This window comes from Calypte anna, chromosome 3 (genome assembly GCF_003957555.1).
Source record: "Calypte anna isolate BGI_N300 chromosome 3, bCalAnn1_v1.p, whole genome shotgun sequence".
Taxonomy (NCBI): Eukaryota; Metazoa; Chordata; class Aves; order Apodiformes; family Trochilidae; genus Calypte; species Calypte anna.
The window spans coordinates 27291692-27580049 of record NC_044246.1 but is presented as its reverse complement, the minus strand read 5'-3'; the positions used below and the strand labels follow the sequence as shown (position 1 = coordinate 27580049).

Here is a 288358-nt window from a genome sequence, read left to right as displayed (position 1 = left end):
TGCAGTCAGTCTGCCTCTCTAGATAGGGTCTCTTTCATATAGCATATGCACAGTTAAAACCTAAGTGGAAGAGGAAGAGAGAATTTCCACTGAGCTCACAACAACATTTTTAATGCAATTTTTCATTAGCAGCATTTATAAAACAGTTGGCACTCCACCAGAGCATTTCTCAGCCACTTCTGGTACATTTTCAGAGCATGAATTCACAGCCCAGTCTTCTGCCAATCTGGGGCCACAGCCTGCAGCCAGATAGGCCCTGACTCACTCAGAACCTAGACCCAGTTGGCTTCCAGTCTGACTGCCTTCAGTCAGACTTCAGTCGAACCTGCACTGTATATTCACCTGAGAACTCTCACCTCAGCAAAGAGCTGTGAGATTTAGGCTACTTATATACTTGAAGTTTTAGTGTTCTTCTGAACTGAACCCACCCCTCTCCCTTCCAAGTAACTGCTTAAAGTATAATACCAATGCAGAAGCATTAATATTAAAAGTTTCTTTTTCCTGCTGCAAGGATCACAGACCCTTGGGGAAGAAGGAGAGCTTGTCAGGAAGGGCTGTAAACAGGAGCTGAAAGTAGAAAATATTGTCACTGGCTCAAGTACAGAAGATGTATCTGCATCACTTACAGTCATAGGGAGGTCAAATGTTGTCAAACTCTAAACATACAAATAAAGCATACTCATTCATCACTTGGACTTCTCACACTTCAGAGTTATTTTTAAGGAAATGTTGTTGACTTTGTTGAGAGGCAGTGACCTAGCTCAAAGTACATCATACTGTCTCTGTAACAAAGTACCAGATGTCTTTGGCGCACAAAGTTTTTTACACTCAAGACAAATGTAACCAACTAGAATAGCTCTTCTCTCAGTTTCACTGAAGATGAAAGGGGTGACATTAAAAACCCACAGCTACTTTCAGAGCAACATTTTGAGCACTTTAGCCTTCAAGTGTTGGAAATGCATCTCTGTGGAAAAATAATCTTTAAATAAAAGTTATTCTAATGCTAACTAGAAAAATGTGAAAACAATTACAGATTTTGCATATTACCAGCTGTTACTAGTTGTTTTGAACGTCGTATGCCGGAAAAACTGCGCTGAGGTATTTCCCCTATTTCTTCTTAACTTGCTGAAGTCAAAAGTTTCTCATAAAAGGCAAAACCCAAACTCTTTTTCAATGACCTTGTGGGCACACACATTTCCTGAGCAATTTGTGACCACTGAGGCTGTGTGCAAGTGGCCAGAAATCTCCAGGAAATACCATAACAAGTAATGTTTTATATTTAGCCTCAGAGCTTTAAAGGAAAAAAAAAAATTACCATTGCTTCCAGTAGCATGGGGGCAGAGAGATATTTGTTTGCTTTTTTCTTCTATCTATCACCTAAGCTTTTTGCACAGAATTCCCAAATTGCAAAGACCACTCAACAGCACATAAAGATGGACAAGTAATGAAACCTACTATGATTCTAAGTCCCAAAGCAAGGATATGAGGTTCACATTGCTCTACTGAGAGCTAGCAGACAGCTAGGCCCAAGGCATCCTTCTCTCCCCAGTTCTACTAAACTCTGTTTTGTAACACCCCTTCTTGTTCTCTTCTGATGGGTCTCCAGACAAACATACAATGCCAGCATGCTGGACTCTTCTTAATTAAGGCTGTTATTTAAACCCTGTAAACATCCATTTCTGTGGAGAGCTGGAAGCTGGAGTCATTATACTGCACACTATGCTTCAGAGGTAAACAAGGGGCTAGTAAGGGGAAGGGACTGGATATGTGAACCAAACTGAATAATGACTTGGAAGATAATAGAGGTGTCCAGAATTATATTGAAGTAATTTCTGCAGCTGAGATAGCTGAATTTCTAATGACAGCAGAAGAACTGTGCTTTAAAATCTGTATAAATTTAGAGTGGACATTATCTTGAACACATTTTATGCCACAGGTAATCTAACAGGAACTAAACTTGATTTAGTAGCTGAAGGCTGTATCCTCCTACCATGGAGGCTGGCCCTCTAACATAGCAGTGCTGCAGTTTTGTTTGAACTGCATTTCACATAGTTCTGAAGTTGACAAACATGAGACTTATGGTTTACTTCTCCCCTTCTGATAGGGAGCAAGAAGGATCTCATTCCTCCTCTAGAGACAGGAGCCAGAAAAGGAGTTGGAAGAAGAAAAGGAAAGCAAAGGAGCACTACTGCTGGCAGGAGATACTCCACTCCCCCAAAACACTGCTACTCTTCTGTGCTTGCATAGTGGAAGACATAGCCCAGCGAGGTGTTGCTTCTCTCAGCTGAAGGCAGCAGAGACAGAGGAAGATCAGTGCCCACTATCCAGCTATGGGAACATTCAGAAAGCAATGCAAAATATCTGTGACTGCACAGAGGTAGAATGAGTGATAAAGAGCCAGTGGTGGAAAGTATGAAGAGGGGCAAAGAAACTAATACGATGAAACTATCGAGGCAGAAGATTAAAGGTAAAATCTGCTGAGAAAGGAGGGTGAAATGAAAAAATGCTGAGGAGTTAATGAGGGTGTATGGCCTGGGTGAAAACAGGTGCTGTGGAGGAGGGAATGAGTTCACCCGAGGGGCACCTTCAATGATTATGGGAAGGAATTAGTTTCCATGATAGCTCTCACACAAATGCTGCAGAGCAAGACAGCTCAACTCCAAATGTCAGCTAAAAGATGATGTCAGTCTCTATTTTCCCTTAGAAATGGACTTCAACGCATTGAACTTTTGGTCAGTTTGGTTAGATTAAAAGATCTTGAGTGCCATAAAGTAAGTTGCATATCCCTTTCATATATCAAAGAAAGTTCCTGTCTGAGCCCTTACTTTGGACATCATTCTGTACAAAGGAGGTTTGTAAATTCTACAGCATAATTCACCACTCCTCTTCACCATTTTCGCATAGTTGTTTTCTCAGTCTTATGTTTCTAAGGTAACTGGCCTGTCATAAAGTCCAATTCACTGACTTACTGTTTTTTGGTTTTTTTTAGTAGTCACAACATTGCATCTTTAAAAATTAATCTTTCCATGCTGTGGATGTTTTGTAACTAGAACCCTCTAAAAAGTTCTGTTTGTAACAGATGGAAGCACCGATGGAAGCAGTGCTTTGTCATACCCACTGCCAAAAGTTTCTACTTTTCCACCTTCATTTGAGTTTTCCTCTCACACCTTCATCTCCTCATATTGATATGAGGTGCTAAAAAAATTGATATCCTAGGTGCACCATTCCTTTCTCCTTCCTTTAGTATTCTGCCCAACAACTCTATCAGTAATTTTAATTTTTTTTAATGTTTTTGAATGTTCTTGGAATTTGCAGTGAAAAGCACTAATAACAAAAATTACTCATGAGTTTCAAGCATGGGCAATAGAGTGACATATCAGTGCCCTCCAAGTGACAGTTTACTCTCATGATGGAGTTTAAAGAGGACTATGATGAATCATTCTTCAAAAGTAAAGAGGCACACACAAAAAGAGTGGTGTTATTTTTAAATACAGAAGTGCATGATCAAGGAAAACTTCAAAACCGTATGTGATACAAGTGCCTTAGGCAGCTCTGATTGCTTAAGTAATACTTTCAGTATTTCATCTCAAGTAAAGTACTTTTTTTCTAGGGAAACAGGTCATGGTCAGAGATGACAAAGATAAAAATGGATTCTGGGTCTGCCATTCCCATAGGAGAGCTGTAAGAGAGGTATCCATTTTCTGTTTTAAATTGAGCGTGGTTAATTCAAACTTTGCCCTGTGTGTTCTCTCACTTTTGCCATCCTGGTCACTTAATTTCTACAGTTTCTTTTATATTATCCAGCACTCTGTCTCACCTGATATACTGTACCAGAACAGACCTACGCAAACACCAATCCCACTTTCCCTACTAGATCCTTTCAAGATGATATTTAAGAAGGCACCATAAAGATAACTAAAATAAATATTTTCAAATTACTATTACTTACAAAATAAATAAAACAAATGTGTGTGACCGGAAAACAGTGCCTGCTTTCAGTTTGTTTCCATCAAGTTTAATGGGGGCAGGAATTGCTGTATTCCACCCGGGCAGAGCACAGCCATGACTGGTAACCTCAGTGTTAATGTGAGACTGTAACTACAGATGGTGGCTTAGGTATTCTCAATTCCAGAGTTTCCTTTGCTTGTGAATGTAAAATATAATTCTGACACATTAAGAAATTAGAACTGTGCTCAAGTTACCTGTGCATAAATAGGATTCTGGTTTCTACTAGAAATTACAGCAATTTTTCTCTCACCTGAATGCATCTGTAGAGCACAGGTGAGACTACATGCACAACACATTCCTGATGGCTGGACTCTGGAAAAAACCTGGTGCTTTGACACATACAGTCGTAACAGGGAAGTGTGATGGGAATCCTGCAATTAAAAAACCAACCAAAAACCAAACCAAAACAACACAAAACCAACCAACCAAACAAAAAAAAACCCAAACAAAAGAATACCTTTACATAAAGGAACAATGGTTTTTAATTACTCATCAAGCTAAAACGTGCATGGCGCCTTTTACCGGAGTGGTTTTACGGACCAGGGGCGGGTCTGGCCCTTTTCAGGCACAGCCGCAGCTCTGTTAAGCCGGAGGGGCTCCCAGCGCCGAGACCCGCACCACCCGACCCTGCGTGCGGGAATCCCCTCACACTGCCCGACGGCGGCCGCCCCGAGCAGGCGGCAGGGCGGGGTCGGGGAGCCGGGCGGCCGCTGCCCGCAGGAAGCGGGAAAGGGGTGCAGCCTCTGCACGGCCAGAAGCGGGGGCAGAAAGCAATTCGGATTCCTCAAGGCGTTTTACTTCTCGCCGGACCTCGTCGCCCCAGGCAGAGCGGCCACGACGGCCGTGCGTAGCAAGGGCCGCCGGGCGCTGCCGGGGGTTTGGCGGACAGCCTCACCTCACCCACCACGGCCCTGACGAGCCGCTGCCGGCCCGGTTCGGTCCGGGCCAACGGGTGGCCCGTAGCGCCCCGTCAGGCGGGGCAAGGCGGCAGGGCTGTAGCGGTCGGTCTGTTGTGTCCGTCGCTCCTCCCCCGCGGGGAGGGGGGATAGAGGCGCCCCGGCGGCGGCGTGTACCTGTCGAGGCGGAGGAGGAGCCGGATCCGGGGAGAGAAGGACAAAGTTAACTGGAAAGTTTAGAGGGGACCGTGGGTGGGAAGAGAGAAGCTGAGAGGGGAAGGGCGATCCCGCCCCGCTGACCGCAGCCGGGGACTCCCCGAGGAAGAGGCAGGAGCCGTGCTGCGGAGCCGCAGGGCAGAGGAGAAGCGGCAACCTCAAACTCTCCCCTCCCGCCACTACTGGACGGGCCCTCACAGGCACTTGGAGGCCTGCTGAGGTAACCGGCTCCCGGGAAGGGTACGCAGCCCCGTCCTCCTTGCCCGCTGCCCTGTGCGTCTTCGTCTCTGGGGAAGAAGCGGTCTGCCAGGACCGGCGATCCCGCCGGGACGAAGGGCTACTGGTGATCCCCCCCCCCCCGGGGGCTCCTTCGCCACCGGCGCCAGGGCTCTCGGCTCCCCTTCGCCGACACCTCCCCGCTCTTCCCTCCTTGCGACCGGCGGCTCCCATGGCTCTGAGCAAAGGGCTGCGGCTGCTCTGGAAGCAGGAGCCGGGGCCCAGCGCCCTGCTGGAGGCGCGCACTCGGCGGGACTGCCTGTTGCTGGAGGCCGGCACCGTGGCGGCGCTCAGTAAGTGCCCGCGGCGGGCTGGGCCGGGCCGGGTTGGGCCGGGCGGCTTCCCGCCCGCTGCATGTGGGGGAGGCTGTGGCGTGGGGACGTGGCGTGTCTGTGGGGACGCTCCTGGTGCCCGCGGGACTCGTGTGGTGCCGGCGAAAGGTGCCGGGGCGCGATGGCCGAGAGGTTTGGAGCGCTTTTACCTGCGGTGTGGCGAGAGGGAATGGAAGAGAGCTGACCTGGGCCCAGCGCGATACTGACCATAGGGAGCTCCCTTCCCTTTAAACCACCATGGCCCTCCAGACCTGCTAACTTGCTGCTGGTTTGGGGCGACTTCAGGCGCTCTGCCATGCAAGAAGGGCTGGGCAGCATCTCCTCTCTGTGTGACCCCAGCCTGACCCATGTCTGACTGGCTCTTTCCCTGCTCAAGATGCATTTACCTTCCTCACCAGCAGCCGGGGTGGAAGAAGCTGGAGAGGACACCTACCTGAGTCTGTACAGGGCACCTTTACTTGTGCAAGCCTTGTACTCTACATATTTGGATGACCCTTGGTGACTTCAGAAAAGGGTCCAGCTAAAGGCAAGGGGCCCGCTGCCTCTTCAGAATTTCTATTCAACTAGATAGAGTGTTAACCACCAGTGTAGGTGTCCAGTTCACAGCAGAGACTACTTAGGATTTGTGTCCCATAAAGAAAACTTGGATTCTTGCTGTGGTGCACTACCTGCCCTTGTGGTTTGTACTGTGTGTGGTATCTGAGTGTCAGGCTCTTACTGGAGGAGCTCGAGTCTCACCTGAGGCTGTAGAAGTTGCAAACGTGCTCAGGATTGTCTTGTCTTGTGTTTTGATGCTTTCCTCCTATGAAGTTAATCCAATGCCAATGTTGAGGCAGACACACAAAAATGAGGTAACCTATAATTCAAGATGCAGAGTAACACTGTGCTGTGCTCTTGAATTGTGCTGTGTGTAATACCTGTTCCTGCGATTGTGCCACAGTGTTACCAGAGTCTGAATTCAAGCAGATCAAAGGAAAAGAGAAAGACTTCTCTGTCATTTCTGCTGTTAAGAACTGTATGTGTGTTGTGGCTTCTACAGCCACGTCAGCTCAGGATCTGGGTCCACTGAGCTGAATCTTCCATGATGTATGGTTGCAAGACATCCACATTAAAATGCCTAATTTTCAGCTATTGGAGATTTTATGAACGAAGTAAGCCAAGCAGGTCTACAGGTGGCAGCTGGTTTCACAAGAATTTATAGGTTCTTATAGCGGAAAAAATTCACCTGTTGTGATACAGATCTCTTATTGCCACACTGTGGGATTATTTTTTAATGTAGGATTCTTTTTTAAATTTTGATGGAATTTTGTGTGTTATTTTGGGGGTTCAGTTTCTCGCTAAATTAATTGGTACTCGTGCCCATTAATGTGTTACATTTTTCTAGGATTTTTGTGTTTGTTTTCAATCAACTGACAAAGTACTGAGCAGCGTTTTACTCACTTTCTCTGATTCAATAACCTTTTGCGTTAAAACTCTTCCTTTGTATCAATGGGTTTTGATCCCACTGAACTATCAGTATGTCGTTATGCTGATACAAATCTAAAGAAGCTCCACTGCCTAAAGCCAATGTCAATTAATGGGATTGACAGACCAGCATTTGTGTAGTGATTCCAAGCCAATTTGTAGGACAAATAGTTGGAAAGATTAATTGAGATCTCCCTAATAAAGGGAATCATCAATTTACAATAGATTTTTCTGCCTTGGTGTTACAATCTCCCATTTGAATTGCTCTAGCTAAAAATTATTGGAGAATTTATTTAGCCTCTTGTAAAATGTGCCTTAAGAAAAATTTTGATGTAGTGATCTCCATGGTGGCTTCTGTAAAAGCCTGTTTGCTGTGCCTTTTGCAAGTCCAATGTCACCTCTTGAGATAACTGTAATTATGCAGGCATTGGCATCCAGCCCACTCCATGTTAATATCTTTTGTCATTTTACTTCATTTAGTTTTTCTTTTCCTTCCTGGGTTGGCTCCCACATTGTAGGAAAACCTAGTTTATCCAGTTGAGCCTGTTTAGTCAGTTTCTTCTGTTTATGCAGTGAAGGACCAGAAAAGGAGGGAAGACAAGCATTAGGTATTGTGGTAGTAAATTTACAAGAATTGTGAGGAGGAAGCTCCACAGCCATGATGGTAACAGAAGCAACTTTAATTTTGTTTTGTTTGACTTGCCTTTAGGTTGTTACTAACAAGAGAACACTTCAGTGCAAGGCTAACACTTTGTAATATGTGGCTTAAGATGTACTGCCACTCAGATTTTGTTAATTTTGCCTTTTACTTTTCCATTTCTTAAATAATTTTTTTTTTTTTAAATTTGCATGCCTGTGGTGAGGAGGAGTTATGCAACTGTGTCTTGTGCAAACTTCTACATTAGATAAAAACAGACACACTTATCTGGAGCACTGAAGTGGTACAACAGTTCATGCCGTTTTGCCACAGCAGCCTCATGTCAATAGAACCGTCGAGAGGAATAGTCAGGGATGGACAATGGAGGCCCGAGATAAAATTTTGGTCATTGTTTATTATTCTTTTCCATAATTACCAGGTGTCTATACCCTTGAACAGGCAGGACATTGCATTTTTTTTAAAGTTTAATTGATTCTGTCGTACTTCTGTACTATAAGAAACTTGAATGTTGAATTTAGTATAGTGTGAGAAGGGAGTGAGAATCAATTTAGAAAAAGTGATGATACACAAAAGCAATCTAAAAAACCACACACTTGATTAAATACATTGTCTATACAGGCCATAAACCTCTGGTAAACGCATAATTAAAATAAACCCTTTCAAGTATGTAAGCCAAAAATATGATAATGTCTTGTGAATGGGGGACTTTTTCCTCTCTCAGTATGTTATAAAAATTCTGATAACAATTTTAGTCGTAAATTGGTTATATTTCAGAATTTCCTTATTATATGTAGGGATTTAATACTTTTTAACTTGAAAAATATTTGCACATTTGATACCAGTAGTGGGGATCTGCAGTTTATAAAATGAGCACACTTGGGCTGTAATAGAAACCTGACCTAAGAAACTTTTGAAAAAAAAAATCAAGGAATCCATAATCACAGCAGGGAACCTACCTACATAACCTCAAGCCCATTAATCTCACAGCAATGTAATATAAACAGAAAGCTCTCTGTTTTACCATAAATTAAATAGTATTTTTGAAGATGAGAGTTTTTCTTCTTCTTCTCATGATGTCACTATAGGGTGGAGGGTAAAAGTCCCTGTTTTCAATTTAACAGCATGTTTTGCCAGAGGCTTTTCAGCCTTGAAGCTTCAGTCATCTCCAGAAGGATGGGTGACAGCCTGAAACAATTCTTCCAGGCATTCTCTGAAGGAGAACATCAATAATTAGGTTATCTGGAAGAAATTTAGAGTAATGAAGGATCAAGAGAAATTGTCATTGATTTAGAAGCTCTTGTTTATACAAAAGGGAGCATAGATAAAAATGCTTTTCCCACTTTCAGTGCATTGCAGTTTTAAAGCTTTACAGGTGAAGGAGAATGGTGTAGGTCAGTCCTGAATTGCTGTCAGGGCAGTCACTGAACTAAACTAAGGCTATGATGCTGAAAATATAGTTATTTAACTTTATTATAACAGGTAGTCTCAGTAAAACGATGTCAACAGGAGTGCTCTGCTGTTGAGCAGAGTGTGTAAAAATATGTTTTTGCAAGGGCAGAGCCGAAGGTTACACAGAATTCTTTTTTTTTTTTTTTGCGTAAGCACTGATTCTGCAATTGCTTTTATGAAGGCTGTTACAACATCTGTTACGGGGGATCTTAAATGACCATGCTGTTTTCAAAAAATTGAAATTCAAAGCTGATACAGTGTGGGTTTTTGCAAATATGGCTGAAGGTTTTCCTCCAGACTTATACCTACAGGTTTGGGAAGGAGGCATTCACTAGGAACAAACTTATGTAGGGTTAAGGGGTGTGTGCACTCTGCAGAGCAGATCTGTGCCTCCTCTGCAGCTTCAGCTGCAGTTACGTGTGTGGTTCCCTGATGCATTAGGGTGAAATCAGGACATAACCTTGCAGAGGGAGGGATGCAAAACCAGGAAGTGGCAATTATTTACCTACCTATCTTTTGTATACAGAATGCAATTTCTGTGCTGTATGAACAGTCACTCTTCACAATTCAGTTTTGTATTTAGGTGGATAGGTATACCACTGAGTACAGTACGGAAATCAAACACCAATACTTGTGTAAGTGTATCACAGATGTATTTCTAAGCACGGCAGACTATCCAAAACATTGAGCCTAGCAGTATGACTCATTTTTACTCTTACACCAGGATATTTATACAGCTAATCTCCCTACTCTATTTTTTTAAAACTTCTTGTTTGCATTTAAAAAATCTTAAATAATCTGGTTATGATTTTTATTGACAGTTTCTCTAGTTTAGTGTTATTAAAAAAATTCCATTTGTGGATCCCTACAAAACATGTAGTGACAGTAATCTGTGTAGCAGAAGCCTTGCTTGGTTTTTTTGTTACATTGGCAATAGACACTTGCAAACTATGGTTTCTTGGGCTGAAATTCACAGCTATGGATTATAGGAAGATGTGTTTTACAATTATTTTACTGTTATTCAAAGGGAAACTGAATACACAGAAGAGGGAAGGTAGAGTGTAGAGTGTAGCTTACAAATCTAGTTATCAATGCTAGGGAAATGTTAGTTGTTGTGAGGTGTTCTTAGTTGTTTGTCTGTAGTGACTACAAGTTTATGTCTAATATATGTAATAAAGCATAGAATAGTTTGGGCTGGAAGGAACCCTAAATATCATCTAGTTCCAACCCCCCTGCGTGGGACACCTCCTACTAGACCAGGTTGCTCCAAGCCCCATCCAACCTGGCCTTGAATACTTTTAGGGATGGGGCATCCACAGCTCCTCTTGGCATCCTCTTTCAGTGTCTCATCACCCTCACAGTGACAGGACAGGAACCACAAAGATAATGATGAAATCCAGTACAATGACTTAGGGATTTCTTTTTTATCTTTATGTTCTTGATTGCCTGCAGACCACAGCACGGGCCAATAGAAACCTGGTAGTTTCATTTATTGTGTTTTCAGTCAGAAATACCACTTTCTAGAAAATGTGTAAATATATTGCTTAAATGTTTGAATATCCACTCTGAACTGTAACCATGACCACAGACCTCTTCCCAACTGTGTATTGCTTGACCTATATGGTTTCTCAGAGTACAGTATGACTTGCATAATGCCTGTGTAGCTCAGGTTGAATGTGAACAGGGAGATGTTATTGATGAAAGATAACAAAAATAAATGAAAATGCAAGAGTGCTTTAGGCCTTTCTGAGGATGACAGGAAACAGGAGGCATGTTAATTGTCTGAACTCTTATACCAGAGATCATTTGTATTACTAGGTAAGATGCTGACAGTGATGTATATTTATTACATGTTTTTGAATTTGTGTATGGAATTTGTTTGCTTGTAGGTTTGTTCTTTCTGTGGAAAATTCACACTTCTTTCCCCAAAATGCTAAAAGACACAAATAAAGGAGACAAGCTACTGAGATCTCATCACATCAAACCTGTCTAAAAGGACTTGGAAATGCTTCAGAGTATATGTGTACAGTGGTACCCCCAGCTAAGCAGGTGTGATTATTTCCAGAATCAGGTTTTACAAGGGGGAGAGACAGAGTCTGTAGCCTAGTCCGAGACTGTTTTCTTCAAGAGGTCTTGAATATTGGATTTGGAACTAGGAGTACCTTTCTGCCCACGTGGTGGGCACTGACTTTTTTGGGCACTGTATGTTTCAGAGACTGGTTAGTTCTTGCTAAGTTTGGGAGATCCACCCAAAGGCAGGGTTAACTAAAGGAAGCTACATATGTCTGGCCAGTTCCTGTTAGACACTAAATTGAATTTGCAGCTTTTACAAGCAGGAAGTCACTCTTGGATAGGCCACGTGGTATATGTAGCTACAGGTCTTTTTGTAGTGTTTTTCTTTAGTTCTGAAATATTTTATGCATGGAAAAAGATCACTTTTAGTGGAGTTGATCCGAGCTTAGTTTCATTGAATTATTGTGTACCTCTTGTTTCGCAAGGGTTAAAATTTTGATCTAGCATGTGAACCTTATATATAATTTACACCAGGAGCTTTTACGTAATTGATATTAAAAGTGCTTGAGAAATGCAGACAGTGTGCAAGTGTGTAAAGCTAAAGACAACACAATTGTGGTAATTATGCCAGAGAGGTAGATACTCAATTATATGGTTTGTGAAAGGAAAGATTACTAAAAATATTAGTGGAAAGCTTTACTGGAGTTTGGTAATCACTGTGTACTCTTGAGTACATATAGCTAGTACAAATGCACTGTGTATTTGCAAACTCAACTTGCTCTCTAGGTAGAAACTATTTTTGTGAGTTTCATCAACTTCTGTAGCAGTAGTGTGCATTAGCTATGTGTGTGTCTATCAAGCTCTCTGGCTTAGAAAAAACAGAGGTTTACATGTTAAACTTAAAATTCTCATCCTAGATTTTCAAGCAGACCACTCTTACTGCCTCTGCACTTCACAGTTTTTGTGAAAGCTGTTGCAGAATAAAACCCTTTCCTTTGGAACGTTTAACAGTTTATTAGGGAAATAATTTTCATTTTACCAGTTAGAGAAATGCTGCATCTTTGGGCATCCAGCTATCAAATGTTATTGCTAGAAGTATTTTCAGTGTTGCTGAAACTTGCCAGATGTGGTTTATGCTTTCCCTACTCATCAACAATCCTTTAGAGTTTTGCAGTAACTTTCCCCATAACTCTCTTCATTGAGCAAAGGCAGTAGCCTATCAGCTGGATTTGTTTTCTGTCTAGGCACTTACTTTCTGATTATGGTTCTTGTGTCCAAGCTCTGTTTGTGAGTAGTCCAGACATTTCAGACCAGCTTTTAATGACAGTTATTTGAGATTTCAATAAGAATTTTTTAAGATTTGTAAAGATATGAACTTGGCTCAAGCCCAGTTCAATAATGTCAAAAAGTGTGAAGTCACACTTCAGTCATCCTTTTTATGTATTGCTTTTTATAGTGTATTTGGGGACTCCTCCTCATTATCCCTCACTCATTAAAAACATAAAATAACCCGCTGAGCTTTCTTACAGTCTAGCTGGGACTTGCCAGTGCTGGAGGAATCTCTCCTGTATTACCTCCTGCACAGTGGTAGGACATGGAATGAGACAGCACTGTGGTGGCTGGAGGCTGTGAGGGATGAAGGAGTCATCCTTCTGGTCATGAGGACCCTTACAGAGGGGATGCAGCATGTGGGAGCTGCTGCCTCATGCCCCTGGCCCATGCAAAATGGCAGTGGTCACAGTGCATCTCAGGAGTTTGTGCAACACTAAGGAGTATAATGGGATGAGAGTCTTCAAATTCCATCTGCATCTATAGCATTGATTGATGGATTTTCCCCACACAAATTTGGTCTCCATGCACTAAAATGTTCAGGCCTCTGTGTTTACATCAACCCCAGGTGTAGCTGTGTCTGACACCTTCCTTCCATCTCAGACTATCCACAGGTGAAGTTTTAGAGCATACTATATCTTTAGAGAATGCATGGAAGTGTCAAGAACAGATCACCTTGTTACTTTTTTGATTTCCCAGACCAAATTACTTCACAGAACAAAATGGATACCCTAGATTAAATAACAGAATCTGCCAAGTGGTAGAAGTTATGGGCAAGTTGTTAGCCAGCCAAAAAAAGTGTCAGTGCAGCCCAGAATCTGGAGCTTTGTGTTCAAAGGCTGCTTCTCCCTTCCAGGTAGCTCTGCTCATGCTGATGCCCTGACTGATGGGCCCTGACTCTGCAGATAAATGTTCTGTCAAATGGCCTGACCAGAACAAGGATTTATTTTTGTTGCACTAGTTGCAAAACGCAGCTATTTGTGTGTTTGGAAGTGTCCCATACCAGGAGCTGATGTGTCTGTGATGCTTCTGACTTGACCTGGGAGACCTTGGTTGCTTCAATACCTGCCAGTGTCAGCTCCTATTTGCTGTTAGTGTCATGAGTTTTGTGTTGCTTATTTCTACACTGGAAAGAATTCCATTCTTTTGGATCATGCTCATACCAGACACTTAAACAGCCAACTTTCCAGCCCATTGAAGAGTATCGCTGTGCTTTCAAGATGTCTTTTAAACGCTTTCAGGCGTTTTTTTTGTTGTTTGTTTTTTTTTTTTCCTTTTTTTTTTAATATGTAAGGAAGGGAAATTTTTTAATATGTAAGGGAATCTTTTTTAAAAAATAAAACATTCTTGCAATCTATCTAAACCATTTCTGCTGACGTTTTTTTGAAGTGCTAGAGAACTGACCTTCATGAGTCTCTTAAGAGACTTGGTGTTGTCACCAAGTATTTAAATTGTTATTGTCCAGTGATTTACCTTACTCGTTAAAAATCTCTTTGTCCTTTTTCTGTTGCTTATGTTTTGTTTAATTGGTGTGTGGCATCAAAATTTTACTAGTTTCTCCTGATTCTGTTTTTCTAGGAAAGGAAAACAGATAAGTTGTGAGCCTGATAGCAAAAATAAAATAAATTAGCAAGTCTTCCTGATTTGTTATGGATGCAAAAATTGAGACAAATATATCTTGATTTCTGTTGGAGGTTGTCTCTGGTAAGGAATTTTGGGAGTGGAATTGCCCTTTCTTTTCCATTCAAATGTCAGTCGTATGTGGGTTGTTTTCCATGCTTCTCACTGAGCTACTTGACTTCGAGGTTTATAAAGAGAAGTCTGTTTCTTTCTTTTCTTTTCTGTCATCCATTGCAGGCAGTTCAGTTTCCTTTATGTGCCCAGACATTTATAGATATTTTTTAACTGCTGAAGTTTATTAGAAGCATAAGATTGTAAAGTAGTAGCTAACCTCTAAAAGCACCACACTGCTGTCTGTGGTCCAAAAAGTAAATGGACATTTGAGGGTCACAGCTTCTTTTCCTTGTTCATGAGACTAAGCTTATTCCTCATTGGGAAATATGTACAAAATGCAGACTTGGCAATTCAGCAAGTATTTCAGTTTTACTTTAACGTAATCAGTGGTAAATTTGAGTCATGTTCTGGCTTACTATCTAAATATTCCGTTCGTGCCCACTTTAAGTCAGTGGTTGCAGAAATACATGAATCTAACTGAAATCAGCATCTCACCCATTGTTCATTTATTTTTAATAAGCTAGTTCTTACTTCAGTAAAATATGTTTATTTCATCCTGAAGTCAGTATCTGCTGTTGTGCCTGCACTGTTATGTTGTCTTGCAAAAAAAGATTGCAATTCTGTCTGAAATCTGAAAGCAGAAACTGTCTCCTTTTGTACATTAAGAAAATATATATTGTATTTTAGCTTATGGCCAGAAAAAATGGTATTTTTGTTCTCATTTTAGAATGGTGTAATGTTTGCATGTGCCTGTATTTCACTTACTCTGAAACTGATGTCGCATTTATAAGAGAGAGTAGAACATTACAAATGATCATGTTATTTGGAAAGGTGGTGAGTGCCCTTCTTTTCTTCTAAGGTGGTGTGTGCAGATGCTATGCATTTTGGTCCAAATCCTTTTTTTTATCACTGTGTTCTTACCACATTTTAGCCCTACCTTTGCATTGTTGTTTTGTTGACTGAGTGAAATCAAGTGGGAAGCACTGGTGTAGATGATAGTGGAAAATATTATAAAGACTGGAAAACTAAGGTTTGCTGCCTTTTGTTTTGTTTCTCAGCTCCAGAAGAAAAGGATGCAATTAAAGGACAATATGAAAAACTCATGGATGCTTATGGCTGCTTAGGAGAACTTCAGATTAAATGTGGTAAGTGGCCAACTGTATGATTGAGACTGTAAAATGTCCACGCAATGCTAAAAGACAGGACTGGGTAGCTAAAATTGTCAAATTCTGTAATTTGTGAAAGCTAATTGCACCTTGTTGTGTCCATTTTGGAAAGGATTTGTTTCTTCTTCTATGCTGTGCCAAAAGCATATCACTAAATGATAGTCCAAGAATTTTGGATTTTTTCTTGCTTCTGTCTAACATTCTTAGCTGAAGATAATTGCCATTTTTTCCCTTGCTACATTTGTCCAAGGCAAGCTGTAATTTCTTGCTTTTTTTTTTTTTTTCCAAAGGATCATGCTAAACAGTGATTAATGGTCCTCTGAGACTGCACTACTCCAAATTCCCATACCTTGCTATAATGTCCAGTTGACATTAAGTAGTTCTCATGGATAAGCATTTGCAGAAGTCTTTAACTTCAGCTGGTGTAGTAAAGAGTATTTATTGCCACTGCTGTAAACTTCAGTACACTTTGGGAATCTTGATTTAGGAAAGGAGTTGCTATTACACTGTCTACAGGAATGTTAATGGAAATAGCATTAGGAAGAGAACAGTAGTTGCTGATTTGAAGGTAATATATTGTACCTTCTGCAGTGGACTTGAAATTCACTGGTAAAAATATGCATTAAAACAAAAAGCAGTACATGCCTTTTCCCCATGGTCTTCTTACGGTGAGCCTTAATTTTGAGCTGAGGGAATGACAGGACTTTTCCATATAACCTAGTGCATGATGAAGGAATCTGCTGTTGGTATTTAGACTAATGAACAGAAGTGTACCTTTTTACAGCCCACTTACCATTTTATGGCTTGAGTAATAGGACTTGAGAGTGATCTCAAGAAGTGACTGCAGTCTGAAAGATTTGTGTGTCATAATTTAAAGCTGTAGGCCCATCTAGTATTTAAAAAAGAATGTGGGCTTTTTGTTTGTTTTGTTCCTTGTGGAGTTAATTTGGCATTTCTGTGGAGATTCATATCAATTCGTTAATGTAATTAAAATCTGAGAGCTTGTGATTATTTCTTGGCACTTGAACCTGGAGTCTAATGAATCCTGTTGGAATAGTAAAGGAATGTAGCTGTTGAATGCAAACTCTTCAAGCTACAGATGAGGGTAGTTTCTCATATGTGATGGGAACTAAACATATGTGGTTCTAGTCTTCATGTTAAAAGGTGAATGATTTTAAATGGGCTGTGAAATCATTTTAATCTTTTCTCCTTTTATTTCTGTGTTTCCCGTGTCCTTACTTCTTTTTGAGTAACAGCTGCTTAACTTCAGTGCTGTTGAAGTGTGAGCTTCTTTCTCTCTGACCTTTTTTGCTGCACCTGTCTTGTTTTAGCATTAAATTACAAGTCCTGGTACAAGACTTCCTTTGGAAAAGATTGTTAAAAATTTATTGGTAATTGTATAAAAAAAGAAAACTGTTGGAGGCAAACTTATAATTGTGATTGTGTGAAAAGTCAGGAGGGTCATGCTGTGATGGTAAGCAAAGGTAAGCAAGCATTTTCTGCTGCTCATCATGTCCTGAAAGCAAAGATAATTGCATGCCTGCTATCTTACCATTCAAGAGGTGTTGCAGTTTTTTTTTTTCAGTCTCAGGTCTTCTGTCTTGCATTTAAGTTCGAACCCTTTAGCTGTTGCTTAAATGAAAGATTAAGACTAGAAAGAAATGCACTGTAACTTTTTTCCCCTTTTTTTTATACAATGTATTTAGCAGCTGCAAAAAAGGCCATAATTGGCCAGTTCTTCACTGAATTTAGGAGTATCAGTTTTTTCTTACAACTGGAAACTTGCAGACCATAAGTACTAAATTAACTGAAAATATTTGTGAAAGTACATTCCACTGTGATATTAAGAGAATATATTTGTAGAGCAGAAGGGGGAGTCTTTTTTTCAAGATGTGAAAGATGTCTCTGAGCACTTTAATTAATCTGTAAATACCATTCCTTAGGAATCCAAATAAATCACATTGTATGCCTGCCAAAGTAGATCTTGCTTTTCAGAAGAAAGTAGATGAAATATGTGAAACTGACTCACATAGTTAATGTTTCCCACCAGGAATAACATTTGCTTCTATGTACTTATGTCTGTTAACATGACTCACTAAGTTCTACTGCTTTCTTTTGTGAGATGGATGGCAGCAGAATGAATTGTACAGTGTTTCTGAGTTGTATCTCAGCCAAGATTTTGCTGCCAAAGAAGATCTAGCAGTGGCAAATGCATCTTAAGCAAAGTGTTAAAAGAGCTGCTCTGCAGTATTTGGTTAGACACTGAAGTATCAGTAAGGAGTGCTTATATAATGTAGAATTTTGACACCATCACCACATAGGTTGTTAGTTTAATACAGCTGCTGTATTTGAGAGGCATTCTGAATAAATTGGACTGTATGTACTCTCACTCTTGCACATATACAGAATACAGTTGAAAGGAAGAAATTTCAAAGGCAAAAAGGACAATTACACACCTGTTTTCTTTCCTTTCTGTCATTTCCTAGTAATGTAATTGCATTTTGAATAGGAAGAATGAGTATCTCTGAGCCTAAAACTGTAGTTCAGAAAACTCTTGGTTCTTTTCAGAATTCTGCTATAGATTTCCTCAGGTATTTTTATCTACAAGGTTAGAATCTGCTCCTCTGCTGTGTTCTCTTGCTAATTTTGGAAGCAGATGAGGAGCAAAGATACCTTGCAAATTGTTTTTTAGTGAAATATGAAGTGAAGGCATGCGTTGAGTGGAGGTGGAACAGGATGAGAGAACACGAACAGTGGCATGACTGCTGAAATGGAGAATGAGCAAAAACTGGAATGAATTTAATTTTTAGAAGGAAAAGGCATTCTTGAGTGAAATATTTAGTTAAGAAGGACAAAATAGGAATTGAATATTGGCTTCTTTTCACCACAGCTCATAATAGGCAACCCTGAAGTCATCCCATACACTGCAGAGGAAACAATTGGCTTGAGTCACGTAGACAGGTTAAATACAGAAACTGCAGCTTGTTATTGTAGGGTGTGACGTACCAGAACTGTGCTTCCTTTTCAACTTGGATTAAGGCAGTTGGATTCAGAAGAGCTTTTGGAAAAATGGATGGAAGCTTTTTTGTCTTGTTTCTATGCCAAATATTCTCCATCCCTTGCCTCCCTTGTGCAACCTGATAAAAGGGCATTCAGTACATATTGCTGTGAGCAAAACCTTTCTTACATTTCTTTGAGAGTTCTCTAACAACAGTTACGGTGATTTGTAGCTGTAATGGGGCTAAATAATGATCTTGGTCACAATGCATGAACATTTATACCCATCTGCTTGAGATCAAAATTTGTTCCGTAAGGTTTGAAAGATATTTTTTTCTTTATTACTAAATAAAGTCCTGCTTTTTCTGGGGGGAGGGGTCTTGCTTTTTCATAGATGTGTTGCTATAGAAATCATGACCAGAAAGGAACACTTTACTTCTTTCTCTAAAATTATTTCAGATTACTTTAAAACATTCCAGATTGCATCCCAAGGAAATTAGGGATATTTCTACTGCTGTGATCTTCAGTTGCCGTTCTTATGTTCCTAAATTATTTTCATCTATGTATAAAGTTTAGGAAGCCTAATATGAGCAGGATTGTAGAAGTTAAAGAAAAAGAAAAAAAATATAATTGTTTTCCAAGGTGGGGGGGCCTGCTGAATAGTCCTCAGCTGATGGGGTTGTTGGTACAAAGTGAAGTGTAAGAGTCAGACCTGGAGCCTTGGTCACATCAGAGGAAGATGTTTTCCATTTTTGGAGGAGCTGCTTTTTATTGCCCTTAATGCTGTCCCCTTCTGTCATGCACCTTCTAGCTGTCAGCTGTAGATAATGTGATTTCTGCCACTACTGTGCATGAAATCAAGGGAAAGTGACTATAAATTCCTCACCCTGTGTAGTTCCATTAATTATGTAAGAACTGTTGGGCTCCTGTTTGAAGAAATAAAACTGGAGTTTGGCTTGTCCCCTGTTCCAGATCTGCAGGGAGACCCTGAGACCTCGTCTGGCTGCAGCTGTAGGACTGGCAGAGCCAATGACTTTAGGGAATTTATTTGTGTTAATTCCCCCTTTGCTCTCGAAGATGCACTGCCAGCATTTTAAAACAGCTTCCTGGCTTATTTGGAGCTTAAATTAGAGGAGTGACTGCTCATTTTATGGCTGTAGTGATTTTTTTTCCATGTTGCAGCTGATCTTCTTGACGGAGGAAACATGAAGACTTTGAATACAGTTTAGCTCCTTTCCAAGTCTGTGACTCCATAATATGCTTCCTGATGATGCTGCCAGGTGGATTTGACTGGAGTACCTGATTTTTTTTGTTGTTGTTGTGGCTGGTGTTAGTCTGGTACTTCAAGTGCTACTTGCATAAGAACAATTTCACTAAAAACTTAAAAGGAGCACTACTTTTAATGTAATTACAGAATAGGAAATGGCAGTGAGCTGCAGCTTTGAAAATTTAAGGCTGCATGGATTAATGGAATAGTCTTGATTCTTTAAAGGGGAAATACCCTCTAGCATTAAGGGATGTCTGGGTGTTTCTATTTGATGTATTTCATTAAAGTTGTGGTATTTTCACAGTTTACCCAACAAAACCAATTTATTTTTAAAAATTATCTCTTTCTTGTGCCATGACTTCACAAGTCTGCCTGCCATAGGAAATTCCATGTTGTGTTGACAACAGAATTATTGTTTTGGTTGGCTGGCTATGTGGTATCATTTTCTGGGAGGTGGGGAATGTGTAGTAAACCAGGAATGCAACTTCTTGAATTCTTTTGTGAGATTTATTGGCCAATAAAGTTATTTACAAAATAAAAGAATGTTTCAGTAAATAAATGTCGGCAAAAATGTTACTTTCCTTGCAGTGAGTACCTAATTAGCAAACAAGTATCTGCCAATTTTAGAAATTGAAAACTTCGATTTTAGTCTTGATTTTTGTAAAAATTACTTGCTTCAGTAGCAGCATCCATCGTGCTTGAAGCAATTTAAGCAATTTATACCCTTAAATGTAAGTGCATTTAGGTAGGGTTGTGGTTAATACATCTGTTTTCATGTTAAGTATCTGTTTTCAGCAGGAAATATTATGGCTTGTTAACATTTAAATACCACAAAAAAAAATCCACATTGAGTTTTTAAAATTTAAATTTAGAAGTAAATGGACTGATTTGATTTTTTTTTAAATTGTAATATAACTCTGTTAGTAGTCAGATTTTCAGTGATTTTCAAATAGGCAGAAACATTTTTCCTGTGGCTGGTAATGTTAGGCTTCTGTCTTATAAGGTACTATATGGTTATGTAACAATTTTATTTTATTCATTAGAATAATATTTTCAATCTGACAAAATGTCAAAATGAAAACAGCCTTGGTTGAGGAGAAATTGTGTGAGAAGAAAGGTTTGGGACTGGAAGAAGAGATTCCCAGACATAAACTTCTGTTGCTGGCAAAGAAGGGAAGATGGGGAAAGGTTTTTTTATGTTGTGTATAGCTTAGTGGTGGGTAATTTCTTTGGCCTTAATGGACACTTGATCAGGGGAGTAGTGCTTCAGTAGCATTAATTTTGCTGTGTAAGGTTCTAAAATGGTGAAAAGCTGATGGGAGTCTTTCTTCTGCTTGGGACCCTGTGGCTACATCTGTGCTGTGAAGAAAAATGGGGCAGGACACGGGCCTGGGCTCTATCAATTGGGTGTTGTGATGAGGTTGCTCCCTGTGCCAGGAGTGGCATGCACATTGGGAAAGGCTCTTCCTTCCACAGACAATGTGGTGAAAGCCCAGAGGTGATTCCCAGGAACAGTGCCCAGATACCACATGGGATGAAGCTGATATCAGGGGATGGGGCTTGGGACTTTTTTTCCAAGGTGCAGAGTCAGAGAAATTTGTTTTAAGGTGTGGCTGTGATTTTGTAGAGGTTTGGTATTCTGACTGTTTAGTAGCTGTGCTCCGTGATCTAAGCAAATCAGAGAGTTACAACTGATCTGAAGACAACCTGAGCTCCCAGAGCGATGAAATTCTTTTCCTCTCTTCAAAGGCATCATGAAAAGTGCATGAAGGCTGCTCCATAATTTTGGAGTACTGTAAAGAAATTTATTCTGTGTATATAGACTTGCAGAATGGTCTGGGTCAGAAACAGCCTCTAAAGACCATCTGGTTCCAATCCCCCTGCATGTGCAAGTATACCTCCCACTAGACCAGGCTGCTCAGAGCTCCATTCAGCCTGGCCTTGGACATTTCCAGGAAGGTGGCATACACAACTTCCCTGGGCAACTTGTGCCAGTGTCTGACCGCCGACACAATGAAGATTTTCTCCTAATGTCTAACCCAAATCTACCCTCTTTCAGCTTAAAAACATTGCCCCTTTTCCTATCACCACAGGCCCTCGTAGAAAAATTTCTGTCCATCTTTCTTATAAGCCCTCTTTATATACTGAAAGGTTGCAGTAAGGTCTCTCCAGAGCCATCTCTTCTCCAGGATGAACGGCCCCAACTCTCTCACGTGGAGTTGCTGCACAGTGGCAGTGTTACAGCTTCAGAAAGTTATCCTGATGCTTCAGGGACAATGCAGTAGCTTCTTAGCTGTGGTTATGTTTTTTGAGCTCATTAGCTTGTCATTTGGAGGAATTAAGATGCTGGACCTCCTCTTGCATAGATGTGTCTCCATTTTGGGGGTATGTGGTTGAGAGGAGAAGATAGTAAAAAAACTCTGGAATCTCTGCTAATGGATAGCAAGTTTCTAGCAAAACTGTAGTTTCAATTTATAGTTTGCTTTATTCCTCTTCATTACCTTTGTAAACTAAAGAATTGCTTTATTTAGATCCAGTTATTTTCTGCTGGTTACAAGTTCCTTGAAGGACAGAATCACAGATAACAAGCCTAATCAATTTTTTACTTCTTTTTTTTCTGTTTTAATGTTGAATTTCTCATTAGATCTCTTCTGAACCTTCAAGGAAAATTAAAGCCACTGAAGGCAATGAAAGTGTTTGTATTCATTGTCTCAGCATCCCAGCCAGCCAGCTCTCCCAAGCCTGTCACTTTTGGTTTTCTGTCCCTGAAGCTGATGATAGTAGCATATATTTATGGCGTTTCTAAACATTGCTTCCAAATTCCCATGAATGAGCTTTATTTTGAGCTATTCAGATTTGTATAGTTTCACCAAAGTCACCTATCTTGAGAGAGTTTACCTTTCTTGAGAGACAGCTCACTTCTACCCTTTCTGGAGGCTGCAAGGCAGTGTTTGTTCAGGTATGAACTACCAAAGTGATAACTCATGTATCTCCTACTCTTAATCCTTTATATTTATGCAAGCTTATATGCAAAGGAGGAAGATACTGTCAGGTTTTATGTGTTTTTAAAGCTCCACTGTGGTGTCATCTATGTACTACTACCAGAGGCATACTTCTCAAGAACACTCAAGAAGAACACAACATACCCTTGTTACAGAATGAAATCTGATGAAGAGAGCTTTTTAGTAAATACCACCTACACTGGCCTTTGTGCAGAACTCGAGTCAGCAGAACAGAATAAATAAGATCTAATCTCCCACCTTGTTCAGCCATTCCAGTCCCACGTGCCTACGCAAATATTCTGGCCCCACTGGAAACCACCCGTAGCTCAAGTTTCTGTTGCCAGCCTGTGATCTAGAAGTGGTGTTTCAGAAAAAAAAGCACCAGTTTTGTTGTGCAAGTGTTAGTCTGCATTTTCAGATGGTGGGCTGCTGTGGAGAGTCACAGAGGGATCCTACAAAGTGTTCCTTTTTGCTGTCTGAAGCCTTACTGTCTCAGACGGTCACTGTGCCCTTAGCTAAGTAGCTCGCTCTTGGCAGGTCAGCTGTTGCTTCTGCTACAATGGAGCAAGAAATCTTGGCCTGTTTCCACCTTTTCTTACTACCTAGGGTGAATGGGATGACATTGTCTCCATTAGAGGCTAACTTAAGTGAATCCAACAGTTTCTTCCAAGAAAAACCAGTGTTTTCAGAACAGTTATTCTACTGTTTCTTGATTACTTTATAATTTCAGAGAGAAGGAGCAGAGGCTGAAATCCTGCTGCGTAAAAGAGGTCTGATTGCAGTGGTGTTCTCAAGCTTCAAAATTTATCTTTTAGGTTTGGGGCCCTGAAGTTGAGCTGCTTCATGATTTCACACTTCTCTTCACAGCCGTGAGAGGTGGCATTCTTTCACTGATAACTGAGGTTGTCCTCTAATCATGTTCATGTACTCTTTTGTGACACGGAAAGCAAAATCTGAAGAACTGCTAATAGAGAAACTTTCTAAGTGGCTGAATACAGACAGCTTCAGCTGAAGACAGCAGGAAATCTGAACGCTTCGTATCTTTAAAGTTCAGAAATCAGTTGAAAAATCCACAGTGAGGAGTACACTTTATCTCATAAATGACTCTTCTTTTATGTTTCCCTTCAATCAAATCCAATGAAAACTCTTATGTTCCCTATCCTAACAGCAAACTCATTGCACTTTATAAATTAAGTTAGGAAAAACACACTCTAATGCACCAAAGGACAAGAATTTTTAAGTATTGTGGAATATTATGCAACTGCACTCACCTGCAATTGAAATTATTTCAGAAATATGAACAAATGTAGCCTGTGTGCAGCTCATTTTTTTTTTTCTTTTGAAGCAAAGATACTGGCCTCTGCTGGAGCTCTCTCAGAATTGCACATGACAAGACTGGTGAAAAATAGCATAGCCCATGTCCACCTGTAATTCTTTTGTAACTGTCTGTCACCCTCTAGGTAACACTCGACTGCACTTTCTGGTCCTGGTGACAGGCTGTACATCGGTGGGAAAAATCCTGGACGCTGAAGTTTACAAAATTACTGCAACAGATTTCTGTCCTCTCCAGGAAGAAACCAAGGAAGAGGAGCGTGTTACTGCCTTGAAGAAAATACTGAACACTGGGATGTTCTATTTCTCCTGGCCTAATTCAGGCTCAAACTTTGACCTGACTGTGCGAGCTCAGAAGCAGGGTGATAACCACTATGAGTCTGGTAACTCGTTCTTCTGGTCAGTACTGCATGTTATACCTAAGTCTTCTCTTATGCCCACCTATATCTTAGTAGTTAAACATTCTCAGAGGGAAATGAACACATACATTTCAAATGCAACTCCTTTCATTTCATTGTCATGTTGTTTCACATGGGAATGTGGCTTTTGTGAATTCATACTAAACCTGGGTCAAACAAAGTAGCTGCTGTTTAATGAAAAGTAATCTGACACTAAAATGCAATTTTGAAGAAAGAAACACAAGATGTGTTGATCACACTACAGAAACATGTCTCTACGTATCATGAATGGTTTCCTCTGCAGTTCTTTATAATAGTCTGCTTTAAAAGTTATCTAATAGGAATCTGCACTTGAAATGTTCATAAATCCCATAATTATATAGTCCCATAATATAACCCCAGAAATATCTGTTAAAGCCTGTTTATGTTGAAAATATTGATACTGATATGTTTACAGACCAGTGTAAATATATGTTGCTCAGAAGGAAACTCCTATGATGCACTGCTCCGTACTTACTTTCTTGTGCTTATAAAGCAAAGAAAAACCATTTCTTGTTGTGGTAAGTATTGGTTGAGCATAAAGAAAAACACATAATGCTGGGCTTTGCCTTCCTTAGGTGAGTTTGCGGTTGATGTAATTCAGTTTTTTTGCTTTATAAGATCTGGCAGAATGCTTGAATTTCTATACTCTCATTTTTAAAATTTTAAACAAAAGGATAGTGACACAGGAAGCTTAGCTGTACTGGAAATAAGCAAGGGTTATATGATGTAGCTGGAAAAAAACCTGTCGAAGTTAAATGGGATGTACTGCTAGAATATGTGAAAAGTGTTGTGGTCCAAACTAGGTGAATATTAAGTAAGCAAAAAAGTTCATAATGGATGATAAATAAACGTGAAAGGACAGGTCATTCAGGATAAATAATCTTTCTGGATATTATGTGATTTTGACTGGTAAGATCTAGTGTTTTAAGTTTAACTTGGAAGAGACATATATAGAGCTTCCTTTCAACTGTGCTATTTCTGCATCTCTCTCAAAAATCTCACCAAACCTGTTAAATCAGACACATGGAAAAATTAACTCCTTTCCTGTGGTGCAACTCCTAAGGTGGCAGTATTCCTTAATAAAGAAACTCTTTTTATTTGTACTGTCATTTGAAACTTTTCTTCTTGGAAGATAAGTATTCAAACTTTTCCTCACTGCTTCTGGCTAATCTAGGAGTAGCCCTTGAAGAGGTTCTGTTCTCTTATATATTGTGGAAGAGGGATGACTGTTAACAACATCACTTACAGAGCAAAAAAATGTTCCAGAGAAAATTCATCTTGAGGCAATTATGTGATATGGGAACTTTTAGCCCAAACAATAGTTCCTTGAGAAAAACAAATAATGGGATAAATTGTTACATGATGAAAAGTGTCAGATGACCTTAGCTATAAACAACAGAAACTCTCTGCTAAATGAGCTGCAGCAGCAAGAAATTCTACTAGCATTTGTCTGAGTGAGGACTTCCTCTGTGAGTAGAGCCAGGAGAAGGAGGTGGAAGAGATGCCAAGAATTGTTTTAGAGCTGCTTTTTCAGTTACATATTTAGCTTAAAAACCAGAAAAATGGCTTGCACCTTTTTCAGAGAAATGCAGTACTCTTGAAGAACAATTCTTTAGGGGTTTTGGTAGATGTAATAATTACTGTACAGATCTGCTGCTGAGCAATAAATGATCATAAAAGGGATTTTCTCGGCTTTCATCTGCGACTAAAGGCACATTTTGAAAAATGAAGTTAGCAAAACCATCATAATAGAAGAGGCTGGCATCACTTTTAACCAGTGGTAGGCTTCTTGGATTGTTGATCTTAAAATAAATAGAAGATTAAAACAGACAGTCCTCTTAATTTTAGTAGTACTTTTTGTAATATCTCCATTGAGTTATGGGTCCAGTTTCTGCTGGGAAAAATTTTCCTGAAAATCCTGTAAGATTTTAAAAGGTCCTTTTATACTGCAGTATATGCTAAAGTCCAGGCTGTACTGTTCAAAAAAGTAGTTTGCTTGACAGCGCTGTAATTTCTGGAAAAGATTCCTAAATACATATATATTTTTGGAGCTGAAAGAGGTGACATTTGCACCTGAATTTGTAAGACCAGAGGTACAAGATACAAGCACCTTGGGTGATAGCTGTGCTGTTAAAATATGCCACGTTCTGTTCACTGTAGTAGTTCACAAGGATTTCTTCCTGATATTTCCTGGTTCTGGATAAAGCAAAGGTGCAACAGAAAAGGAGTCCCAAAACATTAATTGCTTAAATCCTTGATTGCTGTGGGGTGGCACCCATGCCTGCCTGTCTTATTTTTTTAATAACAAGTCTGTGTGTTGTTGAACCTTTCAGGAACCAGCTATTGCATGTGCCCTTCAAACACTACCAGGTGAACTGTTCTGACTGGTTGCTGAAAGTGATCTGTGGCATAGTGGACATTCGCACTGTTTATGCTTCCCACCAGAAGGGCAAAGCCTGCCTCATCTCCCGCATCAGCTGTGAGAGGGCTGGTGTTGGCTTCCACATCCGAGGGGTCAATGATGATGGACATGTGTCTAACTTCGTTGAGACAGAGCAGGTAAGCAGATGTATCCAGGAGCTTTGAATAGTTCACTCCAGTTCAGTCAAGTTCAACTCGGGCAACACTACCAGTGAGAATCAAAGGAGTTCAGCAAGTGTTTTTTCCAGGAATATTTAAAATCTTACTGCATGAAATATCTATTTGTTCTTTTTCCCAGTAAGCATTTCTTTGTGATCTGTTCTTTTCTGTGTTTCCCATTTTTCCATACACAAAATTTTCACTAGTCCTTTTGATTTATTTTTTTTCCTGAATAGGAAAGTCTGGCCATTTGATATTGTAGTGGAATATATACATGATTTTTTAAACTATTCAGAGAGCGCTGTGTGTTAATTTATGTGAAATCAAGATGTGCAACCATAAGTTTCTTAACTGCATGAAACTTCCACACGGTTATCAGTAATCAGGCCCAAACAAAAAAAAGTTTTCAAATCTGTTCCAGAATAAATGTAACATTTCTATACATTCTGCATATATTTTTCAAGTGCATTTTTTCTGAGATTTATCATGCTTCCCATGCTATAGAATACTGGAGAAGAACTAGTCCAAATATAATGTAGTGGATTCTGCACTTTATTTCTCTTTCATTCAAGTGTCTCTGTTAGTCCGTACCATCAGGTTTGCTGGGCTAGCCATGGAAAGTCCCTTGCAATGGCATAACTGTGTTTCATTGATGTAGAAGAATATAGCTAGGTATACTGGGGTGATATTTGTTTATTCATTTACTTGGTAGTGTGGCTGTGCTATGGTGAAAAAGAACTCAAATATATTATTTTAGTTAAGCAGAAGCTGCCCAGCAAAGGAGCTGTTTTCGCTGTCAGTGAGATCATCATTAGCTAGTAAAGAGAACAGGAAAAACCCACCATATTCTCAGAGTCAGGGAAATTCCAGTGCAACTCATTTTGGGAGAGACTTTGCTTTGTATCCCCCTTGGTTTTGTGGAGGATTCTCTCCAGTGAGAGGTATTAGGATACAGATATTATACATACATGGTAAAAACTTTATTTCCAGCTGATGCTGAGACAAAATATATGGGTGAAAAACATTCAGTAGCCTCCTTTGATTGGTGCAACCAAACAAAGTAACAGACTAAGTTGGTTTTATGACACATAGTTTAGCTTACTACCATGAAAGTGAACAAAAAGCAGTGGACCCTGAAGAATCTGAAACCTTTTGTGCTAGCTGAAATAAGTGGTTTCTTATTCAGGTATAATAATGACCTTTTAGTTTTTGAATAGAAGTAGTAGTTACTAGCAGTCAGGGGGATCATACAGAAATTGATGTCTCTGTAAGAAGAATAGATAAATGGCTGGTAGTAGTTATCAACAAAGGACAAGGATCTGCTCTACACAATTTGACTCTCTTCTGTGTCTTCTGGGTAGATCTACAAAATGGCATGTGTAGCATAGATTTTTTTTTTTTTTTGTATGTGTCTATGTGCATATGTATGTGTGCATACAATGACAGTAAATTGCTTATGTGATGCTCATTAGAGGGAGGCTGCTGAGACATCTCCATATGAGATAATGAGTGTAGCATAGAGATACTTGAGCTAGATGTGTCATTATTTGTTCTAGAAGTTATAGCTGTTACTATAGAACTGCATCTGACTGCTGTGGATGGCACCCCCCCCTCAAAAGTGCTCATACTTTATCACCTCAAGGTGTAGTGTGAATGTAGTGGCTCACACTCAGTGCTGTCCTTTTTTTTACCCCACTGCAAGAGATAGGAATGCCTTCAGGCACCTGTTTGTCCGAAATTCAGCAATGTCTGGGTACTTCCAAAATTTCCTCTAGGCTGTGACCTTGATGGTGAAGCTTTAAACTCTTCACCAAGGACACATGTAGAGCTGCCTTAGACTTGGCAGTGCTGTGTTGCTCACTAGAACATCAGGAGGAGTTGTAGACTGATATTCCTGTCTGCAGGTGAGGATTCATCCTCAAGATGTCCTTAAAGCATGCATACCATCTTTCTGCCCAGTGGACAGAATTCTCATTGGGAATGTGGATGGATTTATGCTCATATCCTTTTCCTGGTTTGCATTTACAGTAGGCTTGCCTGGCAGTTTTCTACTTAGTATTTAGGCTTCCACAAATTCTGCTTGTTGGATGTTAAACTCTTCCCCTGCAGTGCTTGGGTCTAATGTCGGCCTCTGAATTATCTGCTAATAATTCCCTTTTGTGCTTCTGCACTAAAGCAACCACAAATCGAGTCCTGCAGCATCTACACCTTTCTAAAAAGTCTGTCAGTGCATTGGAAGGTTCAGATAGGTCTGCTCAATGAAAAGGGGAATTTCCCTCTGGAACTTGGAAACAGAAGAAGGGACATATCCCATAATTTAGTACCATGTATTGTATAGAGTTCTTCTCATGAGCGTTCGTGCAATGTAAGTTACTCAAGACTTGAGGAATGTTCTCTTGCTGAAATGCAAAGAAAATGTTAGAAAGGGTTGTCAGCTTTCTTTCAGATGAATGAATGTGCACTTAGCAGTTGTCTAATTATGAGAAATACTTCTGCTGTGCTGCTTACTACTTGGGTCAGAAGTAACTAGATTTATTTATATTCCTGGAGGACATTATGTGGCAAATTATTAGCATGAAAAATGAGATGGCCTTGCATCCCAGCAGAAAACCTGAGGGTTGGCTCCTGGTGTGTGGCAAAACAATACTTGTTTTCTGGTGCTTCCCTTGCTTGGGTCTGGGTCGGGCTCTTCACAAGAACTGCTGTGCTTTGTTCCAATTCAGCCAGGCGCTGCTATGAAGTGGGACAACTGAAGGCTTTTGAATGTTTTGCAATTGGGTAAGCAAAAGCTCAAGAGTGAAATGGTTATAGGGTAAAAGGCTTGAGTAGGTTGAAAATTACAGCAAGGGTTTGCAGTTTTAACTGATTGTGTGGTTTTGTTTGGTTTTTGTTTTTAAAGAAAAGACGGTTGCTGTTGCTAATGGTGATAAACATTAGTTTTACCAAGCTGAGTGTTTTGAGGAAGCAGAGTTGGGCTAACCACTGGGATGCCTGAGATCCAGTTCAAGCTGGCATCCCTTTACCATTAGGAGGGAAGAGTCCTAGAATAAACTCTCTCCTGCTCTCATAGCAGAGCACTGACTAATCGCCTGTGAGGTAATATCTTGGCTGAATAAGATTTTGCTTCCATTTGCTGAAGCCTGCCTAGTGTAACAGCATGCTGGCTGTGTGCTTTCATGGATAGCACCCTAGGATTCTGAAAAGCCAGGACTTTTTCCCTCTTTGTAGGAATGACTTCTAACGGTTTTCTGTTTTTAGAAGAGGGAGAAACAATTAATCTTATCTCCAGGCAGCTCTTTTATGCATAGATGGTATGCTTTTGCCTCCCACTGAGTTAGCCTTGTGGCATTTTAGCTCTGCATTGAGTCATTTTTTGTGGGCTCACTTAACTGCTGTGACTCACAGTGTTTGAGAAGAAGGGGAGAAAAGTCAAATATTCACTTCAGTTTTGCTTTTCAAAAAGTTACTAGTAGATCTTTCAGATATTTGATCATATGCCTTGCATCTTTACAAAGAAAGAAGAAAGAAAAAATGGTAGGAAACACTTCAGGAAAAATAGAATTTGAAAAGAGGGCTTTTTTTGAATTCTTCTAATACTATACTATACTATAATAATTCTATACTTCCAGATTTACTGCCAGCATTTTGTAATGGGATGGTAGTCCTTTCTACTTCCAGTGTTGCAGTTGATCGTCAAGGAGTTTTTTAAATCAGTCTGTTTCCCACTGATAGTTAAATGTTTCCCTTCACCCTTTCTTCCTCCCCTAGTAGTCTCTTAGTTGAGACTGTATTGCATTCTTTTAATTCTTTTCTGCTGATAGTTTAGAGAAACAAACATGCTGTCTTCATTTAGTTTGTGTGCCTGTCACTGTTTATGTTTCTGCTCCTCGTCCAAAGAGGAGGCTAAACTTACAGGTAAAAACTCTAGTTTACCAAAGATAAATGAATGTTTTCAGTTGTTTTCCCCTTCATGGAACTGTTCAATAAAGAAAATTGAAACCTTGACAAGGCATTAAAATGAAATGCCATGAATTTGGATTAACCTTCCCTTTCTTCCAGTTAAGAAAAAAATGTCAGGCATGGATTAAGACAAATGATCCCTATTTCACAATAACTCCTAGACCATGTTGGATGGCTCTCCAGGAGAGGAATGGATGCAATAATGTAGTTATTTTCTGGATCAAGTTTCAGTATGTCCCCAGGCAGGGCAAAGAGGCAAGTATGTCCTTGGATTCCATGGTCTGAGCTAAAGGGACTTATGGAGAGGTATGTTCAGGCCATCTGTTTGTTATCAATGCTCTTTGTGGGTTGTGTGGCAGAGTTGGGAATCCCAGAACAAGCCACGTGAGTATTATTTCATCATAGACTGTGTTTCTGTTTGAATCTGTAAAATGTTTTGCCCTTTGAAGTTGTGACTGGAAAATTATTTCCTTCTAAGGAAGCTGAGTGATGGAGACTAATGAATCAATTGTACTAGGTGATGAATGGATGCAGCATACTGGGATTAGAACACCAGGACATGGATGTTTGCTGCTTGCTCAGAAGCAATACTTCATCAGTTTGCTTCTTGATCAGGAGAGTACTAGCAGTACCTGTGCATGAAGCTTGTGTTACCAGGAAAGATCCTTGGATCACAGAGGCAAGGTGTGGCCCTGTGCAACAGAGGAGAAAAGTTGGGAAACAGCCTCTTAGACTTTCAGTGCTGTCACCCTTGATCCTGTAGTCGGAGAAAGAGACCACAAAAAGAGTCTAAAAGAGGAGCTGAAAGGAAAACATTCTGAATTCTAACACCAGAGGTCAGAGAACAGACAATTATCAATGTCCTCCACATAGCTTAACAATCCAGTTGCTACTATGTTGTCTGATGGGAAACTGCAGGAAATATGTTTGAAAATCCATCCAGTTTACTGGATCAGATTGTTCTATGGGCCAGACCCTTTGAGATTAATGAAGTAGTCCTCAAGTGCTTTGAGGATTTTATAGGAATGAACATTCTCCCTGGGACAAGTAGGCAACACCTGGCAGTCATTTTGGATCTAAGGCAAAAAATAGGACTCCACCATAGTTCTGTGAAGCCTAAAGACAGAAATATAGCACTGTGTATCAGTCCTAATGGCAAAGTGTTGTCCAAAATGTTGGTGATTGTTCTTGAACTTGTAGAGAAAAGACAGTGTGATCTTCTTGGATGTAATTCTTATCCATGACTTAAGGAAAAAAGAGGACAGGAAAATTATGGAAATAATGAACAGTTTATTTTTCTTAAAGATTTTTTTCTTAGAGAACTGCTCATCTTTTGTGTAGCACCTTAGACTAAGAGAAATGGATCTGCTAGAGGACAGAGTTAATGAAGTCAAAACTAGAATGACGAACAAGTTGGACAGATGTGCACTTGTAGAAAACACAACACTGTGAACAAAAAACGATCAGAGCTTGGAAGAATATGAGAAAAGAGGTTTCTAGACTTACACATGCATAAATGGTGGAATTACATAAGCAGTGAAATTGGAATACTTTATTTAAGAGCTCAGTTTTAACCTGGATGTATTATCAGTGCTTATTTAAGATTTTAACAAATGAGTTTTCATATAGTGTATATGGGTGTTGAGATTATGTCCATTTGTGAACTTCAGAGTCTTCTTAGTCTCAGTCTTTTGACCTGCTCGCTTACCAAATCTGCTGGTAGGAAGGCAGTTGCCACTATTATTGTAAGATCAAGGGGCACACATAGTAGAAGGCAATGTCAATATCGGGGGTCAAGTTCCCTGGAGTGATATGAATGAGGAATAGTGGGTGTTGTGGAAGTTCAGGGAAGATTTGCACAGCTGTAATGCTTAATGAAATGGTTACAATTTGTTTAGAAAAGAGTGACAGCTACAAAAAGCCATATGTCAATGCACATAAAGATGTCAGTTTCTTTAAAATGCCCCATCAGCATAGGGGGGTTCTGTGTTAGATCTTACCATGACAGAGGAGTGCCCATCCCATAGCATCAGGATGCGGGCATCCTATTTAATCACAGGAATGATCCCCAAGGAGTTTGAATTTTTTGCTGTTCTTCTTCAGTTCTCCAAATGGACAGTATAATAGACCAGAAGAGTGAGAAAAGGAAATGGGTGAAAAACAGTGAACAGAAAATGTGAGTGACAGTAGTAACAAATTTCTCTTAAACCTTAGGATATTGACTAACTAATAAGTGGAAATATGAGCCTTGACTTATGCAGATAGACAGAAACATTGGTCAGTATTTTTCTTCTGTATGTGGCATAAAGAAGGCAGGTTATATATTCATAGTCTGTAACAGATTAAATACTTTCAAGGTAAAGGATAGCTCAGGAAAATGTTAAACTGCAACTATTGTTATCATTATTACCTTTTAATCAGTGAGTCTAGAGAATTTGCAGCTGGGACTTGAAAAAGAGCTGGGCAAAGAGATACCTGAGCTCTTGATTTTTCAGTTAGTTATAGAAACAGAATGTTCCAGAAGATTCTGAAGAAAACCAATTCTCTGTAGCAAGCTGTCTGAGTGACCAAATTGTATTTCTTATAAAGCTTTGTCTGTATTTGTCATCGTTAGATATTTATTTTCAACTCACGCATCGCTAAGGTGATGATTGGAGTGAGCCAGGCATGACTCTTTTTTGCATAGATTCAGAACCTGATCTTCATTTAGTATGAATCAGGAGAATGCTGGGGCTGTCAGTGGAGCTACACAGATTTGCTGGACCCTCACATTAGCTCCTCTGGGTTCACGACTGGAAGTGGAAAGATGATTCAGTGTTTAAAAGTCACTGACTCATCCTGGTGCGACCCGTCTCCAGGAGGATGTGATAAAGAGGAAGTAGGTGGGCCCGTTCACTCCCCCTGTAATCCATCTGCAGGACCAACTCTTTTGAATACAGAAGTGCAAAGAAAAGGTTCACCGGTGTGTTGCCATGGTGATTCTCTCCTGCACTAAGGTACCTGCTGTGTTTAGAAAACTTCATTGGGAGAGCATGTTTTAAAATCATGTTTTTCCAACTATGAGGCAGGCCTCACAAGAAAGCTTCTCTGAGCAACACCCCCTTGTGCAGAGGTTTGTGCTAGGGTGTGGTGCAACAGAGAAGGGTTCTTACTTCATTAGTGTGAGGCTAAAACATGGAAACATAAGGTTTTGCACTGTACCTGGGGCTGGCTATCATTCTAACACTGACACTGTGTCCTTGATAAAGCTACTTAAATATTTCATCTTACTATAGTCGGGCTAGTTCTAAGCGCTCTGCAAAGATTGTAAAGAGCAGGTAAAACTGGTGACACAATATTTAAATACCCACGTCCCTGGTGTAGCTATACTTCTTTTCACACTTGTAACACTAAAAATTGTGCAGTGGTACTGATTATAAAGATAAGAGGTCAATTTAAATGGAGGCATTTCACTGAACCACCTCACCAGCATGTCCTGTGGCAAGTCCAGAAGCACAAACCATGTTAAAGCTGTAGAGTAACCCATTTTCATGTTCTTTTCTATTCTGGGAACTAATAGCCAGCTGGCAGCAGTTGTGCTAAATGATATGATTGAATTAGAGAAGTAGCTACCTGAATGACCTGGATACCATGCCTCTTCAGGGCCGCAGAAGGCTCATTGTCATGCATGAGATAACAGAGATGTGTATCATGTGTATCATGTATCCCCTGTGGAAAACAGCCAGGATTCCACTGCTAAGTATAGGCCAGGGGAGTGAGCCAGGCTTTGCACAGTTGCTCTGTGGTCATACTGAATCTGAAGATAGTAGCACCCTTTGTGCTAAGTTAACATATAATCTAATGCTTTGCTTGGGGGTTGGTGGAAGGGAAAAGCAAAGGGGGAAATCAGTCTTTTTACTTTACATAGGTTTGACTCAAAATCAGCTTGTTAGTTGGGATTATAAGAATACATACTGAGAGAAAGTTTGAGGTCTGGCTAGGGAAGATAATGGGAAAATTTGAGCCTCTCACTGTAAGTCTTCTGGTAGACAGTAGATCACATGCTGTTCACTGTATCTCAGAATGGGAGTGGTGAAGTTGCTGGTTTCACTGAGATTTATTTGGACGCTCTGACAAGGCACAACATGCTGTGAAATGAGAAATAGTAAATAAAGCAGGAGAGAAGCTTATCCCACACCTGACATTACCCATCATCGGTCACAAGGAGCCATGACATTTTGCACAGTTTCTGAGAGAGACAGACGGAGAGTATATGGCTGGTCTTCCTAAATGTTTCCACCAGGAGATCAAATGAATCTTCTTTGTGGATGAAAGCTTCCTTCCTTCTTCCCAGCAGTGTTATTTTAAGTTTTCTGTTATTTCTGGTGAGTAGTGAATTGAATCTACTGTGATGGCATGAAAGCAAATACTTTGTGCTTTGTTCCACTGCCTGTGAGAATATGGAAAGTGGCAGAGCAGTAAGTGGATACAGTGAGATACGTGGTTTACTTTTTTTACCCTTTGAGTTCAGTGACTTAAACTGTTGCCTGATGAAGGGGTCACAGACTGATACATCTAACTGCAGAACTCTCTCCCTTTATTTTATTTTTGCAGACGATTTACTTGGATGATGACGTCTCTTCCTTTGTGCAGCTCAGAGGTTCTGTTCCACTGTTTTGGGAGCAAACGGGGCTTCAGGTAAACAAGTAATCAAAGAGTCTATCTTACCAATCTCTCTTGCTGCTTGCAATTTAGAAGTTTCATAAAATTTAATTGGTTTTTAAAATAAGCTGTAAAGCTCAATTCATGAAAATGCCAAGCCCTTTCATTTTAGGCTTACCTTGCAGGGAATTTTGTGTGTTTAGATAAAGAGAACTAAACCAGGAAAATGGATATACTTAAACTTAACATTTTCATGTGTCTGTGTATCTCTATAAGGAACTATTAGTAAGGGGCTAATGTCCTAATGTCCTTATCTGAAGCTTACAGCTATATCTTTATAACATTTCTATTTTAATTTGGAATAACCTTTACTTCTGAAATGCCCAGTTGTCTTGGTGATACCGACCTCCACAATAAAACTGGAGTATCTAGGGATACCAGGAGCTCTGTAAGAGCACATTACCTTGAAGCAAAGTATAATGTTTGGGTAGTGTGCTTGGTGGATTTCAGTCAAAAAGATGATGATGATCTAATAAGATCTTCTGCAAGGCAGAGGTGTAAGATTTCATTAGGAGATTATTGCATCAGGCCCGATGGGCTACATATGGTCTGTGACTTACGATTTATATACGGTTGCAGCCTCAAAAGGAATCCTCCTAGCACTCTTTGAATTCTCTTAGCAGAGGGATAAGCAACTGGAATGAGCATGCACTTAGTAGAGAAGTTAGTAGAAAAAATAAAGTTAGTAGAGAAAATAAATAATGAAATCTATTTTTTAAGATATTTCAAGGGTTATTTGATACTTTTTAGTGGTTAAATCTAATACCTAGGTACCATGCATAATGACTATCTTCTGAGCAATCCTTTAGGAAGATCTAAAGGATTTATGTTCCTTCTGCTAGCACCATCCAATGCAATATGTACTTCTTTAATAAAGCAAGTCTGCTTACATGGTTGTGTGCACATTCTGCCCATGGTGTAGCTGTATCCAGCACTGTAGTTCTGTATGTTATGAAGCCATAGAGCTTTTACCAAAGTGTTTTTGATAGTAGGTATCAACTGTAGTTAAACAGAATTTTCAACTTTTTAGTAGGGACACAGTCTTCTTTTGTGACTAATCTGAATGAGGTTGCTTAGCTTTTATTTTCACTGGTGAATACCCATAACTCTTATTCCTTGCATGTGAGTCTGCTGGTGCTGGTGTTAGAAACAGCTGCATAAACCAGCTTCATGAAAAACAAAGGAAGATGATGAAGTACAGGAAACAACACACAGTCCTACAAATAATGAGCAGTGTAGTTTTTGGATACTCTGCCTACTGTAGTAACAGAAGATAGCATTCAAGAGGAGCTTGAAGCTACTGTTGTTAACATCCATATTAAAAGTCCTGTTAGGTTGATGGAACAGGATTTCATCCTTCATATTTTTAAAGGAATATTCTGATGCTTTTTAGTTTCTATAAAAAATGAAAGATGACAGGACTTTGGACACACAACCCATGGCACTGGCAAAACTGCAGCCTTTCCTGCCAAGGGAAGGGCAGGAAGAATGTTGGGCACACAGCATACTTACGTGAGGCAGTGTGGGATATTTGCCAGAGGAAGCTGGCAAAGGGATGTGATTTGTGTGGCCATGGAAAGATGTGTAGGTATCCCTTTCCTTAATGATAATTGTGTTTTCAGTTGTAATTGTAAATGTTGTTGTCTAATAAAACCCATGGCTTTTGTATTAAGGATATTATGTGTGTGGGTGTGGAGTCTGTGAGAAGTGTCTGGTGCTGTTAAGAGATCCTTTTCTCTGAGGGAAGAAGGGAGGCATTTAGTGATTTAATACTCTAGCGATTTAAGAAGCTATTTCTCTCTTTCTTCTCTTTCCAATATTTTAATTTAGGTGGGTTCTCATCATTTAAGGCTTAACAGAGGTCTTGAAGCTAATGCTCCTGCCTTTGACAGGTAAGCTTCATTCTACTTCAGCAGTAACACAACAGCTTGGTATTTACCAAGATTCTACAACTTTATGCCTTCCTAGTCTCTCAGATGATGTAGTCAACCCCCCCAAGTGTTGCAGATTATGAAGAAGGTTTACTTTATTCACTTATTTTTGTGCATTTCCCGTTCTGTTTTCAATGATACTAGAATTAATTTGGTCTCCTGGTTTGTTTCTGTAAAAGCTAAGAAATACTGAGTGGTATGCAAAAAGAAGGTCTGTGTAGCCCTTTGTGAGCCAACAAATGTGAATATACATTTAAGATACACTGAACATGTGTTCTTCACCACTGTAACTCAGGTAACTAAAAAGTAAATACTGCTTTGCAATCTGGGTGTGTTTTTCTCAGTGTTTTACTGCTATACAGAAATAACAGTGTGTTATTCTATGGTCAGTGTTGTATGGTACCGTGATGCTGATGCTATTCTGCTTTACCCAAAGACTGGCTTATAATACTTTTAAAAACATTAATACTCTGCTTGTGTGCTGTAAACTGTAAAAAAACCCAAAAAACCATACATTAGCTTGAGTCCTTTGAATATCTGACTGTTAATTGCTAACCTTTAAGGGCAAACTTCCATGGACATCAGTGGGAACATGGCCTGAAATGGACATGAAGGATTTGGGCTGTGGGAAATTGTCAAAATGCCAGGTCATGTGATTAGTTTCTGTTTTGGTTTGGTTTTGTCAAATCAGAGTTTATGTTAATTTTGTGTAAGGCATCTTAATTCTTTGATTTCATTTACTGCAGCTTTTAGCAAACATGGCATCAGTGGTTCTTAATAGTTTTGCAGTACTCAAGACCCCAAACAGGCATTAGAATCTAAAAAGACTGTGCACACTAGCGGTCCCTGCTCTGAAGGAATTTATTTGGTTTATTTGTTTTTTTTAAATTTCTATTTGGTTGTATTTTCTAAGCATTTTAAGGCTGAATTCAAATGACTTTGAGACTCATGGTCTTGAGGTCACCTGATGCCATGCTACCTTGCCCCGTCAGTGTCCCTGAAGTTCCATCTTAGAGGTTTGCATTCCACAGCAAATATAATTTATATCGGAGGAAAACAGTAACTTGTTCAGCATCCTCCTGTACTGCCTAAGAAATCAGAGAACTTATAACTTCATAATGCCATTTAGCTCAGAGAATCTTTCCTCTCTCACCCTGATGCAGCTTGTGAATAACTTTCCTGTGAGAAACATGAACATGAGGAACTTGCACTATTCCTTCTTCCTCCTCTACACAGGTTGGATGAAGTTGGGGATGTCTCTGTTTACAGGTCTGCAAAAGACAGTCCTTTAAAAATGGGCAAGGATTTAGGGACTGTTTATATGGAAGAAACACAGTGAAATTTAACAACCTGCTGCAGCTTTTCTAAGAGTGTTAGAGTGGATGTAGCTTGTTATATTTTCCAAGCTGATAGGTTGATATCTTGAGAAGGCACAGTGAGAAGTGAATGGTGATCTTGTTAGTGGATCTTTTTCATCCTGTCTCCTTGAGAAATTCTCGGGTGGCTCTGCTTACAGTACTCAAGCAGGTGATCTGAGCTTCAGCAGTTTCTTTCCTTCTTTGGAAGGCAGAAACACTGGTGGAGAAGTAGGTTCTTGATGCTGATGGGGAGAGTTGGGAGAAGTAGGTTCTTGATGCTGATGGGGAGATTTGAGAGAGAGAATTTAATTTAAATTTAAATTTTAAATGACAGAGAACTAGTTGCAGAATCAGAACCATAAATAGCACCAGAAAATCTATTCAGTCATATTTCTTGAAGATCTTGCTTGTAACTTTTCCTTTCTTTTCTCCCCTTCTGTGCTGCTACACAGCTTCTGTGTAGCTTATTTCTGGTTATAGTATTTAAAGGTGCATGCCAAAAGATGTTTGCTTGCTTTTTTCTAGCACTTTGCCATTGCATGTCACTTTGCAGCATGTAATAGCTTTCCATTTGTGAGTGTGTTTATTTTATTTTATTATCTATCTCCATCCATCTTCCTCTTAAGACTACTATAGTGTTGTTAGTATGTGATGGAAGATGGCTTTAAAATCTAATTGTTTCTTGATGAGGCAGCACAGCTTCTGCAGCACATGCATACCAACTTGAAAGAAATGTACTGAGGGGATTATAAGTGCCACTGCTAAATCTGGTTAAAAACTCATGACCTGAGAGTCCCTAAATGTCAGGCTTTGAGAGATTGGTGATATATGCAAAAAACCCCCAACAACCCACTTCATACTTGTCCTATTTTGTGTTTTTCTTGAGGAGTTTGGGCTAGGCCATTTGGCTAAAAGGACCTTTAGTCTGATTCAACATGGCAGTTTTTATGATTACTTACATTCCTGCTTAATTTAAGGAAGTTGAGAGTGAATGTCTTGCTGCAGCAGTATCTTAGAGATGTTTAAACCCTGCCACCTATAATGTGTGCTTGTTCCTCTGTGGCCTTGGCACTGGAGTCCAAAGCCCCATTGCTGCTGACTCTTTGTAAGCTCAGCCCTGCAAGAGGCTGGGCAATTCCTGCTGAAGTGCAGTATGTTTTCCTATCATGTTGTCTTTCCTGTGTAGTTCCCAGACTGACAGGAGGAGGTGGGACCATACAAAAGGCAGTATCAAAGCTAACACTGATATGAAAGATCTGGGGCCTGTTTCTTAAGATGCTTCTTTTTAAAGTTCAGTACAAAATACTGTGTCCATTTATTGCATACTTTCACCATCTATACTGTAATAATTGATTGCAAAGAAACGGAGGAAGATACCTGATGTGGCTGAGACTTTGTGATGGATAGAGCAAACAGTGATCTCTCCTTCTTCATTCTGAAAAAGGTAGTAGGCAGAATAACATAGTTTTGTTTAACACCTATTACCATTGCTTTTGCTGTAGGCATATGATGCTTCTGAAGGAACAGTATGGAAAGCAAGTGATCGTTAACCTGTTGGGAAACAAAGGAGGGGAGGAGGTGCTCAACAAAGCTTTTAAGGTAAAAGCAATGATTTTTTAAAATTATTATTTTTTTAATTGCTGATTTTCCCTGAGCCTCCATGTTCTTCTGTTTCCTTTCCGGCCCAGTATGCCTAAAGAAATGATGTTATTTCTTTACTAGATGTTATGTACTGCGAGGATGACTTAATTTCCAGCTCTGCCTTCCTGCTTGCTTCTTCACACATTTTACACACGTTCTCTTTAAAGTGTATTTAAGAAAAAAAACAAACCAACCCTCGAATTATTTTAAGAGTGGTTCACATTTGCAAAAATTAATCATGGTTATCTTTGTCATAGTATGTAGTCACCTATGCTGTCAGCTGCCTCATGGGATTGCCAGAACAGCTTGGGGAGTAGTGCCTGGCCCTGGCTCACTGAGCATAAGCAAGCAGTCTTGCTCTGATTGTAATGGGAAATAGCTATCTTACACTGATTGTGATGGGAACTGGCTACCTGAGCATCAGATGACAGTCTGGTGTCTGAAGACTTTGAAGTTTTTCTGGCCCCTAAATGTCCCTAGGCACAACTAATAACTGAAAACATCTGGGTTGTGCTTTCAGGACATCAGGCAGTGTAGAATTAAAGCTTCACTGAGTTCTAGTGTGTTATTCTCATGGACAGATTTTTAAAACTTGAAGCTGCAGATTGGCACTGGGTGGGATTGGCTGGAGGCTGATGAGAGTCTGCCTCCTAAGTGCCTGTTGCTTAGAAATCTGGAGCATACCTTCCTAAGAATCATACAAAGAATGGTTTCAGAACACATAACCTGTAGTAATTGTTAGGTATCGATCATTGGTGAAGAATCATAGAATCATAGAATCATAGAATTAGCCGGGTTGGAAGGGACCTCAGAGATCATCAAGTCCAACCCTTGACCCACCGGAGCAGTTGCTAGACCATGGCACTGAGTGCCACATCCAGTCTCTTTTTAAATGTCTCCAGGGACGGAGAATCTACCACCTCACCGGGCAGTCCATTCCATAGCCTGATCACCCGCTCCGTGAAGAAATTCTTTCTAATATCTAACCTAAACCTCCCCTGGCACAACTTAAGACTGTGTCCTCTTGTCTTGTTGATGGTCGTCTGTGAAAAGAGTCCAGTTCCCACCTCGCTACAGCCTCCTTTCAGGTAGTTGTAGACAGCAATGAGGTCTCCCCTGAGCCTCCTCTTCTTCAGGCTGAACAGCCCCAGCTCTCTCAGCCTCTCCTCATAGGGCCTGTGCTCGAGTCCCTTCACCAGCCTGGTTGCCCTCCTTTGGACCTGTTCCAGGACCTCTACATCCTTCTTAAACTGAGGGGCCCAGAACTGGACACAGTACTCGAGGTGTGGCCTAACCAGTGCTGAGTACAGGGGAAGAATCACCTCCCTGGACCTGCTGGTGACGCTGTTTTTGACACAGGCCAGGATGCCATTGGCCTTCTTGGCCACCTGGGCACACTGAGTTCAAATGTTTGCCGTGTGAAACTAAGCAAAATTAAAATTGTAGTTATAGTTCCTGATTTGATTCTCTCTCTGTTGGAATAATGTATTGAAGACAAAGAATGTCCTGAGATTTTTGGTAGTTTTTCTGTGTGACAATTTCCTCCTCCTTGAAAAGAGCTGGGGATGACTAACAGCCTCCCCGGTGGAAAGTGACAAAGCGAAACTCTTCCACTGTACAGAAAGTTGCCAAAGTGACTGTGACTAAAGCTTGCAAGGCAGTCAGGAAAGCACAGAAGTGAAGTCTGGTCCCATATTCTGTTTTCTGCTTCTCACTGAATTTCTGCACGGCATAGATGAGCCTCTATAACATCTTGTTTCCCCTATCTTCAGAATAATTTTTGCAGTTTACTTTGGAAAAACATTGAAATTTAGGGGTGAGAGATGACCACTTGCAAAATGCTCAGATAACTTGAGAGGATACAGATGTGACTTTTCTTGTTAATGTAATATGGATATTTTGTCAAATGCTTGCATTCTTGAAGACAGTGTTTTGGCCAGTATCATACAAAAAGAGATTAAGTCAGAAACAGGGCATCTCTAGGATGAAGACCTTGTATTCATTAATTTGTTTTGAATAAAGATCCATTTTAATTTTTAAACTTTATTGATGTTTAAAAATAAATTCTGAAAGCACTCAAAGCTGAAAGAATTGAGATAGACATCACTGGAAACTGAAGTTTTGTATCCATTTAAAGCAACCACTTTTTTGGTTTTTACCTTTGTGTTTTAGTAATGGATGTTTGGAAAGAATATATTTAATTTTTACTCTGATTTTTAAAAATTGAATTAAAAATAAAGTAATTAATAGGGGAATGGTTAGGAATGAAAACTTTTTTCCTTTCCTGTAACTAGTTTATTTCTTTGTTTCTCCATCTTTGGTTTGTTTCTATTCCTTCCTTTTCTTCCAACTCTGTAGTAATCTTAGTAATTCATATCAGAGTTGTTTCAAAATATTCTTGTAATTGCTGCTGTTGGTTTCCCCTAGTCAGAATGTCATTGCTACTACTACTCACTTATGCAACAGAAACAAATGCAAAATTGTAAATGACCGACTTGCCTTCAGCTGTTACCTGAGTCAGCTGTTACCAGGCCACAAATCAATACGGTTCCTGGTAATGCTGTTCCTCTCATAAGCATCCCCTATAACAGACATAATTATGTTTACAGTAAAAGCAATGCTGTAGTGTAGAGCCACAAATATTCTCTGACAATTATTTACACAGGGTCAGTGGGTACATGTCATCCTCAAGTACATTACTTGTGCCAGCAGCTGTGAAGGGAAATTGAGGTGTCAGCGGCAGAGGAGCGGATGCCAAGTGTTTTGGCTTTTGTAACAGTGTAGTGAAATGTATTTTGCACCTCTCTCTCCAAACACCATGCAACACCTTTAAATTTGTTTCTGCGGGGAAGGCTTGATGCTTTATTTAGTACAGTTATACTGGTGCAACTGCTGCATGTACACTTTTAATGTGGTATCAGAATTGTTTTGTTCAGTTTGTGTCACAACTAAAGTGGGAAAAAGCGTCTGACTCTTGGGGTGAGGATGTGCATGAGGGAAGGGGACAAAGGCTTGCATGGTTAGACTTACATAACAGTTGTCTCCAGCCGTGTCATGGAGAGCAGGATGTATTATTCATAGAATCATAGAATCGACTGGGTTGGAAGAGATCATCGAGTCCAACCCTTGATCCACTACCGCTGCAGTTACCAGACCATGGCACTGAGTGCCACATCCAGTCTCTTTTTAAATATCTCCAGGGATGGACAATCCACTACTTCCCTGGGCAGCCCATTCCAATGCCTGATCACCCTCTCGGTAAAAAAATTCTTTCTAATATCCAACCTAAACTTCCCCTGGCACAACTTAAGACCATGCCCTCTTGTCTTGCTGAGAGTTGCCTGGGAAAAGAGACCAACCCCCACCTGGCTACACCCTCCTTTCAGGGAGTTGTAGAGAGTGATGAGGTCTCCTCGGAGCCTCCTCTTTTCCAGGCTGAACAGCCCCAGCTCTCTCAGCCTCTCCTCATAGGGTCTGTGCTCGAGTCCTTTCACCAGCCTTGTTGCCCTCCTTTGGACCTGCTCCAGGGCCTCAATATCCTTCCTAAACTGAGGGGCCCAGAACTGGACAGAGTACTCAAGCTGTGGCCTCACCAGTGCTGAGTACAGGGGGCATATGGCAATAGATATTGTCATATCTGTTGCTGATTCATTCACCTAAATGAAAGTTGTGGTGATTACAGAAATGCATGTGAGGTTATGCAAATTGAGGTGAAATTAGAAGGCTGTTTGGGCTTCTTCTTTCACTTTTGTGGTTTACCTCAAACATTTATTAGTGTTTTTACTGGGATGTTGTTTCTTTCTTACATCCTCCCCAAGAAAGCTCTACGGAAATTTAGGGCCATGACTTGGCACTTCAGGGAATGGTTTAAAAATACACCCACGCACTATTACACTCTTCTAGTGTAAGCAGATGCTCTTCCCATCAGGGTCCTGGTCCTGTGCTGTCCAGACCATCACTGTTGTTGTACACCATCACACACAGAGGATGCAGCCCACTGCTGCAGGTTTGTCAGTAGCCAAGGTACAGACAGCAGCAGTTCTGAGGTTTATTTTGCAGGGACAGTTTGAGTTCCCCTGCAGAAAAATTGAGGTCTATCAACCCAATTTACTTGTGGAAAGAAAATAAATAGTATATTTAAGTTTCTTTTTTTATGCATGGCCATTCCAAATGAACAGTCAAAGTTTGTAATGAGAAAAGCATACTGGTATCAATCCTTACCCTGTGGCATGAGCAGGATTTGTCTTCCTTCATTCTCTTTCTAAACAGAAATTGCTGTGGGCCTCTTCTCATGCAGCAGACACTCCCATGATAAATTTTGACTATCACCAGTTTGCAAAAGGTGGGAAAACTGAGAAACTGGAAAATTTGCTAAGGCCTCAGCTGAAGTTGCACTGGGAAGACTTTGGAATCTTCACAAAGGGAGAGAATGTAAGTTCACGGTGAGTGTCCCTGCCCCTCTGTCCCAGCATAGTCCGGCACCACCTGTCCTGGCCTTCCCAGATTTTGTGCTGTGTTTGGACCATGGGCATTAATGACTATGTTGCAATAAAATTTTGAGGCCAAGTGTAGTCTTGGTGCTAAATAGATTATTTAGCTTATCTGCATCTTCATTGTTTGGAATCTGGGAATTACCAATGCACAGATTTGCTAATACAGTGTTGCAGACATAGTAAAGGAATTAGATATGTTAATGGAATACATAGCACACAATGTGCTTGTGCTGCCAAAACGTGAGTGGGTATATACAAGCTGAACATTTTATGATCTTGTTCAATAAATTAGTGGTTAGATGTTATTTTAAAATATACCTTTTTTTTTTTTCCCTCCCTCCTCTTGCGTTTGGTTACCAAAGTCTGCAGACAGGTACTTTTCGAATGAATTGTTTGGACTGCCTGGATCGTACTAATAGTGTACAGTCCTTCATTGCACTGGAGGTGAGTTTGTCCACCTTTTGTGGATGCCTGTAATGCATACATTCTCTGTTCCATGGGAAAGTCAGGAAAGAGTGCATAAGCCTCAGTGATAGAAGTCTGTCTTGCCAGCTCTGTGATACAGAATGGTGCTGCCTGGGATACTAAAGCTGAGGATAAAAAGCAAAAACGCATTTATGAACGATGTTGGGTTTTTTATTTTCTCTTTCTCCTTCTGTGCCTAATCCAGATCCTGCTTGCTCAGTTAGAGAGCCTTGGGTTGAACTCCAAATCTATAATTGAGCGCTTTGTGGAATCTTACAAGGTGATGTGGACTCTCAACGGTCGTAATCTGAGCAGAGTATTTACTGGCAGTCGTGCCCTTGAGGGGAAGAACAAGGTAAAATAAAATGGCAGAACTGTTTATTCATGAGTAAAGAAAGATGTCTGGTTTCCTTTTCAGTGTCATTTGCACTGACGATTCCTGTCTGGTATAGGTTGGGAAGCTCAAGGATGGTGCCCGCTCTGTGTCTCGCACTATCCAGTCAAATTTCTTTGATGCAGTAAAACAGGAGGCCGTCGAGTTGCTGCTTGTGGGTGACTTCTTCAGTGAGGAATATGCAGACAAAGGCAAGATGCTTATGGATCACACTGCACTGCTGGGTAAGGCCATTTTAAATCTTTTGCTTTTCTTTTTTGTCCTTTTTTAGCTTCCAGATAAAAGCAATTGCACCCTTTTAAAAATAAATAAATAAATACTCTATTTTGCACAAATCTGTTGTTTAAAACGCTGCTTTCAAATGACCATAGCACAACCCTATGCATTTTAATTCCACTGTGCTTATTTATCTTATTTTGTTTGGGACTTCTGAGTAGGTTTGTCTGCTGTTTGATGATGATCTCCTCTGACAGTTTAGAGGACTTTGACCAGAGGGAAAGATTTTAGGGGGGCTATATTCCCAGTCTGATCCTGTCTGAGTTTTTCTTGAGAAAGTCTCTTGCGCTCAGAATTTTCAACTTCTTAGTTCTGGCCTGCAGTTAGCAAATGCTTTTAGCTGTCTGGATCTTGAAAGGTATATTTATGTTGGTTTATTCCCTGCTTCACTCTGGGCCCCTGGTAGTCCACAACACATACACGTTTACAACATATACATGCACCCGTCTAGAGTAAACCTACCTAGCTCACTCTGAGAAGATACTTGTGTGCAAAATACAGGGTAGTTGTACCCATAAGCAGTATCAGGTGCTCAGTTTTCTCTAGAGAAGTACTGGATTTTAATAGGATAGATGTGAACCATTCATAACCACCTTAATCCTGGGGCTGTTCCCTGATGTGGACCACAAGGAAAATATAGACAGTTTCTCTGTCTGCCTACCAGTGCCACTTGTTAGCTAAAGATTAAGGTTACCATAGTTCCTCACACACAAAAAAAGCACACTGCTAATTTTCTGCACTCATAAAAAAATAAGTGAATACAGCAGCTTATTGGCCTGAGTTCTGACCAGGCTGTAGAGCCATGACAGTGCTATTTTTGGACTCATGTGCTGCTCTCCCCACACTCTAAACTTCTTAGGGCTTCAACAAAAGTCACAAGTTCTGACATGTTTGATCACTGTAGGGTAAACTGAGAAGATTAAGGGAGAAAAAAGAACTTCTTTGCTTATTATTTGAAGATGTGGAGCAAAATGTGTGCTGGAAGTGAGCTATCAGCCCTTCATAAGCTTTCCAAGGGTGCCTGGTTTTTGGAAGAGAAATTGCTGATGCCAACCCCAGTTACCTTGTAGTTGTTGTAATTGCCATTGAAGCTATTCCTTAATTTCAGTGTTGTTGCTGCTAGGGTAACAGCATTATTTTGCAGTGTCTGTGTTGCTGCTGTTTTCTGTCCTTTTACAGAGCATTCTTCTTTTACACACTCTCCCTTCTTCTATCAGTAACTCCAAGTATTTTGAAGGCCATGTCAGAGCGTCAGTTCGAGTTCACCAGCTTTAAGCGTGTTCGTGTTGCCATGGGCACCTGGAATGTCAATGGGGGAAAGCAGTTTCGAAGCAACATCCTTGGTACCAGTGAGCTGACAGACTGGCTGCTGGATTCTCCCAAGCTCTCTGGAGTTTCTGAATTTCCAGGTAGGACTTCACAGTCAATGTATAAGCAGAATTAGGTGGCATCTCTAGAGACAGGTAATTGGGACACAAGATTTGACCAGCTGTTCCTTTCAAAGGCAGTGCATTTTGAAGGGCATTTGCTGTCAATTCCATGGGCTCCTGACAGAGCTACTCCTGAGTCTATGCCAGGTATTATTTGAACCTTCAGCTGGTCAGAATTCAGAGGTCTCTTTCATGCCACTGTGGGGTGTATCTGCCTAATCTGCATAACCATATTTCATTTTCTACTTCATATCTCTGTTCTCTGTCCTTTATTGTGAGTGGGAGCTACATACTTAGGTGACCTCAGAATGTCTCCTTGGCCTTTATCTTTAACTAAACATATCTGTAAAATCTGGATCCTGAGATTGTCTGGATATTTTACTATCAAAGCCTTCAGACAAAAAGATTTATTTTGTTTAAGGCAATTTAATTTTTTAGCAGTATAGGAAGCTCTTGCACTTGTGGCTTGCTAAAATAGGCTGCTGACTTTCTTATTTACAGAACAAGGTCAGGTACTGTAATTGTTTTACAGATTTTATTAAGGAAGTTGAAAAGTGAATGTTCTGTCATTTAAAAATGGAGTGGTCACAAAACTATGACAAACTGTTTTTTCATTGTTACAGTGGAACATACAGCTTCCTGCAGCAGTCACAGGGATAGTCCTGTGCCTAGTGCGAATGTCAGGAATTCATTCTTTGAATCCTTAGCTACTTACATGAGTTGTCTTGTTTGAACCCTTAGTGCTTGAGTACATAGATATGTATTTAGGTGCAGACAACTCTAGTCTGAGCAGCTTAGGGGAGTGAATGGTCCAGTCTCTTTCAGAAACAGATTAGATGTGTTAGCACATGACTATGCTTATGATATTAAAATTAGTTGAAAGCCTGTTATGTGTTAGCCTTGCCACTCCTTTCCTTGAGTGAACCAGAAGAGCAGGACTAAATGGTACAAGGAGCCATAAGGTGATGGGTCTAAGCAGCTTTGGAAAGGGAGCTGGGTTATATGATGGGCAGAGTTAGGATACAACCATGCAAATGTCTGTGTTTGTGGTAATGTCAGTGCATTGCCTGTGTAAATGGGTAAGTGTTCAGAAACAAATGTTCAAAATTGTTAATGGAATATACACATGACAGTGCCTGTCATGCTAAGCCAGTAAAGGAAGCTAGCTCTTCATGGGCTAGTTTCACCCTTGTGTCTAAAGAGAGTTGCTCTGTGTTTTATTTACTGTTCTTATTTTCTGGGGCAGGTCTTATTTAGGTTCCTATGGTTGTCTACTATCTAGCTCTTGCTGTTAAATCAAGTTCCTGTTACCATGGGTGTACTACAGATTTTTTTAAAAAATCCCTCTAGGGAATGAATGGACCTCATGGGTCAACAGATATGCTTCACACTATTATATGAGACAATTTGATCTTTGGTGTTTTACCAGCCTGAGCCAGGGAAGGAAGAGTCACTGTGCTCTAGACTGACCTAACTTAACCTTAAGTGCAGGTGATCTAAGAAGGACTCTGAAGAAAGAAGATGCAAGAAAAAACTTTGAAGACTTCCTTAAAGTAATAGATAAATTTACTGAAGGCACTGAGGGGGAAGGTACATACTGGAGTATGGACAGTAAGTTCAGTTACATAGGAATTGGTGCCAAAAAGGAAAAGGAAGAGTGTGTTGAGTAAAATGACAAGGGGTTAAAGATGGTACATGGTGAGATGTTGTGGCTTCACTGGTGAGTGGGGTGAGGAAGAGAGAATGTTGAATATTTTATCATCTTAACGTTGCTACAGTATAATTATTCAGTTTTGCTTCCTACAAGAGAGATGGGAGACCAACTGGTGGGAGAAAAACAGGAAAAAAAATTCAGAGGAGCTGCAGGGGTTGTTTTGTGATATTAGATTAAAGAAGCTATGAATATGTATAGCTTGGCAGGGGTTACACAGGATAGAACTACAAGAATGATCTCTGACAGAAACTAGAAAACCAGTCATTAGAAGAAACAACAAAATAATGACTGATGAATGACTTTTCCATCTTGCCAACAGGTGATGAAAACTGCCCTCCTGACATATTTGCAGTGGGATTTGAAGAGATGGTTGAATTAAGCGCAGGGAATATTGTGAATGCCAGGTAGGTTAAAAAAATGCCAACAACCCAGAATAACAAAAAAACCAAACCTCAAAACACACACACACACACAAAGAAAACAAACAAAAAAGGCCACTCCCTTCTCCAAAAAGGAACAAGAAAAACAAAAGCCTCCAGAGTTGTGCTTTGTATGGTCAGCTATATAGAATACTTCATTCTAAGTCTGTTTCTTGTAAGCATAGCTGGAAATATGTTTGTCATTTAAAAATGGCCCTGAAAGTGCCAATGGTGTTGAAAGTGCTGTTTTTTTTGTCAACTTCTGTATAGTAGAATGCGTACTGTTTTGTAAGTCTCAACTCTGTGTTGGCATTAAAAGTTGTCCTTAAACCTCTGTCTGGTGTTCTAAAACTGTGCCTAGTGTGTGCTATGTGATATAAACATAATAAGTATACATGTGGGAATTATAAAATTAATTGTCTCCGTGGCTAGTTGTATTTTTGAATACTATGGCTAGAGAATGAATTAAAGGCAAGCCTGAGCTCAGCATACACAATAGGCTATAGTGTTTACCAGTCCTTTTGAATCTAAAGGAGCAGTAAGGATGGAATGCTAAAGATAATGTTTCCTATGCTGATTCATCAGGCTGACCAGTTCTTTGTTTTGGGAATGACAAGTTACAGCAGTGCTTAGCATGGATGCTGGACTTGCAATAAATATCTGCATGTATCAGTTGACTTTAGAGATAAGAAAAGACTATTTCTGCAGAAGTGAAGGTACAGATACCCACCCACAAACCTTCAGCTAAGAACAGCCAACATCTGTGGGTAGCCAGTGATCTCCCAATCAGGGAAGATCCAGAGAAGATCTTCTCTGATGTGGACACAAGAAATCTAGCAAGTCATGAGACTGACACGAATTTTTGGTTTTATCATTATAATTACTACAATTAGTTTCCAGTGAATGGGGTAACAAACATAATGTGAACGTGGATCTTTCTGAGCACAGTAGACAAAATCCCTCTCATGTCCCAAAGCAGGATAACTGTATTTTTGACCAATTAACTGGTCTCTGACCCTGCTAACTCTGGGCTGGCTTACAAGGAGGTATCTGTCTGTGCTGTGCCTCTTCAGCACTTACAGTTCTGGAGTCATCATGTGTACAGCCTAATGGATGTCTGTAAATCAGACATGGATAATCTGATGATTTAATTGACTGTATGTGGTTTGGTTTGATTCCATTAAATGATTTTATGTTTGTTACAGTACAACGAATAGAAAAATGTGGGGAGAGCAGCTTCAGAAAGCTATTTCCAGGACTCATCGTTACATTCAGCTGACATCTGCACAGCTTGTTGGTGTTTGTCTTTTCATCTTTGTACGACCCTATCATGTCCCCTTTATCAGGTAAAAAACAAAACAAACAAAAACCCAACCTGTGTCTTCAGTAACATCTGCTATTTGGAATATGGCCAGGGAGGGTGGGAGTGGGTTTTTTGCTTGGTAGGAATTATGCAAACCTGAATTACAATCTTTGCTCTGTGTGGGAGAGAGACATGTTTCTAGGCAGCAGTAATCCTGAGTCCATCCTCCTCGGTAGAGCAAAAGCCAGGCAGCTTCAAGATCTCAGTCCAGCTGAGAAGCCAGGCATGGTCCCAGGTGGGCAATCAGGGTGTAGCACCTTCTTTGTGTGCTGTCTTTCTGGGAAAACCTGAATTAGTATATCAGTGTTTGGAGCACCAAGTGAAGGCAAGTGACTGCATCTGCCCAGAGGATGCGTTTGACTTTCTAACCCTTTTCTTTGACTTTCCATATGGAAAGGGGCTGGTTCCAGGCCTAAAAAGAATGGTGGAAAGGTAGGTGGCAGAAGGAGCTAATTTTGCCCCCTGACATTTTATAGAAATGAGAGCTATAAGGGCCCATTAACTGTTTGTCTTCTGTAGATGTCACAAGAACTAGAACTGTGTGCCTAGTCAGGAGGGTGCAGAGCTGTGTGTCCTCAGCTGACTAGCCTCAGTGTCCCTGGAGACTGACCAGCTTCTCTTGCTTGAAACTCATCTTTTCACAGAAAACATCTGTGGTTCTTTATGCCTCCCTGGGAGTGTCTTTAGTCTAGAGTTTTTCTGCAGACAGGAAAAGAGAATAAAATGAAGTGGGAGGAAATGGAAAAGATGGGGAAGAAAGAGGATAATGGAGAAGAGGGGGAAAAAAGAGCCTATAACTCTTGCATCATTGAGATCATGAATACCTGACAATAGTTCAGCTAGGACCTTGTGGTTTTCCACCTGCTTCTTGCTTAGAGCCAGTAATATGCTAGTCCAGATCTACTTGACTTCTCTCTGGAAAGTAAAATTTTCTCACTGGGAAAGATACCCATGCTGCTGGGGATGGCTACAACAGTGATCTTACATCATTTAATTGTCTGATCAGAGAGGAATGCTTTATTCTCAGAGCAGCCTGGCTAGATGGGGGAAGTTCTCCTGCAAGCAGGTGGTCTGCTTTGCCAAGCAAGTCATCTCTCTGTAGTAAAGTGTATGCTAATTGTGGCGTTGAAATACTATGTAATTAACAACATGGAGGACCTAAGCAATTTGTCATCAGTACAGAACTCATTTCAGGAGTTAGGTATAAATAACTGTATCTAATTTTAATGCATCTGATTTAACAAATTATGGGTTATGATCTGTTGCTCTCATAATTGATTGAAAAATCCAGCACCAACTGCAAAGTTGGATTGTAACACGTTATTGATAATTAAATTAACTTTCTGAAAAGCAGGTTTCCATATGTTCAAAAGTGAAAGGTAACTTAACAGTCTATTCAGTTGTTGTCATTAGTTTAAAGATCATGGTGAAGGTAAACTTGAAAGGTATTTGCTGTAGAGATTCTCAGTATTTCAGAAATCGTTTCTTGCTGGTCTGTTTGGAAGGGACAAGAGGAGGAGAAAAATATTTCCAAATAAGCTTATTTATTTCTATATTCTTGTCTAAAATATGTGCCTGAAAGCAGCCAGCTTTCAGGAGGGGAGAAGGCATGGCATTGTAAACTGTCTTTTTCTTTATTTTGCAATCAAAGTTAACGGAATGTTTTGTCCCTGCAGCCTTTACTCTCTTCTCTCTCTCTCTCTCTCTCTTTTTTTTTTTTTTTTCAATACAGGGACGTAGCAATAGACACTGTGAAGACAGGAATGGGAGGAAAAGCTGGAAATAAAGGGGCAGTGAGCATTCGTTTTCAATTCTATAGTACCAGCTTCTGCTTTATATGCAGTCACTTAACTGCTGGGCAGACTCAGGTGAAAGAGAGGAATGAAGATTATAAAGAAATTACACAGAAACTCAGCTTCCCAATGGTGAGTTTGAGTGTATGTGTGTTTAAAGTATTGAAGATAAAGGCCATATCTCTACATTATGAAAGCTGATCCTAGGCTGTGTTTGATGACACATCATCAAAGAAGTCATCTCAGTGCCATGGAGAATTGGCATAGAAGAAAATGGTAATGAAAGCATAAAAATAATAATAAAAAAAAGGAATTACATTTCACAGGATAACAGACACACTGGTATCCACTGGTATCCACCACACCACAGGTGTGTGGTACAAAAAAAATGCTCTTGCTTTGCACAAATTGTATACCTTTCAAAAAGCTGCAGTGCTTGAGAAGTCTTCATCTCTGAGCAGTTTTCTAGCTGATCTTTCAGAATGGTGCAACTTGACTGACAAATCTGTAAGGCCTCGGGGAAAGATCTAGGTGACTGGTGTTAGAACTGGAGGGCATGATATTGATAGCTCTTGCTGGCACTAGTTAGGCAGCATTCCTGAAAGACCATCCATGACACTCAGTACTTTAGCTGCTCCTCCTTGGGTACAACACATCAGTTCTTGGTCATTGATGTGGTGCCTTCTCTTCCCTTGATTTTGTCCTTGTCACGGTTTAACACTGGCGCGGCAATTAAACCAAATAACAGACGCTCTCTATTAATCTCTCTCCTCCCTGATAAAGAAAGGAGAGAGAATAAGGGAGAGAGACTTATGGGTTGGAAACTAAACTACACAACTTTAATGAAACAATAATGATAAATAGGAAAAATCACTAAATATATACAAATATACAGGAAAATGGATACCACATTCCTCCCCCCTTTTCCCCCAATAACTCTCACGTCACCACTGAGGCTGCAGGGCAGTCCTGGGAAAGTCCAGGCTGGACTCCTGGAGTCAGCAGCAGTTGGGAACTGGAGGCAGGAACACACAGATATGGGCTGGCATGGATCAGGACCACAGGCAGAGGAAGGGATGGAATCCTTCCAGGATGCCAGGTGAAGGAAGGGAAGCAGGAAAGCAGGAAGGGCAGGCAGCCGGAAGGTGGAAGCAGGAAATCTGGCTTGGCCCTTGTGATCCCTCAGATTTATACTGAGTATGATGTATATGGGATGGAATACTCTGTTTGGTCAGTTCTGGCATCTATCTTGTCCGTTCCTCCCCAAAGGAGGCTGCAGGTGGGACCTCTTTCTTCCTTCTGGAGGGTAAAAGTTTTCCTCAGAGCTGAGCAGTGTCCTTGGCTCTGCACACCAGTCTCTAGCAGTAACTATAAACATCAAGTGTTATCAGTCCTAGAAGCACACACTGTCTGAGAAACTTGCTGTTAATTTCAGCAAGTGCAACTACTTACAAGAGACTTAGCTAAAAGCAAAAGTACTAGATAGAAAATCACCTTTATCCTGGCCCAAACCAGGACAGTCCTCATGAATGTGTCACTGTCACGGAACTAAGGCACTGCTGGTCTTTGTTAATAACTTTACCACTAGGCTGTGCCGAATCTATCTCCCTAGTGTTTTATTTCACACTTGTAGATAACCCATGGGATTTGGTACATTTTTGCATCCCTGAATGTTGATTAATTTCCACAATGCTTTTGTTTTCAGACTTCTCTGGAGAGATCTTAAGCCAGGGAGAGAATAAGCCAGTTTGTGTATTCTGTCTGGTCAGCAAAAAATGTAATTTAGTTTGCAAAGCATACCATTTTAACTCCCTGTTTTTTGCAAGGTTTAGAGGCTTAGCACATGTAGCATATCAATCAGATATTTCATGTAATAACTAATACTGATAGTCTGGACATCCTGCATAGAATATCTGTTCCAAATGGCCATAAAGTTGTGCTTACGGTAGCTTTTCCTTCTTTTTAACTACTTTATGCCCTTTAATTATACAATCTATCTTGTGTGTATAACACATATAAAGAGTGCCCTCTAGTGCTGTGACAGCCACAACTCTGAAACATCCTCCACAAATCTCCGGGGTTTAGATGCTTATAGCTTAACTGAAAGAAAAAAAGAAAAAGAAAGTTTTAAGCAATAGGATGTTAAACTTAGAACTGGAGTGAATTTTCATTGATGTTTAATTTCAATACATTTACAAAACTATGACGTGCACATAAGATCAAGTTTGGAGCTTGTTCTAACTCAGGACCTTTGTTGCAGAATGTGCCATGGTAAAAGAAGCACATTTTGTATTATATTTAGATGATACAAATATACGAGTGTTAAATGTGTGAGGGAAGCAAACATGTATTTTTAATATTCAGGATAGACAAACTGTGAATATTAAGCTGGGATCCCAGCTCAGACATACCTTCAAGAAACAAGGGACAGACTCTGACACTCTTGTTTACAAGATTCGGCTCAGCTGAATTTTACAGACAGTAGAAGGCAGTGAAGGGACCATTCTATTTTGGCAAAGGATGGATTTTAGCAAGTAGAATGTGACAAGTAGGTCTGGTATTTAGTAATTCAGAGAGACCAAGTTGTACATTTCAGTGCATTAAAGAGGTATTTTCATGAATGTGATTGAACATTAACAACTTTATCTACCTCTAATTTAGGGGCAGAGTGTGTTCTCACATGACTATGTCTTCTGGTGTGGTGATTTTAACTATCGCATCGATCTAACATATGAGGAAGTCTTTTATTTTCTCAAACGTCAGGATTGGAAGACACTTTTGGAATTTGATCAACTACAACAGCAAAAATCCAGTGGAAAAGTAAGGAAGTGTATATTATTTTCTTGAATGTTGACTTGGTCTAATTCCTTGAGAGAGTGAAAAAATGGCATTTTCAGACCTTTGTTTATAGTACATGAATATAGCAATTTGTTTAAAAATCAGAATGTTATTTGTTTTCAAGAAAGGTGATGCATCGCAATGGCACCTACCTCCTTGGTAATTAAATCAAAGAGGTGGTATTTCTTTTCATAGATTTTTAAAGACTTCCATGAAGGGACTATTAATTTTGGACCAACATATAAATACGACGTTGGCTCAGAGGCTTATGATACAAGTGATAAATGCAGAACTCCAGCTTGGACTGACAGAGTGCTCTGGTGGAGAAAGAAACTGCCTTTTGAAAAAACAGGTGCGTAGGGCCTTTCCTCCTCCTGTATCTGAAAGTTGGTTTAGGTTTCATCCAGAATGCACATGAGGGGATTTAATCTAGTGAATGGTGAGGAAGGGAGTTAGTGAGTTCTGAGCTGAGACCTCTCTCATAAGCTTAGTCAAAAAGCAGTGGCTTTGCTCAAGCAGATGTTCTTTCGGCTTCATGGGAGTAACTTGTAGAGATAAGAGGCCTTTCTTCTTGAGCATGTGAAGATAGGCTTCATGTTACTGATTGAAAAGGTGCCAGAAGCTTGCTGAGGAGCTGAAAACAGTCCAGCTGTAGCAATATAGAAATGACTCTGTTGCTTTTCAGCAGAATCATTAGCCTACATAAATTTCCTGTGTTATAACAGCTAGATTGTTATAACTGTTGCCCTCCATCAATGTATAAACACTTTTCTGTAATATCTTCTGGCTTTGTAATTCCTAGGAGTATTTCTGCTGGTTTCTGGAATTGGGGGAGTCTCCATTAATTAAGGCTTATAAAGTACTTGGAGATCATGAGTGGCAGGCATAACAGAAGGGCTGTTTTCACTTGTTATTCAAAGGTTACAATAACAAAAGTATTTCTTTGCATATCCAGGCACAGTTTTCATAACTGTTGTCTCAGTCTGCAGGTACATCTATCTCCCAGTGTTCATAAAACCTGAACAAATTCATATTTAAAATGTAATGACTGGAGAATTAACTTGGTTTGTGCTTGCAGGAATGATTTTTCACATGCCTAGGAGTTAGAATTTGGAATCCAAGTCATACCATGAGTGCACTAAGTGTAAAAACTGCAAACCAAAGCTAGGGCAATCAAAGAGTGCATTTTAATGTGATACAGAGTTATTCACACTTACTTAAGAAATTAAAAATAAAGCAAAATGAGGATCTTAAACTATTGGTAGAGATGTAATCTGGGAAGAAGAACCGTAGGAGGCATAAGGAAGCTAAAAGAGCCCTCTTGTACTGGCTCTTTTTATTTTAGGAGAATGAAAACCCTTCAGCATTTTCAGTGCATATTCTTTATTTTGCATGACAAGGCTTGCCCTTGGGAAGACTGGAGTACACACAGAATGTAGGACCTATCTAGCTGCTTTGCAAGGGTCAAGGTCTTTTCTTTAGACCCTGTTAGGCCTCCCACAGCTAGCTTACGTGGGTATTTAGCTGACCCCTTGTCTGTTCACCCACCTTCCCAGCCCTGCAAAGCTTTTATAATTAGTTAGCTTTCAGAGTTCCTCTTCTATATTGCTGATGGCTCTTCTGCCTCTCGGCTCTAATTCTTTTGCCTTGCTTCTTTTGCTCTTACAGGATAAGTGTAAGAGGACAAAGGGTAGCCCAAGCACAAGTGGTTAGGCAGAAATAGCATATTCTGTATTAACTGATTTTAAACTCCACAGAAAAGAGAGAGACTTATCCATTAGCCCAAACAGTGACCTAAAAACATTCCTGCTACTGGCAGCAACATAATACTACACTCCAGCATAATGTTTGGAGCACTTTCTGTCACCTTAATGCATTGCAAAGAAAGCATTTGGAAGCTGGATTTGTGTGGGTTTGCTCTCTCCTGTATCTTGTGTATTATTTCTCCAGTCCCTCTGTATTGTACATATTTGAAGTGTGTTTTGCAAGAACAGTGGCTATTTCTATGCTCAATAATGAGACAGGAGGTAAAAAAACCTAATAAGACTCTGTCAACCCAGATTATACAAGTAATTGGTTGGATGACATTCAGGCTAACCATTTTGCAGGTGTCTTATTCCAGTGATCAGCTGTCTCTGCACTTTCTGTTCTTTCTGTACCTTTTTTTCCTTGTTTCTAGCTTTTAAATCTTTGAGGATACAAGCTCTTATTTAAAGGGTATATACAAGAGCAAAATAACCTCACATCGCACTACTAGGCACTGGGAGGTCATACTAATTAAATAGTTTTTAATTGGTGGTAATTGGTAATCGTGTTATGTGCTTCATAGCTGGAGAGATCAATCTTCTAGACAGCGATCTGAATGCTGGAAATAAAGTCAGGCACACCTGGACCCCTGGAGCCTTGATGTACTATGGGAGAGCAGAGCTGCAAGCATCTGACCACAGGTAAAGTCCTAAGCAAAGAATCAGAGAAAGGGCTGCTAGGTTAGGCTGTGACATACTGAATTATACCTTCAGAGTGAGGGACTGAGTCTAATTGTAATAGGTATTACACCTTTATTCTGTGTTCAGCATCTGTTTGGTGCGTTTTTGTTTTCCCCCTCTCAGTCATTTTTATACCAGGGTGGCAAGTATCTATGGTTCTGTATTGATTTCTGCAGCACTTTGATCTCAGCAAGGGTTGGATAAGTTGCAAGAGCAGGCATAGAAAACTGAAGGCTTTCTATTGCTTGTTTTTGCTAAACTCCATTACCAAAACAAGCTGCTCTGATAGACTCCCACTCAGCTTGCTGTGAGAGAGGAGGAGGTTGGGACTGTGTGGCCTGAAGGAAGTGTACACCATGTACAGGTGTGACCTCTTCAGAGTAATAAAGTGTTTGGCTCCTGAGCTTTACTTAGAGAAGGAGAGAAAACAAAGACCAGTACCTCTTGTTGGTCTATATCACTAGCTTCTTTTTAGGGATAGGAATGACCTTTCTTTGTTGAGCTTCTGTTTCACTTTTCTGAAACAAATTCCATAATAAGCACACCTTGAAAGGTCCCTTGAATTTAAAATAATCTGTCTCACCCCTTGCATGCCCTGCGGAAATGCTGCAACCGTGTTCCTCATAGCAGATCTCAGTGACCCACAGTAGCTGGTCCTGTGCTTCTCATTGTGTGCTCTTGCACACAAGGGCTGTTCTGTATTCCTCCAGCAATGGAAGAACATGCCTCTTGCAATCAATTTCTCTGTCTCAAGGCTTTGACATTGCTGTTTTTCACAAAGCACAGTAGAACCACTGCACTCGTTATATATGACCCTGAGGATGCAATCTGTGAAACATGACTGTTGTACACTCACTTTCTATTTCAGCAAACTTGACTGCAAAAGCTGTTTTTTAATTATAGTCAGCAGGTTTATTTTCCCTGGGTTTGTGCTGGAAACAGGGTTAGCTTTATCTTTGTCAGATATGGAACTCCATTATGAATGGCAGTGCTTATAGAAACTGTTAACACTTCCTATGTATATATTTTCCCCCTTAACTATTCCTTTCAAATTCTGCTGCTGTTGCTTTTATATGTTCTGGCAATACACATTTCAGAGCCCACTCTATTGCAAGGAGGAGGCACCAATTTTGACATAGTTAGACACTTGGCCACCCCAGACACTGCTCTGCGTGTATGGGCAGGTGTAAGTCTGAGAATGTGGGTTGCACCCACTCAAGATTTACTCTTTCAGACAGTTTTCTCAGTTTTATTAAGATATAACACAGAGAGACCTAATATGAATGAAATGGCTGAAGAAGTAAGTTTGCAGTGTTGGTTGCTTATAATGTGATGGACTGACATACGTTTGCTAGATACCACAGTATGTACTTAAGAGTACCTTGTCCTTAGGTTTCAGAAGAAAACATCTTTATGTGACCCTGTTCAACATAATATTATACATTGCCTTCCCAGTCTGTAGATGTTTTAGGAGACAGCTGTTTGATAATGAGTTGAATGTCCTGATATTTTAATACTTCAGGCTTCCCAGAAGAGCTAAACACTGGGCTGGTAAATATAATTAACAGTGCTCCAGGCATGCTTTTCCACTGCAGGAAAAATGAAACAATTCACCAGAGTCTGACCTTGTGGGTTATATTTCTTGCCGTAGTACTTGTCTGCACTGAGGCCTCAAATAATTTGTTCTGCTTCTCATTCTGTGTAGAATATAACAATCACTTTCTTCTAAGTTATAGCAGGCTTAGTTAAATATTTGCAAAGAGATTTGACACTGTGGAGGTAAAAATTATCATAGGCATATAGCATTCAAACAATACACTGTTCTTAACACAGCTAATTTCTTACCTGTCCTACTGCTTGACAATGATTTTAAATTTATATAAGCATTTCTTATTGGGTGATGTTGAACTTAAATTTTTAGAAAGCATTTCTTCTTTGTTTTATATAGGCCAGTGTTAGCTATTGTAGAAGTGGAAGTTCAGGAAGTTGATCAAGCTGCCCGTGAGAGTGTTTTCCAGGAAGTGTCATCTTTCCAGGGACCACTGGATGCCACAGTAGTGGTAAATTTGCTATCACCAACCCCTGAAGAGAAAAACTATTTTCCTGAGGACTTGCGTACAGAGCTTATGCAAATCTTTGAGAATTATGGCACTATTGTTCTGGTCAGGTAAGTTTGGGATGTGAAATGGCATCTCATCTCTTCAAAAGCACAGACTAGAAATTTGCTTTTGACAGAATTAATTTTGCACTAGAAAGCAGCATGCTGAATTGTACTGCATGTTGAATTCCTTATTAGAAATTGAATACGAGTGGTTTGAATATCTTTTACCTCTCATCAGCCTGTTAAAGAATCTAACAGCTCTTGTGGATGAGAAGTTTATTCAGTACGGCACCATAAAGCAGAAGCTTTGATATAAACCATCACCTTTAGAGTCAGGACTCATTTCTGTGAATTACGTCTGCTGGCAGGTCCTTGGGTCCTGCTTCACTTCCTCTGAGGGGGTCTGCTCTCTTCCAGCACTCTTTCACACTCACTAGGATTTGCTGGCTGGCTTTCTTTTAGGGGGTCACTTTGTTTGTCTTTTAATAGTATGGGTTCTTGGAGTTGTAGAATCTACTGTGTTTTAGAGGGAGGGCATGATACTTTCTGGCAGAGCAGTTTAGTTTCATTCTGGTTGATCTAGAGAGTGCTCCAGTGAAGCCCAAAAAGGCCAAGAAAACTGTTTAGAGACAGAGTTTTGAGCCTTTAAACAGCAAAGGTATTTATTTTCGGATCTGGGGAACTCCCAGCTCACGCTGGACAAAGAGTTCCCCCTGTTAAGGGAAAAGTTTAGGATATTTATACAGTAAAAGGGGAGGTTACAACATTGTTACCTTCTCAATTCTTGCTGACTTCATTATATTGTTATAATATATTGTTGTAATAGAGAATATTCATGCCTATCTGCAGATTCGGTACATTATGATCTTTGATCAATTGCATAGTGGTTAAAGAATGGAATAATCAAAATCACAACCTTCAATTCTAAAAAAAAAAAAATTTGCAAACAAAAGTTACAAACACATAAATTTGTACTATTTGCTATCTCAGGACAATAATCAATAAAAATATGAAGGCATAATGTTCTAATACATGCATAGCCATTTCCTACATAATAAGCCTGTGGTCAGTTGTCATTATGGGGAAACATTTCAGAAGTATACTGATTGATTGCCACTTACTCCTGGAGTGATCAAAACTTGCCCAAACATTATGGCCCATGGGTCGAATTACAACATTCTGATGCACAGTTCCGAAGGTAGTGCATTAACTATTCGTGCACCCGACCATGGACATCCCTGGGCAATGTTTTGTGATAAGGTCATACTTATCCAGAGTCCCAGCATCAACACGAAAGGTCGCCAGTTCATAATGTCAAGCTCCTTCTGGAATGTTCTTGGCAATGTTCAGGGGCCCTCTTAACTCGGGAGTAGTGGATCCAAGTGGGTTGCTCCTTAATTCGAACTGCAGTGAAAGTGGTGAGCAACACTTGAAAGGGTTCTCTGTTTAGTTCAGGGCATTCTCATTGCCAGTGTCCCATTTGGTGGCAATAGAAACATTGATTTGGGTCTACCTTATTTCACTGGAACCTTCTTCTCCCTCTCATGGGATAACCACGCCCTCTACTTCTAGCATTTGCCTCTGGAAGCTTTGGAGTTGAATGTACTGCTTCTATAATTCTGGCAAGTCTCTTACTCTCTCTCTTTTCTTTTTCTTGATCCCTATTGTTGTACCCTTTCCAGGCCTCATTCATTAAGATTTCCAGATCTCTATTTGCAGGATGTTCAAGTTTTTGTAATTTCCTTCTGATGTCTGCACAACACTGCCCCATTACCAATCCCAGCAGTTGCTGTTTACCTATTTCTGACCCAGGATCTAAGGGGCTATATTGTCTCATTGCCGCTCTAAGCCTGTCTAAAAAGTCTGTTGGTGTTTCATTCTGTCCTTGTCTTACTTCAAATAGGGCTCCCCAGTTTATTGCTTTCGGTATTGCTCTTCGCAAGCCCTGTGCAACTAACCCTCTGTATTGCAGCAATAAATCATGTTGGCGCGGGTTGTTTGGATCCCAGTTTGGATTACTAGTTGGAAATACTACATCCACAGGCTCCCATAGCAGTGCAGCCTGTTCCCTTCCAGTTTTTAAAACAAGTTCTTTTCCCGTCTCTGATAATTCAGATAGCATTAGATCAATATCCTCCCAATCAGCATCTAAATGCTTTGCAATTAATACAAACCTTCTAGCGACCCCTTCTATGTCTCTCCTCAAATTTTTCACTTCCTCTCTCCAATTATTAAGGTTACTTGTAGTAAATGGTGCTTTTATCCGTGCTTGTTCTCCTAATTTGGGCATTACTTGTTGAAGAGTGGCTCTTGTATAGTTCTCTGGGACTTCTTTTTCCCTGTTCTCTGGGATTTCTTTTCCTCCCTCTACTTCACCCTCTCTGGTCTGAGCTTTTGTCTTTCTTTCTGCCCTTTCTGCTCCAGCTTTTTCTGCCTCCAGTCTAGTTTTCTCTGCTTCTAGTCTTGCCCTCTCTGCTTCGGCTTTAGCTTCTACCTTAGCTTTCTCTGCTTCTAGTCTTGCCCTCTCTGCTTCTAGTTTTGCCCTCTCTGCCTCAGCTTTAGCTTCTACCTTAGCTTTCTCTGCTTCTAGTCTCGCTTTCTCTATTTCCAGTTTTGCTCTTTCTTCTCCTATCTTTGCCATTTCTGCCTCCCTTTCCTTTTCCTTTTGCTCGGTTGCCCTTGTGTAATATGAATGGCTAGTCCCTTCTCCGGGATCATCTCCCCGGTTTTCGGTGTCTGATCTGTTTTCTCTCTTCTTCACCTTTTTCCCTGTCTCCTGCGGAGCTTTCTCTTCGTTTCTGTCTCCCCCTACTGCCTTTTGCGGAACACTTTCCAATTCTTCTCTTTCCTCGCTTCCCAATTCTGCGGAGCTACTGCTGTTTTCCTGTTGTGACATTGGCAGCGGTACTCCACATCCTGGCACAAGAGGCTGATATTCTTGGAGGCTAATGGTACTTTCCACTTCACTATTTATTTCTTTCAACTTAAGGCATCATTTCCATATACTACAAGCATCACAACAGCGTTCCTTAACTTCACTGTTTTTCTGATCCCATTCTAGGGCTAAAAGAAAAGGGATCTTGGGGTGTTACATTTGTTCCACAATCCTTTTGCCATTCTGGCTTATCCCTTAAGGTGAAAAACATGTCTGCATATATTACTTCATCCCACTTTTCTCTTTTACGGAGAAACAGCATAAGTTGTAGGATGGTATTATAATTTAAGCTCCCGTGTGGTGGCCATTTTTCTCCATCACCTAGTTTATACAGAGGCCACCAATCTTGGCAATATTTCACAAGTGTCTTTTTCCTTACATTTCCCCCCAGAATTCCACCTAGTTCTTTCCAATGCTTCAAAATGCATCCCAAGGGGATTTTGATATTAATTTCTTTACTTTTTTCAGCCCCCATTATGTCCACTTGAGATATTACAGCTAAAAGGGCATTCTCTCTCTCTCTCTCTCTCTCTCTCTCTCGGTTACCAAATTCTTTCCAGATATCAACACTTTACTTAGCTTGCTCGTTCCAACAATCCACACCAATCGCTTCGTCCGTCTCTGGCAGGCCCCATCTCGGGTGATACAGAAACGCAGACCAGGACCCCACACTCGCCGAGCAATTATATTGCGTCTCAGTCACTCACTTTCATTCACACACACACATACTTTGCACAGGTAAAATTTACACAGAATTCACATGTTGCTCTACCGCCTGGGGTCACAAGATGTCGCTATGGACGGCGAATCCCTGCCGGCGTCGCAGCAGCCCCCGAGACCCCCTCCCCCGAAGATAAAGCTATAAAACTTTTCTTCGATAGGGACGCGTAATCACCCAAAACACTTAATTCTCTTAAAAAGAGGTGCAACAAAATAGCACTCTAACCTCCCGGGGGACTCTAACCTCCCGGGGGACTCAAACCTCCTGGGGGATCTAGCCCCCCCCCTTTCCTAGAGGCCTCCACTGCTGTGAATGAACTTCAGATCTCCTGGGGATCTGAACCCCGGAGAAGGACAAACTCAGAGCTAGACTGGACTCCAATCCGTCAGCCTGGGGGTGTCCCCCGCTTCCCTGTGAATTCTGAGGAACCCAAACCTCCCGGGGGACTCTAACCTCCTGGGGGACTTTAACCCACTGGGGGACTCTAACCCCCCCTTCCTAGAGGCCTCGAAACCCAAACAAATATATATATAAATACCTTTTCAGTATGAAGAAGGTCTGGTGTCCATCGGCGCATAGAGCCAAGGGAGTAGGGGAGGCTTATCCGACAGAATTCATTGGGGGGGCCACAAAAGCGTCCCCAGGCCCACCTGGATCACGGCACGACGGAGTCCAGTCCCATCTGGGTCGCCAAAATGAAGCCCAAAAAGGCCAAGAAAACTGTTTAGAGAAAGAGTTTTGAGCCTTTAAACAGCAAAGGTATTTATTTTCGGATCCGGGGAACTCCCAGCTCACACTGGACAAAGAGTTCCAAGGGTTAAGGGAAAGGTTTAGGGTATTTATACAGTAAAAGGGGAGGTTACAACATTGTTACATTCTCAATTCTTGCTGACTTCATTATATTGTTATAAGGCGATATCAGACCCTAGCCATAACTTTCTTCTTATCTGTTGGTGGTGACATCTTTATGTTCTTCTTGTGCAGATGTTCACATTCTTAGGTGCCCAGCCGGTGCCTAAATGGCCTTGGCAGTGTCTTGTTTTAAGAACAAGACTTGTTTTAAGAACAAGACTTACACTCCGAGATAGAAGTTAATCCCGTTAGGACCTTGTATTGGTTACATTGTTCTAGTGGAAAACAACACGTCTGAGTTGCTTTGTTCACTTCTTTCTCAGTTTAACCCTGAATTTTACTGGTTATGAATACAAATTCATTAACATATATTACAAGTTTTAAAGTAAATTCACACAAACAGCTTGGCCTGATCTCCTCTCCTTACAGGAGTTAGTCCTGTCAGGATCTTTCTCTTTTTCACCAGCATTGTTTTGAAACTTTTGTTTTGGAAAATGCAGACAAAACTGGTCAAGACCTGACAATTGGCCTGGGAAACAAGACCACGAAGTTACTTATGTTGCATTTGTTCCGTTTATTAGTGGAGAAAACTGATGACCTTTTGTTGTGTGGTTTTATGAACTTCCAAATGTACATTGAGGGTTCAAAAGCAGGAACAGCAGCACCACCTTGATTGTGAAAAAAGGAGCAAGACAAGAACATGATTTGGTCATGTTCTTTTGTTTTCTTTTTGGTCATGTTCATGTTTTCAGTCTCATCAAAAAAGAGACTGTCTCCTTCCTCTTGACACCCACCCCTCAGATATTTATGGACATTATTAAGGTGCCCTCTCAGCCTTCTTTTCTCATGGCTAAACAGACCCAGTGCTTTCAGTCTGTCTTCATAAGAGAGATGTTTGAGTCCCTTAATCATCCTCATAGCTCTCCATTGGACTTTCTCCAGTAGATTCCTGCCTGTCTTGAATTCACAGAATCATAGAATGGTTGGAAGGGACCTTAAAGATCATGTAGTGCCAATCCCCCTGCATGGACAGGGGCACCTCCTACTAGATCAGGTTGCCTAACCCTAACCCATCCAGCCTGGCCTTGAACACTTCCAGGGAGGGGGTAGCCACAACTTTCCTGAGCAAACTGTTCCAGCATCCCACCACCCTCACAGGAATTTTTTCCTAAAGTCTAGTTTATATCTCCCTTCTTCAAGTTTTAAACCATTGCCCTAAACTGGATATTAACTGGAGACAACTTTCTTAATGCACTCCAGGATACCAATGTCTCTCTTGGCAGGTACATAAATCCTATGTCCTCTGAGGTGTGAGGGGTATGCAGAGCCATGAAAGTTAGTACTGAGGGAGCATGGCTTTCAAGACTTGGTATCCTATAAACAGCTGCTGAGACCTTTGTACTGCTGCTTCAGAGGTGACCCAGTAAAAGGCAGGGTGCTGAAGTCACATGAGGGATGATGGGGGAGAGGAAGAGCCTAACTGGGATTCATGTATTGTCACTTCCTCTTCCCCCCAGAATAAAAGTTGTGAGGCAAATACAACTGAAACCAAATATATAGCTGTACAAAACCATCATGCTTGCCTGTAAGGGTTTTTTTATTCAATGGTGAAATAAAATGCACTCTTTTCTTTCCTCTGTCTTCTGTACTAGGATCAGTGGAGGTCAAATGCTGGTGACATTTGCTGACAGCAAGTCAGCTCTTCGAGTTATGGATATAGACGGCATAAAAGTAAGACTCTCTCAAACCTGTAATAAAGTTTCATAACATTTCTCAAAAGTGGTTTCTTAAAATGAGGTAATTATGTTTCTAGTGGCATTATTTTCTAGAAACTTAGTGCTTGGAAAGTCCTCAGCTCTCACAGCTGCTGAGGCTTTAATGAAGTATTTCAGTTTTAGAAGGGCAGGAGGTGAGCTCCTGAGCAGTGCTTAGGATTTGACCTTTGATACCACTAAAAAATACAGATGCAGTCATTGTTCTGGCACTTGAAGCAGTTCTCCTGAGACTGTGTATGACTTTGCACTGTTGCCAAAGCATCCTTAGGATTGTGGCTTGGCGATATTTTGTTTCTCTTAAATGTATTAAATAAACTCCTTCTGCCAAGCTGGAAAAATGCAATTCATTGGCCTTCATGGCAAACTTGCCATTCGCAGTAGGTGTTTCACCTTCCCATCTCCTCTGCTCTTCCCTCACACACACATCCTCTTCAACTCATCAGCCCCCTCATTTATGCTGACAAAATTGTTTGTGGGGCTGCAGTGTAAATTTTACACTAAAGAAATGGATTTAACTCTCATTCTCCTTTCATATTTGGATTTTTGTCTTAATTTGGCTCATGTACTTGATGTAGTTTATAGCACATACTGAAACACAATTGTGCACAAAGCGTGAAGGTGCTGGGAACTTGGGTCATGGACTTTCCAAACTGATTTTCCTGCCAAAGTTACTGGCTTGGATACAACTCACCCCAAACATCATGGAGCAACACACATGAGCAGCTGTGGTCTTAATCTGTTTAATATTATGCTTTCCATATATATCAACTGTCATACTTGGGATTTTCTGAGCAGAAAGCAAACTTGTGTGTGTGTTAAAGCTACTGACTCAAAAAATGGAAGCCTCCCACACTATTGCTGCTGTCAGAGTGTAGTTTTGATGATACATGTTTCACCCATTTCTCAAGTATTTCCCAAATCCCGTGCGTTTGAGCTGTGAAGCTGATTTTCTTTCAAGAATATTGTTACAGTCTGAAAACTTGGTTATGGGGGTAGGAAGAGTGCTTCATTTTCATTAAGCTTTTGAAGTGAAGCTTTAGCTGTATCAGTTTCTAAAGCAGATGCACAACAGACTGGCAGAACTTGCTTATTCTGTTCAGGTGTTCTCATTTTGTGAAGTTGCTTGGCAAAGGGGAAATTATTCTTTCTTGCATTAGGTCAGAGGCAGAACAGTGAAAATCCGGCCAAAGACCAAGGACTGGCTGAAGGGTCTCCAGGAGGAAATTGCTCTGAAAAGGGACAGCATTGCCCCCACATCCCCGACAGCAAACTCCTGTCTTCTAGAAGAAAATTTTGACTTCTCAAGTTCAGACTATGACTCAGAAGGTGAGCGCCAGGTTTCCAAAACTAAGTTGTAAGAAATTGTTTTGCTGACTTCGGTTGTAGAGAAAAGGTAGTGTGGGTGTCAGTGGTATCCCAATTTGTAACAAAACAACACTTCTTAAAAAGAGGCTTGTAACTAAAGCCATGACCCAGCACTGTGCCTGGGCAGAGAACTGTTGCATAGATCATCATATCAATTATGTGTTATATGGTAGCAAATCCAGTGTATAGTGCAACTATCTGTATAGAAACAAACTATGACAAAACACATGGGTTACACAAGAAGCTTACCTGACCCATACATTAAATTAATTGATTGGTAGTAGAGAGAATGTGTTTGCTCACTTTGTCTTTGTTATCTAATATTTCGATTCAGGTGATATAGTGGAGGATGAAGATGATTATTTAGATGATGCTTTGTGTCAGGACTTAGAAGATACGCTTGAGGGCTGTGGACATCTTGCCTCCATAGGTCATTCAAACAGATCTGAACAAAACCCACGACTGTATAAAGGTAAATTATTTACACTCCTTAAAGACCTGAAGGTTGGTTGTTCTCCTTTTTCTGTATTTCCCTGTTCATTTACATTTTCATTGTAAGTCCTCCAAAGAGAAGGATCCTCTTTTTGGTATATGTTCATATGGTGCCTAAACCCCCTTGAGTCAGTGACTGTAACTGAGGCCCTCATCCAAACCAGCAACAGATAATAAAGCCTCCTTCTCTATAGCTCAGGGTAAGGCAGGAGTACTTACTTCCTTTTACACTCAGCAGAAACTAAGTCTTTTTATCCATTAGATGTTGCTTGGCACCAGACGGTACAACAACAAAAAAAGTCTATTATTTTATAATTGGTGAGGGCCAGACCCAAAATTCAACTGAAGGAATCCTGTTGGTTCAGTGATGGGATTGGCCCCCTTCTTTGAGCAATAGCTGTGGCAGCACAGTCAGGTGTAAGCTGGACAGTCAGGAGCTTGTTATGGTCAAATAACTTCAAAGAAGCATTAAAGTTTCTCCTATTTTTCCCCTTCACTTTCTCCTATTTATTCTCCTTTTTGCTCCTTTTTTGTTTATTTCTGAAGAAATTGAGGTTCCAAACTATAGGTGTATGCTTTCTTTCAGTTGCTTTATATATGTCCCTTTTTTCCTGGTCACCCACCTTGTTTGCACATTATTGTGAAATGATTTGGTAAAGAGAAGAAAAAGGTGTGAAGAAAATATGCATAAAAAGAAGAGCTGGGCAAACCAGTGGTGGTCTTATACTGGGATCAAGACATGCTGTGGGGACCAAGCATTGACAGGCTGTGTCATCTATTAAATACTTCATCATGGCAGCAAGTGATTCAGTAGCTGTCTTCCTGCACTCTCTCAGAAGTGCTTTGTCTTCTGACAAAAAAATGAAAACTTTAATATCATCAAAGGTTGAGTCAGAAGTAGATTTCAAAAAGATTAAATGAAATTTCTAAGTTTACACAGACAGATTTTCCAAACAATCAAAGTGATATGCAGCTTTCTTGCCCACCTTGAGTCATGTGCTGGGTACATTGGGGCCAGACCCAGAAACCTAGCTTGGAGCCAAAGAGTAATCTGTCATTATTAAATACTGTGAAGCCAATCACTTTGTATTACAGGATGCCTTGCCCTCCAAACACCTCTGGCCTACTGTGTGATGATTCATTAAGCTGCAGAGAATTGCAGTGATTCTTTTCACCCACACTAACTCTTACCCACAAAAAATATCACAAAGCAAGTGGAGATTATAAGGTATAGTTTGAAGGAGGTCAAGGTGAGGTCACGGTGTCGCACAATTCAAAATATGATATATACAATCCATCTTGAAAGTCTCTGCAATTTCAGATGCCTCCCTAAGCTTCCAATTCTGCCTGGTAACTCCTAGTTGAAGGTATGAGGATGGTATGGCTCATGTTAGATAGAGACAGAAACCAGTGATGGGCAGAGCAGTGAGTATATGTGTTTCTGAGGTCAGAGAAAGGCATAGCCTCATGAAACTGATGTCCCTGGGAGCCATTGCCTCTTTCATGGGAAGGGACAGAGTGAGGGTAGCTGGGGTTTATTTTGCATTCAGTGTTACTGAGGTTGTGAAGTCCCCTTCTCTGGAGATATTCAGAATTGCCTGTATGTAGTCCTGTGTAATGTGCTCTAGGTGATCCTGCTTTAGTGGGAGAGCTGAACTAGATGATCTCTAGAGGTCCCTTCCAACTCTGACAATTCTATGATTCTGTGTGTTTCTGTTACTGCCAAAATTTCAAGCCATGCTTTTAGGCACCTGCATGACTCTTCAGATCCTACAGACAAGCCCATACCTGCTTCTTAGAAGTATTGAAAATGCAAAGAGAAAGGGGAGGGTGGATCAGGCAGATCACAGGCTGTGTCTTTGTGGCTGTCATCGACTGCTAAGTGGGAGAAGGACTCTGTGAGGTAGGTTGGTGTTCTCTGCAAAGCACAGCTCTCTGAGGAACAGGAGCTTCTGTAAAAATGCCTGAAATATAAGAGACTGCTGCTACATAATTCCTTCCCCATCCTCTCCAAATCACAAAACTAAACCCAGTAAATTTTGGAGTCCTCAAGAGTAGATTCCTGGCTAGGCAGCCATGGCAGGGGGTGAGAACTGAAGAGCCCTAAAACGTCAGCAGACTTAGAGACTAAAGCAATCACTTCTTCTCTTCAGCTGCCAGGGAGACTTAGGATGAAATACTGTGTGATGAAATACTGTGTAATGATGTAGTCATGTAAGGTGCAGCCAAGGGTTAGCAGGGTGAGGCAGGTGCATCTTTTAGGGGATGTTGCTGGAAAGCAGAGGTGTGATGAGTGAGCCATTCAGAGAGGCTTTTCTCTAGCATAAACTCTTCTCCAGAGCAAAGGAAGTTGTCTAATCCTCGGAGGGAATTCCTGTGTTCAGGAAGGAAGAGCAAGGGACTGACTGTGACCAGCCTCCTTGCAGCTGTCATGACACAGTTTGCCTCCAAGCTCAGAACCTAACAAGGTGATGAGGAACCCTGAGATCAGATGCAGGCAGTCTTTGTGTTGGCACAGACAGTTATATAAACTGCTGGAAAAGGATAATATAAATATAATATAAATGCTGGAAAAGGAGAGAAAAAAACTGTTTGAGAAAAGGGTAGATGTTTCCTGAAGTGGGAGCAGTGAGAGCAAAACAATATGATTCTCACAGCCTTGAGAAGAGAAGGCTTAGGAGAAACCTTATTAAGATGTTCCAATACTTCAAGGGGAGGCTACAAAGAAGATGGAGATGCCCTTGTCACATGGACAAGACAAGAGACAATGGGCACAAGTTGCTCTTGGGGAGATGCCCACTGGACACAAGAGGAAAATTTTTCTCTGTGAGGACAGTCAGACATTGGAATGGTCTCCCAGGGGAAGTGGTGGATTCCTCCACTTTGGAAAATCTCAGCTCAACGGAGTGCTGAGACATCTCATCTAAACAATAATATTAGAAGGGTTGGAGGAGATGATCCTTGAGGTCCCTTCCAACCCAACACTCCATGATTCTATGATAGGAGCCATGTCACATTGCTGAGATAACTGGTTGTGGCTCGCTACTCATAATTGGCTCTCTCCTGACTGCTCAGATTTCCTGCATCTCACCCAGCAGATCTCCAACACTGATCCCTTTCCAACCTTTCCCCAGATGATACGGACTTGGCCGATTTGAAGCGGGAGCTGGAGGCGCGAGAGGGATCCCGTCGCCGGACTCCAAGCAGATCTCTGTCCATTCCTACCAGGCCTCGGCCACTTCAGCCACCACAGAGGCCTCCCCCTCCTGGTGAGTTGAACTTTCTTTAACGTCGTGTTGGCTCCAGCTGAACCATTTTGCTTGCCATTTCTTAGTGACAGAGAAGTAATACCTTCTTCTGAAATGCCAGGCTGTCCTTCCCTCCCAATCTGTTTCAGCCTGACTATGGCTGCAGTTAGTGACATAAGTTTGTCTTTAGCATGACATGTAATCCACAAGAAAACACCTTTAGTGAGGATGTGATGGCCCATATATTCCATGCTAACTCATCACTCAGGTTAGTGAGTTGACCAGATACTTTGTGGCAGTAAAAATAAATATCAGTATTTATGCCGCTCACTTCCAAAGTCACTGGGGGGGTTTCTTACAGTTTTGAGGGTTTTTATGACTTAATTTTAATCTTCCTTATTAAAAGCCTTGACAAAAATACTTGTTCTGGACATTTTTTTCCTTTTCCTGCTTGCAAGAAATTCTTGCTTGCTTTTCTGTTTATGAAAGAAATGCAAAGTGTTTTACAGTTATCAGTGAGGCACAAAGAGGAAGTGATGCTCTTTAACTATGCTCTATCCTCCTGAGATGCCATCAGTCCTATGCTGCTCTTGTTTTTATGGCTACTTCTGAAGTATTATCAGCATAATCATCTTTGCCTTCTGTTTGATACAAAGCTCTATGTGACATTTTTCTTGCAGCCCAAAAGGCTCTCTCGTGTGTATTTTCCATCCTTAAATTAAAGGTTCTGTTAGATTCACTGCTGGAAGATGAATTTTTTTTTTTTATTATTCCTATTAATTTCTGAGTTTGTTGCCAAAAAAATTACTACACTGGCATCTGTATTTTTCTGTCTGGAAAGCAATGTTTACGGTCAGATGAGGTTATGAAATTAACTAAATGAAAGCAAGACCAACTAGGAAACTGCTTCCTGATACATTTTAAGATTTCAGCATTTTATTCTGTGTTCAGATTTTTTTTTCACCTTAGATTAGATGAGTTCAGCACATCAGTCTTCCTAGACTGAAGTAATTGTTTTGCTCTTGACACTCAGGCAGAGGGACTCAAAAGGTCCCTGGTGTCCTACTGGAAGGTCCTGTCTAATATGTCTGCCCTTGGAGGACCAAGGAGCGTGGAAAGTGTCTCTTCTATTTATCACAAACAATCTCAAAACACATTGGTTATGCTCCATTGCAAATAAAATGTTGTAAAAAAGCCATTTTCTTTCTTTTCAGCTGGAACATCAGGCAAAAAGTCCCCCTCAGAGGGTTCTCTCTCTCCAGGAAGCCATTCCACCTGCTCCATCTTGGCAACAGCAAAGCTGCTCCCTGGAGCCCCTCAGCAGCCAGTGAGTTCTGCCACTCAGCATGGCCACTTCAGGTTGCCCTGATCTCCCCCATCTGTGCAGACTCTGAGCATCATGTACACGATACACTTGTCATACAAGGGAGGAAGTCTTATCACATGTCTGAGCTGGACATGTGAAGATGAACTTGTTGTAATGTAATGCTACACTGTAGGACCTGCCAGACACCAGAAAAATGTTATAAAATTGAAAGGAATTAGAAAGACCAAAGAAGGAATCGTAGAATCTTAGAATGGGCTGGGTCGGAAGGGACCTCAGAGATCATCAAGTCCAACCCTTGATCCACTACCGCCGCAGTTACCAGACCATGGCACTGAGTGCCACATCCAGTCTCTTTTTAAATATCTCCAGGGATAGAAATTCACTACTTCCCTGGGCAGCCCATTCCAATGTCTGATCACCCTCTCCGTAAAGAAATTCTTTCTAATATCCAACCTAAACCTCCCCTGGCACAACTTAAGACCATGCCCTCTTGTCTTGCTGAGAGTTGCCTGGGAAAAGAGACCAACCCCCACCTGGCTACACCCTCCTTTCAGGGAGTTGTAGAGAGTGATGAGATCTCCTCTGAGCCTCCTCTTCTCCAGGCTGAACAGCCCCAGCTCCCTCAGCCTCTCCTCGTAGGGTCTATGCTCGAGTCCCTTCACCAGCCTGGTTGCCCTCCTTTGGACCTGCTCCAGGACCTCGATATCCTTCCTAAACTGAGGGGCCCAGAACTGGACACAGTACTCAAGCTGTGGCCTCACCAGTGCTGAGTACAGGGACAGAATCACTTCCCTGGACCTGCTGGCCATACTGTTCCTGGTACAGGCCAGGATGCCATTGGCCTTCTTGGCCACCTGGGCACACTGCTGGCTCATGTTCAGCTTCCTGTCAATCCAGACTCTAAGGTCCCTCTCTGTCTGGCTGCTCTCAGCCACTCTGTGCCCAGCCTGTAGCACTGTATGGGAGAGAGAACAGTGCAAGGCATGGGCACTGCTGGTTTACTCCATGTGCTACTTTCTCCCAGATGCTGACTTGAGTTTCCAGCACCACATTAATATGCTTTAATTCTTTCTCCACCCTTTTGATGGGCTGTACTAGTGCCCAGTATACAGGTATGGTCTTGACTATTGGCAGCAAGGCTGTTAGCCCTCTGAGTGGACCAAGACTGGAATGTAGAAACACTTCCCAACTCTTTTGCTGGATGAGAACCCTAATGTATTGAGCCAGGCTAAGGGACTAGCTGTGGCACTAAAGCATTGGCTTACTCTGTCAGCTGGTAAGAAGGATGTAAGGTCTGCCAAAAGACTCCCCACCATTTCTGTAGGATGTATTAGATTGCTGATTAGTCACTGGCAAAATCAGAACTTTACAGGTGTTTGAACTTAGCTGTAAGATCACAGGTGCACGTGAAAAGTCAGTTGTTAAAATGACTCATTCTTGGTTTTTTAAAGCCCAAAGTCCGGACTGGAATAAGTAAACCTTACAATGTCAAGCAAATCAAAACCACCACAGCTGAGGAAGCAGAAGAAGCTATTAGATGTCTTATGGAAGCTAAAGGAGGTGAGCACAGCTTCATAACCAACTTCTAAAAATCTATAAATAAACTGTAGGTGTATTAATTCTTCCCATCATAGCCCAGATGCACATATTTCTGTTCAGAAGCCCACCTGAGCACTGACTTACACATGCTGGCAAGATTGTACTTGGTGTTCTCTGTCAGTTTTGATAATATTAACTTCTGTTTTTTCAAGATAACTCAAGTTGTATATTCTGTTGTAGAACCTGTCACTAGAAACACTTTGGGTTATTTATGTCCAGATTTAGCCTAAAAAATTAAACGAGAAAGATGGGATCTTACTAAACTGATGGTGCCTGTGTTAGCTCAGAGTTGCATAAAGGATGTTTGCTGCTCTATTTAGCAAATGCTCACTATTCCAAGCAGAACTAGAGAGCAAATACAGCTGTAGGAGAAATAACATGGATTCAGTTCATATATAGACAGCAAGTATAGTTGTAACCCAGACAGATGCTTGCACCACTATAACTTGAATAACTAAGCTAAAACTCTTGTGTTTAGGCTCTTAGTCTCATCCCTGGAGGACCAAGCTGCTTGAAAGGGCAAGTTAGATCAGGAAACTATGTTGGGTATTGAAATTCAGGCAGTGTGAACTTACCCTCCAGGGCTGCGAGTAGTTTTTCTGCTGTATCAATAAGAATGAATGCAGTATGACTTTGAGATAGCTACCTGAGGTTGCAAGGCTCAGTTTAGGACAAAAGCATCCCTTTTTCATTTGCAAATACAGCAAAGGAGTCTGAAATAATCCAATTTAATTAGAAGTGTTATAAAGAAACCTTGATGTTTGCTCCTCAGAAAGTGCTGTACATTTATTCTTGAAATCAGATTTACTCTCCATTAATTCTGAAAATTCACAATAAGCATTTCATTCAGGGTGAGTAAAGAAAATAGTCTGGTCAACATCACTTTCAGCCGCTAGTGCTGTGCCAACAGTTGGCATTTCAGTTCTTCCCCAAGTACTCCTAAGGACATGCTCAGTATCATTACCTTGATTATTCAGAGAAGCAAACAGGGCAAAAGGAGACTCAGCAGTTTCTCTCCAGTACTCCTGAACCCCCAGCCAGTGTTATCTTCACTTGGACAGATGGTGGCACAGCTCTGCTGTTTTGGCATGAAATTATTTCAGACAGGAGTTTTTCCCAAACTGCCTCTTACAAATGTGACAGGAGTGCAAAGAATCATAGAATCATTTTGATTGGAAAAGACCTTTAAGATCAACAAGTCCAGCCATTAACTTAGCACTGCCAAGGTCTGTGCTTATTTCCACAATCTATCTTCCTGGCCTGAGCACATTCCCTTTAGGCACATTTTGGAAAACATGACTGTGAAAGAAGTTACCCTGAAGCTACATTCTGATCAAGCCAAGATCTTAATGGATTTTGCTTTTCAGGACTACAGGAAGATGCACTAAAGTCTGCTCAAACTAGAAACCAAACATCTACCAAACCTGAGCCTCTCCCCAGCAGCAGCACAAAGTCAGCATTACCTCAAGGACTGCAGGCAGGACCAGGGCTTGTGCCCCACCGCCCACCACCCAAAGTTCCAGCTACAAAGAAGCCAAAACCTCTGCGGAGAACTGGAGTCAAGGTGGGAAATGTAAGAGAGTCAAATAGCCAAATGCATCCAGCCTGCTCTACACAAAGTGAATGATAGCAAGAGGGGTGTGTGTGTGGGGGGGTGTTAAACAGTTTCTGTGAAGTCATGGCATTTAAAGTTCTTCTTCAGCAGGCACTGAAATGATTCTGTGTATTGTAGCCACCAAGGCACAGAAATACACTGGGCAACTGGAAAGGAAGAGGAGCTTTGTCCTCCTTACTGAGCTGTATTCAGATTTTCTCTTTGTTAGTCAATTCTCTTAGATTTTTTGACTTCTAGTTTGTCTAAACTTTCTCAGGATTTAAGGTTTTCCCCTTCTTTATGTTTAGTTTTGACCACATCATAAATGGTCTGCTCTGTACTGATGTGAGGCTGCTTCTTGATCAGTGTGCTCTTCTGCATCCTGTTCAGAGACACTGAGCTTTCCTCACACACCTTATACTGGGGTTCAGCCTTTCCCTTCTGTATTCTGCTCAAGAGTTCAGGTTCTTAAAAATACAAACCTGGAGGTGTTGAGGGTTTATGCTGCCTCTCTGCCAGGTCTCTTCATTGGAGATAATAGTTTTTTTACCTCTAGAGCTGCTCAAATGATTATTTAATGGTGAAAGAAATTCAAGTACAAGATAAAGACAATTACAACCTTTTCTGTTCTTCCATTGATAGAATCTCTGCTAGGAAGCTCTATGTTTCTAGGACTCCTGCCTTAACTTCCTTTGTAAAGGCATCCACCCCTTTTCGATCATAAAATTTTCAGCCACATCTACTTAGTAAACTCACAAAAGAAATGAACCCCAGACAGTGCACAGTGCATGTGCTTCCCTTAAACATTTAGTAATAAGGAATGGTCTGTTTATGTTGTGGGCACTTCCAGGGCTCTCCTGAAAGCTGCTGAGATGGGCTGCTATTTTGGTGTGAGTTATATGAAATCTCCTGCAGGAATTTATGTGTTCCAGTTGGACTCTGTCCACTCCTTCCTCCATCCCAGTGAATTCAGATGGGAGGTGTGTACTTGAAAACCTCTGCCCAGTCCACCTCTAGCATTTAAAAAAGCACTGCAATCAAATGTAGGCAACTTAACAACAACATATGGACAGAAGTGGCAGGGGGTATGTCCATTGTGAAATATAGACTGGATATTTGACTGCATTAAAAATCCTCTATATTATCATTTAATACTATGGGAGAGTAATAAAAAATTAAAATGCTTTCAGTCTGAGCCGAGATCCAGTTATATAAATAACTTTAAATGGCAAACATATGACAGATTGTGTTTTGATAGTTCACTTCTCTTCGGTGCCTAGCATCAGTGAGACATGATGAGGCTAGGCTACTAATGCATTTTCTGGCTTAAATTAAGCTAACTGTGCTTCAACCTTATCTACCTCAGAATATGCCCATGGGTGTGGGCTAATGGCCCTGATAATTTCTCTCTCTGCTCATTCTGGCTTAAATAATACTAATTCAGCAGAGAGATGCAACAAGTAATTTACTCTTCAGGACTGTGTTAATCTGGTATGGATTAAAATCCTAACATGAAAGAGACATGGTTAGAAGGAGATTAATTTCTCATACAGGGAGTGAATAGGCTGTAGGTTCTTTGTCCTAAAATGGCACTCTGTAGATGAACACTGATCCTAGGCACAATGTGTGAGAACAGAACCACACAGGTACAGTCTAAACCTGCACTCTCAAGTCTCCTCTTTTACTGTTTGGTTTTTCTTTTTTTCTTCCAATCCTGTCAGTTTTTCTCAGTAATGTCACCAGTAAGACTTGCACTAGAAGTGACCCAGTTTAAGGTGCCATTTTTGTTCTCAAATTTCTTATTCCTTTTCTCTTTCAGGCCTTTCCTACAGAAGAGCAATTTTATCAGCAGTCAGTACCATCTCCTCTTGGCTTGTCAGAGCCCTCTCTAGAACCTGGAGCTATTCTAAATGCAACCAAAACTATTCCAGTCCCTAAACCCAGAACCCAGGGGAACCCAGGGAAGCCTCAGGAGAGCAGGGGGAGCAGTGAAAGGCAGCTCCCATCAGGAAGCATGGCTGAGGCTGTCACTCTGCCCCACCCCAACGCTTCCTTTGCCCCAAAGGTACCACCCCGAAGAAAGAAGTCAGCTCCTGCAGCTCTTCATCTGCAAGTGCTCCAGAGCAGTGATAACCCACTTTTTAGCGGGTTAATGCTCAACTCCAACAACAATCCTGGGTTCTGTCCCCAGTCTCAGGACACTCGTGCCCCTGTGCAGTCTGCTCTCTCAGCTCCTACACCCTCTGCCAGCCCAGCAAACAGCACAACAAGGCAGCTGGCACCGAGTACTGCGGCACTGCTGGCTGAGCCACAGGGCCCTCCTCCACCAGAGGGACAGCATCCACAGCTCTCAGGCACCAGCTCCCTTCCAGAGGACACCGATCTTTTGGACCTGGACACAGATCCTTCCTGCCCTCTTTTCACACAGGTGCCATCAGCTACTGCTCCAGCAAACACTTCAGAAAATTTGAAAATCCCCAATTTGAGAGATTTCACTCACTGGGTGACGTTTAGTGATGAGGAAGAGAGCAGTGCACTGTCAGATGGGGTCAATGAACTGCCTGTCTTGGAACAAAACAAAGATACCTTGATGAAGGCAAATAGTGACTTAAAATTGTAAAATTCTGTCTCCTTAGTATTCCTATAGAAATTGTAATTATGATGCAAGATAAATCTTTTGCACAGAGATTTTTATTTAAGGAAACAGATCATTTGTCCATGACACATTTCATTTTGATGTTTTAAAATAAACATATTGCCCCTGGAGGGACATGTAAAGACTATATAAAAACCTAACATTATTATCTATGCTTGTTTGAAAAGTTTCTTATTTTAAGTTATTTCTTTTTATTAAGCCACCTTAAGATGTTTTATCTCATTTCAGGTACAAATCATATGTAAGAAGATATAATGGTGTATGGAAAAAAACTGTTTAAGAAAAACATTTTCCTGTGAAATTTATATATTAATCAATTTCTGCCACTTGAAATAAAGCACCCTTATCTTAAATACTTGGACTGCTACAGTTATTTTGGAACAAACATTCCAAAAGGGGAATATACCAGTGTAACTACAGCAGAAACATTAGTAATGTTCTGCTACTAAGTTCCTGCTCTGGAAGAAGCAAGGCTTAGACATTACCTTCTTGTAGATCTTAACAAGCTGCAGTGTTGGCAAGCTCTTACCTTGTTGAACTCATTCCTGTGTTGAAAGTAAAATGGAAGGTGTGTACTGCAAGGCAAACCCATGAGAGGTGGTGCCCTGTTCAGACTTCAGACCAGGCAAATGACCCAGTAATCCTCTTTTAAGGGCTGTGCTGTTACTGGCATGTATTGCTCTGACCTACAGTGAGGTCAAAGGCATCTCCAGCTGGTTTTCTACCACCTTCCCACTTCCCAAAACTCACCTTTTTTTTTTTTTTTTTTCCCCCACACCAACCCCAAATATACTTTACAATGAACTTGCATGTGAACAATGAGGGTCCCTTCTGGAACAGACCCCATAGCCTGGCTTGTGCATTATCTATGCACATGAGTGCAATACAGTGAATTGCTGAGACCTCCTGATGGCATAAGCCATTAGCATAGTGATGTGTTATGTTGTTCAGCTTCTTTGTAACAAAAATGCCCTGTTGGTCTTTTTTTTTATTTCCACAGTGCAGATGAGGAAAGAGCTGGTCTTGGAACCTAACTGCACCTCAGTGCAACACAGGCTGTTGTGCCACAACTAAGCCACAAGCAGATGCCTGGGGACAGCAGAACCCTCCTGCAGAGAACAGTTGCTTACAACCTAATAATGAGTTTGCCCACTCACAGCAAAGCTCAACTTGGAGCCCAGGCTGGTAGAGGGTGGAGGTGTGCAGAGCTTCTGCTCTCACTGTTGATTTCTGCTGATCATCAGCCATGCAGCCTGGTTATTTTGTACCGGGGAGGAGCTGCTTCCCATTTGCCTCAGCAGCTGTGGTAAAGCTGTGGTAAAGCTGTGCAGCAGAGGGCCTGGCAGAAGTGAGAAACAATCTGATCCAAGGAAAATGAGATGGGAAGGCTAAGAAATGGAACTAGATGTGGGCAACTGCATCTAAGACTAAGGAAAAATTTAAGAAGCACACACACCACTGTAAATAAAGCTGTTGCTCAGGTGCACTCTGCATCCAAACAGGGGCTGTACCTAGGAGCCAGCTACAATGCAGACAATTACCTGTTCTGTGCAGGTTCTTGCAAATGAAAAAGATGATTGTGGTTGATGGTTCAGAATGTGACAACCAAGAAAGGGGAAGCACTGCCCTGTTATCCACTGCAGAAACATCAGGCAAGTGATGTTTGTGTGCCTGCTTTGCTTCTCCCTTCTATTTACCTGGTGCTGCACCACAGCCTTGAGGGCAGCTGGTGTGGGGGGTATCTGTGGGTCACTTCCCATTGTGGGCTGTCTCATGAAGTATTACTACTTGGCTCAAAGCAGACTTCATCATAATAATAAAGTCATCTCTCATTTATTAGCAAGCCATCAGCCCAAGATTTTGGTGAGGATGGTGCTAAACATGTCTGTTATCTACTGCAGCTGTGCAGGCTTTTGCCTTGACAGTGCAGTAAGACCATACAATACAGATGCCATTTGCTGAAAGCAGGCAGTTAAAAATTATAACCAGACTGCAAGCTGTCATGAGAAGCATCAAGATCTCATTATTAAAGGAAAGAAAGCATTTTTAAGCAGTTGGTGGAGCTGAAAAAGAAAAACAAAAAAATAACCCTCATTTTATGATGTTTTTTGCAGAAAAGGTGTATTAAAAAAAAAGTAGTTAATGTGGGGGCTTCTTGCCCCCTCCCTCTTCAAAAATTATTTAGCATGTCTCAGCTTCCTAGAAACAGGGACTTCAGCCACTTTCTTCCTTGTGATGCCTACCCATTTCACTGCCAGTTCCAAATTTTGAACACACGACATCCTGTATGAGAGGATGCTGCCTTTGTCTGAGCACCTGCCACCCTCTCCTCTGCTCCCTCATTTGCCAGACACTTTGAAAAAGAAGTCCCCAAAAACCTTCAGAAGCCAAACCAGTAAAACCCAGTGCTAAGTTTCCTACCTGAGTGTCAACTGAACATGGTAGCAGTCTGGTGAATAATACCAAAGCAAGAGAGTTGGTACCCTACACAATGACACAGAACCTGAGCCTCTTCCTCTTAAAAAAAAAAACAAAAAACAAAAAAACAGAGAATATTTATGGACATATTTCAGTATAAACATACAAAGCAGTAAAAAAAGAATGAGTACATTATATGACCATATCCAACATTTTCTGCAAAGATAATTAACAGCTCTAGGACACCTAATTTACATGTTAATGAAAGTGTTAGCAGGAAAGCCAATTAAAGTGGATTTATATAACTCAAAATCTGCTTTATTACTCTCCTTGAGTAAGAGAAGTGTGCAGCCTTTAGCATTATATGTTATGTCTGTGGCAAGCTGCCCACTAAAGTATGAATCCCTGCAGCTAGCTGGCTTATACCAGCAGTGACAGCACATACTGCTTAATGGCATCAAGTCAAGGGAAGGGAACAGGCAGTCCAGCTGAGAAGGTTACAGCAAAGAAAAAGGACTCTCCGTTCTCAATGTATTTTCTGCCCTGGTGCCCAACACTCCAGATAAGTGTTTTTTCAGAGGCAGGTGCTCGTGACCTGGGTTCTAGTTTTAATGGTGAAAAAGAGGAAAAATCCTGACAGGATTAGCTCCTGTAAGGAGAATGGATCAGACCAAGCTGTTTGTGTGAATTTACTGTATGTAGAATTAAAACTTGTAATATATGTTAATGAATTTGTATTCATAGCCAGTAGAATTCAGAGTTAAACTGAGAAAGAAGTGAACAAAGCAGCTGAGACATGTCAAGACCCTAACGGGATTAACTTCTGTCTTGGAGATAATTAGGAGTATAAGTCTTGGCACTGCCAAGGCTAGCTAGGCACTGGGGGAGTGCAAACACCTGCACGGAAGACAGGATGAGGCTGCCATAACCAGCAGATAAGGGGAAGATAATTGCCAGGGTCCAATTATCCTCTATAACAAGAGGATGAAGTCATCGAAAGCAAGCAAGGTAAAAAGTTCAACCGTGAGGAAGACTTTGTTACTTCATCTGAAGACCCCCAAAGACCCCGAGACATATCCCCAAAAAGACGACTCTGCCCAGACTCCGCCTGTTATGGATATTATGATTACATGTTACTATCTTATGAATATGTATGTAAGGATGATGTAACCTCCCCTTTTAATGTATAAATATCATAACCCTTTCCCTCAACCCTTGGAACTCTTTGTCCAGCGTGAACCGGGCGTCCCCCGGATCCGAAAATAAATACCTGTTCTGTTTAAAGGCTCAGATCTTTGTCTCTGAACAGTTTTGCTTGGCCTTTTTGGGCTTCAATGGTCAGGAGAAACAAAGCAGACTTGCTCTGCTTTGGGGAAACTACTACAGAAAATGCAGACTCCAGCAGGAGGTGGTGGCTCTCCTTGATTCAGGATTAAACTGTCCCCCCACCATAATGTGAAAAGAGAACAAGCAACCCGAGCCATTGTTACTCAGCACCCACAACTAGGGAGCCCACAGCACAGCTCTGTCCTCAGCTCTGCAGCACATTCTCAGTGGGGCATTATCGATGGAAACAAATGTTCTCAGTGATAATTCTCAGGCCTGAAGGCCCCATCATGTGTGGTAGGGACTGGCTACCCCATGACATTTTTCATGTTGTGAACCTGACACTTGGAAATTTCAAAAATATTGACACCAGCTGAAAAGCCAGGTCATGATTTATGAATGCAGGTGATTTACCAGATGCAGGTACATAATCATAGAATCATAGAATTGGCTGGGTTGGAAGGGACCTCAGAGATCATTGAATCCAACCCTTGAACCACCGTTGCGGTTGCTAGACCATGGCACTGAGTGCCACATCCAGTCTCTTTTTAAATATCTCCAGGGACGGAAAATCCACTACTTCCCTGGGCAGCCCATTCCAATGCCTGATCACTCTCTCTGTAAAGAAATTCTTTCTAATAACCAACCTAAACCTCCCCTGGCACAACTTAAGACCATGCCCTCTTGTCTTGTTGAAAGTCATCTGGGAAAAGAGACCAACCCCCCCCTGGCTACAGCCTCCTTTCAGGGAGTTGTAGAGAGTGATGAGGTGTCCCCTGAGCCTCCTCTTCTCCAGGCTGAACAGTCCCAGCTCCCTCAGCCTCTCCTCATAGGGTCTGTGCTCGAGTCCCTTCACCAGCCTGGTTGCCCTCCTTTGGACCTGCTCCAGGACCTCGATATCCTTCCTAAACTGAGGGGCCTAGAACTGGACACAGGACTCGAGGTGTGGCCTCACCAGTGCTGAGTACAGGGGCAGAATCATCTGGATGCTTATTTAATGAAAGACAGTTCTACTAGAGGCTTAATACCCTGTGAGATTGTCCAAGAACCTGTTGTTACTTCTTTAAGTTGCTACTGGCATCATGGTTGTTCAGATGCATTCATATTTTGGGTGGGTAAGTGGTTCTTCTTGGTATAGCAACTGCCTGATTTAGCTTTCAGATAGGTTATCACTGGAGCAGAGAGAACCAAAATCAAACTACTGTTTAGAATTTACACCCTGACAAAACAACATTTTTTGCTTTTTCCTTTTTGTCCAGAATTGACATTTTCACCAGATGGAAAATTTCTCCTTTCTAGCTAGCTCCTCTGCCTGCTATCATGCAGCACAAATCAGAGTAAAAGACAGTTTTGCACTACTGTAACCACAGCAAGTAACACCCTGATGACTGCTGATGCCAGAAACACCAATGCAATTCTAAAAGAGTGCTGGCCAAGTGCATGAGGACTGATAAATTCCTGCCTTACTCTCTTCCTATTTTAGCCTTGGATGCCACAATGCGGACAAAATACCATCTTCTCAGACAATTCACACATACCTGGTAGCCACACCTGCAGCTGGGTTTGCTTCTAGATGGGATTAAGAGTATACTGTTAGACCTAAGAATTTAAGTAAAGCACTATTTTTAATTAATGTGACCCCAGGGAAACAGGAAAGCATTTGCTTCTAAGGAGGTGCACACATAAATGCAACACAACAGACCCTCTGGCCCTGAAACCAATGTCTGTACATGGGTTTAGGAGGCACTTTTGCAAAATGTAAAAGCACAACTGAAAATTCATTCAGTTTGGCAATCCATGAATGACTAGCTGTGCTCCCAGTATTCTGCCTCTTACAGAAGATGAAAGGTAAACATTTACATTCTTCCACCACAAGACAATCACCAAAAATGCAGGTCTTTAACAACATGAAGAACATGATCCAGAGCATTCATTTGGCAGATCATTAACCTTTAATAAATTTAGTGGCATGTCTAGTACATTTTTAAAAACATGTCATTAGTATATTCCAAAAAACCCCAAACCCAACACCCCCCAAACATTAGTTTTAAAAGTTACACATATATACATAAGTTAAAAAAGCAAGAAAGTTGCCTCAAGAGTTCCAGTTATAGTAACAAAACATAGATGCATTTACTCAGATTAGTGTGTAATGTCATTGCTCTGACTCCCTGTAAGACAAAGAAGTCTTTTAAAATCAACACAAGGTTTGTCATGCTAACCATGTATTCAGTTATTAGAAGTCTTGTTTATTCACAGTGAATTTTCCATGTACCTCTACTTTGTGAATACAAAGTGTTCTAATATATTTACACTATGAAGTTTAAAACACAGTGTAAAAAGGATAAACCTCTTCAGAAGTTACTGCAGTTCTGTTACACTTTCTATCTGAAATACTGCCATGCAGTGTTCTTACCTGCATCTTGGTCAGGGGGGAAAAAATGCTCTTTTTGCCAGTGCATATGTTTTCTATACTGCTATACAACTCCAGCAGGTCAAGGCTTAGCTTCCAGAAGTACATTTTCAGATGTAGTGTCCTCCTGGGCTGGAGTGTGTTAAAGTGGGAATAGCTGGGGTGGCCTCAGGACCCAGCAGGACTGCAATGGCCACTGCTGCCTGCACCAGCACCCTTTTTTGGCAGCTTTCATAGCCGTAATTTTAAGGCCATTAATATCAGATCCATTTCATGCAAGTGATGCTGAGAGTCTTAAGCCTGTCAATCAATACAGGGCTTATTTAACAAACAGTCAGCTAGGGCACTATAGCCTAATCACAGCCAATGTTTGTTTTCAGAGTGGGTTGGGGATGGACAGAAAGGAAGGAAAAAGAGCACAATTAGACTAGGCTGTTTTTAACTACATTGCAAGCTATTTAAGACTTTTTAAAAGTGTCTGAGCACTGATCTCTTCTAGAGATGCTTATTTCTCACCAGTACTGTTAAGGTATCGTTGACATAAATACAAACTCAAGTAAGAAAACACTGCTGTTTATATCTACAATAATAAATACACTTGGGCTTCAAAAAGCCAAAAATATCTGGGCTCTTTTGCATTTCCAGTGGGACCTTATCATCACCTGAACTTTTCCCTACTTTACTTTTTCTCTACCTGAGCTCCAAACTCCTAGCATCAGCATTTTTGCCAGTGCCTGTCTTACTCCACCTGAGCATTTTTAATGCTCCTCTTTAAAACAGCTGAAGAGAGGGTTTCTGAATAACATGAGCCAGGGAGTTGAATGTACCATCTTCTTGGTATGTCCCAAGAGTAAAGCAAAAGTGCTAAAGCCTCTGCTTTATATTTTCCATGTGAACAAGCAAAGAACTGCTCTGAGTTTGACCAAGCACACACTGTCCTAAAGAAAGCAATCTCTCTGGTTGCTAACAGTAGGAAAGAGATGCTACAAACAGGTGAACAGTTCCTTTGTTTTGTTTTCATTTATGCAAAGAGATTAAAAAAACTACAGTTATCTGTGCAAGTCAACCTACAAACCTATCCCCTTCTCACCCAGAAAAGAGATGCCCTATTTGCTGACAAATCTGGGTGGTCTCTTAAAAGGAAAAGCAAATTACAGAAACTCTTCTAATGGAGCCACCAAACTAAAATCCTTCCTTCAGTCACTTGGACAAACTTCTTCAGGCTCCAGGTAGATTATTTAAAATAGACAATAAACTAAGGCTTTGAAGCAGCCACATGCTTCCTTTCCCCTTCAACACAACAAATGCCTTCCTCAAGTTAATTGTTTCTGATCCTGTCTCTAAGACTTTAGTCCCAAGTGTATTTACCTTAATGAGACCACTTATCTCCAGAGCAAGTGGGATTTTTTGCACTCTCCATAGTCTAACTCTGTTGCTCCAGAGGAATATTTACAGACTAAGTGAAATTTTTTTTCCCACTGATTCCTCATCACCTCCCAGCCAAATTGCTGGAGAATTTACACACATGTTGACAGATCATGTCACTGGAAGCCAACACACAATTTCTTTTTGCCAAGATTATAGGCCTTCAGATTGTTCTTGTCTTGAATGTATTTTAAAAACAAGTTGGAGAGGTGTCTGAATTATTATACTGAAAATTCCTTTAGCACAAATACTATTGACAGAGAATCTTTGTAGTTCTGCAGATCCCCTAACACGTTTTAAGAACTTACTGTGTTACACCAAATGGAGGAAATAAACAGCCAAAGATGGCAAAAACTCAGTCTCCAAGTTCTTGGGCTAAAACATCCTGAATGAACTTCAATGTACGCTGGTACAGGAAAGCATCCTTCTTCTTTGGCTTACAAATATTTAGATGATTAACATCCACTGGTATAATGTCTCCAATTCCTAAATCTGGGGAACAGGAAAAAAAAAAAAAAAAAAAAAAAAAGAAAAAAACTACCATAGTTCATAAGAAAAGCAAAAGCAAAAAAAAACTCACAAAAGCAAAACTTCTTCAGTTTCATTGTTTTGTCTGTTATTTTGCAATGTGCTAAAACAATCAACACAGAGTTACTGTCAGAGTTTCTGCTTACAGACAATTTTGAAGAATCAAAACTTCATTTACCAGCACCTGACTGACAGCAAACTCCTGACTGAAGTTTAAGCATTGACATGAACATGGATAGGGTTTAATCCAGGGTATCCATTTTCTGATCACCACTACAGCATTTATTCGTTCCTGACAACTATCACCACTGGAGAACGTTCCATCAGGAATGCTGTGACAGCCTCATTCCAGTTTATTATCTATTCATTCAGCCTCCTAAGGAATCCTCCATTTATTATTTTTTTTTTTTGGAACTCCATATCTTTCACCAAGTAAAATTTGGAGCAGGATGGAGGCTTCCTCTCATGTGCCCAAGCATACATATTAGAAACAGTGAGCATACTGCTTGCCAGCCTGTGCTTTGAATAAAACCAGTGGCGTGGCACTGAATAGTCATGTAACCTTTAAAGGCTTTTGAGAGGTCATTTGCTGCTGCATTGTGTCATCTCTAGAAGAGGAGAAACACACCACAAAAGTAGAAGTGCACAGTGCTTATTTGTGCATTGTTACCCAGCCCTCTCTCTCATCCTCATCTTATTTTGTTAAATTAAAAAAAATAAATCCTCCAGTTTTTTTCAGTCCCCACCAATGAAATTGCACCAGAACCATTTTCACAACTACATACTGAAAAATACTGCTAAATATTATCTCAGGGGTGAAACAGGGGTGTAGAGTCCACCTTTTCCAGAGCAGCAAACCTTGGATTTAACCCAGTGGATTTACCTGGTAGAAAGCCTGACTTAAAACCCAACAAAGCAATGGTTTCTGTTCTAGCCTTAAGGGTACCTTGGGCCATGGAAAAGAGGGTTTTCCTCAGGGAAAACTTGGAAGTATCAGATTTAAAACAATTCTTGAAACTGAACAAGAGAAAGAACTGTCTGGCTTTCCCTTCTCCTACAAAAGGCAAAAAGATGGGAGGGAACTCTTCAGAAGGAAAACTCTATTGCTTGAGTACCTGAGATATAGAAGATAAAGGATTCTTAAGACTGAAAAACACCTTTGTGACTTTCTCCTTCCATTAGAAGTTTGCCAGTTTTCCTTCTTATTTTTAAAGGAGGAAATAGCTGGACTTTGCAGGAGCTTCTGAAACACTACACAACCTACCTATACAAGGATAAACAACTGTTACTCATAATTACAAAGGAAAGGACTACAACAAGGTACCATTAGACTAGGGCCTACCCTACTTTTTTCATTAAGTAAGTGTTATTTGCATTTAGAAAAATCAAAACAAACAATTGCTATTCTAAGATATAAATGTAGCTGATTCTGATCCCAGCAGGGAGACTAGTTTAAACCCCACCAAAAGTATAAACAAAAAACCCCACAGCATAACATGTATTTTTCTAGATCTTTCTGCCACAAGATTTATAATCCTTCCTCATTATCAATGCTTACATGAATTAAAATGGCTATTTGACTTACTTGCTGACTCCACAGGTACAACGTGCAGTTTTATCATGCTGCCTATGTGTGTTGGTAAGGTTTCTGCAAAACTCAGCACTGAAAATTTCTTGCCCTTGGCAAAAGACAGGAAGTCATCATTAAGCTCTTTAAGGGCAGGAGAATCTGAGAAAGAGCAACATAATTTTTGCAGTGTTATCTTGAACACAAGATTATAGCATTTGTCTGGCAAGACTGCATTCCTAAAGAAATGTTTCAGAAAAATTAATATTGCAGTAAAAGAAGTAGCATTTTTTTTGGTAAATTCCTTTTCCAGCTATGATTTGCAACAATTATTTCTGCATGCCACAGAATTTGTTAGAAGGTAAGGGTTTGAAGGCCAGTTCATCATGTTGAGTTACTAGATTGCTAAATGGCCCAAACAACTCCTCTATAAATTTGTTCTGACACCCTTTTTTCCCTTGACTCTGCAATCAATGAAGCAGCTACTCAGAATTACTTACACTAATGCAACACACAACCCAAAACATAAAAAGGAGCGCTATTGTTTTTATCCAGCTTTTTCTGACACCACAATAAAAAAAAGCATCACAAACAGATTAGCACAGATCCCCGTTGTCAAATGGTAGGAAAGTGAGCATACCCTTGCTGAGTTCTTTAACTTCCACAGATGGAAAGAGAAGATATCTGGCATTTATAGAATATTCAGCCAGCTGGGAACCGTGGTGAGGAACACTATAAAATATGATTCCTTTGGTGTTGTTTACAATTTTATCCATTTCTGGATTCTTGGAAGCATCCACCAGCATCTTTTTGACTAGAAGACCTGGCAACAGACACTGAGTTATTACAGGGATTTAAACTACTGTGAAATTAATGACCATACTGTATCATCCATGAAACCACTAACTACATTCTTGCCTCAGTTGATTAGTTCTTAAGTTTGTCAGATATGTAAGAGAAAGTTGAATGAAAAACACCCCACACCTGAGGAAGCATAAAATACACTGTCAATAAAAGATGCAAATCAATTTTTGGCTTACTTTAAGTGTTGCTAATGACATTTATATATGCTTTAGCATGGAGAAAATTTTGCCTCTCTATTCCCACTTACGTGAATTTCAGTTCATCGATTTTGTGATTTTAAGTCAACACAGTAAAAACAAGGAGCAATAAAAATCCTTTCAAAATGCATATGCTGTTGGATATAATGTATTCTGAAAGTAGAAATCTATTTTCCAATTATAGATCTTTGAAAATTTTTTAGGTAAACTATTATGAGTAATTGCATTTCAGACTGAATTTGGTTAACAGCTTATTCTGGAATCTAACAGTGAATGAATACTTAATATCAAATAGGCAACGTGCTTACCACCCATGCTATGTGATACCCACACCAGTGGTCTGTCTCCAATTCCAGCAGCTCTGAGCTTCTCAAGAAGCTCATTGCTCCTGTAAGCAATAGACTTCCTGTGAAAAAAAATCAAACACAAGGATGAAGCATGACAGGTTAAAAGGCAATGTTAAAACAGAATGAATTTTCAGCACTGCATGTTTATGAAAGTCAAGTAAGTACATAAACCAGAAATTACTTAATTATTGTTGCTACACTGAAAAATGCCCAAAATTTCATTAAGGTTAGCTTTGCAAGAACAACAAGAACTGAGCTAAATTCAGTTTCTTGATCTTTCTAGCAAGTTTTATTTTGATTTCATTCACCACTAATTTCCTTTAGCTTTAGTTCAACAAATTTTGTATGGAGCTTTATCATCAATGCATAATGAACTTTATGCCCTGAAACAAGCATACACCCAACATCTGACAAAAGCATACTCAAAATGTGGAACAATGTACAGGAATTTAATAACTAAGTGAATGATCAACCCATACAGAAAAAGCAGACATAATGATTGTTATACTTTCCAGACAACAATCTCCAAATGCCTTGCACTGGGGTAGTATATAGGCACAATAAACTCCACTTTGTATCTGAAGATCTTGAGCTCTGGAAAGGATAAGCTACACATCAGAGGCTGATAATGAATCTGTGGCACAACCAAAACAACCAAGGTAATTTCCCAATTCAAATTTGAAAGTGCCATATTAATATTGCAGTGTAACACAAAAGGCCATTGGATAATGGAAACATCAGAATATTGGGGCTACCTCTGTGCAAAGCAATTCACTTAATCTCTACTGGTTCTCAGCATTCTCACTAGAAATTGCTTTTATAACCCATATGAAAAAGGAGGCTCAAATGAGTCTCTTCAGCTGAACAATAGGCTTAGGATAGCTCAAAGACATAAAAATTCATTTTTGAAACACTGAATGAACCTATACACCTGAAGCAATCAAAATTGTGATTCTACTGCTACATTGTTGTTCCTGCTGTCTAATAATATTGATATCTTTCATCTTGTATTATCAAATTATAAAATAATCAAATCCAATACTTGGGTGACTAGCAGGTAATGCAGCTTTCCATTTTGTAACGAAAAAGACACGACCTTTACAAATACATACTTGTTTCTTTTTCAAATTTTCTTCCAGAGCACAGATCTTGTGAGAAGCACTTGAGGGAACTGGGGTTGTTTAGGCAGTAGAAAAAAGGCTGAGGGGAGACCTTATCGTTCCCTACTGCTACCTGGAAGGAGACTGTATTGAGGTGGGGGTCGGTCTCTTCTCCCATGTCACAAGCAATAAGCATGAGAGAAAATGGCTTCAAGTTGTGACAGGGGAAGTTTAGATTGGTTATTAGGAAAAAATTCTTCACTGAAAAGGTTGTCACTGGAACAGGCTGCCCAGGAAAGTGGTGGAGTTGCCCTCCCTGGAGGTATTTAGAAGATGTGTAGATGTGGTGGTTATGGACATGGTTTAGTGGAAGACTTGGCAATCTCAGGTTTATGGTTGGACTTGATTACCTGAAGGGTCTTTTCCAACCTAAACAATTCTATGATTCTGAATGGTTCATATGCTGAAAAGTATATGTCTCATTGTATCATGAGTATAAATGTATAGTACAGTCATTTTTTTGCTGTGCTTATGAAACATTTTTGGGTTATTTTAAATTTAAATATTCCCCTTGGGATATAAAATTGATGGTACGATAATTGAAGTAAAACATCAACTAACAGCATAACTTTGTGTCTCCTCTAAAAATGAAGCAGACCTTCTGTAGCAGAACAGTCTGTAAAAATTTACAAAGTTGCCACAAGTAATTATCCATGAGGCTAAAAAGCTCAAGCATACCATGACTGTAGCTACTGTTTTTCCAAACTTGATTTTCAAATATAACAGAAAAAGTTAAATTTACTGTTTCACACTAGGTGATCCCAAGGATCAGCTTTACAGGTCTCCCTCCTGCCTCTCCTCCAAACTGCAGACCCTACATTTGTTACCTGTGAGCCTCAACAGGACATTTTGCTTTCCAGTCACTCAAATGGGTGTCATATTCCACAGATATGATTCTAAGGGCAGGACAGTCTGAGGCCAGCCATGTCTAAATTACAGAAAAGAAAAATCAAAGGCACCTTATAATTGAAGTATTTAACAAACTCTTGCAAGCAATTTATCAGCAATGGAGCAAAGACATGACTATACAAAGTACATCTTACACCTAGACTATTATTCTTCTATTACACGTTGGTGATCTCTAGCCTGCTCCCCAGACAGAAAGTAGACAGAGGATGGGAATGGAAATAGAACTCGTGCGTTCCTAGCTCCCTCTCCTGGGTGAAACAAGAATTACTAGGATTACCAACAGGACTGAGCAGTTCAATTTTTTACAGATATATGGGTATTTATACCAATACGAGCTACTTGAAATAGTAATTACTTATTTAGAGACAATACTGAAACAGCAATCAGCCAAAATTGAGCTACTCAGACACCTATGTAAGAAAGGATGCTTAATTTAAAATGTAATTTTGTGTCTTTTTCTCAGCAGTAACATTGCATACATTTTAATTTTTTTTTAAAATGCTACTTGTACAACAGATTACAAGTCCTTTTACTTAAAAAAGACAACTGCCAGACAGTGTAAGCCTAGCTTCTCAGGACAGCTCTCATTAATGAGAAAACAGCAGCCACCTGTGAAAATGCTGTTGTCTTTTTACCTTTGGCCAGCACTGGCTATAGTCCTCTTCCTCTTCAGAAGCCTTTTTATCCAAACTCCTATCAATGTCTTGCTGTCGCCAGGTTTTAAATGCTGCTCCCAAAAGACCATGAACAAAAAGGACATCTGCTCTGACAGGCTGACTGATACAGAAGAAGAAATTTTTAAGGTATGCATAACACATAGTCTTTTAGCAAATCAAAGTTACACAGAACTTTTAACCCAAGGGATGCCAAAATGCTATTTTTAACACTCCATGTCTGAGACTTCTTATCTTATGGACAGTATTTCATGGCATTTCATTGTATTTCAAAGAGGATACTGAGATCAAGACAAAAACCAGGTATATACCCAGAAGAGAGATTTAAAAAGTACAGAAAGTATCCACCTCACAAGTTGTATTTTTCTATAATGAAAAACACCAATCTCCAGGTACTGTTAATGCAGCTGGGTAGTTCCAGCTTTATCATCAAATTACATCTTCACTGCAACCTGACTAACACCAATGACCCAGGGAACAGTTGCTACATACCACATTGGAGACTGCTTCAGTCCCAGATACACAATCACTACTACAAGAAGCTGAAGCTGTAAATTTACTGCATCTTAGGCTAACGTGTTGCTGCCAAAAGAAGAATTACAAGGCATTGCATTCCAAGAGAGCCAGTGCAAAGGTTAAATGACTGCAATGCATAAAAACCCATAATTCAACTCATGAATTGGGATTGTGTTGGGATTTTTCCATACAGTAGAGAAATACTTTCAGTATTTCAGTATTTCAGTTCTAGACTGCTCCAACCACTTCTGTTGCTCTCCTGTTTGAGAACCTAAATTCAGTCCTCTCAACCCCCCCAAAAAAACAGGAGGAGCAGCTGACATCAGTACAGCAGGACTCTGACACCAGCTCTTCCCCAGTTCTGTAACTGGACAGTATAAAAAGTAACACAAAGACAGCATGTACACTACCTCTTTCTGCTTTACCTGCTACGGTATTGTGGATGCAAGATGTAAACACCATCTGGATACTTCTCTTCCACTGTGTCCCTGTCAAGATTAGCCAAAGCCCTGGATGCATGAGAAGACTGAATGATGTGTGGGGATTTCATTACTTCAGCAAGGACAGAAACCCAACCTACATTGAAGAAATAAAGTGGCAGGTTAACTAGTTAGAAACATCATCCAAACAAAAGAATTCAGAAACACCCTTCAAACTGTTCTTGTGAAAATAGATATTAAAATTTAAGAATGGTAACATCAAAACAAATTATTGCAATCCACTCTCTTTACTATATGAAAGCCAATGCGAGGTAGGTGGAACCTCCAAGCTTTAGAAATCCAGAAAGGAGGCAATGTATTTTACTACTGTTCAGCTTATTAACTGAAGGAGAACTTCTCGGAAGAAAACGTATCAGCAGCTCAGTAAAGTTGTCAGAGAAAGAACAGATCTCAAGTCTCTTTTTGCAGGTGAGATGCAAGAAAGATAAAGAAATGTTGCAGAGAGAAAATGAAGCTTAAAGCATAAGACGGACATAGAAAACAGCACACAGCAGTAATGATGTAAAAACTGATGCATGCTGTGAGACTACAACCATTTCTAATTTCAAAATCCAGTGTGTAGAGAACTATTTAAGGAATTAAAATGTCCCTGCTATTCTAAAAAACAGTACACTCTGTATCTCTAAGAAACATAAGAGAATTAATGAAGGAAATCTTTGATACCTTCAATAAAATTTCAAGCCTCAGCTACTTCAAGAAAAACCAGGCACTTATAATACCTTAGTTAAAGTGTAAAATGTAGGGTTTTTTGACATGGATAGGGATATTCATAGAGTACCAAGAAATGCACATACATACATTTCTTTCAAATCCTGATAAATCTTGTTGCTGCTAGCAAGATCAGCCTATAAATCTCTGTTAAAGTCAAGCTTGTAAATAAAGCCTGGAAAGACTTTGCAGAGAGATTTTGAAATGGAAGCTGATTTGAAAAAGAAGCAGCAATTTATTTCATGATTACTGTTTCAAAATCATGTACAACATGTTGCTACTAATATAGCCAGTAAGTCACTCATTCAAGATAGTTCACTGTGGATTGAGGAGAATGACTTGACAAGTGAGTTCTGTTTAAATTCAAGCACTTCTGAGAACTGTTCTGGTTTTCGTTAAGAGTTGGGGTATTTAAATTACATTTCTAAGCAGAATACATGTTAACTACCGTGCAAATCTTCCTTAAGAACACTATCTAAAATCAGTTTTCAGTTTTCCAAATACCATGAAAGACTGCCAAGCTTGTCTGATTAAAACTAGCAAGGTGTCTGGTTTAATATTTCTCTTAAAACAAGCCAAGATAAAGAGTCAAAAATAGTGTTAAGAATCCTGCCTATACTACTACACCATGCATCACTGTTTTTCTTCCTTATGCCAGCAGTTTTTGCAAAGAAAAAGAACCTCAGAATGTAAGAGTGGTACTAGAATTCAGACCAAAGGCCTTTGTAGTCCATCTGTCTTTCTCCAAAAGTGAGCAGTAACAGAAGTTGCAGAACAATGAAATAATAGAGCAATAAAGGGGCAACCAGCTTGGCTTATGTGTGCAGAGCTTCATGGATTTTTCTTTCCATTTATTTGTCTAATCATATTTTGAAGCTTTACACTTTCAACAATCACACTATTTCATGGCAAGTTTTAGTTAGGTTATGCACTGCATGGAAAAAAATAGATTTGCTTGTTCTGCTTTTTGATAATTTAATGATAAAGAACCTTTGGTCTTGCATTATAGAAATAGCAGATGGCCACTCCCTCTCTGCCTTCTCTATGCCAGTAAGGACCTTCCAGAACTCCACTATACTCTCCTTTGGTTGCTTTTTCCATATTAAATGTCTTAATCTAATTATTTGTTCTTTACACCACTCCAAATTTGTTATCACCCTCACAGTTGTTCCCTGTGCCTTTGCTACTTCTTTTTGCAACAGGAAGATTAAAAACGCACACTGCATTTGAGTCAGATACTAGCTTGGACATATACAATAGAATATGAATATTTTTTTTTATTTATTTCTTAATAAACCCTTTGGAATTACATATTTGGCACAGAACTTTCATTGTGACATTTAGAGAATGTTATAAAAGGGGCATAAGAGCAACATTTAGCAGAAATTACGAGCCTAACATGAAATAAGGCAGGGCAGGAGGCACATTGCACTTTGTTCCAAAAGGTAAAGACTGTAAGATAGTCTGCTCATTACAAAACTAAAACACAGTCAATAAAAATAATCTACAAGGTAGATGATCAGTAAGGGTAGGAAACTCAAGATTTTTGCCAGCAATGTGAAGGGAGCACCAAGCAGTTCCAAATTCTCACCATCCATCACACTCGTAATACCTCTGTAGTGCTGACATACACTGGCAAGAGAGCATATAGGAGTTTTTAATCAACAACATCTAAACTGTTTCTATTTTTTAATTAAAAAAAAATAAACCACCTCCTCCAAATATAAAACCCACACCACTACCATGACCCTTTGCATTTTTCAAAAGCACCGAATCCTCTGAAAAATTTAGAATAGAAATCTGACATTCAGACTGCTTGCACTTGTGCTTTCCTTTTACCTGCACGTACTATGGATGAATGAAGACGTTCATCCAAAGCCATATTTCCAATAATTCGAATTATGTTCCTTTGTATTTTTGCAGAATCTTTACGCAGCTGGTATATCCTCTGTAGAAGCTGAAGGCCTCCTTTAGCTTCAATTTTATCACAGTTAGAAGAAACCTAGGATTATACAGTAAGTATAGTGACAAAGAGTTGATGTTCTGCAAAAAGTTCTTTAAGATGCTATTAATACACCACTTAAGGAATTTTAAGGAGCTGATATGATGCAGAGCCCTATTACAACAGAAATTCTTATTAATGCAGCATCTATTATGCCATGGTTGAAGAGGAAGTAAATATTTTAATGCTAATTGCATGATTTCTGTGGACTGCCAACCCAAAAGATGCTGAGTACCATCACTTCAATCTCCTTCAACTCTGACGGAGATGAAATTGCTCTCCACTTGGTATGATCAAATTTCAAACCAAGTTTGAAAGTTAAAGCACTATCTCAACTAGAGCTACTGTCTTTCTGTTCACCACATAAAATGCAATACTTACAACCCCTTCTCTTTGAAATGCAAAGGTATTTCTTTATTCCAAATAGTACTGCTGTCATTTCTGAACTTAAGGGCAACAAGAGATTCTGGTCCAAGTAGATGACAATATATTAATGAGTTGTAGCATCAACTACTAACACTGGCCAAATGCTTATGATTTCAAAATGTTGTCTACAGTGCTTAAACGTGTGCTAGTAATGAAACCACTGATGTCCTCAAGTCTGTGGCATTCAACAAAGACAGACACACACTGGAATCAGCACACCCACAACTTGTTTAACATGAAAATATGGAGTATTACAAACCCTAGATTAAGTCAGAATTTCTGTGGAAGACATGAAAATGTGAAAGGAATACTGGCAAACTCAATTTTTTCCATTTATGCTACCAAATACCAATTTGGCATTCTTAACACTTTTTCAGTGTTCTGGGCTTCCATGCAATTAAGTGCACACAGAATAGTGCAGCAGTAGGAAAAAAGAATTGCTGTTACACAGTCCTCCACGGTCCTCATCTGTGTCTGCAAAGAAGACACTGGTCCTGAGAAGAGGCACCGTGCAGCTGCTGTGCAATATTCCACTCAAGGGCAGTGACCCTTGAAGGAGGGGCCTTTGTGAATAGTCAGAGTTTGCATTCCATTCTGGCTTCTGATTACAGTGAACTCACAAGGCTCCTTTGCTTTCTGGAAACCTGTCACTGGGCTTAGATTAAGAACCATAAGAAAAGACCACGTGCAAGCTTTCTGAACTGATGTACACCAACTCGCACAAATCCACACATCTTTTGCACTAAGAATTTCACATCATCAGTATCTTGCTTACTGAGAAGCTGCAGAGTGGGAACACAAAGTGTTCCTCTCAATATCTATCTCAATGACTTGGAGCATCAGTGGGAGGTAGCCCTACACAGCAAAACCTTGTTGAAGCTATGTGGCCTTCAGGCATTCCCTCCTGCTTTTCTGTGTCAGAGCTACTTGAAATATGCATACAGATAGAATACAGGGGAATTTATACTGGCTAACTAGAAACAATAACAACATTCACACACATTTCCTGGGAGGAAAAAAACAAAAAAGAATTATGTTGCCTGCCAACTCTTACCAGTCTCTGTTGTCTGAACAACCTTACAGAAGGAGTGCAGGGTAGGAGACATGGAAATGGCAACTTCTTCCCAACATATGAGACCATTAGAAAGGAATGTTTATAAATGTAACTTTTCAGTTACAGTTTAAAGGAAAAGTTACCTTAGAATGCTGTACTAAAGCTTGCAAGTAAAAGAGTTCCACGGTCTCTGATGGGATTTTACTCAATGTCTCACAATATGGCAGGCCATTTCCTCCAAAACACCACAAGCCTCCCTGAAATGAGAATCATTAAAAATTATACCACATTCCAAATAGCTACACAAAATAAGCATTTCTAAATTAAAACATTAAGTGTGCAATGTTCTATAGAAATTGCTGTATAGTGCACAACTTGCATTCACTTTTCAAAATGTACAAAGTACACCACTGTATAGCATAAAAATATCTACTATTTTTAATGGAAAATATTAATTAGGTTTTCAGTCAGTAGTCTCCACAGTCTATTAACTTCAAAATACAGAATAAAGAGAGAAAATTTAGGTTTTTAATTTTGTTAATGGATGTCTTCTTTTAAGATCATTTGCTTAAGCATAAAAAAGCAAGAACCAGACTGCATCTAGATTTCCAGTTGCAAAAATGGAGGAAAAAATGTCTTCAATATGTAGAATAATCTTGAAGACCTCTCAACCATGCAGCAGCAAGAGCAGCATAACCTCAATAAAGAACAATTTTCTAGAATAATGGGATAATCAAAAGGCCTCCATATATGGTGTCTTACCAAAGCTCCCTTTGTAGCAAGAGCTCTAGCTGTGAAAACAATAAAGGAGTCATAGAGTAAAAATGTTACACATAACTGTGTTACAGAAAATAGTTACTGCACCCTGAAAACTCTAAGAAAAGCCCTTCAAGGCATCGTTATTAAAATACGATGGTATTTTTTTAAATTGTATCTTACATTTCCATGTGATATAATAGGGGTTACTATTTAAGGTATGCTAACCACTTATCATTGCTAGTAAGACTTAAGAGAGGTTTGTTCATCCCTGTAGTGAAATAACACTCAAACAATGGTAGGATGAAATGTGAAAAAAATCATCTTATAAGCACAGCAAGGGTAAGGATACATTCTGGACAAAATGTTACAGCAAGCATTGCAAGTAAAGACATAACCTTTCACTAGAACTAGTAGAAACTGAGGAAGATAAACAATCTTTCAAGCAGACAGACTGTATTTAGAAGAGATTTTATAATGCTTTACGGTCACAAAATCTCTGTATTTCTCTTCCTCTTACAATGCTCAAAAATATGGGAATACGTTTGTATCTCTGAGCTCTGCACAAAGAGAGAACCCAAATCATCCTATTCTGCAGGTGGAACTCACCCTTTGTGCAGCAAGAGACTGACTACTCTCACGTAAAGCAAGAGATGTGAAGTACTGGACACATGGATCAAGACCAGCCTGAGGTAAAGATACTAACAACAAGCGAAGTTCATCTTCGAGGGGATAATCCTGTGAAAAGTAAGCACAAATAGCTTTTAGTCCTGTTCAAGACATGAAGCAAAACACAGAAAGATCAGAAATGATGAAATAAGCCACCTTAACAAGGCCATAAAATGAAAAATAATGGACTTGAGTGCTCCTGCAACTTTGGTTTAATAGTTGCACCTGTAACAACTATGGAAACTGATATTCTAAAACCACTTAGTGATGAAAAGTAAGCTTGAAACTCCACATTCTGGTGACCTTACTTACAGGCCCAGAAGGGCAAATGAAAAAACAGTTTCTCTTAGCACAGGAATCTTTAAGAGTTCATCCTTACCTAACAGTAATTTTGGTGCTACTCCATTAAAACAAATGTATAAATCAGTAGTAAAAAAAAAACAAAAAAACCCATTTCTTTAAGCTTTCCTCCAAAAAATTTTAATACAGTCGTTCATCCATGGTAGGTGACAGGAAAACAAATTAAACAAAGTAATTTTATTTGCCCACAGTCATGGAACTTGTAGTTACTCTAATCAGAGTCAGAGACCTATCTGATGTGTAGAGCAACATCTGCTGCCACAATGATTTGCTTCAACTTCCTAAGCAGCATATTGGGAACTCCAACCTTCAATCACCTCCCAACCATACTACTGTAAAAAGAAAGTAAATACAGAGCTATATACTAGTATAACCTAGTACTCCAGGACTGACAGGTACAGATCCACTATCACATAATGCTACAAAGATAAGAAAGCAAAAACTGAGAATATCACTGTCAATTAAAGCTGGTTTTCAGAGTTTGATACAAGTATTCTCTGATGGGGACCTTTACCAGCATTCATTTTATTAGCATTACAGAAGACCTCTTATATTGTGCTATGTGCCAATTCTATTTAATAAAGAAGCTTATATAGTAACACGATTCTGAGAACCAACTTATATGTACTTAATAACTGACATTAAACCAAAACAAGGTCAGATCTATCCAAGGCAGATTTGCTGGTACCCAAAAGCTGGCAATGAAGAGGGGGGGCTACAGTAGACCTGGTCATACAGAAAACAACAGTGGTAGATCTTAATGTAAGTAAAGTGGATGGGGAAAAGCTTCATCTCCATCTCAGAAACTTTGGAAGCATTTGGAAATTTACAGATTAAATAAAGCTATTACAGACATTCTGTGTTTGCTTATCTGATCAATCTCAGTTAATGTATGGAAGCACAACATACATCAGCTAAGATCATATATAGTTAGTTTTCTGTTGGAATACTATTCAATTAAATCTAATAAGTACTGTGATAAATGATGTTAAATAAAAGTTAACAGTAGTAACGGTTCATCCCCAAACACCTTCCTTAACTTCTAAATTCATATGTAAGTGGATTAAGATGTCAAAAGGAGAAGACAGCAGAATTTTTGGTGAAAGACAGTGAGTATGTCTATACTAGTATTCAATGAGTTGGAGGAATTTTTTAAAGCAGCAAATCTGCCCTGTATCTGCACTTGAGAACCACATGGTACACTCAGAATGTTTCCCTTATGTACACAGTGAAAGTTAAAGGTGTTTGCCAGAACACTATCTAGAGCACCACGCTAGCAGTGAGGATGAAAAAGCCTCCAGGACTGCTCAGTCTGCATAGGATTCTGTCAGTATCAAGACAATCTAGGGTAACATAGGACTGCTTTGCACCACCTATTAGGTATGTGACAGGCAATGCATGCATCAGACTGATAATTGGCTCAAACTTCACTACTAGGAAATGTTTGATGTGGACATGTAGTCCAAGAACCACAATTAATCAACCACCTATTTCTTACTTCTTTCCATCATGCTGCTCACTATATTGATCTTAATCTTGCTATGTATTAGTTACTTTAGAACTCCATTATAGTATGGTTACCAACAATGAAAGCAGTAAATAAATAAATAAATAAATAAAAGCAATCTAATACCTGTTTTGCATTTACTTACATCGTTTATTTTCGGCAAAGGTGGTGGAGGCAGGAAAAAGCGAAGGTCAATGTCTTTCGATCGAGCCAAACCAATAGCAGTCCTTTGATCACAGGTTTGGGCAACTGTACCATACTGATAATCTGCAGTACAAGAACTTCAGTGTTAGGGTTAAAACTAATGTTAAATACTTGGTTTGGTTTTAAATGCAGTTTTTCTACAAGCAAAAGCAAGCATTCGGTATTGCCACTGTGAAAGGACTACAAAGACTATAAAACACAAGCTTAATGCCCCCTTAACTTTTTCAAAGTTAAAATTTGAAAGGCATATTTTTACCTGCATACTGTATTAAGTAAAGAAAAGCCTTAGGTCCTAATCTTGCATAGACAGAGACAACTAATTTTAAACTATGCAAAAGCTATGTTTCAATGAAGTTGTTAAAGTCACAAGATCAGATGACCTTAATAAATACAGTCTGAAGTATCCCTTCCTTACTGAAGATACCAGAGGCTGACTTTCAGTTACCCTACTGAAGGGAAAGCAGATCTTAACAGTAACTACTGTTCCTTCCCAAGACCTACCTACTTATAAACTGAGAGTTACACACTGAGAGGCAAATGAAAAAAAGTGATTCAATAGTTACTCTATAAATTAGTTTCTATCCTTGTTACTGTTGTACAATTCTACAATAAAAGTGACAAGTAATCTGAAATATACTTTTCATAAACAGCCACAGATTGACCACCTTTTTGGTTTTTTGGTGCACATCACTGATAGCTGCAAATTGAAGTTACTGAAGCAATGCTTTGAACATTTACCATAACAGGTATGCTGAACAATTCAGTCCTGTCTGTGAAAAGTTACCACCTGTTCTCAGTCCTCCTTGGACACAGTTTTGGAATATAAGGTTACAAAAGGCCATTTTCTCTCATGAGTTAAGTAACAAGGATAATGTTTGTGAAACATCAGAATACTACAGCAATGAACACTACAAAGAAAAGAAGATAACAAAAAGCAACTAGATTCCCAAGTACTGCCCATCTTGTGCACTGAGATCATCTGCTAAGAGTATTCTACTACAAACAGAAGATGGTTATACTAAATTAGTACACATAGCTTGGTTTGGTGCAGCCCAGCTTTCAAATGTTTTCAAACACAGCTTTTTGATGTAAACTGCTTGAGGTAATCAGAATTTCAGAGGCAACCTATAGATCATATGGTGTGGAATTGCACAGTCAAGTGACTGGATTATCAGAATCATGAGAGTCAAGACTAGAGTGTCATCTAGTTCATATGGACTAGTGATTGAGGGGGGAGGACACACATATATACCTCCCTACTTTTTACTTCAGATTTCAAGGACATTCACTGCTTAGAGAGACAGGGAAGACTTATTACTACCAAATAATAACTAGAATGGAAAATGGCTTACACATTCAAGTCATCTCCCTCCAGTATGTCATTACTACATGTTAACTTCTAAACAATTTTTATCAACTGTACTATGGCCTAAACTCATTCCCATACAAAGTCTAATAAAAATCACTGCCAGAACTAGTGACCTTGCTAGCAGTTCCAACAGAAAAGCTAAGGAACTAATGAACTGCTCTCCCACACCATGGCAGTGATTTAGATTCTCTGGTGGAGAAACAGAGGGAGGCCCACACTGTAGATACACATATCAGGGTACTAGGAAAAAAAAAAAAAGATTCACGTGTAAATAACCCCCCAACATTTCAAACCAAATTTCAGAATGTATTCACACTCCTTGCAACTACTAGCCTTTTTTTCATGTTGGTAACAGACTTGCAACATCTAACTGAGACTTCATCGTGTTTCTGGGATGAATTAGGCTACATCAGCATACATTACCATGCCAGTGACTGTTGTTTGCCAGGTCTTGAACAGCCTGCAGTCGGACCTCTTTGTCTTCTGACTGGCTTCTCTTTAAGAGGAGCCATAAGGCACATTCATGATCTTCTCCATCAAATGTACTGAATTGTTCTTTTACCAGGAAACAAATAAAAGCTGTTATTATTAATAAGCATTTTAACAATCATGTTTCTATTCTCTGAGTTTAAAAAAAAAGTTTCTTTTAATATATGAATATCACTCATTAACAGTAATTTTAATGTTTCAATAAACAGTAATTGTAATATTTTAATATGGAATTAATATAGAAACAATGACTGAATGGCAGGAGTAAAATGCTCTTCCTTTAACAGGATAGTTCTGATTTATTTTAGAGGCACTAAGTTTATTTTTCAAATATATGTTACACATATACAACCTGGCTGGCACTTAACAACAAGAATTGTCAGCTTCCAGCTGGAGCTGGAAATGATCAGCAACTCTTGAGGCTCAGACCTTGAACAATTAAACTCATAGCACCACAGTGGAGGTACATATTTTTATAAACATTTAATAGTTAAATGAGAACAGGCAGTATGCCAGAGGAGCACAGTTTCCTATATGAACTGAAATTCTTTTTCAAATTACTCTAAAAAGCAGTGACAGAAAGTTACAAAAAGACTGTGCTGTTCTCCATTAATATTTGCAATTCTGATGAAAGAATAACATACTTCTCTAAAATTAAATTCTGAAAGTATTTTGTCCTCCAAACACCTTCTATACACAAGACTGGTATAAAATATATTAATCTGGTACCTTAACAGGAAAAAAATCCCAACTCAAACCAAAACTCAAATCTCTTCTTAACCATCACTTTCATCTATTTGAAGAAGAATGGTTTCAATATATAAAAAAGATACAAATAATCTATATTAATACAGAAAAATACAGTAATAGTGTTGGAAAGTTTTTAGAAGAAAATGGACATGTGAGCAATCCTGACTATTTAGCATTAGCCAGAGTGAGCTAAGGGCCCTAAGGCCCAGCTGCAAGGTTACTAAAAGATCAGCTACGGGCTGATAAGGGAGTTGGCAGCAGAAAAGAATAACAGGATGGGAAAGCATTGCATAAACACATAACCAGTTGTATTTAACCAGTTAGATAGTGCTCTGTGGCATATGAAGAATGTGTTGTACCAATCAGCAATATGCTTATGTTATCAGCCTGACTGTATAAAAGGGCTACTGCTGCTCTCAATAAATGGCAATACTTTGATTACATTAATCTGCGTGTTGTCCACTGTGCTCTTCCCAACATAACAGTACCATAATTTCAAACACAAAAGAACGTGTTAAGCTTGTAAGAAATATTTCACTTTCCAAAAGGCTTATGTTTTACTATTAAAAAATCATCATCATAGATAAAGCCATTCTCTCATTACCTACCATTGAAAGGTCTCCGGAAAATTTTAGCTTCTGTTTCTAGAATTTTCCTCACAGCTTTGTGGATTTCTTTTCTGGCTTGGTACTTGATGCCTATGAGAGCATTTTTAAATTACTGGAAGTCTGAATGACAGTTCTATTATATTATTTTCAAATGCATATGTGTGTGTGTGTATGTGTTTATATAAATGAAGACAATTGTAAGGTTTTGCACCTGGGAAAGTATAATATAGGAGTGTAGAGCAGGCTGAGATCTGCCTGGCTACACAGCAGCTCTGTAGAAAGGGACCCAGGGGTCCTGTCAGACAATAAGTTCAATATGGGCAAACAGCTGCTGTGCCAAAGAAAGCCAACAAGATGCTGGGTTGCATCAACAAGGGCATCACCAGCAGAGGTAAAGAAGTCATCATCCTGCTCTACTCAGTGCTTGTCAAACCACATGTAGAATACTGTGTTCAGTTCTGGTCCCCACTATAGAAGAAAGATGTGGACAGGCTGAAGAGGGTTTGGAGGAAGGCCATGAAGATGACCAAAGGACTGGGCAGCCTGTTATACAAGGACAGGCTGAGAGAAATGCATTTATTCACCCTGGAGAAAAGAAGTCTAAGGGCAAACTCATTACCATGTTCCTGTACCTTAAGGGTGTCTACAAAGCAGATCCCTTTCTACAAGGAATCTCATTGAAAAGACATGGGGTAATACATACAACTTACTCCAGAGGAGATTCCCACTGGACACAAGAGGAAATTTTTTTCACAATCAGCCATTGGAGTAATCTCCCCAGGGAAGTGGTGGATTCCCCAACACTGGGCAGTTTTAAGATTCAGCTGGACAGCGTGCTGGGCCACCTTGTCCAGACTATGCTTTTGCCAAGAAAGGTTGGACCAAATGATCCTTGTGGTTCTTTCCAACCTGGTATTCTATTTTATATATATATGCATACATACAGACACTGACATGCACACATACATATATAAGTACATATATATATATATAATTATCTCATATATAGAGAACTGCATGTATAGAAGTATCTTAACAAATCAGACACCAGCTTAAGATAAATTTAGTGACACTGTGAGTAACATTATTTTTGTAACAGACTTCAGAAAATATATCTTTCCTTATATAAGGATGACTTCCAGAAACATTCTATTCTTTTAAAATTCCATTTTTAGAATTCATACAATTACATATATCTTACCTTGATATTCATTTGGATGTAGCGAAGTTGTACGTACATATACATAGGATTTTAGTTTTTCTTGATCTACAGCTTGAGTATCGATTTGCAGTAGCTTCTTTAAGGACAGGACTTCATATGTAATGAATACAAAACCTCTTCAAATAAAAGAAAACAGCATATGAATATTAACTTAAAAAAAAAATTATGCCAAAATAAGCAATCATTTTGGTATTATTTTGGTATTAGATTTTACCAAGTATATATCTGCAGATTATTTTATTTTAGCAAAGTAGGGAGGAGACTCTAAAATACTACAGATAAGCAGTAAACACCAGAAAATATGCTTCAAAATTATATTCTATCATGTCTAAATGTTCTGATATTGTCACGTTTTTTGAAAGATACATGAATTAAAATTTTACCTCCCCACCTAAGTTATATAAATGCTTGTCAGTTACAACTTACCCCAGTATAAGCGATCCCGTTACCTTTGCAATTTTTCCTTAAAGAAAGCAAAAAACTCTTGTCAAACAAAGCTGTGTGCATTACCTCTGTACAAACAGCTAGCATTTGATTACCAAACAGTAAGAATTTCAGCCATTCAGAGTAAGCTTTTCAAAATTTTTCTATTGCTCTCTGTCTTTTGGAAAATGATTACCTTAATTTACACAGAAAACATGACTTGATTAGCATTTCCTGCTCTCCTAAGCAAGATGGTAAAACGTATTCTGGCAGTCCTGTTTACTTAGAATATTGTTACCTCTCAATTACATTAATCGTTTATCTGTAGAAATCAACAGTACACTTTCTCTGCCTGTACCACTAGCATTAATTTGGAGCTCCAGATTATTTTAACGAGTTAACTTTTCCTTATATTGCATGGATATTTCTTCAATGTGTATTAATACATGCAGGGAGTATGTATGCTCTTTGAAAACTCCTGCAGAAACTTCCTAAGAAAAAATATTTTTACAATAATTCTATTGAATCTAACTGGTAAAGAACACAGCTGAATAAACACGTCACTTGCAACCATTTCCCTTTTGAATTAAAGATTCTCTGTCAGATTTGAGCTATTTCTTCAGGACAAAGTCAAGCTGATTATTTGGATGTAAGGATCTCAATACAGAGAAACTCTATTATTACCAGTAGCAAGAACCCAAATGGCACGTATCTCACCTATCAGGAATAATTTCTTTTCCTCAGCATGAACTGGGAGATTTAGCCCACAACCACCACCACCAGGTTCTGTCTTTGTGAGATCATAAGAATTTTTGCATGCAGACAAGAGGCAGCTACATGATAAAGAAATAACTGGCAGAGAAGGATGAAAAGTAAAAAAAAAAAAAAAAAAGCAATACTTCCTGTAGGCCTGAAACCAATTATCCTATTTTTTAAAGCTGGAAATAAACTTGAGAATTGTAAGAATTGTCATTCTATACAGAAGGCAGGAAAAGAAAGCAGAAACTAAGCAGTGAACTATTACCAGGGACTAAGACTGTTGAACTAAGATCAGTAAATAAGGAGGAAGAAACAACAGAAACAAACTATATGGAGGTAATTGTTTCATGGCTCTAGAGGTCAGAAAAAAAAATCAAGATACAAAATGGAGTTTAAGATAGCTTAATGAGATTGCAATTGAGGGGGACACCCTCATCTCATATTCTAATCACAGATAACCTGATAGTGTTATTTTACATTATCACTACACAAAGCAATGTCAGAAGCAGACATTCACTTTAGCAAATTAAAGCTTTTGATCATGGAGTATCCAAGGATTTAGATCATTGTATCAATAATTATTCTGGGCATTGTACCAACATTAGATTTTTCCTTTCTATAAACACCTCAGAACAGTAAAAATACAACTGTACTTACTGATATAATTCCATGGTGGGTGTGTTTTTGTGACTGGACCAGAAGTTCCTATTTGTCTATAGCAAAATATACAGTAAGCAGCCACTGACATCCTGTAAAAAAAAAAAAAAAAGTAACAATTGATTTGAAAATTACAGCAGAAAACTTGTGAGAGTTTTCTTTCATGTCTTTTTACAGAAAAGGTCATAATAAAGGTCATGATTTACAGCAAAGGTCTTAAAAACCATATTTACTTCATTTCACCCCATAGAAAATGCTACAGTTAAAGAAGTATTGAGTTTAAAAGGCTGCACTTCAATTACAAGCAAAGTTTAAATCAGATTTTCATACATCATGTGCTACTGCTGACTTCAGTGAGAATGTAACTCCAATTAACTTCTCTGCTTCTAAGTCTCTTTTACTACTTCTTAGTAGCACTCCCTTAAATACCAGATACAGTCTTATCTCCACCAAGACGTTACTTGACATGACATGTCAAGTTTAATACAACTCAGTAACCAACTGCTTTTTAAGTTCATAATTGATTGTGTGCAGGTAACACTCTTAGTTTGACTGTAAAGGAGATCCACTTTAGCCCACTGACCAAGGCTGCATCTTAACCACTGCACAATGAAGTTCAAATAAAATATAGTCACATGAATACAGGACTGAAAAACCAAGGCAATTTAGGCCAGGCAAAAGCACAGGTTCCTGTTTCTACCACTCAAATATATTTACCATTTTATGTATCAACAAACAGTACTGCCTTCATGTTTGGCTTATATAAGAAAAACTTGTCTAAACTTAGAAAAATACACAAATTTGTCGTGGCAACACACAACAAAATTCTGTACATCTGCTGAAGACTTAATCTCAAGTTTTAACAGAAGATGTAGCATCATAAGTGCAGGCATTATGCCTAAATCCACAAAGAATATTAAGCTTCCATAGCAGTCATGAAACACATAAAAATCTGTTGCCTCACACAGTGCAGAGGTAACACAAAATTCCTATTATATGACAGGCAACATTTTATTCTCTGCATTGATACACTTACGCTGACTGAAAAAACAAGTTGATCTGTTTGAGCAGATTTAAAATCTCACAACTATCCATCATCAATTTAACAACTTACTATGCTGGATACACATCAAATTAAGTCTGTATCACCACAATTACCTCAAAGTGATAAAATACCATGCATATAAATCCTGATCTTGAAATATGGGAGGCTCTGATATTCTCCTTGAATTTAAGGAAAGCTCTACAGACCAAAAAATTAATAGCTTTTAATGTCAGTGTCTGGTTTCTCTAAACAAGGGTATTCTTTTTTGTTTCCTTTCATCAATAAGTTATTCCTCTTTTCCTGTTCTTTGGAGTGTGTTTGGGAGATCTGGGGAAAATGTCAGCATTACTCCAGCCTTTGTCACAATAACAGGTAACTTTTGGGCTTCTGTCATTTCAGTATCACGCTTATCCATTTATTTCAACAGAGTACACAGCACTATGAAACACTTTTAACACAGTAATAATTAGTCCTCTGGAGACACTTCCCACACTTCCATACTCTCTGACTGATCTATGACAGTTCTTTTTCCATCTTTATTCACAGCACCACAGTACTCTTCTGCCTAACCACAGTCTGGAACTGCAAAAAACACATAGTTCAGTGACAGCAGGAGCCACAGTTTCGTGTATTCAAAATATGAACCTGCAAATACCAGAGGCCAAAGCAAGTACCATTTGTTTGTTGCCAGAAACTTCTGTTCAAGTCTGAGAGAACTTATCATACAGGCTCACAGAATGGTTTGAGTTGGAAGGGACCTTAAAGATCATCTGCTAGATCAGGCTGATCAAAGCCCCATCCAACCTGGTCTTGAACACCTCCAGCGATGGGGCAACCACAGCTTCTCTGGGCAACCTGTTCCAATCTCACCATCCTCACAGTAAAGAATTTCTTCCAAGTACCTAATATAAATCTACCCTCTTTCAGCTCAAAACCATTACCCCTCGTCCTGTCGGTAAGTATAAAAATACAATGCAAAATGACTCATTTTGCGCCGTTTCTCAGCTGGCTCAGGAAGCTCTGCAGCCCGCAACACAACCCCATAGCACCATCCCGCCCCGGAGACACCGTGTGGTGCCGGCGCTGCTGCCACTACCCCAAAGAGGGGCAGAAGGAGCACTTGCTGCCTCACAACAGCGCAACCCAGGTGCACTTAAAAACAAGCAAAAAAAAACCAACCCAACAACAAAACCAAACCCAAATCAAACCATTTTAGGCAATGCAGTATCAAAAGGGGCAAGGCGGGAATAACCCCGTGCTTTCCTAAGGGGGAAAATCCAGCTGTTACCTCTGACGCGCTCACACGGAGCGGGTGAAGCCCGAGGCACCACAGCTACTTCTGGAAGGTTTGGACAAGCGCGGGTTTCCCCGTGTCCGTCCCCGGGCGGGCGAAGCCGCGCCGTTCGGCAGGCCGGGGCGCCGCAGAGGGGCAGGTGCTCTCCTTGCTCCGGGCTCCCGGAGCCCAGAGCCCGAGGTGGTTAAAATAATAAATATTAATCGTGGAAAACACCCCGCGAACCCACTCAGGTAAACAAGAACCCCGCATCGACAGGCGGTGACAGCTGAGATGAAAGCCTCCCTCACGTCCCGCCCGCTGCCCGACCCCACCGGGCTGGGCCCTTCCCACCATCACCGCCTCCCCCCGTACCCCCCTCAAGGGGCAAAGGCCGCCGTTACCTTCCGCCACCGCTCCCCGCAGCCGAGCACCGGCGCCTACGCGCGGCGGTAACGTCGTGACGCTACAGGCCGCCCGGCCAATCCCAAGGCGAGAGCGGGAGCGGAGGAGGGAGCGGGAGGCGTGCGCCTGCGCCAGGGGCGGTGGCCGTGGGGAGCGGAGCGGCCTCCTTGAGGGTGACGGAGGGGACGGGAGGCTGGGAGCGGGGTTCTTGGGGCTGGTGGGACCCGCCGCTCGGGAGGTGAGCAGCGGGGCTGGCTGGGCTGCTGGTGAGGTGAAGGCAGAGGCTTGTAGTTTTCACAGCTCGCTGCCACACTGGAGCAGGCCCGGCCCGGCCTCGCCTCTGTGCAAGGTTGTGGGCAGCGCTGCGCTTCGTGAGACGCGAGTCGCCTTGAAGGATCGCGGCGTTCAACGGAGGTGTTTTTCTTTTTTCTTTCAGATTTCCTCTGTGTGTAGCCCAAAGCAGGGGTTGTCCTGGTGATCTGACAGCGTTTATAAGAGAACTGCGAAGATGGTGAATGTGCTGAAAGGTGTTCTGATCGAATGGTGAGTAACGGTGCTCGTTGTTTCTCCTTATGTCGCAGTTTTTATATTTCTTCAGAGCTAGAGGTGTTCTAAGTAACTTAAGGGTCTGGACAGTAAAAAAGGAATTGTTTTGACAAGGGGTGGGGCAGAACAAGCAGACAGGAAAAGTGCAGCCTTTAAGAGAAGAGGTAAGAAGCAATTGTAGGTAATCCTTACTACAAAATCCCTTTTTCTTTTCTAGATACTGTTTTTCCACTTATGCTTACACATAAATGGGCTTTATGCTTAACTATAAGTAACAATAATTCCCTTTTGGTCTCTATATTGCTTACATATAACGGTTTTTTGTTGTTGTATTTTGTGAGTGACATGTTTCTTTAGTGGTTTGACAGGGAGATGAGATAATCTTCCATCCTTTCTTTTCTGTGTTTTGTTTTGATCTTTTTTTTTTCATCAACTCCAGTCCATATTCCATCCAAGGCTAACATATGGCTTGGTTTGTAGATCATACTTGAAAGGAACATGCTTATAGTTTTTAAAGTAAGCTTTGGATGTAAACATGTTTTCATGCAATTTGAAGTCTCTAGACTAAGAGACAACTGGTTGCCTCCAAAGTAAAAAGAAAAATCAGTCAAGATTTGTGTGGTCGTTGCATAGTATTATATGACATACAAGATTTCTGCTGTACACTTAGACTGTAAATACAGTAACAGCTCATAACTGCTCAAAAGCAGAAAAACCTTGAACCTCTTGTGATGTGCCTGCGTGGTGCATATAACTTTGAGTTTGCTGCAGGTAACTTCTGAGCTGACTGGACATTAACTAGCTGAAGTGTAAATGTCCAAGACAAGTTCTCTGATCCACTGAAATCTTGAAGAAGTCCAACAATGTTATTTTGCTACTAATATCTATAAAATAGGAAAAACATACTCTTTGGTAAAACCTAGATTTTTAAGCCATATTTCCTAGCTGGGTAGTATAGTACAACTGTTTCAGTTACTTGTAGTTTTCATACTTCTGCAATGTTTTTTTCTGTGCACCTAAATTTCAAAGGTGATATAATGAAAAAGACTGTTCAGTTATGTTATGATAAATGTATGTTTCAAATGTGACCACTAATCCTCTCTATTATGAGTGCTATCTGTGTTCTCTTGGGTTTTAATTACCATTAAACAAAAATGTGCTTTAAGAAATCATGTTTTATGGTTCCATTTCAGAAAATAGAAATGTAAATTCAAACTTGTCTCATTAAGTGTTAGTTGACTGGGTTTTTTAGGTTGGTTTTTTTTTTTAAGTTACTTTAAAAGCAGCACAGAGGCACTTCTCTGCTAATCAAGCAGATGGTTCTTCCACTAAGTTATGACTCTATTTTTATCTCTAAAGTGTGGGAGAACAGTGGACAACGCAGATTAATGTAATCAAAGTATTGCCATTTATTGAGAGCAGCAGTAGCCCTTTTATACACAGCTAGGCTGATAACATAATATAAGCATATTGCTGATTGGTACAACACATTCTTCATATGCCACAGGGCTGCACTATCTGACTGGTTAAATACAGATGTTTATGTGCTGTCTATGCGATGCTTTCCCATACTGTTATTATTCTTCTTTTCTGCTGCCAACTCCCTTATCTTTTGCCCATAGCTGATCTTTTAGTAACCTTGCAGCTGGGCCTCAAGGCCCTTAGCTCACTCTGGCTAATGCTAAATAGTCAGGATTGCTCACATGTCCATTTTCTTCCAAAAACTCTCCAACACTAAATTAGCCCAAGCAATTACTATTGTGAAAGAAGCAACTTTTTCAAAAGCTTCATAGAAGTTCTTTAAATTGTGAGCAGTTCTTGAAATTAATGTTCATTTCCCAAAGAACTTTGGGAATGTCTTCAAAGAGTGGTGTCTTTTTTGTTTGTTTCTCGCAGTATCTTATTATCTGATCTTAGTATCTGATGTGTGTTTGTCTCTACAGTGACCCAGCAATGAAGCAGTTTCTGCTCTACTTGGATGAGTCAAATGCATTGGGAAAGAAGTTCATCATACAAGACCTGGATGAAACTCATGTCTTTGTATTAGCCGAGCTGGTTAACTTCCTTCAGGAGAGAGTGGGCGAGCTAATGGACCAGAACTCCTTTCCTATTACTCAGAAGTAAAAAGATCAGAGAAATGAGATTATTGCAGGTTTTGGAATAGCAAATTTCAATAGCTTAGGTTGTTTCTGTTACTATGTCCTACATTGTAGTGGCTACTCTAGAAAATGGATCATTTTCATAGACAAAATACTCTTTAATTGGATTTTGTTTCTCATTTTGAAATAATATTATCTTTAATAAAGTCCTTAAAATGATAGACTTGAGGAGTTGCCTAGAGAATTTTTTATGCATGTTCCCCAGTTTTCCTTTAGAATTTTTAACTTGCAAGGTTCTCTAACTCAAAAATGAGAGTACTGGTTCTGTTTTAGAATGCTGTGTGGATGGCTCTGACAAGTTACTTTGCTGTGGACCTAACAAATCTCGTCACAGAGTGAATGATGGGATGTCACAGATGTTCTTTAAAGTGCAATTGGTTCTTGATGCAACATCTCCCTGAGTTGTTGCATGGCCAGGTACTTAACTTCATGGGTTTTGCACACCAAAGTGAAACTCAGTGAGAGTTGTCTATTTGGTTTGGTGTTTTATTTTTGTTTGTTTGTTTTTGGGGTGGGGTTTTTTTTATGTTTTTTTGTTTTTCCTAAATGTTTTACAACTGCCCTATACTACTTACCTACTTTTACCAAGGCTGTGCTTCCTGCGTTCTGGGTTTGGGGAGGGGTGATGGGAATGTAGGAGTTTGGAGAGGAGGGGGAGTCGTGAAGGGGTGGGCACAACAAAATCTGTTACCTCAGGTCATCACATTTTAAGTGTAAACTGACTGCTTGTATATCAACAACAGCAAATTAAAGGGGTAACATAAATGGGAGACCTGTCCTTTAGGTAGTAACTGCTTGTATTTTTCCACTGAAGCTAATTACATGGTTTCTCAACCTATGAGAAGACAGCTGGTTTTGGATATTGGGGTGGGGTGATTTTTTGTTATTGTTTGTTGGGTTTTTTTGCTACACCTTAGCTCTTCCTACCCTATTGCACTTTGCTTCGAAGAACCTTGTGGTTTCCTAAGTCTTCATACACTGAGTCTAAAAATTCTGGTTTGTGTTTGTAACTCCTTGTCACAGACCCTGGCTTATGTAATAAGTCAGCCAGTGCATGATGATAAAACCTGTGAAGGTTTCTGTCTGTAAATATGGCAGATACAGACGACAGAAACAAAATAATAGTGTGTTACCTTATCTCTTATCCTACTTACTACTCAAAATAGTCAAATGTATTAAATTTAGAAATTATAATAATTGATAATTAAAGAAGATGATCAGATACTGTTGTTGTTCCAACCATAAATGATGCTGACTGGTGACAGAACAAGATGTAATGGGCACAAACTTGAAGATGGTGAGCTCTGTCTAAACATGAGGAGCTTCTTTACTTTGGGGATAGGAGTGCACTGGAACACTCAGTGAGTGCACTCAGTGCTCAGTGAGGTGGTAGAGTCTCTGAAGACATTCAAAACCCACCTGGATGCCATCCTGTGCAACCTACCCTGGTTGGGGGTTTGAACTAGATGATCAAGAACTAGCTACTTCACTTCACTGGAGTAGGAAGGTCAACCTTTTATGAGTGGTTAATGGTTCCTTACCTCTCTCTTCAGATGGCTTAAATGCTGATCTAACTAATTCTGAGGAAGATTATTTGAGCTCCTTTACTGGAGCCTGTCTACTCTCTCATTAAACAAATTCTTCCTAATACCTAGTCTAAACCTCCTCTGGTACAACTTGAGGGCATTAAATTCTTCCTCAGCTAAGTTATTGTCTTAGTATTGTCTATGGTATTGTGACTTAGCAACTAATGAGAAAATTAAAAGATAAGAGTCTCTGATAGAAATATGATGTGGATTTTTTTTTTTTTTTTTTTTTTGTGTGTAATATATAAGAGAAATAATATTTTATTCATTCTTATTTCATATGAAATGTTTTTCAGGACTGGAGACTTAACAATTTGAGGGCAGACCAGTAAGGGGAGCTCTTACCAATATTTTAAATCTTTTTAAAAGAATTATTTCGGCATGGTTCAGAGCCTTGTAGTGCTTTGGAACGTTAATTTTCTTTCTGCGTGTACTTTCAGCTGGAGATGAATATTATTGTACAAGGAATCCTTCTAGAAAGACATTTGCAGCAAGAGATTTTGTAATGTAGTATCTTTAGATCAGAAATTTTGTTAGATGTTTAGTTATCCAACGTGTTTTTTCTATGCTTAGTGCACATTTCCATTAAACTAAAATGTGTCTGAAATGTTGTTTTCCCTTCAGGTATTACTGGTAGGTCTCTAACTCCACAAAACAGGCCTGCTTAGGAGTTGCTCTGTATAAAATTACATAATTTTTAGTAGATGTAAATCACAGGAAGACATTGTGGGTAAGAGAAGTTACTTTTATGAATGTTTTTTCTCTTTATTTCCTCATCATACAAAATGCATCTGATTGTAGGGTACCTGTTCCTCTGTGAACATGCACTGTAGCACATGGAAGACATCCAAGAACTATTTAATCTCAGTGTATTTCAGTGTGCACTTCAGATTTCTCCGTCTGTATCTCTTGGATGTTGCTACTAGTACACAGATATGACACAGAATTTTTTTCCCTGATTACCTTCCAAAATTAATAGTTTTATTCATTTACACCTGTGTAAAGGTGAAAATCAATATGGTCTCTAAACAAGCAAACAGACAAAACCGAAGCCCCACAGTACCTACCAGTTATGTTTTAATGTGAGGGGAAAAAAACTACTACCTGGGACATTAGTGGTTGTATTTTTCATATTGACAGCAGAAGTAATTTTCTCTCCCATGACTGTGTAGCAGTAATAAGCAGATTAACTGCAGAGTAAAAATAGACTATGAAATTGCTGTCCAGTAAACAAATTAAGAAATTGAAAACTATAGAGTATTACTGTTAGCTTTTAGCATTTTGTGCTTGAGCAATTTTAGGTGTTACTAACAACAGCAAGTATAAGCTTCCTGAAAGAGATCTCATTTTCAGGTTAATATTTTTCTTTTACCAGAAGAAAAGCAGATTTGTAGTACCCATGCTGGAATGTGCTTGGGCACGCTAAAGAAATTCCACCCAACGCCAAAGCTCTAGCAGATAATTGATTAGCCTTAAAACTAACTCCTCAGGAAAGTAACAGCAAGCAATTTTTCAGGATGACTCTAGGTTGAAGGCTGTCAACGCTATGCTGGTGTTCATTTTTCTATTCAGAAAAGATGGACCCAGCTGTAAATTATGAGGTGTGCAAAAGGATGGTTGTAAAGACATCACTTGCAGATAGGAAAGTAATGTACATTTCTACAGTGCTGGCATAGCTGATATAATGAGAGTCAGTAGTGAGAGGTAAACATACCAGCAGTGTGCCCAAGTGGCCAAGAAGGCCAATGGCATCCTGGCCTGTATCAGGAACAGTGTGGCCAGCAGGTCCAAGGAAGTGATTCTGCCCCTGTACTCAGCCCTGGTGAGGCCACACCTCAAGTACTGTGTCCAGTTCTGGGCCCCTCAGTTTAGGAAGGATATTGAGGTCCTGGAGTGGGTCCAAAGGAGGGTAACAAGGCTGGTGAAGGGACTCGAGCACAGACCCTATGAAGAGAGGCTGAGGGAGCTGGGGCTATTCAGCCTGGAGAAGAGGAGGCTCTGAGGAGACCTCATCACTCTGTATAACTACCTGAAAGGAGGGTGTAGCCAGGTGGGGGTTGGTCTCTTTTCCCAGACGACTTTCAACAAGACGAGGGCATGGTCTTAAGTTGTGCCAGGGGAGGTTCAGGTTGGTTATTAGAAAGAATTTCTTTACGGAGAGGGTGATCAGGCATTGGAATGGGCTGCCCAGGGAAGTAGTGGATTCTCCCGTCCCTGGAGATATTTAAAAAGAGACTGGATGTGGCACTCAGTGCCATGGTCTAGCAACCGCAACGGTGGTTCAAGGGTTGGACTCGATGATCTCTGAGGTCCCTTCCAACCCAGCCAATTCTATGATTCTATGATACTGGCCAAACATCTCTAATCTGTCAGTGTTTTGTGTGTTGTGTTCATGATGTTTTGAAGCTTAGCAGAGTGAGATAGGAGCATGAGAGAAAGAAGGTAGAAAAGAGGGGAAAGAATATTTTAAGCTTGTACCTAGCATTTCCTCTTATTTCTGAAACTGAACAAGATCACAAGGAGCATAAGGACAAACTGAGAGAAACTGCACTCTAATTAGTTTTATTCTTGGTTTCTGTGTGACAGCAGGAGCCAGAAGGAGCAGTAGGGAGTGGGAAGGAAGGATTCTGAGGGGGTGTGTTTCAGAAGGTGGTTCCTAAAATTATTTGCTCTAAGTATGAAAAAGTAGACCTAGCTGAAATTGCCTTCTGAGTATGCAGAGTTATTCCGGCTCATTTCTGGTTTGAAATGTACTACAAAATAAAAGGAGCTGTGAAGGTGCTGGAAAGAACTTTCATTGTTTGAAATGCTAACTAAAGGAAACAACCTGCTATACCACTTAATCTGAAACAATGAAGGAGGCTTCCATGTAGTGTATTTTTTTCATTATTGTCATAGCTACACAAAGATCATAACCAAAATAAGAAACAAAGAGAGAAGACAGATGTAAATGGCCTACATTGAAGACTAATGATCAGCCATTGGCAACACTTGATCCTTATTCAAGCTTAGGGTTGTAGCGGGAGGAGAGCGAGGTTGGCGTCGCCGGGCTGGATAGATGAGCGATGTAGCCTAACGTAGAGTTGCTGCGAGATTAGCCTGCTGCTGAGGATGCAACCAGCCACGCTCGAAGCTAGCTCTGGAGTGAGCTGCCTGGTGGATGTGAGACTCACTATTTATTCGTCCACGGCCTCGCGCATGCTCCGTGGGGCCCTGCCTCAACTGGGCACAGGTGTAGTGGCTCACACCCACTCCTTGGTGATTAGCAGACTCCTTATGTTGTTCCCCTACATAGGGTTAATTGCTTGTGCCAATATTTTGGTTATTACTAGTCAGGAGCCTTGTCTTGGGACATCTGGAGCAGAATTGTAAGCTCCTGACTAGGCCATTTACATCAGTCTTCTGGATTTTTCAGTCTCAAAAACTGATACACTCAAACGTAACAGGTACTTTTCTCCTTTGTCCTAGCACCCAGTACACAGAGAAGACTGCTTGAAAGAGTTCTCTGCCTTCAAGATGATTAAGGGAATGGAAAATTTCCCTTATGAGGAAAGGCTGAGGGAGCTGGGTCTCTACAGCTTGGAAAAGATAACCAGGAGTGACCTCATTAATGTTTATAAATATATAAAGTGAGATAGCCAGAAAGATAGTTCCAGGCTCTTCTCAGTTATGCCCAATGATAGGACAATAGGTAACAGATATAAGCCTGAGCATAGGAGGTTTCACATAAACACAAGGAGAAATTTTTTCACTCTGAGGGTGACAGAGCACTGGCACAGGCTGCCCACGGAGGTTGTGGAGTCTCCATCTCTGGAGACATTCAAAGCCCCTCTGGATGTGTTCCTGTGTGACCTCCTGTAGGTGACCCTGCTTCATCAGGGAGCAGGACCATGCACAATTAGAAGGCTGATGTACAGGTTTAATTTTCATCTTTTAAAAGGATGAAATTAAAAATACATATCAGAATAACTTGTATGTGCACCAGCAACTATTGAATACAGTTTTATGATATGTGAACTACCACAGCAAATGCATGTATCATGCCATAACTATGTTATTTTTTAAGACTTAACATTTGATTTTGCAACAATCTGTTGCATTTTCTACTATGGAGGGTGATAATACAGAGGATGCTTGTTTGGGGCTCTGGTGAGAAACTGTTGTTAGAATTCTAGTGCTTAAAACCTTAAATATTTTTGGCTCAACTTTAAGTCTTCCACATTTTTCAATAACTTTATTTTTGTATTTGGATGTTGTCTCAATTGCATTTTGCAAAGAAAACGATTGCTTAAGCTTTGTTGTGCTGTCCTTTTACTTGAACTGCTCTTTGGACCACACTTTGAATAATAAAGAGCTTTGAAGAATCTTTGTATATATCATAGTATCATGGAATGCCAGGTTGGAAGGGACCTCAAGAATCATCTGGTCCAATCTTTATGGTATGGGTCTCTGTAGATTTAAGCTAAAAAAAAAGATTTAAAATTATAATTCATCCATTAAAGCAGCTGTCTGGAAAGCCTAGGGACCTTGGAAGTACTTGCACCAGCTGCTATTTATCTTAATATTCTAATATGGCCTTTGCTAAGTAAGTTTTGTGAATTGCTTTTTGATACTGCAGACATATTTGAAGATCTTGCTTTGAATTAGGGTTTCATATTGCTAGACTTACAAAATGCACAAGAAGGGGGCCTAGCCTGATGCAGCAAATCAAATAGGTAAAAATGGACTGTGTTTAGTAGAATAACATAGATAGAATTATGTCTGTCCCTCCTGGCCCTTCTCTGTACCCATTTCAAGCTTAATTCCTCTTAATTTCTTGATTTTAGGAAGAAGTTCTTCAGTATGAGGATGGTGAGACTCTGGAATAGATTACCCATAGAAGATGTGGATGCCCCCTCCCTAGAGATGTTCAAGGCCAGACTGGGTGAGGCTTTGAGCAACTTGGTCTAATTGAGAGGTGTCCCTGCCCATGGCAGGGAGATTGGAGTAGGTGATCTCCAAGATTCCTTCAAACATAAGCCATTCTGTGATCCTACAAATCTCATTCTTCAGTGTGATTGCAGTTGAATGCAGAATTCTAGGTGAGCCTTCATAATACCGGTGCAACAATGTTTCTCTTGGGGAAAAAACCCTAATTTGATATTCCCTTGGGAGTACTGTCCTCTTTCATGATTTCACCATCTAGGTGCCTATAGATACTCTGTTGCTGATTGGCAGATACAGATTTTTTCTTCTCTTTCAGTTGATGCCTTTAGTTTAAAATGAACACTGGTAAATCCTTCAGTTAATGTTTTTTTAACTTTGTACTGTCATATTTCATCCCATTTTTTAATTAGTCTGCTTCTGTAGGTCACCCATTCTTTGTGAATGACATATATTCTGGTTCTAGTCTGTATTGTTGATTCTCAAGTTTGTGCCATCAGCAAGCTTTATTAACACACACTTTTGTTCTAAAGTCAACTAACAAAAACATTTAAAAGGTCAGTATCATGATTAATTGTTTGGGGACTACATTTGTAGTATCTCTTCAGTCAGGCTTTTCTTTGGGCTACCATCGACTGCCATCTCCATTAGTTCCCATTCCTTGCCATCTGTACTAATCCTCATCTCTTCAGATTGATAATTATCTTGTGTGCCACCATTTGAAACAGTAAGTAAAGTTAAAAAGAAAATACACATTAATATATTTAATATATATGAATATATTTTCCTTGTTTAGTACATCAGTTATCTGACACAGAAAAATGCCAGTTTCATTTCTATTCAACTTTATTTTTGTTGTCCAATTTTCCCATTTACCAGATTGTCTTTGTTCTTATCTACAAATTGTTTTCCAAAGCCTTATAAGTCATTCACACCAGATAGATAACTAAGAGCTTGCCCTTATTATTCCCTTTCTTGAATACAGATACATCTTCTCTTATATACCCTAGGGTTTGCAGATTTGATATGTAGAATGTTGCTGCTTTTAACATGCAGTTCTTTCAGTATCCTGGGGTGATTCATTGTTTTCTCTGTTCAGGTTACATTAAGCTCCTTAAAGAAGAGAGGGAGAAAAAAATCTATATGGAAGGTTGGAGCTGCTTCCACAACAAACGAAGAGGCAAAAGGAAACTGGAGTGAAACAGCCAGTCAACTGGAGGTTCTGGTAATTGTCAGACAGCCTAGCTACTGTCCTCTAGTGCTGAAGAAATCCTTACTCTTTGGGGGAATCTGCCCAAGCAGACTGATTTATGTATTTTTCTCTGATGTGCACCTCTGCAGTGGAAGAAAATTGGTACATCAAAAGGAAAATGCCTTTTGGAAGCAGATGAGGGCAAGCAAAAAATGAGTTAATTTGGGTGTGGAAAAAGTAAAAGTGAATAGATTTGAATGTGGAAAAAGTGAGCCAAATTGCATGTGAAGTTCTCCAGTGCATTAAAAATAGGATAGTCACTCATGCTGGAAATACAGATAGAGGTGAAAGGGGAAGATAGAATAATAGAGGCATCTACAAGAACAGTTTTCCTGATATGACACAAGACATTTTAGGTATCTCTTCTAACTTAGGTCCTGTGAGGTAGTGTTCTGCAAGGGGAACTGTTCATGTCCTTTTTTTACATCTGAAGACATTTTGCAATTTTTTTGTTTCTTTTAATTTAGAGTATTCTGGCTTTTCTCAGCTTCCTTTATTTGCTGAAGGACTTAGAAACTGGAATGAAATAATGAAACACCTTATACTGAGTTCTAGGCTTCTTGAAGCAGAAGAAGTTAGTTGAGTAGGGACCCCTTTAAATCTTCAGATAATAATTTTTATTTTTAATTATATTTAATTTTAACAGCTTGTAATGGAAATAAATTGAACTAAAAGGCTGGATTTCAATACCTTTCTACTGATGAATAGTACCACTGATGGACACTAGCTTAAAGAGACATCTACATTTTCTCTGACACAGCAGAATTCCCTATGGCTAGGAGGGGCAGAGGTATTTGCTGCCAGCCAGAGACATTTCAGGCTGATTGACTGAAATTGGAGAATTTTGTCTGCCTGAAACCTGTAAATATTAAGGGACTTCCTATGATATTTGACCTATGTTTCTAAGAAATGCATATCAAAATCTTGCCCTGGGCTCAGACATCCTTCCACATCCATGCTTCTAAACATTGGGAAGTTCAGCTCAGTAGTTGCGGAGCAGCAATACTGATGCAGTCTTCTGAAAATTCACCAGCAACCAACAAAAAGTCTCGATGTAGTTGGCTGGAAGCACCTCTTTTGAGAATCATCAAAGCAATGGGAGGTGTGAGTAGGATTTCCCTTTACATTTCTGTTCTGGACTGAAATGGAATTATTTTTTTTTCTGTTGGCAATTTAAATAGAATTTAAATAATGCCTCTTTCAGAAAGTCAGGGAAAACTTTCAATGCAAAAACCTCAGTCCTGCAAATGCTTAGGCATGTTAGTTTGTTGAACTTAAAGATATTGATACTTCTTATAACAGTGAGGCATGAGTGTGGATTTAACTGCATGCCAACACTGAACTAAGTTTTGCTTATCTAGTAATGATTACACCTGAAAGAAGTAAGAACATTTGGGTTTTTTTTATGTGTAGTAGTGTGAACACTTTACCCATAGAGGAAAAAAAATGAGGTGTTCTGGTTGGGGAGATTAAGGAAGGTGAAGAAATTTTTTCTTTGTGTTTTCTTTTTGAAATAAAAAATTCCTACATTAAAAAATTATGTATATTATGTAGTTACTCATAGGCAAGTGGGATTTATCATCTTCTCGAATGATCATACCTAGTAATAGCTAGTCATAGCTAGTTATTTTAAGGGTATCTGCCTTTAAAAAAATCCAGGTGATATTATAAGAAAACATTCCTTAGAGAGAGGCCAGCATTTGGTTCTTTGGAAGAAAGGGTTGTGAATAGGGCATTAATGGTCTGTAGAATAGAAACCTGAGTAGCTGTTTACTCTCACATCTGGCTAGAATGCAAATTATTGGCCTGGCTGTGATTAAAATGAACAGAGCTGAGTTCCTTCTGAAAAAGTATCTTACTGCCTTTGACCTTAAATTCACAATAGTCCAATAATAAAATGAATTTACAAATTTTCTTGTACAGATTCTTGGCTGATTTTTTTGTTGTTCTATCAAGCTGGATAAGTAGCTAAGGTTTCTTCTAGATCAGTAGTACCAAGAAGTGAATAGAAATACAACTCAAAAAAACAGTGTGTTTTTTTTAGCTTCATATTAAAATTAGCGAAGTTACATGATATGATTTTTTTGATAACACAATTGTACTGATTGAGTTTTGCATGTTTTGCATGTATCTCTAAAAAAAATGTTGAGTGTGAATTAAGTGGGATTTAAAATGTTTTGTTATCCTAGAGATGTACATTCAGTCACAGAAAAAGTATAAATAGATGCAATAGAGTAGTGATATTTTCCTAAGCATGATCTGCCTTTGCGTTTATGGAGCAGCAGTGTCCTGTAGGCAAGTCAAAGGAGCATGTGCTATTGCTATAAATAATAAAGGCTTTGACCTCTCTTTTCACTTTGGAAGCTGAGGCCTTTTCTTAATTGCAAAGATACTCCAGGGTTACAGTCACTCTGGCTATGGACTTTGAGGTTGCTGTTGCTGCCCTTCTGCACATGGGTGAATGCTGTAGTCCCTTCCTGATGTGGAATCAGGATTCACACACAGGGGGAAAAGAGGAGGAATTGCTGCCCTGTTGCAAAGTGTTACACAGCCTGAAGTATCTGCTCCCAGTTCCGGGGACTCTTGTGTATCTACGTGAATTTGTTTAGGAGCATGTATATGTTAACGTTGTTATAATAAGCTGTAGCAGTGATAAGAGAGTCCATCTTTCTGTGTATTTCAGTCCTCAAGACTTTCAGGATTCAGGATGGACAAGACTCCTGCAAGGTGTCACTCAGTCATGGTCATAGCTTGTGAAGGCTGATGAACAGAAAGGCTACCAGACAGTTCTCTCTTGTGATTATCAACCCAGCTATGGAAAACTAATACAACTGAGAGAAGGGACTAGTAGGTGACACTGTTACACTGGCACCAGGGGCAGAGAGGACAGGATTGCAAACTGGGACAAAGCTGTAGTTGTGGTTTGGAAACATCTCAGTGATGTTTTTTGCTCTTCTACTTAAACTTGATTCTTATGATTGCCTGTAACTTAGGAATTGAGCTAAGGCAGAGATACTTAGGTTAAACACAGGAATCCAGTGGTTTTAACTGGTTTGGCTCCTCAAAGTTTTCTACTAAAGAAATAATCCAAATATAACAGATCTAAATCTGCCAGGAAGCGTAGTGGTGTCTGTTGTCTTTTGCAGATATCAAGGAGCTAATTCAAGGTCTCTGATTTTCACAGTTTACCAGTTGATAACAACTGTTGTAATGCATCCAGAAATCGACTCCCAACTCCCTGATAACTTCTTATTGCACTTCAGCTACGAGACTGTTATTCCACCTTTAGAGATGCCCAGGAGCCTGTGTAGTGGAACTGCCAATCTTTGGTAAAAAAGCAATGTTTCCAAATAATAATTATATTAACAGAAAAAAACTATACCTAGCTCTAACATACCATTTCAGGCTTCACATACTTAGATGCTCCTACGGTACAAAGTTTGACCTCTTTGTGCTACAGGTTGTAAGATAAAATCCTCCTTTGGAGACCAGTGTGAAAACTATAAACATTTTTTACTTTCTGAAATGATCAGTAAGTTTTGATTACTAAAGCCAGCAGAGCTTTGGATCTTCTCACTTCTTGCTCCCCATGCATTACTCTTTACATGTCTTTTCGTAGAGCTGATCGTTAAAGTTTGTTCCTGGTTTGTTCCTTAAAGAACTGAGTGCTTCATACTTTTTATGTTTAGGCATTTCATTGCTCCTTTCTGAGGAAAGGGAATGTGCACTGAATGTAGTACCTAAATACAGCTGCAGAGTTTGTTTGCAATACAAATCCCTTGCTGTTGAGGCTCCCCCATCTTTTGTAGCCTTGGTCTCTGGATCGCATCCTGAATTGCCAACTTTAAGGATAAAGGCATTCCCTTTCATCAAACATCCCCTTAACCCGCTATTGGCAGCATTATTTTTTGGGAGCACAGGTTATGTTTAGCACGGGTCACTACTCCACACCCTAAGTTAAAATGCAGGGATACAGTGGTGCTCGTGATTTTATCTGGGAAGAGTGTGAGGTACGTGAAGGGACTTGAAGCCCCCACTACCGGTACCAACCTCTCCCCCTTACCTCTGTTAGCCCTGGACGTGGGAGGGGTTAGCTCCGAGCGCTTTGTTATCAAATAACCCCCAGTATCATTGACAGACTAAGCTTTCCCTAAAGCCGACAGGCGAAGGTAAGGAAGGGGCTGAGAGGGGCGGGGAGGTGGAGGCGGCAGCCTCGCTCCCCCCACGGCTGTTCCTCCCTGTCACACGAGCTGTTATCACGACGCCTTAGTGTCACGCCGTCATGGCGCTGGCCGGGCCCCACAAATGGGCCGTGGCGGTGCGGGAGCCGCCGGGGGCTGCCCGCGGCTTTGCGGGGAAGGGGGGGGGGGGAAGCTTAGGGGCAACCCCCTTCACATCCTCCCCTCCCAATCCCCACCGCCAAGCAGCCCCGCCAAGCGGCCCCGGAGCCGCGGGATCGGCGGCGGGGGCGGAGCCGGGCCGGGGCAGTGTGGTGGTCACGTGGCGAGGGGGTCACGTGGCGGCGGAGTCGGGCCCAGCCGCAGCCGCCGCCGCCGCCGCCGCTCCGGTAGCGGTGAGAGACGGAACCGGGAGGGCGGGCAGGGAGGCAGGGAGGGAGGGACGGACAAACGGAGGGAGGGAAGGAACGAGGGAGGGGGAGGTACTCGGCGCCGGGGCGGGGAGCGAGCCTCGGGGGTGCGAGTGGCAGCTGCCCGCAGCTGCCCGCTCCTCCGCCGCGCCCCGCCGAGGTGAGTTGAGGCGGGGGATTGAGGGGTGGGGGGCGGAGGGCGATGCGTGGGGCAGGGCCGCAGGGCGGGGGCGCCGCCGGGGGCGGGCTGGGCCAGGCCAGGTTCTGACCGGGGTTGTTTTGTTCCGGTTGGGCACCTGCTTGCCCACGGGCAGGCCAGCAGACCCGTCCGGTTTTGGTCGAGAGGGGGCGACGGGGGGGGGTCCCGGGGTGGGCGCCGCCCGGGCGCGCGCATCCGTTGTTCGCCGCGCGCTGCCCTTTCCGTGGCGGTTGCCCCGCGCGCCCGGCGGACACCGGCCGGTGTCGGTCCTGCCTCCCCCTCCGCCAGCCGGGGGGGCTTCCCGGGAAGCCCGGATCCCCCCCCCTGACTCACACCTGCGGCTCCGGGAGCCGGGAAAGCCAGGCGGTGGGGTGGCGGTGGTCCCCGCCCTCTCCCGGAGGCCGCCGAACCGCTCCGCACCGGCTGGCCGAGGGGCCGGGGTCCGGCAGCGGAGCGGGGAGCCGTCTAGCTGCCGCCGGCATCGTCTCTGCGCACAGGCTGCGATTTATTTTTTTTCCCGGTTTTTTCCTTCTTTATTCTTCACTGTTGTCCCCCCGCGCCCCCGCCGTGTTCGGGAGGGGGGCAGCTCCTTAGGAAATTTGCCCTACGATAGGGGAAAATGGGCCGAGGGAATGCAACTCCGCGTTCTTTTGTGTTGTGTCTTCACGTCGTGCCTTTCAGTAAATGTCTGCTTGCGAACGTGTTCGAGCACCTCGGCTTCCTAAAGATTTCCTGAAAAGTGCAGGAATCGTTTGTCTATTCAGTACTTAAATTGGACTTAAGCAGTAAAACATACAGGTCAGACAGCAGTATGGGGTCCGATTAAACGTCCCTTTAGTTTTTAGATTGCAGTTTCTGGAAGTGGCAAGTAGCAGATGCTTAGGAAACACCATAACAACTTGGGTGAGTGTATTGGGAGGCTTTGGGAAATGAGCCAGACCTCCAGCTATTTGAGGTTAAGGGACTTCCTGAGTTAAAATATGGTGTTTGAGTATTCAAGAGCCTATTTTCTTCTACAACTTAGATATGTTTTCAAGAAAGGAAGGGGCAAAGGCCTCTTGATATAAAAGGTTTTTCTTCTCCTTTAAAAAAATGTTATTGTCATAGACAATTTCATTTTGTGAGGATGAAATTTGCCTGAGAATTACTGATACATGAGCAACATCGTGTATTCTAAGTAGGGGTATTTGCAACAGATATTTTCTACACATATGGAAGCCGTCAATAATACAGTTTTTTAATGTCTGTTTTTGCAAATCATTTGCAAATTCTAAAATATATGCTTAATAAAATACAGTAAGAACTTTCTCAAAATAGCAGGTGTTTTAGTCTAATGCAATATTGGAAGCTTTGAAGAGTGTATTAATATGAACCACTAACATAGAATTGTTTACTCTAAGCTTATGGAGTTCCTTTAAGAGTGTAAAGAGTTAACTTACATAAGAAGAAGAGGTTTATTAGTGGAACTAATTTATCATTACATCAAGATTTCTGGTAAAATTATTTCAGTAATACCATCATAGATTTTTCCATAATAGTGAAATCATGGTGATCCCTAGGGATGCTACTTATCGACTTGATCCTGCAATCATGATTCAAGAAATAGCTTCACGCCAGGAGCTCCCAACCTGATTGCTCTTATAAGGAACATTAGCACGAGTGGGCCTCATTTTTCACAGGCAATGTGAATGTCAAGGAAAGCAGAGAGCTATTTGAATAACTGCATATCTCCCTGTTCCCCCAGTGGAGTTTTATAAGAAGGTCATTACCAGTTTCTTGGGGCTGAAAGGAGGCAATGGGTTAAGGTGTCTGTATGTATAAAGATAGATATTTATAAGGTTAAAAATAGCTTAGAAAACTGACAACTATAGCTGTTGTGAATTACTTTCAAGAAATAAATTCATCTTTTTTTTTTTTTTTGTATACCACATCACTGCTTCTTACAACTGCTTGCGGAATTTGTTCTCACCTAGTCAACAGGTGTTTATTCTAAACCCTTAATATTTCAGTATTATATAAAAAACCTATTGACTTTGAACTATACTACACTCTTGATGGACAGTTTAAAATATTTGATGTATTTTCTTCAGTAAGTTGATGAATAGATTTGAAAGGTTCTATTATAAGCTTATACCAAGGTAACTTGCAGTGCAGCTCTCCTTAGCTCATGGAACCATTTTTATCACAAAATAATGATTGGTTTAGCTGAACTTTAAAATAAAATTATGGCTGTTTTTAAACAGCCTCTAGAAAAAGTTGTACTTGGTTTATGTAATGATTAAGAATACTTGTAATACAAAGCTTTTAAGAGAACTTTTCATTAATAGGTTTCAAAGCAACTTGCAAAATAATTTAGTGTAATTATCGTTCTATCTGAGGGTAATTATTCTCATCTAGTGCTCATGAAGAGGTTGTTGTCTGCCTGTGATTGCTGCAAGAAACTGTAAGAAGGTCTAACAATTAAATCAGAATTTTTTTATTCAATTTTTTTTATAACAAAACTGCCACAAACTCACTTTTCTGTTGTTTACAGATTTCTGTTGTAGCATTTTTATTTAATTATGTCTTGGGTAATTTCATACTGCACCTTGAAGCTTTTAGTAGAACAGATTTCTTTTAGAGTCAGAAGAAACCCTATGGAAGACTTAACTATATCTATTTATGAGTTAGAGAATAATTCAGGAAAGTTTCTGTTAAGGTGATTCAGATAGTAATGGTGCATGCCTCCAGTTCAGTTACCAGGGAGCTTCGCTGCTAAAAGAGTTTGTATAGCTGTATCTTGTCAGGGGAAAAAAAAAAACAACACTTTGTGAAGGACTGAGTTACATGGCCAACATCTTCATCTTGGTATTTCCTTCTGTTCCACTTCGCAAAGCTCTTAGAAATGGTACAGGATCTCACATTTCACTTTTTTGACTAGAAGCAGTTCCAGTCACCTTCAATGTCTCTTTTTTTGTAACCTGGTAGCAGAACAAATGTGATGCTAGAGGTGTGAAGTACATACCTTTATACTGCTTTCCATCTATCTCCCTCAGTTTGTATGTGCAGATGATTATTGCTATTTGAATTACTGGTACATTTTAATAGTTTAGTGAGGTCTTCTACTCTGTTGGTATTTTCCAATACAAGACATTTAATTTTTTTTTTCCATTTAAAACAGTACATTAAAGTATTGTCCTTTAGGAGTAAAATGCAAATTAGGAAATATGTGAAGGAGTTATAATTTGGGAACGATATAATGTACTATATACCATACAAATAGTATGGGAACTGTATTCCCAGATAGTGTAATGCTATCCAGAATCATGTGCTCATGTAACTTAGATCTCAGTTATATACAGTTCATTATAGGGGATGAAGGCTTAGCTGTTGCAATTGAAAGTTTGCCAGCTGTTTTACAGGTGCACTCAGTTATTTCAGTTGACTCTGCAAAAACAATGACTGTTTGTTGGCAGAGGAGCATCTAGACTCCAATGAGATCCGTGTGCATTCAGATTATTTGGAAAAAATGTCCAAGAGAAAATATTCAGAGAGGTCCAGTTCCAATAAATTGTTCTTTTATTTCTGTGTTCATTGGTTTTGTGTGATTCTTGTTTTGACTCATGCTTTTGTATTGCATTGCTTATTCCTATGTTGTGTTATTTTTAACTAATGCCTTTGTTTACAACATTTTACCGTACTTAAAACTTTAATAGCTTTTAAATGGTCTACAGTAATGGTTTTTCACTTTGTGTTTATAGCCATGAAAGACTGTAGTATTACTCAGATGCACCTTGTATCTTTGGTAGCCATATCAAAACTGGTCTGGAGATCTCCCACTGGAGAACTGGGCTGTTTATGGAGGTCCTGAGTCATTTGTGATTGTTGCCTTATGTATAGTTCCAGAGCTAACAGACCCAGCTGGTAGTCACACGCTTTCCTAGTGCCCTGGGTTTAACAGTCTCTGGCATCCTTGTCTAGTGCAAAGTAATCTTTGCAAAGCATGTACTTGATGATCAACTCTCCCATTAGAATACAGAGATCAAGCACTTCTTGGTACTAATATCAGTCCTTCCTATCAGTTCTTCATCTGCGTTGTACATGTGATGAAATGGATTCCTCTGCTTTGAAGGCACACTTCTGATTAAATATTTGTTAAAGGGAGTATCTTATATCTAAACTGATTTCTAAATAAAATCTTCATCTATCTAGTTTCACTAACTTGAATAATAATTGCCAAGTAAAAATTGGAAGAAGGCCAAACTCTTTCACATAGCCCTTTAAATAAAACTACTACTAATGCTTTACCAGTGGTACCTGGTACCATTTAAGCAGATAGAATATATGGGAAGGAGCTATAAGTGCAGGACAAAATATGAAAGAGAACAGTATTTCTGCATGTATTTTAAGAATACTATAGAAGAGTGGTGTTTTTGAAGATTAGTAGCATAAAGTTATTGCAGGAAGCAAAGACTGGCTGCCCACTGTGATTCTGATGGATCACAGTTTACACGAAGCTTTAGTTGGACAAAGACCACGGCTAACAAAATTCTAAACTGTCAGAGGAAGGGAGCAATCTTGCTCTTACTCTGTTTTGGTGAAGTGGAGCACTGGTCTGTTGGGCATCCAGGCATTACTAGCAATGTTACTGCTGCCTGTGCTTGATAAAGAGCAGATCCCTCTGTTCCAATCATGTAGTGGAGTAACTTCTAAGAAACCCCTTCAGTTGTAAATAACTTAAAAACCAAAACACAGCACAACCCCAAAGACCTACCTGTCTAAAATCTGAGTAAAATACACATAAGGGATAACACAAATCTTCTCATACAAGTGATGCAGATTTTTGATAATAGTTAATACTGCATAAATAAATTTAAAATGGTACTCATGAAGCTATTATAAGTGTTAAGTAAAACTTGAAAGGGGGGGTGAATTCAGCTAAGGGAGGTGGAGGGAGAGTTACATATTTGTGGTGAATTCCTCAGCTCTCGTGAGTGATGGAAGTATATTAAGAATTTGTTACTATATAAGTATCTTGGCTGCCATACGAGTGCCCTACATAGTGTTTTGAATTGAGGGAACTGAACAGTGTAGGTGTTGAACCAGCTTTAGCTATTTTACCTTCCTTTTTCCCAGACACAAAAATGTGGACATAAAAATGGTGTGTCAGCTCAGACCAAAGGTGTTTCTACATTAATATGTTGTTTTTAACAGTGGATGATGATAGCAGATGCCAAGGGAAGAGTATCACAGAGCATGCAGATAGCTGAGTATCTGAAGGAAGTATCACTTGCTTCTAGCAGGTTGCAGTTTAGGGGTCTCTGGCCAGATTATTTGGTATTAAATAATTTGGCTTTTAGTAGCTGTGAATTTATACAATCTCTTTTTGAGCTCTTGTTAGCATTAGCATCCACTGTATCCTATGACACAAGGTAATAGAAGAATAAGTGTTTGGTTTTGTTAGGCTTGTGCCAGCTTAAGAGTTGACAATCCTCTGGTCCAACTCTTATTTTTAATTAGTAAATGTTATGTCACACTTATGTGGATAAAGTTGAGTGCTTGATGTGTACATGTGAAATATAAGGCTTTGTGTACTGACTCTTTCTTTACTGAGAAATATAAAAAAGAGCTCTTCAGAAAGTCTTGTAGGTTTCAGTAATGCCTGGTTTGTTTACATTTGCATTTATGTTAAGGCAGAATCTGAGACTTGCTTATAGATGATTTTGCTCTTAGCAGTCCATCTTTTTATGAAGACCTCAATGTTCATATCTATATACGAACTAGATCTGTAGAAACATTGTGAGCATAAAAAACTTGCTTTTGAAATGTAATTGCCAAGTTTGCGATTGTTTATAAGATGAAGAAGGTTCTGATTCAAATTTTGGTGTGAAGCTTCTGTAGCTGAGTAACAGAGGACAGGTATTATAAGCATATTTATCATATATAGTCATCCAAAACTGTAAGAGTTTTCTGAATAATTTGGAAGCAGAACAGTATGTGAATGAAATGGCCCTTTCCTGTGGCCACTACTTGAACTTCCACTTAATCTGCAAATAAAGAGTGATATGTATCAAATGGGTTTGATTTGCCTTTCCAGACATGGGTTGCTCTGGAGACTGCAGAGGACTGTTGCAGACTGATATGGATTTATCCCTGGCATGAATTCCTCCTTTGTTATCTTGAGGGTTTGTTACTAGGTCTTTACAGATGTTTGATGCCTAAGGCAAAAGATCCTTTATGACAGTATGTGTATGCATATATGTTTTTTTATTTTTCATTTTTAAGAAAAAAGGTGTCAGAACAGAAAATGGGGCTACAGCTTGCATTGTCTGGTAACTTTAAAAAAAATTAATTAGATAAAACAGTGAAAATAATTGAATTCTGTGAGGGAGATTTAAGTGCATTTGTATCTTATAATGATATGGGAAGCTAAGCAGTTAAATTCTGCTGTCTTGTGTGAATTATCAGGGGATAAAATTAAATCAACTCATGTTATAGGTATGCAATTTGGAAACACCTGCAGTTTTTTGGAAGTGGAAAGGAAGATATAATAAAGAAAAAAAAAGAGGGGGATGGGGGAAGGTGTACGGCTCTTCTGAAGATATCTAAAGCAAGCCCTATGTTGAATTGTAGTAGACCACCATAAGCAAGAATTAATCTGTTCCTCTCAGCAAGAAAAACTTCCATACAGCAGCAGGGTTATATTAAAAGCAAATACAAATCACAGGATTGAGTGATTAAGTCCTCTTCCTCTGAGTTAGAGACCTTTCAGAGGTGGATTCCTTCCAGATTTTGCCACCCTGCTGAGAAGACATTCTGAATCTCTTCCTTTATACCAATGGAATAATACTATGGAACATGTATTAAGTCCAATACACGTTACTTCCCAGTGTTGCAAAGAGGATTTTTGATTTTCAGTCTTTTCATTGGACCTGTAATAATACTGAAGAAAACATACTGTATAAAAACCTTTAAGTTGAGCTCAGTACAAGTGCTAGGCGTATGCCTGTTCTGTATTAGTTCCTCCCTACTTTTTATTAATAAAAAAAGAAATGAAAAGTGCTCTTTATTCCAAGGATTTAAAAAGGGGATCACTGATGAGAGAATGATTTATCTTGGGAGATGAGAAAGAAGATTATATAGAAAATTAATGTAATACAGTTTTATTTTCAGTACTGGTTTTGGTGGGTTTTGCAGTTGTTAGTAATACAGAGAGAGCCAATGACCTGAACAGTGTTTGTTCTGGGCTGAACGTGACCTAATCCTGAAAGATTTTGTAAAAAATAAAGTCCTATTTTCATGAGATGCAAAAGATAGTCTTTCATCACTGTCATAGGGAGGTTATAATCTAGAGATTGGAGAGTTCCTTAATTCCTCTCCCTTTGGAGTTTGGCTTGGATACTTCTGGTGTGAGAAAGCTTCTAGTTGGTGTGGAGGAAAAATACTTGTGATTTAATTGTCTAGTGCTGTAGTGACAGAATGAGCTCTTATTGGGTTTAAAATAGGATTACTGAGTGAAACTACAGAAAAATGAGAAAGCTTTGTTCCCTGCTTTGGATTTGAATTTGTGTGCTTGTTGTCCAAAGACGAGTGAAAATGGAGAAATGACTGCCATTTGTGTTGCATTGGGCAGAGACTGAAAAGTATCCCAACACAATCAAATGATCTTAGCATTAGAAATGATAATATGATTTGTATAGTGTCCCCAGGAGCAGATATGATACTAGTTGTCCATTTTTGGTTAAGGAAGAGATAATGGGATGGTTGTGTTGTGAGGATTTGAATCATACTGATTCTCTTTCAGCTGCATTATCACTGTGTTGACAAACACTATGGCTGATAATACAAACTACTTGAGTGTCCCTACTGAAGTACAACTGTCTTACTTGTTTTCCTTTGTGTTTACTTCTGCTTTGTTTAGTTGGCGCATAAGATCTCATTGCTTTCTGAGCCTAGCACTTGCTCAGGCTCTTGGAATAATTTCACTCCCTTGGAGTATCTCCAGAGGTTTGCATTGTTGTCTTCTGCTATGGAAGTAGTGAGTAAAAGATCTTCAAAGACTGACAGTGTGCAGTTCTGTTTCTATTTTGTTTGCTGCAAAATGACATTTTTGAGTGTACTGTTTCGTGAGGAGGTTGATATCAGTACTGATGAGAATACAGTGGTGGAGATGCAGGTTGAATGGAGAACATACTAAACATGGAGAACATACTAACATACTAAAGAGTACATGACTTCTTTGAGTTTTTCTCTTTGATTACGATGGTTTTTAGGGAGAGGGCTGTGGTGTGTTTTTATGGGGTTTATTGAATTTTTGTTTTCCTTTTTACAGTGGATAGGACAATTTCTTCCAGTCTTTCTTGTTAAGGGTTTTGACCCTGTTCCCTGGATGCTGATATTGTTATTGTCTCTGCCTTGACTGAAATTTAGTTTTGTAGTTTTGTGGTATGCTAGGCAAGACCTAGTTTTGTGGTTGCTTCCCTGTTTCCTCTACATCTTCGTAGCAAATAGAGTCAGGAGAAAAAAATCTTGTTTGTTAGTTTTAAAGCACCTCATTATGTTAGCCGGTCTAAAAATCTATATAGAAAATTGCTCCAACTTAAAAATAAATAATTTCACACAGTTATGCTTAGCTTCACAGCAAGATCATTTGAATAAAAGTTTGCTGTCCTGTTTTCACTTAATTTTAGTGATCTGGAGTTTTAACATTGTTTGAAAAATCCTAATGAATACTGGCATCTTTTCCAGTCCTTTCTAATGGATAAATGCATGTGTCCTCTTGATCAGATTTAAGAATTACTTGTGTAGGAGAAGCTCTGCTTATCTGTCAGGTAGCCTCAGGTATTCCAGTAATTCTTAGTGTGTTTGAAGTTCTGCCTCTGCTTGTTTGGTGTTTACTCTAGCAGGATCTCATGATTGGGAAGGTGAAGTACACTGTGGGAGGTTGCTGCCATATAAACATAACATTAAAAGCTGCTGCAATCCCATGTAGATGAATTTTCTGATGAAATGTTTTAATTTTTTAAATGAACTCATCTCGGTTTAAGTTGTTTCATTTGGGCTTTTTTGGTTTGGTTTTTTTTTTTTTTTTTTTTTGTGAATTAATTGATGATTACAGCAGCAGACTGAGAATCAGAACTCCTGTACTTGTCTCCCAGTTCTGTCATGAGCTCTGTATTGCCTTAACTGTCTTTTACTCAGCATTATGATGGGAATAATGCTATTTTCTTCCCTTAGAATTCCTGAGACACTAGAAGAAAGGTTAAAAGTTCAGGGTCATGGTAAAAGAAATAATCTAGCTGGAAATGAGTCAAGCACTCATCTGAGGATGAATACTCTAGGTAAAGCTGAAACAAAAAAAGTTGCAGAAAGGTAAATAAAATGGGACAGTCTAAACTATGCATACTGCTATGTGATTCCTTATTTCCTTGTTTTCCTTTTAATTCTCGAGATTGTGAGCACTTGGCCTGTCACTTGACATCTGTAACCCATGAGACACAGTAATGATGCTGAAGTCATACTTTAAAATAAGATTGCCAAAAGCTAATTGTGTAGGGCACATATTTGGACATACCCACTAAAGCGTTTCAGGAGTTGAAAACTGCTCTATCTGTTTGTAGCAGACAGTGAATCATGGAAGAGGTCTAAATTCTGGCTAAATTTTGAGATGGTGTGTTGGCAGTTTTTAGATTCAGCAGTGACAAGTCTGTATCATGCATTGATTCTAAAGGGAGTGTTTGTGATGGGAAGTTTGATTCAACAAGCTTAGTGCATTTCCTTCTCTTCTGTATAGTAGGAATTGCATCTAGATACCACTGAGCTTTATCCATAGAGATTCTTTTTTGGTCACAGATTTTTGAACGTGGTTTGGGAGTTTTCAGTGTTTGTGCTTCCTGAAGCACTACCAAAAAATAGCAATGCTCTTTTATTAGAAAGTTTCATTCTACACGTATGGTATTACTTCGAGAGGACAGACTTCTGGTTCCTGCAGTAATTTTCTTTAATACTGATTCAGGTATAATACCCTGGATTTATGTTTGGACAGCATAGTATATGATACACAGAATACAATTTATCTACATAATGGATTTGTTAAGACAAGAATTAAACATTATGGTTAATTCATGATACAGGTATGAAGCTTGTTCTCTCATGTAGTCAACTGTTAATGTTCTTTTCCTGCGTCTAGTATAGATAGAGACCTTTTGAAGAGGATAATTGTACTGCAAGGCAAAGAGGCAAAGATAAAATTCATTTTGGTCACAGAGAAGGATAAGGAAGGGCAAGAAGGTCCATACTTTTCATTTTCTGGGTTATCAGTGTTCTGGTACAGATGCTTATTCAGGAATTTAACTGAAGAAACAAAATATGCCATGAAAAATGCAGTGAACAAAAATGCATTCTTTCATAATAGTTTATGATGTGTCTTGTTTACCTGTCCTTTTCCTTTCCAGTTTTTGAGAGACTTACTCTCTATCTTCCTAAGGTTGCTTGCTGCCTGTGACTAGCTGAGTAAATTCAGGGATCTTTCAGGGTTTTAAATTTGTAAAAAGATGGTTACACTGTCATGTTTCTGTGTTGTTGTTTTTTTTCAGGACAAGCTCCTGTGGCTCTGCAGTTTGTACTATACATAGTTCCTCAAAGTAAGACTTAGGTTTTTGCTCCTCAGGTTCTTATCTTTGTTAGGTGGTCTCTACTGTAGTATTTAACCCCTCTCTTTCAAGCTTTTCTCACAGGATATTTCAAAGCTGTGTGGTCTAAAGTAGAAATAAGTGATATTAGGAAGGGAAAAGTTGTAGGAGATGTGGGTTTCCATGCTGAATAAATTTCACAGAAGTGCACAGCTTGTTTGGCAGCATTAGGATATCTAGTGTACTTCTCAGCACATTTGCTGTGAACTGACAGCCAAAGACCTTTTTGTTCAGTGTTTTGGAAAATTCAGGCCCAGAACACCATTCAGACAAAAAAGAGTGTGTAGCCCCTGCTCTGAAAGCCATAGTATCTCTTCTTATATTAAGGTTTTCAGACAGTATAGAGATGTCTGGTACATTCTACTGTGTGAAGGATTAAAGGCTTAAGAAACATTACAGTTCAAATTGTGAGTTATCTGCCTGAGAGCCCATTCACATGGAGTATCTTATGTAGAATTTTTCTTGTATTTACAAACAAAGTGTGCAAAAGCCTAGATTTTCCTACAGTAGGTTTGCTTAGTCTTTGTTTGATTTTTATTTGTATATTTTTTAAATTTTACTTTTTTTGTCCTCTAAACTCTGAAATACTCACTGATGAGTCTAATTGTAAACAAGACATTCCCTCATGCTGGTGATAAGTCTAAATCTGCCTTGGGACAATTACCTTCTTATTACCATAACATCAGTGGAAAGCCTGGAAATGCTGCCACTTTTCTAGCTTTGTATCTCAGCTAGAAATGTTTAGTGTCAGTTTGTTAGATCATTAGTATCACAGAAGTTGATTTTGTGTAGTCTAGTCATCCTTCTGGTTGAAGGATAAAAGCCAGAGAGTTGTAGTCTATGGTATGGAGTCTAGTTGGAAGTTTCTTTCTAGTGGGGTCCCTCAAGGGTCAGTACTGGGACCAGTACTATTCAATATATTTATTGATGACCTGGATGAAGGAATAGAGTCTACTATCAGCAGGTTTGCTGATGAGACAGAACTGGGTGGAGTGGCTGACACCCCAGAGGCTGTGCTGCCATTCAGAGGGACCTGGACAGACTGGAGAGTTGCACAGGGAGAAATCAATAAATTTACAACAAGGGCAAGTGTAAAGTATTGCAGCTGGGAAAGAACAACCCCAGGTACCAATATAGTTTGGGGACTGAGCTGCTGGAGGGCAGCACAGGAGAAAGGGACCTGGGTTGCTGGTGGATGGAAGGATGACCATGAGTCAGCAATGTGCCCTTGTGGCCAAGAAGGCCAATGGCATCCTGGGGTGCATTAGAAGGGGGGTGGTTAGTAGGTTGAGAGAGGTTCTGTTCCCCCTCTACTCTGCCCCGGTGAGGCCACGTCTGGAATGTTGTGTCCAGTTCTGAGCCCCTCAGTTCCAGAAGGACAGGGACTGCTTGAAAGAGGCCAGTGCAGAGCCACAAAGATGTTTAGGGGAGTAGAACATCTCCCTTATGGGGAAAGCTGAGGGAGAATAAGAGAATGAGGGGTGACCTCATCAGTGTTTATAAATATATAAGAAGCAAGTGCCAGGAGGATGGAGTCAAGCTTTTCTCAGGGGTGACTAATAATAGGACAAGGGGCAATGGTTATAAACTGGAGCATAGGCAGTTCTGTATAAATATTAGGAAGAATTTTTTCACTATGAGGGTGACAGAGCACTGGCACAGGCTGCCCAGGGAAGTTGTGGAGTCTCCTTCCCTGGAGAAATTCAAAGCCCACCTGGATGCGTTCCTGTGTGACCTGGTGTAGGTGACCCTGCTCTGGCAGCGGGGTTGGACTACATGATCTTTCAAGGTCCCTTCCAACCCCTAACTTTCTATGATTCTATGAAGTAATATGAAGGAATCACTGCTATCCTAATTTTTTCATCATCATTTTATCTCTATTTTGCATACTTGCTGATTGTACATTGTTTTTCTAGTAACAGATTCCAGTCTTCCTGTGTGAGCTTCAACTGTCCAATTCATTGAGACAGGATCGTGGATTTTATGAACATGTAATTTATAATTTTAAAAAGATTTAACATTTCATTGGCATGCTAATGAAAAAATGCTTCAATAATTTGGTTTGGTTTTATTTTCCTTGAGTATAGAATTGTCTTGCAAATACTTTTGCTGGACTGAAGGACACAGATTCTACTAGCCTCCTTTCCCCAAACCCCATGTCTCTACTAAGCTAATTAAGCATCTCTTCTACTAGATGGCAGATGATGCTCTGTAGTATCTATGTACAGGCAGTTGGCCTTGTTTATTCAGTGCAGAAATTGATACTGTGCCTGGAGTCTGATTCAGGCCTTTTGTCTGAGAGCTTTAGCATCACAGCTACAAAATAAAGCAGCATTAATTCCACATCTTAATCTAGCCCTCTTTTTACCCTGTGAACCACCTGCCTGTTCTCAATATGACCTTAATTCACCCCATTTTCCCAGAAGGAAACTTGCTCCTTGTGTCCTGCATTTCTCTTTGAAGGATTCCCTCCAGCTCTATCATTAGCTGCACGACCAGGATAATGGTTTGTTGTGACCTGATGTCTCAGCTGGAAGGGAACAGATCAGTCACTGGTCAGGTTGGAGCCAACTTCTGAAGCTTGACCTGCTGCTGCCAGATGACACTGCAGGGTTTGGCAAATAACGATTACAGTTTTTTTTCCAGGTGTGCATTTGTAGATGGCTTTAGAAGTAGAAATTCTAATTTCTGCATACCTCCTCTCATGAACCTAATATTTGCATTGCTCATGCCATATTCATCCATTTGAAATCTTGTGTACGTTGAGATTTTAAGTATGAAGACTCTGTTTTCATAAAGTTATAAAGGAATAAAACTAGTATGTCTAAAGAGTTTTATCAGACAGAATGTATTGAAATTTCACTGTTAGTTTTGTGTCTTCTCCTGCCGTACGTGGTAGAGATTATCACCAGTCTACTACTGAGAATGTGTGCCTGTATCTCATGCAATTTACTCTAAAATTTGGCTTTTTAGCTTGGTCTTACCTTCATTGTCAGCTTTTCAACTGAGATTCAGGATTCTTTTCTGTTGTGATGGAAATGTAGACATATTTCTGTAATGGAGGAGAAGCGTTTCTCACAATGTCATAGCCAAAAGTGGTGGTTTGTTTTTTTGTGGTAGTTTTTTTTTGTTTGTTTTGTTTGTGGGTTTTTTTTTTCTTCTTTTTTGATTTACTACAGTGTATTGGAGAACATAAGAATGGATATAGAAAGATATAATATTAAGTGGAACTTTAAGTAGTTGATAAAGACTTTCATACAGGTTGTCAAATTTAAATAGCTTTGCTAATAAATGAGTATGTAGATCATAAATATTTTTGCTGAAGTCTTAAAGAACATCAGATCACCGAAATAAAGCAAGTTGATGGGTAAATAATTGAATTCAGTTTGTTCAAGGGGCAGATCAGCTTGCAGCATTTTCTTCAGAAGGCATTGATAGAAAATTGGGTGTTTCAGCATGGTTTGTGTTTTTGAAAGGAGAAATCGAAAAAGATTTTTTTCATCTTACAGAAAGAGAGTAGAAATGCAAAATCAAATTTAAATTGTATATTTAAATCAAATTTCCTTGCTTAGTGATTAAATAAGTAACTATTCTAGGTTACTGGAAATAATTATGAATAAACCTGGCCTGAGTATCTATACATCTGCAATAAACTGCAGAAGTGTTTTGACACATGATGGATTTCATCAGATTTTGATGGATATTTTTAAATATGAAAAAAGCAGCAAAGTATTATTTATGGCTTTTCCTATTTGAAGCAAGATGGAAATGGGCAGGAAAACATCAGATGTGCCACACACAGTGATGATAGGATCATAGCACAGACTGGAAGCCAGTAATGGTAAATTCTTCATTCATATTTTGATGCTATCTTTCCCTTCAGTATTAAGGAAGGATGCTTCAGCTCTGTCCCATGGGGAAATGCATCTGAGCTCATCTAATACCTTCCTGCTTCTGAAAGTCTCGTGTATAATTCTTGCAGGTCTTGCCTGCTCCTTTGCCTCAGCTCCCACACTCATCTGAACCTTCACTGAGGTGATGCAGCTCCTTAAGGCCACAGAATCCAACTCAGTTTTTAAATATTTGTTTTCTGATGTTTTAGGAAACTGAGTCTGCCTGAGGAGATTTCTGTCAGGCACACACAACAGAATGATGAGGGCCAAGCAGCTCTAGGAAGGGAAATAGAAGTAAGTCAGAGGGTGGAGGAGATTAGGAAGTCTTCCTATAGCATAGGTTGCTTTGGACAGTTTGCTTGTCTTGCAGGCCTGTACCTTTAGCTTCCTCATCTCTTACAATGGTAATCATAGTTACCTCTTACAGAGTTACTAAAAGGATTTTGTAATGTCTGCATTCAAGGCATTGTAAGTAGTGAGAAAGATCTTAAGAGAAGCAATCCTGCCTTACTGTATATCAAATGTACTATTACTTTTGCCATAAAACTTTATTCCTTAAGAGATAAGTTGCCAAAGCCATTGAATTACCATTGATAATAGTAATTCTGCCAGTCATGTATCAGCTTTTTTGTTGAAGAATGATGAAGCTTTCTTGGTATTAATAATTTTGTGGGAAGAGTAGGGCTGACTGTTTGAATTATTCAGGGTTGCTGCTATGAGAACTCCTGTATTATTTCCATAGGGCATATCAATATAGTAGCAAAGCTTATTTGAAATTTGAGAAAGCTCTGCTTCAAGGCAAATAAAACCAGCAAATGTTGAACAGGGTAGATAGCCTGCCTGTGTCCTGATTTTTTTTTTTTATTTTTATTTTTTTCCCAACTGCGTGTGGCCTTCCAGAAGATAAACTTGGTTTTGCTTTTAGTCTGTTAGATCTCAGGCAGACTTAAATACAGTTCTGAGAAGCAGCAATAAAGGGCATTTGCTATCAACCCATAGCAGTTGCTTTGTCCTTTGGCTTTTGGCTCTTGCAAGGAGAGCAGCAGATAAAAGAATGGGGTGATGTTATGATACTCTTAAGTGCCTCGCTATGCATTGCTTAAATGTTTAAATAAAATAAAATACCGAAACATTGAAAGGGAATAATCCCTAAGTACATCACTCTGCTCTGCTTAAATATTTTGATAAAATACAATATTGAAGCATTGAAAGGGAATGATCCTGCTACATCTGTAAGGCTCTAAATAAGAAGCAAACACTGTTTTATTGTAGCACATCACAGGGCAAGTGCACCAAATCCCAGCGGGAGACTTCCCAGCAGAAGATCATGTCTGTAATCAGATCCCTGCAGCTCTGCATTGGTCTCGTATGTCTGTCTAGAATCCAGCAGTGTCTTGCTTTATTTTACTTTTCATATTGTTCTCTGTGAGATGGATTAATCTGAAATGAAAATTTGTAAACATGTAAGTGCAAATTAAAGCTTGTTAATTATCTGCATAAGAAGCCACATTACTGGTTTCAGTCAACTGAAATATCAATTTAACATATTTTGTGAATGTGAGATTTAGCTTCTCAAGTTTTAATCGACGTAAGACATGAGGTGATAGATGGTATTAGTTTTCCAGCCTTTTTTATTTATATTGGTTAACAGACTTCAAAAAGTACTTTGCTTCAGATGCTGATTATAATTAGGCAGCTAAACCAAAATCTGATGGATTGGATCACCTATATTTGTCAGATGTGGCTGAAGAAGCCTGCTAAGTACCACATTATCTACTAAAATACAATAATATTACTTTTCCAAATCTTGAGTTTTCAAAATGAAGTACAAAATGCATGGAGCTGGTGTTCCTCAGTCGAGTCAGTCTGTTCTCTGGCTGTTTTGAAAAGTTCACCAACTTAATCTAAAGATCTTTGTGCTCCTTGGGAAAGGCAGTAAGGTAAAACTTGGTAATGGCAAAGAAGAAAATCCAAAGAAAGAATGCTAGTGGTTTGGGTTTTTTTCCTCCTGTTTAGTCATGGATAGCTTGACCTTAGTATGTATGTGAGGGCATTAGGTAAAGATTCTGAAAGGCATTGAGAATTTTGTGTTGAGGAAGAGAAATAATTGGGTCCCAGAAGTTTGATAGTTACTACATTTATATAACATCCTGGGGAAAAAACTAAATAATTGCTAGCTAATCCTGGATATTACAAATAGTGAAAATACTACTTTCACTTAAAAAAAAACCACCATAAATTTACAACATTTGTTTACTTTCTTGGTGAAACCTGAATGTTTCTTTCAGAACAGCAGAAAGTAAAACAGAAGAACAAACAGAAGAGCATTTTCCATAGCTTTGCAGAGCTTTATGGTTGGAAGCAAGCACTATGTGATAGTTTTACAGAGTTAAATGAATTACACAAAGTCAGTCTGTCCGTGGATGTTAACATATTAAGAAATAGATAGAGAATCAGAGAATAGTTTAGGTTGGAAGGGATCTTAAAGATCATCTAGTTCCAACCCCCTTGCTTGGGCAGGGAGACCTCCCACTAGATCAGGTTGCTCAAAGTCCCATCCAACCTGGCTTTGAACATTTCCAGGGATGGAGCTTCCACAGCTACCCTGGACAACCTGTTCCACTGTCTCTCCACCCTCTCACTAAAGAATTTTCTCCTGATCTCTAACCTAAGTTTCCCTTCTTCCAGTTTAAAATCTTTACCCCTTGTCCTCTCACTAGAAGCCCTTGTAAAAAGTCCCTCCCCAGCTTTCCTGTAGGAAATAGCAATACAATATATAGTGTATAATATAAATATAAAAATTTGTATTGAAAACTTAAAATTTACAAATTTATACAATTTTAAAATATAAAATATATAAATCAACATCTTTATTATATAATATATATCATAATATATACAATAATTGTAATATACTAATATCTAATATAGTAATTTTGTGTTAAAATTACACCTTTAAAAGGCTTGTTCTTTGCAGATTGACAAAGCTGAATGGTAAGAATTGCCATCTCAAATACATTTTTAGTTGGTTATAGAAATTAACTTTATAAACAAAATTTGATTGGTCTCTTTTTTACATTGACATCATTAAAATGAAATATTCAGAATTCTTGCTTAAAATAACTCATGTTGCTCCTTGAATATACTTTTCCAATGCTTCAAAAAATCTTTTTCAGTTCATTTTCATTTGTGGTCACTTTCACCATGTATATTTGTACCATATTTAACGAAATAGAAGACACAGTCTTTGGTACCTGTCCTTCCACTGAACTTTTCTGTCATCAGCCAGTTTTTACCTATTATATACTTGTTACTAGAAAGATCGTAGTGTCACACTGTCATGAGAGAAGAATGACAGAGCTCTTTGCATCTACTTACATAGTGTTGTTTCTTATCGCCACTCAACATGTTTTTGTTTATGTATTTAAATCTTTCATATGTCTAGCAGGAGCATCTGACCAGGATGGAGAGAGAATTATAATCTTGAAGATCTCTACAGAATAAAATAATTAGATGCAAGACTACTGTGTTGATTTACCTAGGTGCAGATCTGCCTTCCTGACTTCTTACCCACCAGTATATGACTGTGAATAGAGAATGCCTGCTTCTTGCTGGCCTACTGTACAGGTGTCCAGTCAGAACTTGGCATATTAATGCAGACACAGAAGCTCAAAAACATAATTTGCTTAAGAGAGCACATATGTATGTAGTTAAGGTCATGCTCTCTGTGGCTTGCTGGTGTGGCTTCTGTTACAGAAGTCTTTGCTTTGCTGCAAGCGTTCATTTAAAGCTCCCAATGCTTACAAAGGCCTCTTCGGTGACTGTCGCTTGTCAGGGTTGCTCTGAGACAATCACTCTTTGAGTCTCTCTGTCTTTGTGACATTATTTACTTTTAACCCAGGGACCTTGGCATAGCATTCCAGAACCTTGAGGAAAAAGTCATGGAACTTGAAGCAGGTTCTTGTGTGAGGGTGGGAGTATCCCGCCTCTCCATCTAGGCCTCTGAGCAGTGGTTATGGGGTAGGTGCAAGTCCTCCAACACAGACTGAAATCTTGTGTCTTACATCACATTTGAAGGACAGTTGTAATTATAGAATCATAGAATGTTAGGGCTTGGGAGGGACCTCTGGAGATCATTGAGTCCAACCCCACTGCCAGAGCAGGATCACCTAGGGAACACATCCAGGCAGGTTCTGAATGTCTCCAGAGGAGACTCCACAGCTTCTCCAGGCAGCCTGTGCCAGTGCTCTGTCAACATGAAGTTTCTCCTCGTCTTGAGGTGGATCTTCCTATGTTCTAGCTTAATAACTACAGTTAACTTCTTGGACCCAAAGACTGAGAAACCTGAGGTTTTTTTGAAAACTCCAATGCTTGTCTTTGTATTAAAAAAATATCTAACTCGTTGAAGCTCCCAGGTGTAAGAAATGCCTTTCTTGACAGCTCAAGCAGCGCAGTTTGTGGTGAGTGAAGGGCTGTGTGGTGGGAGGCTCCTACCTGCAATCCACCTTACACCTGCCTTTCAGCTTTCAGGCGAGACCAGGAGCTCCCTCCCTGCAGGCTGACGCAGCCTCTTTCGCTGCTGCAACATGCCGCTCTCAAAATGCTCCACAGAAGTGACCAGATTTTGGACTGAAATATGTCTTACAGTCCAACAGAAATATCTCTTGTTTATGAGGCTCTTCTGGATTTTAAAAACTGGTGGCTTCTGTTATTTTCTGACTTCATCTCCCACTCCTTTTTTAATTTATTTTTTTATTTCCAGTGTTGCGGTGCATGTGTCACATACAAAGATGTATTGGGATTTTGGGGGAGGATATCAAAACTTCAATGTATGCTCATAAGAGTATTTAAAGAGCCTGTGGGCAGATACTGGAGATAATTAGGAACAAGCTGGAACTGCTGCAGGCTCGAGGGATGTTTGCAGGCTGCAGAATGCTCCTATGGGAATGAAATTGCTCTGTAATTACAGGTAAGGTCAGTGCAGTCAGTTCAATGGAAAAGAGATGGTAAGAGCTGGGGCTCCCTCCCTTGAAGATCTTTCAATGTCATTAACGGGACACAGTTTTTACCGCTTAAGAAAATGTCCCCTGAAGCATACATGGCAGAGGTGTTCTCTGTGTTCTGCTCTCTCTGTGCCGTTTTTTGAGAGTGAAGATTCATGCTTGTAAGTAAAGGAAATTTCATGGTCACATTTCTCATTTCTTTTAATCTTGAAAGATTTTTTAATATATGTCTCAGTGGTGCAATTCTCCAATTTATTTTAAAGGCTAATGTGCATTATTTGTGTGTTTTTCTTTGAAACAAATCTTTCAACATTTGTCTGAAATATTTCATCCTACTTCAGTTAGTTTGAAAATGAGGCATATTTTCATGGCTGATAGGTAATCTTGTCTCCAGATCTCTGTGGTTCCCATCTAAAATTCATCCTCAAGAAACCAACTTTGTTCTCTTCTCTTCTGAGGGCAGACCCCTGAGTTCATGAGTACTCTGTGCCCCAAAATTGTCATTTAAAACCTTCAAATGGCAATACTAGTGGCAAGTACTCCTCCCTTCTGTTTCTCAGTTGTGCTGTGTAGCTCCACATTCTCCATTGTGCCAGTGCAAGCTGAATGTGGGACCATGTTGGGTCTATGTCAGGGACTGATTCAACTTAAAGCAAGAGAGAAGAAAACTTCTGAGCACAGTTCAAACTGATTGATACCTAGATTGTTGTGGTGCCTGCCATACGTCTTGCCCCCTTCCTTATGTTGGCCATAGTGCAACTGCACATGCATGGTGAGTTCACTAAGGTAAGCAAGCTCCCTAAAATGTCATTAGTGGCTTTGGAGGGTAAAAATTCGGCAGGATCATCTTTCTGAACTGCACAATTGAAAGAAAGCTGGTGCTTGGAAAGGCTGGAGGGATGTGGCTTGTCACAAGGCAAGCTGAGAATCTAGCAAAGCAGATTTATATTGGTTAAACTATGAATCTTCATTTCTGAATTTTTTAATCGGGTTATTTCTCTGATGTAGTTCAGAGTGTAGCACCTTAAATGATTAACCTGGCTTAAGAAGACTCCTGGTGTGCTGTACTAGGGACTGAGAAAGAAACTACAAGGGCCAAAGAAGCAGAAATATCTTTCATTTGTGTTTCAGCTGAATGCTTTCTAATTGTGAAGTCTAACCTTGAATTATTTTTCTACTATGCTTTCCTTGCTACATAAGCATAACAGATTTAGCATTGCTTAAGTCAGAAATTTCCCATGAGTGTGTTTGACCAGTGATTAAAGAGGCTTGCAGCAGTTCTTCAACTGCATATTTTACTCACCTGAAGTAAATAGTTGCTAAAGAAAGTATTTAAAAAAACCAAACCAAACTAAAAAACCCACCTAAATTAGGTATTCTCTTTCTTGCATGTTTTGGTAGGTCTTATTTAGCTCAAAAATCCTTACTTTTGGGGCTGAGTCTGTTCTCCAGTGCTTTTATCTTTTCCTTGTGAACTGTTGACCTCGCTTTCTCCATAGGCAGAGTTTTTACCAATTTATTGTAATTCATGCCTTTAGGCCTCCACCTTTTGAAGAATGTGTATAAATTTGGCAAGTCACAATCAATAGCTTTTAACAGTTTGCTTAAGGACCTTTGCTGTATTTCTTGGAAATATTTTTCTTGAAGGCATTTTAAAATTTGTTTCTTGCTTGTTCTTCCCAACTGTATTTTTTTGAATTTAACTCCCATTTAATCTAATGAGGTAAGAGCAAGCATTGAAAGTCGAGTTATCTGTAATAGTTCTAGAAATAATACAAATATTTCCCTTATTTTTCATATGACAGCTATACATGAAAAAAGATCTTACTCTTTAAAAGATGTGTAATACACATATATGTATTGCCTTCTTCCCTGTTACAAGAACCCAGAAGTGTCATTCAGCACATCAGAAATGCTAATCAGCTATACTGTTTTTTATTTTCACTTCTCTGAGAGTATAATTTGGTGGAGGAGATTGTTGTAAGTTTGTCAGAGTACTATATTGAAATAAATTTTGTCACAATGAATGTCTGCTAAACAACCACTAATAAGAGCTACCCTTCTCTCAATATGCCAAGAAATAAATTTTCTGGGTTTTTTTTCCTGTTTTTATTAAATGAAACTATTTGCTTAAGGATATATAGGTGCATATAACTAACATTATAGTGTTTATTAATGGATTGGCAGTTACTATCCCAGTGCCCAACATTACACCTCTATATCTGTTATATCTGTTTCTGTGCAGATATGCCGTGGTTACAGATCACTTTACATCTCTGAGTAGCATGACTGACTGTCTTGCCCAGGCTGTGCAGCTGTGCCTGAGTAGGGAAAGAGTTTCTAGAATTACCCAAGGACAAACATTGTGGAGAGAAAACAGTGTAAGAACAAACAGAAAAATAAATCAAGTATCTTCTTTTTTTTTTTTTCTCTCTCCTTTTTTTTTTTCATTCCTCTACAGGTGAAGAACATTTTTACGACCACTGGCTAGCTTATTGGTATTTGTTCAACATCATGACCTCCAAATTAATTCTGTATTGTTGTGTAATATGAAAGAAAGATGTTAACTCCTATGACTTGCATCACATTGGAAGGTGAAAAAAGCAAAGATAATTAGAACTTGTGAGTGAAAGAAGAATAAAGCTGGTACTAACTAGGGTCAAATCACATCTTCTCCATATGGAATTGGCCCCTTTCTTAATGGAAAAAAATCGCTTTATGTCCAAACCAGTTATCTTTTCTTTTACAAACTTAAGCCTTTTAAGAATTGAGTAAATGTGTTAAATAATTTTCTTTCCTTTTGGATAGGATTATTTAATAGTTTATGTTACTTTGTAAGTTGGACTGAATAAACAACAGAATGTATCATCTTGCCAGCTTCTAACTCTATAGTATTTAGCCTGTAATATAATGACTATTACAGAATGTGCCAATTTCATAGTATAATGTTCATCAGTAACCTTGAGGGTTTCTCCCAGAGTCACCATTTGATAGCTGGTGGGATGGATTATTTATTTGTCCAGAAACAGCTGGGGCTTGATCCTTCTGAAAAAAATGCAAGTTTGTGGTCTTGACATTCTTTTTAAGTGTCTTACTATCTTCGTAGATAGTACTGTGTCTTTTTCCTTCTTAGACTGTAAAGGGAGGGAAACCTGCAGTTTCCTTTGACCTCATGCAAGTTTTACAGAAAGAAGATGTGGTTAGGCTGAAAAATTCTGAGATCTGGAAGCCTGACTTTTCAAAGACTGTAGCTTGTGGTTCTTCCCATGAAATGTTTGGGTGGTCAGAATCTTTCTTCCAAATGCAAGATAAGGGTCCCTTTTATAACTGTTTTTTTCCCAGATAATTTAGAAATAATGTGTACTCTCCTTATTTTTCCTTCACTGCCTTCCTTCATCTCCCCTGTTACCCTCATTTTCAGAGACTCTGCTCTGGAGCCTTCAAGAGTGGAGTTTTGAATAAACATAAAATGCTGAAGAGCTTGCTGCAGTATTGGTATATTGCATGACTTCTTCCTGTCAACAAGAGACTCCTCAATGAAAGATGCATGAGAACAAGCAAATACTTCTCTGGTTGTCCACCAGTGACTTAACACTTATACTTTCTATAAGTTAATTGAAACAGGAGATAAAAATTATGAGTTCGATATTGACACTAAAATATGACAGCCACTCTTAATAATCCCATTAAAAATTGAATATAAATTTATTTCTTTAATATGGAAACACAACTTATTACTGGTTTTGCTTTTGAGAAGAGTCATGCTTTCTAATGCTTTCCACTAAGTCTATGGCAGAGGAAAGAAGGATCCAACAGTATTTTATGTATCTCATCAAGTATCTGTACTTAAGAAACATTTTATGTCACCGAACTTATACTCAAAACAGTCTCAAAAAATACCAGGGAGTGAGTTCAAGTTACATCTCCCTTTGTTAAAGGGAAAATTCAGAGCAATGATACCTTCATCTATCTTTTTAAAAAGAGTAGAAGTAGGTAGCTGCAGTTTATTGATATTTAATGTCCCTAGTAGCATTAGGAATAACCAATTTCCAAAATTTAATTGGAATTTAATTTAATACCAAAATTCCAAATTCCAAAATTACCAGCAAAAATAAATATTTTTATAATCCATTGTGTTTCTATGGTTAGTGCTTGTCCAGTTCTGAAAGAAAAGATGAATAAAGTCTGATTATAGAAAATCTGCAGTTAAAAATTTAGTTAGGATGAGTTTCATCTGGAAGGTCAAGTTGTCTTTATATAGGGAACCCAAAGTGAATTCAGACTGTTGGGAATGTTGTGCAACTAACATCTCTGTCTTCTGTAATGCTTTTAATCATCAACTCTTACATGTGCTTTACAGTAGAGGTAGTAGCTATTACACTTGTTTTATGGTGGGGAAAAAAGAAAGCAAAAAACTTGGTTTAAAAATGTGAAAAGGAGTAGAACTGTGGGAACTGCTGTAATGGTAGAAGAAGGGGAGGTATCTAAATTAGTTAATGATTTCCTTGAAGGAAGACTGGCATCTGAATTAGGTGATGTCTTAGGAAGTACCGAGTGGGTGGAAAGGAAGGAGAGGGGAATGGAAAGAATTAAATCTTAATATATCATATATGTAATCTTAATTCAGCCTATCTTTTGAGTATTTGACACTACAGTCTTAAAAGTATTTTTTATCTCGTCTACTGAAGTACAAATAAAGTGTTTTCCCTTAGTGATTTAAATGTAAATTTTCTCATAGGGTATATTTTATTGAGTGAGAGATATTTGAATGATGACTGACGTTATTCCTTTTGCAGTTATTTTAGATTTTGATCTCTCCCTGTCCAGCATTACTGGTACATCTAGAATATTTTTGGGAAGCCTTTGGTTTGTTTAATCTTTAAAGTGATGGTAAATGGGACTGCAGGTAAGAGAAGGCCAAGACACAGAAGAGTCCTTTTCTCAAACTCATTAATTTTATATGCAGTGAATAAGGACAGAAATAGCATATGAATTTTATGCAAAGCCACTGCACCTACAGTTGTCTCTATTTTAAAATCCACTTGTAAAGTCATGGCACTTGCACAGTTCAAACAATTCTGTTTAATGCTTAACTCATACCAATCTGACTGGTATTTCAGAGACTTTTTGTTTTCTCAGTAAACCAGTCCTTCTTTTTTCTTTGTGGGATTAGTAAAGTCTTGCATCATAAGTTACATGCTGCTAATACAAAATGTCAGCTCTTGAATGCTGATGTTTGCTACCCCAGTGGATATGAAAGTGCACTGATCCTTGGCAGGATCAAGTTTGCTTATGGGATAAGTGCTGAAATTATTCCTCAAACCATCGATTTTTTCTGAATTTTCTTTTATGTGAACTTTCTTTGGACTATAATTGAGAAACCCCATAAGTGTGAAAAGTCTAGGTGGCATTTCTGATACACTCATTGTGCTATGATGAAAAAACTGGTAGCAGCCATTATTTTTTAATCTTTGGTTAATTTTAATGCTGAACAGTTCTGGTAGTGACACATCAAGCCTCATGGACAGTATTCCTGATAACCTGAATAATGTTGTAAACTACTTTATCACCTTGCCTTTGTATCTGTGATTTTGTTTTCTTACCTTTTTTCTCTTAAAAAAATTATTATTGGTACATGTATATGCTACACTGAAAAAAAAAATGGTTAATTACTCAAAATATGAAGCTAGTACAGTGTTGTATGTAATGTAGACAAGACCATTTTTAGAGCTCTGATGAATGTCATGAATGCAATTCTTAATTTAAATGAGCTCTCTGGCAGTAAGTGTGTAGATACGATCACTGTGCATACGCGTGCAGTTCAGATACAACTTCTGGAATATCCCGGACAGCCTTTTGCTTGGTCTCTTCTACTCATTAACATTCTTCTGTATGTATCTGAACTGAGGTAATTTCCCCCCTTTTCAAATGGAGACTTGAGTAGGATTTGAGTAGTCTTTAAAATTCATCTGTTTTGATTCAAATGTCTAAGCTTTAATTTTGGAGTACTTTAGAATTCTTTAAAACAGTAATTTAAGCCCTGGAGTAATCTTTTCAGTCAACTTGGAGCCTGATAGGTTTAGCAATGTACTTTCATGGTTCAGAGCATCTTTCTTATGAGGAAACTGAGCGAGTTGGCACTATTCAGCCTGGAGAAGAAAAAGTTCAGGAAGATCTCTTTAATGTGTATAAATGATGGGAGGCAATGAAGATCAGGGAGCCCAGCTCCTTACAGTGGTGTCCCGTTGCAGGACCAGAGGCAGTAGGCACAAACTGAGGGCACACAGGAGATTCCTTCTGAACATCAGGAAACACTTTTTTACTGTGAGGATGACCGAGCACTGTCACAGGTTGCCTGGTGAGGTTCTGGGGTCTCCATCCTTGGGAGATGTTGGAAAGCTGCCTGGACATCATCCTGGGCAACAGGCTCTAGGTGACCCTGCTTGAGCAGGGTCCAGGGGTCCCTTCTAACCTCAGCCATTCTGTGAATCTGTGTGCCTTGGGTTTTTACTCTGTGTCTGCTCCATCACTGGGACCTTCCTTCTCTAGCATTACTCCAAAGTTGTGGAGTCTTTGTTTAAGAGTTTTGATTGTAGTGATTGTAGCCCATAAAATGTTCCCTTTTCCTTTCACCTCCCTCCCCCCGCCTAATTTCCCCAATGCCCCTTCCTGGATATTTAGGATATTCCTATGCAAATTTTGTTAGTTTTATGTGTCAGCTGTGGAAAATTTTGGGAACTTTGGAAGTGAGAAAACTTTGTAGTTCATATTTGTGTGTGTGTCAAAGACGTATGTGTATGTGTCTGAATACTGCATGTATCTATATATAATATTGGTATTTTATGGGAGTCCAATATAAAGTTCTTAATTGTAATGCAATGATTACTGCAACAGTAGTTCTTGTAGCTTTAAGTTGTTTTGTGGCTTATTTTATTAACTTTTTTCTTTTTTCTTTTTCTTTTTTTTTTTGTTTGTGTCTGTGATATGTCTTGCAGAGTTGGAAAAAATCCAGGGATTTCAAGTATTGAATGACGTGCATCTTGTACAATCACCACAACTAAACTGAAAAGGCAGATGCAGCTCTGAGTACCTGATTGAGTGAGCTGCTGTGTACGCTGCATGTACATGGAAACTCACATGTTTTTGTCATCACACAGACTTACTCTTACATATTCCTGAGAGCTTTGCAATTGATGAAAATTAATTTGAGGACCAGATGGGGCACCTTTACATCACAGGAATCAGTAACCCATGGAAAGATACCCTCCAGTAATGTTCAACTTTCCACATGGTCTTCACGGGTGAAAAAAGTTTGCAAGAAGAGGAAGAAAAAACACTCTCTTCACGGAAGAACTCTAATAAATACCTCCACAGTGTAAATCAATAGCTGCAAGGGAGACAGAAGAATACAGAAGGTAGAGGAAACTGATTTTGTTACTGGAAAGGAATAATGTGTCTTTGGCACATTTGGCTTTGGGCTCAATAGTTTGTGAACAGACTAATAAATCGTAACCATATGTTGAGTAATGATGACTGGAAGCAAATAAGTTGAGGAACTATGGGACACGTCTGGGCATTGAACTGAGCAAACTTCGTCGTCCTTCTTGAGTTAATCAGGTCATCAAACTTGCATATTCTTTCTCCCTCTCCTTTTTCCTCCTTTCACTTAGTGTGGTATAAATACTGATTAATTGAGCTCATAAATGTTATTCAAATAAAACGATTGGAATACTTCATATGTTTCCTTCTTGTACAACTGCAAATGTTGTGTCTGGAACTATGAATCTGTGCTGTAGACAAGCATCAAGAAGGAAAGATCCGATCAAACAAGCAAGGAAAATACCTAGAGAAATTGTGAAGCCAGGAAGTGAGATTTTTATTGCTGCTTCTTATTCTTTTTTAGATGATTATATTTCTTCCTTTCTTGAATTTTAGAAGATTTTAGAAGAGTGCTTACTTGATGTGCTTTAATTCTGGCATTTGTTTTTTACAGTAGGATGAAAAATCTGTTATTCCTTGTAGCAGAAAAAAGAGAAAAGTGAAGGAAAAACAGCTTGACATTTTAGCCTGTTTCAGAGGAGAGAGAACTTCATGGTTCACCTGAGGCAAACTTACCTACTTTGAAAGCTAAAAGCTTTAGAGCATTTTTGATTCTGCTGTAAATGAAGAGGGGTTTTCTTTTTCGTTCGTGTGTGGCAGCAAAAAGCGGGAAAGCAGGCAAGATAGTGTGATAAGCAGTTCAGGCTGTGTTGGGTCTCTGGTGGAAAAAAAGTGCTGCAATGAAAATCGGATTGGTTCTGGATTGCAAAACCTTTTGAGTCCAAGGAGTGGTTCAGTACCAAGAGGGATTTCCCAACTGACCTGGCACACCAGTGCCTGCACAAGTTTGGGTCTGTTGTTTCGCACGGTTTGTGTGCCTTTTTTTCCCTTTATGCAATCTCTTTCAGCTTTAGCAGCAGAAATACATCAGATGGAAAAGATATGCCAGAGGGCAGCTTGGAAAAGATGAATGTCATATATATACATATATATGTATGTGCGTGTCTTTAAATTTCTGCAACTGAACTTTTGAAGAAAATCTGACTGGAGGAAATCTTAAAAGCCTTAAGTTACTTGAAACCTACACATTTGCAACTCTTTGTCTCTGGAATTGCATTACGCTAAACTGGAATCTCAGGCTGTATAAAGATTATATCAAGTTGAGCAAAAAGATGACTTAACCATTTCCTGAGCGCCTCTTATGAAGTAGCTGTTTCTCCAAAGGATAAGTGCACCCTCACTCTACAGACTCAAAAACAAAAATGAACCTGAATTTTTTTTTAAGTGTCACTTTTTCTTAGCCAACTGCCATCGTCTTTTATAGAGGAATTTTTCACTATGCATTTGGTGGATATTTATAAACACTGACCCCATCCTCCTCCCTTTCAGTGATCTATCCCAGGTCAGTCTTACCAATAAAAAAAAAAAAAATTGATTTAAATTTTGTGCACTAGACATATTACTTTCTTATGTCAAAAAATAAAATATTTAAAAAGCATGTATGCAGCAGTGGAACATGGGCCTGTTCTTTGCAGCGATTCCAACATTCTCTGCCTCTCCTGGAAAGGGAGAGTTCCAAAAAGTGAGAAGGAGAAACCAGTGTGCAGGAGGCGGTACTATGAGGAAGGCTGGTTGGCAACAGGCAATGGCAGAGGAGTTGTAGGCGTCACTTTTACTTCCAGCCATTGCAGGAAGGACCGGAATACCCCTCAGAGAATCAACTTCAATTTGAGGGGCCACAACAGTGAGGTAAGCAAAACGTGTGTTACACTTTCAAGAAAATTATAGCAATTGCTTTATTTTATTTTATTTTATTTTATTTTTCACGTTTCTGCTTGAATCTTGACAGAGAGGTGTCAAGGAAGCTCAGCACTAATCCAAGTGTTTGGAATCTGTCTAATAAATTCAAGGATTTAAGTGTGTGAGCCTGATAGTAGAGAGGTTCTTTGGAAATGGGTCTGTTTTTTCTTTGGCCTGTTTTCTTCTTCATTCCCTACTGCCTCTCACTTTCCAGGCAAATTCAATAAATGTGTGTTAAGGGAGTTAAAAGTTGTGATAGTTGTTCTTATTTTACAGAGTATTAAAACTCTGTAAAGCTGAAGGTTGAAGTCTGCCAGTTTTTCAGAAGCTGCGAGCTGGCATGGCATGTGGCAGGGGATAGCTGTCATCTATAGAAAAACTTAATTTTGTTAGAAAAAGAGGCAATGAGGTCTTATAAAAATGTTAAGATGCCCTGCAGTAAAATACTGTAACTTCAGAGTGCAAGAAATTGTCCTGGCTACGATGACAGAAAAACTTTTCCATTAATTTTTTTCTTAAAGAAGAAGTCTGTAAAAGCTGGTATTTCAGATGTGTCTTTTTCATTGCATAATGTTTTATGGAAGGTGTGGATGGTGCCCAGTAGCATACCATGTATATTGAGCAGGTGTTAAGACTTCATTTGTTTCTGCTTTTTAGTTCAGCTGTATTTGGATGTTCTCTCTGAAAATAATCCAAGTAACAGCTTTGCTCTTAGGTTTGTGGATGGAAGTAGATTTTATGTACTGAAATGAAAACCAAAGATTGAGTGGGGTTTTCCTTATATTTTGTGCTACCTACTTATTGGTCTCTAATACATATTCACCTTTTGACATAAGCCAAACCAAAGATTTAGAGGTGGGTGATTTTGGTTCTTGTGTAAGCATGGATAACAGTCCTATTTTTAAGGAAAGAAAGAGGCATGGGATAAATGTTTAGACTTAAATAATTGCTTCTGTGTGGTTTTTCTATATGCAAGTGCATGAGTGTATTGTAAATTAAATATACTTTTTTATTTATAGATGAAAAACATATATATATGTTTATCAGGTTCATTCAAAGAATTACAGCCACCTTCCACAAAGGGAAGAATGATATTTGAATCCAGCATTTTGTTTTTAACTATCTCTAGCTGTCTGTATAATTCTCAGTTTCAAGTTGCATTTTATTTTTGAAGTGTGTGATGAATCGATGATCACTTTTTATTTTCCATATTCTCTTAATTTTTCCATTAATCTAGGCACCTATTTTTCTTATTTGTGCATAATATCTGTCTTGAAAACAATTAGGGATCTGCTGTTTATGAAAATGTGAAGTCTTATTGCAGAACATGGAAATACAAGACTAGGTTTAAGAATGTGCCAGTTAAGTGGAGAAGATACTGATGTGCCTGCTGCCCTTTGGTTTTGCTGGTTTTGCTTTGTTTATTCAGTTGGACATCAGATTCTCTTTCTGGGCCAGTGCATCCTTGCTGTGTGGATTGAGCTGTGCTGTTAGCACATCCTTTCAAGTAACAGTGATTGGCACCAGAGAGACTCTTGAATGAAAGGAAAGTGTTCTGTTTGATAGGTTTTTGGGGTTTTTCTTACATTGGGTGCTTAAAATGTGCTGGGTCAATCTTGTAATTAATAGAGTTGTGTTTCCTGATGATGTTGTGAATGATCACAATAGAGACTGCCTATTCACTCATCTGTATGACACTACAAAGCTGTTATGGTGGGGTCATGCTGAAGGAAGAAGTGACTGTAGTGCAAGTAGCTTCCTGTGATGAATCTGTGGCTGCTATCAGCTTGCCATGCTGGCTTGCTTGTTTGACTCTCAGTGTAGATGAAAGTTCATGCTTACAAGATGATGTGTTACACAACACTCTTCACCTGGCTTACTTAAGGTAATTTTTTATAGGAGAATTCTATTGATTTTGGTAGGAATGAAACAGGATTTGTTAGTTGTCAAAGGTATATAGGTGCATGGACAAGAAGGGTTACAAGTCAAGTTTATTGTTTTCCTAACATACATTGCTGCTTTAATGTCAGTATGCATTCAATTATAAAGTGTGAAATGCTGTAATGAACAGAGCTGAAGAGGTGAAAATACACAAGCTGCATGCTTTCCATTTGGGGTATAATTAGCAATATGCTGTGGGCAGAGCAGTACATTGTATTGCAGTTTTAGGGTGAAAATCTGGAATAGGTAATGCAGCAGCACTGTGCTTTTGGCAAGAATTTGAGATGATTTTTAAGTAGGTCATGAAGGTGCATACTAGTGATGTGTTTTTTGCTGTGTTTTTAGGATTTCTGGAGATTCACTGAAACCTTCTTTTGGTACACAGTGCCTTTTTTTGACTGTAATAGCATGCCTGTAGCATATCAGAACAAATATGAATGAAGAATCCCCAGGAGTGAATTACTGACACAAGTATTGCCTTGGTGGACTTTGTCTCATCACATTGAAAAATAGTTGAGAATGAAACACTTTGTAGTATGAGGTCCATTGGTGTTATTACACTTGCTTCAAGGTTGGTTTTTAGAGTATGCAATTAAAAAGTGGCTGCTATGGTATTTTAATTAACAGCATCGCTTTATTTTGGTTGGTTGGTTGGGGTATTTTTGTAGTTTCTAATGAGAACTACAGGGATTAAAATAGAAGTATTCCATTTACTTTGTGGCAAGAAGTGAAAATACGGCATTTTGTAATTTTTTTTTTTCTTTTTTAACTTTAGCGTTGCTTTAAATCTTGAATCTCATTTACATAAGGCTCAGCATTCTGAAAATGAAAATTTAAATGGGCAGATATCAAAGACAGAAGCAATTTTGATGCAGAAGAATGGAGAAATGTGTGTTGTGCAGCAGTTGTGTGGCTACGGCATTATTCATGTGTTGTAGGAACACCTTGCATCTCTTACCATGGGATCACTGGTGTCTCTTTGAGGGGCAGGTAGTGGAAGGAGCAGGTGTGAATGACTGCAGAGGCTCTTGGTTTAGAGCATTTTCCTTGGTCTGAGAGAACAACCAGGTGGGGTCTGGCAGACGGGTTAGAAAGGAGAGTGAAGCACAACGTGTGAATTAGCAGCCAAGGAGCAGAGATGCAGTGGCCTAAAATACCCTCCCCTCCTCTGGATGTGTAAAGGCAGTGCTGTGCAGAAATTAACAAATGAAATTTAGAAGTCTTTGATTTTGACCTAACTTGATTTTCCCTGAGTGCACTGGGAAGCAGTGTTGGAAAAGGAAGTGGACACATTCCTTTTATAACTTTTGTTATTTCTGTGATAACTTGAGGATTCAATGACAAATATCTGGCCTCTTCAGCAAGGTGAGAGTTTTACCCAGTGTGAGCATACCTAGTATGCTCTGCAGCATATCAGGTTGAATATGTTGCTTTGCAGTACTGTGGAGACTATGGCTTTCAGCTTCTAGTCCATCCTGGGTTTCTGGGAGAGATTTTCAAGGGGATCTGGGAAGATTTTTAGAAAAATAGCCCAAACAGATGCTCGGTGGGCTTCAGTCAGCTGTACAAGGATCTTCCAACGAAAGATTTGTGGGATGTCTGCAGATCAAATTGCTTGGATGGTCCCACTGTAGGTATTTCTCCTAATGGGGTCTGTTGTGTCAAGTGTATTAGTATGGTAACAGTTTCTATGGCTCTAAAAAACTAACCCTATAAGAAACACTGAAAAAAATGTTACGCAAGTGTGTATTTTCTTTGCATTGTGCTAACTAAAAAGACACTTTTGATACATTGACTATAATTCAGTATGCCAGTTGCTGCACTGATATATTAATAAGTAGTGCATGTATATGCAAATTTGGGTGCAGTGAAGTAAGTAACGTGGTGAATATATTAATGAGTATGTATAGCATTTTTAATGTAAACACAAAGTAAATTGCTCATTTATTAACATTTGATGATATTTGATTGTCCTAAGTGCATGACCACAGCTGCAAAACCCATCCTGTTTTGTTAAACACAGAATTTAGAAGTAGATAGGGCTGTAAACATATCTCAGATGGACTTTCAAATGAATTATTTTTAGTTACAGCTTTTGAAAGGAATGCTGCTCTTTAAAAATATTCAATAAAAGTTGCTTTTCATACTACATTAGTTATGAAAATCTGTGCACAGCTCTTGATTTTGGTTTGGTTTAGAGTGATAGGACCTTAAAAATTATTAAACCTATTTTTAAAATAAAGCTTTTCTTTATTCTGTCCACCTTCTTGAGCTTGTATATGAAGGATCTGAGCAATTCTGGCAGACCAGTTTCTTTCCAGAAGGCTATTGCTTGTATAGGAAATAAATTTTTAAAAGCCCAAGCAGCCAAAAAGATCCATAGATAAACTTTTTTAGCAGTGTTTCTTTGTTTGTAGTGTCACTGGTAAGAATATAGGAAAAAATGCAGAGAAACTTTTGTTTTTAAAAAGCTTTGTATTTTTTAATTGTATCTAGCATTTGAAACTCAAATGGGACTTTTATTATGATTCCTGGACAGGAAAAAAAAAAAAAGAAAAGAAAAGAAAAAGTCAGAATATGAGTCTGGACTGCATGGGTACCTGGTATTAATCGCTGCCTTCAGACATGGCTGGAACGGTTGTTATGGGTGAAAAGTTAAGAAATGTAGAGGTAAAGCAATACAATAATGATGCCTTTTGGCTGTAGGCTTCAATGGTAAAAGATGTACACTGATGTAATCTGCAGTGGTACTGCAGATCTCCTGCTTTTCTGTCACTGCACATGGAAGAGAGGGCCAGTTTTGTCAGCAAAAATATCTTCTTGTTAAAGCACACTGGTGTAATTGGAAAAGATAGACAAACTTTTGAGCATACAAGATTCTAAGGAAGAACTTGGATGTCTGAAAGCTTGCCTGGTTTTTACAACCCTGATAGCTGATACAATGCTAAGCCTGTCTACAGATCATGCCCTTCCTCTGTCCTTAAACAAGTATGGCTACTGAAAAATAATGCTGCAGAGGCAGAATTAGTGCTTCTGTGGGAAGTGACTTGTAGAAGAATAGGTCCTGTGCCTGACTGGGCTATAGATTTTTATATATATATAAAATATATTTTTACATTTTACTGTGCAATAACATGTGGCTACAGTTCTGTTGTTAGCTATTCCTACTCAAAGTTTGAAGCAAAATCAAGCTCACTTTTATCAGAAATGAAACCTAAGTTTTTATTGATGTTTAAGTGTTTGAAAGATAACAACATCTATATTTTAAGATAATGATAAGCCCAAGGGGCATTTCTTGGCTTGTGAATTAGGATGAAGATGCTCTGGAGAGGAGCTGTTGTTCAGCATGATGATTTGGAAATTCAAGGAAAATAAATGCATTTTGTTTAAGGAAGGTTTAATGGTGAGGACCTGCAGATGTAGTGAGTAGGTGAGATTGCTACTGACTCTTGATCTAGGTTTGGAATATGAGCACGTTCTAAATAAGGATGGTCACAGCTCACTTTGTAATTCTGAAAGCCTTATATATGCATACATGGATACATCCTGAGCAGCTGAATAGTGGAGAAATTGGGTTTTATGGTAGCATTTCTGAGCCATAGCAATAATTAAGGATACTCTCGGTTTAAATGGTTCTCAAAGGAACTCATCAAATTACAGATAGTTTGAACAAATAAGATCCCCATTACAAACTATAAACATTTCTTAATATAATTGAACATAGAGCACCAAGTAATTGCTTGTTAAGTGTAGCTAGAAGGACAGATAGAAGAAATTTTATAGGCACTTGTCACTGGGCAACCAGCATCTCTGTAACATCATATATAAACATCCAAGGAAGTTCTCAGTATGCTCTTAGCATTAGGAACTTACTTGAAGAGAAGTAATCCACTTTTATTGACAGTGTTACAAGAAGTGACAAAAATGAATTTGAATTTGGAAAATGTTTGTGGATTTTCAAAAAGAGGTGGGTTTTAAGTTTTCAAAATAGAATTGTGGTGTTCGAGTTCTGGAGTTATTTGACAAATTGATGTACTGAAAAATAGTATCCTTATACATTCCTCAATCTTTTTTTGCGTTTTAAGGAAATTGAATGTATGTAGATAACTTCACTAATGAACAAAATGAACATTTTGTTAGCCTGGTCAGATTATAATGATATTATAAATTATAAATATATATATAAAAATTATTGTATTCTGCTATTGAAAAATCTATTGTAATCTTTTGCTCCTTAAGTGGTAGAGCAGCATCAGAAAACAGTTCTTGAAGACAGGCAGTAAGTGCTAAATATGCAAAAGTGTGGAGAAAAGCCGTTTGTGTTTGTCTAAAATGAAGAAACAAACTGATGTGCTCTAAGTGTCAGAGAGCATTTTTCTGAAGATAAATCAAGATGATGTTCCAACCAGTCAAGCAGCTGGAGAGCATAGTCCAACTCTTCATGAGAAATTATAGGCAGAGATAATTAAAATGCAGAAAAAATTCAAAGCTGTTGGATGTGAGGGTAACTTCACAAGAGAAGCAGAATTTGGGAAGGAAAATTGTCACTAAGAGAAGAAACTGTTTAGATGGCACAAGTTGTCCCCCTTTGAAAGAAGCTTTAGAAGAAGCCACAGAGCATAAGTCTCTGTTGTAAATTACAGAAAATTTTAGCCCTGCTTTAAGCAAATGTAATGAAAACATGCTAAATGTAAACAGTGAAGGATCTGACTTTTGAAGGAAATAGTATCACCAGATAATGGTGTTCCAGTTACTGAGCTGGCTCAGCTGTGTGAAATGAGAGAATGACAAGTAACTGTTCTGTTAAGGAGAGACAGACCTGTGAAGGAACCTGCAGCAGCAGATCATCGCTACCTAGGATAGGTGTATGCTTGTAGCTGTGTTTTTGAAGGAGAGGAGTAGAGCCTGACTTGAAATTGGGGTGGAGTCTGACTCTGAAATGTTGTCCATACTGAGAATGACACTGGCCTTTGTTGAGCTGATCAAATGTGTGTGGGATCTGGCATTCAGTGACACTTGGCAGAAGGCAGCAGTTCCACAGATGTGGTTTCCAGGAAGGGTAATGGCCAGCAGCAGAAGACACAACTGAAAGCTGATTACCAGCTGCGTGGTGGCATCCTGAAATTTATGCCTTGAGTAGTGTCCTAGGGATGGATGGGGCCAACTGTAGTAACCTGAAGAATGTGTTAGAGAAGTTGAGAAAGGGAGAGTATTTCAGCCTCTGGAAGAGGAATTCTGTCATCTGAGTAAGATGGGGGAAAAAAAAAAAAGACAGTGGGTTCTTCCACTTGAGGGAGGAGACAGCTTTAAAGCCTTTAACTGGTGAAAGAGCTAGAGGAAGTTGAGTTTCACAGAAAAGGTGATTCAACCAAAAGGAATGAATCAAATTCTTCAAGTAGAGACACAGCAAAGAATTATGTCAATGGAAAAAAGGAAAGATAGAAAGAACAATCAAATAGGCTTGGCAGTCCAGTTACAAAATACTACTAATAAAGCCATGTTTGTAATTTCTAGGTACCTGAAAGAAGACCATTATTCAGGCCACCTTATCTTCACAGGATACGCATTAGAGAGTTCAGTGTACCAGGGATACAGGCACACCTTAGGATTATTATAAGGATAAGGGATCATATTAATTTTCCTTTCCCTTCCCTTAATTCTGATTTGGTCCTGTGAAGTATTTCTTGAGGCTGGTAATACACAAATGCTCTGCTTTTCAGCTCAGAAGTATTCTGGAGCATATGATGAAGCTGTGTTTGCTGCTGCTGCATAGAAGAGACAGTGTTAAATGCCTGGTTAATTAATAAACAGTGTTGCTGTGGAATGAGTTATATTTATTGTTGGGAAATCAAAATGTGTTTCCTTGAAATTAAAGTACAGAGAGGACTAAATGGCCAAGGCGGGCTGCAGATTGGGAGTACTTGTCATTTCTTGTTCTGGTAAAATCTTGCATTAGGCTTATACTTGGTGACCTAAATAGGAGCAATACTGAATGAAGTGTATGGATTGAAATGTTGCACTTGCAGGCACAGATTGTTTTACTGTACATTGTGAGCCATTGGCACAAGTTAACATTTATCAGCGCCTGAGGTAAATGCTTTCTCACTTATGTCATCAATTCTACTCTTGCCCACAAGACACCCCATTGATCACAGATGTTAGAGTAGGAATTTCTCTTTTCTCATGGAATGCCACACGTTTCATTTAAATTTCATTGCTTTCCCAACAGTCTTACCATTTTCCCAATAATACCCTCAATGATTTATTTATATTTAGTAGTAGTTTTTACTGAAAAGGGAGCCCAGACCCTGCACTCTGCTTGTGAGGGAAGTCTGCTTGCTATAAACTCTCTCAAATATACACAATACTTATGCCAGTTGTAAATTACAAAAATGTAAACCAACACTTGTTTATTGCAAAATAGGTATTGGAGCATATATGTGTTATTCTTGTTTGAAAGAAATCAGAAGTCTTTTGAAGCAGTGTTTTAAACTTTGTCTGCTGTAAGTACTTTCTCCAGAAGAAACAAATCCAGCAGGGATGATAACAAATTAGATTAAAATATTGACATTTTAATACATACTACTTACATGATCAGTTATACCTTATTGGCTGCCATAAAGTCATTCTGTTGATTAAACACATTCAGATTATGCTCTGATACTATGGTATTATTGCATGTTATTAAAGGCCAGACATGGAGCTGGAGTTCCATTGGGTTAGTTGTGGTAATGATTCAAGTCTCTGTGGTCACTTAAAATTGTCATCCCTCAGTCAGCTTCTTGCTTATTTCCCTCAGACTGAAGAATTGAGTTGTGATTGTGATTCCACTGTCCAGGGCAATGACTGTTTAATGGCTGGCAGTGGATGTCAGTGATACCAGGTGTTGTTGCTCTCCAACCTGAGCTGCTGCTGCCAACTCAAAATGATGCCCAAGATGGGAAAGGGAGATGCCTCCTTTAAAAAAAAGATGACCTGAAACTACCATTTCAGGCAAATACACGTAATTTTGTTTCTGTACGTAGCTAAAAATTTCATACATTCACTCTTATTTTAATTACTCTTTCGGCAGCTTTGATGCATAACTGTGACAATAATCAAAACTTACTTGTAAGATTTGAAGACCTTCAGCTTGTTCATATGACTAGAAAGCATCTTATAAAGAAGTTGTGTTTTATGTACTATTTATATAAAAGGATTTATAATATATATTGTTTCATAAATTAATGTAAGTAATGTAAGTAATGGAGTTTGATAAATGTGCAAGTAGATAACACTATACATTTGATATTATTTTAAATTAAAGCATATAATTTTTTATAATGTCCTTTCAATATTCTTATTCACTAGCTGTATTCTTATTCACTAGCTAACAGTTCTTCAAAGCTTTTGTGAATAAGCATGAATCATAAAGTAACCAAAAGAGTAAGCTTTCTGTCCTTACTTTTTGCCTGTTCCACCTTTTTGTTTTGAGGGAAATAATGTCTGCTTGTACTATTACTGTTCATGGGCTTTCATTGTTTCTTTCAAGTGAAGACTTAATTGCTGAAACTAAGCTAAAACCACCTTTTTGATATATTAACCCAAGATTAAAATTATTGCCATGAACCAGGCATTTTAGTACTTCATTTGAGGTATTTTATCAATATAGTTTCTGAGCATGACACTTTTGTACTGAAGCACACAAAGAGACTTAGTCACAAGTTATGTTCTGTCTGAAAATAAGATATAGACTTAAAGTTTTTGAAAGTTGATGTTTTTAAATTTCTTGTGTTCTTTATGTTTATCTTCAAAACAGATTTTTGAAAGTTTTTTTTTTTAATACTACTAGTGTTACAAATAACTTGCTATAAAAATGTTAGTTAAATGTTACTAATTTGATGTAGTGATTTAATATGTAATTAATTACTCTTTAAGTGGCAGCAGCATCCATGAGAGCAAAGAAAGAGCTGAGAATGTAGGTAGAAGTGGGAATGAGCAGGTCCTGGGGAACTGGGCAGCCAGTTCTGGGTGTGAGTTTGGGACTGTTTTGATTTGAGGCACAGGAGCCAGCATAAGGGCACATCTGCCTGCTGCTGTTCTAAGGAGACTTTCTTTCAGGCCCTGGGGTTGGACCTCTGGTTCTGAGGTCTTGAATTGCCCTTGATTTATAAATAGTGCTCAGATGTGGTCAAAGTATCTTCATCCTCTGTAGTGAGTGATCCAAACCAGAGATGACAACTTTAATAGCTGTTAGTTAAATGTAGATATCAGTCCTGCTCATCGTTTTGTGGATTGATGGTGAATGTCAGGAGCAACATGTAGGTTTTTCCTATTTCTTTTGGAAAGCTTGAGCAATTTGTCAGGCAGTCATTGTGTATCAGAGAGAAAGATTAAGCTATCAGAAGTTATGAAATGTCAGCATTAAGTACAGTTGATTTACTGTGTCAGTTCATTTCTCTGAATGTATTGGTGCATACATATTATGATTCGGTTTTCAATTACCTGAACACAAACATTTTTCTTGACTCCTTGAGTTCTTTTCCATTCAGTGCCTGGATGATGCCAGTGTATGCAGGAATGTTGCCTAAACAAGCTCTGTATTAAATGTTTTGGAAATCAATAAGTATGCAGTGAAAGACATGAAGAAAAGCAAATTCACATTCTTGAGGCAGCTGAATATCACTGTGGAGAACTGGGTTCATACTGAGCTTTTCACCATAACCAGGATGTATTTCTTATTTTCCGTGTGATTGTAGTAATCATTAAATGCTTGGATACTATAATTCTGTAAAGGCAGCCAGTATTTCTTGGTCTTAAAACATTTGCTTTTGTGACTCTTATAATTATATTCCTTTGGGGATTTGATTTTGCTAGATGATTTTAAAATATGTTTTCATGACTCATCTTCAGAGTTTGATTGTGAGTAATATTTGGCCCCACAACACGTGGGCACTAATGCAGTGGATTTTTTCAGTACGTATCTCGCTAATCTCGAGGGATTCCTTGACGGACAGCTTAGCGAACTTGAAAACTTGACAGCATAGGTGTATAGCAGTCAGAGTAAGGGTATTTTCAGTTGGGTTTTACCTCCTGCTCATTGTGATTCACTCAGTTTGTCAGATTAGAAATCACCTGTTCAGAACTTCAATTATAATGATGCTGCTTGTGCCCAGAGCACAATTAACACAGTTCCTCTTAATGGGAGGTTTAAATAATTGAGTTGTGATGGTGATGATAAAATTAGAGATGTTCACTCTACCTTGTCCTCTTGAGCTTGACTTTTGAAGTGTTCTAAAATAATTCAGTGATGTACTTATATGCTGCAGTGATTATTAAGACTGAGAATCACAGTCATTTAATAGAATCTGAAATATGGTAGTGTGACTCCATTGAGTAGGCGAGGGAGCTAGAAGGAAGTCAGATAGTATGTGAACTTTCTTATTGTCAGTTAACTTCACAATTGCTTGAGAGATGCAGACGTTTTATCAACAAACTTACTTTATCCTTACCATTACTGCAAATATCACCTCAGTCTAAAATACAAAGTTGAACTTTTAATCCTCACCAGTAATCAAGGTTATGTAGGTTAATGTAGGTTAGCTCTCATGTATCATCTGTCTGGCATGGTATCTCCAGCAGGTTTAAGTAGGTATAATGGAATGAACTTTTGTATTTTTGAGTAAATATATTCAATTGGTTTTGAAAGCGATGAGAACACGTTATGTTTTCTCTTCACTATACTAACTCTGTGGTGTTAAAGTTTTATCTTGAATGTCAGCAGAGGTGAGTTTTGAATACACATGAGGAGCAAATTTATTGAGTAAACAGTTGCTACTGTTAAATAAATGACCCTTAAGGCTGTATTTTACAGCCCTTATATGCCCAGAATGATGCAGAGATCCATAAAATGCCTTACAGAAGGTGCATGGACTATAGAAGAGGCATTAAAAATGGGGAAAATGCCTTTTTAAATGCCCTTTAATGCTTTCAGGTAGTTGCAGAGGGTGCTTTTTCTGGGTTTACTGCCCAGTATGGTGATTTAGTTAATTTTCCAAATGATCTTTATAAGTATTCTTTTGCAATGACAGTTCCATCACACTGTGCTGTGGCACTCATTGGTAATTCTGTCAGTATAGATTTAGCCCTTATTTTTGTGAAATTGAATTTTGCCATCATAATTTTCTTTAACAGCAAAAGGTAGGTGATTATTTTTTAAATATTCATGTGGACAGAACTTGTTTTAGTGGAACATGTTAGATTATGTAAAATATTAATCTAGTCTGATGATAATGGCAACTTTCTATTTGGTATCTTTTACAAATTTAATGTATTTGAATTTTTTCATTTAAAATACAATTTTCAAAAGCCATTTTGCTCACTCCTCTTAATTTCTAATTCTGCTTGAAAGAAGTAATCTGCTGCTTTCTTCATTCACTGCTTGGGATTAAATGGGGAGGGAAACCGGGTAAATACTTAAAATTGGAGACAGGTTTTCAGTTTATGTGAGTCAGTAGTCGTAAACTGAAGATAAGAGGCTTGGTTTTGGGGATTTTTGATCAGATGATTTTTTTTTTGGAACTTGAATAATGACAATTACATAATTTTTTGATAGAAGAAAATATTTGATAGAAATTGATAGAATGTTTTGCTCACTGATTTCTATTAATTTTGTGGTGTTTATTAGGAAGCTAATAACTCTGGATGCTGTTTTTAAATTCTCTGATACTTTTTGTCATTGTTAATGAAAGCAGTGGGTTCCACTCCTAAGAGATCAGCCTGGCATTTTGTGCCACATTTCTCACAGGTACCAATGAGGGGTGTACTTTATCTAGAGCAGTGATGTCCAGTGTTTCTACCCTGATGAACCCATACCTTACTCAGGTGTTAAGAGAAAATTGAGTGATTTTGGCCTCTCCTCTGCCACATAAATGCACTTTGTGTGGGACTCGACAGTCATGTGCTTTCCAGAAGTAATGAAAATAAATCAGTACTGTTGAGTTGTATTTGGTGTTCAGGTGGCAGTCACCTGAGCAGCAGCTGTCAAATATACTCATTACCATGCTTTGCTGAATGTGATACAAATGTGGAGTCCAGGTGCTTTGTCATGACTGCTAAGGAATGAGATTTGGCTGCCCTCTGTCTTGTTACCACTGGCACTGATAAGATAAATTGTTCTGCCTTACACAGCTAGAGGAACCACCATGTGTCTGCAGCAGTAGCACTCTGCTGCAAGTAGCTGGAGTTGATTTGTCACTGAATCCAGCCTATTCCTGAAGCTGAGTTGGAGCAGAAGCTCTTCATTCCTTCTCCCCATTTTGCAGGGCTTTCATCAGTGAAGGATCCCAGCAGTAAGAGACAGTATAGCTACAGAAGAGAAAAGACTGAGGAAGGAATTCTTAGTCACAAGGATGCCAAAATATCCAACATCAAAAATCTGTTAAAACTTACAAATGTATAACAAACTCTGGTACAAATAGCATGCTGGATCTTTGAGGATATTAATCTATTTTATGATCTCCCTCTTACAAATGACACTACACAAAAAAGTGCTCCAGGGCCCTTTCAGATGAAAAACATTAGGTAATGGTGCCTTTGGATGTTTACCTCTTGTTTGGGCCTGTTAATTCATTTATCACTGAAATGCTTTATTACAACAACTCTGTTCTTGCCCACTCTCTTCTTACCATATGAATGTTATTCCTATTTATTTTAGCGCATTTATTAAGCTGTCTGCTGTGAAGCATCTATGGGATGAATTAAAACACACGAAAAATAATAAAACCAAATTGCTACATTAAACTGCCAAATAAAATACACAGGCAAGATTTAAAAAAATATCAGGCACCAAGACAAGTCCAACAGACCTATTTCAAACCACCCACAAAGGGATTAGTCCTGTTCTTCAAAGGAATGGGAAAAACATGGGTAGCAGATAAAAGAACAAAGAGAGGGAACTCAAAATAGATAAAAATAGCTCAGCTGAAATAAACAAGACTTGCAGTAAAGCCAGCCAGAAAAAAAATCAATAAAAAAAGTACTTGCTGAGGTATAACACAAAAATGTTAAGTAGTTCCTTGGGAGTGGAAGTCATGGTGCAGCGTGGCATCCTGAGCTTGGATCTGATCCAGAGCTGGCTTGCAACCCATGGGCTTCAGTGTGGTTTTGCCTGTTGGTTTCAACCTGCCCGTTCATGACCAACTGCAAGGAAGGAGACAGCAGGATACGAGTCAGAAAGCTGCTCTTCCTAAACATTCATCTGCTTTCTTTCACTGAAATTACAGGTGTAATGAAGTTCTGAAAACCCAAGTTTTTCAGGATGAGGTTGAGAAGTGGTAAAATGTTGTATCCTTTTGAGGTTTTGAATTTTACTGGCCTTGCTGATTTCTTATCTTACCCTAGAAAAAGCCTTTGTAGCTATCAGAATGTTAGGAGTAAATGAAGTACAAGGGCGTATTTAAACATGCCCTTTTTAATAGATTCTTTTCTCCACAAGTGGGACCTATATGTTTGTAATCTGAACTGTAAGCTTTGACCTGAGCTAAGTTATGGTCCTTAAACAGGTTAAATTTCTGAGGGTGGGAGACAACTCCAACATGTGACCTGGCATTTTTGGTAGGGTTCACCCATGCTCCCAGCTCTAAATTTCAAAACAAACACACCCTGAACATTATGTTGTGCTTTTGTTGTACCCTCTGGCAGCCTGTAGCTGATTTCTCCTTTGCATAGCTGCCACTTCATAGGATTCTTCCTGAGGGCTGTTTTTTCCATTTGGCCCATTTAGCCATTTCTTTAAGTGGTACAAGTACTAACTAATAATAAAATACATCTTCCATTCTACTGCAGGTTTTCCTCAAGCAGCATTCCTGTATCGTTCGTTCCTTCTTCCCCCTTACAATTATACCCTTTTGCATTAAAAAATATTTTAATAATAATTTTATCATGTTTTGCCCTTTATTCCTTCATTCCTTCTGAATGTCTTTATGTGAAATTGGTGCTCACAAAAGCTGGAAGTTGACTGTCCTGGAGGATAGTCAGATAATGGACAGAGTGGATGTGCAAAAATGCAGCAGTTGCAAGAATTCCTCTGTCTTCCTTGATGTGACCTTTGAGGTTTATGCTCACCCACTGACAGCAGTCCTGGTGCAGTCCCCAGTGCTGTTGCTGTGGAATCTCTTATGCACTGGGTGTCCTGGTTTGGACCAGGATAAAGGTGATTTTCTGTCTTGTACTTTTGCTTTTAGCTAAGTCTCTTGTAAGTAGTTGCACTTGCTGAAATTAACAGCAAGTTTCTCAGACAGTGTGTGCTTCTAGGATTGATAACACTTGATGTTTATAGTTACTGCTAGAGACTGGTATGCAGAGCCAAGGACTCTTGCTCAGCTCTGAGGAAAACATTTTACTGTCCAGGAGGATAAAGAGGTACCACCTGAGCCCTCCTTTGGGGAGGAACCGACAAGATAGATGCCAGAATTGACCAAACAGAGTATTCCATCCCATATACGTCACACTCAGTATAAATTTGAGGCATCACGAGGGCCGAGCCAGATCTTTTCCGGATTTCCAGATTTCTGGATTTCCTGATTTCCCTTCTTCCCTTCCTTCACCTGGCATCCTGGAAGGATCCCGTCCATTCGTCTGCCTGTGGTCCTGATCCGTGCCAGCCCATATCTGTGTGTTCCTGCCTCCGGTTCCCGACTGCTGCCGACTCCAGGAGTCCAGCCTGGACTTTCCCAGGGCTGCCCTGCAGTCTCGGTGGTGACGTGAGAGTTATTGGGGGAAAGGAGGGAGGAATGTGGTTTCCATTTTCCTGTATATTTGTATATATTTAGTAATTTTTCCTATTTATCATTACTGTTTCATTAAAGTTGTGTAGTTTAGTTTCCAACCCATAAGTCTCTCTCCCTAATTCTCTCTCCTTTCTTTATCAAGGAGGAGAGAGACATTAATAGAGAGTGTCTGTTATTCGGTTTAATTGCCGGGCCAGTGTTAAACCGTGACACTGGGATAAGGAGCACACATATGGTCATCATTTAACTCAAACAAGGCTTAGTCATTACAGTCCTATCTTAAAGGTGTAACCAAAGTTAATCTCAGGTGATTCGGAAGATGCTACAGATTCATACCTAAAGTTTTGTATGAATTGGAAAATCATAAGATGGTTAGTTTTTGACAGATACCCAAAGGATGTTATGAACAGTATGGCTGGAGTTTTATAGAATAGTGAGGCATTGCAGCTTTTACTTCCTTTTTACTAAAGGGTGCTTGATATTTGTCAATTAAAAATAGAATGTCTGTTTTAATTTAAAACATATATTAACTGAAGAAACTAAGAGAACATAAAGTAGCAATTTCCACTGCATCAAGCAAAGTCCTGACTCTAATGAAGCTCTCTTGGATACTGCAGTTATCTTCATAAATCCAAACTCACCATACCAATAAGTAGCCTCTTCCTTATCATTGTAGCTTTGAATAGACCCACTGGTGGATGCTGTGTTCAGATACACGGAAGTGTGGGGAAGAGGAGTACAATGAAAGGAATAGTCTGTTTTAAGCCCTTGTATGCAATCTCCTACTTCGTATTCCTTGATTTGTGTTCTTTGCTGGTAGAGTACTGTGAGACTGAAAACTATTGCTGTGGTACTGGGTTTATGTTTGTGATAAAACATGCTCGTCTTTGGAGCCTACTGAAAAGCTGCTGTTTGAAGATGGAACTTTTTTTTCCCATTTTCTCTGTTATTATCACACTTACAAATTGTGCTTCTGCTGTATTCCCAGTAGCATTCTTTTTCATTTTGGAATAAAACCCCTCAGTCTTTACTGGTGTTTAGCATTGCTTTATTTTGATGATCTGACTCCTCATCTTAATTACAACATCAGCTCCAACCCTATATATTTTTCTGAAATGGCTCAGTCCTATTTACTGGCTTGCCAACCTAATTCCCATTGCACAATGATAGTTTAATTCAGGGCTGAGGTTTCTACTCAGACTTTATGGTGGTAGTATAATCTAAGAAGCCCTGCAAGGTCATGAGATGTTTGTTGCAATTGTGATTTGAGGCATTTGGTCTGGTAAGGTTCTGTGCTGAAATGTATTGTAGAAACAGATGTATGTGAAGCTGCCTGCATTGTTTTATTAGCTAACATAAGAATACTGCTCAGTGTTCTAACATGCCTCTTTCCAGGATTTTAACCAAATTATACAATTGATCTTTTTGATGTGAAGAGAACAAGAGGTAGTTAAAACTTCAAATATTGAATTTCTCAGAAAACAACTGAAAAATTAATACTGAACAGATTTTACCAGAGGTGGAGAGAAAAGGCCAATGCTGTCACTGATGACTTTAACTATTAATTTGGAGCTCTATGTCACCAGTTTGAGATGGGACAGCATAAGGTTTTAGATGTTAAAGACTTTGTCCACAGTGGTTCAGAGAGTATTGGACAGAGTATCAGATCAAATGTCCAGATAGCAGTGTCCTGACTCTGGGAGCAGTAGCTGACACCCAAGAAAGAGCTTAAGCAGCAGTAAGCTCATAGCTGTGCTTTCCTGATACAGACTCTTGCTCCCTGTGAGCACAACTCAGGAGCTTGTTGGGCCAGGTACACAGGCTTTGTGTTAGTACAGCTTTCATCTCTGAATTTGCCTAACTTATTTTTTGTGTAAAATTTTGACCTGTCCTGTATAGTGAATTGTACAATTCACCTATGAATGGTGTGGAAAAAGTATATTCTTTAGTTGTTTGTGTACCTACCCTTCTGTTTTTCTTGATGATCTTTATTTTCTGCACTGGAAAAAGCAGTCAGAATTGTTACCTGTATACTCCATACCATTCCTGATTTAATAGACTGATACTATATTCCTTTATAGTGCTTATTTGAATAGTGCTAATCTGTTGCTCATATGGAGTCTAATCTATCTGTGCATTTGAATCATCTTGTTTTTCCCATTCTCACTGTGTTTTCAGTTGCCTTATGTGCATTTTGAGACTGGAGGAACAAGGACTGCATATAATAGGAAAAAACCCTCATAGAGTGGTGTAATAGGGGTTTCTGTTTCCCCTGTCTCCCCCTCCCCCTTACAGTTATGTATGGTGGCCAACATAATGGTGACAATTATCACTTGTCATGGTCAGAGCTCATGTGTTCCTTTGAAAGAAGGCCTAGTGGGGGACATTGTAACTGATGATGGATAGAGGACCTGAGTGGACTCCCAGTACAGTTCCTGCTTCTTTGTTCTGAGTAACATTTGTCAAAACAGTGGCAATGAGTGATGATACGTTTATTTTTTTTTCAGTGTTAAGGATGGCTGCATTCAACATGCAGTCAGGCAGATAAAAGAAGTTGAACAGCTATGTCAGACAGTCTGTCAAAATCATATTGGCAGACCTGGAGAACTGCACATACAGATGGGACCTGAAAATGAGATCTGTTTGCTCATGGGAGAAAAGGGAACTTGGTTTGACAAAATTACTGCAGAGAGCTGCTTGCTTGCTTGGCTGTGACTGCATCTTCATGTGCCTTGCTAGAAGCTTGCTCTAAATCACTTTCTTATCTGCAAGATATTTTTTCCTCTTAGAGGTGGGCAGCCTTTGTGTGCTGTGCCCTTACTGGGGTACCAACCCCTCACCTTGCTCCTGGGGTCTCCATGAAGCATTCACTGTGAGGAGGGTTCATGTGAAGAGTAAGCAGGCAGGAGAGCTTCTGTCCCTGTTGTACCTTTGCTCATTCTCTGGAGGGTCTGTAGGGAAACTAATGAAGGAACAGAGGCCATTTTTCCATATAGGTGAGCTAGGGAAGAAAAGTGCAAAGTGAGCAGGACCCAGGCTGCAAGTCCTGCTCATTTCCCCAGAATTTTCTCTCCCAGGGATCTGAATTCTGGCTGGATTTTGTGGTGGAGAGGTGAGGGTTTGTTCTCAGGAAGCCAATCCTAGACACTTCGGAGAAGTATTTTTAAACTGCATCAAGCCTTGAAGCTCAACAAAAGTTAGTTACTTGTTGGCTGGAAGGTTGGTGGGTTTTTTTGTTAAAGGGTTGGCAAGTCAGAGTAGCTGTTCACCTGCCAAGTTAATAGAAGTATGTTTGAAACATTGGGAGAGTCTTCTTTCTGTTATCTATAGCCTTTATGTATTTAAAGTTGACATATAATCAATTATCCATATCTTATACTTTGGTCATGAGTAATAGGATAATCTTTATTTGTTTTGAAGTGTCAGTACTTTGAAATGTGTTTATGTAGGCAGCATACTTGATTAAGTCTTTCTTGACCAGGTAATAGGTATGTGTTATTTTGCTGGACTTCTTCCATAGTAATACTGGCATGCTAGAGTATTGATCCATTTGTTTTGTGGCTACTGGTTTTTGTGACTTCCTTTCTCAGAAAGATCTCATGTGTTGAGGGGAAGACTCCGAGGGTTTATTAGAGCTGTCCACCTCCCTGGCTTTGGTCATGCTGCATACAGTGGCAAAAGACATACTTGTGTTTCCTGCTACTTTATTGGATTTCCACTGGCAGATCACTTAGTTCAGTAATATTTGTCCGTCTTGAAAATGGTGAACATTAAAGGTTTAGTGAGGAAGATATTAAATGCCTAATGTCTGCATTGTTGAACAGAGTGAAATAAATATATGGAAACTGTGCAACTTTAATTGTCTTCCCTTGAGAAGAAGATATTAAAATGCAAGGAGCAGGTGAAAGACACTAGAGCAACTAGCAACTAGAGCAAATGTACAAAGACACAAAATACCCCCAAGACAAAGATTTGGAAAGAATAGGAAAAAAACACCTAATATACAATAGTATCCAAAGGGCTAAAAGCTATAAATGAATTGTATTGGAAAATGGAAAAAAAGAAATTTAGCAAAGGAATGCATTTACATAAATAAGGTTCTTGCAGCCTTGTTATTTAAATTTTCTTTAAAATGTCCCAGGCACATGTTTTCTTTGTTACTTAATCACAGAATCATGGAATCATAGAATAGTTTGGGCTGGAAGGGTGATCTAGTTCTAACCCTGGACTTTTGTCCAAGAAATTACTTTTCATAGAATCATAGAATATGCCAAGTTGGAAGGGACCCATCAGGATCATGAAGTCCAACTCCTGTCCCAGATCAGGGCACCCCCAGGATCCCACCATGTAGCGGAGAGCATCATCCAAAAGCTTCTTGAACTCGGGCAGGCTTCGTGCTGTTACAGCTTCCCTGGAGAGCCTGTTCCATTGCTCAACTGCCCTCTGGGTGGAAAACCTTTTCCTGATATCTAACCTAAATCTCCCCTGCTTCAACTTCCTACCATTTCCTCAAGTCCTGACTTCAGTCATAGGAGTGAAGAAATTGGTGCCAGTCCCATCTCTTGCCCTCTTGAGGAAATAATAGACTGCAATGAGGTCTCCCCTCAACCTCCTTTTATCCAGACTGAAAAATCCAGGTGACCTCACCTGCACATTCTAAGTCATTTTTTTAAATAGAAATGCAAAATTAATGAGAGATTAGTTGTCATCCAAATTGTATTATTTGTTGGGGCTTCATGTGTAAATCCATCATCATCAGTGCTTGCTCTGAAATGCTGATGGCACTAACTAAAGCTAAACTCTTTTGTAAAGCACTGGCAATTTAAGATTACTCACTTTAGGAGGAAGTACTATTCTAAAATCCTTCAGTCTGAACCGCAGGCTGAGGAGAGAGGTATTTGCTTTTGATAAGGGATATGAAAAAAAATTGAAGGTTTGCTGAGGAACAGAATCGTTTCAGGCATGCAAAGTTTGAGAAGGTAAAGCATTTTGGAGAGGGCTGTGGAGGAAAAAAGCCAAGTCTGTGTGATGCAAGACAGATAGAAGCTAATTGGCTGACCTTATCACGTTTTCTATGAGGTTTGGCTTGAAAAGTAGAGAAGTAACTTCCAGTTGAAGAAAATTCTGTGTCTGCTTCTTTGAACTTCATTGTATGACTTGCATTTGTAATTATTGATGTAGTTTGAGCTGAATTACAATTATTTTTTTTAATGGCATAGCATGTTTTTAATTTGAAGTTCATGTTTTTACAGGGTTTTGAGTGTGATAAATGCTACATAGTGCAAAGTTTTGGTACAGATTTGGACTGCTGATCTTAATTTATTTACTTGCATTAATTTGTGCTTAATTCCAGTATCCCTGTGATTTCCCTTTATCTTCTACAGCTTGTATTGCTTGGGATAAACAGCTTAATGGAGAATAAATATAAACTTCATGATTTTTCACAGAATCACTTAATGAGTCTGTGGTGCTGTTTTTCTTAACTGCTGCATTTATTTTATTTTTCCCCCTTTTTCTGAGTGTGTTCTAATTGTTTGCCAGTATCTAAACCTAAACTTCACTATTTCTTTAATTTTTTTTCTGAATTGCAATAGGTATCTGTTATTTTTTTGTTGTTTTTTGCTTGTTGTTGTATTTTTTTTTTAAAGCATACCTAATATGAAATTCTGTCTTAGTTCCCTGATATGTGACCTGGCAGTAATCAAATATGTTGTATCTCATTCCCTGTTTCAGAGACTTACATAACGCTTGAGTCTTCTGTTACTGTGAAGCTTAATAAAATTTAGACTGTAACTTTGCTTGGATACAGAAGTTACTGTTTTTCAAGATACTGGGTTTTGCTTCTTATACTACTTCCACGTATCAGTGCAATTGATGGATGCAAATCTACCTGCAATTCAGCTGTCTTGCTGTGTGCTACAAGATGAATGTGATTTCTATGGAGCAGTTTGAAATAACTCTTTAATAAGGAAGAATGTTAAGGCCTGGGAAGTTTGCTTTTGCTCTCAGAGAAACCAGAATTTTGCTTTTGTATGTGTCTTTGAAAGAAAGAAAATACTGTGGATTATGTGGATATCATTGGAAAATCATTGGATTAAGGAAGAAATTGCTTACTATTTAGTTTAGTTTCCATAACTGTTTAGTTATGGGAAAAGATGCCATTTTTAAAAGATCTAAAAGTTTACTACAAGTGAAACGGGTCAGCTGGGATTAGATTGCTTCAGTCAGTGGAAAATAAAATGTTTCTGGGGAATTTATCAAACATTCACTTGGAGAGAAAAAACCTTGTGCTATCAGTAGTGTCCATTCTCAGAAGCTTTTAAAAGCTGGAAGTTCACGTAGGAAATCTGGGAGTAACCACCATGTAGTTAAATGCTTTGACTGATGGGGGAGCTTTGGCTGCCCTGCAATTGCACTGGTGTTCCAGTGTGGTGAAAGAAATCAGACAACAGAGCAGAGTAAGAAAGAAGATCAAAGCAAAAGCTCTCACTATAATAATAATAAAGAAAATATTCAGCCAGACCCCCTTTCTCTTTGTCTCTCCTCCCATTTAATGGTGTTGAGAAGTAGCACTTGAACCAGAGCAGGGAATGGCCTTTCCTTGCAGCAGATGTCTTCCAGGAATTTCCAGTAGTGTGTAAATATATCCACTCATGGCTAGGACTGGATGTTTCTTTTTATAGGCTGAATCTATTTTTGTTATGACCTATTTATAATGCTTTACTTTAGTTCACTGGAGAAAAGGAGCTTGTTTTTCATTTGAGTTGTCTTGTGGTAGTCACATCTTCCATGACTTTGGAAGCCTTTATTTAGTTGTTCCAAAAGTTAATTTTTTTGTTGTTGTTGGTTGGAGCTGCAATACCTTCTAGTTAGGAGACCAAGCTGTTTGGTGATTAGTAGGTTTATTTCAACATCAGGTGATTTCAGTTTTCTTGGAAGATCTGGGATGATCAGTGTTGTTCCATACAGTCACTGTTTGGAGAGCTTGGCTTTTGAATGTTCTCCTCTGAGGGTCCAATGGGAAGCACAAATCAGCAATTTTGTTTTGCACAAATTTGCACAGTTTTACTTTGAAATAAAAATGAAGAATTGAAAGCTGCAGATGTACAACAGACTTGCGTGGTCTCATAGAGAAAGAGTATAAATTTTCTTTGCAGATTATTTCATTTACATCAAAACCAAGTTAATTTGATACTAGTATTTATTTCCAGTGAGAACAAATTGAGAAGTTCTTTTAATTTCTTATGTCAGTGTCTACATTATGACTTGGAAGAATGAAACTCTTCAGATCCATAAGAGCTTAAGGAAATGGGACCAGTGCATCATCTGGACTGGCCACCAGTAGGTTACAAACTGTAATACCAAACTCAGTGCAAAATTCAGTCTCTTGAAATTCAGTGAGTTGAAAATTTCATTGGCTACAGATCTTCTCTTGCATTTGAAAAAACTACATTCTTTTTTGTCTCAGATGCTGCAAGTGTTTTCATTAAGAAAATGAAAATTATAATCCCTTACAGTATTTCTCTCTTAAGTAAATACTCAGTGGCAGCATTATTTATAATCTGTAAATTGCTTCAAAGCTCTATTGAAATCCTAATTCTCTTCTATGTAGCTGTCAAGAGAAATGCAGAGGGCTACTTGAGTCAAATTAATGGATAGGAGTTAATGGGACCTGAAGGCTGTCTGCTTATAGCTGTGCACTAAGATAACCAGATGCTTTTCTCCCAGTATTGTCTTTCTTGTACTGTCAGAAGTCTTTTTAAGTCTCTGTCATTGTTCTAATGAAAGACCACAGAAATTTCACAAGATCAATTATTTCAGTCTTTACCTTTGGGGAAAGGGAAATTGGAGTGGTGTCCAATGCGATTGCCAGTTTGCCGACAAAAGTGCCCCAAATCAGTTACATTAGTGAGACGACATCTCAACACATGCTGTCATTTTATGTCTTCTACAATTCATTGTGGAGAGATGGAAATACAAGTGCAATGCAGCTGAGTTATTTCTCTAAAATGTACAGTGTGAAAAACACTTCTGTTACCCTGGGTTCCTAAGTTAATGTGTTCAGGTTGTATCATGAAAACGAAAAGCCTTGTCTACAAATGCCTGTTCTTGGAAGTACACAGTTGGATGAATTGGTTGGTTGGTTTCTGTTGTGCATTGCCTGTTTTTTAAAGCTCAGAACAGGTACAGAATTTGTCATCTATGATATTTTTAGGTTTTAGGGCACTTTCTAAAGGAAGTAAATAAATAATGTAACCCAAGCAATAAACTAATTTGTGAGGAGCTTTGTGAGTTTTTGCTCATCCTACTTAAAATTGATCTGTATTCTTCCTGTAGGGGAACAGTGTTACCATGCATTTCAGTAGTGTAAAATAAGTTACTAATTTTTGAATGCTAACATGACAGTATTTCTGTGCAATTATTGTCTCTTATGGATTGGTTGAGATTCTTCTTTCTTGTGCTGGTATTGGGATTAGACTGACTTTCAAAGCTTGTTGCTACTTCATATTCAGGCAGAAGAGTGGTAACTGGGTTGAGCACTGGGCTAAGGGTGCAGCTCCACAGCAGCTCATGCAGACCTAGGCAGGCAGACTCTAAGAGCCAGATTTTTCTCTCAGAAAAGCTGGGGCAATGGCAGAGAAGCCATTTGGGTTGAAAGCTGCTTAATCATAACGTAACTCAGGTTAGCTCTTCACATGTCTCCCTTTGGGCCATGCTAAACTGGCAACTTCTGCACAGTCTGTGTGGTGTCAATTGCCACAGATTTGAGAGAGAATTGTATTAATTTTTTTTCTACCTTTCTTGACATACAGTGCCCAAGGAAGGCACAAGAGTTGTCTTCAGAAGTTTGCCAGCTCTCCAGGACCTTTGAGTATGAGCTGCAATTTTGGGGGTCACATGTTGAACTCACTGAAAATGATGAAAGGTCTCTCCTGATTACAAACGAATAGTTTGAACTTCAAAATTAATAATGTATTTCTGAAATGATGCATCTCATTAAAAATTATTTTGTGTAGCGATTGTTCTCTTATTGGATTTTTTTCTTCAGGAAGGTGTGCTAGTATTGGAAGAAATGTTGCTATATTAGCGTATGATCATTTATTGCATACATCGTATTAATGGCAGTTGTGGAAAAATCCGCGGAGGCTTAAGGACAACACGTAGTCACCAGTATGGTTAAAGTGAAGTTTATTAACAATTTACACTCGCTTTATATAGAACCTTTGTTTATATAACGATATCTTGCAGGTGGCTATATCTTGGCCACAAATCCTGTTCTCACAGAACTTCTGCTGGCTACATCATTACTCTGCTATTCTTTTTTTCGACTCCCAGCTCCCTTATCTTTTTCCCAGAGCTCATCTTTCAGTAACCTTGCAACTAGGTCTCAAGGCCCTTAGCTTACTCTGGCTAAAGCTAAATAGTCAGGATTGCTCACATGTCTGTTTTTTCTTCCAGACAGTTTCCCAACAGGCAGTTGTCAGTGGTTTTATTACTACTGAAGAAACAGCTCTGGAATGACATTTCTTGTGTCTTTATAATCCTTATTCTGAGAGGGAAGTCCAGTGCCCAAATGGTTTGATGCATTGAAGTTGAAAGCATCTGTGCTGGTAAGCTGTCTTCTCACTCATCAGATGCTTTCATTTTATCTAAAATAGGGTTGTACTAGGCTGTTGCTTGGTATGTTGCACCTGTTCTAGTGTTGAAATGAGTGGGTACAATATATTTTAAAAATTGTGAAAGAACACTGGCAGATGAAATATTGAGTGCACAAATGTCACAAAATTCCTGAATTAAATTTGGCTTCTCTACCTTATGCACAGGCATCAGGAACAAGTCTTTAATTATACAACCACATAGTGGAATTTACTTTCTTCCATACCACAGAATATTTGGTCTGCTTGTGTTTTCTCTGGGAGTCTCCAAAACCAGCTTTGCATTATCACTTGTGATAATCATTGCTGCTTAAATAGATCTCAAAAAGTCTAGATAGTAGAAGTGCCAACCCTTATCTGTGGTATTGTAGGATACCTGGCAAATTGTTTAAAAGTCAAAGTTTAAATCTGTGATTGCCATGCAGTAAGGGCTTTGTTAACAAGGCTTAAAAGCTGTTTAGTAGACTGTAGCACATAGGCACAAAAATATATGTCAGGAGACTTGCAGCTATAAAAGAACCATGCCTTTCCACATCTCAAACTGAAAGGTGCTGAAAAATAAGAAAATAATTGTGTTTTCTAGTTTGTATTATGTTTAGGGAAACTGAAGAAAAGGACAGCTAAGTCAATATGGGCTAATGATGAAGAATCAACCTGAGTAGGTGTTACAGCAGTAGTATTGCACTGATACCAAGGGTAATAGGCTTTAGTCCCACAGCTGACCTCATTTTGAAGATCCCTGCAATGATCTCTTTCCTGCAGCCAGTTATGAGACTGGGGCTGTATTCCCTAAATGCTGCAGGTGGTAAGCTTTTGGACAGGCTTCCATACAAAAGCAGATCAGGGAAGATAAAAGCTGCTGTGCATCAGTCCAGTCTGTGGGGCACTTTCTGTGTGTGTGCTCTTAGCTTGCAGCAAATGCTCGATAATTTGTGTTACCTCATTTAACTTATTTGTAGTGACTTAAGTGGTTTCCTAATGTGATATGTGATCTCGGACCTTAAAGCTAAGATGACCTTAAGGGGTAAGAAGGCAGTTGTGCTCTCACCAGTTCCTCTGAGTCAGATCTAGTGCTTAGCAGCCCCAGGGAGGGTCAGCTGAGCTGGTTGAGCCCACACAAAACTAATTCTGTAGAGGACTTAGTGTCATTTCTTCCCTTTCTGAGGTTGCTGTCAGTTTTACTTATTAGGATTATTGTGTATATAAGCTATTAATTGTTTCTTTCTCTATTTGGGTCATGCTTAGCAGTTTCTGGGCACTTCACTCTTGTGTGCTGTGAAGATTAATCTGCTAAGCCCATCATGCAGAGTTAATGTGGCAATGTCTGGGTATTAACATAGCTGGTGTTTAGTTCTGAATGCTGTTTGAAGAAGAAGGGAGAAACACAAAACCATCATAAATTTTAGAGAGAAGTAGGAGTAAAAATTAGGAAGGCTGTGTGTAGAAAGCAGTTTTATGGAAGTTGGGGTCTTCCTTGCTATCTCCCTTCACGGAAAAAGAAACAGTGAACCTGTGTTGCTACAACTTCGACAAATAAACTTTAAGGGTGTCTGGATTAAAAATGCAAAAGCAGGTAGCCAAAAAAGCAAATTAACAAGGGAGAAGGTAAAATTGGTAATGTAAACCCATTTAAGACCACGTAGAGCGCAGAACAGATCGAGTTCTCATCTGTTAGGGCTGTCCCAGGGCCAGTGGCATAATTTCTGACATACAATAACGAAATATCTTGCTGAGAATCTGAAGAGTTCTTATAATACCAAAAAAAACTCATACAAAAAAACCACCAAAAAAACCCCACAAAAAAACCCCCAAAAAACCCACAAAACACCACACCAAAAACAAAAAACAAAACAAAACAAAAACCTAACCAAAAAACCCCCAACAACAACAAAACCCCCCCCACCACCACATTAAGTATTTGTTATGTAATGGCTGTGGTAAATACAATTTTCAGAGTACAGTTCTGTTCATTAAGATGCTCTGGTCTGAACTGCATTTTTGATGTCAGCTCAGCTGAGCAGGTTTGGCGTACAGAGGGAATGGAGAGGATTTCTTTCTCCAGTCTGGATCTTAATCTCTCTTTATGAGTTGTTGAGACATTTAGTCAGTCATTCCCTTACAGTGAATTGTTTCTCTTCATTTGCAAGTAGGTTTATGTGTAGAGAAAAGGCTTGGGCTTTTTTAGTCACTTTGAAACTTCTCCCTATGTAGTGGGTGGCCACAAGATCTCAGGACTTCTGGTGTTTGTCAGCTATTTTATCTATAAAAGCTCACAGAGGAGGAGGACAGTCTTTCAGTAAGCAATAGATGCTGATTCAGTGCCAGCTCCAACTGTTCAGTCTTTTGGAAGTGACTGTTTTGGCCAGTCATTTAATCTTTTTCTGTTTTGGTTTTCCCTTTGTAAAATGTGGGTAGCATTAATTCCCTTTTAGCACTCTTTTCACGTGTAGATCTTAAATTTCTGGAGCTCTTTATTATAGTGTATTTGCCCAAATTCTGGCATTGTGGGATCTTTGACTTATCTGATGCCTACGAACGCTATCATAAATAGTGGCAGAAATCATAAGCTCTGTTCCCTATTTATCCCAAACCTTACAACAAGTAAGAGAACTCTTAGTGCAAGACCCTGCAGACTGCTGAGGGAAATTATCATATGTGCTCACCAGAACAATAGTTAAATTTAAAAGGGAGTTAATTTTTCAACCACATAGTCCCAGGGAAAGCCCTCATTAAGATGGAATTCACATTCTGAATGTACACACTTCATTTAAGTGAATTAACAAAAATATTGGAAAGACTGGATGGAAAGAACAAAGTGTGAGATTAAAGAGAGAAACTCCCAAACACTGAAAGTTCTGGAATTAACATTAAATTTCATGTATTTGGCTTTATTTTAAGCTCAGTGATACATAGTCAAAGTGCTGAACTACTAGTCTTCTGTGATGCTCATTAGTGATCAGAAGGTTGTGACTGTGTATAATGATATAGTGTTGCAGTTCAGATCTGTTTGATTAATTAAAATACATAGAATCATGTATTTTCTTTTAGTTCCTACCCTCACCCACCCCCTTAGTTCATAGCCAAAGAACAAAAAGCTTTGCACTTGCAGGTTGATTAGCAAAGCCTTTCCATATGATGTATTTTTTCCCTAATGGAGGATAGTGCTGTTTTGAAAGAAAGGGGCTGTCATCTTTCCTGAGGTCAGATTGTACCACTAGCCCTTCAAGTGCACTGGGATGTGGCTGTACCTTTGCCCTATGGTTCTTACTGGATTTTTCTGCTACAGAGCAAAAGTTGTAAGTCCCTGTTAGTTTAGGAAGAGTAGGGGAAGACAACATGGTCATTAATCCTTCAACAGAAAAATTGGCAGATTTTTTTTATGATGCATGGGACTTCAGGGAGCTTTTACAGCATGTGAGAAAGTCTTGCACTAAGGTCCCTTGGGACACAGGAATGACTTAAAGCAAGATTTTCATCATTTTAGTAACCTGTTTTAAATTTAATTCATACGTAGGCTTAACTCTGAGTTCTGTGTTTTGTGCCAACATTGCACCTGCTGGTGTTGGTATATACAGTATTATTCATATGTAGCTGAGTTGGATCTTTGGTTTACTTAGCCTTGCAACATATAAAATTGTAGTTGATATTTCTGCAGTACCAGAAAGATCAGAGCTTGAAGGTAGGTATAGGTATAGATACTCCACCTCCACCCCATAATTGTGTTGTGATAGACAAATTTTGAAATACTACCTATGATTAACGCCTGCTAAGACAAAACTTGCTACTAAATATTTCGTTTTCTTATTATTAGCCCTTTCTTATAATCTGCAATTCATAAATTTGCAATTCAGATTTTGTCTCGCTTCATTTCCAGTCTCATTTCTTATCTCTAAAATCACAATCTCTGGCTGAGGTAAAAATATCAATTGTCTAGTGGCTAGAATTTCTTAGGCAAGTAGACCTTCAGTATATCTATTTATTTGAAAGACAAAGATAATCTGCTGCAGAAATAAAAATAGCATTGGAATTATCCAGAGGAGACAGAGAATGAAGCTACTGGATTAGAATACTGCTCATTTGTATGCAAATGTAATATCTTTCTTCCTGAATTAGATCCGTAAGATCTGCTAGTATGGAAGAGTTAGAGATGAAAAACATTCTTGGAATTGGTCCAGACAGATGTATAGGTTAGTGCTGTGTGGCTAACTCATGCTGTACACTTTTGGGGATTATCTGAAAAAATCATACATTTGAAAAAACCAAGCTGACTGCCCTGAGAGAGCAAAGCACTGCATGTACCATTACTGAGGCTAATGATTCTATGTGACTTTAATCATATAAGAACTTTCATTTGCTAGAAAATTTCAGTGCCTAGAAAATCAGGAGGTAAATGCCTGCATTTTTGCTATTAAGCATTCCTGATTACCTGCTCATGGAAATATTTTGTTGTATGGATTTTTTTTTTCCCTGACTTGGACACAGGTTTTTTGTTTTTGTTTTTCTGCAAAAAAACTGAGGGAAGGAAAGAAAAAAGAAGGAGGCTGCCACAGAGGTTAAGATTTCAGCCAAACCTGAAAATGGTTATTTTCCTATTTGAATTTTTTTGAGCTTTACTGCTCTCTTCAGTTGTCGGAAGTGTAGGCTCTGTTGACTTAGTTCTACTCAGTCATGAAAGTGCCAGGCACTTTCATTCTACAGAAAAATTCATAATTTTGAAATTCAGTGGTATGGCAATGTACCTAACTAAGTCTACACACTTGGATGTGTGGGCTTTATGTTGCACTCTTCCCATACCTGAAGTTTTAGAGGCTCAGGGTTTTAAATTTCCTGTGGTTTCTCTAATGTCATGATTACCCATCATGTCATGAAAGGACAGATCTGTATTTTTATGTAGGAAGACAAGGAAACTAAAATGAAGGGAACAAAACTACTTAGTTGGAAAGAAAGCAACCATGTGAAATCAAGAAATTAAAGGTCTTCCTCGGATATTTTCTTCATATTTTTATGACTATCTAATTGCAGAGATACTGCATTTCTTAGGTTTTGTTCTTTGGGTCCTTTGCCTTCAACAGGATACATTTTGAGTTGCCTCCAGATGCTTGATGCCGTGTTGGGTGGGAATGCTTTAGTGCCTGTGCACAGAGCCACCAGGAGAAGGTGGCCTGTCTGCTCAGTCCAGTTGGGGATCTTTTTTTCTGAATTTGTGTAACTTTACTAAGTTGAATCTAATGTTCTGAAATGAAATTTTGAGAGAGACATTGTATGCTATATTTTCTGGGTGCAGTGGACACCACTATTTGCGAGGTACTTTAGGTGGCCCTGCTCTGGCAGAGTGGGTTGGACTAGATGATCTTTTGAGGTCCCTTCCAACCCCTATGATTCTATGATTCTGTGATTCTATGATTTTGTCTTATGGCATAAAATACTGAAAATATGTAACTAGTCAAATGATAAGGTAAGAATTTCTAAGAAGTTGGCATTACCTAATACTTACATTATTATACATTAGCTTAAAGTTGTAGTCTAACCACACTTAATTGGTTTGAATAGGATGTTTTATAACTTCCCAGGTACTGCTTACCGTAGTCAGTCTTTTGGCATTACATGTTTTGCGTAGCCTCCATGTTTTGTGGATCTCTGTTAAAAGCAGTTACTGATCTGTAGCACTCAGTATAAAATAGAGAAAAGTCATCTGAAATTGGTTTGGAGGAAGTAGGTATGCTATGTATATAGTTGTTTTTTTGTCTAGTGCACTTGGCCAGTCTCATCTCTTCTATTTATGTGACTTAGCTCACACTTAATTTCATCTTTCCTTTTACCTCCTGGCAAATAGCAATATGCCTCAGCATAAAGATGAGCAGCGGTAGAGGTAAAAATAAATATATTTGCATTCTTTGCTGCCTTCCAAATTTAGAACTGAAGATAAAAATTAGTTAATATCTGCTGTTCAGAAGGAAAAAAACATGGTTTGGATAAAACGTCTGGATATACTTCAACATTTTTCTGTAGTATGTAAAGATTTTTGTAAAACATTGTAAGAATGGTGCTGACAAGAAAAACATAAGCAGGAAGATAATTAGCTCCTGGAAACACTTTATGTATAGCTTTTCTTTCAGTGAGACTTTAGAGGCTTACAGCTAAAATATGGTGAACTATTTGCAGGATGAACTGCATGGCACATAAAAAGCAGCGCAATGCTTGCCGAGTATTTGGAGTCCATCAAGGCTTGGAATAACCTTTTTAACAAACATATCTGGCTACTGCTGCTTAGTAACACTGCACACCATTCCTCCTCACTATGAAGTTAGCTCTGTGGATACTGTGGCACAGTTTTGTGTTTCTGTTTTCCCTTATGTGGCTTAATGCTAGAAGATGTTGCTCAGGGAAGTTGTGGCATCTCCGTCATTGCAGGTACTCAAAACCCAGCTGGACACAGTCCTGAGCTCCCTGCTTCAGCTGACCCTGCTCTGAGCAGGAGGTTGGACTAGATGATCTCCAGAGGTCCCTTCCCACCTCAGCCATTCTGTGATGTGATAGGAGAGCTTTTAATTAAAATTGCTGAAAGTGTTGGGACATACCTAGAAAGAGATTGAAAGGGTAGTTAGGCTTTTCTGAGGGCAGCTAGGAAAATGTTGGCAGATTGGGTTGTGGATAGAGATGTTTTTGCAAAGTGTCTCCAGGACAATTGTAGAAATAGTACTGCTAGCAAGTAATGGTAAGGCAGAATGAGGGGACAAAAGTTAACTAGGCAATGGATGTGACAAGGCTGTTATCAATAATAAAAATGATCACTTAGGTGCAGTACAAATCAAATGTGATAGAGGAATTAAGTTAGCAGCTGCTTAAAGGTTTTGAAAATGAAGGATTGGTCACAGATTGTCCACAGCTGGAGTTTTCCACATACAGTGCTTTCACCCAAGCAAAAGGTGAGCAAAATAGTTGTTTTAGCATTGCCTTAATGGCAAAAGATTTGGGTCTTTTTAAATTATTACTATTACCTTTTCTCTTCTGGAAAGCCTGACAGGCAGGGTGGCAGCAGGAGCAGTTATTTTCAGCTGGTATCTTATGTTCCTGACAGCTACCTCTAGGCAGCAGTGTGAGTGGGGAAGCCAACTCTGCAGGGCAGCGGATGGTAGAGGCTTGCTGGTGGCAAAGTTCCTTGCATTGGTGGGCTTTGAATGTGAGCTGTGACAGTTCTGTATGCAACACAACTTCCCTCCACCCTCTTTAAGGGCATGAATTTAGCATATAGGAACTGTGAATTTGGGGTTGTATTTTCTCTCGGGCTGTATCTTTGCCAAAGGTGCTTTGGGGCATCTTCCAATTACTGTATTAATGAGCTCAGACATGGATTATCTGTTATTAGGAGCTTGTATTAACTGTAGTTTAGCTGATAATTATCATCACTATTACACATCTCCTCCTACTGATTTTCTTGCCTGAATTTAACCTTTGATGGGTCTGTGTTAATGTATGTGGATGTTGAAATGAAAAGCTTGAGGACAAAGCATGACAAATTAAAACATGCATCCAGGATTAAGCAAGTTGTTAGAAAAAGCTTTGAGAAAATTCATTTTCAGAAGTAGATACATAGTTCTATAATGCTTTAGTATCTATATTGTCAGCCATGTAATTCCATGGCTGATTGAAGAGATGTAGGCAAGAAAGAATCTCCATCCCTGGAGATATTTAAAAAGAGACTGGATGTGGCACTCAGTGCCATGGTCTAGCAACCGCAACGGTGGTTCAAGGGTTGGACTCGATGATCTCTGAGGTCCCTTCCAACCCAGCCAATTCTATGATTCTATGATTCTATGAAAGGTGGTGACATCATGGGTGTAAGGCAAAACATGATATACAATACAGTGATGCCAATCTAGTGACGGGTTACTGCCCAAAAAAGCAGGCTCCTCTCCCTTCCCAAGTTGTTTTCTCTCTTTTTAAATTTAATTTTTTGTTTCTCATAGTTCCCTGCCAGCCTAGCCCCTGAACTGGAGTTTATGTGATACTAGGAGCAGAGCTTGGACAAGAACTGGTCCTTCAGGAGTAGTTCACAGTTTGACTCAGAAGTGTCAGTCAGATCTAAGAGGACATAATGGACCTTAGGAACTAAGGTTCTGACTAAAAACAATGCTATTAAAAGCTTCATCTTGAAGCAGAGGTGTGAAGAACCTGTGTTTCTGAGATTTCTTTTAAGATTTAGGTGTTTTGGTTTTATAATATTAGATTTAGAATGTAGAATGTGACTATATTGGGTCTAGTGGGAGGTGTCCCTGCCCATGGCAGGGGGTTGGAACTAGATGATGACCATTCAGTGGTAGCTTTAGGAATAAATTTCTGGTGTGGACCATGCACAGCCACTGAACTTCCATCCTTGAGTTTGGAATGGCAGCCAGCCCTGACTAATACATGTGATGGGTATGGGTGATTGATGCACTGGTGTGTTGTGTGACTGACATGTACATGATGAGAGGAGAGGAGGTTAGGCTCAGCATGAGGTCAGAAATGTCTTTCTGCCTCTTTGGCTTCCCAGTCTTACACATCAGATACTTTAAGAAAAAGTGCTGTGATGCCTTTTGGGTCATGTTAGTGCCTAATTGTTGGTTTTGTCTTAAGTGAGCTTTGTCCTCTTGTTTCACAAAGTGTTTGGTTAAAACTGTGATAGACTTCTACAGATGCATCTACCTTAGGAGTTTGGCAACACAGTTGTGTTAAAGACTCTTCTGTAACTAGGCTTTTTCTGAGCAAGAAATTGACCTGAGCTGGAACTTAATTTTAAAGATAATGTAGGAGAAAACAGAGCAGAGTATTGCTTCTTTTTTGGTATATATATTCTAAAGTACCCTATTGTAAAGTCCTCCTCTCCTTCCACTGTATTTAAGAATGTATTTAGAGATACATAATCCTGTTTTCCTCCCTTTACCTATTTATTGCATTAGGGAACTATGTAATTGATGCTCTTTCAAACTTTCATGAAAAGTAGAAATTGCCTGAAACTTTAACAAAGAAGGATTTTCTCCGAAATACTGTCTAGCTTTTATCTGACTATAGCTTATCAGAAATAAATAATGAAGAGTTTTATACACTGGGGAAAAAAAAAATCTTCTCTTTTCAGATCTTTTCAGTATCTGATGCTCATGCATAGGTATGTCTTTTGTAGTGGTGCAGAAGGCTTGTCGTTCTGATGTAAAAATATGTAGAATGTTTTAACAATGACAAAAAAACCCAGCAAAATAATACTAACCATGCCAGAATCAAACCATTTCATGTTTGTATGCATGAAAATGAAATGTGTAATTATGTGAATGCTTATAATGGGGCAGAGTGCCTATAGTGGGTTTTTTTTTATGTTCATTTATATCTCTGAAAAAAGACCCTTCACTCTGACACCAATATTTGAATGGGCTCAGGCCTCATTCTCATGAGTTTATCCAAATCTGTAGCTGTACAGAATCACAGAATAATTGTGGTTTAAAGGGACCTCTTGAGATTGTCTAGTCCAGCCCCTGTGCCCAAAGCAGCATCAGCTGAACCAGACCAGGACTCTGCCTAACTGGGTTTTGAGCATCTCCAGGAATTGAGAGTCCAGAACTTCTCTGAGTCCAGACAGCACAGTATATGGTGTAAAATACTGAGTATGGGACAGGAAGTGAGATGAACCAAGTTTTATGGTCCATACTTCATGGGAGCATTTAAACACATATCTCAGTCCTACTACTGTAAGCACAATTTATGTTTGGGCTTAAGTGCAGTACTCAGCGAGAGTTGGTAATGTTTATTTTCACATAACGGTGCCTTGGGTACTTCTTACAGATATTAAACCTAGCATTCGGTCACAGAAATCAGATGGGTAATTGTCAGTTTTGCTGCATGATTGCATGCCCTACTATTTCCCTAATGTTAGTAGAAAGGGCTACCTTTGGGACCCAGTTACAACTGTTTCCTGATGGGTGTTGGTCAATTTTATTATTAGTGACTAGAAGTATGGTTTCATTTTATTACTGTAATACTGCATGGACCTGTAGACATTTATAATGTTTTCATCCGAAGAGGTGTCATTTATTTGTAATGTGTGCAGTAGAATTTTCTTAGGACATAAACCCGTTACATAAAGCCTTTAAAAGAGTGATAAGGCTGCATCAGGCTGTGCAATAATCTTGTCATTCTTAAATTATTTTCCTGAAGCCCTGCTTCTCAAGCTGTCATGTGGGATATTTTAATCTCTTTTGCTGATGGCATTCACTATGTCCACTTCCAGGACAGCCACAGGCAGGCTGCTTTAGAAAAACAGATGAAGAATTTTATATATAGCGTTTCATTTATTCCTGATGAAATCAAATGGTCTTGTAGCCTAGACTTCAGTTAAAAAGAGCAGTTTATTGAGAACCTCTGAATAGGATATAAAGTGTAACAAGTGGTACTGTCTTCCCCCAGTGATTACCTTTTCAATATAATATAATATGGAGCAATTCCCTCTGAAATTGAAAGAATTCACCACACCCTATTTACATAGAGGTGATTCACTTCTTCCTTGAAGATCTTACAAATATTAAAAAAAAATAGGTACTCCCTCTGTGGCACTGAATGTCAGAACTGGCACTCTGGAGCAACTAACATAATATTTATCAGGTTTCCCACTGTTCCCTCCTGAGCAGAAACATTGGACTGGATGTTAGACTGGATTCTTAACTGAGATGAAAGGGCAACGTTTTTTGGTTTTTTTTAAATGATATATTGGAATTTTATTGTAGTTACTGCATTTGGAGGATAACCCTGAGACTTGGTTCTAAGCTCTGCTGTCAACTTCAGCATGTGATGTGCTGGAAGGGACTGAAAGACCTACTGATCATCATTCCTCATGGAAAAAGCACTAAACTGAATGTCTACGTAATGCCCATATGTGTAAGATTAGATGTGTTTAGACAAATATTTGTGTGGGTCTGCTATACTTAATAACTATGTATAATGCTTTGCCACAGAAGGACCTTTAGGTTTCAGATTGCCCCTAGGTTGTTAGTTGGAAGAGGTACTGACAATCCATCAGTGGTTCTTGATAGAGTGATTCAGATGATGCATGAAATTCAAACCTATGTAATTAGTGTGTGAAAAGTTATCATCTCTTCTCCTTGTGAACTGTATTTTTGTCTTGAGCTAGAAGGGTCTAAATTTGTCTATTGTAGTTGTAATATTGGTAACCTGATTGATTTATCTGCTTGAAATGTTTGGTCTTCTAATTTGCTTCCATTATAATTTAATTCTTTAGAGTTCAGTTAGTTCTATAATATGGCTGTGCGGTTGAATAATAATTAAAAAACCTCTCAAGCTGAGTAATTTTACAGCTCTGCAAATGTTATATTATGTCTTGTGTATTTGTTGTCTGTCACTCTTCCACTTTATACCTACCTGTACACCTTTATGCTAACTACCCATCCAGGAAGGTTTTTTTCCCTGGGTGTATTTCATTTTGCATTTTCTTAAGGTCACCAGTGGATTTCCACCTGCTCCTTTACTGTTTTCATTGCTCTGATTTTTAGTACTTGGTCAGTTAGATAATGGTTATCTTAAAGGTCCAGTTGATCAAGACAGTTGACTCAGACTTGCAACAGAACTTTGGAGATCACCTTCCATGAATGTGTGCCCAATTGGAATGAAAAAATGACTGTAAAAAGAAAATGACTGAACTTTAGCATCTTTACTATTAAAGTGGTGGTTGTTATTTGAAATTCACCTTTTTCAAATGCTAAGAAAAAAAAAGTATTTTTAAAGCTGCTTAAATTTGCAAAATATGGATCTTGAAAGTAGCTTTTCATTGACCCAATTGAGTATTTTGGCAGTTGCAAGAAAAGGAGTATGTAGAAAACTTTAGTTTTCTGTAGTAGTAGTAGTAGTAGTAGTAGTTTTCTACTGTAGTAGAAAATCTTTAGTTACTGTGGACAATCAGCTTTTTTTTTTAGTGTCACATCAGAATTTACAGAAAGAATTTTTTTTTTTTTGAGATGCAGAGATTTTGTTTTTAATGCCAGTAAGATTTACCTTTTAAATTTGATACATTTTTGCACTAACTTAGGTTTGAACATGGCTTTGATTTTGAGAAACAAACAAAAGAATGGAGAATTGTGAAACTCTTCTAGCAACCACAGGGCTCTTCTCTTCCATCTGTCCTCAGCCCTCAAGCCCCACTTACTCTACCAGTGGCATTACAAGTATCATTTCCAGGATCTCAGGTTCAGGATTTCATTTAAAAACGGGAAGAGACCAACTGCAGGGAGCAAAGGCAGTCCTGTAGCTAGATGTAAGCTCATTTGTTCTTCTCTTTCCTGGTGAGAGCTTTAGTTCTCTCTCACGTATCGTTCTTTGCTTACCAACCCAGAAAGAGAGATCTCAATATGAGCAGAGCACTGTGTCATGTGTGTAGAAGATGCGGAGCCATACATCCACCAGCAACCTATAGAGATGGTGCTGAAGCCTAAGTGGTCATTACTTTTAAGTAACAGAATAAAATATTTTAGTGAAAACAAAAGAACTTTGTTTTTTATTTTTCTTTAAGCTTCCTGAAAGAATGTTTGTAAGCAGGTAATTCCAGAGAGCTTTATGGCTCTGAAGTTGGGTTTCTGGGCTGTGCTCAGCAGAGACCCTCTTGTCCACATCCCAGCGTGTGGTTCACACCCTGTCACTTGGCCAGAGTGTGGTGGAGGACCTGCCACCTGTCTGGTCCTTGCATCAGCTCTGAGTGGGATTGTTGTTTTGGAGCTTTCAGATAGGCACAGATAATGAAAACAAATTGTTTTCTAGTTAGTCATATATTGCTGAAAAGCATTTAAGACACTGAGATCTTTTCAAGAAACAAAGTACACAGAAAGAAGTTGGATTACAGAAGTGGGAGGGACATACATTGATAAGAAAGGTCGAGTGTCTTGGATGTTAAGTAGATGAACAAAGGTGAGGAGAATGCACATGCTGTTGAAACTTGTATTTTGAATTAATATCAATGTATCATTTAATGTCAGGGTTATACTTTATAGCTGGAGCAAGAATTCTGTCATAAATCCAGACTAATCTAGATTGGTCTGTAAGTAATTGATGGAGGGCTGACTCACTTCTCCTCTGAATTTATATCCTGTTATTTTTAATACAAGAATGTGTTGCCTGTTACACTCTTTGAAAATGCAGGTGAACTTCCCCAGTCATGATTGTCAGTGAGGAAGTTTGCACTGCCTTGTGCTATGATCCACCTTCCTGGAATACCCTGGAAAATATCCTTAGATGCTGTCTACCTCCCTTCCCAGGCTTTCCTTTAAATTGCTTTGGTAAAGGCAAAGATACTTTTATGTATAAAAACCACTTTGTGCAATACGTTTCAAAAAGCGCAAGTAATGTAAAGGAAGTAAAACAGCACAATCATCCCCCTGCTAGGTTCAATCACTCATTCTCCCAGACTGTGTGGAATAGCTCATGGATTGATAGAAAACCATTTTGTGCTGTTTGCTTGCGTTTCATTTGAAGTAAGATGTCATTTTCCTTCCCCCTAATTCTTATACTTGTGTAAGAATTACTGATCTATGGGCTATTCAGTAGTAGGTGCCTTCCTATCTGTTGAATGGTCTTTATTTTGGAAGTACCAGGATCCCTTTGGCTTGATTTCCTGTAAGGCAGCAGGCTGCCTATTTGGCACGTGCTTTCCTGTACTGCATTAAACTGAATGAAAATATTACTAAATGTTACTAAAATATTAATGTATTAAAGAGAAAAAATGTGCTTCTCACATGGTAAGCAAATATGAAAATATCAGGTTAAAGCATTTTCATGCTCTGAGCCTTGTGAGCATTCAGTTTGGCAGCTTCATACAGATGCATACACCAAGCCTGGCTCTTGAATGAATCTTGATGTCACTCTGTATAGGCTACTTTGTGGTGAGAAAGGGATTGGAATGACTGTCCACAATTACCTTTTTTTCTTTGGAGAAACTACTTACCCTTTTTTCCTTGCTCATTTTCCTGAAAGCCATAGATCCAAGTTTGATGCTTCTCATCAGATGGCAATGAAAAGCTGTGATCCCAGTTGTAGGCTGTTTCTCAGTCTGTCATGTTGAAGGTTTTCTGATATAATGATGAGTCATTTCTGACTGTATTAACATATGGTCAGAGCAGTGGGTAATGCACTGTTATATACTAAGCTTTTGTAATAAAGGGTTCCAGGTTTTATCTTATGAACTGAAGACTTAGAACTCAGCAGCTGGTTTTCAGGGGCTTCATAGGAGACATTACCTGAAAAATACTGTGTCTTTGCGTAGCTGCATGATTAAATTCAGTGGGTTTGGCCTCTGCACTTCAAAGAGTATAACACTCATATTGCTATTTTTAATCTTGTGTAAATCTTTTGATTTGCCATTTCCTTAACTTTTGTAAGGTAGAGCTAATCATAATTCTGTCTTTGTAAGTAACCATTATAATAACTGGAAAAATAAGAGGACTGCAAAGTGTTTTGCCATCCTGAGTTATGAATATGCTATGGAAATATGAAGTGTCATGCATAGATCTGTAATCCTTCAGGAGTAAGATTGGACTCTGATGGGATGATTCAGTGAAACTACGGTGTGAATAGGTCTTTAAGATGATGAGAATTTAGAATGGAGTAGTTTTTGTTCTAACAATTCATTATATCAAATGTATTTTTAATACCTATTTACTGTCTGTAGCAACATTTAGAAAAGTCTTGCCTCTAGATTTTTCTTAAATGTTTGAATGACTACATTACGTAGTTGTGCTTTGATATGCTCCCCATCTTTATCTCATCATTTGGTGCTAACTTGAAAGTTAGCCTGCATGCCCCTCGTAGTTATGTATCTTTGCTGAATGAGTCTTTACTCTTTTGCTCATTTAGCAGGTATATTGTACTTCCAAAAGTAATGCTGGAAGTAATGCAGGACTTTTTCAGGTCAGTAAGTATTCCTCTCTGTGAACTTGATGTTGGGCTGTGCTATAGTAACCCCAGTGCCCTTGTTAAACAGGGCAGTGGTGTTGAGTGTGTATTTTTGATATCTGGAAAAAACATCTCCTCACTTGAATGATTGCTGGATTTGTTTGTTTATTTTTTAGGCATGCTGTTTAATGAATGGCTGCCAATGCCTTATTAAGTAACTCTGCAAAAAAGCACTAGTGTGGTTGTTTGCTTAGTTTTGGAAAGGAATAATCCACCATTTTTTTTTTATTTAATGGTGTAAGTCCCAAGCCCTTCAACTAACTTCATTTGGTTTGTCTTTGTACATACTTTTTTCTTTCTGTGAGTCTCTTGAGGGCAAAATACAGCCCATAATTTGACAGCAGAAATACTGTTTCTTAAAGTAATTCACTTGCACTGACCTGCTAAATTGTGACTTTACAGTATCTGGCAGAGCTTTTATTTTTTATCTACAACCAGAGAATGCTGGAGGTTACTTAATACCTATGCTAGAAAAAGGCAAAGAATAAATCAACAGCTTAATGATGTCCTCCTTAAATTACTTTTTGCTCTTTTTATATTCAACTTTACATTGAGCAAAGTGTTCCTTGGAGTGATTCAGATGTTGGTTAGTTAAATGGATTATTCATGATGGAAAAAAAGTTTAACTGAAGTGAAAGTAAATATCTTTACCTACATGTGCAAAACCCAAGCAATAGTTTGGGGTTTTTAAAGTCTGTATATTTTTAGCTGCTTTACAGTAGGAATATGACAGTGTTCACCAGTTGGGGAGATGTCTTTGTGCTTCTGTTACGAAACCTATGCTTGCTGATTGGAGAGTTCAGCTGGACTAACAGAAATTATAATTAAACCATACACCTTCCTGAAAATCTGTTTTCACTGTTTTCAAATGATCTCATGTAACTGGCCAAGTGAGCTTTGCACACACAGGTTGTGCTACGGATTTAGTGTAGGTAATCACAGAAATACTATTTTTTCTGTATTTCAAATTGAAATATGAAATGCTTTTGTCTTAAAAAAAGCATTGTATTGTAAATGGACTGAGTACTTAGGTGTATGTCCTGTAGTCCACAAGGGAAAGCTAGTACTGCTCACAGGACAGTTTTTGTCATGCATGTAGTTACTAAGTTCTAATTTGGGTACAAATTTTTCTTCAATTATTTTGATATGTGGTATTTTTTACATTGGTCACTTACCAGAGAGAAACTGCTAGGGAAGAATATGAGCAGGATTCAAAGCCTCTGATTTCTTAGTGCTCAGCATAAACACAATCTAGAAAAAGAACTTCTCAGATACAGTAAATTATGTAATTGCATCAAACATTTAACCCACCTTAAGATCACAGCACTTATTTTCAAAAATGATTCGTTCTCTTTGTCAGCAAAGAGGGATCCTTGCCTCCTCTTTCTCATCCTCTCTTCTCAAGATCTGGTTATTAACCATTCGGAAAGGCAAAGCTGAGTAATTTTCATTTCAAAAGGTTTTACTGTTAGACAAGTTTTAAAATTAATATACCTAAAGGCAAACAGTGGTGCAGTATTAGTACGTAAACCAGGCACTGTTAGTACTGTGGAAACTTCACTAAATATAACACAGAGATCTGTTTTGGTACAGTTGCATTTAGCTTGGACAATCCGTATTGTAGGCTTCCTGTGCAGAGGTTTTATTTCGGGAGCAAAAGCATTCCTGAAGCTGTCAGGTAGCGTGTGGATCATGGAGAGGGCAGAACTCAGCAGACATCTTCCTTCCACTGCTTCATGATGTGTAGTAGAGTTAACAGAGTAGATTTTGCTGGGAGCAGAATTATATCTTAGTGTCCTGGGTAAAGCAGCCAGGTAAAAGCCCTGCCTGATACTGAGGTCACCTGACACCTCTCATTAGGAGGTTGTGTTTTACAGTGCCTACAAGTTTGTCAGCTGAAACTGCCTGGGCTGAAATTTTTATAAGGTATTTATCTAGATCAAGATGATAAAGGTTTTTTGTTTTTTGGTTTTTTTTTTGACTCCTTCTCTTATCTCCATATTGCAGAATAGGGATTGCTGCCTTATAGAGACCTGTATTCCCCAGGTCCTTTATTTGAACAATTTACAACTCCTTGAAATCCAAGAGAGATTCAGCAGTCAGATATTTGAAGATATCTTCCTTAGTTAGTATCTTCCTGTCTGTCCTTCTGCTGGTCCAATTACATGTGCATCTGTCCCATGGTGTGGCTCAGTGCACGATGGTGCCTGATGCTAGAGGGATGATGTTGGACTGTTACTGCTTTGGCATCCTCTTCACTGAGATGATTGTGCTGAGTGTGGGAATAGAGAAAACAGAGAGCACAGGAGAGATAGAAGTGATATGGACAAAGCGAAAGCAGAAATAAGTAGGAAGGGACCACAAAATGAGGAAGAGCTGTGGTGAGCAGAGAGAACTGAACTTGTGTGGGGAAAGAGGCTGGAAGATGAGGCAATGCATAATTGAAGATGAGTCTGAAATGGGAAGCCCACTGGGGAGATTGGGAGTAGGAACTGGCAAAAAGGAAAATTGAAGAAATGGTTCAGGGGTGGTTCTTCACAAGGACATGAGGTACTGGAAGAAGGGAGACTAGAACAAGGTTGGACAAGGATCTGCCTGTGGGTGAGAAATAGGATGGGGCCAAGAACAGTTTGGATAGAAAAGAGCTAAGAAAGTTTAGTCACAGTGTGAAAAGGTGGGAGATAACCATGGCATGCCAGAGCTATGGTAAACCCTGCGTTCTTGAATCTTTTGTCAGCAAATATCTACACAGCCTACCAGTAAAATCTCCCAGCAGTGGGTAGAGTTGAGGGTGTGGGAGGAGAGGAGGCTGCTAATGTCATGAGCTTCTCTGATAGTTCATATGGCAGAGATAGGAGAGATAGACCTGTATGTGTCATTAAGGTAGGCAGATCAGGTGTTCAGGTTATAAAAATGGGAGAATTTGGGTGCTTCTTTTGGCCCTATTCAACGTATAAGAACCTGAAAGTACCAAAGCAGCATTACCACCACATTATCCACTTGATGCCGTTTAAACGGCTGTGTTTGTTGCTTGACAGCAGTGTCAGATCCTCCTAATTCTCCCTGTACAGTGTATGAACCCACAACCCTAGTGCTGATGCTAGTGGTTTGGGACCCCAGATGCACAGTTTTTAATCCCAAGTCTGCCACTCACAGGCTTTATGATTGTGGACTAGTTAATTCATCTTAGTGTGCTTCATTTTCCCCATTAGTATTTTGGGCATAGTGATTTCTAACCACCCTCTGTAGAGGCTGTTGAGGTCTCTGAATGCCACAGTTCACAAAAGAGCTGAGATATGTCAGTTGTGTTATTAATGACACTTTCTTTCAATCTGACTGGTGACTGTTTCTTTTTTCTCTTTGGATCATTGTGTTACTGTAGTAGGACAGAAATCAAGAAGAAAGAAAGGAACTGCTGAGGGTGATAGGTACAGAGTAGCAGAGGCAGCTTTTTGTCTATTATCCAGACCCACTTTTCAGCCAACAGTGGATGCATTTGTGTCTGCAGCTGGACTGACTCAAACCTGGTAGAGTGTCATTTCAAAGACATACAAGCCTCCCTAATGACACTCAGTGTATATGAAGGCACTTTGAAGAATCTGGGTTTATTAAGTTTCTTTGAGTGACTTGGACCCTAGTGCTGAGTGCTCTTTTTGTTGCTGGTGTGATAATGCTGCTTGTGATGTGATCTCATGGGCTGTGGGATCAGGCAGTGCCATGGGAATGTGACAGGATGAGAGATGGGGTTAGAAAAGGAGAGAATGCAGAACAGCACATTTGTTTTCATATACTGTTACATTAATGTTTTAAGAACTTTATACTGCTGCCCTTCATTTGAATGGTAGGGTTTTTTATTTCATGTTTATTCTTGATCTTAATACTATTTGCAGCTCTCTTTGAGAAGAAAGAGTGCCCCAGGGCTGTGCTATAGATGTCTCAGATGCTGGATTATGGTGTATATTTGTATCTATGAATTTGGACTTGAATTCAAATGAGAATTTGTTTCAATGTCATAGATATCTAGCATTGAGAAACAGTTGCATCTCTGTTATTTGTCTGTTATATTTAGCACAATTTTTGCATCTCCAGCTCTTTTCACTCTGTCAAAATTGTCATTGAGGAGCTTGCACAGGTCAGGAAGTTTTTGGTATGTCTTATTGTTTGATGAGAAGATGCTATCATATGTGGCATAGAGATCCAAAAGAAGTCTCAGTTACTACTGCCTTTTGAAGTAGAAATCATTGCAATGCCTCACCCACACGAATCTGTGAAAATAAGCTTAAAAGGCAGTTGTCTGATGAAGGTGCAGAGTTAATTCAAGCTCTTGCTGTAACACCACCTCTACCATTAAAAGATGTATGTTTCTTACCTGCCTTGTAAAATTTTCTTTATTGTTTTTTTTATTCTTGATGTTTGTGAGAGTGAGCCCAGCTGGAAGACAAGTAGGCTGTAGACTTGCTCTGCTGCGTGGCAACCAGTCTGCTGCTTTGCTCACAGAAGCTATAGCAAGTTTGGTCCTCAACCAAACCTCCCAACTCTGCTGGGAAGTTGATACAAAAGCAGATTAAAGGTCTTAGATGTTCTTTTCAGGAATGAGCCAAATTCACCTGGTTTTAAAGAGCAAGGTGCTTGTGACCTTTAGAAGGTGATATCTTTCTCAACTGCAATGTTCTTTTTAGTCTCTTTGTTTCTTTCCCAGCTCCTGTCCTTAACTAATGCAAGCCAAGATCTGGATAAAATAATTTTGATGTGCTTTTGTCTCAGATCTGGGTGAAAAGGTACAGATGCTGATTTTTTTCAGGGAAAAGAAACTCCCACAAAACACTGTATTGTAAATACATTAAGTAAATCACATTTTATGTTGCTTTTCCTTGTAGTGTTGCATTACTTTGTGAGAGGTGTTGCCTGTGTGCTATATGATGCATTGCTCCCTTTAAGTCTGACTCTATGGCTGATCACATTTCTTACAATGTGCCTGTACTTATACTGAGGAGTTTTTAAAATTTCCCTGGCAAGTTGATGTGCTTGCTTGTGTCATATTTATCTATGGTCATAATATTTGCATGTTGAAAATAGTCCCTAAGCCATCCAAATTATTAAGTCCAATCATGTGGAATGATCTCTGAGTGCTGACCTCTCATTACAAAAACGTTTTCTTTGGATCACCTCCTCTCATCTATTTTAAGAAAAGAGAAGGCGGTTGTAATTCCTGAACGCTATTCACGACTCCCAAGTTTGAGAACTTCTGTCCTAGAATAAGTACTTTAGTGACATGTACAGCATCACAGGAGTTCTGTGTTGCCTGGAAGTAGTTAGCAGCCATGAGATACCTTGAAGAGCGATCAGAATACAGTGCTGTAAATTGTGGATAATGTTAAGTGTGTAGATAGTGTATGCTTAAGTAATACAGAATGGGATTAGACAAGATGATTTAACTGCTACAGATTTTTTGTAGGAAAAGGAGGAAAAAACCAAGGAGGTTAATCTTCATCTGTGATCTGTAGAATCCCTTTAATTTTCCTTTCTCGGGACCAGCATTGCTGTCCCCTTAGCTTTGTGACTATACATTAAATAACACCTCTTTACAACTGAAAAATATCTTGTGTTAATTTTACCCCTATTTCTGGAGGTCTGTTCTCATTTTGCTGGATAGTGATAACTCCTTGTGAAAAAATGGGCATTACTGATATCCCAAATTGAGAGTCAGTTTCTGAAGTCCTGATATTCCCAGAGATGCTCAAAAGTATTATGCAGACCTCAAAAGCTTGGGCTATATAAGTAGGGATGAGTCTCAAATGAGAGTGTTGTTTAATAAGGATAGTATGCACACCTTGAGTCTTGGAGCAGAATGGGTTAGCTCAAAGAAAACCAGTTTGGAAGAAAATCTCTTTACTGTAGATGAATTATCATATGCTCTAGATTTGGGTAGATGCTGAGTGGGTGGGTAAGTTAGCCTGGAACACTTAGCTGCCCGAAAAGAAAGTTTTTTTAGAATCTATTTGTGGAGTATATATTTCTGGCCTTCAACCTTTTTTAATTCGCTTCACATGAGAGTTGTGCATTATTTATAGTGAGCGTGGGAGATGGAAAGAGAACTGTGGAAGAAAGAAAAATAAACCTTTCGATCATGAATTCTGCTCTTGACTGTGATGCCACTCTGGGGCAAGATGCCAATAATATTACACCCAAAATAGAAGCGCTAAAATCCCCCCAAATTCACCAGTCTGTCATGATCTGAATACATTCTCAAATTATAGTTAGGAACCAAGGCACAGAGTCTTGAGGTATGTTTCAGCTTCATGATGAGAACAGCAGAATCATCCTCTTTTAACTCCTGAATGCTTAGGATGGGTTTTAATGGTCATAGTTGACCTCTGTGTTTAGATGTTGTCAATATTACTGGGGTGTAAAAAATCATCAGGCATCTTAAGTTTTGTGTTCCTCAGGGCAGGGTGCTCCTGGTCCCTGAGGTGCTCCTGGTGCACTTGGCAGCAGGTTTCCTCTTGGATGAAGGCAAGGCATGGCAAAAGCTCTTCCAGGACCCCCAGTACAAGAAGGACGTGGAGATGTTGGAGTGAATCCAGAGGAGGGCCTCAAAGATGATCAGAGGGTTGCAGCACTGCTCCTGTGAAGACAGGCTGAGAGAGTTGGGGTTGTTCAGCCTGGAGAAGAGAAGGTTCTTGGGAGATCATGGAATCATAGAATTGGCTGGGTTGGAAGGGACCTCAGAGATCATCAAGTTCAACCCTTGATTCCAGCTGATCAACACTTCCCCCCAGCTTAGTGTCATCTGCGAATTTGCTGATGATGGACTCAATGCCCTCATCTAAATCATCAATAAAGATATTAAATACAACTGGGCCCAACACTGATCCCTGGGGGACACCACTAGTGACCGGCTGCCAACTGGATGCAGCCCCGTTCAGCACCACTCTCTGGGCCCAGCCCTCCAGCCAGTTCTTAACCCAGCACAGGGTGCTCCTGTCCAAGCTGTGGGCTGACAGCTTCTTCAGGAGAATGCTGTGGGAGATGGTGTCAAAGGCCTTGCTGAAGTCCAGGTAGACCACATCAACAGCCTTCCCCTCATCCACCAGGCGGGTCACCTGATCATAAAAGGAGATCAGGTTGGTCAGACAGGACCTGCCCTTCCTAAACCCGTGCTGGCTGGGTCTGATCCCTTGCCCATCCTGCAGGTGCTGTGTGATTGCACTGAGGATGATCTGTTCCATAACCTTGCCAGGCACTGAGGTCAGGCTGACGGGCCTGTAGTTTTCCGGGTCCTCCTTCTGGCCCTTTTTGTGGATTGGCGTGACATTCGCCAACTTCCAATCATCTGGGATGTCCCGAGTGAGCCAGGACTGTTGGTAGATGATAGAGAGAGGCTTGGTGAGCTCTTCTGCCAGCTCTCTCATCACCCTTGGGTGAATCCCATCTGGTCCCATAGACTTGTGGGGTTGTTACAGCAACTGTTACAGCAGCTTTCCAGTAGCTGAAGGGGGCCTGCACGAAAGCTTGGGAGGGACTTTACAAGAGCTTGTAGGTATAAGATGAGGGGGAATGGTTATAAATTGAAAGAGGGTAGATTTAGGTTAGATATTAGGAACAAATTCTTTACATTGAGTGTGATTAGACACCAGAACAGTTTGCCCAGAAGAGTTATGGATGCCCCCTCCCTGGAAGTGTTCAAGGCCAGGCTGGAAGGGACTTTGAGCATCCTGGTCTAGTGGGAGGTGTCCCTGCCTATGGCAGGGAGGTTGGAGCTAGGTGATCTTTAAGATCCCTTCCAACACAAAAAATTCTGTGGTTCTATGATTCTAAGGGATTCAGGTTTTGAAGCACTACAGGACAGTAGCTTTTCTTCAGCTCTGGAGTTTATACAAGCCAGATGGAACTCATGTGGGAGGTTTGGCATAAGAGGCCATCACCTCTTACATGAACATGCTCGGCAGTGCTCCCAGCCTGTTCCTGTCACTGCAGGAATACCATAGGGGCATTAATGCAGTTTTGGTATGGGAACTTATTCAGGAGCTTTATTTCTGTGCACTAAATTTCAGCAGCACTTAATCATTGTGAGAGATTTCTGTGATCTGATTTACACAACTGCATTGGCAGTAATGAAGAAACAGCAAGATGGGAACCAGGTGTGGCAATGAGAAGTTGAGATGGGAGCTCTGCCCACTGAAGAAGATTTATGCAGCAGCTCTTCCTGAGTCTCCTTTGAAGCACAGTGCTTGGCAGATCTCACTCAGCCAACCTGGGAGTGTTTGTGTAGGGTCTAAACACTGCCCTGACACCACTCAACAGTCTTAGGTTTTTGTTGAAAGGGTGTATCAATTAATGAAATTTATGACATGAATGTAACAATACTAAAGTTTTCAGGCCTTCTGTCTTTTGAACTGTTAATATACATCATTCTACTCATTATGATCTCAGAAAAATACTTGAAATTGTTTAGTGGCAAACTATCAATGAGAATACTTTTTTACCTTCTGATCTTCTGCGAGGCCAAACAAATAGGGAAAATAAGAGTAAAACTGCAAGTTTTGGGCAATATGCTGATCCTTTGCAGAAACCCACTCACCAAAAACATTATTTCCTTGATGTTCCTGTAAGTGATGGGAGCAAGGAAGGAAGATGCTTGACAGTTCCCTGTCCACAGCCCTGTCCCAGGCAGTACCTTTGCCCCAGGATCCTGTAGCCAGAATCCAGTAACCAGGTGGTCTTTCGTGTGCACCTTGCCTGGAGAGAAGAAAACTTTGGTTTTAGGAAGGTGCTTGGCTCTGGGACTGAGTAAGTCAAGTCCCTAAATTAATCCTACAACAGTTAAAAATGCACCCCAGAAGACTGAAATGCAGACAGTGTGGTATATATTTGAAGGAGCAGGAACAAATAACAATGCTTTAAGTGAAACAGAAGCTGGAATTTGGTGAGACCAAGTGGTGGACCGGATGGGTGGATTGCCACACACAGAGGCAGCAATTCAAGGAAGTAGAATATTGCAGACATGTTAAATTATTTATTAGTGCTAGTCCTCACTGCAGGTAGACACCCAGATTTGTTGAGAGAGCAGCACAAAAATGAGGTGGCTGAGGTGTTAGACAAAATAGGTATGGTCTTATTAGAAATAAAGCAATAAAAATGTGGGAGTAAATGTGTTAGAAGGCTGTAGGAAGCATCTGGAGAATTACGGCCCAGTAAGCTCATGGTGCTAGTCGATAATTTAGCTGAAATAATTGTCACTGACAGGTCACAATTCATAGATTGCAGCCATCAAGATTGCACAGAAGAAAATAGAGTTGCACCAAACCGAAGGGGAGGAAGATGGTAAATAACTTGATTCAATTGATGAAAGCTTTTAGAAAGTTTTGTCCTTTGCAGATGGCGATTAAGAAACATGGAACTACTAAGAAGAGAGTCGGTTTGCTGGCGTGACTCAAAACCTGTATTGGAGATAGAAGCAAAAGGCACATTAAATGCTTAGACCTTCTAACAGCAGTATTTTGATAAATCCTCTCTTTAAACTGGTGGGGACTTCTGCTCTTACAGGCTTGGCATTGTGCCTGTTCCACTAGCCCTGCCTAAAAGCAGAATTTAGAAGTGCCTAAATTGTGTCTGATCACTGCATGTGGAGAGCTATGTGGTAGTCAGTCCTATGCCCCTCCAAGGAGACCTCCTTTAGGAAAGACCTGGACTAGAGAAAACGAGCTCCTTCTTAGTGTGCATCTGACTTGAAAAATACAGTAGTAAAAGAAAAAATCCCAGTAATTTTGAAAGCATACCATGAGGAATAGAAAAAGTAATCAAGAATAGCATGGAGAGTGGTGCCAAAAGTAAAAGCTGATATATCAAGAACGCCCTCGTCTCACCTCAAGATAACATTCAAGAGTTAGTGGGAGTTCTGGGAACATGGGGTGAAGCTGAATAAGAATCTGGGAAATCTCAGCTGTGGAGTGACTGAATAAAACTGTGACTGTTTACCTTAGAATGTAGATGAGTCAGAGATGGGCTAAAACTGTATAAACCAGTAAATGGTATCAGAGAAGATACACTGGGGTAGTTCCTGTTTTCCTTGTCTCAAAGCACTAAAATGGTGAATTAAAAAAATTCAGAAGGTGACAAAGTCCAAAACTGACACAAGGAAATTCTTGCTTAGAACTGTGGTTTCATTACAGTAGTAAGTTCTAGGTAGAAAATTTAAAAAGAGGTTTTAAGTCTCTTAAGAGAGCTGTTTTCAAGAATACCAGAAATATTTTCTGCTGCCATAATCCATGCTGAATAATTTTGTAGGGGATATTAAGACTTACACTGGAGATTTTGAGACAATATCTATCTGCTAGGGATATATTTTGCTTTTTCTGTTTCTTCATCTTCTTCCTTCCTAAGGTAGCATGTTAAGTAGGAGTTCAGTGATGCAATTTGTATAATATTTGTATAAAATATATGAAATTAATGCTGATTCTCAGCAACATCCCAAATAGCATTTGCTGTGGGTAATACCTGGCTTCAGAGTGGTGCAGTCTGTTTTCAGGCACTGGCTGAATGGCAGGGGTGGTTCTTAATATCTCTTGTTGTCACCAAGTTTTGTGGCTAAACAGCAGTGTTTAGTCAAGTCATGTACAAGATTCCACAAAAGTAAATAATGTCACAAACTGATGTTTTTGTAAATTCAGGTAGTAGGTCTTGAATTGCTTTTCTTGGCCAAATGTGCATTATGTGTATGAATAAAAATTCTTCAGCTCTTAAAAATGCCCCTACTGCTGGAGTGCTGTCTGCACTCATATTCTGGAGTTAATTTTGGTTGTAGTGACTGAAAAGCATGATGTAAGCAACTGTTGTCTTTACCTGATTTCTTCAGTTAAATCATTGCATTGGCAAACCTAAACTAAGGAAAACTTGTTTTGTCTGCCTAAAAAAGCACATTTACATGGTACAGTTGCAATACAGCTGATTTTTGTTAGCATTCATTCCTTTCTACATGTGTATGTAGTGATGAGTAATATATCATTTTTGCTAAAGTTTCAGCTGTACTAACTTATATTTGACCCTAAATGGGTTTGACTCTCGTGCTTGGCAGACATCAGCTGGTTGTCTTAGTCATTATAGAATCATAGAATGGTTTCAACTGGAAATGACCTTAAAGATAACCTAGTTCCAACCCCCCTGCATGGGCAGGGACACCTCCCACTAGATCAGGTTGCTCAAAACCCCATCCACCTGGCCTTGAACACTTCCAGGAATGAGGCATCCACAGCCTCCCTGGACAACCTGTTCAGTGTCTCTCCACCCTCACACTAGAAAATTTCTTCCTAGTCCTGCCATTTTATCTAATAGCAACCTTTTCAGGAATTGTACTTGCAGTCTTGCAGGCACATTCATCTCTATGTTGGTGTACCATTACTGTCTGGAGTTGTGTCTGGGTTTATGTGACATTATTATGTTTTAGGATAATTTTTAAAAACCCAAACCAATAATTACTGATCTTGTCTGAAGATCTTAAATGTAATGTAGAGGTATTTGAAAGGACTTTCAAAATCAAACCCTCTTGAAAGGCATATATGAAAAAAAAACTTACAACAATACTAATTTCTGCTTAATTCCTAGAAGGTAAGGTAATTCCAAAATGTCAGAGGAAAATGTTGGTATTTGGCCTTCAAATGGCAAGCATAACTCAAAACTGCTGATCAGAAGCAGTAAAATGGTCTTGAAAAATACCACCGTATTTGAGAATGTTAGGAAATCAATGGGTAATAAATTGAGTGTGTGCCTATGCAGTAATATCAACAGACTTCTAGGCTACCATGGTTTCTGTTAAAGTAGTGTAAATTAACTAGATCATAAATGCAAATAAAATTATTAACTGTAGATGACTGGCTCATAGCTACATTATCTCAGCTGTACTGTTTTCACTGCATAACAACAGACTACAGTGCATGAGTCTGCATCACATGATTTTATTTATAGTACTGATAAATCTAATATTTCAAGATCGTGTGAGACTGGTAGTCAGACTGGGCACCAGGTGTTGCTCAATACCTGCCTCTCTGCAGTCCCTTGCTCTCTGCTGAGAGACACTGTCCAGGGCTCCCTGTCTCATTCTTCTCCTTTTGGCAACAGTGTCAGCTTTGGCACAGGATATGTTAAGAACAAAACGTTCTTCAGGGAGTAATTTGAGGTTTGGTGATGCATGCAGTGTCAGCCACGTTGGGAGTGCCATCATGGGCCAGGCAGAATGCCCCTCCTGTGGCCATGCAAAGTTTTGGGCAGGTGTCAACATCCTGGGAAGCTTGGGCATATTAGGGTACAGCAGTAGTTTTGTTGGTATTTTCTACAGAAACGTAGTTTGTATTAATTACTGTATAGTAACTGTAGCAGAGCTGGATATAACTGTAAGAATGTGGTAGGCACTAAGACAGAGCTTTGCCAAAAAAAATTCCTGGGTGCAGAGCAGGAGGAGGCAGTGGCTGCCATGCGCTATGTGTCCACCTTTCAGCTGTGGCTCTGGCACAGGGGATGGTGGAGGAAGCTGGTGGCCAAAAACTGCAGCTGTGGGATCCCTTTCATCCACTGCTTGGGGCTGCTTAGATGAAGCCTTAGCTCATCTTCATTTCCTCACTCATGCTAGTTGAGCTTGGTCACAAGTCAGCTTCCTTGGGGCTCTATCACTCTACCATCTAAACACTGGGATACTTGATGGTCCCTGAAGTATCCTTAAGTCCTCTACAGTCTACTCTTTGGTGCTGTGTAGAGGACTTTGCTTGGTAAAAAGTACCCTTTGTTAGGGCTTAGGTCACATTTCTAACTCCCCACTTCTTGATCTGTCACCCTTACCCCCCAACTCTCTCTGTTGCTTACGTTTGTTGGAAAAAGGAGACATGGTCATTTCAAGAACAACCTCATAGGATCAGCCTTCCCTATCCCCACCTGGGAGATCAGTAGCTACTTAGTAACATGAACAATTTCCAAATGGAGCTGTTCCACCCTCATGCTCATGATGTCACCACTTTGTTATTGAAGGTTTCTGAAAAGGGAATGGCTCCCATGCTGTTTCTCTTCAGCTGTTGTTCTTTGAGGAAGAGGATGTACTCTGCAAGTACTAGCAGAATAAGGTTTCAAAGTAGCAAGAGCACACCCAGAGCAAAACTAATGGGAGTACTGATTGCTCAGATCTCCATGAAGTCATGAAATAGCTGGCAGACCATATAGGCAGCCATCACCTATACCCCTAGTCTTTAGAGTGTAATTTAATCATAGCTGTACAAAGATATAAATAAAGCCCCCTCACCTGCATGCATAGGACAGGACTAAATCTTTTTATTACATGCCTGTCACACTGAAATGATACATATTTATTCGTGTATGCGTGCAGCACTTAAGCACTCAAATGAGCTTTAAAGCAATACTGTTCTATAAAAAACCCCGAGATAATAAAAATTGCCTTGTATTTATTAATAATAATTAAATTAAATTACATTATTTATTAAATTAAATTATTTTTTCTTAAATCTCAGTGAATAAGAAAACAATGTTTTAATAATAGAAGCACTGGATTGCAGTAACTGTGTAGTCAGTTAACACAAAAAAAATCAAGTCCCTGCACTATGTTTCTAATGCTATATGAAAATGTGTACGAGGTTTTTCCAAAGGTTTCTTCCATTCCACCTTTTCTTTTAGAAGGCTGTTCAGTGATTTCTTTCATTACTGGAAGCTTTACTTGATATTTAACTTAAAATACAGTTTTCTGAATATCATCATATTATAGTAATGTTCAGTGTCTTATTCTCGTTGTTTTCAAGTCATTCCTATATTTCCTGACTCTTGTCATGACTCCACTTCGCCAATATACTTTTTTTATTTTCCTTTAATATCTGAAGACTTCAGTTACTTCTATTGCTTTTTAAACTCTCTTAAGAATGTTACGCCTCATTATTATAAAATTTGAAAAGTATCACGAAGACAGAACTGATATGATGTGTCTCTGTATCCAATATTTTCTGTATTTTAACCAGGAAAAAAGTCAGTAAAAATTTTAGATCTGTCTTTTTGGGGTGTTCTGATTGGTTTTTTTCACCCCTCTACTTGGATTTTCTGACAATGATGGACATGGTCTCTTGAATTCATAATGGTGATGATGCATAGGTGGACATCAGAGAGTGTTATTGTTACAGCTTGATGTCACTTAAAGAGGATGGAAATGTGAAAGTTCTAAAATGGTCCTGATTTACACCATCTGTAATGTAATTTTGTCAGTCCTTAAAGAAATGAGCATTAGGCTCATTTACTTTTAATGTAAGCTAAATACCAGAGCATTTTGAGTCTGGTCAGGGAAAATATTTTACTGTAGGTGCTACAACCTAAGGAACTGCTAGTTACTGGATGTGTCCTATTTTTAATAGCAATGAGCCTTTCCTAATTGTGCTCATCAGTGATTTGTTAGAGAAAGGGGAAACTATTTTGTTCTGGGTATTTTGATCTTAAGGCAAAACCACTGTTCAGCTTTAGTTAGAATAGCTTTTCTCCTTTTTTATTATGGTGTGTTTATCTGCATGGAAGTTAGAAGAAAATGAAATCTTCCTTCTGAGAAGGAAAGTGGTGGAATTGCTATTTTATCCTTTGTTCATCCTTACCAACATTCAGTTTTGCTTTATTTTTAGTCAACTTGTGCTTGCCTCTGCTCTTCTAGGGAGTATACAACAGAAGTATCTTGCAGGAAGCTTAAGGATAGGAAGAGCATTGATAGGATATGGGCAGTAGTGTACCTTCTATAAAGGAGTTTCCCTCACTGAAGTGAGCATGACATAACTCTAAAAAAGATTTTTCTGTGGAAACTTATCTTTTCTGAAAAAGAGCTTTTGGGACTTGAGCATCTTTATGAAGGGAAGGGAGTCAAAAGCACACTATACTCCTTTTTGTTTTCACTTGATTGCCTGTGAGGTTGGAAACGAGCAGACCTCCACCCATTTCCCTTCCAAGAACACTGTGTGCAGATATATTGTTCATATGGGTGGTAGACTTCAGACCTTTGCTGTTTTATACCATAATTATTTTCCTTTAGGTTATACCCAACTATTTTCTTTCATAACCCTTGAACAAATAGATAAGAAACTTATTCAATGAGAACTAGCCAGATACCAGTCTCCTCATCCATGTTAGGTTCATTGAAGACATGAGTAAACATCATGATTCTAAAGTGAAAAGAGTGATTCCTTTGTGACTGACCCTATGAGCCACTTCATACATAGGAGTGTAATGCCTCTTGTTTGGTATCTGTGAGGGGTATTGGGGATACTTTGCTCTAAGGTAGGTGATCAGATAGCATGTTTTGTGTTCTGTGAACATATGAAATGGTTATGTGGCAAATTCTTGGGTTCAACAGGCTTCAGGGGTGTATTTCTTAAAATGAAGTGTGTGACTTAAGGAACATAAGGAGATTTGTAAAGCTTTAGAGCCTTTTGGAGTTGTTGTCTTGGCAGTTTACTATCAAGGCTCCTAAATGTATTCAGTGAGATGTTGACAGTCTAGGTATTTTTAAGACAACATCTTACTCACACTAAGTATTTTCCCTCTTCAAAATAGCTATCAAAATGACTTTTTCTTGCAGTTCCCTATTTGCCATAATGATATCCTAGAGCTTTTAAAGGTCATAATGCTTTCCACTGGAAATTGGATGCCAACTATATAATGCCTTTCAAAAATGTATATGTATAGGTATATGTAGTGGGTTGGATGCCAATCCCAAATTACCTTTTATAAATAGGTGCGTGTGACATTTTGTCTGTGAAGCAAATAGGCAAAGCTTTCTGAGGAGCATCAGCACTCCTCCTGGGGTGTGAACAACCACACTATTACTTGCAGAGGGCACCAGTCACTAACACAGAGAAAAAATGAGGGCAGTGTGAATGGTTACTTCTCCTATGCCTACTCAGAAGGATATTGCTGGTAAACTGCACTGCTCCTGTCTGGCCTTTTCTCTTCCTGCAGATGATCTGAGTCTTTGTCAGCCTGGTGCATGCTCTGCGCATTATGGAAGCAAAGGAGAAAGGGGAAGAAAATTAGAACAAGTGTGTTGAACAAAATGGTAGAGAGCTTCTAATGTATTCCTGCATTATACTTACCTTCAGGCTCTTACCCGAGGTATTTCATTTAGGGATGTAGTTACTTTGTAAGATTTTGCAAATCAGTTTTTCATGTGAAAGACACAGAATGATTTGAAGTTTGTGGTCAGAAGAAGGTGTACAGAATTGGATCTGGACTGTTCAAGTTTGGTAAGGTCATCACCTTATTGCTGGGCTTACCTCTGGTTTCAGCTAGTGTGAGGTTATGTCCCCAGCTGACACAGATACCATGCTTAGCTTATTGATAATGTAATACCATCAAATCAATTTTCCTGTTAAAAAAAAAAAAAAAGGCTCTTCAGATTTGGTTCTTGTATGGATTTTTATTTTTTTGTATTTTTAAAACCCTGTAGTTATTAGCTTTTATATAATCTCTCACAAGAATGGTGTTATGTTTATTTAAGTATTACGTATAGAAATTGAAAGCTCCTTTTCAAAGAGCAGAAAAATAAAGATGACAGCTGCTGGCAGAGTAATACAGTTTTTTCAAGGGAAAGATAGGATCCTGGGATACAGCAGCAGACCTCTTGTACAAGTGGCAGTGGGAAGGGCTCCCTGCAGCTGTAGCCAAACCCCACAGGGGCTGTGAGCTGCCACTGAGCTGCCGGCACACATTGCCAGTGACCACAGCTTCTCCCACAGCAGGGGTAAGGTTCATTAAAGGACATTCATCCCTGAGATATCTGGAGACTATTTCAGTTCTTCCAGGAAAAGACTTCATTTACTTAGCATTTAGACTAAAGAAACATGAAGAATTTGGATTTTGTGTTTTGTCTCCAATAATTTGTTAACAGTTCCTTTACCCATTGCATAATGTGCAGCCCCTGTTGTGAGTTGGCACTTTTTCTGGAGAAACACAGACACTGTTACAAATTTGCTGTTCTTTAGCTGCAGCACAATGTTTGTTACTAATAGTAGTATTTTCTTCTTAATAATAATTCCTCGACAGGTATTGTACCCTGAAAACTGACAGCTCTGTATGCAAACGAATCACTTCTACCCTGGTGTGATGTCTCTAGAAACAAAAAAGTCAAAGTTCTGTGGATGTGGAAGAGACAGGGACTGTATAATTAGAGAATGTATAAGACAAGTAGGAAGATGGGTGTGCCACCCCATGAGAGGCAGCCTAGCTGTCTACCATGTGGGCTGATCTTTGAGTCTGGTGTTACTAGCAGAAGGAACAGTTATGTGATGCTGTTTGTCTGTGATTGAATTAGTTTGAATGTAGAGAATTATCATAGCATTATTGTCATGGCAAGAAGTGAAGGTCATAAATCAATGCAAAAGTAAGAATAATTGCAGACAGTCTATTTGCAGCATATGAATTAGGAGAGAGAAACATGAATATCCTTTATTTTGAAAATACTAATATATTTTATTTTAAATTTATGTTTATTTTGGAAATGCTAATATATTTTATTTTAAGTTTATGTTTCATTTAATCAAGCATATGCAGGACCAAGCATTGGTTATAGGCAAAGTATGATGAGAAGCAGCAGGTTTTTAACTGCAATGATACTGCTTATTCTGGGCACCTCTTGTCACTGTTAGATTGTAATTTTGTTATAAAAATCCACTTTAGTTAACTAAATTCCAGTCAACAAATGTACAACATTTGCACCCATGTTATATGTATGCAATGTATATATATATATATATTATAAGTGTATATCTACTCAGATACATACTTCTTTTTTATTTGACAGATACACTTACACATCTGTTCATCTTTGTTGCCATTACTGAACTGTAATGTGTGCCCATGTGTTGCATGCACTATATGCCCTGCAGGCACATATTTCTGTGTACTTATAAGCATGAGTGAAGGTCAGTTCCCTTATTAGGGGATTGCATGATAGGATTGGTTGATACACCAAATAGTTGATGCTCAGTGATCCTACGTAGATTTTCAAGTTCTGTTTTTCCAGTGTTTTGTTTCAACCCTTAAGTTCCTTTAAAAACTCTTACAGGTACTTACCTAAAAGCACAGGATTAGAAGAAGACTTCAGATCCACTACTGTAGACAATACCCTGACCACCTTCATTAGTTTTTTCTATTTCTGTCCTAGGGACAGTTGGGTCTTTCACTGTCACTGCTTGGAAGGTGGGATTCATAGCAGCACATTGAATAGCATTAGATATAGTATTACTCATTAGGGGGAAAAAGAAGGCCAGCAATTCCATAGAATGTTTAGTATTGTAAATACTCAATGGAATTATAATGCATCACATTCTGTGCACCCTGCAAAGGTGCCTGGTTCTCTTGGCTCTCCAGGTATAGCAAATTGTGCTGTAATAAAATATTTGCCATCAAGTATTCTCTAATCTCTCTTGTTTCCATAGTCCATCTATAAGCAGATCTCCATAGAGTATGTGAAAATTAATGCTGGAGAAGACTTCCATCTTCTATCTTTAGATATCATATGCCTTATTCCCAGTAAAATGGACGGAGGATCAAAGATTGTAAATAATTACTCACTATGACTCCCTACAGCATATCAGTAATAAAATCTAACTCTAATCTAAAATCTAACTCTAATTATTCTAATTACTTTTTCTAGATGTTTGTGTATATCTGTCTATTTCTTCTAGGTGTTTGTACCTTGCCTCTATAGCAATTTTGTACCATATATCTTAGGAACTACAGAGATAAGATTTCAGTAATGAAACCTGATGCAATGAAGATTGATTGGTATCATATTTTCATCTCTTTCAAAAACTGTAATGAGAGTAGGAATAACAAAGGCTCTTAAAATATTTTGGATTTTAGCAGTCTTGTACTGTGTTCATGCACAGTAGTTTTTTCAGAGTAGAAAATGTGAAAAAATTAATAAAAGTGCCAGTAGCACATAATGAATTTAAATACTCAGATCTGGCTTCTGTTGGGAAGATATCACATTTATTATTAATCACATATTTGCTACTCCAGAAATTGCAGTTGCATAAAAGTCTAAGTTTTTAATAAATAATAACATTGTTAGCTGCATGATGGTCTTTCTGTGGCAGTGTCTTTCTAAGAAACCTGATGATCCTCCAGGCCTGAGACAGATTTGAATTGTTTTCGTATTTGCAGTAGTGAATCTAAAAGCATTAGTATGAATAAAAATGGAAACTTGAAAGCATAATTAAGTGATCTTAAAAAAAATGGCTAAGTTATTGTCTGTTGGTTTTTTCAGTTAGAATGATACAGATGTTTCCTTCGCTATAAAAAAGGCCTTTTCTAAATGGAGCATCTGTGCAGATAAGACGTACAGGGAAGTAGCTCAAGTTCATTAATGTAATTTACATTTGTGCAGCATTTTAATTGAGAAATGTTATCAGTTACTTTATTCTTCATTAGTCCATAGTACTGGAAGTGAATGTAAGGATTCATCTCCCAAGTATAAGTTAACAATATTATCCCTTTTAATTTTATACAAAAACAAGTGTTATAATATTGAGGATAACAATCCTCACATAACCTAAATTGCAATGAAAATAATTTTTCAGTTTTTAACTTTTTGCTGATTATGCTGTGTTTGTAGCATTAAATATGCAGTCAGTTCCTGGGGAGAGTTTCTACCACCTTTAAATTTAATTAAATTTTAATTCCTAAAAATCAAATTGACAATTAAAGCAGAGTTATTGAAGATGCTCTGAAGAATGATCCACTTCTGGAATAAATGTTTCACTACACATTTTATAAAAAGGAACTTGAAGAAAATGTAAAACCCTAATTCAAAAGCTCATTGAACTTCATGGAAGGCATCCTGTTTGGGAGTGATACATTGGTCTTTATTTAGTATATTGGGTCAGGAGTGCCTCGAAGTGTTATTCATGGGAGATAATTTCTTATATGAGAGAGCAGTTTAGAAGCTGAATCATGTCTGTGATATGATTTTTTTTCTAGAGTAGAAGAGCAACAGATAGATATTTTTATAGTGTCTTAAAAAAACCCAACCAACAACCAACCCAACAAAAATCATTAGAAAAAATACAAAAGCTGTATGGACCATAAATGGCATGAAGTCAGCTTTCTTTGTCACACCAATATTTTTGCTCTTTCAGTACAAGATAAAACAGCTTAGTCCTTCAGTACCTGTATGAAGATGCTCAGTAGGAAGCAGAGAACCATTAAAGACAGAAGTAAAAATGAGTCTCCTGTGAGTTGAAGCTGTTAGTGAAAGTAATGATATCTTTGCCTTTATGGCTTAGCAATAAAATTCCTCTTTGCAGAGTGGTAATTCAAGCTTATGTGTTATTTTAGTGCACTATCAGTGAGACATGTTTTCATGTGCTTTACATTTTAGCCAATATAAAAGCCAAAAGTTGTCTTAATACTTCTTCCTCTCTTTATCTCTGCTTCAGTATGTTAAGTGTCCAAAATGTAATTGGAAATACTCAGCTGAGCTGTGAACTTCACAGCTGTAGTCAGATCCTAAATGTAAATGATGGAAGCATCTTAAAAATGACCTCATAAAATTATAATGTTTGCTCTGTGTTTAAAGAAGCTGAATTTCCAAATTACAGATTTGCTTCCTTATTTAGGTTGCTGCCAAAATATAAAATTCTTGTCTCACTTCCAGTTGTGATTATAAAGCAGTAAATTTATTTTGGAAATTAATAATTTGTATCCAGTTGGGATGGAGTCTTGAGATAGTCTTGGTACAATGAATTGTACCCTTGGTTGTTTCATCAAATCTGAAGGAAACAAAGACAGGTTTTGATAAGATTCCTATTTAAAGCAGAAAAGAGACAAATCCTATCAAGGTAGCTGTTGTCACTTTGGCCATTAAGTCAACTGATTTGTCTAATCTATAAAATCATGCTCATCTCAAATCATTGCCAGACAGAACAAGGCAATTTTCAGGCAGGTAGTAGCACCTTTGAGGATGTTAGCTAAAACACATCTTATTTGAACAGTTAATTTTATCTTTCATTTCTAAGTTTTCTCTTGCAATTTTCCTGTGCAATCTTTGATATGTCCAACATGGGCAGTGTCTAATGCATTGAAGGTCTGGTTTTCAGTGATGCTAAGTACCTTCCACTCCATTGATAATCATCATTAGTCTGTAAAGATTAAGATTTTTCAGTGTTTCAGCATTTTCTTCACATCTTCCTGCTGTTAGGCATTACAGGCAAGGACGGTTGCGTGGTTGTTGTTGTGTTTTGCCTTAGGGTGGATGAAATGATGAAAATGATGGCTTTGTGCATGGGATTTACACCAAATAGTAAAGAAAATTTTTACAAACCTGGGCTATTCATGTTTAGATGGGAGGGACAGAGCAAAACTAACAATATACAGCTTCTTGATTACCAAAATGGGATGTCTTATTTACTGCTCTTCTTCACATTCTGAAGTTCTGACCCTTGGCACTCTGAATCGGTGTAGCATTTGTTAAATAACTGTAAGATCATCTTTTACCAGCTATAAAGTTTAGATTTTGGGTATGCATATTTATATCCTAACTCTGAAAATGACTGCTGATTTCATTGTAAGGGTGGTGGGTCTGTCTACTCAGAGCTCATATGAGGACTGGCATCTTTAGGAGCCATCAGTCCATCTCTGTAAGCAGCAAAATTTATCTCAGGAAAAGATGATCTTTTTTTCCCATCTAAATGATTAATTACCTATTTAGATTTATGGAGAAGCATCATTAGAACTGTATTCTCATTTAGTTAAAATAGCGTCCCACTGATAGACTATTTAGTACTTGATTTTTTTGTGTATGCCATGTCTCTGTAAAGTAACCAAGGGGAATCTCCTTCTTTATGAATGTAATTATCCCATATGTATCTGCATGTTTTGAAATGAAACTAATTTGGAAAAAAGCGTTTAAGAAAAGTCACTAACAGAAAGTAAGTGATTTTACAGCTAATTTCTTCTTGAGGCACTAGGATGACATGCTTGTGAGGTCATAAATGAGATGGTATTTGTTAAATTGATATTAATTAGAAATGAGAGAACATTTTGGTAGTTTTAGCCTTGATTATATTCACCAGAAAAGCCCAGATAGCTCTAATGCAAAGAGAAGAGCCAGAAAAGTTGCTTGCTATGGAGTGCAGAAGGAATACAAAGCAATTTCAATGAAATACCTAGTTGGTAATAATTTGGGGCTCTCAATTTTTTTTTCATGTCACTATTGATACGAGTATTCCAACTCAATCTTACAGCAGTGCACACAACATCATTTGAAGTCAGCAAGAGATGATGATTTGTGGTAGAGTCTGGCAGTCTGTGAGGTTACGATGGGGGAAATAATTTGAAGGAGTTTTGGATGGTCTGTATGGGGCCCCCTGTTTGCTGCTTCTGTAATGAGCTCCTGTGTTCCAATGTACAGTATGATTTTATTGACAATATGTATTGCCTTACAAAAAGGCCTGGTGGTGAGAGACTGTGCATTTCCTGACAACCATGACAAAACAACTCCAGCTGTTCTTGAGAGGCGCCTAATGCTGTGCTGAAAATTACTGTTTTGTACATCTTTAGGATTTCAATGTGGTAATGTTTATTTTGCAGTATTGTTCAACTGGTTCTTGTTAAACAGTTGTTAGCACAAAACACAATTTTGGTAATGGTGGTTTTGTTTGTAATCTTTTAAGGTTGTGCTGGTGAGATGGAACGAACCATTCCAGAAATTAGCAACATGCGATGCAGATGGAGGAATATTTGTTTGGATACAATATGAAGGCAGATGGTCTGTGGAGCTTGTGAACGATCGGGGGGCACAGGTTGGTATGCTTGGTTTCTCTGCAGCTCTCTGAAAGTGAGCAGGTACTGAGAGGCAAAAGAAAGAGGACAGTGAATGGTTGGTTCTTCTTGCTTTTTGAAAAGCACAGGAGAAAATGCATATTTCTTTCAATAAAAAAATGTTTCAAGAATTCTCTCAAAGACACTTTGCAAGGGCAGCTACTTTATCCACTAGCTCCAACTGGGCTAATATTTGCTCTCTAGTTCTGTGCAGTGATACCTTTTATTAAAACAGCTACAGGTTCTGATGTGTTCTATACCTCTGTTGTTTTGTCTTTAATCTATTAAGGTCAGTGACTTTACGTGGAGCCATGATGGGACTCAAGCACTCATCTCCTATAGAGATGGATTTGTGCTGGTTGGTTCAGTCAGTGGACAAAGACACTGGTCTTCAGAAATAAACTTGGAGAGTCAGATCACCTGTGGCATATGGACTCCAGATGACCAACAGGTAATGAGGCTTTTGGTGGTATTGAGTCATTGCATCATTGTGCTATAGAATACAATTCCTTGAAAAGTTGATATATAAAATGGTCACTTCCTAAGAACAATTGCTCTCAAAACTAGTTCTTCCATAGATAATGGAAATGTAATTCATCCTGTCATTCTCATTAGGCAAAAATTATAAGCTACCAAGTTACCTATCATCACTTTTCATCCCAGTTCACACAAAGTCTTGTTCAACGTTAGTTATGCGAGCCAGGAATCTGTAATTGCACCCTGATTTGTTGACACAGCTGAATTGACAATGCATTTGGGCAGAGACATGGCCTGGTCTAGAAAATACCTAGTCATTTCTGTGTACAGCTGTACAGTCTTCCCTAGCAAAAGAAGCAGTTCAAGTGGCAGATAGGGTTATGTTTATCTTCACATGAGCAAATGGATTGAATTGATTCTGATTGTCAGAGAGACCTCTCAGACTTATGCAGCCAACATAATTTAGGTGGTTGTTTTTCCAACCATTAAGTCTGAAACTTGATGAGCTTTGAAAAAGCCAGTTAGAAATTTATTCTTTACTGTTTTTCTATTAAAACATGTGATATTGGGTGCATTACTATTTATACTAGGGTTTGGCCTAGTCCATATGTGTCATTTGCAGAATTGACAATGGCTTTTTGCCACTGACTGCTGAGCTTACTGGAACAGTCTTTCCTTCCACATGTTTGCTGTCTTCCCAGTTAGTATGTGTGTAATATAGTACTGAAAAAAATGATGGAGGTAGAAGAGTGCAAAGGGAAACTCTATTATAATCACAACTGGATTATTTTCCTTCTTAGATTTACACTGGAAAGGTACTGGTTCAATATTTTAGTCAGGTACTAGAGACTTTAATTTAGAATACTATAAATTCATACAAGATAGGGTTATTTTGGGAATTGCTAGTGGAATATAATACCTCTAATAATACGCATTTCTGCAGCAGCATCTAATAATTTTAGAGTGCTCTGCAAAGAATAATGAAACAATTATTGCAACACTGCTCTTTAAAGCCAGGGAACCTTACTGCCTCTTTTTGAATCTGGGGAAATGTAAGGCTTGACAATAAATAATTTACTTAAGATTAAGAGGAAAAGAGAAGCTTCGGAAGTAGGAAGGGAAACTAAGATCTAATAGGTTTCACTCCTATGTTTTAAACATGAGGCTACCCCACTTGTGTGATTGCTCAGTTGTTACTGCTGTATTTGGAAATATCTTCACTTGAGTGTTTCATTTGGGGTGATGGACTGCCTTTAGTTCAATCTAGCCAATATGTTTGTACTTTCTAATCTGTCTGCTACATAAGTGGTTGTTCCAGAAAACACTTGTTCAGTGTCCAGATAAGTTCATTCAAACATAATGGCCAATTCTAGCTGGGTGAAAAATCATTTGTTTGAGTTATGAAACTCTGTTGCTGACAAACTCACTGACAGATAGACCAAAACCAGTCTCGACCTTGATGTTGCTCTGCACAGTTCTCCTAACTGGAGGAGCTGTGTGCTATGTGATAATGCATCTTTATACACTTCTCTGAAGTTGGTGGAAGGAAGTGATCTTCTAGGTGTATTTGTCTCACAGGAAACTATGATTCAGTGAGGTTTATGGTGAGAGACTAGGTTAAGTTCAAACTAAAAGTAGAAAATGGTGGGGGAAGGACATTACATATATTACACACAAGTAAGCTCACCGAGAAATCAATGCCCTTATTAGCTTATCTCCTTATCTAATTTTAATTCTGATGTGAATCTATGCAAGTGAGAACAGAGTAATATTCTAGTCAGGAGTAGCTTCAGCGTCTTTCCCATTGCCTAATGTAGTCTACTCATCAATACAGCAAGTGAAAGAGAAATGTCAAAATTCAAATTAATATTTTTGTACTATGTTTGCCAACCCTAAGGCGTCATAAAGATTGCTAGTGAAAGTATTCCTGGAAATTGTTATACTCTATGGTACCATGATCTTTAACACAATTAACTAGGAAAATTAAATTTCCAAGAAGAATGTATTACTTTTCAGTTCAGTATCAGTTATATATTATATATTCTGTTCAGTATCAGTTTTCCATTGTTCAGATAAAAATTTGCTAAGAATAGACTGTTCACCTCACTCTTCAGTTCCCTTAACTTTCTTCCTCATCACTCTGCTGCATGCATCCATATCTTGTTTTCTAGTCTCATTTTCCAGTTTTTCTTTTATCTGCCTATTCAACACCAGTGGGCTGTTCCCTTTCTCACTCCTCACCACGGCTCTGTGGCAGCTTTGCAGGAGGAGGGTAATTTCCTACCACCATCTTCCTGTTTGACAGGGTGTGTGTGTGGTCTCTAGGTTTGCATCCTTGCTGTGCTTTGACACAGGCTTGGAAGTAAAGCACCAGCAGTAACAGCTGGTGCCACCTGTGCTTCCAACTGCGTAGTTAAGGCTTCATAAAAGCTTTTGGGAGCCTAGAGCTGGGCTGAGAGTTGGAGAGATGGCCAGAGTGGGGTGGAGCCGTGCTGAAACTGAGTATGGAGTTGTGTTTTTTAACTGATTTGGTACATACTTTCCCCTGAGGAAGTTATTGGTTGATTTTGCTAATCTAGGTGCAACTGTTCTGCATTTTATCATTTTTCTTTTGGCTCTGTTGGTTTTCATTGTTTCTTTAGCTCTCTTTGTCTGTTGAGGGAAACTTACTGAGTCATAACACAGTTGATACAATCTGTCTGACTGCAGCACTTTCATTCTCAGCATCATATGTTATGAGATGATCATCTTGAGAAGGTCACTGACAGATTGTTACTGTGGTTCACAGTTGTGCCTGGGCAACGAGAGGCCTTTTGATTGTGATCTTCTGGGTTTATTGTGAAATACTAGCAGTTAATTTTCTCACTTCGCTGTGTGTCTGTAGTCCTGCTCCTGTGGAGAGCCACAGGTATTTCCCTCTCCTGTGCTCTCTAACCAGAGCACGTATCTGACCAAGACACAGAGCTCCATTATACCAATGGCCTCTTGAGGATAATAAGCAAAAACATGTGAGAGGAAGAATTTACAGCACTGGGTCCTCTGTATCTTGAGCAGAGTGACATATTTGGGCTAAATTTGGACCAATGGCATCACTTAGGACTGTGACCTTCCTTTCAATCTTTTGAAATGGTTTTTTGGTGTGTTTTTTTCAGGGCTGCAGGGACAATGCAGTAAAGACTACATCCTCTGAGTTGTGTGGAGTATTTTTCTGGTGAGGAGGCTTACCTAGGATCGTAGAGGGGTGAAAAGTATATTTAAAGTGAAAAGTAGATTTGAAATATCAGAGAATGCTGTACCCTGTCTAGAGACCACTCTGTGGTGTTGTACCACACTTGCCTGCAAAGAGGAAGTGTACGTACCGAGTAGATTGAATGACTTCCATGTAAGAAAAATTGGAGTTTTGTCTAGCCAAAGGGTTTATTTGCAATTATAGAAGCAATGTTGATAAGAAATTGAGGATCTTTCCTAAGCCTACGAGTCATATAAAATATTTTTCACTGCTTCATCTCCCTTCCTGTGTGCTTGCTCAGCTCTTAGTGACATATTTCTGTGAATGTCTGCAGCACTTGGAGCATCTTCTCCCTTTCCTTCTCCCAGGTTTTACCTGATAAAGAGGCTTATCTCTGTTCATTATGAGAGGCACACTATTAGAACTGGGTGAGAACTATAGAGGGGTCTGATTATCCGTTTGTTTATAGCAGTATAGTGTAACTCCCTAGACTTCACTGGAGTTGATTCTGTTGCTATTTCTGTGTGTGAGAAGGGAATCAGAAGGAAATCACTCTCCAACAGAGAAAAGCCGTGATGAAAATGAATTAATGTATTTTAATTCCTAGATATCCCAAGAGGTGTTACTAATGTATATTTGTTTTCTGCATCTCAGCTACTGTAAATTATTGGACTTTATTGACAGCTGTAATATCCCATTTCTATTTTTTTACCTCATCTTTTCTGTTGCAAGATTTTATTTGTGGAAATTCAGGGACTGGCCAGGATTCTCTTTGACATGACAGATGATGAGTACATGTAAACTTTGCCCATGTGTTTTATCTGTTTGCTTTGAAAAAGGTATACAAGCAGTTAACTAATCTGATTGGTACCCAGTGAGGTGCAACCCTTACTGTTGTGTGTGATCCCATTGCAGCATGGTGTGCATTAGTATGGGTGAATACAGGCTTCAGGTTTTGGCCTGTTCTGTGTCTAATCAGACCACAGTCTGCTCTTAGTTGAAGAGAAAATCAGCACAGCATTAGGAACAGATACTATGAACTGCAGGGTTTCAGGAGACACTGGAAAAAGACCTGTTGGACCAGTAACAGATGAAACTGCTTTGTCTCAAAACACAGGCTGTGGGAGGTCTGTATGTTGTTTTCTATTTTTTTTATATATATATTTTTTTTAATCTTTAGTTGTTTGCAGTAGCTCCATAGGAAAGAAGGCAGTCTCTATGGTGTTAGTCACTTCTGCTCTAGCAGCAGCTCTTGCCATCTCTACTCCCATGGCAACCACAGATGCTTCAGCCCTTTTTCCCTGGCAGACACAAGGCAGTGTTAGGCTTCAGCTCCTTTGCCCTGCCTGCAGCTCCTCAGGGTGGAGCCCAGGATGCTTCTGCAGGAAGCTTCACGCCAAGGAGGGGATGGATGCTGCTTGCTGGGTCTGGCGATGGAGTCAGATGGGATCTGTGTGCTAATACAGCACTTGGTGTTTTAGGTGCCCCCTGCAGCATCAGTGTCATGCTGTGTGCAGAGGTGGGAGCCAGAACTCAGTTCTCACCAGAAGGTAGGAGCTAATTAACAAGAAGCACTGTCAGGTGGTTACCAGTGGCACCAGGTCTTTTCATGAGCTTGCCTTTCAGGCTCATTTGTTTGGGTATGGCTTTAGTCCCTGGCAGGAATTTTAACTAATAAATACATTATTGTACAGTCTGCTTTTGGATCATCTGATTTTCATCTGTGGTCTATGATTTGCAGTTGCTACCACCTTTTCTGGGAAATAGTTGTTCTAAATAACTCCTAAGATGAATATAGGCATAGTAACCTTACCTAGGAATTCTTAAGGAATTCTTAAGTGTTTGAAAATGTTGCATCTGTTTGGGCAGTGATGTCATCCTCTTACCTATGTTTTCTCTTGCTTGCTGCTCTGGAATGAGCAATTTGTGCTTCTGTTCTTCCTACTGTTTTGGTTTTAATTGGGTGGTGCAGTGTGCATCTGATTCAGGCAGTTTTTGCTATTGTAGGAGTCACACTGATCAAGTTTAATTATGCTCAGACATCTAGCTGTGTGAGAAAAAATCTTGAAGACAGGCTTCTGATGAGTTGACAGAATGATGAAAGGGAGCTACAAACAGGCAATTGGGGCAGTATAAGGAAGGCAAATATTTACCTTAATTATTATGAGTGAAGGGAAGTGAGGACAAAATGGAAAAAAATTACAGCCTGTAAAATTTGGAAGTGTAAACAATGATTTTACTGTTTATTAGAGTGCTTCTTGTCCCTTTAGAGGACCTTCGCAAGTTCATGTAAAGGAACCCTTAAACTGCCAGGTAATATCTATAATTTTGTGTCTTTTCCTCCATCAACTCTGAGCAGAGAGTCCATCGGATGACCTTCAATGTATGTTTACAATGTCTTTAGTCACTCAGGATTTCACTGTAAGATAGTAAAATAGAAAGAACTCAAAGACTTATTTTCATTGATGGATGAATTGCTCAAATTACTTGGGAAGATGGCTAGAGGCTTTTTATAGCATTGAAAAAGTGTCATTAATTAACTAGACAGTTTATGCAAGCCAACAAGAACTGCAGACAATGGTTAAATCACACATAAGTATTTTAACATTGCATGCTGCATAATTGAGCAGTACTGCTGAAATGCAAAAAGAGGGCAGGGGAAGGAGACTTCAGTTGTCTGTCAAGATAAATCCACTTGTTATATAAAGCAAACAGATAAACAGAACTCGATGTGCCTTAATTATCTTTAATATTTTGGGCTGGCTTTAGAACCATTTCAGACCTTTGTGGAAGACTTGCTATTAAAATTTATGATTTCTGTTTGCTTGTCCTAAGGGTTCTGTGAATGTTTACTATCATATGTATCCTTTTATAGACACAATATGTGGGTTTTTTATATATACTTAAAGTGTTTAAATGGTTGCAGAGACTTTGTATTCTTGTTTCATTCATTTATACATGCTGTAAGCCAGTAACAGTTTGGTTTTGTTCTTTACTTGGTGACTTGATTTTTATGATGCCACATAACAGTGGCAGACAGATTTTGTGTGAAGAAGTAATGTGAATTTTAAATGCTAGTTAGCCTTTCCCTGGTGTCGTTTTATTATGTTGTTTTAAAGCTGCATTATGCAGCTATTTCTGAAATAATGCCTTCCTTTTTTCTTTTCTGTTGTTGTAGGTTTGTTTGTTTGTTTGTTTTTCTTGGGTTTTATGAACAGCTTTATTAGCATTGTCTTTTTTTTTTTTTTCGGCATTGTCTTCTCCTTTTTGCCTTTTTGTCTCACGTTGGTTTTCGTGCATCATTCTGCTATGAATACAGCTTCCAAAAAGGAGTAAGAAAAAGAGTTAAATGGCTTGGTGCATTGTGCCTTTCTTTAGTTGTGCTCTCCTTTTCCCCCTAGCAATCAGCAGCTACACTGTAGATTTTGATATTCAGCTGTGGACCTTATAGGCTTCGCCTTGAGTTTTGGGAAGAACAAATATTTTCTCCCTGGAGCCTTTAAGGTTCATCTACAGCTTCAGGAGCTGTGGCATCTCTCTGTGGGTTTATTCCAGGCAAGGTTTTTCCTGTTGTATACCCTAGTCGATGCTGCACAGCTATTGAGTGGGTAATTGAAGGAGCAGAGCAACAAGGTGATGCTTCAGTGTGCTTTCATCTTCCCACTCACTTCATCTGTGCCATGCCTAATCTTTGCCTTGATGCTCTTCATCCAGCCTGTAGTGGCAAGACACTGAGAGAGCTGATGAGATGGAGCCATTTGTTCTAGTCGTGAGGGCTGTAACATGGGGGATGTTTAGGTGCTGACAGCACCATGGCTCATTCTCAGTAGCAGTGTTTCATGTCAACACTGTTTCAGATGAGTCTTGCAAATAATTTTTTCCCTTAATGACTCTGTCTGAAAGGAGGCATACAACTCATTTAATATTTTACTCATTCTTGTAGAAAGGGTATTTGATGTTTGTTACTGCGAAAAGCAAATGACTGAATGGATTTCTGCATCCCCTTGGATACAGAGTGTTCTAGGACATACAGATCACCCTCAGCAGTGTAGCTTGTAACTCTTTACCTGGATCTCACACTACACTCAGGTCACTATATTCTTAGATGACCAGAATCTGGGGGTTGTTAAGCTGTATGTACTGTAGCACATCTCCCCCTCCCTCATGAAAGAAAGGATGTCATTGGCAGCCACAAACTTGAGACAGAGGAAGAGCTGAAGACTCGTTGTGCTGTTCCATTAATGCACTTAGCATTTTTATACCAAGTGTACTGCTTTACATTTTTGAGCATCTGTATTTGAGTCAGCAAAGTAAAGATGAATGCAAATAGAGACTTGACCTGTAGCAAGTATCAGGCAGAAGCTGTTTGCCTCTCCTCGCACCTTGCTGGCACTTGTACAGAAAGATTTGCTCATATAGCCTGAAGTCCTTAGTTCTTTGTGACAAGGAGATATTACAATGACTTATTAGTATATTTTTATAACTTATTAAGCTATTATTTGAAATTTATTTTTCTGAAGGGCACTCTTTTATGTTGCAGCTGTAGGGGCAAAAAGTAAGAACAAGGATTTGCTTTCCACCTGTGCAAAGTTGCAGCACATACTTATGCTATTTTAAGGTGGTTCAGAGGAAAAATGGCACCTCTTCCAAGAAGCTGTTCTCTTTCTAAGGCAAAGTCATATATAAAATAAGAAAATTTCTTTAATTAGTTTGCTCAGATTTTTAGTTAGCCAGGAGAGGGCTTGTGAGTGGAAGTGTAATTCTTAGAGGAAAAACTCTCCAAACTGTGAGTGTTTTGCAGCTTTTTTCAAAAACAGTTGTGTTGTTCCATTGCCAAAGCCACTTGGATGAAAATGCTTTAGCCCAGGACCCCTTTGGTTTATCCAGAGCTTTGTGGTCTTTTCAGTTTAAAAGAAATGTAGCTGCCAGAGTGGTTAATTTAAACCTTATTATCACTGGGATTTGATCGATCAATTTCTTGAATGTTAGTAAGACCAGGAGCTAAATGGGGTCTTGAACTTGAGGCAGATATGTTCAAGTCTGTGAATAGTCTGAAACTTTAATGCAGGGAAGGAGGATTAGAGTGAATGGATCTGAAGGAGGAGATTTTTGGATTTCTGCACTATGTCTTGTCTGGCAAAGCAAGTCCAAGTTTCGTAGCAAATCAGAGATGAAAAATGATATTTTTGGAAGGTGATATCACATGGTCTCTCCATTGATTTGACCTAGAGATAGCATGCCAATGGAAAGTGGGAGTAGTATCTCTTTATTCTCAAAAACCTTTCCTGACAGTGTTTGATCCTGTGTGGATTCAACTTGAAATCTCTGATCTTTGTCAGGAGCCAGTTTTTTGTTGGTGTTCAGACATTCAGGCGTTGTTGGTGACTGCATCAGCTGAAAAGGGATTAATCCTTTCCTGCTTTCCTTGCTTTTAGGATGGTAATTCTTCAGTGCCTCATTTCAGTAAGTTTATTACTCAGCCTATCTCCATGTTGACTCGGCTATACTTGACCTCACCCATTCTCTGTATTTCCTGACCATGCTGAGTTACTTGTTTCTGCCAGGGCCCAAGACCTAGAAGGAGAATGCAGAAGTTGAGGAGCTGGTTTCTATTAGCATATGGCTTGACCCAGGGTCTACTTGATTTTGTATTATGAAATTCAAAACAGCAAGGATGTTGCTTCTAAACCACTTTGTACTGTATTTTCAGTGGTTGAGAGTGCAATCCTTGTTGCTAAGTAATACCATTTTCAATTAGGAAAAAAACCAAACCACAAAGCCCCAGCAAAAACTCTCAGACTTCTAAAGCTCTAAAAAAAATTTTAGCTTCAGCAGTCAAAATATCTTTCAGGAAATAGCTAAACCCTGGCTTTAGAGCAGTGAAGGAGACTGCCAAGTATATCTGTTGACTTCTTTGCCTAATTAAGTGGTCGTTAGTAAAACTAATTGCATTTTCCCACCCAGCAGCACCAAGTAGTTGTTTTTGTTACCATGTATAATTTTATATGTGTGAAGAATATGTTTTCATAGACATGTGTGTGCTTTCCTGGCAGTTTAATGAGAAAACAGAAAGCCATGCTGCTTGAAGAGTATTTCTGCTGTGGAAGCATAATGGTTCAGGCTCAGAGTCCTGTCCATGTTAAAAGTTACAGAAGATGTTCTGTAGAAGGCTTTCCAGATGGTGTTTTTTTGTTCATTTTGCATACTACTGCAAATACGGTTTGAAACTTGACACAAGTTTTAAAAAATCCCCAACTCTGTTTCATGTCTAAAGTAAACTGAGGCATGTTGATAACTTAGTAAACATTACATAGAAGAGCAACTCCTTTTATGAGATGCTTTCTTGAAAAAATGTCTCAAAAGTGAAGAAAGAATATAGAAATGTGTGTGCTTGGAGATACACAAGTCAGAATTAGTCCAGGTATAGTTAATAGGAGCATGTAATAAACAGTCTTTCTGTGACTTGCCAGAATGCTTTCAAATAACATCATACTCACTTGGACAATTGCATCCATCTGCAGGTCCTAACTTGGGCATAGCTTGAGATCCCAGTTTTGACACTATTTATATTTTTGATGCCTGAAGCAATGTGCAAGACTCTCATTTGCTATGTTGCACTTTTTAGGGAGAAATAAAGCTAGTGTGGGTTGAGTCCTCAACTTTTAGTATTTCAATATTTATTAAGCAGATTTCTCACCAAGAGCTCCATTGTGTTTACATTGTCTTATGATTTGAGGCCTTTGTAATAGTTTTCTAGACTTTGTAAGAGAGAGAAGGAACAAGACTGCAAGTAGGTAACTAAACCAGTGCTGCTTTTTGAAAAATTTTAATGGCCTCAAATGAGAATTTTACTGGTGTGTATATCTTTAGTTAGCTGGATGATCCTGTGGTGTCTCATCATCCACATGTGGGACTGGTAATTCCTTGTGTCAAAACGAAGCAAAAACTCCTCTTAGTTTTTCCAGACATAAAGGCAGTCAAAGAAAACCTAGTGCTTTCCCCTGAGCTTGTGTGTGAATTGCAGTGATGTCTCTTTTTGTGTTGATTCAAGAAATCATTTTGCAGCGGTTGAATTTTTTATGGAAATAAAATTGTTCAGCAGGAGAGCAGCTTTCTCCCTCTATCCAGGTCTTTTTCTTTCTCTTTGCCTTCTGTGTTAAAAAAGAAAAGCCAGAAATACCACAGTGAGAAAAACAAACTTTAACTTTTTAATGTGTCCCAAGAGGTGGCTGCTGCACTGTTGTCTTCTTTCTGATGGAGAAACAGTAAACAAGAAGAGCACAAGGGATGCAAAATGCTAATACCAGAGCTAAGTGGACTGCAAAATGTTCTAACTCAGCCTTTGCAAAACTGCCATTTTTTTGCTAGGCTAATGAATGTAAATATTTAAAGGCAATTATTTTCCAAGTACTTTTAATGTCACTAAGCCTACCTGCATAAATAGAAGTCTGATCCATAATTTTGAATATTAATCACTTCAATAAATTTTGGCTCAGCAAAACAGATTTATCTCTATTACTATGATAGCATTATGGTGACAACTGTGAAGGCTATTCCTATCATGAATACTGATGTTTCTCCAGATGGCAAAATCAGGGCAAAGAGAACTAATTCAGTTCCCTTGAACTGCTCGGCATCTTCTGACAATGCAAATGCAGTTGGCCTTATTAGCATTTCTGGAGGATGTAATTTCTGAGGTACAGTGCTGACTTTTTCCTTTAGAAGAAGATGGAGGAGGAGGCTGAAGGAAAACGCAAAAAGACAGGTCTAAACTTTGAATAAAAAATAATCACTTCTCATGTCTTGAAGGGCAGCATTGTTTTTCACAATGTATTTAGTAAAGGGTTTAGGAACATTCAAGAGATGTTTAAATAAGGTTTACATCTGCACCTTGCAACTGGTTAAAGCAAAAATTGAACATGGAATTGCAAAACACCTGTGAACTGATCTGAAAAGACTTAGGCATAGCATGTTTCTTTCGGAGGGAGATCATAGTTCCTAGTCTCAAATGTGTCATTGAAAGTGATAGTTAGAAAAAAGTAGTTAGTTTAACAATTTAATTTTCTCAGCTACTTCATATTTCTAGGTGAGGTGTGATAGCAAAATCTCCCCCTTTCCTATTGGGCTAGTATATTTAAATTAACATAAAGCTTGAGCATTCTTACTATTGATGAGTTTAATTCACTGACATAAAACCAAATTAAACAACCACAAAATGTGTTTGTGCAAAAATAACATCATTGTTAGGAAATTACAGTTCTCTTATGAAGTAGCTGGTTTCCTGAGCTGAACCTTCAGTGCACCGGGTCTTTGGTCACTCCATTGTAGCTCTGTTGATATCACTATATGCTGGTACTGTCTCTGGTCCAGGCTCACTGCAGAATCACAAGTTGTGTTACAGGAGTAGTCACAGTTGAGCCCAACAGATCCACACATAGCAAAGACACTGAATAGGCTCAAGTTGTTCCTCTGGGACTGAATTTTTTAGTTTTGTGGCTGTTGTAATATTCATTTCATCATGAGATGAACACTTCAGAGCAAAATGCCCTGTCTTTTGATTACCACATCTTTTAGGAATTGGTATATTTCAGGCTTCTAATTTCAAAGAGTCTTTGAAATATGGGGGGACTTAAGGGGATTGCAATCTTAAATGATAGTTTAATGAAGTATAGCTTTAAAACTATTTTTAGTTGTAAAACATTTAGACGAAAAACCTTTTTTCTTACCAAAACTAGATTTTGCAATTCATCACGAGTTGCCACAGAGGATGAGAGGTCAGCAGATTTTAGAGAGGAGTGTTTTTCAGGTATTTGTTTTTGCTGGGATTCACCACAAGCTTGGGTTTAGTGAGGAATCCAGACACTCGTATTTCAGAACTGAGCCCAACTTTCAGCTGTTGAAATGGTTAGAAAACTGTATTAATTTTCCCAGTGCTGTTTATCACAGCTTTCTCATCAAAGCATACAGCATCATGGCACCTTTGGAGACTACTCTGTATTTGTATGATCTTTAATCATCCACAGTTTCACTGTGATCCAGGATGTGTGATGTTCAATGGGGTTTGTAAAGAAATAATGTATTTGTGTTGTGTAACTGACTCCCACTTTGAATGTATTGGGTGATTTTAGGTATTTTACCATCAGATTATGCATAATTCCACTAATGCGATTCTACAGGTGTTAATGCATGTAGAAATAGTTAAAAAATTAACATCATGAAGGGATATGAGATAGGAGAATAGAACAAGGGGCCAAAGAACTACTTGAAAATAAGTACTTGAGATTATTTTAAAATTACTATTATTAGTTAGCTTTTGTATTCAAGTGTTAACAGTCAACCATAAGTTGTTCATTATCTTTTTCTAACATACCTGCACACCTCCTAGATCTGCAAATACCTGAAAAATATTAACTTAGGCAGCTAATACAGCCTTCTAATTTCTGTGTTGGATCCTCCATATGTACTCTGTGTCTCAACCTTTTTCCTGAAGGTCAAGGGAGTTTTATTCATCTGACATAAGTAGCTTGAGTGGGCATTTATAACTTGAGTGATGTTATGGACAATAACACCATCAGACATTTTTACAGCTTCAGCAGGAGTTAAGCTAGCAGGACTATCAGCTTGATAAATGCTTTCATCTTAAAGGTTGTACAGCTACAATAACCCCAAAACTTAATCCTGTTCTTTGAAACCTATAGCCTGACTAAAGAGATGAGGGATGCCCTCTGACATTTCTGGGTTGCTAAAGAGCTCTCTCATGTTCTAATGTAAGAATTAAGATGCCCATGTGCAGCTGTTCTGGTCTGAACTGGATATTACTGTAGAACTTCATAATTTTAGAGCAACTGGGGACGGTGCTACTTGAAGGGATTAGCTTTAAATTGAGATGAGATAGAACTCTGGGTAGTTAGACCCAAGATTCTATTCCTACCCAATTACAAAATGGGATTTTAGGAGCCAGAATTCTTATACTGTTATTTTCAGAAATAATCAAGTTTCACCTTTTATTTCTGGGTGTTTTACAAGTATTGAAACTCCCAGGAGACTGGTAAAAATCTAATCCATAGAGTAGATTCAAACTGGTGTGAGAAGCTAGCAATTGCAACCAGTAGAATTTTGGCTTTATAGGAGTTTATTTGTGGAGATCTGCATGAAGGTGCTTATGCTCTGAAAGTACAGTGGAAATGGTTATGCACTGATTATGCATGTAAAACATCTGAAATAATGAACAGTGTGAAAGGAAATGGGATGATCCTGTTCTCCAAACACCTTATCACTGCTATAGATAAAATACAAAGCTAGATAAGTTTTTGATCTGGGCATATAGTTGTTAGAATCTTAAATTTACAAATACTGGAAATAGTTGATAGACTGAAGGATAACTATAACATTTCTCCTTTGTTTAGGTTCATTTTTAATGCCAGCTAGTTTTCAAGTTAAGGAGTGCCTTTGAACTTGCTTTAAAGCATACTTGCCTCATAATGACTCATGTGGTAGCAATAGTAGGCTTGGCTAATATATTTATTGTTTTGTGGATTTATTCATCCTTGTTTCCTGGTGTTTTTCTAAAATTCATCAAACATGCAGGATCTTAACTTGCTTAAAGCCTCAACACAGAAAATTCTTATAAAAGAGAAATTTTAGATTCCAGTCAGTCTGAGTTCAGGTCTGACTTCAGTCAGCACACATTGGCTATGGAACAGATAAGGGACAAAAAAACCCCAAACCTTGTGTTTCCCATTTTGTATTGCATGTGGTGGGTAGAAGCTCTTCTTCATCTGTTCCTGCATGTGTAACGTATTGCCTTCCTCTTGGGCTATAGTAATCTACTTCTAGTTGATTGATCATATTGCTTTTTGCCTCTGTTTTTGGAAGACGTTCTCCCACCTTCTCTCAGCTCATCAACTGTATTAGAGCCTGTCCTTCTCTATTCAGTTTTCTGTTTCTCACAAGCTGTTTGAAATCTCTGCTAAGACCTCGGGTTTTGTCAGCTGTGCCTTTTGATATTGTTATGACTGATGCATACCATGGATTCTGCCACCAATTTTAGAGGCTTCTGTATAATCCAAGAATACTTCAAAGTCTGTGGTAGCCTTTCTGCCGGGTCAGTTTGGTAGTAATGGTCAAGGTCAAATAATTTGAAGCATTACTTGGTCATAGATTGTAGAAACTTACCTCTAGACCCCACTGTTTTGTCTTCCTTCTCTATATGTATCTTTGTTTGTGGTGTCCTATTGTGACAGAGTTTCACATCCCTGATTGCTTTGCTTTCAATTGATTTCCAGCCTAGCTAGTTAATTACAAGATGCATTTGAAGAAGGGTTGGGTGCCTGATGGTTGGAGGGACTGAGAGCCGTTCTGTCATTTTCAGGTACTGTTTGGCACTGCTGATGGACAGGTTATTGTCATGGACTGCCATGGCCGAATGCTCGCCCATGTGCTCCTTCACGAGTCAGATGGCATTCTCAGCATGTCCTGGAACTACCCCAGCTTCTTGGTGGAGGACAGCAGTGAGAGCGACACGGACTCCGACGACTATTCCCCGCCACAAGGTAGCGTTGTCTGCACATCTTTTCTTCAGCCTTGAAAGTGCTCATGAAGACATCTGGAACAGCAGGGAGTTGCCATGCTGTACTAAAACAGCAAGATGGCCCCAGCAGGATGTTCACAGTTTTAAGCTGGTGGCTTGTATGTTCCTGTGGAGATAGCATGGGAATGGAGCAGAGGCCTAGTACCAAAGAGTGGGCTCATTCCCAGCTCTGCCACCAGTGCTGCTGTGTGGCTCGCTGCAGGTCAGACCTCATCTGCCTCTCTTTGCACAAATGAGATAACACAAAGCTTAAATTTTTAGTGAAGGTGAATGAAAAACACTAGGCTGGAGTATATCAGGTTTCACTGTTAAGCAGATGTAAGGTATTGCAATGATTCATGCGTATGGAAGTAGTCAAGAGCGCAGTCACAAGAAGTTAATGCATAATAATATATATATAGGTTAATATATAGGTTCATGTGAAAAGACAACAGTAATAGACATAGCAGAAAGTACTGCATCTTTAAAGAAATCATATGAAACAGATAATGCTCATTATTGTAGCCCCATCCTTGGTAGTCCTTACATAAAGAGCTCAATAAAGTCTGTAAAAAGACTGGAAATTAAAATATTTTATGCGTGGCATAGAAGGGTGACTGGAGCCATGCAGAATTACTAATTCCCATGCTTCAGAGCACAGTGCCAGTTTTAAGTGTCAGGAAGAAATCTTTCCTTCCCCCTAGGTATAAATATAACTTGTTGGGTAAAACCTTTTGGTTTTAAACACTTTGGAACGCATTATTAGCAAAGAACTTGGAGGCCTCCATATCCATGTACAGGCAGCCTCATCTTTCTTATGCAAGTTTTGCTGGTACTTCTTAATGCCTTTGATTAGTCTGTAAGATCTAGGTAAAGTATTTCTGTTGTCTGGTGTATGAAGTCTAAATTAAATGAAGAACTAAATTAATATAGCAGTGATTGTACAAAGAAAAATTTTAATACATAATAACTAGAAATAATTCTGAATTTGTATCTTAGACCTGACATATTAAACTGAGGACTCTTCCAATTTTAACTTTTAATTTGGATTCAGTCTGAAATCTTTTCCAGAATCATGGTTATATATGTCAATATGATAAGCATATGTATTTAACAAATAATGATAGAAGATAATGTCATCATCAGGTAAAGTGCTAGCATCTTTTAAAACTATGCTAGGCTTTGAGATTTCTTACCTTAGAAGAAAAGTAATAAACTAAATTTCCTTGCTTCAAAAGCAAGGAAAAAAGCACACAAATTGCTTTTTTGTTGCTTTTATAAAGTACTGGGATTCCAGTTGGAGGATGGTGAAGATGCTGAGTACACAGCTGAGAACTTAAATGATCCAAATGCACTAGCTTTTTCTGAGTCAGTCAAGGGGTGGGTGGACTCATTACAAGCCTATTTTAATGATTACCCAAATATGATGTATTTTCTTTAGAGCAGATGCAGTGTAAACCACTCAAAGGTGACAAGCCTTTGACTCACACAGATGTGTAGGAAGGACTGGAAGTTTGATGGGTTTTTCTTATCAAATAACCTGCACACAGAGACTAATTAACAGACATCTTTCTCCAAAATGCTTTTTAGTCATCTTTTTACAAGATGGAAGTATCACTGTTGACTGGTTCTGCCATTTTTGTTGTCTAAAAGCATGCTGGGTGGGTGCACTTTATCAGGGAGGGGCCAGCAGCGCCTCCTGTCAGAACTTGAAAACAAAAAGAATTATACAAGTGCTACAGATGGAGGTACTGGTCATTAAGTATTTGAATGATGGGATTTCAGTGAGTGCTGAAAGACAAGCCCAGAGGAAGAGAAACTTTGCAGACATCTTTTTTAAAGCCAAGTGTTCCTTTTGGGCTCGTCTCTGTCTTTCAGTGCATTGGATCCTGTTATGCAGGATGTCAGGTAACTTTTCATATTGCTGCCTAGCTCTTAATATTTAGAATTCAGTAATTTGTGAAAGGTCAGTATGTTCTTATTGAAATCCTTACAGTTTCTCTAAGTGACTTCAGAAGGAGTCCTCAGCACCTGTCCAAGCAGAAAGTGTGTCTGACAAATAGCTTTTAATGTGATTATTTTGTTTCTTACAATATTTTTCAACTTGAGTCCCAATGAAGCCTTCCAAAGCACTGGTTTTCAGTTTGCAGACACTTTGGGCAATTGACAGTGGAAAAGGATTGAAAAATATCACATCCATAAATCACTTTGTATATGCTGCAGTAAAAATTCAAAAAGTAAAAACCCTGGAGTTTCACAAGAGCAGACGACCTAACTAAACCTGCTTTGCATTTGCCTATGGATGTTGCTGAAATAGGCAGGTAGAGTTTGAGGCTTGGAACCACTCCTGATGGCAGGAAGCTGAAGCACTGTGTGTTTGAGTCTGGATGTTATTATTTCTGGTTCTTTGCTTTTTGTATACTCTAGAGCCTTGTTTTTGCAGATGGACCAGCTGCGTATCCCGTCCCAGTGCAGAACACCAAGCCACTACTTACTGTCAGCTTCACATCAGGAGACATCAGTTTAATGAACAATTATGATGACTTGTCACCTACTATCATCCGCTCAGGGTTGAAAGGTACAAAAGGAAGTTATTTCACACTATTCCTATCCTCTATTTTTCTTGAATTTTCAGTGGTGTGTGTGTACATTGTTTTCACAATTGTCTCTCCTATCCCAGAACTCGTCCACTGTTATTGCCGTTTCCAGCAGTGACACCTGCTGGGGGAAGAGCAGTGCTTGACTGATAAGAGCTTTTGCATTCAAAAAAATGTTCCAGCTTTTGACATTGTGTTTTGTTGGCGGTGTTGTTGAGCAGATTGGTCCATCCACTGTTTTTCAGTGGCATGTGCTAATAGGTTTATGCTTCTTTGCGTGAATGCTCCTGCTGTGTAACACTTCCTTTGCATCTGTAATTCACAAAGTCTCCTCCTATGCTTTTTCTAAGCAGGTACGCATAGCAGTGCTGCTCTGACTCCCACAGATTTTGGAGACTTGTTAGAATTACTGATTATCAAGAGGCAAGCTATTCTGAGAGAAGGAAAATTCCACTGATTAATTACTGTACTTCTTGCTAAGTGCTGCACATGGATGTTTTTCAGATCAGTATTTCATGTAAAATTCTTAATTCATACTGCAATTTTTACTATTCTTCTCTATCAAAAAGTCCCTTGCTATGCCAGCATTTACAGTACAAATGACAGTGCTTTGCCTGCAGAGAAGTTTTATTTCACTGTGACACATAAGTACATATTTAAATATAGGTTCCATGGCTTCTTTTTGATCCCCACAGGTAAATTAGTTTTATATTAGATGGGGAAAAAAAATAAAGTTGTTGTGGAAGACTTCTAGGTGTGGGATATTTTTGGTGGAAAGCTGCCCTAACACCAGCCCAGTAATTTTTGGGTTAAACTGGGAAACGAACCGGTTTAGAGAAGCACTTGTGGTATCCACCAATGCATCTGCCCAGCATCTTTACAGTGTTATAGTAGATAGAATAGGAAGTAACCTTGAGTTGTCATCTAGTCTAGCTTCTGGCTGGAAACGGTAGGAGAAAAAAACTCCATCTTATTCTTTAGATTCACAGAGCTCTGATCTTGCTGAGGATCTGCTGTTTCACTTTACCCGTTGACTTTCACTGATACAAAAAAAGATCCCCTACATAAGCCCTCTTCTTCTAGCAAAGAATTTGCAAGCTGCAGTTGAAATATTTTTTATGAATTGTAAACTTGACTAAATTGCTGACATCAGCAGAAGAATGTGCAACATCTTGCTGGATTGGGAGTGGAAAGGCGATTGGGAGATCACTGTCTCTCTTTTGTTCCTATTCCACAGTGGGCATATAGCTATTCCAAATCTATCTATAAAATATATTTTGCATATAGCTGACATTCAGAGGTAAACATTTTCTGTACCTTCTCATGAGTTGTTTTTTTTTTTTTCAAGTGACTAATTTCACTGGTTGTTCTCACATGCAAGGATGTGCAAAACCACCCAGCTCCATCCGTTTGCTATTCTGCTGAGAGTGGATGGTCTTCAGTACTGTGTGCAAATCTTAATTCATAGGTTTCTGTTTGAAATCTGCAGATATTGCTTTGTGGACACTGCAGCAGATACCCTTGTCTCTATGGGCTGCAGTAGCAGGCAACTATAAAACCATTTCAAGGATTACCAGTATATTTTGATGTTCTACTAGCTTTGCATAGCTGTCATTTTACTGGGAGCATTCATAATAAATTAATGCAGAAAAACATTTTCTGTTGGATTGGAATTTGACAATCCAAATACAAGTTCTTTTCATCCAGCTTGGACACTTCTGGAAGTTTTATTAATCCTAGTGGAGGTCTTGAACTGTTCAATTATATCCTTTCTTTTTTTATGCTTTTTAATTCAGTTAACCTGAGTACACTGCTACCTGCAGAACTGTGGAACTGCATCTCCTAGTTTGCTCCAGCTACCACGTGCAGAGCTATTGCACATTTAGAGTTCTATCTATTCAAGGTTTGCTCGAGGGATGGCTCTGATAGCACCAGCCATTCACTTGCAGACTGTTAGCCTAGATGAAACCTTCATCTAATTTCTAATCTCTGTGCTCATGCTGAAACCTCGTTATCAGTTGAGCTATTTTGCGTCCAGGTTCAATAGAAGACACAGTTGGCAGTGCAAGTGTGCTGTCGAGGCACACTGTCCTGGGGAGGATGCTGCAGACTGTGTCCTGCCTTTCACTGCCTTTCTAGCTGCCTAATTCTATGACTTCTGAGAGAGGGAAAACAATGACTGGATGCAGTTTTATCTGAAGACATTTACCCAAAAGAGATAGCTTTTTCATTCTGGTAATTGTATAGTTAAGCCATTTACCAAAAGTGGAGTTGATCAGCATGCCTCATTGGTTTCTAACCTGCCTCTCATTATACTCTCTGAGAAAGATGAATTAAATCCCACTGCAGATTACTCAAAAGGCTGAGGACTAAGAGGAAAAAAAGGCATAGAGTGCCTAGCTGTAGAAGAATTATCTTGAAGAACATTGGTCTTGCCTCTGATATGTACAGAAGCATAATTCCCATGAGAAATATCAGAAAGTTGAAATAATACAAAGTCATTTAAATTGCACATAAAAGTCCCTGAAAATGACAAGCTGACAACTTGAAACAGCTTTGAGATCCCTCCTGCCAACTCTCGTTTCTCTCCTGCTTCTTCATTTGAAGACAGCTTCTCTTTTCGCCCACAAATGTCTTCAAAGAGTTCTCAGCAGATTGAGCATCACAGAGCACAAAAAATTTGCCTTTACTTTCACTTTGTCTCAGCACAAAATGGCTACCTTCCACATCCAGTTTAGGAGTAAAAATGTGAAAACAGTAACTTAATATTACTTGCACATGCAAATCTGCCTGTGAAACACAAGCAGAAACACAAAATACTGGTTTTGTGTTCTTGTTGCAGTGTGACAAAGAGCTGGAGGATATGAGAATTTGAAATTAGCATCCTCGAATGAAGCTGTGGGTGTTCCTCATCATGAGGTGCCTGTAGGAGAAGAAACTGATACGTATGCTCAAATCTATGTATATAAGAGACTAAGCAATCCCAATGTTCTTCTGGTAAACTCCTGCTAGACAGAGATTTTCATGAGTCAGGTGTCAAAACAAAACCTATGACATGGAGGCCATATGCATATATGGACAAAAATACAGAAGTTTTTTGATGTTACACTGAACTATAACTCTAGTCTGAGTCATGATAAAAGTTATATTCACATCCAATGAGAATGTGAGGCAGTGCCAAATATGCTGCTTTTTTGCACTGTAGGCCTTTCCAGACAAATATGCTTTGCTTCTGTCTTAGTGAGATTTATCTGCTTGATATTAACTTGATTCTACTTGCCCCAAAGATGTGTATAGCATCTTCCGCATCAGTTTCAACACCTCTAATGAATTCTTGTCCTTGGGTACTTAGGAGCAGCCACTGATTACATTCTAGACTCACCATAGAGAGAGAAAAATGAATGGGTTTTACACAGTTTTGCAATTTACAAAATAGAGTCATTCTGGGAAGGGCATGTGTGGCATATTTGCTACTACTTCAATGAAAGGATTTAGTTTTCTAAGTACTTCATTAACTTTAGAGAGCATGATTTAGCTGTCCAAGTCACTTCCCAGCATCTGGAAATGCTGTTCCTACTGATTCTAACCAGTCTATGTTGCAAACCATCTTTGTGATTTCAGATGTGGTGGTACAGTGGTGTACACAAGGAGACCTACTTGCAGTAGCAGGCATGGAGAAGCAAAACCAATTAGTTGACCTCAGCAATGGTTCTCTCTTCAAAAGTGCACTTGTCAAGTTCTACAATGTGCGCGGGGAACATATCTACACTCTGGAGACACCTGTGCAGGTAGGAGGTGTTTTAAGTCAGTTTTAGATGCTTTGCTGACACATTTTCCCACATTAGCTTGTTGGCATAGACCTGCAGTATAAAAAGTGTTGCAAAATGTCCTGAACACATTCTAAAACACTATATAGATAAAAATGAACTCTAATTATTGTTTGCATTAAGGTGGACATCCAAGAGTGCATCTGATTCTAAGGCCCACTCTGCTAGGTATTGTGTAAATATATAATGATATATAATGAGAAACAGTCTGTCTCCTAAAACCATTGGTCCGTGAATGGACAAGATAGAAAAAGAGAATTCTGTTGTTTTATGGATAGGTGGTTTGAGGAAAAAAAACTTGGTAACTTGATAATGTAGCAGAGCCAAGAACTGGATAAAAATATTCCAAGTCTCGTATCATAGCCACAAGATAATTCTTTCTTTGTTATTGCTGTAATTTGCTAATGTACGATCTGTGAATCTGATGCAATGTTTCGCTTTTTATGGCATCAGATGGAGAATGATGAATCAGAAAGCCTTGTTTTTCTTCCTACCTTCTGTACAGACTTTAACTGTAACCTTGGTCATGTTACTTGACAAATAAATGTCAGCACATGGTCTGTGTGCTGCTTAGGAGGACAGCATGCTTTGTAGGCCAGTAATGGTATTTCAGAACCCAAATGAATGTCACTCTACAGTTTATTTCATTTTCTGCAGAATATGATGACTCTGGTATGATTTCTCACTGTTAATAGTGAAACTTAATTTTTAATAGCTTTGAAATCTAAAATTGAAGGAAAATGCTGTAGATATTTCTTAATGATGTTTTATGATGATACTGTTTATTATAATTTCTTTTTCAGTACCCTGATCTGGGATGGATACAAAAGGATGATGTAGTAAACCAGCTGCTAAGCTTTTGTGTTTGCTTATATTTAGCACTAATCTATGCTTATTAATGTTACCAGTCTAATTTAGATAGAATTCTGTAGTTTTACAGTGTATAAAATAATATTCTCTAAAGCCAACTTAAATATGTACAGTGGCATCTAATGGTCATTTAGGTACCTAAAGGACTTACCCATAAGCACAGCTTTATTGTCTTAAACATACACTTTCTGACTAAGTAGCACAGCTTTTTCCTCTCTAGATCAGTTACAGAGAAAACATGTTTATACCAGTGCTGCTTATTCACTGGTGAAAAACAAACCTGGTTCTCTTACTTCAGTACTAGGATACTGTGTGTCCATCTTAGATGTTCAGCCAGTATAACACGCTTGGGTCAAGCTGTGAAGTCAAGCTGTGGTTAGAGCAGTGGAACTGATGAGGTCAGGCTGCCTTAAGGTCTGCATGAGTGCAGGCTTCTTTCTTACTGCTCTTTCCCCCTCTTTGCTCCAAATCACCTCAAATGCCTTTGTTTCTCTAGCTCTCCCTCCATCCCATAAACTTCTTTTCATGTTTTCAGCTCTTCTCCTTTCTCCTCTGCTTTATCCGCTGGGACAAAGCACGTATTGGGGCTGACATGAGGGCTAATTATTTTGCCATTATATGAGTACCCATAGGACAACTGGCAGGGCATAAGGAACAGGTAACTGCCAAGTTCATACTACAGTATTTATCATAGGGAAAATATTAACATGAATCTCTCTGCTCTTTCCAGCTGCTAATTTTCACTAAAATTACAGCATTTTGATATCATGGAGATTTCTTCCATCCTTGTCACCTTCAGGTGAAATGCCAAGAGCTTCAGAAGTTACTAAGCCAGGTTGGAAGAGAAGGATGGGGAGGATGGGGGGGTGGCAAACCAGTAATTATTAGCACATGCACATAGTCTCATTGCCTTAGTAAAGAAGGATAAAAACAGCATTCAGACTGATAGATTTATATTTATTAAAAAAGATACACCTGTATCTGTCTATGTGGACTTTGTGCTTCTGTGTACTTGAGTGCTGATCTTATTGAGTAGTATTACCAGCTAAGTGGAAGGTATGCTAGAACACTGCTAAATATTTGGTTTACTAACAAAACCAGACTTTAAAAAATTGCTAGTAACTTTTTTTACTCTGTTTGTCTGCTCCAAAGATGTATATGAAAAGATTACAGAGTGAGTCAGTGGTCACACTAATTTGTCTGATGACAGATTCATCAGAATAAATACATTAGTTTTTTGTACAATGACAGTCAGTCTTGTAGTGGGATTTTATAAATTCATCACCAGTTATTAAGAGTTGAAACCAAGAGAATTTTCTCATCTCAAATTCTTCTGCTGCTAACACTGTTTATTCTGAAGCAAGCAGATGTGTGACCAGAAAAGCACTTCTATTCCAGAAGATCATTGTTCCAAATATAAAGGTCAATATGTAAAGCAACAGTGAAAATAGAAAACAGTGGGTTTGTAGATTTCAGGTGCAAAAAAAAATGTGGTACTCTGTCCCAATTCTTTGATAAAGCAGATGTCTGAAAATTTTACCTAAAATATACTAAAATGACTTTATTTCTGCTGGCTGTCTATCCTGAGTGCCTTTGGTATGAAACAAGCAACTTAATAGTTTATAACAAAACTCAGTTTAAAACTGACACAGGATTTATGTGCAACTTGGCTGGCACGTTACCTAACATAAAGTCACTGCAAACCCAGAGGTAGAATAGATTTGGGTACCATAAGTTACTCATCTTCATGACAGATTTTCAAGGTGTTTTATATTTTGCCTTCTCCTCCAGCTTTAGTATGGTTTTGGCATCCTCTGTTTTGTTTGATTAACTCTCAAGCTCTTACCTTCAGTGTAGTATTTTATAGTTCATAAACCTAGTTTGCTGACTATAAAACCCTTGGCAGGGAAATCACACTTGTATAGAAGTATCCAAATGAATGCATGAAAAGTAGCAGTCACAAACAGAGCATGTTAGACCTAGCACAGTGTAGCAGCCTCTTGTTCCCTGCTATGAGGCTTCACCCTGAAATGCTGCAAGAATGCATTAGCAGAATGTAGTGGAAAGAGCTGAAAAAGCATTGGTAAGGGTTGGGCAAATATTGAACTTCTGCTACACAGAATCACACGGTTTTGAGCCTTAAAAGAATGATGAAAAAAATGCAGAAGGGACTTCAGTAAGTCACACCATGCTTTTATCTTATTGGAAGCAGTTCTATGAAAACTGGGCCCATACTGTGACTCCAAAGAGTTGATACTGATTATTTGTTTTATACAAAGTGTGTATTTTAAAGGCTGTTGATCACCTGGTGACTGTTCAAGAATATACTATAAATTTCTCTAAAATGTGGTACTCTCACCTTTGTGTACATGCACACTAACTTGATGAAACAAAAATATATCCACCTCTTTTAGCTTGCAAGTTTTCATAGTCCTGCTTTTTCAACATTTAAAAGTGGGATTACAGTAGCAGGATGCCCTGCTGGTCATAATTTTCTCTCTTGGAAGAATGCTAATTTCTTACATTATTTGTTAAATACTCACAACCTTTCCCTGGCATCAAGTAGGGATGAGAATAACCAACTCATTCAAGACTGTTTTACGATTCTGCTAAATTTTTTTGCTGGAAATGCTTCAACCCAGTTCTGTCACTTCAGAATATCTTGTCTGATGTGCAGACATCTCTTTATTTTATCAACTAACTGTACCTGCTGTCACTTCTGAGTAGACACAGGTGCTTCATATGTTCCCATTTGAACTTGAAAAATATCAGTCTCCTACAGGATCCCTTCGAAATTACCTAACTGCTAATTTTAACAAATCTGTGATTTTTTTTCCTGTCTAATGTTTCAGAGTTGTGGCTTGTATTTTGGTTCCTCTTCACTTTTTTTAATTTTCTTTTTTGTACGTCCCAGAGAGAGCGTGAATTAAGAAACCATCATGTTATCTCATCTATATACACTTGTAATTTTGCAGCAAATTTACATTAGCTTACACCTCTGTGTACATGTTTACATAAGCTATATACCACTGTGTAACTGGTGTAAGAACAGATTAAACCTCAAGTGCAATTAAGAAGCATGATCAGAGTGAACTGGGTCTCACAACAAGATTAGATACAGAAAAACTGTAATCACATATTTATCAGTGTAACATTTTTTAACCCTAATTCAAAGTGGTGTACCAAAGGCTAAACCTTTATGGGAGAGGTTTCTAGGATTCTTTCAGATGATCCACTTGCTGTAAGCCTGTGGTAACCCTCACACCATTTCGTGGGCTGCTACTCTACTGGAAACTTTCTGGTATCTGAATGGATAGATTTAAGATAATGTGATCCTAGAGAAACCTGGTAGTTGTGTCAAAGCTATTTTACTAAGGCCTGAGAAGGAGGGTGCAATTTTAGATTAAATTCTGATTAAAAGTCTTTGGGGGAAGAGGCTGCCTTTTATGTTACCCAGCTGAGCTGACCTTACTTACTTCGTCTTCATTTATTTCACATAGAATGTTTAGGTTTGTTGCTTCTGAATTAATATAGTCTTTCATTTATATTCCCTGAAATCAATCCTATTTAATTGTTATTAGATGGCAATAAAACTTTGAGACAAGTTTGGTTTTTTACAGAAGGAGAAACAAGAGTGACAATCTAGAACTAGGTGGTGAAACATTCTTTGGGTTATCAATAAGGACCATGATGAAGGGCCTTGATGTTTTCCACATGGGCTGTAAGATCATCTTTGACTGCATCAGAAATGGGTCATAATCAGGACTGGAAAATAGAAACACTTGTTTATGCAAAGACACATTCTGCTAGTATGAGATTTCATCATTATATTGAAATCTAAAAAAAAAATAAAAAAAAATAAAATTACCGTAGAGAGAGAGTGTAAGGAACATTTGCAAATCAAGTAAGAGTTTGCTCCATGAAAAATCATATAAGGCCATAGTAGGGTAATTTCTGACCAAGTTGTAATCTTTTTTGCTTGTATCACCATCCATTCTTACTAGTTAATATTGCTCCCATTGTGAATACGGGGAACAGAAGAATGAAAATGTTATGTTGCTTTCCAGCAGCTATCCATGAATGCTTTGGCAGTACAGAGATAGCAGACACGGTTCACAGAAGCTGGATGGGCAGTGCAGATGTTGCACCTTCCAGCTTCTCTCTGAGAAGAGCAGAAGAGAAAATGCATGTCTCCACCATCCATAGTCTGAAGTGAGAAAAAGCAGACAGCATACATCAGTTTTAGTTACACATACCATTCACAAAATACTATTTTTTACAGTTGGGTTCTTTCTCCTGAGAAAAACCCTGCTTGTTGCTGGGCTTTCTGCCCTGGAATACCATTTTTATTTCATTACCAGTGGGACTCCCAGTGACAGCAGACAAGGGATTAGTGCAAGCAGCAGGCAGGCCTCATGGCTGAGGATTTCTGAGCTCAAGGCAGACAGCAAGAATCAGCTTGGACAGTGTTTTCATCAACTGAACGGCATACAAATGATGAAAGATATATAAATTATGCTCTCTCCTGTAAGAGAAACAGATGAGTGACTTACAAGAAGCAACCAGAGCAAGGCTATCCATTCCCTTGTGCTTTTTTGAAGAGAATCAACATCCCAGCTTCCCAGCTGGGGATACAAATTTGAGTAAATATTGCTGACTTTCTAGTCCAATCTGAAAAAAATATGGCAAAAGAACTCCTTGTTGACACTTATTGAGATGTGTTTTTAGTCAATATTTCTTCTGAGGGGATATCACATTTTTTCCCCTTTATCCTGTTATTTCTAATATGTAATTGTCATAGAGCTGAATCCTATCTCTGTGCAAAAGTTTAAGGGTTTTTCCAGTATTTTTTGTTACGTATTTACAGTTTGTGCTGAGACTTTTCAAGCCCTGAGGGGCTTTCTATATGCAAAGTGAGATTAGAAATTCTCATTAGATTTGTAGCTGCATTTCCTTGTTTCTAGCAGAAAAAAAAGTGCAAACATGGAATATTCCTTCATTTTTTTGCCATAACAGTGCAAGTACCTGCTTTATGAGGAGCAATAGTTTACATTGCTTGTTGAAGTTCAATTGTTTTTTATCAGCAGAGTTTAGAAAGAAAGCTCTTAACTGAATTGGGGCAGTAACTGCTTCGTATCCCTTGTGGGGAAAGAGTGGGAAGCATCCTTATTGAAAAATATTGGAGCAGTACTTTTAAAGGTCAGGTGATATCTGGCATTTGGGTGATCTTTTATTTCTCCAAACCTATAATGACAGACTAATTTTCCCTGAGCCTCATCTTAAGTGTTCCCCCTTCACTCTAAATGAAGTGTAGCGGAATATCAGGCTTGAGGAGTTCTGGGGACTGACGATTCCATAGGAAAGGAAAGCAGGATGTGTCTGGTGAATCAGCAAGCAAAGACAATCCAGTATGGCACAAGTGCTCTTTGAGATCAATAATAGTAAGATGAAAACATGAGGGGTGTGTGGAGGCTAAATGTGTAAACGGAAGAGTAGAAATGTCATGGTTTACAAACAGAACAACACTTGTATGTAGTTTGTGTGTATTTAAACATGTTCCCAGTGTTCAAAAGCTTCTGAAAAGCCTCGTACTTGGGAATATGTTTAAGATTGTAAAGGTTCCTGCACTGGTGCTGTCTGCATCTCTGGTGTTCTCTGCATGCAGCAGTAATCTGAGGAGAAAAGCAGTTTCAGATGGCTCTATTTGGATGAAGAGAGACCTATCTGGGTACAATGTGTTGGGTTATAATAGCTGCAAGACTAGACTTCATGATAAGGCTGTCCAGGTGTGCTGTATAGAATGATGACAGGGGACACTAGACATCTCTCCTGGCATTAAACTCTGTCCAATAAATAAAAATTTGTGTGCTGTCACATGCTTATTTGTCCCTTGACAGTATTTATAAGTAAGCATTAGCTGATGAAAGGTGAATCAGAACAATGTGGTTTGGATCCCACAGTAACCATCAGATAGATAGTTCTGCTCATGCTGGGTTTCAGCCCCTGGGGAAACTGTCACTTCTGCTGGTGCCTTTCTCAGGCTGCCATGTAGTAGATATAGCAGGTACCCAGATTTTTCAGTGCCTTTTCAGTTCAATTTATTTTGCAAGTAGTTTGAACTCTCTCATTACTGCCAGTATGAGGACTGAGTCACACTCTCAAATTATGAAAATATAAATCTATAAGGAATACTGTATGTGATCTCTCATAAAATTTAAGGCTTTGTCCCACAGATTATGGTCATGAGAAGCAGTGTAATAATTACTGATGGTACACAAAGGATTTCTCAATTCTTTTGAAGTTCTCCACTACAAAATGCCTTTAGCAATTACTATGAAAATCACAAGGTTCACATGTTGCTGCTTTCTATTTGTATATCAGTCAGCCTGAAGGTTTGTGCCTCCATGGAAGTGTGTGTGTATGTTGCTGCCCGGAGGTAATGAAAAGGAAGCTTCTTCATTCCTCCTACTTTAGAACCAACACTTTACTTGAAATTTAAATCTAGGATAAGATGACATCACAGAGGAGATACTTTCTCTGAAAAAGTAGTTTTGTCCAACTGTCGATGCTAGACATTGGTATAATGCTGTGCAGCTGCATCCTGCTTTTTATCGTTCACATAAATACATCTTGTCCCAGTTCTTCATCTTTAAGCATCTTGAATTTGTAACTGAAAGGACAACTTTTTTTCCCCAGACTAGATTTCTAAGTTCTGGGCTGATTTAACCCAGGTACCATATTACTGGGAAGGACTGGGTAGAAGTTACTACTTATGGTGCCCTAACTCTTGTAATCTGTATAGTTAATTTTCATTTGGTGCATCTTGTGAAGAGCAAAGATATCCCAAAGAGACCCTCACCTTTCAATAAATACAGTTCACAATTTAGATAGTGTGAAACACAGTATGCAGCTAACACTCATGAAGAGCAAGAGTAATAGTGATAGGGCTATAAGAGGTCACCAAAAAAATGTTGCTTTAAAGATGGGGTTTAGGAAGAGAGTTTGCACAACATCTTGCAAGCTCAGTTCAGTATTTTCACATGAACTTTTATGTTCATACAACAGGGAATAGTGTCCAAAGCAGCATTTGAGTTTTTTATTGTTATTCTTCTCTGCATTCTGACACTTAGTGCTAGTCACCCCTGCTTATGTTTGTTCTTACTGTCATGAATTCTGACACATCGTGGGGTAGGCAAACAGAAGACAAAAAGCCATTCTCTGTTTTGGTCCTGGTGCACTTTCACAGTTCAGTTCCTCTGGGAATAGTTCAAAAGAGAAACTGTGCAGCAGAAGACTCACTGCAAAACAAGAAAGGCAACTGGGTTTTGTCCACTAGTTTACCAAGTGTCTCTGGGCATATAATTTAACTTTTCAATTTTAAAAGTTGAGCTGTTACCAGTAGATGAGGATTGACTAGATAACTGGAGAAATATAGTTAGACCATGAAAAATCCTGCTTTTTAACAGCGTGACTTTAAAGTCATTTATCCTATGTAGATAATGAATTTGGTAGACAGCTTCTTGTGTGAAGAGCTTTAAGCCTTAGGAGTTAAAAGCACTGTATAAACATCAACCACTGTATTTGGTAATTTCAGATGTTCACATTCTTTTCCCTTTTTGTGTGCAACAGCATGCACTTTTAAGTGTCTAGAAGACTTAGAGTAACATATCCACACTGAATTAATGTGACCATTTTCTGTACAACTATTTTTGAGAGTGTGTATTCCTCTCCATACAGCGTCCCATCATCTCGATCTGTTGGGGTCACAGGGATTCACGCCTGCTCATGGCTTCTGGGCCTGCCCTTTACGTTGTCAGAGTGGAGCACAGGGTCTCCAGCCTGCAGCTGCTGTGCCAGCAGACCATTGCTGGCTGTCTGCGGGATGACAAGGATATCAGCAAACTGACTCTGCCTCCTCGGCTCTGCTCATACCTCACCACTGCCTTTATACCAACAATCAAGGTAACGGGAAAAGAAATGCATGCATGTGTGAGGAGGTTGAAAGGTTGCCTGATTTCCTCCCCCCCCCCCCCAGCCCCCTGCATGCTGCTCCTAAGTGACAATGGATAATTATAAGATATTATAATTATCATAATTACAATTTTAAAAGCTTAATTAAGGGTCATTCCTGTCCTCTTCAAGAGCCCACTGATCCATTTGGTGCCTATTAAAATCTGAAAAGAGGGCTTGCACATGCTGATCTGCATTATTCCGTGGGGATGGCCTTTCCAAGGATATCCCAAGGGTAAAATATGCTGGTGAGTCACAAAGACTTCTGTAGCTGCTCATGCTGATGAAAATACTGCTGTGGTTATAGGAGAGATTCACAGTGGTAACCTGTTTGTTACTTGAGTCCTTATTTTGCCAAGGAAGTTATACTTAGGACCTGTGGCTATCCAAATATTTCTACTGACTGTGAGTTTTGCTAACATTACTTCTCCAACAGTGCTGTGGGAGAATAGACCAGATACTACACCTTTTCCTGTGCCACAAGCAGAGCCATCTGTTCCGCCCCTTTGTTTCCTCATCGTTTTTGCCCCCAGGATTTCTGAGCTCTTCATCACAGCCCATAAACCAGAGCATTTGCTGATAACTGCCCTGCATTCAAGCATGTATTTTTGTGTTATGTATTTTTTGTGCATGAGTTACAGCATTCTTTTGAGACATTTCCAGGTCCTCAAGCCTGCTCAAATAACAATTCAAAGTTTGTGGAGTTCGCTCACCTTTATATGGGGACAAATCATGCCTATAAAATAATGGTTCCATATAGTTCCATTTGGGTATTGCTAATCAGGGCAATTTGTGCAGCTGTTAAATATTTCCTTTGCCTGAGAAGAATAAATACCTTGCTGTAACCATAACTCCTCGAGCTCCAAGGATGCATTTAACAGACCAGTGGGTCTCAGTTCTTTCTAGCGTGCCTGCTTCTCACCAGGATGCTTTCCATGTTGTCCCAGAGCCACCCCTGCAGCTCTCCAGAGCATCAGTGATATTTGCTTGGCTGTTAGGGAAGGGATGGCATGAAGGCAGCAGTTGGCTGTAGCAGAGCTGTGAGCCATGACAAGGATCAAAGGGGCAGTGGCAGTACAGGGGCACAAAACCCTTTTGTCACCTCCCAGGGCACATGTCAGGATGAGAAGCAGGCACAGGAGATGTGTAGCTGAGAAGCAGAGTTCCCAGCAGCCACATTCCCCTGCTCATTCATGGCTGTTTCTGGAGCCTCCTCAGCACTGTTTTATACTTTACCCTGGCTCTCCCCCAGCCACATACTGCCACCTACATTGTCAGCCATGCCTCCAGTACCCTCCATGCAAGGCACCCTCTTCCCTGCATACATTCCTCTTCTTCTCCTTTGAGGGGGGAGGACTGCATTATAGATCACTCCTCAACCCATATCCATCTCACCAGGCTCCTTTTCACCCCTACTTTTTTCCCCTGCATTTGCATTTTGAAAGAAGCTGTCTTGACATACACATTAGCTGTATTTGTGTCATACAGACTATGTTGTCCTAGACAAAAGCAGTTCAACTGCTTTAGGAGTGAGCTCTTCATGAATTTTAATACAGTGTGCTGCCAAGCAGGTCAAAAAAATCCATCTTGAGCTTTCTGCTCATATTTCTCCACATTGCACGCAAATAGGCCCTCAGCTAAGATGGGTCATGTGCTTGGCAGTGATGTAAGAGGTACAAGCTTCTTCCAGAGCTAACAGCATATTTAGCATAACATTTATCAGCACTAACCTTGAATGGGAACCTGGCTGGTTAAGTTCACCTGGATGGCCAAGAAGAGATAAGATACTCTGGGTCTGAGGCTTGACCACATTACCCAAGTAAAGAGAAGTTTGTGATAGTGCTGGGACTTGAATACAGGTTTGTTGTCTACTTCAGTGCTCTAACCACACGTCCAACCTTCCTCTTTGATGTAACTAGTTTTAGTTTTCTGTTGACTACTGCTTTTGACCTAACTAAATAATACACAGCCACTGGCTCTTGCGTCTCTGTCCTGCATAACTCACACAGTAACCTACACTAATCTAAACCACAGAAAAAAAATCCACAATAACCTACAGGAAACTTTCATTTTCCTTCCTTCATTTTATCAAGCCTCCTATCCCAGACCCAAACAACATGAGAGATTTTGTCAGCTACCCAACAGCTGGCAATGAACGGCTTCACTGCACAATGAAACGGACAGAAGATGACCCAGAGGTTGGTGGTCCATGTTACACTCTGTACCTGGAATACCTTGGGGGATTGGTGCCTATCCTGAAAGGACGTCGTATCAGCAAGCTGCGGCCAGAGTTTGTCATCATGGATCCTAAAACAGATGGAAAAGCAGGTAGAATTTAACTGTTGCTCTGTATAAAAATCAGTGTAGAAAGGCTAACAGTATTACGTCCTCAAGAGTTAAAAGAAAAACTCTGTATGCAACATAGAAGGTGACTTCCAATTTTTTGCTAATGTGAAAAAAAAACATTAGTGTTGCCTGAGCTCAAATGTCTGAAATTATACCATGATGTCTCCTATTTTTCAAATTTATTTATTTGTTGTATTTTGAATAGTGGGCAATAGATTGCTAATTAGCATATAATATTGTTTAGTCTCAATTTTGAAGTTGATTGAATGCTATTCTGAGTTCAAACCATTGGAAATTTGGAGGTTATATTAGTCAAGGTGAAGAACAGTTAATTTTCTCTGCATAGTTTTATCTCCACTTCTGCCTGTGGATTGGACTTATGCTTCTGATGACTGATAGTTGTAATTGATACCAGTTTTCTGAAGCAGCACTTATATTTTCTGGGGCATGTCTTGATAGATGAAATCTATGGAAACAGCTTGATTTCAACTGTGATTGACAGCTGCAACTGCTCAGACTCAAGCGATATTGAACTGAGTGACGACTGGGCTGCAAAGAAATCTCCCAAAATCAGTCGAGCTAGCAAATCACCCAAGCTCCCCAGGTAATAATTGCATATTATCTTGAATATTTCATCTTCTTTTCCTCAAAGTTCTCATATTTCTACTTTTTTTCTTTTTTTTTTTTTTTTAACACTGTCTTCACACCTCATAAAATTAAAACCAAACTCTTTTGGTAGAGTCTTGTGGAGGAGTGAGGTCCTCGACAGTGTGCAGTTCTGGGGTCATCTCGGGGATGGGAGTGAGGTGGACTTTATGAACTCACCCACCACTGCATCTGCCACATCTAAACTCTTGCCACTAAAGGATGTATTTTGTCCTTCAGACAATCTGTCTTTTTACCTCCTCAGTGCTTAGGATCCCTGGTCTAGTCCTTAGATCCCTAGTCTGTATTTCCTCAGCATTGTTTTTCAAATTCTTAAGTCCATGCATAGGTAGCATAGTGGCACTGCTGCTGTGGTGACCTCGCAACAGAGCCTCAGGAAACAGATACTCCTCAACACTGGGTTGATGAGCTTCTCTAACAGTATGCAAAATAAGATAATTGTTTGTCTGGTTACTCTCCTGCCAGTTCTTCATTATATTCATTATGTATGTAGACAGAACTCTCCATCTGCACAATCTCCAACTGATGCCTGTGATGCTTCATAGGCACTGATATCTATCTGCCAGCTTCACATTACAGGACTGAGGCTTTCTATCTGCAGCTGATACCTCAAAAGACCTTATACTATGAGCTTGTCCTAGTATGAGGCAAAGCAAATGCATCCCTTTGTATGTGGACATAACCTGTGAAGCCTTGAAGTTTTACTTTAGGAGTACCTGACAAAAGAGCCATCTGTTCCTGAGCCTAAAACTGAAATGGCACAGGAAAGACAACCATCCTATGTCCTTTGTTTTCTAAGACCATACTTTTGAAATTAACCTTTGCTCATGATTTTTTCTGCCAATGACCTTTTTCAAGTGCTCTATCTCTTAGTCATGAACCCCTTTGTATAGTGGGAGGTAGGAATAATCTTTGGCTGAGACTAAGGGCACATATAAAGTTTGTGAAGCTTTGGTTTATTGTGGTAAGATGGAGATCTGCCAGCTAGGGCAGTTTCTTGTTTCCATTTCTTGAGGCTTTGTACAAAGTCTGGAGAGCTGAAATAGCTCCACCGTATACCTTTCTATGGCTTAGTGGAGGATATATTGTACCTGGCAGAATTGCTGTAAGCTTTATTGAATTAATCAGAAAGCATCTGGTCAGAATTACTGGAAGTGTCTCAGGCCTTATGTATCTTAAAATTTGATCTGTAACTCTACATCCTGAAGACTCTACAGACTTCATTAGTCACATAGAGATCACCATACCAGTTGTTATACATTCAGAGACATTAATTTTGAGTATTTTTGTCTGCCTACTGCTGATTCTAATTATTGCTTTATGTGCAGAATCAATATAGAAGCTCGCAAATCCCCAAAGATGTCACGAGCTGCGCAGGAGATATCAAGATCGCCAAGGTTACCAATAAGGAAACCTTCTATTGGTTCACCAAGCCTAACCCGGAGAGAATTTCCTTTAGAAGACATTACTCAGGTAATGTACACATTGTTACCAGACCTGAGTCCAAATGCACCTCCTTCCAGAGGTAGCAAGTTGTGATGTAGATTCAATGATCACCAATACATTTTTTTTCATTTAATTAAAGCAACTAGATAATTGCATCTTCCAGCTCCATGTCAAGTGTTTGAAAGTGTCAGTGGAATACTAGGCATTGTTCATAAGTCCTGGCACTACTAACTTTTGTTAGTATGAATCCATGTGAGAGGTTTTATTCTAAGTGATGTTGTGGGCTGCTTGAAATAAATACTTCTTAATGAGATATTATCAGCTGTCCATATGCCGTCATAATGCTCTGCTTTGCTAGAAATTGCAGAGATATGGAAACACTCACTTCAGAGGCCTACATGTTCTTTGTTGCATAATTCACAGAATCATAGAATAGTTTGGGTTAGAAGGAACCTTTAACGGTCCAACACCCCTTCAATGAGCAGGAACATCTTTAGCAAGATCAGGAACATGAAACAGCCTTGGCATGGAATTAGCATTCCATGAGCACTTTGTACTCTATGTGGTGTTCATGACCTGAAGGTAAATGAAACTTAGAAGGCTATAGAATTGTCTGTGCTGTATATGTTACTAGTACCATCTTGTGTTCTTTTAATTTTGTTTTCTTTCATTTCAGTTGAGCCGATTTTACTCTGTATTCTCATTTTTTCCTTTATATTGGAACAATCTAGATCTCTTCCATAGCAGTGGTAGAAGTGATAGGGTACTTTCAATAAGGTGGGAGACCAGTGGCTTAGATCCTGCTCCTGACAGTGATGACAGTGTAACTCCTGACCTTTGACAAAATTGCTTGGTCTTTTAGAACCGTAATTTCATCACCTTGGAATCAGCAGTCCAGGAAAAACATTTTTGTCATTAGGAGTAATTAATTTCTGTCATGCTTGTTGTTCTGTGATGTGATTCATAAGTATAGAACCAAAGGACAGGGTGTATTACTTTCTGAATTCCAGAATAGCCATGCTCTTGTGCAAGAGAAGCAAGAATTTGAAAACAGACCTATTCTAACTAAGCAGGCATCAGGTTGTTCAGTTGTTTAATAGCTTTAATTAGCCTACTTGGTTGTTGTATGTATCACTTCTGATAGTGTTCAGATATCAAAATAAGACTTATTAATGACTGGATATAACATTTGCTACATAGAAACATAAGTTTCTGTTTCAATAAAATAAAAACAAGATAAGCTGAAATTATCACTTGCAACAACTTGATTGCTCTGCAGGTTTTTATTAGAGCTTGGTACAGATTTTATTAGGTGAAAATTATCTTCTTTTTGCTTTGCAGCACAACTACCTTGCTCAGGTCACATCTAATATCTGGGGAACAAAATTTAAAATTGTGGGTTTGGCTGCTTTCCTACCAACTAACCTTGGTGCAGGTAAAAGTAAACTCTATTGACTTTTGCATGTCAAAATCTTTCTAACCAAAACCAAACATGTACCATGTGATTCTTCTTTAACAAAGCATTTGTTTTCTGTGGACAGTAGGAGTCAGATTTCTAAAATTAATTGTAACTAAAAGATATTACAATCTATAAATACAATAATGAGATGATCGATAAGATGCTAAAAATTTCAGCTGTAATAGAAAGATTATTAACAGGCAAACCCACACCTTTATTTTTACAGTTTATTTGAACAAAACCCAAATGAATAAAGAAAATTTTTGCACAACTCTAAAAGTCACAGTTTAATTTATAGTAATAGAAATATTTTTAAAACTCAGGTTTTTTTATAGTCATTTAGCTACTAACTATACCAAAATAATCTTTGAAAATCTCTAACAGCATCATGATCAATTAGTTAAATAATATCTTTTGTGGCTATTGTTGGACAAGAAATGTAGTCCTAGCTATTGGGAAGAGGATCTTCTTTGGCCGAGCCTCCAAGCAAAGGTTATTCATTTAGGATGTTGTCACCCTGGGGAGAACAAGTGCTACTACTATAGGGCAGTGACACCTTCTATTTGATGAAGTGTTATGGAAGCCTTCAGATTTGTTATGGAATTTTTTTTTTCCCAGTAATTTACCGATTTCAGGACATCTGCATTTGCAGTGATTGTCTTAAGACAGTGTAAGAGTGACCCTGCTGGTTCAGACCAGAAGTTTTTGTACTTCTTTCATTATCAGTGACAGAGATGTAGGGAAGGATGTGTCTATTAAGTGTGTGGTGGTGGTACTTCCTTCAAATGTTTTTACAGTCTCCAATGGTTTGAGTCCCACGGACTTCCTGAGCCAAGAGGGTGTAGTAAGCTTCAACAAATCTCCTTCCTGAGAGTTTTCTGGTTTTTGCCTAAAGTCAAATAAGTTGATAGCATCCTGTGATGAAGAGTTGAAAAAGTAGAATGGAAAAATGACTTTGCTTCCAAAAAAAATATATGTTGCTACTAGATGAAGCAATTAATTATTTCTACAGATTATTTTACTATAGAAAGGCTTCTTCTATTTAGAGAGAAGTAGCTGAAAGTAGCAATCTCTTTTATCCTGTTAATATGGTGTTACATAGTGATTTGGATAAGAATGGCCCATATATGCATTTTTCATTAATACATTAAATAAAAATAGTCATAGCCTTGAACTGATTCTTTCCTAGTGTTAGATTCTCTTTGTGTAACAAAATTTTTTATTTTTCATTTCTTGTTATACTGTTTCTCCAGTAATATATAAAACCAGCTTGCTGCATCTTCAGCCCAGACAGATGACAATATATCTCCCAGAAGTACGGAAGATTTCCATGGACTACATTAACCTGCCTGTCTTTAATCCAAATGTTTTCAGTGAAGATGAAGATGACTTACCAGGTAAGGAGGAACTGGAAGTCTGCCATGGTAAGGATTATGCTAGATGGAGGTCAGATCACTTATGTCACTAGCCACCTCTGGTAAACAAAACTTTATATCCCTTAGTCTGATGGAGTCCTGTAGAATCTAATTAGAATAAGGCTTATGGATTATAAAGTATTATGGATTTTTTTTTCTAAAATATGTAGAAAATATAATCCATTTGAGTTTCAAGCTCATTGAAAAATTAATCATCTTCTATTTAGTTTACTAAGAGTTTTCCACAGACTAGAGCCTTGCATTCTGCCTCTTCATAGGATAGAGCTGTAATGTCTTCAAAGCCCAAAAGGGTCATTCTTGTGACCTGAGGGAAGCACAGCACAGCATGCTGATAGCTGGGGTTAGAGAGCAGTTTCTCATAAAACTTGGCCACCCTATGAGAAGTGCTGAATGCCCACTTGGATTTTCTTCAATACCAAGTTTTACAGAGGCTAAAATTTTAAGTAGTTTATAAACAAGGAGGATCAGAAAGAATTTCTTATTTCACTGAGGTGTAATGTAGCAGAAGATTCAGATGGTACAGGGAAGGCTTGGATACAGGTGATGTGAACATGGCGGGTAGAAGGACTGAAAGTAATCAGGACTTCTTCTAATGGAAAAAAAAATCTTGCCAATCAAACTAACAAATAATAGACAAGAAGGTAAATTAATACATTTTCAGAATTTTCACATCAGTAAGCAATTCTTGTTGCCAGGTTACAGGTGTTTTGGAACTATGCAAGTGGCTGACATGCCACAATCCTTTAAGGAGGCAGGAGCATGAGCACTGAAAAGCAGTCAGATTTATGCTAGAGTCTGTTGAAATAAATGGAAATGTTCATGTTATTTTAGACCAAGGTTTTGGCTGCTGAAAACATGCTGTGTCTGTAGAAATAGTTGGTGCTTAAAATTAAGCCTATCCTTTCACAATTTGGGGCTTGGCTAATTTATGTCTACATAGGATCTGAAGAAAAGAACAGAGACTTTGATATATATTTGAGTATATACTTTGAGGATACATATATAATACATAGGAAGCACTCAGTGTTTTCTGATTTGGAACATGGACAGAAAGTAACCCAAAACTTAAACAGGGAAAAAAAAAAAAAGTCAATATAAAGTCTTTGCATACCTCTCTGAAAATTGGATTAGATATGCAATATCAGTTCCTTTTTTATTATTAAAAGAGCTGAAATACTACTCCAAATTGCAACGTGGTGAACACCACATAAATGTAGGGAAAATTGTTAGAGTTTTGTTACAGCACTTTGAGAAGGCTAGTCAAAGAATCATACTACCCTGTCCTCCATAACAGCTTTCCTCTTCTTGTCCACTTTTTCCGTTCCAGTTTCATCTGAAAATTAGTTTCTGACTTATCAATGGAGGCTACTTGAATCTTCAGAAACATTTTTAGGGATATCCTTTCCTAATACCTGCATATTAAGGGAAGAAGTATGCTTTTCCCATATGCTAGTGGGAAAAAATCTTGCAGTGTAAATAATGATTGCATGATAGATAAAAAAACCCCACACGTAACAGAAAGCTTCTCTTGGGCAGTGGAATGTTAACAGTGAGGTACTCTTGGAACAGGTGTTTTTCAATGTAGTCAATAAAGATATGTCAAATGGACATAGATAGAGAATAGATTTAATTGCAGTGAATTGCAAGTTATGCAAAGGAGTTAATTAAAAACCATTGGAAAAAGAAAAAAGCCACTGGATTCAAACACTTTGGGATACTAAGCAACACTCCAATGAATGAGATTTTGTTTGATAAGGCACCTAATACCCATGATGGCAATTTCCTGGGTTGCTCAAGCCAAGCTAACAAACATCAGACTGGCAGATAAATTACTAACCTGCAGGCATCAGGATGAAAGCCTGGCCTGCCAGCAAAGCACAGAGCAATACTGCCTTTAGGGTCAGTTAAGTTTAGCTGTCCATGTTCTCCGAAGATAATGTACAGAGCTATCATAATAATTTACCAGCGTAACCACAGACCTATCTGTATGCCTACCACATTCATGACTGATAGGCTGATAAAAGCCTAATGCTATCAAAAATGCAATTATAGGGCATAAGTAGATGACTAGAATTTTAACTAGAAGTTAATTAGAAACTGGGCAGCAAGTGGAGTAGTCCTGATACAAATCTCTCGCCTGATCTGATCTTGCAAATCAGAGGTCTCCACAGAACTTCGCACACTTCCATGATCCTGGATATGACTCTAGGATAATGGTTATTACTCTGGTCTCTTTCCCTCCCATAAACCTGCTGATGCTACTTCCTTACCATTTTCCATAGTTTTTATACAGGAAGACAAAGAATTGAAAAGATTCATGAAGTTTTTAATATAGTATTTACTGCTTCCCCTCATTACTCTATTTTGTTTCTTCTCATCTTGACTTCTGCACCTGTACTTGGTTCCAGTGTTCTCATTTTCTTGCTGCATTCCAACATTTCAGTGGTAGTTCATGTTGGAATCACTCTCACCTGTACTTGCGAAAGGAATTGCAAGCAGTTGAGCAAGATCCATGCTTCTGCTTTAAAACACCAGAACTGCTTCTTGCCTCATGGTTCCTTGTTCACCACCTAACACCACTTTTTGGGAAATTTTTCATATATACATTTGCTTTTTTTCACCATTCTGATTGCAGATTGTCCAAACATAAATGCCAAAGTTGCCCTGACTGCAGTACTCACTTCTTCCATCTTATTTCTCATCTTTTTCCTTAAATTTCCCATATGACTTCTCATCTATTTCCTCACATCTTTTCCTTATAAATCTTACCTGTATGAAATTCAATAAAGTCAAGTGTCGGGTCCAGCATTTTGGTCACAACAACCCCAGGCAATGCTACAGGCTTGGAGAAGAGTGGCTGGACAGCTGCTGAAGCCGAAAAAGGCCAAGCAAAACTGTTTAGAGACAAAGTTTGAGTCTTTAAACAGCAAAGGTATTTATTTTCGGATCCGGGGAACCCCCAGCTCGTGCTGGACAAAGAGTTCCAAGGGTTAAGGGAAAGGGTTAGGATATTTATACAGTAAAAGGGTAGGTGACATCATCCTTACATACATATTCATAACAGGTGGAGTCTGGGCGGAGTTGTCTTTTTGGGAATGTGTTCGGGGGTCTTTGGGGGTCTTCAGATGAAGTAACGAAGTCTTCCTCAGGGTTGAACTTTTTACCTTTCTTGCTCTTGATGACTTCATCCCCTTGTTATAGAGGATAATTGGCCCCTTGCAATAAAACTTCCCCTTATCTGCTAGTTCTGGCAGCCTCATCCTGCCTTTCGTGCCGGTGTTTACACTCCCCCAGTGCCCAGCTGTCTCAGTGGTGCCAGGACTTACACTTCTAATTATCTCCAAGACAGAAGTTAATCCCGTTAGGGTCTTGACATGTCTCATCTGCTTTTGGTCACTTCTTTCTTAGTTTATCCCTGAATTCTACTGGTTATGAACATAAATTCATTAACATATATTACAAGTTCTAATTCTACATAAAGTAAATTCACACAAACAGTTTGGCCTGATCCACTCTCTTCTTCACTGCCTGGCAGAAAAGGCCCTTGGTGTATTGATTGATAGTCAGCTCAATATGAGCCAGCAATGTGCCCAGGTGGTCAAGAAGGCCAATGGCATTCTGGCTTGTATCAGAAACTGTGTATCAGAAAAAAGACTGGGGAGGCAATCCTGCCTTTTTATGCAGCACTGGTGAGGCCCCATCTCGATTACTGTGTTCAGTTTTGGACACCTCAATACAAAAAGGACATTGAGGTGCTAAAGCAGGTCCAAAGAAGGGCAACAAGCTAGTGAAGGGTTTGGATAACATCCCTTATGAGGAGTGACTGAGGGTGTTGGGGCTGTATAGTCTGGGGAAACAGAGGCTGAAGGAGAGACCTTATCACTCTTTACCAATACCTGAAATTATGTTGTAGTGAGAGTGGGGTTCTCACTGGTGACAGATGACAGGACAAGGGGAAATGGCTTCAAGTTGCATTAAGGGAGATTTAGGTTGGATATTAGGAGAAACTTCTTTACAGAAAGGGTTTTTAAGCACTGGATACAGGCTCCCCAGGGAGGTGGTTGGGTCTCCATCCCTGTGAGTGTAAAAATCGCCTGGATGTGGTGCTCGGGGACATGATATAGTGGTGGGTCACTGGGAACAGGGTTGGGACAAGGCTGGACTCGAGGGTCTTGAAGGTCTTTCCCATCCTGAGCAATTCTATGCTTCTATGATTCTTTCAAGAACTCTTCTAGGTTTTGCCTGTATGTCATTCCATCATATTCCTCTCTCTTTTTGTTTAATCTTCCATCTTTTTGTATTGCTGGTTGCTTTGTCACCCACTATACTCAAGAAAATAATGCTTCCTTTTTCCCAGCTGTTGTCTGTATTCTTCAGTTCTGCTAAGCTCATTGAGGCTGGGGACATCATACTAAATACTATACAGTGGTCTTCAACTTTCTTTTACTATTCCTCTACTTTTTAAAATTACAACAGACATCAAAGATGAAACTCATAGATTCTATCAGATCAGGTCAGGCTTGAGGAGCATCACTTCATCTTCCTCCTGACGCTCATGTTAGCATGGCCCAGTGACACCTGAGTGGCTCTAGAAATAGTCAGACTGGGCCAAATGGGGACTTTTTTGTGCCTCACCAGCAGGTAGCAGTGGCCCTAGGGAAAGCCAGGAGGCCACATTAGTGGTCCTAGGACTAGGGACAAAGACAAGGTGGCAGCATCCAGAGGTCTGTGAGTGGATTTTCCTTTCTGTTGTTTGTTGATGTGTTTATTATCAAAAACTTCCCTGAAAACTAGTGGGTCCTGCTTCAGCAGAACTTTTCTTGATTTGAGTAGGAGTAGTTAAAGTTGGCTGACTAGTAAATGGTAATTCAGACCCATCAGGTAAACTCCTTGATCTGTGAAAGTGTATAGCAATCCTAGTACAGACTGAGACTGAGCTCTGAACTTTACCTCTGAATCATCATTCCCAATATATTTCTTTAAAGTTGACTGACCACCAGCAGTCATGGTGGGAATCAGTGGAGAGAGTCTGGCTTCCTTGTTCACACCAAGGTCAGATTCAGATAGATTCTAAGATCTACTATCAATCCATCCAGATGAAGCAGAGCACTTAAGCAAGTACATAAAGATAGTAAGTAGTTTGAAGTCAAAGATAAAGTAGAATGACAAAGTACAAAAGACATGCAGTATTTTTATTTCTAAATAGCTTTAAAAATAATTTCTCTCCAGTTTCTGAATTTATGTCAGTGCTGTCATGCAATTTTCTCTTAAAGCATTTTTAAGCGACCTGCATGTCTTCCACAAGTGTTGGAGAAAACCCAAAAACATGTGAAAAGCAGCTTTAGGAAAATTCCCTGTTTTAGTGCCTGTTTCCCAGCTGTTTGCCTAACTTGCTGCAGCCAGCAGAGGCTGACGGCCTCTTGCACCACTGGACACAGGGCTGGGGCAGCCCCAGGCACAGCACAGGCCTCGCCATGGCCTTCGTGTGCCAGGGGCTGCTGGGGAGGAGGAGGAGGAGGCCAGGGTGTGTGTTCTCTCACTGGGCATTGGTTGCCAGAAGGAAGATTCCCGGGAACTGCAGGGCTGCCAGTCTAACCCGAGTACTAGGGAAAGTTATGGAGCAGGTGACCTTGAGTGCCATCACATGCCACGTGAAGGACAACCAGGTAACCAGGCCCAGTCAGCATGGGTTTATGAAAGGCAGTCCTGCTCTGTTAGCCTGATCACCTTCTGTGACAAGGTGACCTGCTTAGTGGGTGAGGGAAAGGCTGTGGATGCGGTCTCCCTAGGCTTTAGTAAAGCCTTTGACATAGTTTACCACAGCATTCTGGAGAAACTGGCCGCTCATGGCTTGGAAGAGTGTTCACTTCACTGGGTGGCCAGGCCCAGGGAATTGTAGTGACTGGAGTTAAATCCAGCTGGTGGCCAGTCACAGGAGGTGTTCCCCAGGGCTCAGTACTGGGACCAGTTCTTTTTAATATCTTTATCATTGTGCACTCTCAGTAAGTTTGCAGATGACACCCAGCTAGGTGGAACTGTTGATCTCCTGAGGGTATGGAGGCTCTTCAGAGGGATCTGGACAGGCTGTATTAATGGGCCAAGGCCAATTGTATGAAAATCAACGAGGACAAGTGCCAGGTTATGCCCTTGGGTCACAGCAGCTCCATGCAATACTACAAGCCTGGGGAAGAGTGATTTCTCCTGGAAAGCTGCCCAGCAGAAAAGAACGTGGGTGGTGTGGGTGTTGGTTGGCAGCTGGCTGGATATGAGCCATCAGTGTGCCCAGGTGGCCAAAGGCCAACAGCTTCCTGGCTTGTATCAGAAACAGTGCAGCCGTCAGGAACAGGGAAGTGGTCATGCCCCTGTATTTAGCACTGGTGAGGCTGCACCTCAAATACTGTGTTCAAAGTTGGGGCCCTCACTAAAAGAAAGATATTGAGGTGCTGGAGCATGCCCCAGAGAAGGGCAGCAAAGCCTTGGTCTGCAGAACAAGTGTCACAAGGAACAGCTGAGAGAACTAGGGTTGCTTAGTCTGGAGAAAAGGAGGCTGAGAGGAGACTGTTATCACTCTCTACAACTACCTGAAAGTAGGGTGTTGTGAGGTGGGGGTTGGTCTCTTTTCCCAAGTCACAGGAAATAGGACAAGAGGAAATGGCCTCATGTTGCACCAGGGGAGGTTTAGATAAGATATTAGGAAAAATTCTTCACTGAAAGGGTTGTCAAGCCCTGGAACAGGCAGCCCAGGGAAGTGGTGGAGTCACAATCCCTGGAGATACGTAAAAGATGTGTAGATGTGGTGATAGGGACATGGTTTAGTGGTGGACCTGGTAGTGCTGGGTTAATGGTTGTGCTTGATCTTAAAGGTCTTTTTCAACCCAGATGACTCTATGATCCTGTGACATGCTGTGTTGTTCGTTGCAGTGCCCGGTGCCCCTGGTGCTCCCGCCAGCAGCCCGCCATGCACCGTCAACATTCCCATCGCCCCCATCCACAGCTCAGCCCAGGCCATGTCACCCACGCAGAGCATCGGCCTGGTCCAGTCACTGCTGGCCAATCAGAACGTGCAGCTGGATGTGCTGACCAATCCACAGCCAGAACCTGGGGGTGAGGGGGCAGGGCCCTTCCCAGGGGCTCCAGGCCGCTTTCCTGGCCCTGGGGCGGGGGCGATGGCGGGGGGAGAGCTGGCCCGCGCTGCCCCCGCGCCCCCCGCCCTCGCCCCGCCGCCCCCTGTACCCACCTCCATCACCCTGGCTGACTTGCGGGATCACGGTGACCGTGAGCACGAGCCCCCGCCCAAGGCCAAGGCCCCACGGCCAGGGCCGCAGCTGATGGAAGGGGATGCTGTTGTCTTCGGGGCCACCCAGGAGCTGCAGCTGAACAAGATGAACCCCCCGCCTCCCTATCCTGGCACCATCTCCAGCACACTGACCACCGCCCCACCACCTCCACCCGGCCCCCCACAGCCACCCCTCGATCTCTGCCTGAAAAAGGGGGAATTCTCCCTCTACCCGGCAGCTCACTACCAGACTCCCCTGGGGTACGAGAGGATAACAACCTTTGACAGCAGTGGGAACGTGGAGGAGGTGTGCCGGCCTCGCACCAGGATGCTCTGTGCCCAGAGCACCTACACCTTGCCAGGGCCTGGCAGCTCTGCTACTTTGCGCATCACTGCTGCTGAGAAGAAGATGCAGCAACCCTGCACCAGTGCCACCCTGAACCGGCTGACGGTCCCCCGTTACTCCATCCCAAGTGGGGACCCACCACCATACCCTGACATTGCCAGCCAGCTTGCCCAGGGCAGAAGCATCACACAGAGGCTGGACAGCAGTATCATTCATGCCACTCTGCGGAGGAACAGCCGAGAGGCAGCCCTGAAAATGGCTCAGCTGGTGGATGGTCAGAGAGCCACCTTGCAACTTCCCCCAAAAGCCAAGAGCAACGTTGTGACAGCGCAGTACCAGCAGAGAGTACCCACTGCTTTGTACACCTGCAGCCAGTGCAGCAGCAGCGGCAGCAGCGTGAGTGCTGGTGGTGTGGGCAGCATCACTGCTAGTGCCAATGCTACTAGCAGCACTTCCAGTATGGGTGGCGTGAGACCTGATCTGAGTACAGGGAGTAGCTCCCAGCACAGCTCTGTCATTGCTCATTCTGTCAGTACTTCACCTCTGGCCTCTCAGTCCTCCTACAGCTTGCTGAGCCCACCTGACAATTCCCGTGACCGAGCAGATTATATCAACTCTGCCTTCACAGAAGATGAGGCCCTATCTCAGCACTGCCCAGTAGAGAAATCTATACGGCATGTACCTGTGGCCATGACAGAGGCTGCTCTCGGTGTAAAACGACCACCACCGTACCAGTGGGACCCAATAGTGAGTGAAGAGATATGGGTTCCTCAGGAAAGGACATCTCAGAATTCAATGCCCAACCCTCTGAAACCTACTCCTCTGATCATTGGTCAGGCTCAACATCTGGATATGTCTCGAGTGCCATTTGTTTCCCCCAAGTCCCCGACCAGTCCCACTGCCACTTTCCAGACGAGTTACGGGGTTGGAGTACCGTACCCAGGAAGCTACAATGCCCCTCCCCTTCAGGGAATGCAGCCCCCCTGCTCCCCCAAAGAAGCTCTGGCCCCAACACAGTTTGCACAGCAGGAGCCCTCGGTTGTGCTTCAGCCAGGTTATCCATCCAACCTCTCCTACTGCCCCTTGCCACCCATGTACCCAGGAAGCAGCGCCTGCTCTAGTTTACAGCTGCCACCAATCGCCTTGCACCCATGGAGCTCCTACAGCGCCTGCCCACCCGTACAGAACCCCCAGGGCACCTTGCCCCCCAAGCCACTTCTTGTGGTGGAGAAGCCAGTGATGTCCCCACCTCCAGCAGAGCTGCAGGGCCACGTGGGCACAGAAGTGATGGTGGAGACTGCAGACACCTTTCAGGAGGTGCTCTCCTTGACAGAAAGTCCTGTTCCTCAACGGACAGACAAATTCAGCAAGAAGAGCCGGAAGCGCCTGGACAGTCGAGCTGAGGAAGGAAATGTTCAGGCTATTACCGAGGGGAAGGTCAAAAAGGAGGCAAGGACACTAACTGACTTCAATTCCCTGATCTCCAGCCCTCGGCTGGGGAGAGAGAAGAAGAAAGTCAAGAGCCAGAAAGACCAGCTGAAGTCCAAGAAGCTAAACAAGACAAATGAGTTTCAGGACAGCTCGGAGAGCGAGCCGGAGCTTTTTATCAGTGGTGATGAACTGATGAACCAGAGCCAGGGCAGCAAAAAGGGTTGGAAAACAAAAAGGAGTTTGAGGACAGCCAGTGAGATGGATGAATTCAAATGCCGGAAGGCCAGTGAGAAGGAGGACGGGAGGCTGGGGAGCCAGGGCTTTGTGTATGTGATGGCCAACAAGCAGCCACTGTGGAATGAAGCAACGCAAGTCTACCAGCTGGACTTTGGAGGGCGGGTGACCCAAGAGTCAGCAAAAAACTTCCAGATTGAACTGGAAGGACGACAGGTAGGAAGGGGTGGCACACTTGGATTGGGGCTGGGGCAGGGGGTGGAAAAGCTATGACAGAAATAAGCTCTGCTTCTCTCTCATGTGGCTGATTGCCCCCTGCTTGTGTTAGCTGCTCTATAAAAAAAAGGTTTCCCTTGTGGCTGGTGAAAAATAGACACCAAAGGTATAGGATCAGAACGGAGGGTGAAGTTCAGTTGTAATGTAAATTTACAAAGGTGTGTTTGGTCTTGCTCCACTGGACATGGGAGTAAGGGCTTCCTTTAGTCTCAGTGGCTCTCATGGCTGAAGGAAGGTGGATTTTGTAATAAATACAGCAGATGTCCCCAGTGGAGGGGACTGCATTTGCCATCAGTTGTTGTGGGTTACAGCTAACTGAGTGAACACTGCTCCCTTCTTGTGATGCTGACAAAGGTTAGCCAGTCAGCGGATTGCTAGGGCAGTGTCACTGTTCAACACTGGCGTGGCAATTAAAATGAGTAACAGATGCTCTCTATTATTCCCCCTCTCCTCCCTGATAAAGAAAGGAGAGAGAATAAGGGAGAGAGACGTATGGGTTGGAAACTAAACTACACAGCTTTAATGAAACAGTAATGATAAATAGGAAGAATTACTAAATATATACAAATATACAGGAAAATGGATACCACGTTCCTCCTCCCCCACCCCCCAATAACTCTCACGTCACCACTCAGGCTTCAGGGTAGCCCTGGGATAGTCCAGGCTGGATTCCTGGAGTCAGCAACAGTCAGGAGCTGGAGGCAGGAACACACAGATTCAGGCTGGCAGGGATCAGGACCACAGGCAGATGAACGGATGGAATCCTCTCAGGATGCCAAAGCAAACGGGGGCAGGTGAAGAAGGGGAAGCAGGAAGGGGCTTGACCCTCGTAGTCCCTCAAATTTATACTATGATGTGTATGGGATGTAATACTCTGTTTGGTCAATTTTGGCCATCTATCTTGTCCATTCCTCCCCAAAGGAGGGTTTCAGGTGTGACCTTTTTACTCCTTCTCTTCTTCCAGAGGGCAAAATATTCCTCAGAACTGAGCAGTGTCCTTGGCTCTGCATACCAGTCTCTAGCAGTAACTATAAACATCGAGTGTTATCAGTCCCAGAAGCAGACACCATCTGAGAAACTTGCTGTTAATTTCAGCAAGTGCAGCTACTTACAAGAGACTTAGCTGAAAGCAAAAGTACAAGACAGAAAACTACCTTTGTCCTGGCCCAAACCAGGACAGGCAGAGGTGCTGGATGAAAAGTTAAGTTCTCTCCATGCCAAAATTTCCCTTTGTAGGTTACCAGGCATCTGGGGCTGGTTCTTGGTGCTAGGAGAGGGAGGCACTGACCCTCCCCAGAAGCTCCTGTGCTGCTTCTGAACCACCCATGGGCAGAGGGGTCTGTGGATAGTTCAAAAAATCAAGGCATTTAACCTTAGGCTCTCCTAGCTTGGCTGAGAGACCAGACCCAGGCTATTAAGTGGTACCAATCAGCAAGACACTGAACTGAGACACATTTATTTCCTTGTCCAGCTGTCCCATCTCTCTAAGTCACTTCTTAGTAAAGACATCCAATCTTTCAGCTCCCTCTGAATTAACTTGGGTCTTAGTTGTCTTAAATATCCCACATACATGACTAGTGGTAGTCTCTTAGTTTTGTTTGTCTGCAACAGTAGCTCATTAAAAAGACAGTGATCAGCACCGTTTATATCCCTTTCTTCTTCAGTTAAATGGCTGTGGATATGTGACTCTGGACAGCTGTGAAAAATCACCTTGTCATAGGTTTTTAGTGGGGGAGCAAAACCTGACTGGGCTTGCACAGCCAGCCTCCATCATAGCTAAAGGATCCTCAGTGCAGAGCAAATACAATTTGGGCTTCTGGTGAAGCAAATCAAGAAGCAGTAATAGTAGGCCAAACTTCAGATATTCCCTGCGGAAGAACAATGAGCAACCTGACTACCCTTGCTTTACATTTCAAACAGCTCCCACTGCCCCTTTGCTAATTCATTCTTGGTGTAATTATGTGCTAGTGAAGTTTATGCAAAGGAAAAGAGAAAGGCCAAGAATATCAAGCTTACCAGCTATGAAATGTTAGAGTCAGGAGACTGGTTATTCTCCTTTCCTGAAAGCTCCTTTCTTTGAAAACAACATCTGTTTTCCTGACGGGTTGATGATAGGATATCTCCAAGGGAGAGAATGGTATTTTCCCACATGAAGCATGATGCTGGTGTAACCCACATCTGCTGAAGTAATGAGTGGCAATTTACTTACACCAATGCTGTGTGTGGTCTGGCATGTTTTAAAGCTCAGTTTACATATAGAGTCATATATTGCAGTCATACACTTTACACAGACAGATAGTACAGTGCTCCTACTTTTCACTCACACCATCCCCCATTCTGTGGTTAGCCCCATTAATATATTATCTCAGTAGCTGAGGTGTCCTTACAAAGGAGCAAAACCATTCCCCTTTTGTTCTTCTCTGGTTTCTTTTCTGTGGTTCACTTTTTTTGACCTTGTTCTCTTTTTCCTTCCCTTCTCCTCTTCCCCTGCTTCCCAGGTGATGCAGTTTGGAAGGATTGATGGCAATGCTTACATTTTGGACTTTCAGTATCCATTTTCTGCAGTGCAAGCCTTTGCTGTTGCTCTGGCTAATGTGACTCAACGCCTGAAATGAACAAGCAGAGACTGGAGAGAGGAAAATGCTAACCTTCTCATAAAGTCCAAATTGGAAAATGTCAAGGCAGCCTGCTTTATGTCTGCAGAGGTGCCTGGGAGTGAAGGCAGTAAAACTGGAAAAGTCTCTTGGTGCCCAGCAGAAGGGCATTAACTCTAATCAGTCATGGGGTGGAGGGTGGGGGGCTGTTTTCTGTTTTGTTTGTTTGTTTGTTTGTTTGTTTTCAGGTGTTTTTTTTTCTTTTTAAGCGTTGTGCTGGGTCTCAGAAAGAATGAAGGGTTGAGAAGCATTTGGTGTTACGTGGAGAAGTGTGGCTTTTGGCTTGTTGTGGTGGTTCTGCCGTGTTTGCTACAGTAGAGCAGATGTAAGCCCATAGGGGGATTAAAGACTGCTCTTTTTGATAGACTGCCTTATATCATGCTCTTCTTTTTAAGATGGGGAACATAACTTTTTTTCTGGTCCAGTTTGTACTACTACTACTACTACTACTATACCAGTGATAGCAGCAAAAAAAAAAAAAAGAAGAAAAAAAAAAGAAAAAAAAGAAATTATAATACTTGAAGACACATGCTTCTTCTCTGATCTCTGATAACTGAGCACCACAAGTTCCAAGGAGGATTATGTAGGTCAATGTTTAATTTATAAATAATGATGTATTATTCAGAAGAGAAACAGTTGTTACCAGTGGGTGGTTTAAAAACCTTCTCGATCAAAGAATTTGATGTCTGCTTGTTTTGTGTGCTGTTATTGGGGATAAACATCTTTCAGGAGGTGACAGAAGATAGAGGAGGAAATATTTATGAGCATTGCTTCTTTGCTCATATTGATCAGTGGTGTTCTTTAGTTTGGCTGGTAGCTGGGAAAGGTATATGTTGACCAGAAGTACCTCTGAGGCCATGCCTGTACATGCTTCTCATTTAAATGTGTTTACACTTTATAAATGAAGTCTTTCAAACAAATGAGAAGGCCCAGTGTATTCAGTTTTTCAGCAATCAGTATGAGTCAAGTTCTACAGCAGGGTATCAGTACTTGAATTAGGATGGAGACAGAAGTATAGCAAGTCATTACAGGAGGCAATTTCATCAGGAAAACAGTTTCATCACAGGAAACATCATGGCTGACTGGAGAGCAAATAAGTTGAAAGAGGAAGGAAAAATTGGACAGAATCATCCCGTTTCTCACTTTGCTACTTGAGCAGTCTCTGTGACTCCATACTAAGAGTGGGAAGCCAAAGTTTACATGGAGTATTTTAGAGGAAGGCTTAATAGGTGTAGAATGACCCTCTGTCTGCAGTTCTTTCTGATGAATGTGCAGACGTGCTGAGGATTTCAGAAGGGTTGCTTGCACAGAAGAGTTTCTGTGTTGTCCATGTGTTGTTCACATATTTATTTGCTTTCCTCTCTTTCCTCCTTGCCTGCATTTTGCTACAGAATATGTTTTTATATGGAAGAAGTTTCCCCAGTAATACACAAAGCCCAAAAAACTTCATGTAGTTACTTGGACATTAGATTTCAAAACATAACTGCAGATTTCTTTCAGATATTACTCTTTTGAAGTAAAAGGCACACTGAGAAAGATATGTTGGCTGAGGTGTCAATTGCTGCTTTGTTTTTGTCTTTCATCCACCGTTTAACTTCCTAACTTAAAAGCTTGGTATAACTTAAGATGAATAGTTGTGATTTGTTCTCTTTGATTTTCTTAAATCCTAGTGGTAGGTCAGGTGTGTGTTGCACTTGTTTTTTTTTCTAGAGGAACATACCACATGACTCAAGAATGTGCTGCAGTAGAAGTTATCAACATGCAGTGAGCTTGTAACTTCTGCTCTGATGAGGCTCCTACATCTGTAGAGCACAGAGGGAGTAATGCCAATCAGAGAGGAGTTTCAGAGAGCTGACAGAAGTGTCCAGGCAGATCATTCACAAGTTATGACCCACAGGGTAAATCTAGGAGAAAACACCTGCAAGATGGTTTCCTTGGAGAGAGGAAGCAAAGGTAGGAAGGAAAGAGGGGGGAAGTTAATGGTACCATGCATTGTATTATCCCAAAGCTCAGCAGCTTTGGCTTGCATGTGATAGTGGTCAGGCACAATATTCCTCTTCGCATCTGGCAGATTGTTGTATGCCTTAATTAAATAATATTGTTGAGTTCTACGCTGTACAAACATTAGGTTGAATTCTCAATCCACTGATTCCAGTACACAAAGAGGAAAGTTGGCTGAGAGTCCTCACCTGCCCTAAGGTCTGTGCTTACTTACAGTACAACAGGCACACACACACTGAACACCCTAAGAGAAGAAACACACCCTGGCTTGCTTTCTGAGGGAAGGGCCACGCAGTCATGTTAGAAATCTTCAGCTGGAAGGAGCATCTTCTGTAGTTTTAAGCCAAAGTTCTTACTACCTGGAAAAAACATGAATGTTTTTTTGGATCAAAATCTAATCTGAATAGAAGGACTTCTGCATGGTTTCTTTAACCTTCTGGGGAACAGTGTTCCTCTCTATTTGCCAAATTTTACAAATGATCAGCAGTTTTATGCTATTAACTGAGAAATGAAACCCAACACAAACAAGTAGCAGAGTAAGGAATCTGGTTTCATTGGCCCATGTCATGAATGCCTCTTTCTAATAACATTTGCAAAGAGCCTTGGCATAGAAGAAACCAGGTTTCTGCCTCAGCAAAACTAAAGGAATAATTATCAGAAATTAGGAAAATAAATGCAATTTCCAACATCCTTCCCGTTTACTTGTCAGAAAATAGTACAGGGTAAAATAACCTCTTGTCTTTTTGAAAAGATAAAACCATTGTCCCTTTAATTGAGGATTTTAATGGCACACAGAATACCCAGTATTAGAGAAATGACTCTTAAATTTATATAATTTTAATGAAAGGAAGTTATGTAAATGAGTATGAAACTGGATCCTAAATTATACAAAGAACAATTGAAAGTAACAGTTGTTTTCTTTTTCATTGTGATACAATATGGGAAACCAATTTAAGCAGTCACCCCCCTCCAAATAATTACTTACATCCTGAAGATCACTGTTGCATTCAGCCAAAAGATAGGTGTTACATTTTATATTTCATTAGTAAAACCCAGGTTTTCTGTAGATAACCAAGTTCTTCTAGGAAGAATGTAGCTAAGTGTTCGGAAGTATCTAGGTTTTTATACATACTGTAGTTACCAGTAGTTAGGTATGTTTTTTCCAAAGGTTTTTTTTTCAGTTGTGCAATAATTGTGGTAGTCTAGGGGTTTTCTGGGGTTTACTTGTTGGTTTTTTTTTGTTGTTGTTGTTGGTTTGTTTTTGTTGGGGTATTTTTTGTTGTTTTTGTTTGGTGGTTTGGGTTTTCTGGGGGTGTTTGGGTTTTTTTTACAGAGTTTTGAGTGGGTTTTAAAGATAATTTAATGCAGATTTCCTCTTAATGTAAAAAACAATTATTTATCTTGTGTAATGTAATAAGTGATTTAGGGCTTATTTTATTACTATGTATCAGTGAGTTATACACACTAATTTATATTTAAGGAGCATCTTTCTAAGTAATTGCTAGCAGTATGTTTTGCTGCAAGAAACTAAAAATGCATATAAGAAGACCTGTTTATGCTGGATAGTATAAAAATTCATAATGCAGGCAGGCACAAATATTTTTTGGCAGCTGAGTTTGCTATGGAGGACTGTGTAAACTACAAAAAGTGTAGATTACTTCTTTGGCATCTGCAGAAATCTGTCTTTCTCCACAGATTTCCTCCTGTGTTTGTAACTATATATTTCAGTTGGGAGTGGTTTTAAAAATAAAAAACCCTATTTGCTTTCCATCTTAGTACAGTGCTTTTTCTTGAGGTATAAAATAAGGTGGCTTACATGGTAAGAGGGGGTGTAATGATACAGGCTCAGCTTGTGAGAATGTTCATCGCATAGTTTAGTAGGGTTTGGCAATGGTGTAATTCAGTGCTTTGCAGAGATAGAAGCAAACTGATCTGGAATAAGCTCACTGATGCACAAGGAACAACGTAGCAGTAGATGCCTTTTCCTCTGCTCAGGCTAGTAATGATTTCTTCAGCTGGGCTCAGCTGGTTCTGATACCTGAACCAGTGCCACACAGAGCTGGTGGGGCTGAGCCTTGGCACTGCCTGCAGCAGCTTTGTGTCTTCCACATGCTCCGTGGGAGACCTGCTGGAACAGGCATTCCTCCAGTCATCCTGCAAGGTCTGGTCCAATTGCTGCATGCAGCTGCTGCAGGGTTTGGGCTTCAGCAGCTTCAAGTAGAGAAAGCCCAGATGGCAGCCCGTGGCTGTGGTGGCTGTTTGAGATCAGACTCTGCTCCACTGCAGTTGTAAAGAAATGCAATGGAGAACCTGACTCTTTTGAAAAAATGTGTCTGATATCTTCACAATATAGCTCCATTGATACCTAAAGTCTGGTATGAAGAGCACCCTGCATGGAGTGGCAAATTTTAGCTTGAACCAGCAAGAATATCATCCTTCTTGCAGTGTCATGTTTCTGCAACACCCTAAGGAACTATGAGAAGGAGACAGGGCTGAGAGTTAGAAAATTAAATTATCACATGAGTGATTTTGCACTTGGTTCCAGAGGTAGCAGTAACACGTGCCATGGGCTGCCCAAGTATCAGTAGATCTGCACTCAGGTTCATATCAGGTAGATAAAGTTTGAGTGATGCAACCACAAGTAAAGCAATTCCACATTTCCCGTTGTTTTTATAAAGATGCATGGGGGTGTACACGTGTCAAAGATACCTGACTTTACTGTAGCCTTGAGCCTAGACTTCCATAGGTCCAGGCTTTCCTAGATGTTTCTTCTTAGGTTCTCTCAACAGATTTTGGAGCTTGCCTGATTGCTGCCTCAGACAATTTACATGCATTTGCTTTTTGCAGCCTGATGTGTGTGAGCAGTTTAAATCCTCATATGAAGAGAGCAATATGTGGAAAAACTGTTTAGATTGAAAGGGAAAAGAAGAAAAAGTAAGTTTTCTTTAGCTTTAAAGAATGTGTTTCCCAGAACAACAATTTGGAAGCTGAACATTCCTGCAGAGCTTAAAGCACTCCAGACCAGTCAGTCTGACTTGGATGGTAGTGGCAGATGAGTCCCTTGCACAGCATGCTGACAGAGGGCCAACTTCTAGCCTCAAATCATGGTTACACCAGGACATATTAGAGAGGAGAATCCAGCCCAAAATGTACTTTCCTGTTATTGTGTGATTATAAAGTAAAAATTACTTATATTACCCATATATCCACTAAAGAAAATTATAAAGCATTCACCAACAACTATATTGACAGTTCTGTGTTAAACTGCTAGAAATGTTAGAAGCAAAATGCTGGCTACAGAGTAGTCATTCAGATTTTTGCCTTTTATTCCCATTTCTAGGATTCCACCACAGGAGAGCAAGTTGCTTATATGATTTAGAGATTGGCATATGGTTTTTCCCACTTGAAGAGAGCAAATATTATGATACTGCTGACAAAAATGGAGAAATTCTGGTAAACATTTTTTTCATGCAAGTCCTTTCATCTTTAAGACAAGCACAATCCTCCATCAGCAAATACCAATTTAGTGTCCTGCTACCCTCAGAAGTAGTCTGCAGGTAGGTACTAGAGGTCCTCTTTGCAGGATTGGCATTTACATGTACCATTCTTGAAGGAATAAGATTAATCACTACTTGTGAGCAATGTACTATGTGAATTATTTTATCTTTTTTGTTTATTTAATTTTCCTCTTTAAAAAATCCTACAAAGAAGTTTTAAGATCAAAGGGCTCAGCTTTGTCTATTGCCTGATACCTCTGAAGGTGCATCAAGATATAATTTCTTTGGGCAGTTTGATTGTTGCTGCGTTGAGAAAATTTTGATTTCAGATTTTTAAGACAAAAGCAATTATGCAAATAAAAGAATAAAACAGGATTCAGTAAAATGATTCTTGGTAAGAAAATTAAAAACTTCACCCTTCCACTTTTGATGTTGCTAATCTGTCTGTAATGAGAAATTTGTGCTTCAAGGCAAATTGATTGTTGTGGAGCACTGTGCAAGTACACAGGTTTGCTGACACAGAGCTGACTGCAGGAGCAAAACAATATGATTTAGTGAGACCTAAATAAATGAAAACACCAAATGCTTACCTATCCAGAGTGTTCAGTGGAAAAGTTAGATGGTGTGATGTTGAAGCCTGCCAGTTTATTCTCAATCCTTGCCCTCCAGTTTACATTATTACAGATTTAAAAAGATGATCTGGTTCAGCTATTCTGAATCCAAACAAATGTTCTCTATTTGTGGAATGTTTCTCTTACTGGCCAACTAGACAGGTTAAGATATGGATTAAGATTGAAGTAATAATAAAAGAGAAACATTCTTAAACAGTGTGCAGACACCTGAGTTTCAAGTACTTTATTTGAATAATGCTCAGCTTGTAATTCCTACCTATGTTGCTTCAAACTATTTGTTCAGAACTTTCCTACTACTTTCCTTGGTTTCTGTTAGCTTGATACATGTTTTGCCCTTTGTTTATTTTTGTCCCACTATTTCTCCATTCACTGTTTTTTTTCTTCTTTTTGTGTTTTGTGTGTTTGGGGAAGGATATGTCCAAGATCTTGTTTGTTGTAGATAACATATATGATATTGCAGAATAGCATGGGGATGCATTTGATTGAAAAGGCACAGTAGTGTTTTCTGGAAAAGAAGGAGAGTTGCATTTGTTTATAGATAACTTTGAACATGGTTTTGGATTATTTTTTTTTTTAATCCTTTTTTTTTCTTAATGAGCATAGTCATGCAGGTGCATGCATTCTTAACCTAGCAAGCCCAGCATGTTTTTCTTAAGCCTTTTGAATATTTGGTGCACAATTGTGTACTTTTACATACCTTTACTATTTTTAATATATTTTTTTGAATTCCAAGTTTTCTTTTTTTTTCTCTTCAGTATACAGTGGTATACCTGGTTTCCATTGTACTTAAAATCCACCATGATCTTCCTCTCCTTTTATGTATCTTGTGTAATAGATTTTGCAGGAGGTGCCTAGAAAGCATTGTTGGTTTCCCTGTAAAAATGTGGTTTGTCCAAATTCTTTACTGTCTACATGATTGAGAGATGGACTGATTGCCCTATTTTTCCTTGATGATTTGGAGTTGTAAGAGTTGTCCAGCTGTTGCTTAATAAAATTTTGCAGACTAGAAAATTCCTGACTTGTTTTTGTTGCATTCTGCATCTTGTTAAGCACCTTTAAATACTTTTAAAGCAGATGACAAATCTGCACTGAAACAACCTGAGTAATAAATAGCCAGATGCTGTGATGCTTTCTCTGTCCAGTAACCGTATCCACAAATTCCACTGAACCTGACGTGTACCAGCCCATTATACTTTGTGTAATTCATATGGGAGGATGGGTGGCAAAGATTTCATGCTAAAAATGTTCCTATCTGCCTGGATATCAGCTGATTCTCGTGCTATTTCTCCTTTGCTTGCTTTTCTTTTTAAGGAGATTACCTTTGGGGTTTGTAGTACTTCTCATTTTGTCATTGATATACTGGAAACTTTAACATTACCACAAGGGATTCCTCTGTCCTGTCATCTTTAATAACAGAATAAAATGGTGTGATGGCCAGTGTTCATTTCTGGTTTTTAACAAAAATAAGCATTCTGGGGGCTGAGAAAATGAAAAAGGTAATGAACTTAACCTTGTGTGTAACATTGCAGCTGTGGCACAAATGAAAGAATCCTGGCATGAATCTTCACAATGGACCCAGTCTACCAGTGGAGTTCTTTAGGGGTCTGTGCTGGATCCTCACCTGTTCTCCATGTTCATGGGTGGCCTTGAAAAAACTTTGAGCTGTATAGTTGATATAAAATTATTCAAAATAGTAAAGGGAATGGCCAGTCATCAAGAATCTCAGAATGTCTTTATGAAACTTGGTAATAAAATGGCAAGTGAAACTCAATATAGGTAAACGTAAGATGGTACACATGGAGAAATAAAACTGTTCTAAGTGCACAAGAGAGAGATCCACTAAACATACTACAACAGGGGCAGAAAATTCCTTGAAATGAAAATAGTCAGAGACTGGGAGAGTATTAGGGGAAATACTGTATGAATTTGCTCTGGTTTTGCTCACCCCAAGGAATCTTCAAAGGGCTATTGGAGGAGACAAAACACTGGCCTTAAAGGGATTCTCACAGTGAAACCAGTGTCACCATAAAACAGCATTTCTAAAACAAGCTTAGACCTGGTATGTCAGTCTCTGGGAATGAGGAGAACTGCAACTGTGCAAAAAGTCATTTTCTAGCATCAACTCTCAAGGGTGAGAATGCTGAAGGTCTGTCAATATTCATGAAATCTGCATCAGCTCTAGGTGAGTTTATACCTAAAATTCAAATTCTACTAAAATGCAGAAATTGTGACATTATTTCTTAAGTTTGTAGACAGAGAAGTGGAATAGCAGTATAGTTTCTGTCATGGCACTGTGCTTTGGCCTTGTGCTGTTTTGCTTTTTGCTTTAGCAAGTTGCAGTGATTCCCTGAGCTAGTAACTGGCCAGGTGAACTAAGCTGCTTCATGCAGTTTCCTTTCAGACTGAGCTTTCAGCACTTTTCAGGTTTTTCCTTCTTTGTGTAGCATAGTGACATAAAAGATGATCATCTGCTTCCCTGCCTTTTTTTGAGTGTTAATTTGGGGACTTCTTCCAGCTGCAGCACTGGTAATTTATTCAGTCAGTTTAACAATCTGTATCTGCTTTGCTCATGGAGCTGAGCTAATAATGCTGTTTGGTTTGTTGCTCTGGCAGATCATTTTTAGCAGGCCTCTCTCTGCTGGGTGCAACCAGCTAAATTTAACACGTATACTCATTTGTAGTTGACTAAATGAGAACACTGGAGCTCTTGTTGAGAGAGAGAAGGTATGAAAGGAAACAAACAGATGTGGAGAGGTGGCTTGCTGGGGAGAGATGGCTGCTGAGGCATCCTGACTGGAATTGGCAGGTGATGCAAGTTTTCTGCAGTAAACAAATAAAAATGTGAGGCTTTAGGAAAATATCCTGGAAAGATTCCTGTGATCATTTTCTTGTCTCATAGAAGAATTAATAGCATTTACTTGTTCTTTTTTATACCATTGTGTTTGTTGTTAAGAGTGCTATCTTATTTTTATGAACGTAAGGGTTATTTGTGCCCAGTGACTTCTATTTATGCCACCTGGTTTAGAAATCAGAGAGACACATGCAGACAATGAAAGAACAATACTTAAGGGCTTTTTAAAAAGAAACCTACATGCAGATAAGCTTGTATATATGATTTAATAGCTGCTGGCTAGATGATGAGATTTTTCAGTAAAGCAGATTATTGTTGTTGATGTTGTTTGGTCAATGGTGTATTACAGATTTTACTGACATTATTACCAAAGTAGCTATCAATAATAAAATAGAAATCTTTACTCCCTGCTACTTTTTTAACAGCAGTCCATCTTTCTAGATCTTAATAGAACAGACTCAGGAGGTATGTAATTACCTAGTTGTGTGGGTATTGTACAAGGTTAGAAACAAAACAAAAGGAAACACTTCAGACCAATCTAATTTAATCTCAGATTTTTCATCTCTTTTCTCATCCATTATAGCTGCATATTCTCATTTTCTGTTCTGTTTAAAATAGACACATATAAAATCTTTTTTTGTTTGATCAAAGGAAAGCTTAGGCATCTGGGAGAATCTTTTACTTTGTTGCATCTCCTTATATTTTTATCCTTTCCAACTGCTCTGCTCCACATTTTTTTCCATTCCTCACTTCTTCATGGCTGAGGAGGAAAGTTAGATTTGAACTGCAGTAAGTAATATTCCTTTGTTCCCCTCCATTCTCATTGCACTCTGTCATGATAGTCCTCTCTTAAAACATGAGTATCTTTGTTCCCTTTGTTGCATAGTTTTGGTGAGATTTCTTCCCTTTCCTGTCATGGCCATTTAGAACTTCTGTAATTTTTGTAATTTGAAAAGAAGTTTATTTTAGACACAGGTCTGTAGCAAGCAGTTACAGCTAAAGGAAGTTCACTAAAGATGATTTAGACATCATGGAGTCTTCTGTTTGCCTCACACTGAGGCAGCCAAATGCAGACTCTCATCTTCAGAAGTCATGTAACTCTGATTTGACTTTTAAGTGACTTTTTCTCATTTTATGATGCTTTCCAAAGGGGGAAGCATCCTTGTTTTCATCAGATAGATAAACATACCTTCAGATTGTTCTCCTTGATCTCGTAGCTAATATAATCTGAGGTGGGAAACTAATTTTGACAGGCTTTATTTATATGGCTTAGGGAGTCACTAAACCCAGGATTCAAGCTTTGTTATTAAATCTATTGCTGGTCTTCCTATTTGTATGACCCTCATAATCTGTCTGAAGTTTATAAAATTTATATGGGTTAGCAGATTTTCATAGTGTGTGCTCTACTGAACAAATCGGTGAGTGCGACAAGACAAAAAAAAAAAAAAAAAAAAAAAAAAAGACCATCCTTCCACATGGTGTGTGTATAATGCATGCCTGAAGTTCTGCTATGAACTTCAGAAGTTCCAGATGCCAATGCAATGTCCCCTCAGGCCATAAACCAAAAACAATCTTCAGAGAGTTGGAGGAATCCACAATTAGATTCCACTTCTGGAGATCTAGGAAAACTTGAGTGAGAGTAAAATGCATCACACTGAGTAGTGTCAGAAGTACTGCAATATCTTACTGATGAAAAAGCTGTCCAAAAATAAGGTAATAGGAACTGAAAACAAAGGGGCTTCTAGGGAGGCAGTGTAGCCTCCCTAGAAGGGAGTGGTTCAGCCACAAATGAGACAGAAGGTACCTTATTTCAGAAGTGAGGACAAAACTCATGCACTCATGCATTAGTGTAAGTCACGTTCAGATACATCAATGTAAAATCTACAGTGACAGTCATCTGTGCTGTCATCACTAGATATATAGTAGCTATGGAAACTTTTTTTGGGGGGGGAAGTTGTTACTGTGCAGTAAAAGTAGAAGAAAATGAAAATTTTAGAAGATGGTGAGAATTAAGATCTAACCTTCAAAACTCTGAAATGTTGATGCTAAGACCCATTTGCATACATTAGAAAAATATCTTTTTTTTAATCTAAAAATGACCAATCTTATAGCAGGATTGCCTTCATCTCTGAAGTTAAAAGCAAGAGAGCAAAGGTCCAAGAAGTGCAGCTGTCCTAAGCTGGAGGTCAGGTCTGAGAGACCAAAACAAAGGATTCATGAATATACAGTGTTACTTATCATGTTCCCAAAGTTGTTACGGTGTGTAGTCGGAGCAAGAGACAAAGTTGAAGACAATTTAATCAACAGAACAGATGTTTTAAATGGTTTTGATTAGAGTTTTACAGACAAGTGATGATGTCAAGTGTCTTTAAATTGGATCTCTACGTTCTTTTGGAAGAATCTTAGTGTTGAAGGCAATTGGGAAGTGATCAGCTGAAGAGCTTCAAAGAACTGGATGTGCAATGAAACGTTCTCTCAAAAGAGTTGTTAGGTGGTAATTACATGTGTGAGTTAGTAATCATATGAAACATCTGACAGTCATGATTTTCAGGACAGCTCATGAAGACCTGTAGGTACATATGACTTTAAAATGTGTGGGTGTTGAAGTGTTGTTTGAAAAGTTTGAAAGCACTAGATAAATGCAGTCGGTGCTAATGAGGGAGATGCTGTCAGTCCATTAACTTCTTGGCCAGGTTCCTCTCTGGTGTTGTTGATAGCATATTAACATATGTAAAATTAGGGAAGAGTGGTATCAGGAGGGATTTTCTTAGAAGTGATTCAGTTTCATAGAAACATTAGGACTGGCTGTCCAAGTAGAAATTTGTTTTCAAGCACCAACAGAAATAACAGAGTTGGAAAGAGGAGCTGCTTTTCCAGCAAAAGATGTTGGAGGATTTTGCTAGCACAAATATTAATTGTTGTGCAACAGAGAGCCAGAAGAGTCCCTCTGGGTTCCCTGGGCACTGGTGACACTGTGTGGGTTGCAAGTGTGACTCCTACTGAGGCCATTATTGTCTCTGTTATTGCAGAATTAATTTAATCCAAAGAATAGAGATTGACTTCACCAGGACATTAGCACTGCCAAATGATACAGAAGCTGCAAAATTTATCTAATATTTAATATTTCCAAAAGAAGACAAAAAAGGCACAGAGAGAGCAACAAATGATCCAAAGTGAGTAATTATTTCAAGAACAGAAACCATGTAGCAATGAAAGAAAGGTTTTTATTCCTATCAGCAACTCAGGCCTCATCAAATTCACCGCAGGAGAGGGTAAGTTTATGTGATAAAGTGATTTATGTCCCTCAGGGACATAAATGAGTCCCTGAGCTGATCAGTGACTTGAAAAAAACCTCAGACCTAATAAATTATCTTACAAAAAGTCAATCAGCTTTCTTGCACATAGTCTGTGCCTCCAGTCATGGGTACAAATTGGGCACAGTTAACCCTGAAGCTGTAACTGTTCTTTAGCTTATCCTTGGATGCAGCAATTTTATATCTTGCCCAGAATATCAGATGATTGGATCAGAAGCCTAGACAAGCTTCACAGGCATCCATGAAGTTAAATGCTCCCCAGGGGTTGATGTTTGTGAAGCAGTAACAAGCCTGTCTCTTGTTTGGGATGTTAACACTGCTGGTGCTTTTATAGTTGAAGGAGAGTTAGGAGGGAGGGAACTCATGCGAGTGTACCTCCGAGCACTAGCAATTTAATCAGATGTTTTTGAAACACAGATGACATGAAATACTGTGACTGACAATACTAGGTATTCGTCACTTTTATTTATAAGCCTTTCTTTCAAAATGGATGAAGTTGTTCCCAGCTGTCTTTGGGCATGCACTGTTCCAGTTTGCAGTGTGTAGTTACGCTGGAATTTGGAGGCTGTTGCTGCTGTACAAAGCTCTTTTGCTCAGTCCTGCAAGCTGTGTGGCTAAACAACTGGTACCCAGAACAATGTGGACAGGGGGTGGATTTTTGGATCATCACCACCACAGGTGCCTTTCACATATTTTATCAGGTATGTCCTCTATAGTCAATGCACATCCAAATCAGTAATGCCTTTGCTTGAAAAAAGAGGTGCAAACTGCAACTCTCTGCTTAACAGCAGGTTGAAGATGAAGAGATACTGAGTAAAATAATTTCAGTGAAGATTTATAACACAGAGAGGTGAATTATTTTCTTTAAAATAGAATCTTACAGGTGTTTCACAGGATATGGACATGTCAAAGGAAAACACTGTGTTATCTGTTTATGGTGCTTTTAAACAATGTATATAATTCTTATTGTATTAATAATCAATTTTTTACAGGTAAGTATTTAAAGCTTCAATGTTACAGTTCAAAAATATGTCACCAACAGGCAGGGAACCATTTTTGAAAGCTTAATCATCACTTTGAAGCTTCCAAAAGGCCATAGAATTTGAACAAAGTCTGGCAACACTGATGTCTTCAAAAAGCATTATTAAACTTTGCTACTTCAAATGACACCAGCAACTGAATTTTCTGACCTTGGTTTGTTGGCTCTGTGAGCTGAATGCTACTCCCTGGAGCTTTACACACAGCAAGCTTACAAATTAACTGCATCTTCCTCCTAGGTGGTTCCTGACAATGACTTTTCTGATGCAGCGACACAGAGAAGCCCCTGTAACAAGAGTTATGTGTGTCTGCCTTGGAGTGATTGCATAAGCCATTGTTTCAGCTCCTCTGTGTTGTGTTCTAATACCTTCCCTCTTATTCCCCTGTTCTTTCTTTCCCTTGAGGATTTATCAAGCCAGTTAAAAACAAAATTTAAAAAATCAAGCAAAACAAAACCCACTTCAATACAGCACTCTGATTTCCCAGTGTGTGATAGACACAGCACACCAGCAAGCCTCAACGGAGCCTGTTCTGCCCATGATGGAAATGGTGTGGTAGGGGGGCAGGGAGCTTTTCATAGTGCAACAAGGATGAAGAGGGAGTATCCACAAAGCAAACACCAATTCGTGAGGGGCATCTGCAGTAGGAATAGGAAGGCAGGACAGCTCACCTTATTTCATTGTGACTGCATGTGCTCACTGGGAAGAGGACTTTCTTATGGAGCAGGTAATGGATGAACTGCAGAGTTAGGGACCAAATGTAATCTTTTGAAAGCCAGAAATGATCAAGGAACTGCAGGCTGCAGGAATATCTTATATCACAAAAAATAAAGTAAATAAGAAACACAGATTCTTGCTGCAACAGAAATCACCTGGGACTGCGAAGCAGTGGATTTGAGCAAACTAGCAGGAGGAATATTCATTGTAATTCCCTGAAGGACCAGACAGTACTCCCACAGGTAACCAAGGAGAGTCAGCTTGAATCATCAAAGAATTTGAGTCTTGAGAGCAATGTGAAAAAGCAAGCTGTGTTGAGTCCAATTGCTCATAGTGCAGATGCAATGAGCAGTACCCAGGAGGTGGACTTAGTTTAAATTGTGACTGATTCCAGGAGCTGTACTGATAAAAATTATCAACTCTCTCTCACGAACTGCCGTAACTGGATAGAATCATATTATACCTTGGAACTTAAACAGCCCTGAAGTAAAATGCTTCTAAAGGAATTCCTCTCTCACACAAGGACACTAAAGATACACGAAGGCATTAGGCAATGTGTCAAGAGATTCCAGGCTCCAGAGCCAGTTCTGCAGTTCTGATTGTAAAGAAAAATCTCTCTCTCCAAAGTACACAAAGTACATGAGCTAACTTGAAGTAAAAATGTGGAAGTCTACTAGCCATAGTTTGCCACCCTGAGCAATGCAAGATAGAATCCCATACCACTTAATGCTGGAGAACATATTGCTCTTCTGGAGTACACTTGACACCTTTCTTTATTCTCTACTAAAAGTAGGTGGATAAATTAAATACAAAATTAAAGTACAAAATTGAAAATTCTGCCAAACTCTTTACTCAGACAGTGTAGGTAATGACTTGCAGTAATAACCAGAACTCTATTGGTTCATACTGTTTTGCTCTTTTTTTCCAAAAGACTGTGACCTGGCTTGCTTGTTGTCAAGAATGGCATAGAACAGGCTGAAGAGAATTCCAGCCCACAGGTGTGCTTTTTAAAATGAATTTTGTATAGTGTGAGGAATTTCAGAAGTCTGAGAGAATTCTTAGATAATGATATCTGAAAAAAAGGAAGTAGGTAGCAGGCCAGCCATGCTGACCCCAGCAACAGTCAAAATAATGAAGAGAATTATATAGGAGTCAGCTAAAAACTGGAATGTAAGGATGTAAACCATGAGAAAGTAATTTTAGGTGGTGTGCTACTGTGGAGAAAAAAAGGAGATTTTATCCCGCTGTGTCCTTTGGACACATTTATAATTTGAGGTTATAATAATATGAGGTTATTATATCAATTTTTAGACAAAATTTTTTTCACAGGGCATTTGATAAAATACTGCCTAAGGTTCCAATAAGGAAATTAGCAATAACTAGTGTGAATGAGGTGTGCTTTAAATGGATTACAGATGAACTAAGGAAAGATGAAAAAGAAGCAAGACACATTTAATGATGAAAACAATTGACATGGGAACAAACTTAAAGAAGTCACGGATTCTCCACCCTATGAACATTCCAATCCAAATTGCATTAGTTAAATGCATTTGAGTAGATACAGAGGTAAATATGTGAGATAGCCTTATAGCAGTCTTCCAGTATCTGAAGAGGGCCTATGAGAAAGCTGGGCTAGGGCTTTTTACATGTGTGTGTAGTGAGAGGACAAGGGAAAATTGTTTCAAACTTGAAGAGGGGAGATTTTGGTTAGACATTAGGGAGAAATTCTTTCCTGTGAGGGTGGTGAGACACTGGCACAGGTTGCCCACTGTGGCTGCCCCCTCCCTGGAAGTGTTCAAGGCCAGGTTGGATGGGGCCTTGAGCAACCTGGTCTGGTGGGAGGTGTCCCTGCCCATGCAGGGAGTTGGAACCAGATGATCTTTAAGGTGCCTTCCAATCGTGAAAACTATTCTATGATCCTGTGAAATTGCTACTCAAATATTTATCTCAGTTGACATTAAAATGAGTTAAATTCCCCAACTGTGGTTTGTTCCCAGTAGTATTTGGCAAGTGATCTCCCTGTCTCTCTCTCTCTATACATGAGTTTTCTTGCTCTTCTTTTCTTTCCTGTCTAAGCTGGTTGCAGCATGGGGTGGAAGAGTAAGCAGGCAGTTGGGTGAGAGATTGGGTGCCCAGGGTCAACCCACCACACACTTTTACCATAAGGCAATAGAATTTGCATCATTGTTAGTCAATTAATCCTAAATGTTCTTGAGAAGTGAAATTATATCTCACAAGATACCTAATTTTCAAGGGAAGGGTAATAAGCATCTAAAAATCAAAACAAAAATCTTGATTTTTGGTATTTGCTTAAAATAGATAAAATAAAACTGGCAAGATATGATATGATGTGTTTTCTCAAACATTTAAAATCTTTTTAGAAAAAAACAGCTATGGGTTTTGGACATTGTGTTTAAAAGTTTCTTTAAAGTATAGTTGTAGCAGTATGCTGTGTAAGAACTGAAAAGTAAAGATGGTGATCTGTTTTGTTGACTAAGGTAACCAAAAGGCAAAAAGTAAGCTGCAATTAGAACTATGCAGCTACCCTTATGTCTTCCCTAGCTGTTATCTAGATATCACAAGTTGTTGAGTTTTTACTTACCTTATATGTATTCCTTTTAATACAAGTGAGTTATTTAAGGTAATATATGCCACTGGTAAACATTGTTCCAGGTATAGTTGACATTTGAAAGCTAGAATATGACAAGAAAATGTCAATTTATATATGGGACAGGCAACCCGGTCATGCTCCCAGTTCGGCAGTCTCTGTCTTCCCATTGCTTTCTACATGACAGTCAAGGGCAACCCAGCTGTGCTGAGATACACAAGGGTGTGAATCAGGTGTGATTAGGGTTTCCACTTTGTCAGCCTTGAAATCACCTTTCAAGACAGTCTTCTTTAATTTTGTTAAAGGAAATTATAAATCTTATTTTATTTGCTTGTCTTCACATCTCTTCAAAGCAGGATAGATTCAGGGGAAATTCATCTTCAAAGGAAGAATGGGAGTGCTGAGTCTTTCTTGCTGAAGATGTGAGGGTCAGAACTGCCAGCTGCAGCCAGCTGTGTAGAGCTTTATTCCTCCCAGCAATAACAAGAGCAGCTGTGGCTCCAAAGCCCCTGTCAGCTCAGGGATGATTTGTTAGGGATGATCTGTCAGGGGCTGTCCCAGCTCATGTCTCTGTGCCACCTCTTCAAATAAACCAGAAGCCTCGCTTCTCAGTGAGTGACGTGCTCCTGCTGAGCTCCCCTGACCTTTCAGTCCCCAGCATGCTGCTGTGATCCTCTGCGTGCACAGCAAGATCTGCATGGGAACAGTTGTCACACATAACTGGCTGGCTCTGATAAAGTAGTTTTCTGACAGGAAACAACCAAATCATGATGGCCTGGGGTGAGGCGGAAGTTATTCTCTTCCAGAATCAGGGCAGGATGGATCAAAGTCCTGAGGCTTCTGTAGGACTCACCACAGCTCCTGCTCATTAAATCTGGGGATACTCAGTCACAGCTCCTGTATGTGGCAAGACTAGAGACGTATTTACATCTGTGTAGCAGCAGCACAGACTCTCTTATCTTGGGAGATTCAGTATAGATATGTGGTTGTTTCTGTGCCATCTGATGTACCAGTCCTTAACTCTACTTGGAAGGAAAAAGGGGGCTGTGGTTTTCAGCCAGCAGCTGCCAGTACTGCCTTACTCTGGCTCAAAACAATTTTGAAGGATAATATTTGCTAATCAGCTGGATTTCTGCTTGTTTGTGGGTTGTGTTTCTTCATTGGAAAGAGAGGGACTTGAGCTGGCAGCCTTTATTCCCTTAACTTTTCAGCTCCAGCTGCTGTTGCTTCTGAAAGAGCCCAGGGTAATAATCCTGGTGCTTTTACATGGATTGTCAAGCTTTGTATTTAGCTACTGTCACCATTTACTATGTGTGGCTGATGCTGTAAAAGGCTAACTGTACGCAGGGGCAGAATCAAGAAGAAAAATTATAGGGGGGGCTTCTGTGAAGCTCCACCCTCAAAATAAACTCTATCCATGTGACATGATACTGTGAGTGCACTGAACAGATGTTGGGTTTGATTGCATCTTAGTCATAGACTCTAGGGGCTCTTTTATCTCCCTCGTGAAGTTCCAGAAGCACTTGGGGGATGAAATGAGTTCCAGATGCTTAAATTCTGAGATTTATAGGACTCTCAGTATTACGTTAGATTGGCTTGGTTTTAGATGCAGTTTGGTGCTGCCTCTCTTCTATTCTATTCTGTGAAAAGCAGCAAGACAAGGCTACTATAGAAGGTGCTGTGCTTGTTGGATAGATGCATGAGGGTGACCTGAAATGAGTGGGGCAAATTCCATCCCAGTGCTGATAATGTGTTGTTGCATCTTGTGCACAAAGCTGTCTGTGAAATCTTGACCCCACTTTGCTTTTGCTGAAATAATTCTCCCTGCAGAAATAAATGTTCTTCTGTGCCAGTCCAATCTGTGCTATGGCTGCACGGGGCAAGAAAGAAGGTCAGCTGATGAAGGTAGGAGTGTGAGCTGTTAGCATTTGCAAGGCTAGGGGTAAGCAAACAGCTAGTTGAAATGTGACAATCGTTAGGTTTTGACAAAAAGGAAATAGTGTGGCAGTTTTAACACAAGCACCGTTTTAATATTAAAAGGATATTTTAATATTTATGTCATTAAAAAAACCCACCAAAACCAACAGCAACAAACTAAAAAAAAAAAAAAAAAAACCAACTGAAAATTCTTGGAGGAAAATATTTTGAGGGGAGCTAATTATTCATCCCTAAAAATGTTACCTAGAATCTCATAATGTGCAGTGAGGACTGCACTTTTTAAAAAAGCATCAGTCCAGATTTCAAACTACAGTATCATTTTCTCAAAGTCCCTTTCAAGTGGCTGAGCTTCATAGACCACCAGTGTCCTTGGTCCTTGGATGTTTTTTTGGCTGCACAAAGCACTGCTGCTCTATACTCCATTCTTTCAGTGCCTGGGCATTTCCCTGCAGAGGAGGCCGTGCACTGAAAATTTAATTTTCACACTGGTTCATGCATAATGCTCTGTGCATTGCTTGCTGTGTGGACATGTTTGTAGCAAGACAAATCTCTTCTAGGGAACGGCGCTTCAAGGTCCAACCAGGCGTTCCAGCAGAGACTCACAAGCAATGCTCCAAGCCTACGGCTCTCAGAGTTGACTAGCCCAGATCAGTGCTGCTGCTCCAAGAGCAACTGACCCCTCTACTGGCTAACTCATGACTGAGCTGAGCCTGTGCTTCAGGACTCACCTTTTATTGGCCCCCTGGTCCTGCTCATGCGCAGTGGGGGCCCACCCTAATCAGGCACAGGTGGGCTTGACACAAGCTCATGCCACTCCCTGGGAATTAGTGGCACCTGGTTGCCTCATTTCACTACACATGTTGAAGTGTTTTGGAAACTCAGATTATTGACTTCTTTAGAGTCTTTGAGTGTTTCATATGATCTGCAATGGGCATACACAAGTAGCTTGTGTCTTCATACAAACTTCACTATTCACAAGTCTAGAATTTTTGATCCTGTGGTATCTGGTAATTGTAGTTGAAACACCATATGGTTGTTCTGGGTTTTTTCAATAGCAAAATTTGGTGGGTTACTGTATGGTCAGTGCTAACAAATTCCCTGTGTGAGCAACCTGCAGGCCTGACTGTCATCCTGCCACAGGGTTGTGGTTTCCTCCTGCTGCACTGGAGGTGTAGGGGAGGGACACAGTTGGAAGGCAGCTCGGATAATGTTCTGCACAACAGGGAAGAAAATGGTTTGTACCTTTGGAATGGGACTGTTTTGGGTGCTCAAGCCACCTTTGTTTTTTTTTTATTTTTTTGTAATTTTTTTTTTTTTTTTTTTTTCTTTTTTTTTTTTTTTTTTTTTAGAAATAAATGTAAGAGAGGTCATGTATGTAATTAAATTATAATCAGTTTTTAATCCTGAAGCATATTTTTTCTTACTTTCTTACTGCACTAATTGCATAACTCCCAGCAGTAAGTATGTTTTCACTCATCTGAAGCTTTAAATGTTTTATTTCCTCCTGGTGGTATTTGCCATCTAAAGATCCCATTGATAATTTCTACCTCTGAGCCTGAGAGCTGGAAGCATCACATTCATCACACATAACAAAGAATTTTAATTCTTGCTTTCAGGGAAAACATGGCTAGACCTTAATCACAAGTGAAACAT

At 39.5% G+C, this 288358-nt stretch overlaps 4 protein-coding genes across 9 annotated transcripts; 3 read left to right on the top strand and 1 right to left on the bottom strand.

Annotated features, from left to right (window-relative positions):
- Positions 1-5178: 5178 nt before the first annotated feature.
- SYNJ2 (synaptojanin 2) lies at positions 5179-79433 on the top strand. 4 transcript variants are annotated; one of them, XM_030448035.1, is made up of 27 exons: positions 5179-5689; positions 15434-15520; positions 24268-24538; positions 26913-27138; positions 35713-35796; positions 37651-37712; positions 40612-40708; positions 45020-45192; positions 45606-45687; positions 45914-46063; positions 46161-46326; positions 47596-47787; positions 49842-49926; positions 51147-51287; positions 53037-53229; positions 55759-55917; positions 56131-56287; positions 58265-58382; positions 60370-60588; positions 66683-66761; positions 67963-68131; positions 68505-68642; positions 71797-71931; positions 73125-73237; positions 74689-74797; positions 76204-76409; positions 78250-79423. In XM_030448035.1, exons 1-27 carry the CDS (start codon positions 5569-5571, stop codon positions 79048-79050), a joined length of 4533 nt encoding a protein of 1510 aa, XP_030303895.1. In that variant the 5' UTR covers positions 5179-5568; the 3' UTR covers positions 79051-79423. The 4 variants fall into 4 exon arrangements, with proteins under 4 accessions (XP_030303895.1, XP_030303896.1, XP_030303898.1 ...); XM_030448036.1 differs by having other exon boundaries at positions 5181-5689; positions 76204-76400; positions 78250-79433; XM_030448038.1 differs by lacking the exons at positions 5179-5689; positions 15434-15520; positions 24268-24538; positions 26913-27138; positions 35713-35796 and adding an exon at positions 37931-38046 and having other exon boundaries at positions 37646-37712.
- Positions 79434-85066: 5633 nt separating this feature from the next.
- SERAC1 (serine active site containing 1) lies at positions 85067-110658 on the bottom strand. Its single transcript, XM_030447986.1, has 17 exons — positions 110616-110658; positions 107894-107985; positions 106481-106517; positions 106034-106170; positions 104833-104922; positions 103409-103540; positions 101558-101679; positions 99486-99614; positions 98264-98377; positions 96478-96640; positions 93856-94006; positions 92876-93017; positions 92159-92259; positions 90133-90230; positions 89404-89586; positions 88782-88925; positions 85067-87160 (listed from the first exon to the last, which is right to left on the bottom strand). The coding sequence occupies exons 2-17, from the start codon at positions 107982-107984 to the stop codon at positions 87024-87026; spliced, it is 1971 nt and encodes a 656-aa protein (XP_030303846.1). The 5' UTR covers position 107985; positions 110616-110658; the 3' UTR covers positions 85067-87023.
- Positions 110659-110711: 53 nt separating this feature from the next.
- GTF2H5 (general transcription factor IIH subunit 5) lies at positions 110712-113489 on the top strand. 2 transcript variants are annotated; one of them, XM_030447984.1, is made up of 3 exons: positions 110712-110789; positions 111053-111159; positions 113106-113489. In XM_030447984.1, the coding sequence occupies exons 2-3, from the start codon at positions 111125-111127 to the stop codon at positions 113284-113286; spliced, it is 216 nt and encodes a 71-aa protein (XP_030303844.1). In that variant the 5' UTR covers positions 110712-110789; positions 111053-111124; the 3' UTR covers positions 113287-113489. The 2 variants fall into 2 exon arrangements, with proteins under 2 accessions (XP_030303844.1, XP_030303845.1); XM_030447985.1 differs by having other exon boundaries at positions 110773-110854.
- Positions 113490-125575: 12086 nt separating this feature from the next.
- On the top strand, positions 125576-271879 carry TULP4 (TUB like protein 4). 2 transcript variants are annotated; one of them, XM_030446976.1, is made up of 15 exons: positions 125576-125655; positions 152431-154723; positions 217814-217942; positions 218251-218412; positions 233039-233219; positions 235680-235814; positions 239455-239621; positions 248268-248492; positions 250634-250868; positions 251346-251490; positions 252881-253025; positions 254340-254433; positions 255711-255854; positions 262815-265396; positions 267955-271879. In XM_030446976.1, exons 2-15 carry the CDS (start codon positions 154472-154474, stop codon positions 268069-268071), a joined length of 4713 nt encoding a protein of 1570 aa, XP_030302836.1. In that variant the 5' UTR covers positions 125576-125655; positions 152431-154471; the 3' UTR covers positions 268072-271879. The 2 variants fall into 2 exon arrangements, with proteins under 2 accessions (XP_030302836.1, XP_030302837.1); XM_030446977.1 differs by lacking the exon at positions 125576-125655 and adding an exon at positions 125731-125830.
- Positions 271880-288358: the final 16479 nt, after the last annotated feature.

Coding starts and splice junctions, on each gene's coding strand:
- SYNJ2 (XM_030448035.1), top strand. CDS start 5,569: ATGGCTCTGAGCAAAGGGCTGCGGCTGCTCTGGAAGCAGGAGCCGGGG. Junction 45,193..45,605: donor GGAGAGAATGTAAGTTCACG/GTGAGTGTCCCT, acceptor TGGTTACCAAAG/TCTGCAGACAGGTACTTTTC. Junction 56,288..58,264: donor ACTGCCTTTTGAAAAAACAG/GTGCGTAGGGCC, acceptor TGTGCTTCATAG/CTGGAGAGATCAATCTTCTA.
- SERAC1 (XM_030447986.1), bottom strand. CDS start 107,984: ATGTCAGTGGCTGCTTACTGTATATTTTGCTATAGACAAATAGGAACT. Junction 106,518..107,893: donor CCCACCATGGAATTATATCA/GTAAGTACAGTT, acceptor GCTTTCTTTAAG/GAAAAATTGCAAAGGTAACG. Junction 101,680..103,408: donor AAACAACAGTCACTGGCATG/GTAATGTATGCT, acceptor CTTGTACTGCAG/ATTATCAGTATGGTACAGTT.
- GTF2H5 (XM_030447984.1), top strand. CDS start 111,125: ATGGTGAATGTGCTGAAAGGTGTTCTGATCGAATG. Junction 111,160..113,105: donor AAAGGTGTTCTGATCGAATG/GTGAGTAACGGT, acceptor TTGTCTCTACAG/TGACCCAGCAATGAAGCAGT.
- TULP4 (XM_030446976.1), top strand. CDS start 154,472: ATGTATGCAGCAGTGGAACATGGGCCTGTTCTTTGCAGCGATTCCAAC. Junction 248,493..250,633: donor CCTTTATACCAACAATCAAG/GTAACGGGAAAA, acceptor CATTTTATCAAG/CCTCCTATCCCAGACCCAAA. Junction 253,026..254,339: donor CTTTAGAAGACATTACTCAG/GTAATGTACACA, acceptor TTTGCTTTGCAG/CACAACTACCTTGCTCAGGT.